The 288358-nt window shown below is 43.9% G+C and overlaps 2 protein-coding genes across 6 annotated transcripts in view; both read right to left on the bottom strand.

The window, feature by feature from the left end:
* Positions 1-77798: 77798 nt before the first annotated feature.
* On the bottom strand, positions 77799-237377 carry STAC3 (SH3 and cysteine rich domain 3). Of its 4 annotated transcripts, none has more exons than XM_075337070.1 (12): positions 237244-237377; positions 219124-219178; positions 149627-149903; positions 138442-138539; positions 132289-132370; positions 108482-108579; positions 106369-106432; positions 105910-105959; positions 97845-97936; positions 86788-86839; positions 84797-84934; positions 77799-81388 (listed from the first exon to the last, which is right to left on the bottom strand). In XM_075337070.1, exons 3-12 carry the CDS (start codon positions 149883-149885, stop codon positions 81290-81292), a joined length of 1032 nt encoding a protein of 343 aa, XP_075193185.1. In that variant the 5' UTR covers positions 149886-149903; positions 219124-219178; positions 237244-237377; the 3' UTR covers positions 77799-81289. The 4 variants fall into 4 exon arrangements, with proteins under 4 accessions (XP_075193185.1, XP_075193184.1, XP_075193183.1 ...); XM_075337069.1 differs by having other exon boundaries at positions 219124-219181; XM_075337068.1 differs by lacking the exon at positions 219124-219178 and having other exon boundaries at positions 237244-237331.
* Positions 237378-279304: 41927 nt separating this feature from the next.
* The window catches only part of R3HDM2 (R3H domain containing 2), a 282716-nt gene continuing 273662 nt past the window's right edge, over positions 279305-288358 (bottom strand). Inside the window, exons 25-26 of one of the 2 annotated variants that reach the window (XM_075337072.1) lie at positions 281785-281863; positions 279305-280184 (exon numbers count right to left, since the gene is read on the bottom strand). In XM_075337072.1, coding sequence (XP_075193187.1) covers positions 279835-280184; positions 281785-281863 — 429 coding nt within the window. In that variant the 3' untranslated portion in view covers positions 279305-279834. The remainder of the gene's footprint in view (positions 280185-281784; positions 281864-288358) is intronic. The other variant, XM_075337071.1, reaches the window with a different exon arrangement.

Here is a 288358-nt window from a genome sequence, read left to right on the forward strand (position 1 = left end):
GCAGGGTCAAAACATTAATTGAGGAAGAGGAACAGAATGGGAGGGACAGGACTTAATCAAAAAACAAGCAGAGGTGAAATGCAGATTGGGCAACGAGGTACATAAACAGCAAGCAGGAAAAGTAGTCAGGTAACAAGCACACAAATCATAAAACTGAACTGGGGGTAACAGTAACTAGAGGTTCATAGCTATGTCTGGCAGTGGTCTGCAGACAGGATGGGCCTAAAAAAGGGTGTGGTGTCTTCCCATTAGTTGTAGCTGAATGATGGTACTTCATCTGTGAGATACCCACCACCTGCATTCAGCCAGTGGTTCTGCATCTGTCAAGGTAACGCAGCCCAGTGGATGACCATAACCTGCGTCCACCTGCGGCGCTGGTGTCGACTCCTCTCCCATCATCAGCACTATGCACGAAAGAAACATGTTGTCACCTGGCGACAGGAGTACAAATTGACAGAGTGGACTCCGGTGGTGACTTATCAGCCGTGTGCAGCAATGATGCAAACCTGGCTGCGGGCCTTCGTCAGGGCAATGTGACACACGTGCCTTGTATGGCTCACATGTTGAATCTGATTCTCCAGCAATTTTTAAAACACCATCCCAGCCTACATGGCCTTGTACAGCGGGCACGCTAGCTATGTGCTCACTTCCATCGTTCGCACCCAGCAGCTCAACAACTTTCATCGCTCCTGAAGTCTTAAGGTCTGGCGGTTAAACGCCTGAAATGCGATGTTCCGACACGCAGGAATTGGAATCTGCACATGTTGCAGCGTCTGTGGCAGCACCGCAGAGCCCTGCTGAAATACGTTATGACGTATACCCTGGGCTAACTTGATCCAGACGTGGTGGAGATCACGCTGCTGGAGTGGTGTCAGATCAAGGACCTATGCACCCTTCTACACAGTTTACAAATGTCGACGAAGATTTTTACCACTGGCGATGCCATTCTCAGCGTGGCAATTCTGGTCATCTACATGATGGAGCACACTGTAAGCATTATTCGGAGTCAGGTGTTGGGACAAGAGAAGGGGAAGAAGTACAGGAGGAGTCATATGCGGAAGGGATAACAAGATCTACAAGGTCCAGACGGTCAGCGGCACCTAGGCGGCAGGCATGGTACGGTGGGGGAGAGGGATTATCAAGGGCGCATAGTATCAGCAAAACTGTTGAGGAAGGTGCAGGAGCCCAGGAAGAAATGGAGGACGAACTGGCGATGGGCATGGAAGACTCAGCAGATGAGTGAGAGCTTGCTCACATTTTGGTTGTGCGAGGTTGGGGGGAGAGGCACGATTCTCACCTCTCCGCCACCAACACACCAAGGACTTGGTCCTCCTGGATGCAAAAGACACATGAGCGCCTTCTTGCTGCACAACCTACAACATGACCCTCGGATTGTACGAATTCGAAGTAATGCTGACTACTGGGTTGCCACACTGTTAGAACACAAAATTTTGCGAAATAATTCCTGCCATAGAAAGGGACGCACGTATGCAGGAGTATCAGCAGAAGGTGGGGCGCAATCTTAGATCTGCTTTTCCACTAAACACCAGTGGTGCACAGAGTGAATCTCAACGCTTTGTCATGGATAGGAGGAAATGGTCTTTTACTTGTCCACATCTGAGGGACCGAGGGCTGGCTGCTGTGCTGAGACGGCGTTGAGTACGGTGTCCCTGCAGAGTTGCACTTTTGGTCATATACAAAATGAGTTGAAAAAGGACAGATGCTGGTGGAAAGGGGAACAGGTGTGTTGGAAAGGGGAAAAAAGTTTGTGTCCGTGGGTTTGGTGGTTAAGCAACAGTAACATTTGCTGAAGAAACAACATCTGTTATGGTGGGACTGGAAGATTTGGAAAAGGTGTTATATACTATGTTACCGGTATATAAAAAAATTAAGAAGTAAAGAAAGAGAAAGGTATATATCCCAATCGCCATTCGGTGTCCATCGTGCTCCCAGATGGAAAAGGAGAGGTTGGCAACTGGAAGGTTAGGTGGAGGATACAGAGCAGGTTGACTCTGAAACAAATAGTAGCCTGAACCGAGTTAGACGCCACTCAGATCTGGAGACTGGGAGCCCTGTTAGCGTGACAGGGTCCACACGCCCACCCAGCCCCGAAACTCCATGTTAACAACACAGGGGCCATTGGGTACGCTGTCCGTGTGCGTAGGGGACACACCTGTGGACAGCAGGCGCATCAGCAACAGCAGGCCTGTTAATGTCACTGGGCTGCACTAGCAGGACTGGTAGGACAGGAGCTGGTCTTAACCGTTCTGCGTTACCAACTGTGGTGGCGGCCTGCATCGACGCCCTATCCCTGCCTACCTCTGGCCTAAAGCCGCAATGGGTTCAACACATGGAGGTGTGCTCTTTCGGAGCATAATAGAAGACTGGGCACCTTCTTGTTGGCTCCAGACCCTTTTATAACCTGGGTCCGCCCCAAACCAGGGTGTACCACAATGCACCTCCTGGAGACAAAAGCAGAGTGACACGTCATGAGTGGCATAACTAGCGTCCTATTTGGAACCTCCACTTCAATGATTACCTCATGGCTGCCACGACCCAAACACCTCACCAGTCATCGTCTGACCAACAATAATGAGGTGACAAGTCATAGGGGCGGGCCTCTGCAAGCCAGTTGGGAGTGGCCTGGCCACATCGTCAGGACACCTGATGCCCTGTGGTCTATATGGGCCCCCCACATCAGGGGCAGGTCCAAAGAGTTAATTACCGGACCTAGCCTCTGATGTAGTAAGTGCCTGAGCATGCTCAGTAGCATGAAATACAGTTTCAGAAAAAAAGACTATCCGCTTCAGAATGCTGTCTAGGCACAACACAGGACTTAGACCCGGCACGGAGTGCAAGTACCTGTGCAAAGAGGCTTTTAGCAGTAAGTGTGAAGCCCCACAGGTGTTGTGTCGGTGCATTACCTTCAGGGACTCCACGTAGGTTGCTTTTTTATATGTATTTTCGTGACGCCACTCTCGATATTGCGGTCAGTGGGGACCGCCACTGCAGTGTAAGGGGACACCTGGGGCTGATGTTGGGTGCAGTTAGTTGTAGTGGCCTCCCGAGAGTGAGGCAAGCCCCAGGGCCCTGTGTAAGTGTGTGGAACCACAGGTCGCAGAATGACTCAGGCACAGTCCAAACGAGCCCAAAATGAAGACTTAGCCTCAGGAATGACACAGTCAGGCTGAGCATACTCAGTAGGCGAAACACTGGAGTTAGGCTGCGGCTGGGGTAAATCGGCACACGTATGCGCACTGGCCACCTCTCCACACTTTGACGTGGTGGAGAAAGCAGCCAACTGGACAACTCGAGGCACAGCCCTAAATGGCAGCTGACGCCTGGGCGCAACTGGAACCGCAGCAGGTTGCTTGCGTTTACGGCGGCACCAATTCGTAACAACAAATAACAGCTAAAATAACAGGTGTACTTCTTCCCGTAGATAATCTGATATGATCATTTTTTTCCCGGACATGACCATCGTTAACAAAAGTAGATGAGGCACCAAAACAGCAGCTGCTTCAATGGATGTCAAGTGCGCAATAAAGTGGGCTCTCCTCCACCTCAAGTTCAATATCACAAATACTACATTCCACAGTGGTGTAAATCCAATCGCACTTGCTTCATAACTGCTCTCAAGTTTCCACCAGCCCTGCTGAATAAGATTGTTGAGTCTGCAGAGCCGTTCAGTCACACTATAGCCTGAGAATCAGAGGTCTGCTCCAAAGCTGCAGTGAGTACAGACAAAGAAGTTCTTATTATTAGTATTATTATTATTATTATTTTTATTAATATTTATTTATAGAGCACCATTGATTCCATGGTGCTGTACATGACAAGGGAGTTACATACAGAATACATATACAAGTAACAATAGACAGACTGGTACAGAGGGCAGAGGACCCAGCCCTTGCGGGATTACATTGTAAAGTATTTTGGGGAGGAGACAGTAGGTGGGGTGTAGGTTGGGAAGAAGCTCCGCACGGTGGTGGTGTCATTTAATGGTTATAGTCATTTATGAACAGATGAGTTTTCAGGTTCCGTTTGAAGCTTGCGGGTGTAGCAGATAATCTGATGTGTTGAGGCAGCGAGTTACAGGAGACAGGGAAATTATCTGCATAGATGGCCAGAAGGTTTGTGAGTCAGATCCAGGCACCGATGAAGAAGGTGATGAGCATAATGTACACCCTCATTTCCAAACCGTACATCATCCTGGTGGAGACAATGGGTAACATGATGAGGAGACTCAGATACCTGATTGTAACGTCAACTTTGCTATTCGGTCAGGGCAGGAAGAGGTTGTCACGGAGGACTCAGGACGAGGGGAATGAAAACACACAGGGTGATGATGAGGTTGGAGACACCACTTACTGTCAAACCAAAGTGAGCCAATCGATGACGTCAGCAGAGGAGGTGGAGGAGGATGCTACTGACGACGAGTTTACGTTGTGTCTTCCTGGACAGAGACAAAGTACTGGAAGCACATCAACAACTGAATCCTCGGCCACAACTCTGCCTATGAGCATAAGTCATGTTGGCTATGCAGCTCGCATGGGCTGTAAGCCTTACCTAGCCTGGGAATTTTTTGGACATAGCAAAGGATCACCCAAGTCATGTAATCTGTAACAATCTCTAAGTAGAAGGCAAAAAAATCTCAACTTTGAGTACTACCACCATGAAGTGTCACATGGATATGAATTGATAGCGTGAGGATGTATTGCTCAGCTTTAGCCACTGTCAATGCAACATGCTTATTTGCCGTTCATTGCATGCATTGTTGCAGACTACACACAAGGGGCTGCTGTTTTTTTGGAGCTGCTTTTGTCTGTTTGGTCACTATAGCAATAGCAAAACGATCTTCGGGTGTGGACTTGGAGTTGCTGTCTATGAACAGAATGAAAAGATAAAGGTGTGTATTACAGCAAGGAGCAACCGCGGAAACACTTCGTTCAATTGTGAGGGGAGTCATTTTGGAGTTTGGTGAGGAGTACCGTAATGCCAGTGAGCAGCATCCTGTGCCACAGACCAACATTCTTCTGGTGCTGTCTATACTGTTTACCATGATAGGAGTGTTAAATCTGTATTTATGGCAAATGGACATCACAGTACCCGGGTACGGTAGGCTGTGCCCAGACAGTAATGCGTGCACGCAACACTTTGTTTTATTATCAAAACACATATCTGTTCTGGGTAGGACGACTATATAGACAATCAGACTTGCTGCCTCTGCACTGTCAAATTGTCACGTACAGTTTAAATCATAGAGGGACAGCAACACATGTTTGCATTGACTGCTGCTTTTCAAGATTTCCATGACTGTGTTGCAGAGCTGTGTGGTTTGCATTAACACTGTTATCATCTGCCTTATCTGTGAGGCTTCAGCTAACAAGGGTATTCAGGGTGGGTGATGTGTTTTGTCTATGTTTAGGTAGATAACTGGGAAGCTCTTGTGATGCGCCACTAGTAAGTCGTGTTCACACACACAAACACACACACACACAAACACTGCTGGTACGCAGAGGGATTAGCAAGTAGTAGGCAACTGAATAAATTGTTCTATTATTTCAATTTTATGCATGGTTCTTATTGTTTGTTTTGGGAAAGTTAAACAATCATTTATGAACCCAACTGCACACAGTGCTTTTCATGTTGCGTGGTTTTGCTGCATACTGGGGAGCCCACCAAATACAAGACTTAAAATGAAGCATAAGTTGCAATGGGAATTTCACTGTGCTACAATGCGGCCTAGCGGAGCTGTGCAACCACCGCCTGCCCCATCAAGTGCATCTGCATGCTCTTCATCCTCTGTGACTGTGGGGACAGTAGTCACACATGCTTTTTCACACTGAACTTCCACCCCGTTACCCATAAGCGGGAGTGTGATTGGCAGGTCGTCACTTGTTTTGTAAGTGAAAACAGATGGTATTGTTGAGCTGTCAGACATCGAGAGAACCACCATTGGATGAAGGAAACATTATATCCACGCCTGCACCTTCGTCAATGATTGCCTGGACTACCTGCAGTTAATAATTGCGTTCCACAAATGGAAAGGAGTGTAGAATGCCCATGTGTTGCAAAGGAACACTAACTTAGTATTCCAAACAATTTTAGGATGGCAGAAAAAAAGTCAGCTCTTTGGGCAAATTAAATAGCGTGGCAAAAGTGGGCAGGTGGGTACAGTGGCTGTGTTCTGTGAGTACCAGGACAGTAAAGGAAGCCTAACTTTCTATCCCTCCTAATGATGAAATGCAGCAAGGAATTCAATGAGTTTGCTATAAAATTTGCATAGCAAAATGAGCAGGAGGGTATAATGCAGAGGTGCTGGAAAATGCTTGGCACCAGTGGGGCACAAATGGAGAACAACAGCCACTTTTTGGATGCCACTAAGTTGCAGTGTGGCGCCCTGGACAAGCCAGGGGCCACAGAGAACAACACCCATAAACCCCACACTCCCGGTCAGGCACACCGAAGTCAGACACAAACCCTGATGTTCACACCAGGGGGGTGGGCCAGGCGGTTGGTCCCGCCCACCGAGGAGTACACAGTCCTGGAGGCGGGAAAAGAGTTCAGATTAGAGTTGGAAGTGAAAGTGGTAGGAGGAAAGTGGTAAAGGAGCAGACAGAAGTTGGTCTGGGTGTGTGGCCCGGACGGATCGGCAAGGTTGGCAGACGGTGGTGACCGTCTGCAGGAGTGGCCTATCGGAGTCTACCATAAGGACCGTGGACGAGTGGTGGCCCGGCGGTACCGGACCGGTACACAAAGAGAAGTCAGCACCATCTGGCAGGGGCTTACGGACCCCGGCAAGGCTAGGAGTCGCCGTGAATTTGCCAAATCCGTCAGCGAAGGGAACCTCCTGGGTTTCCCAGCAGTCAAGTCCCGACAGAAGGCAACAGTCCAACCGTGAGAGGGAAACACAGCCACCGCCAAGGCTACCGTTCCCAGGGCCTGCGGGCAAAAGGGGCTCCTCCGGCCCATATCCAAGCTGGGGAGCGGGTTACCAGTGGGAACCCATTGGAACCATTTACTGTACATAGGTGCAGGGAAAGGCAGTCACCATCAACCTGCCGGGAGAAACAACACCGCAGCCATCTGTGGGACCCGTCCATCCAGCCGTGTGTTATACCGAGAACTGTGTCCTCATCATTGGCTTAGTGAGTACCACCGTGCCGTGCGGCACAGCACTGCCCCCGCGACCCTGCACCTCACCAGGCCCCATAACACGCCTGCCATCCATCCCTACCCCATCACCGGGCCCCGGGACAACCAACCCCCTACCCACGGAGGGGAGAACTAACAACAAAGCTGCTTCCTGTCACCGCTCCCGGGATCCCCGTCCAGAGCAGCGGTGGTGTCACCAAGATCACCACAACCGTGGGTGGCATCACGGACAATAACCAAATCCCCACAATCAAATCCCCCCCTTTCACTCACAGGCGAGGAGCGCCGCTCGAGTCCCCGGGATCCGGCCCACCGCTCAAGCCACCACCGAGCAGTAGAGATGAGCGAACCGGTCGCGGTTCGGCTCGAGGTTGGTTCGCCGAACGGACCTCCCGTTCGAGTTCGGTTCGTCGAACGTTCGACGAACCGAACTCGAACTGCATAGGAAACAATGGCAGGCAATCACAAACACAGAAAAACACCTAGAAAACACCCTCAAAGGTGTCCTAAAGGTGACAAACAACTCAAACACATTGGAAAGTGACAAGGACATATACTCATGCGAAAACAAAACAGCTGGACAAGGAAAAAGAGGAGGACACACAGATATAGGCATGGCACGCCCTTCTAAAATCATGTAAAACACCGCAAGGTGACTCCAAGCGGAGTCTCCCTTTTTTCCAAAAATTGGGCCACACACACACCCACCCCTTCAGTGGCAGCACTTGTGCCCCAGTTGTACACTTCACAGCTACATTTGCATCAAGCACATTCAAAAATACGCCATTCTTATCCGTCCCCAGGATGACACCGGGGTAGGTAGCAAAGTCTTTCCTGATCCCAGCTCTGTTCATCTTGGCTTCTTTTAAAAACACAGCAAGCAAGGGTTACTCCAAGCGGAGTCTCCCTTTTTTCCAAAAATTGGGCCACACAGACACCCACCCCATCAGTGGCAGCACTTGGGCCCTAGTTGCAAACAGGATGTTTTGATTTGCATCAAGCACATTCAAAAATACGCCATTCTTATCCGTCCCCAGGATGACACCGGGGTACGTAGATAAAGTCTTTGCTGATCCATGACTTGTTCATCTTGGCTTCTTTTAAAAACAATGTAAGCAAGGGTTACTCCAAGCGGAGTCTCCCTTTTTTTCCAAAAATTGGGCCACACAGACACCCACCCCATCAGTGGCAGCACTTGGGCCCTAGTTGCAAACAGGATGTTTTGATTTGCATCAAGCACATTCAAAAATACGCCATTCTTATCCGTCCCCAGGATGACACCGGGGTAGGTAGCAAAGTCTTTCCTGATCCCAGCTCTGTTCATCTTGGCTTCTTTTAAAAACACAGCAAGCAAGGGTTACTCCAAGCGGAGTCTCCCTTTTTTCCAAAAATTGGGCCCACACACACCCACCCCTTCAGTGGCAGCAGTTGTGCCCCAGTTGTACACTTCACAGCTAGATTTGCATCAAGCACATTCAAAAATACGCCATTCTTATCCGTCCCCAGGATGACACCGGGGTAGGTAGCAAAGTCTTTCCTGATCCCAGCTCTGTTCATCTTGGCTTCTTTTAAAAACACAGCAAGCAAGGGTTACTCCAAGCGGAGTCTCCCTTTTTTCCAAAAATTGGGCCACACAGACACCCACCCCATCAGTGGCAGCACTTGGGCCCTAGTTGCAAACAGGATGTTTTGATTTGCATCAAGCACATTCAAAAATACGCCATTCTTATCCGTCCCCAGGATGACACCGGGGTACATAGATAAAGTCTTTGCTGATCCATGACTTGTTCATCTTGGCTTCTTTTAAAAACAATGTAAGCAAGGGTTACTCCAAGCGGAGTCTCCCTTTTTTTCCAAAAATTGGGCCACACAGACACCCACCCCATCAGTGGCAGCACTTGGGCCCTAGTTGCAAACAGGATGTTTTGATTTGCATCAAGCACATTCAAAAATACGCCATTCTTATCCGTCCCCAGGATGACACCGGGGTAGGTAGCAAAGTCTTTCCTGATCCCAGCTCTGTTCATCTTGGCTTCTTTTAAAAACACAGCAAGCAAGGGTTACTCCAAGCGGAGTCTCCCTTTTTTCCAAAAATTGGGCCCACACACACCCACCCCTTCAGTGGCAGCAGTTGTGCCCCAGTTGTACACTTCACAGCTAGATTTGCATCAAGCACATTCAAAAATACGCCATTCTTATCCGTCCCCAGGATGACACCGGGGTAGGTAGCAAAGTCTTTCCTGATCCCAGCTCTGTTCATCTTGGCTTCTTTTAAAAACACAGCAAGCAAGGGTTACTCCAAGCGGAGTCTCCCTTTTTTCCAAAAATTGGGCCCACACACACCCACCCCTTCAGTGGCAGCAGTTGTGCCCCAGTTGTACACTTCACAGCTAGATTTGCATCAAGCACATTCAAAAATACGCCATTCTTATCCGTCCCCAGGATGACACCGGGGTAGGTAGCAAAGTCTTTCCTGATCCCAGCTCTGTTCATCTTGGCTTCTTTTAAAAACACAGCAAGCAAGGGTTACTCCAAGCGGAGTCTCCCTTTTTTCCAAAAATTGGGCCACACAGACACCCACCCCATCAGTGGCAGCACTTGGGCCCTAGTTGCAAACAGGATGTTTTGATTTGCATCAAGCACATTCCAAATCCACAAGCATTTACTCTCCCCAGGATGACACAGGGGTAGTAAATTCCTTCTGGATCCATGACTTGTTCATTTTGATGAACGTCAGTCTGTCCACATTGTCACTGGACAGATGCGTGCGCTTATCTGTCAGCACACACCCAGCAGCACTGAATACACGTTCAGAGACAACGCTGGCAGCTGGACACGACAAAATCTCCAAGGCGTAACTGGAGAGCTCTGGCCATTTTTCTATGTTTGAAGCCCAAAAGGAGCAAGGCTCCAGTTGCACAGTCATGGCATCGATGTTCATTTGGAGATACTCCTGTATCATCCTCTCCAGCCGTTGAGTATGTGTCAGACTTGTTGTCTCTGGTGGCCTTGCAAAAGAGGGTCTAAAAAAATTATGAAAAGATTCCATAAAATTGCTGTTACCGGCACCAGATACGGTCCTACTGGTACGGGTAGACTGGTGAAGATGACGAGACCGTCCCATGTTTGTCAAGTTACAACTGGGAGATTCCCTCCCTGCACCTGCACGGTTGTTTGGTGGAAAAGCCGAGCTAAGATCGAGTAACAGCTTCTGCTGATACTCCTGCATACGTGCGTCCCTTTCTATGGCTGGAATTATGTCACAAAATTTGGACTTGTACCGGGGATCTAATAGTGTGGCAATCCAGTAGTCATCATCACTTCTAATTTTGACAATACGACTGTCATGTTGGAGGTAGTGCAACAAGAAGGCACTCATGTGTCTTGCGCAGCCATGCGGACCAAGTCCACGCTGTGTTTGTGGCATAGAGGTGCTAACCGTTCTTTCTTCCTCTGACATCTCCCCCCAACCTCTTTCAACTGAAATTTGACCAAGGTCTCCCTCATCCGCTGAGTCTTCCATGTCCATGGACAGTTCGTCCTCCATTTCTTCATGTTCTCCTGCACCTTGCTCAACATTTCGCCTGCTACTATGCGCCCTTGTCGATCCCTGTTCCCCATGGTCCCATGCCTGCTGCGTTGGTGATGATGAACGTCTGGATCTTGGTGATGTTGTTGTCCCTTGCACATATGAATCCTCCTGTAGTTCCTCCCCTTCATGTTGTCCCACCCCCTGACTCCGAATAGTGTTTAGCGTGTGCTCCAGCATGTAAATGACTGGAATCGTCATGCTGATAATGGCATTGTCAGAGCTAAACATATTCGTCGCCATGTCGAAACTGTGCAGAAGGGTGCATAGGTCCTTGATCTGAGACCACTCCATCAGGGTGATCTGCCCCACCTCTGCATCTCGTTGGCCCAGGCTATACGTCATGACGTATTGCACCAGGGCTCTGCGGTGCTGCCACAGTCGCTGTAACATGTGTAGAGTTGAATTCCAGCGTGTCGCCACATCGCATTTCAGGCGATGAACCGGCAGGCCGAAAGACTTCTGGAGCGATGCAAGTCGCTCAGCTGCGGCGCTTGAACGCCGGAAGTGAGCAGACAGTTTTCGTGCCCTGTTCAGAAGGCCATCTAGGCCGGGATAGTGTGTTAAAAATTGCTGCACGACAAGGTTCAACACGTGAGCCATACAAGGTACGTGTGTCACCTTGCCCAGGCGAAGGGCCGCACCCAGGTTTGCAGCATTGTCGCACACGGCCTTACCAGGCTGCAGGTTGAGTGGAGACAACCATTTATTAAACTCGGACCGCAGAGCTGACCACAACTCCTCAGCTGTGTGACTCTTATTACCAAGACATGTCAAGCTAAAGACCGCCTGATGCCGTTGCGCTCGGCTGCCAGCATAGTAATGAGGCGTGCGTGATTCCTTCTGCGCAGTGAGAACGCTGGTGGCCTGACCAGGCAGGCTTGGGGCGGAGGTGGAGGACCCAGATGAGGTGGAGGATGCAGAAGCTGTGGCGGAACTTGGACAGACAGAGGATTGACACACAAGTCGTGGGGACGGCAAGACTTGTGCAGCAGACCCTTCACCATCTATCACCATAGTTACCCAGTGCCCAGTCAGCGACATGTAACGTCCCTGTCCATGCTTACTGGTCCAAGTATCGGTGGTGAAATGCACCCGTTCACACACAGAGTTTCTCAAGGAAGCGGTGATGTTGTGTGCGACATGCTGGTGTAGCGCGGGCACACCTTTCTTAGAGAAGTAGTGGCGACTAGGCATCTGGTACTGGGGCACAGCGACAGACATAAGGTCTCTAAAATCCTGTGTGTCCACTAGGCGGAAAGGCAGCATTTCGGTAGCCAACAGCTTACAGAGGGATAGAGTCAACCTCTTAGCTTTGTCATGGGTCGGAGGAAGTGGCCTTTTATTTGACCACATCTGAGGGACAGAGATCTGGCTGCTGTGTGTAGACGGTGTTGAGTAGGGTGTCCCTGGAAAAATGCAGGTTTGTGAGGAAAGTGCAGGCGGAGACATGATGTTGCCTTCATCCAACGTTGGTGCTATCGATGTCTGAGAGAGCTGTACACACTCACTTGTTTCCCCTTCCAAACCAACTGACGACCTTACAAGCAAACTGCCTGTTGCGGTTACAGTGGTGGAAGTTTTGCGTGGAAAAACAGGTGTGACAGCTGTCCCCACAGTCCTAGAAGATGAAGAGCGCGCGGATGCACTGGAAGGGGCGGGCGGTGGATGGTTCGCTCCGCTAGCCGGCATTGCAGCACGGTGAGCTTCCCACCGGGACTTATGATATTTATTCATGTGACGATTCATGGAAGAAGTTGTCAAACTGCTGAGGTTTTGACCTCTACTAACAGAATCATGACAAATGTTACATATCACATGAGTTGGGCGATCTTTTTCGATGTGAAAAAAGGCCCAGGCTAGGCAAGGCTTAAAGGCCATGCGACCTGTTGATCCACCCCGAATAATGCTCATAGGCAGAGTGGTGGCTGAGGATGCAGTTGTAGACGTGCTACCAGTGCTCCGACTCTGTCCAGGAAGGCGCAAGGTAACTTCGTCGTCGGTTGCATCCTCCTCCACCGCCTCTGTTGACCTCCTCGAGTGCCTGACTGGGGGTTGACAGTAGGTGGGATCTAGAACGTCATCATCAATTGTTGTGTTTGCACTCCCCTCCCCCTCAGACCGAGCCTCTTCTTGCCCTGACCGAATATTTAAGTTGTCATCCCAATCGGGTATCTGCGTCTCATCTTCATCAGTATGTTCCTCATTGTCTATAACCACAGGTGTTACAGTTTGTGACAAAGGGTCAACATTATGCTCAGAAACTTGGTCCTCACGGCCTGAATCTGAGTCACAAAGGTTCTGGGCATCACTGCAGACCATTTCCTGTTCTGTACTCACTGTAGCTTGGGAGCAGACCTCTGATTCCCAGGCTATAGTGTGACTGAACAGCTCTGCAGACTCAGCCATCTCAGTTCCACCATACTGTGCAGGGCTGATGGAGACTTCAGAGCTGGGAGAAATCAAGTGTGATTGGGATGACAACTCAGAGGAATGGTGTTTTTTGGATGCGGTACTTGAAGTGGCTGAGAGGGCACTTGTTGGACCACTTGAGATCCATTCAAGCATTTTCCTTTTTTGCCCATCATCTACCTTTGTTCCTCTTGTTCGTGTCCGTAAAAAAGGGAGCACATCGGATTGTCCACAATAAGTAGTAGACATCTTACTTTTGCTAGTAGATGGTCTATCTTCAGCAGATGATAATGGAGCTTTGCCACCTTCCCCACTGACAAAACATTTTTTGCCTTTTCCACCACGCCTCTTCCCCTTTCCACCAGCATCTGTCATTTTGCCACTCATGTTGATTGCGACAAGATTGTGGACTGAAAATGTGGTAGTAAAAATTGAGAGGTGGTGAAGATTGCAGTGGTGGTCTAGCTTTATTAACAGCAGAATAATAAAGAATAAATATCCCTGACAATGTAACTTAGTTATAATTCGTTGGAGTGTGCAACGCAGGCAGACGTGCTGCAAATGTCTTGGCACTAGTGGGACTATAGCAAAGTCCAATAGCCACGTATAGGATGCCACTAGGTACACTGAGTGTTTGCTAGTATAATGGCTTCGTTATAATTTGTTGTAGTGTGCAACGCAGGCAGATGCGCTCTGCAAATGTCTTGGCACTAGTGGGACTATAGCAAAGTCCAATAGCCACGTATAGGATGCCACTAGGTACACTGAGTGTGTGCTAGTATAATGGCTTCGTTATAATTAGTTGGAGTGTGCAACGCAGGCAGATGCGCTCTGCAAATGTCTTGGCACTAGTCGGACTATAGCAAAGTCCAATAGCCACGTATAGGATGCCACTAGGTACACTGAGTGTTTGCTAGTATAATGGCTTCGTTATAATTTGTTGTAGTGTGCAACGCAGGCAGATGCGCTCTGCAAATGTCTTGGCACTAGTGGGACTATAGCAAAGTCCAATAGCCACGTATAGGATGCCACTAGGTACACTGAGTGTGTGCTAGTATAATGGCTTCGTTATAATTAGTTGGAGTGTGCAACGCAGGCAGATGCGCTCTGCAAATGTCTTGGCACTAGTGGGACTATAGCAAAGTCCAATAGCCACGTATAGGATGCCACTAGGTACACTGAGTGTTTGCTAGTATAATGGCTTCGTTATAATTAGTTGGAGTGTGCAACGCAGGCAGATGCGCTCTGCAAATGTCTTGGCACTAGTGGGACTATAGCAAAGTCCAATAGCCACGTATAGGATGCCACTAGGTACACTGAGTGTTTGCTAGTATAATGGCTTCGTTATAATTAGTTGGAGTGTGCAACGCAGGCAGATGCGCTCTGCAAATGTCTTGGTACTAGTGGGACTATAGCAAAGTCCAATAGCCACGTATAGGATGCCACTAGGTACACTGAGTGTTTGCTAGTATAATGGCTTCGTTATAATTTGTTGTAGTGTGCAACGCAGGCAGATGCGCTCTGCAAATGTCTTGGCACTAGTGGGACTATAGCAAAGTCCAATAGCCACGTATAGGATGCCACTAGGTACACTGAGTGTGTGCTAGTATAATGGCTTCGTTATAATTAGTTGGAGTGTGCAACGCAGGCAGATGCGCTCTGCAAATGTCTTGGCACTAGTGGGACTATAGCAAAGTCCAATAGCCACGTATAGGATGCCACTAGGTACACTGAGTGTGTGCTAGTATAATGGCTTCGTTATAATTAGTTGGAGTGTGCAACGCAGGCAGATGCGCTCTGCAAATGTCTTGGCACTAGTGGGACTATAGCAAAGTCCAATAGCCACGTATAGGATGCCACTAGGTACACTGTGTGTTTGCTAGTATAATGGCTGAGTTTAAAAAACTTGGAGTGTGCAATGCAGGCAGATGTGCTCTGCTAATGTCTTTGCACTAGTGGGACTATAGCAAAGTCCAATAGCCACGTATAGGATGCCACTAGGTACACTGAGTGTTTGCTAGTATAATGGCTTCGTTATAATTTGTTGGAGTGTGCAACGCAGGCAGATGCGCTCTGCAAATGTCTTGGCCCTAGTGGGACTATAGCAAAGTCCAATAGCCACGTATAGGATGCCACTAGGTACAGAGTGTTTGCTAGTATAATGGCTGAGTTTAAAAAACTTGGAGTGTGCAATGCAGGCAGATGTGCTCTGCTAATGTCTTTGCACTAGTGGGACTATAGCAAAGTCCAATAGCCACGTATAGGATGCCACTAGGTACACTGAGTGTTTGCTAGTAAAATGGCTTAGTTTAAAAAACTTGGAGTGTGCAATGCAGGCAGATGTGCTCTGCAAATGTCTTTGCACTAGTGGGACTATAGCAAAGTCCAATAGCCACAGATAGGATGCCACTAGGTACACTGAGTGTTTGCTAGTATAATGGCTTAGTTAGAATGAGTTGGAGTGTGCAGAGGACAAGAGGGTACAGTGGCAGGATTGTGGTGCTCTGGGTAGAGGAATGGAAGCCTGCCTTTCTATTCCCTCCTAATGGTGAAATGCAGGGAGGAAATCCCTGACCTGGGCTACACAGACGCTGTTGCTGTTTGCAGGACCTGTCACCTATGGCTCTCTGACCCTGCCGGTACGAGCCCTTAAAAGGACTGCTAGAAAGTGCTCTCCCTAAGCTGTCTAACGCTGTGTATGCAGCGCATACAGCTGTATCGGCGATAGGACAAAGGACGGAACTGCGACAGTGATGTCTGACACCAAAGACGCAGAAGGCAGATAATGGCGATCGTGAAGAAAATGTCCGGTTTTATAATGCAGGGACATGTGACATGCAGATCCTATCACACATGCCGTTGCTTCTCTGCCTCAAAGTCCACTTAGGTGTGTGTGTGTCTGTGATTGGCTGACATGCTGGCCAGCCCCACAAGACGCGAGCGCTTAGGGAAGGAAGACAAGAAAAAAAAAAAAATGGCGATCGCCATTATAGAAACAGCAGTGATCTGAAGGCGCTGTTCACGCACACTATACACTGAAATGTGATAATAGTTTGATTCACAGAGTGACTTACACTATTACAGCAGAAACCAAGCTAAGATTTAGCTGTTTTTTGGCTGCTAGAACCGTTCTCGAACGTTTCTAGAACTATCGAGCTTTTGCAAAAAGCTCGAGTTCTAGTTCGATCTAGAACATGCCCCAAAATCACTCGAGCCTAGAACTGGAGAACCACGAACCACGAACCGCGCTCAACTCTACCGAGCAGCGGCAGCCGCAGCAGCGGCCGGACCCGAGCAGTGGGAGAGCGCAGCGTCCCCTTCTCCGCCCGCGACAACAGCATTTTTTGCTATTATTATAGCTCATTAAAAATAAGCAGGAGGGTGTAATGCAGAGGTGCTGGAAATTGCTTTGCACCAGTGGGGCACAAATGGAGTACAACAGCCACTTTTTGGATGCCACTAAGTTGCAGCAATTTTTTCTATTATTATAGCTTATTAAAAAAATGAGCAGGAGGGTGTAATGCAGAGGTGCTGGAAATTGCTTGGCACCAGTGAGGCACAAATGGAGTACAACAGCCACTTTTTGGATGCCACTAAGTTACAGCATTTTTTGCTATTATTATAGCTTATTAAAAATGAGCAGGAGGGTGTAATGCAGAGGTGCTGGAAATTGCTTGGCACCAGTGGGACACTTATGAAGTCCAACATCCACTTTTTGGATTCCACTAAGTTTCCTCAGTGTTTGCTAATATAATAGCTTAGTAAAAATGAGCGTGAGGGTGCAATGCAGAGGTGCTGGAAATTGCTTGGCACCAGTGGGACACTAATGAAGTCCAACAACCACTTTTTGGATGCCACTAAGTTTCCTGTGTTTGCTATTATTTGCTATTATAATGGCTTAGTAAAAATGAACTTGAGGGTGCAATGCAGAGGTGCTGGAAATAGCTTGGCACCAGTGGAACACTAATGAAGTCCAACAGCCACTTTTAGGATGCCACTAAGTTTCCTCAGTGTTTGCTATTATAATGGCTTAGTAAAAATGAGCTTGAGGGTACAATGCAGAGGTGCTAGAAATTGCTTGGCACCAGTGGGACACTAATGAAGTCCAACAGCCACTTTTTGGATGCCACTAAGTTTCCTCAGTGTTTGCTATTATGATGGCTTAGTAAAAACGAGCTTGAGGGTGCAATGCAGAGGTGCTGAAAACAGCTTGGCACCAGTGGGACACTAATGAAGTCCAACAGCCACTTTTTGGATGCCACTAAGTTTCCTCAGTGTTTGCTATTATAATGGTTTAGTAAAAATGAGCTTGAGGGTGCAATGCAGAGGTGCTGGAAATTGCTTGGCACCAGTGGGACACTAATGGAGTCCAAGTGCCACTTTTTGGATGCCCCTAACTGGCAGCACTCTTTTCAATTAAAATGGCTTTGCAATAATGTGCAGGAGGGGAGAATGCAGAGGTGGTGGTACTTGCTTGGCACAAGTGCCACAATAATGGAGGACAGCAGCCACTCTTTGGATGGCACTAACTGGCAGCACTCTGCAATTAAAATGGCTTTGCTAAAAAGGGCAGGAGGGTGCAGTGGCCGGGTTGTGGGTTAGTGTAGAGGAAAGGAAGCCTCACTTTCTATCCCTCCTAATGGTGAAATGCAGCAAAGAAGTCCCTGAGCTTAGCTACACAGACGCTGTTATCTGTAGCTGTTAAAAACTGTTTCCACGGACCTGACTGTCACCTATGGCTCTGAGCCGGATGAAATGGGCCCTGAAAAGGGCTGAATTAAACTTCTATCCCTAATCTGTAGAGCGCTGTGTGTATAGCGTACACAGCAAGATCGGCGACAGGAGCTGCGTCAGCGGTGACTGTCACCCAGACGCAGAAGGCAGATAATGGCGTCCAGATGGGAAAATAGACGTATTTATAATGCAAGGACATGTGACATGGACAGCCTATGACTCATGCCCTTGCTTGTCTGGCAAAAAGTCCACTTAGCTGTGTGTGTGTCTGGGATTGGCTGACATGCTGGCCCGCCCCACTACACGCGCGCTAAGGGAAGGAAGAAAAGAAAAAAATGGCAATCGCCATTATCCCAGCAGCAGTGATCTGAACGCGCAGTCCCCGCACACTATACGCTGAAATTGCATAATAGTGTGAGTCACAGAGTGACTTACACTATTACAGTGAAAAGCCAGCTAGTAATTAGCTTCGCTTTTTGCTGATAGCTCGAGTTACGTTCGAGAACGGTTCTAACGAACTTTTAGCAAAAAGGTCGAGTTCTAGTTCGATCTAGAACACCCCCCAAAATCACTCAAACCGTGAACTGGAGAACCACGAACCGCGCTCAAGTCTGCTTATCAGCAAGGATCAAGGAAGAACCACGTCTGCCATCTCCCAAGACCACTTGAAGAAGTGCCCAGAACCGGTAAGAGTCCCAGATGACCCACAGCCCCCATCTCAAGTTGTGGAGAAGAAAAAGAAGACCATCTGCACTATACTAGGTGATTTCCCAGAAGATTGGCCTATGTAGCAGTGCTAGTTCCTGTGTTAACATTCCCACAACCCGTGGAGGAACCAGAACAGGAAAGGCTTACTGACACTGCACTCTCCTCAACACCTAGAGTAGTACCCATACCCTTACCACGAACATGTAGAGTCCTTCCAGCCACAACTGTCACTGATGTTGCCACACCACAAGGGGAAGAAGAGGGTCTAGAATTTGAAGGTCGACCCGTGTTAACTTTGGTCAGCCCCCACTGAGATATAGGGAGTAATGGTAGCGGAACCTAGCTACTTTAAAAGAAAAAGTTTTAGAGTTTTAAAGTTAAAGAGTTAAGTTTTTATGCTGCTAATGTTGAAAATGTGATTGACTGCTAATGTTGAAATCATACCAATTACCCGAGTACTTTAACCTGATTAATGTTTGCATTCAGTGAATGGACCCTGTTTTATCTTGTTGCTTATTATATACTGTATATGGACCATGGCTGCGGGACTGGTAGCAGCCAGCAGGAACTTGTGCTATTATGTATAGTTGCACCTAGTGCGCCCACCAGAGTCATCTTTAAGCCTCTAGGACTTCAACACCGTCACAAGGAACTAGGGGATCCAGGTTGTTTGGGTGGTGGGTAGAAGGGAGAGGGACAATGGGAATGGACTGTGGCAGGAATGGGCTGTAGCGGAGTAGGCTGAGCCAACGACTACCGCTACAACCGGTAGCATTTCCATGGTTCTTATAATAAAAATGAACTCTAAGAGTTTGGTTATGTAATGTTTAAGTGATGTGCCTCCCCTGTGCGGGATGAGAAATTGTGACTTAAAAATGCTATCTTTTCCTTTTTCAGTTAAACAAAAATAAACCTCTGGGTGTCCTGTAGCTCCGTTTAACCAAGGGGGAATGTGATGCCCCTGGACTAGTCAGGGCATCATAGGGTACTGCACTTTTTATTCTTTGGTGCAGTACTCAACCCCCCATGGTTCTGGGTTCCCAACCTATGGTACTGCCTCCATCAGCATCCAAATCCCAACCACACCTCACAGCACACCCTGTCAGGCACACCAGTGGGCTGCCTAGCTGGAATAGGGCCGCCCACCTGGGGGTCAGGCAGACTGGTGGGAGGGAAGTAGATAGAGCAGTGTTAGCCCTCAAGAAGTGAGGAGCTTAGGGAGTAGTGGCTCCCTGTATGTTACAGGTTGGGTCGCAGGCGGTGGTCTGGGCCCGGAGGAGTCGGGGACCCGGTCGCAGGGTATTGAGGCTGGGTGCCTAGACCTGGTCTTGGAGGACGGTGAGCAGCTCGTGCCTAATAACTGGTCCGGGACCAAAAGCACGGCAGGGTACAGAACCCTAGGTCGGGGAGTAGCCTCAGGCAATTCGGAAATTAACCTGTGGAGGATAGTGACTTTATGGACTGTCCCCAAGAAGCTCAGAGATCAGGGACACTAGCGCAACGAGGGGGATAGGGCTTTCCAACCCACGCAGCCCACAGAAATCCCAAGCGTGAGCCCTTGAGAGCGCAGCTCCACTACCAACAAGTAGGGAGCAGGGCCCGGACAGCTTTAAGCCAATGGGCCACCAGAACACTTCTAATTTGGGCACGTAGGCAGGCTCTGGATCACCGGGCAGTACCAGAGGGGACGGATACCCGGACGGGCTCCCCAAGAGGGCAACGGCACCCAGAGACTTGGCTTACCTTGTTGTCAGAGTCTTCTTTGCGGTCGCATCATCATCAGCACTGCCTGAGTGAGTACGTGGTCCTCCCCATGCTCCCCACCAGCGCTGTGCTCCCTATACCTCCACCATCCAGAGTCCCGGGGCCTACCCAACCCATGGAGGGAACATTATCTGGCTGCCCCGCTCCATGTTCCCCGGGTACTCCCATCGGCAGCGGTGGTACTCTCCTTAAAGCGAAGCATGGGTGGCATCACAAACTCTAAATCCCCTGTAAATATACCCCCCTTTTTAATTTGAAGTGGCCGCAAGCCCCTGGGTTTGGAGACCCTTGAGCCACAGCAGCAGACCCCCGGATTCAAGCGGTTCAACCGCTGCAGGGGCGGCACAGTGTCATTTGTGGGGGGGTTTTGTTACCTCAGGGGCTCTGCAAATGTGACATGGTGACAACAAGCTATGGTATTCCCTTCAAATTATTGCTCCAAAAACAAAAATAGTACTTCTCCTGCAAACCCTACAGTGTGCTCAAAAAGCTGTTATACCACATATGTGATATTGCCACTTTTGGGAGAAATTGCGCAATACATTTTGTGGTCTATTTTTCCTATTAGCCCTTGTAAAAATGAAAATTTTGCGGCTAAAGCAATATTTTAGAAAAATTGTAATTTATCATTTTTTATTCAGTTCACTTTGCCTTAATTCCTGTATAGGACCTGAAATGTTAGCAAATTTCCTAACAGGAGTTTATAATAATTTGAAGGTTGTAGTTTTTAAAATAGCATCACCCAAACTCCTATGATTAAAAATCAGTTGCCTTCAGCAAAGATGGGATAGTTTGTGTAGCATCTGTCTGGATTACTGCATACATACAGATGATTGGGACGGTCACGGAAATTTTGGCAATTCTATTATTGGCTTTAGAGGTGTGAGTCAAGAATACATAAAGTTGCGGAAGAAAAATAAAGTATCATGATGACAACTTAAAAACCTGCAGTACAAGAGGAACAATTTTATGGATTTCAATTTCATTGTCACTGAACCGTGGCATCCTGATAACAGTTTATCCAATTAAGAAGAGATAGTTGCTCATTTACGAAAGCAAATTGCATTTACAGGCCAGACAAAGGGCAATGGTTTCAGTGTAATTTTACTCTTCACTGCAAAGTTTAAAATCCTACAAATCTATTTTATGGCACCTATTGCTTTACTAATATAGTAAACAATGCCTAAACCATCTCCAATTTCCAGCATCCAGAATAAAATGATTTCTTGTGTTCTCAAAATGGGAGAAACAAAGCAGAAATGTACAGACTTCTGGAAAACCAGGATCTGGGGGAGGGAGGATAGTTGTGGATAAAAGAGAATAGATAGAGTAGACAAAAAGAGTGAGATAGTAGGGATCAAGGGAGATTTAGGGATGAGGGGCAAGGACAAGCAAGGAAATTAGGGAGCCTTGGAGTAAGGCTATGTGCACACGGTGCGTTTTTCTCGGCGTTTTTGCGCGTTTTTCGGGTGCGTTTTTGGCCTCAAAACTGCATGACTTTGCTTCCCCAGCAAAGTCTATGAGTTTTCATTCTTGCTGTCCCCACACAGCGTTTTTTTTCAGCTGCGTTTTTGTGGTGACCACAAAAACGCAGCATGTCAATTATTCCCGCGTTTTTCACTGCGCTTTTCATCCATTGAGTTCAATGGGATGTTGAAAGACGCAATGAGAAACGCAAATAGCTGCGTTTTGGTGCGTTTCTAAGACCAAAAACGCAGCTATAAGCGCAGGAGGTGGGTAGTAAAGTGACGTGTACAGGAAGAGGATTCCTTCTGTCAGTATAGACAGAAGCATGAATCCTCCCGGTACCGTCACCGCCGCTTCCACCTCCGGTCCTGTGCATGTATGCTGCCGTGCGGCGCCATGTCTGGGCGGGAGGTGGAAGCGGCTGCGAAAACAAAAGTTAACAGTAGAATAAAAAAAAAAAAGTTATACTCACCTGTCTGCAGACTCACGGTGCCATGCCCGCTCCCATCTCCTCTCACGGTATCGCCACCCCCGCTCCGGCAGTGTGCAGACGGCCGGGAAAGCTCCGATGGATGCAGGACCTGGCGATGGATCACCTGATGCAGTCACCTGACGCATCAGGTGATCGTAAGTATCGCGGTGACGCGGGCGCCCGGCCGGTATCAGCGGATGCGTCAGGAGACTTCATCCATGATTACCGACAGCTGCTGCATCGATCGGACAGGATCAGACTCCCGCCCCATCGCTCCAGGAGCTGCCGGTAATCAGCACATAAGTGAGTATTATTATTTTTTTTTTTTTTTTTGCACCGATGCATCAGCTGATTGTATAAACGGCTTTTATACATTCAGCTGATGTGTGATGGGATTCAGGCCTTGATCCTGACACATCATCTGATCGCTTTGCCTTCCAGCAAACCGATCAGATGATATTGGATCCTGATTGGACGGCGCGGGACCCTGACCCAGGATTACTGCGGAGGGGGGTTTATTTCAATAAAGATGGAGTCACTAATTGTGTTGTGTTTTATTTCTAATAAAAATATTTTTCTGTGTTGTGTTTTTTTTTTATCTTTACTAGAAATTCATGGTGGCTATGCCTAATATTGGCGTGACACCATGAATTTCGGGCTTAGGGCCAGCTGATAATATACAGCTAGCCCTAACCCCATTATTACCCGGCGAGCCACCCGTCACCAGGGCAGCCGGAAGAGTTGGATACAGCGCCAGAAGATGGCGCTTCTATGAAAGCGCCATTTTCTGGGGTGGCTGCGGGACTGCAATTCACAGCGGGGGTGCCCAGAAAGCATGGGCACCCTGCACTGTGGATTCCAATCCCCAGCTGCCTAGTTGTACCCGGCTGGACTCAAAAATTGGGCGAAGCCCACGTCATTTTTTTTTTAAATTATTTCATGAAATTCATGAAATAATTTAAAAAAAAGGGCTTCCCTATATTTTTGGTTCCCAGCCGGGTACAAATAGGCAGCTGGGGGTTGGGGGCAGCCCGTACCTGCCTGCTGTACCCGGCTAGCATACAAAAATATGGCGAAGCCCACGTCATTTTTTTTTTTGGGGGGGGCAAAGAAATCCTGCATACAGTCCTGGAAGAAGGATGCTGAGCCTTGTAGTTCGACAGCTGCTGTCTGCTCTCCTGCATACACTATTGGATGGAGGATGCTGAGCCTTGTAGTTCGACAGCTGCTGTCTGCTCTCCTGCATACACTATTGGATCGAGGATGCTGAGACTTGTAGTTCTGCAGCTGTCTGCTCTTCTGCATACACTAGTGGAGAATGAAGAACACATTGAAGAAGGAAATGACATCAGACCTTTTTTTTTTTGTTCACTGATAAAAAACGCATAAGGACGCAGTGAGCAAAAACGCAGCAAAACGCAGCAAAAAACGCACCAAATCGCGGCAAAACGCGTGCGTTTTTTGCCGCGTTTTTTCGACGCAGGTGCGTTTTTGTGCGTTTTTAGCGGCCAAAAATGCACAAAAACGCAGCGTCAAAAAGACGCAGCGTGTGCACATAGCCTTAGGGTACCATCACACTTTAAGGGACGCACCAGCAATCCCACCAGCGATCTGACCTGGTCAGGATCGCTGGTGCGTCGCTACATGGTCGCTGGTGAGCTGTCAATCAGGCAGATCTCACCAGCCACCAGTGAGCAGCCCCCAGCCAGCAGCGACGCGTGGAAGCGACGCTGCACTTGGTAACTAAGGTAACTATCGGGTAACCAAGGGCTTGGTTACCCGATATTTACGTTGGTTACCAGCGCACACCGCTTAGTGCTGGCTCCCTGCACTCCTAGCCACAGTACACATCGGGTTAATAAGCAAACATTTGCTTATTTACCTGATGTGTAACTCCGGCTACGTGTGCAAGGAGCAGGGAGCCGGCACTGGCAGCATGAGAGCGGCGGACGCTGGTAACGAAGGTAAATATCGGGTAACCAAGGAAAGGGCTTCCCTTGGTTACCCAATATTTACGTTGGTTACAGCTTACTGCAGGCTGCCAGACGCCGGCTCCCTGCACGTTCAGATTGTTGCTCTCTCGCTGTCACACACAGCGATGTGTGCTTCACAGCGGGAGAGCAATGTCAAAAAAATGAACCAGAGCTGTGTGTAACGAGCAGCGATCTCACAGCAGGGGCCAGATCGCTGTTCAGTGTCACACAGAGCGAGATCGCTAATAAGGTCACTGGTGCGTCACAAAAAACGTGACTCAGCAGCAATCTCGCTAGCGATCTCGCTATGTGGGAAGCACCTCTAAGAAATGTGTTAATAGTATTAAATGTCTGCTGGCAAACGCAAGAAGTCTTGTAAATAAGAATGAGTTGGAGACCCTTATGTTAATAATTACACATTATGATGTGGTGAGCATTACAGAAAGATGGCTTAATGAGAGCCATGACAGGGTGACAAATGTAGAGGCTTATACTACATTCAGAAAGAAGAGGAAATACAAAAAAGGGGGAGGGGTGTGTATATTTATCAAATCTAACTTAAGACCTGTACTCAATGACCATGTAGGGGGGGAGCTGTGACAATGTAGAGTAAGGCTATGTGCCCACAGGGAAAGTGTCCTCTGGATATATCCGCAGGACATTCCACAGGAGCTCCCAGAAAACCGCAGCACAACTTTGTCTGTTTTAATGCTGCGGTTGTATTGCGGAATGTCCTACGGATATGCTGTGGGTATTCTGCATTGAGGATACAGTACCATGGCTTGGGCACTGCATCCTCAATGGAGAACAAGTGCTGGAGTGATCGGGGAGTTCATACTTACCTCCATCACGCAGCACTTCACTATCCGGCCGTGTCTGTCTGCACTTTGCAGAAGAAGGTGGGCGGGCCTGAACTAGCTCCGGCTGTCAAATGACTGGAGCTCGTGCAGGCCCCGCCCACCTCCTGCTGCCCACTCCTAGCTCCACCGTGCTCCTCTGCACCGGAGTAAGTGACTCCGGTGTCTTCTATCAAGGCAAGTAAGTATAGGATCGTCCTGAAAAATCCGCAGAAATAATTCCCATGCTACAGATTTTTCCGCAGGGAAATCCGCATTATTTCCGCTGCGGGAAAAAACGCAGCATGGGCACAGCACTTCCAAAATGCCATAGAAATGGCTGGGGACTCACTGTACTGCTGATTTTTGACAAATCTGCGGAATTTCCACAAAACAATTGCAAAATTCACTAACTTTTCGCAGTGTGGGCACAAAGCCTCAGTATAGGTAAATGTACAAGGGCAGGGGAATAATGGAAAGCTGCTAATTGGAGTTGGCTATATTATAATAATATTTATTCATTTATATAGCACTATTATTCCACAGCACTTTATGTACATTGACAACACTATCCCTATTGGGACTCACATTCTAAATTGCCTCTCAGTATGTTTTTTGAGTGTGGGAGGAAACCCACACGAACACGGGGAGAACATATAAACCTCTTGCAGATGTTGTCCTTGGTGGGATTTGAACCCAGGACCATGGCACTGCAAGACTGTAGTGCTAACCACTTAGGCACCACACTGCCCTGTATAAGGCTCCTAACATAGCTGAACAGGTAGAGGATGAAATGCTGCAACAAATTGAAAGGGCAGCTAATAATAATAATAATAATAATAATAATAATAATAATCGTGTCCTTATTATGGGGGATTTTTAACTATCCAGACATTCAATGGGACATAGAATCTTTGCATTGTGCTAAAAGCTTCAAGTTCTTATCTATTACCTCTCTCAGTTGGTAGATAAAGCAACCAGGGGAGATAATTTGCTGGATTTGGTCCTGTCAAATAGACCAGATCTACAGGTCCGGGAGCACTTGGGCGGCAGTGACCCTATTATGGTAAGTTTCAATGTAATGTTCAGTAGGAGATTTGAAAGAGGAAATGCTAAAACCTTTAATTTTATGAAAGCTGATTTCAACAAATTAAAGGAAGAGCATAATCATGAACATTGGGACAATGTCATGGTAACTGGGGATACCGAACATAAATGGGGTAAGTTTAACCCCTTCACGACCAATGACGTACTAGTACGTCATTGATCATGTCCCTGCGGTTACCATGGGCTACAGCGGCAAGCCTGCGGTAATCCCCGCACATATCTGCTGACCTGATCAGTAGACCTGCGCCTGTTAACCCCTTAAGTTGCACTGTCAAACACTGACAACGTGATTTAAATGGCCACAGTGGGGATTGCTCTGTTCCCTGCTGCCGTCGGCAGCCCCGTGATGTGAACACAGGGTGCAAATGTGTTGCCACGGTAGCGCGGGGGTCAGATGATGACCCCTGATGCTACCATGACGAACTTCCTGTGAGAGCCGTATTTTTGCTGGTCAGAGTGATGCTATATAGTAAAGCTAATGATTTCATTGAAAATTACAACTCGTCCCACAAAAAATAAGCCCTCAAATGGCAATATCGATGGAAAAATAAAAAAAATGATCACTCTTGGAAGAAAGAGAGGAAAAAATGAAAAATGTAAAAATCGCGCAAGGTTGAAGGGGTTAAGGATATACTACAAGAGTCTGGTAAAAAAAAACATACCCTGTGGCAATAAAATGTCCAGGAGTAAAACAAAATCAGTATGGCTAAATAAGACAGTACAAAGTATAAAACAACAAAAACAAAGCGCACTCAAAATGCTGAAGGCTTATAATACAGATATAGCATTTCAGCAGTATAAAATTCTCAATAGGAAATGTAAAAAAGAAATCAAGCTGGCAAAATTAGCTACTGAAGCAAAAATCACCAAAGACATTAAAATAAACCCCCAAATTTTTTTATGAATACATCAACGCCAAAAGGAAAAAAAAAGAATGGTTTCAGCCCCATAAAAGATGATAACAGATTAATTATAGAGGACTAAAAAAAGGTTGAGATATTAAACAGACACTTTCCATCAGTGTTCACTAAGGAACTGATTGTTCATGGGATTATTCAACAAGACAAAAAATCAAACACCCACCTAATATAACAAATTTAACATAAGTACACCTGCGTCTGAGTAAATTAAACATTGAGAATCCCCCAGGCAAGATGGAATTTATCCAGAGATATTAAGAGAATTGAGCTCATTAAGTGACAGATCGCTGTATCTTATCTTCTTTGACTTGTAACAGAGTTGGTACCTCAGGATTGAAGACTGGCGGATGTGGTACTGATATTTAAAAAAGGTGCGTGGATCCAGGCAGCTTGCCTAGCTTCAGAGCAGGTTAAGGCCATTATTACACACGACCATGCCTAGTTGGAGGTTCAGCCACAAATCTGTCTGCTCTGTTTGACCTTTCAGCAACTTTGTGGTGGTGTGCTGGTTGTCACCTAAAGATATCAGATTCAGCAGAGCCTGTTGCTGCTTAACCAAAGCAATGCATCCAGATTACGACTGATAGGGGTGACAATTCGAAGATGGAGGATGAGGAGGAGGAGTGCGTTCAGTAGGTGGTGTAGGAGGTTGGGAAAACAATGATTGAACTATTACCCTGAATTCTCGATATCAGTAGCGCTTGGGCTTTACCAGGGTCTGACTCGGTTCCAGCCTCCCCAAGGTACATTTAGTGTGTCATCAGGGAAATGTGACATCTTTGGCAATAAGCACTTGTCCACATGTCGGTTGTTAAGTGGACCTTCCCTGTAAATGCAAACCTCAGTGTCCACACCTAAAAAAAGGAACATCTCCAGGGTAAAGCAGTCTGGAAATGTGGCTGTTTAGTGTTTGGACCTGTGGTTGGGAGGCTGAGTATTTCTGCTTGTGTTCCAAGGCCTGGGATAAAGGCAACTCAACGTTGCTCTGCAACAAGAAATTGGATGCGGTTGCTGATGGTGGTTGCGAATATGCAAAGACAGGTTCAGGGCTGGAAGCATCATTGCCTGAATCCTGGACAGGGGATTACCTAGCACGTAGCACAGGGGAAGATTCAATGGTGTAAACCGCAGACACTGATTGTGGATCCAGGCATTTGACCCGCCTAGTCGGGTCCTTGGATGACTTGTGTCTGAGCATGATAGTGCTGGTCAGTCTAGCCCCTGCTGAGCTTGGTATGGCAATGTTGCAAATCACCATTTTTTTGTCTTCTGCACTTTCCATAAATAAGTGCCAGACTGGGGGTGGGGAACACCTAACCCTTGGCTGGAGATTTGGCTGCGTATTTGGGAACAGTTGCCAGCCTTCTCCCTCTGGTTACTCCAATGCCTCTCCCTGCCTGTTGCAAAGCTGTGTACCCCTCCTCTTCTTTGCTGCTGCGCTCGCTCTGAATGCCACCTTGCCACCTTGCCAGGTTGGGTCACTGACTTTATCATCCACCATCTTGTCTTTCACTTTTGCACTGTGGTCCTCCTCCTGACTTGTTGACTTAAAGTGACTTGTTGGCAACTATGTCTCACCATCATCCACCTCTTTAAACAGTAATTGCTGTTCCCCACTGCTGACTTCTTCTTACCGTGGCTGCTCAAATACTTGGGCATCACCACACACAATCTCCTCATGTTCCTTTTGAAATGTGCATGGTGAAAGGCCAGAAGAAGCCAATAATAGAAAGGTAAAGAGCTCCTCAGAATGTCCAAATGTGGGATCACTTGGTTCCTGAGTAGAGATGAGTGATGTTCGAGGTTCGCCAATTTTATGTTCGAGTGATTTTGGGGGTGTTCGAGAGGTTCGTCGAACTCGAGCTTTTTGCTAAAAGCTTGACAGTTCGAGTTAGGTTCGAGAACGGTTCAATCAACAAAAACGTGGCATTTCACAGTAAGACGTTGCTATCTGCATGCGTCCTGTGTCCCCAGCACAATCCCTCTCTCTTTCCTACTCACCGATCACGGGTGTCTCGCTGCACGGCTGTCAGAAATCTGTGGCATCTTTTCCTCTTTAGAAAATGGCTGCCGCTTCATTATTCAATCAGGTATTCCGTGCTTTCCCCGCCCACTGGCGCCCATGCTTGGTTGCAGTCAGACACGCCCCCACGCTGAGTGACAGCTGTCTCACTGCAACCAATCACAGCCGCCGGCGGGCGAGTCTGTATCGTGCAGTAAAATAAATAAATAATAATAAAAAAAAAATGCTGTTCCCCCCATATTTGATACCAGCCAGGATAAAGCAACACGGCTGGAGGCTGGTATTGTCAGGATGGAGAGCACCACATTATCGGGAGCCCACCACCCTAACAATATCACCCAGCAGCCGCCCAGAACTGCCGCATCCATTAGATGCGACAGTCCCGGGACGCCACCCAGCTCATCCCGAATTGCCCTGTTGCAGTGGCAATCGGAGTAATAAGACGTTAATCATGACAAGCGTCTCCCCGAGACACCTTCCATGATCAACCTGAAAGTGAAAGTAAAGAAAGACACAGCGAAAAATCCTTTATTTGGAATAAAAGACAAAAAAACACCCTCTTTTACCAGTTTATTAATCCCCAAATACACATCCAGGTCCGAAAGAATCCCCACGACACTGTCAGCTCTGCTACATGAAGATGCAGCAGCACCGTAGAACACGATCGCGCTGTGTCCTCTCCACGTAGCAATGAAGTGAATCGCGCTGTCACCAGAGACTTCACTCTGCAATGCAGACGTCAAGATTACCAAATCTGCTTATCTTTATCATTAGAGGCAGTAGCTCAGTGGATAGAGCGCTCGCCTAAGAAGCATAACTTCATGACTTCTAGTCCCGGTCAAGAATTTAATTTTTTTTTTTTTTATTTTTTAAATTTTAAATGATATTGTGCAGTAAAATAAATAAATAAATTAAAAAAAAAAATGCGGTTCCCCCCATATTTGATACCAGCCAGGATAAAGCCACACGGCTGGAGGCTGGTATTGTCAGGGTGGGGAGTGCCTCATTATGGGGAGCCCACCACCCTAACAATATCACCCAACAGCCGCCCGTAATTGCCGCATTCATTAGATGCGACAGTCCCGGGACTCCACCCAGCTCATCCCGAATTGCCCTAGTGCGGTGGCAATCGGGGTAATAATGAGTTAATATGATGAGCGTCTCCCCGAGACACCTTCCATGATTAAACTGAAAGTGAAAGTAAAGAAACACACAACGAAAAATCCTTTATTTGGAATAAAAGACAAAAAAACACCTTGTTTCACCATTTTATCAAAATCCCCAAATACCCCTCCAGGTCTGACGTAATCCACACGACACTGTCAGCTCTGCTACAGAACACGAGTGCTCTGTATCAGCTCCACGTAGCAATGAAGTGAATCGCGCGGTCAGCAAAGACTTCAGCAATGCAGACGTCAAGATTACCCAATCTGCCTATCTGTATCATTCGAGGCAGTAGCTCAATGGATAGAGCGCTCGCCTAAGAAGCATACCTTCACGAGTTCTAGTCCCAGTCAAGAATTTTATTTTTATTTTTTTTTTTTTTAATTTTAAATTATAATTATTATATAATTATAATGTAATTTAATTATGCACTGAGGGGAGGAGCCGGACATCAGCTGTGAGCCGCGGGACACACCTCTAAAATCAGAGCAATTCACGGAATAAGGCTGCATTGCTCTCTCCTCTCTCTCCCCTCTCTCTCGCCCTCTGTCTCTCTCTCTCTCTTTTTCTCTCTCTCTTTCTCTCTCTTTCTCTCTCTTTCTCTCTCTCTTTCTCTTTCACTTTTTCTCTCTCTTTCTTTCTCTCTCTCTCTGTCTCCATCTCTCTCTCCTCTCTCTCCTCTCTCTCCTCTCTCTCCTCTCTCTCTCCCCTCTCCTCCCCTCTCTCTTTTTCTCTCTCTCTTTTTATCAGTCTCTCTTTTTCTCTTTTTCCTTCTCTCTCTCCTCTCTCTCTTCTCTCTCTCTTCTCCCTCTATCCTCTCTCTCTCCTCCCTCTCTCTTTTTCTCTCTCTCTTTTTCTCAGTCTCTCTTTTTCCCTCTCTCTCTCTCTCTCTTGCTGTCTCCTCTCTCCTCTCTCTCTCTTCTCTCTCTCATATCTCTTCTCTCTCTCTTCTCTCCCCTTCTCTCCTCCTCTTTCTTCCCTCCTCTTTCTCTCTCTTTTCTCTCTTTCTCTCTCTTTCTCTCTCTCTCTTTCTTTCTCTCTCTCTCTTTTTCTCTTTCTCGCTCTCTCTTTTTCTCTCTTTCTCTCTCTCTCTTTTTCTCTCTCTCTCTTTCTCTCTTTCTATCTCTCTCTCTATCCCTCTCTCTCCTCTCTCTTTTTCTCTCTCTGTCTTTCTCTCTCTCACTTTTTCTCAGTCTCTCTTTTTCTCTTTTCCCCTCTCTCTCTCTCTCTCTCCTCTCCTCTCCTCTCTCTTCTCTCTCTTCTCTCTTTCTTTCTCTCTCTCTCTTTCTCTCTCTCCCTCTCTCTCTCCTCTTTCTCCTCTCTTTTTCTCTCTCTCTCTTTTTCTCAGTCTCTATTTTTCTCTTTTTTTCCCTCTCTCTCTCTTCTCTCTCCTCTCTCTTCTCTCTATCTCTCTCTCTCTCTCTCCCATGGCCATGGTCTCTGTGCGCACTCCCATCAGTGGGACGTCCATTTTAAATTATGTATGGAGATAAGAACAATATTACTACTGCATAGAATGTATTAAATTAACTCTGAAAAGGACTGTTGGTTGTATGTGGCAGCACTAAGGACTGTAATGCAATTAGCCCTGTGTAAATCTCTCAAATACATATCTCTACTGCAGAAACTAACCCTACACTAATGTAGACTAACAGGGGTATTATTAGAGAATAGAATGTATTTAAATTAGCATTGAAAATGACTGTTCATCGTACGTGGCAGAACCAAGGATTGTAACACAATGAACCTTGCCTAAATGCCTCTAATACACTATCACTACTCAAGTAACTAACCCTACAATAATTACAGACTAAAAGGGATATTATTAGAGAATAGAATGTATTTAAATTAGCCCTGAAAAGGACTGTTGGTTGTACCAGGCAGCACCTAGGTCTGTAACTCAATGAACCCTGCCTAAATGCAGACTAAAGGGTGCTTTACTCGTGAAAGCACCCGCCCCCCTCATTTGTGCGTCACGGGCAAATCACTGCCCGTGGCGCACAATATCGCTAGTATCCGTCACACATACTTACTTTCCTAGCGACGTTGCTGTGGGTGGCGAACAGCCTCTTTTCTTAGGGGGCGGTTCGTGCGGCATCACAGCGACGTCACACAGCAGGCGTTTAATAGAAACGGAGGGGCGGAGAGCAGCCGCATGAAAGTCACGCCCACCTCGTTGCTGGAGGACGCAGGTTTGGTGTTGTTCCTGGGGTGTCACACGTAGCGATGTGTGCTGCCTCAGGAATGACAAAGAACCTGTGTCCAGCACCAACAACGATATTTGGGAAATGGACGCCGTGTCAACAATCAACGATTTGGTGAGTAATTTGCATCGTTAGCGGTCGCTCGTACGTGTCACACGCAACGACGTAGCTAACGAGGCCGGATGTGCGTCAAGAATTCTGTGACCCCAACGACATCTCGTTAGCGATGTCGTTACGTGTAACGGGGCCTTTAGACCAGTCTTATTAGAAAATAGCATGTATTTAAATTAGTATATAAAGATAAGCTATTATGCTAATACAATCAAATGGAGAAATAGTACACAAAAGGAGAGCTTCTGAAAAAAAATAATATAAATTGCAATAGTAATTATTAACTACATTGGGGATTTTTTGTCCTCAACTTAACCTCTCCACGACACATGACGTACTGGGTATGTCATAGATTGTGTGAGGTTAGTCCCTGCCCCCTGCCAAGGGAAGTCTGCAGTGATCCGCGCACATCTCAGCTGATTTCAACAGCAGAGATGTGTGCCTGCCAGGTGCGAGTGGACCTATTAACCCCTTATATCTCAGTGCCAAAATCTGATGAGATGTATGATATGCCCTTGGAGAAAGCCACGGCGAAACGCATCAGGGTGTTATTAGTAAGGCTTTTCTAACATGTAGCATTGTGATACCTTTGTAATAGGCATTTGATAATTTATATAGGTTACCTTTTCCCATATCAGGTTTATACAACAGTTTTCCTGATAAATATTACTATTTGGTATTATTATTCATTTATCAACCTAATTCCATCTACTCCACATTGCTATTCTATTAGCTTGTGTCATCTCTATGTGAATGTAGTTCTTAGATCATAAATTATGACACATCTGATAGTTGGCATATTGTTACAATTTACTGATTGACAGTATGGTGTCATATATTACAGTTTGTCATTATTGATGTCAATTCATGACATTCTTTTGGTATAATATACACAAACTGATGTTTAATATTGTGGGGCATATTTGAGTGTCACTTGTTTATCTTTTTCACATTTTCTGCTGTACTATTTTTAAAGAAATGCTTTTATTATTAATAAAGATGAATTTTTTGCATTAAATTTGTTTGATTTTTTCCAGTGTAGTTTTGTAGGTATTGAATTTCCACTGTGTCACTACATGGCTATTAATTGATAGTCTAGCTTTTTTGTTGAGTGGTGGTCAATTTTGTAGGTTTCCCCTTAGATTAAAGTAAACCTTTACATGTTTGGTGTCTACAAACTCGTACCGACCTGAGACATCACACTGACACATCAGTTTTGTCATATGGTGAACATGGTGAATAAAATATCCCAAAAACTGTTGTGTTATCACACTTTTTGTTGCAGTTTTTCCGCACTTGAAATTTTTTGCTGTTTTCCAGTACACTGTATGGTAAAACTCATGATATCATTTAAAAGTACAGCTCATCCCGCAAAAAAACAAGCCTTTATACGGCAAGATTGACGGAAAAATAAAAAATGTACAGCTCTCGGAAGAATAGGAGCAAAAAAACCTAAAAAACAGAAACACGGAAAATGGCCCGGGGGTGAAGGGGTTAAGGTATTTTGATGAACTAATATAATAGAAAGAGGTAGTGCACTGCACTGCTTACCGTTCTGTGGAACAAATTGCAATGAAGTCCTGTGGCTTAATTCCATATGGAGCCCGTCATATGGGCACTTTGGAGTGCAGACCGACTGCTGTATACTCACATTGGACTTTACTGAATGGAACAGCTGACGGCAAGTGGAAGTCCTGACCTACCGCGGTGCTGTTGCCAAGAAATCAGAACAAATACTTATGTCGCAAAAGGAGAGGAGTTTGGCAGCACTCTGCGGTGTCAAAAAATCTGTTTTATTTTTCCTTTTTGCAGACAGGTGATGCAAACATAGGGGAGCGAGGCGGAGCGGAGCACAAGGACGACGGTACCGTTTCTCACCTCCTGAGGTGCGAAACAGTACCGTCGTCCTTGTTCTCCGCTCCCCCTCGCTCCCCCATGTTTGCATCACCTGTCTGCAAAAAGGAAAAATAAAACAGATTTTTTTGACACCGCAGAGTGCTGCCAAACTCCTCTCCTTTTGCGACATAAGTATTTTGATGAACATCGCGTCCAAGCGTTCCAAATAATATAGTAAAATTCCTGCATGTATATGAGTATCCAGAAAATCTGCTCTGGTTTGTAGGTAGGGATCTTGTGATTTATGTCAATATTTCATATCTGGAAATGAAACCGAATAGCAATAGGTTGGAATCCTTCACTATCATGCCTAGATCATTGTTCAGATAATAACCTTTTTTATCATACGATTTTTCATGAAAATTTTTAGACATATTGACATATTTTTATAAAAACTAAAAATATAATTCTGGAATGTTTTAATTTCATGAAATCACTAAATCGTTTTGGAATACAAATATATTCTCACCACTCTTTAAACAAATTTAAACAAACTGTTTTTTATATCAATCTATGTATAAATGTTTTTTTTCACCTGTATGTATAATATACATATACTGCATATATACAGTATATATGTATATTTAAGATGGGTGGAGTTTCGTAAGCTTTAAAAGGCATCTATGATTCACTGAAACGCGACTTGTGACTTCACACGTTTTCACAAATACACTCACATGGTACTGCGCTGCTTCCGGATGGAGTGCCTGGTCTTTTTTCAAATCGCCACCCAAGGATTCCGATTATGGTCCATCACTTTATCAGAACCAGTATCATTATCAACTGGGATTGGCGCCACAGTACCCACTGGAACTCACTCAGGAAAGGACCACTGAATTCTTCTGCACCTATAACTATCAGCAGCAAAACAGCACGGTAGACTGCATAGATCACAGGGTCTTCATTTTTTATCTGAACAACTATCTGGGCATATTAGTGCATGATTCCAACCTATTGCTATTCATTTACATTTCCAGATATGCAATATTAACCTAAAACCACAAAATCCCAACCTATAAATCAGAGCACATTTTCTGGATATATACATGCAGGAATTTTACATCTATTATTTGGACTTTTTGGGGTTGGAATGCCCATCAGAATACCTTGAGTTGAGGGCAAAAAAATCCCCAAGGTAATTAAAAATTTCTATTTCAATTTAAATTATTATTTTTTCAGAGCTCTCCTTTTGTGTAATATTTCTACATTGGCTGTATTAACATGATAGCATATCTTTATATACATATTTGTACTCATTTTCATGGAGCTCACACAGGATTTGTGTTAGCTGTCTGCTGTTTTTTAAGGGGATCAATGTGGTTTGACATTCCTCCAATTTGCCGGATATCTCGTGTGCGCCAGTGTATATTCTGCTTGTATTTAAATTAGTTTTGAAAAGGACTGTTGGTTGTATGTGGCAGCACCAAAGACTGTAATGCAATGAACCCTGCCAAAATGCCTCTAATATAATATCCCTACTCCAAAAACTAATACTACACTAAATGCACATTTAGAGTAGTATTATTAGAGAATAAAATGTATTTAAATTAGCTCTGAAAAGGACTATTGGTTGTACGTTGCAGCATCAAGGACTGTAATGCAATGAAACCTGCCTAAATGCCTCTACTACACTATCCCTACTCCAGAAACTAAGGGGTACTTCACAAACAGCGAGATCGCTACTGAGATCGCTGCTGAGTCACATTTTTTGTGACGCCGCAGTGACCTCATTAGCGATCTCGCTGTGTGTGACACTAAGCAACGATCTGGCCCCTGCTGTGAGATCGCTGCTCGTTACACACAGCCCTGGTTCATTTTTTTATTGTTGCTCTCCCGCTGAAAAGCACACATCGCTGTGTGTGACAGCGAGAGAGCAACAATACTTAATGTGCAGGGAGCAGGAGCCGGTGTCTGACAGCCTGCGGTAAGCTGTAACCAAGGTAAACATCGGGTAACCAAGGTGGTTACCCGATATTTACCTTCGTTACCAGCGTCTGCAGCTCTCACTCTGCTAGTGCCGGCTCCCTGCTCCCTGCACACATAGCCGGAGGACACATTGGGTAAATAAGAAAAGGTTTGCTTATTAACCCGATGTGTGCTGTGGCTACAAGTGCAGGGAGCCAGCGCTAAGCGGTGTGCGCTGGTAACTAAGGTAAACATCGGGTAACCATACCCGATGTTTACCTTAGTTACCAGTGTCCGCAGCTTCCAGACGCCGGCTCCCTGCAAGCACAGCATCGCTTCCATGTCGCTGCTGGCTGGGGGCTGGTCACTGGTCACTGGTGAGATCTGCCTGTTTGACAGCTCACCAGTGACCATGTAGCGACGCAGCAGTGATCCTGACCAGGTCAGATCGCGGGTGGGATCGCTGCTGCGTCGCTAAAGTGTGATGGTACCCTACCTCTACACTGATTGCAGACAAAGAGAAATCTTATTAGAGAATAGAATGTATTTAAATTAGCCCTGAAAAGGACTGTTAGTTGTTTGCGGCAGCACCAAGGACTGTAACCCAATGAACCCTACCTTAATGCCTCTAACACTATCCTGACAGTGTCAGCTTAAAGATGCACTTAGATCATGCACGAGCAGTATAGAATAGACTCTATTTCAATTAGCGCTCAGTGACTGTTGGTTTAATGTTACACCAACAGGTAGTAAAAGTCTATAATACATTGTCCCTTCTCCAGCAGAAACTCTCAATACAATATTTCCAGGTACAGTTTCACCAAACATGGCATCACCCGCTCTTATATAGAATACTAGCTGTAGTACCCTGGTGTTGCCCGGGATAGTAACTGTCTCTCTGTCTCTCTCCCAGTCTCTGTCTGTGTGTCGCAGTCTGTCTGTCTCGCTGTCTGTCTCTTTCCTTGTCTGTCTGTTTCTATCTCTCTGTCTGTATTTGCATCAGTCTCAATCTCTGTATCTATCTGTCTCTCTCTCTGTCTCTTTGCCCGGCTGTCTGTTTCTAGGTCTGTCTCTTTCCTGGTCTGTTTCTTTCCTGGTCTGTCTCTTTCCAGGTCTGTCTCTTCCCAGGGCTGTCTCTTTCACGGGCTGTCTCTTTGCTGGGCTGTCTCTTTGCCGGGCTCTCTCTTTGCCGGGCTGTCTCTTTGCATGGCTGTCTCTTACCAGGGCTGTCTCTTTGCCCGTCTGTCTTTTTCCAGGTCTGTCTCTTTGCCTGTCTGTCTCTTTGGGCATTTGTCTCTTTGCCCGGCTGTCTCTTTGCCTGGCTGCCTCTTTTCAGGGCTGTCTCTTTCCCGTCTGTCTCTTTGCCTATCTGTCTCTTTGCCCGGTCTGTCTCTTTCCCGGTCTGTCTCTTTCCAGGTCTGTCTCTTTCCACGTCTGTCTCTTTCCATGTCTGTCTTTTTCCACGTCTGTCTCTTTTCAGGTCTGTCTCTTTGGGCATTTGTCTCTTTGGGCATTTGTGTCTTTGACCGGCTGTCTCTTTGCTCGGCTGTCTCTTTGACCGGCTATCTCTTTCCAGGGCTGTCTCTTTCCAGGGCTGTCTCTTTGACCAGCTGTCTCTTTGACCGGCTGTCTCTTTGCCTGGTCTGTCTCTTTGCCCGGTCTGTCTCTTTCCCGGTCTGTCTCTTTCCTGGTCTGTCACTTTCCAGGTCTGTCTCTTTGCCAGTCTGTCTCTTTCCAGGGCTGTCTCTTTCCAGGTCTGTCTCTTTGCCCATCTGTCTCTTTGCCCGTCTGTCTCTTTGCCCGGTGTGTCTCTTTCCCGGTCTGTCTCTTTCCAGGTCTGTCTCTTTGGGCATTTGTGTCTTTGCTCGGTTGTCTCTTTGCCCGGCTGTCTCTTTGCCTGGCTGTCTCTTTCCAGGGCTGTCTCTTTCCAGGGCTGTCTCTTTGCCCGGCTGTCTCTTTGCCTGGTCTGTCTCTTTGCCTGGTCTGTCTCTTTGCCGGTCTGTCTCTTTCCCGGTCTGTCTCTTTCCAGGTCTGTCTCTTTGCCAGTCTGTCTCTTTCCAGGGCTGTCTCTATCCAGGACTGTCTCTGCAGCTTCGGCCCCGGTGATGAAGTCGCGGTGCAGAGCTGAGCAGCTCCTCCGCCTCCTGTCTCCGGCCTCACTGTACAAATGTATGCGCGCCTGAAAGAAGCGCATACATTTGAATACCGACGCGGTCTCCAAGTCATGCACACCTCATCGGTGCAGGCCTGGGGACTCCCACAGTGCACCGCTAGGACCTTTGGTGAGTCACATGACACACGTGATGTCACTAAAGGTCCTGCAACTGTGGAAACTTCAGTGATCGTACAGAACTTGTACGATCACTGAAGTTTATGATTGAAAGACTGGGGGCCCCTCAGAGCGTGGGGGCCCTGGATGAGCTGCCCAATCTGCCCACCAATAAATGCCGGCCCTGAGACACAGCCGGCCCCGCGGCCCTGTACAGTGGCCCCGCACAATATAAGGCACGAGGGCCCACTGAGATTCCCCGCTACCCCGGTGGGCCAGACCAAGCCTGAAACTAGGTGCCGCTCACATCAGTGGTATTTTGCCGCAGGGCCGGATCCGGTACAAACGCGATTAAGTTCAATTCCCCTCCAATGGAATTGCGGCAAGATGCAGCCGCATGTGAAGCACGCAACCGCATGTGACTGCATCCTGCCGCGACTTCATTAGAAGTGAATTGAGCTGAAACGCATTTGTACCGCAAAATACCACTGATGTGAGCGGCGCCTTATGTGTAATACTGAGAAAATTATACAGGGAAAAAGCATTAAACACATGAAGAAAAAGGGGTGCAAAAAAAACATGAAAAGTCAGGACACCAGCTAAAATCTTTCAGTAATTAGAAAGCAATCTTGGCACGTCAGAATTACCATCTTTCCAGTATTTGTTGCTACTTTGTATTGATTTCTTCACTAGTCTCCTTATTGTATGACATTTTACATTTGTTCTGGATTTTTGGTAGATGAGACCAAAACTAAAAGTGGAACCAATAATCTCATTAAGAAAATTAAAACTTATTAATACCCTAAACATGTTTCACGGTTTCAATTCTTCATAACAATCTGTGATCCAAAAATGTACCAAAATAAAATTAAAATTTTAACCATATTTTGTTCATTTTTCTGACAATGGTAAAATATCAGTTTTCTCTACAGCATTTATGATTGTGTTTGGGAATGTTTCACATTACACTGAAAATATGTTAAAAAAAAGTAAATCTTCCTGTCTGTCTGCCAAGTTTTATTGTAGCCAAAATGTAAATGAAGATGGAGATGATGCAGACAACTGTCTGTTCAAACTGAAGACAAGCATGTCAGCTAAAAACCTACGAAAAGAAATGAATGCATTGTACTGTCTTTATATAATGAAACTTTAATACTATAAGACAGAATACCAGTTAACAATCATTGGCGCTCATACACACATTTGTTTTTGTGTATGAGTGCTAGCTGTGTTTTTACCTATAATAGTGAAGTGATACGTCTGTGATATTTTCAAAGACCGATTGCTCCATGCAAAATAGTGAAGATATGTCCAATATTAATCTAAGTGGCAAATCAAAATTGGCAGTGAAAGTCTATAAATCCGTGTAAAAAGCTGCCATCCAAATGCTGTCCATTTTTCACAATCTGCTAGGCAGGAAAAGATAGAGAATTTATTATTCTGTTTCTCTTTTGAGGAAAAACTAGTAAAACTCTGATTAACCTGTGATGGTAAAAACTTACACTCCAATGATGCTCTAAGGGGTACTTTGCACGATGCGACATCGTTAGCCGAATGTAGCTATGCCGAGCGCGATAGTCCCCGCCCCGTCGCAGATGTGATATCTTGTGATAGCTGCCGTAGCGAACATTATCGCTACGGCAGCTTCACACGGACTTACCTGCCCTGCGACGTCGCTCTGGCTGACGACCCGTCTCCTTCCTAAGGGGGCGGGTCATGCAGCATCACAGCGACGTCACACGGTAGGCGGCCAATAGAAGCGGAGGGGCGGAGATGAGCGGGACGAAATATCCCGCCCACCTCCTTCCTTCCTTATTGCAGGCGGGACGCAGGTAAGGAGATGTTCCTCGCTCCTGCGGCTTCATACACAGCGATGTGTGCTGCCGCAGGAGCGAGGAACAACATCTTACCTGTCGCTGCAGCGAAATTATGGAAATGACCGACACTACACAGATCACCGATTTTCGACGCTTTTGCGATCGTTTATTGGTGCTTCTAGGCTTTATATGTTGCGATGTCGTTACCGGCGCCGGATGTGTGTCACTTTCGATTTGACCCTGACGAGATCGCAGTAGCAATGTCGCAACGTGCAAAGTACCCCTAACACTCTCACCAACAACACTGATGAAACCTGGACTGATTTTCTAATATGAGAAATGCACGGATGTCTGAAGGAGTACAAGTTTAAACATTAAAGAAGCACTCCCATCAAAACTTTTATCCTCTTAATATATTGTAATTATCATACTGTATAGTACTATGTATTTACAATTGCTCATTTTGCCCTTCTACCCAGTTAATTCTTCTCTTATCCATTCGGTCTATGACGAGATTAAAAACAGATTTATCAGATAGTTCATAAGTCAGCGTAGGGGTAATCTAGATTACTATTTAGAGGTTTAGTTGCCTTTGGAGATTAAAAACAGGCTCACTGAATGATTTAAACCTGTATTTAAAAACAATGTCTCTTTTCCGTGCATGAATCATCCCCCTCTTCAACTCCTGACCCAGCTGCTCCCTCCTCCCCTCTGCCAGGGACTTTGCAGTGATGACTCATGCAGGAAAAATAGACTTCCTATTTCTACATAAAGCTTAGAGGGTTTGGCAGGTTTGATTTTAATTACGTGATGCCATAGAGACCTAATGGCGAAAGCAGGCGTCACACGAGACGATCTATCGTGCGATATACCGTCGGAGTCATGGTTTTCGTGACGCACATCCGGCATCGTTTACGACATCGTCCCGTGTGACACCTACGAGCGACGCAGAACGTTCGCAAATCATGTATCGTTGACACATCGTTTATTTTTAAAAAGTCGTTTATTTTTCTTTGCGCCGGTTGTTCATCGTACCTGGGGCAGCATACATCTCTCCATGTGACACCCCGGGAATGATGAACTCAGCTTACCTGCGTCCCGCGGCTCCCGCCGGCTATGCGGAAGGAAGGAGGTGGGCGGAATGTTTACGTCCCGCTCATCTCCGCCCCTTCGCTTCTATTGGCCAGCCGCTGTGTGACGTCGCTGTGACGCCGAACGTCCCAGCCCCCTCAGGAAGTGGATGTTCGCCGCCCACAGCGACGTCGCTCAGCAGGTAAGTATGTGTGACGGCGGTTTAATGACTTTGCGCGTCACGGGCAACTAATTGCCCGTGACGCACAAATGACAGGGGCGGGTACGATCGCTCGTGCGATCGCACGATAGATTGTACTGTGTGACACCCGCATTAGAGAAGAATTAACTGGGTAGACGGACAAAATTAGATATGGTAAGTACACAGTGCTATATAATATGAAGATGCACTATATAAGGAAGAAATGAAATAATGGTAATGTTTATTTATAAAGGAAAACAAAAATGCAAAAGAAATTGTGCAGTACGTTTAGAAACTTTATGTAATGCAAATCTGTCATCAAATATATGCTATCCTCTTTGAGTAAAGACTATAGTGTGAAATGCTGAGCACAGGAATATATAGTCTTATATTTTTAGAATTAGTGTATATATATATATATATATATATATATATATATATATATGTATATATATGTATGTATATACAGTTAGGTCCAGAAATATTTGACAGTGACACAATTTTCACGAGTTGGGCTCTGCATGCCACCACATTGGATTTGAAATGAAACCTCTACAACAGAATTCAAGTGCAGATTGTAACGTTTAATTTGAAGGTTTGAACAAAAATATCTGATAGAAATTGTAGGAATTGTACACATTTCTTTACAAACACTCCACATTTTAGGAGGTCAAAAGTAATTGGACAAATAAACCAAACCCAAACAAAATATTTTTATTTTCAATATTTTGTTGCGAATCCTTTGGAGGCAATCACTGCCTTAAGTCTGGAACCCATGGACATCACCAAACGCTGGCTTTCCTCCTTCTTAATGCTTTGCCAGGCCTTTACAGCCGCAGCCTTCAGGTCTTGCTTGTTTGTGGGTCTTTCTGTCTTAAGTCTGGATTTGAGTAAGTGAAATGCATGCTCAATTGGGTTAAGATCTGGTGATTGACTTGGCCATTACAGAATGTTCCACTTTTTTGCACTCATGAACTCCTGGGTAGCTTTGGCTGTATGCTTGGGGTCATTATCCAGCTGTACTATGAAGCGCCGTCCGATCAACTTTGCGGCATTTGGCTGAATCTGGGCTGAAAGTATATCCCTGTACACTTCAGAATTCATCTGGCTACTCTTGTCTGCTGTTATGTTATCAATAAACACAAGTGACTCAGTGCCATTGAAAGCCATGCATGCCCATGTCATCACGTTGCCTCCACCATGTTTTACAGAGGATGTGGTGTGCCTTGGATCATGTGCCGTTCCCTTTCTTCTCCAAACTTTTTTCTTCCCATCATTCTGGTACAGGTTGATCTTTGTCTCATCTGTCCATAGAATACTTTTCCAGAACTGAGCTGGCTTCATGAGGTGTTTTTCAGCAAATTTAACTCTGGCCTGTCTATTTTTGGAATTGATGAATGGTTTGCATCTAGTTGTGAACCCTTTGTATTTACTTTCATGGAGTCTTCTCTTTACTGTTGACTTAGAGACAGATACACCTACTTCACTGAGAGTGTTCTGGACTTCAGTTGATGTTGTGAACGGGTTCTTCTTCACCAAAGAAAGTATGTGGTGATCATCCACCACTGTTGTCATCCGTGGACGCCCAGGCCTTTTTGAGTTCCCAAGCTCACCAGTCAATTCCTTTTTTCTCAGAATGTACCCGACTGTTGATTTTGCTACTCCAAGCATGTCTGCTATCTCTCTGATGGATTTTTTCTTTTTTTTCAGCCTCAGGATGTTCTGCTTCACCTCAATTGAGAGTTCCTTAGACCGCATGTTGTCTGGTCACAGCAACAGCTTCCAAATGCAAAACCACACACCTGTAATCAACCCCAGACCTTTTAACTACTTCATTGATTACAGGTTAACGAGGGAGACGCCTTCAGAGTTAATTGCAGCCCTTAGAGTCCCTTGTCCAATTACTTTTGGTCCCTTGAAAAAGAGGAGGCTATGCATTACAGAGCTATGATTCCTAAACCCTTTCTCCGATTTGGATGTGAAAACTCTCATATTGCAGCTGGGAGTGTGCACTTTCAGCCCATATTATATATATAATTGTATTTCTGAACATGTTTTTGTAAACAGCTAAAATAACAAAACTTGTGTCACTGTCCAAATATTTCTGGACCTAACTGTATATATATATATATATATATATATAATACATCCAGAATGGCGTTGTTCATCCATTAGATGCGGCAATCCCAGCATTTTTCCTGGCTCATTCCGATTGCCCTGGTGTGATGGCAAACGGGGTAATAAGGGGCTAATGACAACTCACAGCTGCCACTAAGCCCTAGATTAGTAATGGGAGGCGTCTATTAGACACCCCCATTACTAATCTATAAGTGAAAAGAAATAAACATAATAACTATAGGCTTCCATAGCCTGAGAATACCAGACCCCAGCTGTTGGCTTTATCATGGCTGGGTATCAAAATTGGAGGGGACTGTATGCCATTTTTTAAAATTATTTATTTAAATAATGGAAAGTCTCATGGTGTCCCTCTTTTTATGATACACAGCCAAGATAAGCACATGGATGGGGCTGCAGCCGACTTTAAATGTTCTGAGTATCTTAATATGGGGGAGCCGACACCAATTTTTTTAATTAATTTATTTATTTTAACACTCCAATAGGGACACACACAGTGTCTGTGACTGGTTGCAATCAGACACACTTCATATAGGGTGGGGGTGCTGTGTGACTGCAGCCAATCACAGATGCTGGGACTGAAGTAGGGTGTTACAGCCACGCAGGTAAGCCTTCGCTTTCCCTATTTTCTTTCTTTTTCCTTTTTTTTTTTAATTATCTGAATGGCCAGATCCGGATGGTTACCCGGAGTTCCTTGAGAATTCAGAGCCCAGGATTGGCGCACGGGTACTAGGCTACCCACGTGGATCTGGACTTTTGGGTTCGCCCAGCACTAGTGTTGTGCAAATACTTTTATTGTCTTAGAGAACCACTTTAAACATTGTATAAATTATGCAACATTATATTATGATCAGAAAAAATTGTTTGTTTTTTTTACAGGATTCACTGCAGTTGCACACTATTTGTTTTTCCTTAGAGATTATTGCATAATTACATTTACATGCAATCTAAAACAAGAATGATAATATTTAACAAAGACAGTGTGGTGCAATATTACAAGCAAGGACATATCTATAGTGGGTGCAGGGGTTGCAGTTTCCTTGGGATGCCCAAAAGGTCTGTCTGATTTCATGTCATGACAAAACATCTGATATATCGTATTTTCCTTCTTTATCCAATATATGTTTGGGCTAAAAGTAAAAATGCAAGTACTTTGAACTGTTCCTTACATCCAATTCCTACACTTTCTATGCACATCTTAAGACTTACACAGAAACATGGAATTTTTGGTTAATGAATGAATAAAGAATTGAAGTAATTGTAAATATCCCAGTTTAAGGATAGAAAGATTATCAAAGTCGTTCACCAATTAAAATACAGAGGGGAAAATCTACACCAAAATTAATTCATTTAAGTCTTGAGAGAAAAGCTTGGAAGATTTGCTTTTTGATGTTCCTCTGGACTAATTTAAGCAGAGACTTTGATAAACGACAATTTCATATCCTTATAGCCTTATGCTTGGACTGTTCTTATGTTAACTGAAAATATATCTGATTGAGTTTATGGTAGAAGCTAGAAAAAAAAAAGAATTAAGATTCCAGAAGTACATTAAACATTTCAAACAAGACGTCTTAAGAGGAAACGAAGAGCGACAATGATAACACATATCACATCATTTATGTTTTATAAATATAAAAGGATACCTGTAACTTTAAGTCCTTGAGTTTTTGTCTTCTATCAGGATGTTACAATTTCCATTAGTTGTTTCTAAGTTGCAATTGTTGCAGGAACAGCTGACATTTAATATGTCGTCACTTACAGCTATAACAGTGGTGGTCACCAAACTTTTCTAAGACTGTAATTACACTATACATACATTACAGAAATGTGGGTATCTGAAACAGTGTCTCTGTTTCTTGGTGCACCTTTAGTAGAAGCTGTGCCAAGAAACACATGTAATGTGGTGGTGGTGGTGGGGGGGGAAATGTGTATTGTCTTCAGACCCATACTTAAATCATCTCTTTCCAAAGAAATCCTCAAATAATAATTAAAACAAATAAACTCTGACCTCCATTCACATGCTTTTTTTTGGTCAGTGTGCTCTAGACAATAACGTAGCTACTCTGGGCCGCAGTCACCCCAGGCCCATAACCTAGAGGGGCCCACGACGAGCTACTGCCACCCAGATCCATGTTAAAACATTAGTTTTCTTGGGTTTCTTTTTTTAAACCCTATTCCCCTTTGCTGGGCCAAGTAGCAAATCCAGTGATTTTTTTTTTTTTAAATGGGGGGGGGGTTGATACATGAGTGCACTGCAGAGACAGGGAAGCTCTAATCTGATGCCAGCCCAGATGGAAGAAAATACACTGCTCAGAAAGTGAAAGGGAACACTTAACCAACCGAATATACCTCCAAGTTAATAAAACTTCTGTGAAATCAAACTGTCCACTTAGGAAGCAACACTTATTGACAATCAATTCCACATGCTGTTAACAGTGTAGATGGAATAGACATCAGATGGAAGTTATTGGCAATTATCAAGACACACTCAATAAAGGAGTGTTTCTGCAGGTGGAGACCACAGACCATATCTCTGTACCAATGCTTTCTGGCTGATGTTTTGGACACTTTTGAATGATGGTTGTGCTCTCACACTCGTGGTAGATGGACTCTACAATCCACACAAGTAACACAGGTAGTGCAGCTCATCCAGGATGGCACATCAATGCGAGCTGTGGCAAGAAGGTTTGCTGTGTCTGTCAGCATAGTATCCAGAGGATGGAGGCACTACCAGGAGACAGGCCAGTACATCAGGAGTCGGTGAGGGGGCCGTAGGAGGGCAGCAACCCAGCAGCAGGACCGCGACCTCCGCCTTTGTGCAAGGAGGAACAGGAGGAGCACTGCCAGAGCCCTGCAAAATGACCTCCAGCAGGCCACAAATGTGCATGTGTCTGCACAAATGGTTAGAAACCAGCTCCATAAGGATGGCATGATGGCCCGATGTCCACAGATGGGGGTTGTGCTCACTGCCCAACACCATGCAGGACGCTTGGCATTTGCCACAAAACACCAGGATTGGCAAATTTGCCACTGGCACCCTGTGCTCTTCACAGATGAAAGCAGGCTCACACTGAGCACATGTGACAGACGTGACAGAGTCTGGAGACACCGTGGAGAGCGATCTGCTGCCTGCAACATCCTTCAGCATGACCGGTTTGGCAGTGGGTCAGTAATGGTGTGGGGTGGCATTTCTTTGGAGGGCCGCACAGCCCTCCATGTGCTCGCCAGAGGTAGCCTGACTGCCATTAGGTACCGAGATGAGATCCTCAGACCCCTTGTGAGATCATATGCTGGTGCGGTTGGCCCTGGGTTCCTCCTATTGAAGGACAATGCCAGACCTCATGTGGCTTTAGTGTGTTAGCAGTTCCTGCACGTTGAAGGCATTGAAGCTATGGACTGGCCCGCCCGTTCCCCAGGCCTGAATCAGATTAAGCACATCTGGGACATCATGTCTCACTCCATCCACCAACGTCACGTTGCACCACAGATTGTCCAGGAGTTGGCAGATGCTTTTGTCCAGGTCTGGGAGGAGATCCCTCAGATCACCATCTGCAACCTCATCAGGAGCAGCCCAGGCGTTGTAGGGAGATCATACAGGCTTGTGGAGGCCACACACAATACTGAGCCTCATTTTGACTTGTTTCCACTTTCATTTTGTCATGTTTTGTCTTGTTTTGATTTTCATTTTGACTTGTTTCCACTTTCATTTTGTGTGTGTCTTCAAATCCAGGCCTCCATTGGTTAAAACATTTTATTTCCATTGATGATTTTTGTGTGATTTTATTGTCAGCACATTCAACTTTGTACAAAACAAAGTATTCAATGAGAATATTTCATTCATTCAGATCTAGGATGTGTTATTTGAGTGTTGCCTTAATTTTTTGAGCAGTGTACATGCTAATCGTGCAGAACCTGCAATGAGGGCACATGTGACAGGTAATGATTGAAGAGGAGGACATGGGATTTGCAAGCTGTGACAGAGGGGTGCAGGCTGTGACAGAGGGGCAGAAAGTGTGACAGAGGGGTACAAGCTGTCACAGAAGGGTGATGGGTGTGACAAAAGGGTGCAGTCTGTCACAAAAGGGTGCAGATTGTGACAAAGAGTTGCAGGCTGTAAGAGAGGGATACAGTTTTATGGATGCTGTGCTGCACTTGGTCTTCTCCTACCTGTCTGATTATCTGCAGCACTGCTGTATTTGAGTCTCAGTAGCATAAAATTACCACAGCTAATTACGACAAATTGGGTTTCTTCAAAAAAGTATAAATTTTAATCAGTTTGAAAATGCCATTACAACCATGTCTTCAGTTAAAAAAAAACACCGGAGTGGGGCTTTATTCCACTCCCAGCCACCATCTTCTACTCTCCTTTGCAATGAACCAGTCCTGTTCCATCATCTTGTGATCTCAGCTCTTGACTGACTAGAAGTCAGTTCTAAAGATCACAAGCTCTCAATGTAAGTCTATGAGAGCTTCATTCTGGCTCTCATAGACTTACAATGAAAAGTGTTTTCAGGTGCATCCAGTAAACACTTGAGTGATCTAGCAGATGACAACTAACAGAAAACAATCCAAGTGGCACTGAAAATAGCAGAAGATGGCAACTTGTAAATTTTCTACCACATGCAAGCAACATACATTACGGATTTGAAAAACATTGCCGGAGTGGTGCTTTAACAATCCAAAATCCTGTTGAAATGTCCTCTTAAATTGTGAATGTAAAAAAAAAAAATAATCATATGTCTGTTTGAGTTCCATCTTTGTTACATTTTTGTATCACTTTTGCTATAGTATTCTGATTGATAAGTAAAGCTTTGCTGATCTTCTTGTAGGGTTCACCTTTCTTGTGATTACAGATATCAATAGATGGCTTATGAGATTTCATCCTCCTGACAGCTACCCTTTAAATATATGTACCCATGTACATATATAGATATGCAAAGAGGTGTTCAGCTTGTCATATTTCCCCCCTGAAGACAACAGCTGTTTTAATGTGCAATGTTTTTATCTATGTTAAGATGTCCACTTTACACACAGCGACATCGCTAGCTGGTGAAAGAACCCGCCCCGTCGGTTGTGCGTCACAGGTAAATCGCTGCCCGTGACACACAACATCGCTAACACCCGTCACACATACTTACCTGCCTAGCGACGTCGCTGTGGCCGGCGAACCGCCTCCTTTCTAAGGGGGAGGTTTGTTCGGCGTCACAGAGGCATCACTAAGCGGCCGCCCAATAGAAGCAGAGGGGCGGAGATGAGCGGCCGTAACATCCCGCCCACCTCCTTCCTTCCTTATTGGTGGCAGCCACAGGTACGATGTGGTTCCTTGTTCCTGCAGTGTCACACATAGCAATGTGTGCTGCCGCAGGAACAACGAACAACATCATATCTGCAGCAGCAACAATTTGAGATTAGAAAGACGCGTCAATGATCAATGATATGGTGAGTATTTTTGACCGTTAACGGTCGTTCCTGCGTTTCACACGCAAAAACGTCGCTAACAAGGCCGGATGTGCGTCACGAATTCCATAACCCCCAACGACATCTCGTTAGCTATGTCGTTGTGTGTAAAGTGGCCTTTAGGTGCAAGTATTTTACATGTTTAATCCTCCCAGGTTGTAGGTCTGTTAGTCACGCATTACAGGGTTAACACAGGGCCGGCCCATATTGGGGAGGAATGTTACGAACCATGTGAAGTTGGTTCGTCGTTCAGGAGTTAGTTGAGAAGAGACATGGTGTAAGACCAAGGACAGGAGGAGAGGATGATGAGGAGAAGAGGATTGTGCAAGGAAGGAAAGAATGAAAACTTAACTTTTACCGAGGTGACTAAGCATCACAGGTGAGTTGGCGACTCCTGCAAAAAAGTTTAAAGGTGGGAATCCGAGTTGGCCAGCTGAAAGGGGGCCTTAGAGGAAAAAGGGAGCATCCGTTTGAGGACACTGGGAATAGGGTATTGGCTCTACAAGTGGCCCTAAGAAAGGAGCAAAGCAAGTTGTTGGGGTATAGTGGCCATAGCACCACACATGGAACTGTGTGACCCTATATCTAGGAAGATGTAGTCACTCCAACTGTCCCCCTATTCATTGGTTGTCTCCATTGCTGCGAACAAAATGCAATCTTTAACCCTTTGAAAGTAGACGGCGTATTGTAAAGAACATAATGGAGAATGTGTAACATGTTACCCCCTGTTCACCAGTTTGGCCGTGTATAAAGAAAACAAGGGATCCTTCAATGAAATCAGCAGCTGGAGGAGGATTCTGGTGGTCACAGGACGAAATGGATGTAGTGGAGGAACTTATGAAGGTAGATGCCTTGGCCAGAGAATGGATCCCCAAAGACCATTCTTTGATGAACAATGCACCAAAGGCTGGGTCAATTACTTTAACCACCTAGAGGGTTTTGGTTTCATAGAGAAACAGGGTACTGGTGACCAGGACTATGTGAATAGGGCCATGGTGAAGCGGGACTCTTGGTATTATCACCTATATAGCCTGTACGTTGGGGAGCAGGTCACCTTCTGCAAGATGTGGTGCAACAAAGGCTGGTCTGCAGTGAGAGTAACCTACCCTGTCACCCTCAAAGAGGTGGAAAGATGGGAGGAGGAAGCTGACTTTGAAAGGAGGAAAGGAAATCGTTCCTGGCAGGAAAGAGTGAGCGATCCCACTGAAGTCTGAGTTGGACCAGGCCGCAGGGAGGAGGGAAGGCCAACACAGTACTGAGGATGCGGGGAACCAAACTTCTGAAGAAGCTGCAATGGAATTTGTGAAACCTCAAACTACAGTTGCTCCTTCCATTGCTATGCCTGGACCCTCAATTAAGGTCTCAGGAAACAGCAATGCCTAGGTTTTTGGGAGGTCTAGTAGCCAGCAGGAAGATTCGGCCCACCTCAAGTTTCCAGAACAACCATGGAGGTGGATGAGACCACCTTCCCCCAAGACCTGGAAGGCTATGAGGAATAATAAGGCCTAAAGTTGTGTTTGCCATAAAGGTAAACCAGCTGTATCCTCATTGGCCAAAAGGCCATTTCATTTAAGAGGATTCAAGTTCCGGAGAACCCCTGGTGATAATAGGCGCACACACCTAACCTCAAATTTACTGTCGCATACCAGAGTGAAGAAAGGGAGCACCTCTCCTAGATAGAGGTACTCACTTTCTTCGCAAATTTGTCAGCAGGGTTTCACACCCAAAAGAATTTATAAGAAATAAGTTATATGTATAAACTTCTGTTGCATGACGTCACAATATGACTACAGGTGTCACGCCAGGTATGAGTGGTTTCCCGGTGAATGGTGCAACACCATGGGGACACCTGGGTGAGAGAACCTGGGTGATATGGTGGGGGAGGGAAAGACCCCCGTAGAGTGACGTCACACAAAGGGAACACAATACAACGGTAGGCCCTGGCACTAGGGACAGGATAGCGGGGATACTTTCTAACACTCACCTGAGACTAATATCCATCCGTAAACAGGTCCTTCACCCCATGTGCCGATCACGGGCCAAGGTCCTTGCTTGCCATGAACTCACCCTAACTAGTGAAGGCCAGTGAGAAGCCACTGAAAATAAAACAACATGAGGTAGGTAAGACAATCAGGTGGGGAAAGACACAACAAACAGGAACTTCGCAGCTGCACTATTAACAACACTACAGTTGAATATAATCGTTTGTTTGCACAAGTGCTAGGAGATTTCCTTTGCAAATAAGAATTACTTATTACTACTATCACCTCTCTGCAAATAAAGCTGTATTTATACAAAAAGATAATTGTTTAACCAGCGTTCTTAAGATATATTCTTTCAGTGTAAACAAGCTGTTAATCACCCGATGAATGAGGAAAATGCTCCTTCATCAGGTGAAATGATCTTTTGCGCAAGCACAAAAGATCATCGTTCTCTGTGGTGTATCATCCTCTAGAAACAAGACTCGAACAATGGCAACCTATCTGCAATGAACAATCTTATTGCAGATCGCTCAGTGCACATTATTTACTGCATTCTGGCAGTGAAAATTGGCTATCTACAGTATTAAATGACCACCGATCACCAATAGTTTACCAATTGGTGTTCGCTTACTGCCTCCAGTCGTCTATCTGAACCATACAAAGGTCTGTTTACATATACAATACATATTAGCAGCCAGTAACTTACCACTGACATCTCATTTGATTAGAGCAATTTTCTTTGTTTCCTCTCCAAATTGTCAGACCTTATTGTTGACGTCCTGAAGCCATGATGTGGTCACTGCAGAGTTTGTTGCACAATTCACTGAGCCCCTGAAAGTAAAAATGCCATATATATATATATATATATATATATATATATATATATATATATACATATATGTATATATATAGTACATTTATTTCCTGAAAAAGAGTCTCCCACCCAGCGCCTCTGAATATAACTATGCTCCTCACAATTAATATATTCTTAGCCATTGTGCAACCCACCATCCAAAATATGAACTGATATGCCAGCATTGTGCCCCCTGTTAAAGTGTACCTGACAGGTCCCTTGTGCCCCCAGAACCACCAGCAGTTGTGTCTACCTATCAAAATTCCATGCCAAACAGTCCTTTTGTTACAATGGACACAAACAGATCTTTAGAAAAAGTATTTCTAAAGTCTGCTCATGGAAATGAACCCTTTGACTTGTCGATGTGACAAGAGTGGACATATAATTGGTGCAACCTGTGCAGCTGAACAGGGGCCTAAGAGGTGAGGAGGTCCATATCTACCTCCAAAGGAGGTGAAATGTGCATTTTGCTGAGATCTTGGGTTGCAAAGGGCCCATATATTGTTCTTGCACTGGGGCCCTTTTTGTCTGTGTTCACCAGTGCAATGGAGCGTAGATGCCCCAGAGTAGTCGGTCCAGTTAGCATGTTATCACCCCACGGTCAGCATGATAACATAATTTACAAGAGTCAGCGCTCTACAAATCACGCACATGGATGAGTTTTTTTTTTACTTGCATCATTGACTCCGTCGTGTACACTCCCGATGATGTGCAGTGCGCCTCTCTAAAGCTGGGATGCGTACACCCAGCTTCAGAGGCTCAATGATGTAAGGCAACAAAGCCGCACACAGGCGAATGATTTGTAGAGTGCTGGCGATAATGCCTGCTCTTATAAATCATGATATCAAGCCCACAGGGGCGCGATAACATGTTAAGTATGTCTCAACGCCCCACCACTGTGCACCTCTCACTCCCCCAATCGATTATAAGATTATACCCCAAATTCATTATGCAATGTTCTCTCACCCCTCCACCCCCAATTTATTATAATACTCTTTGCTCCCCGCACATCCAATTCATTATACTACACGGTGTCCTCCTTCATGTAATATGCTGTGCCCTCATTCATTATAACACACTGTGCTCTCACAATGTCTGCCCACCCCCAATTCATTATAATACTCTATGCTCTCCCTAACCCTTCATCCACTTCATTATAATATACTGTGCTCTCTCCCACCCACCAGGTAACTTACTGGTAAATAACTTACCTCTCTTGGCGATCCCTTGTAGCTCTTCTTCCTTCCTCTTTTTGGTCAGTGTGTACGTCCTGAGCCGGAGCCCCAACAGAGTTATAGCCCAGATTGTCCTCATTATAATCCACCTATCTGTACATGTAGCACTTCTAAAAACAAGTCCAGTAATAACTTTACATGACAATCTGTTCCTCCATTACTGAGAAAATAGCATTTGAATTGATATGCAAATTTTCTGTAGATCTGAAGTCAGTCAGCCCAGCTGTATTGTGCGCACAGTGCCGCCTCCTCTGATATGGCTGATGGCTCTTTTACCTGAAGTCAGAACAGAGGCTGTCAGTCAAGCAGGAGGAGGCAGAGCTGGGTGGGAGATAGAGCTATATGACAGAGGCTTCAGAGCTACAGCCTCATTTGCATATAAATTCAAACATTAATTTCTCAATAATGGATGGGCAGACTGTCTAAGTAAAGATACTTCTGGAATTTTCTTTGCTGAGCTTCATGCATACAGTTGAAACCAGATGTTTACATACACTATCTAAAAAGATGTATGTGTATGTAAACTGTTAACTTTGCAGAAGGCAAGAAAGATGCCTTAAAACAGGGGTGGGGAATCTCCGGTCCGCGGGCTGTATATGGCCCGCAATGACCTTTTCTCCGGCCTCCGGGCAGATTCCAGAGGTCGCAGTAGTCGCGCGGCAGCCGGGACTTGCTTGCTGCTGGATCTTTAAACCTTGTGAGAGGTACGTCCTCACGCTAGCCAATGTTAGCGTGAGGACATACTTTGTGGGTAGAGTGAGTAAGCGCTCAATTCGCTCTCATTCCACATAAGAGGAGCTGCTGCCTCAGCATCTGACAGGTTTGTTTGTGCTCCCATGACCTTGTGCCCCTCCAGTGTCCAAAGGCCTGTGTGTTTCCCTGCATATCCGCACAGCAGCCTATGCCCCCTGCAGCATCCTGTGCTCCTCGCGCATTCCCACAGCAGCATGTGCCCCCTGCAGCGTCCTGTGCTCCTCGGGCTTCCCCACGGCAGCCAGGGATCCTCGGGCCTCCCCACGGCAGCCTGTGATCCTCGGGCCTCCCCACTGTCAGTGTCCTGCGTCCTTCACACTGCTGCCTGTGTCTCTGCAGCCTCCACACTGCTGCCTGTGCCCCTGCGGCTTTCACACTGCTGCCTGTGCCCCTGCAGCCTCCAGCCTGCTGCCTGTGACCCTGCAGCCTCCACACTGCTGCCTGTGCCCCTGCGGCCTTCACACTGCTGCCTGTGCCCCTGCAACCTCCATACTGCTGCCTGTGCCCCTGCAGCCTCCACACTGCTGCCTGTGCCCCTGCAGCCTCCACACTGCTGCCTGTGCCCCTGCGGCCTCCAACTGCTGCCTCTGCCCCTGCGACCTCCACATTGCTTCCTGTGCCCCTGCGGCCTCCAACTGCTGCCTCTGCCCCTGCGACCTCCACATTGCTTCCTGTGCCCCTGTGGCCTCCACACTGCTGCCTGTGCCCCTGTAGCCTTCACTCTGCTGCCTGTGCCCCTGTGGCCTCCACACTGCTGCCTGTGCCCTTGCGGATTCCACATTGCTGCCTGTGCCCCTGAGGCCTCCCCAGTGCTGCCTGTGCTCCTGCAGCCTCGCCAGGGCTGCCTGTGCCCTCCTGATATGTCTGAACCCCCAGCAATGTTCCTACATTTCTCCCAGCTATCCCAAGTGATATACAGTATAATCCTCCCAGCAATGTATATTACTATCAGCCCTCCCCAGTGATGTATAGTCCTCCCCGATGATGTATAGTCCTCCCAGCCATCCCCAGTATTGTCTAGTCCTCCCAGCCCTCCCCAGTATTGTCTAGTTCTCCCAGCCCTCCCCAGTGATGTCTAGTCCTCCCAGCCCTCCCCAGTGATGTCTAGTCATTCCAGCCCTCCCCAGTGATGTCTAGTCCTTAAAGTCCTCCCCAGTGATGTCTAGTCCTCCCAGTCCTCCCCAGTGATTTCTAGTCCTCCCAGCAGCGTATATGTCTCCCAGCTCTCCCCAGTGATGTGTATGCCCAATGTCTCCTGTGATGTATATGCCCGCAGCATCTCCTGTGATGTATATGCCCGCAGTGTCTCCTTTGTGATGTATATGCCCCAGCGTCTCCTGTGATATATGTGCCCTCAGCATCTCCTGTGATATACTTTATATGCCCTCAGCATCTCCTGTGATGTATATGCCCTCAGCATCTCCTGTGATATATATGCCCTCAGCATCTCCTGTGATGTATATACAGCAGTCCCAGCTGACACAAACGTGGAAAAGCAGTTGTAAGAAGCAACAAGATCAATATCGCCTAATATCATAGCCACACCAAAAACAAAAAGCTCCAGCCGCCACAATGAGTTAATTGTTTGTCCAAATATAGCAGGGTAATTTTTAGGTTGATAATGTTGTGCGGCCCCCAAAGGTTGGTAGAAAATTCCAAATGGCCCCCGGCAGTAAAAAGGTTCCCCACCCCTGCCTTAAAACATTCTCTCTCTCATTATTTTGCCATTTGGAAAATATAAATAATTTTGGTTCCTAATTGACCTATAATGGGAAAAGTTTATTCTGATTTCATGTGAGATAGTGAGAAAAACATGCAGATGTGTCTTTATACACCGTGTGCAGAATTATTAGGCAAGTTGTATTTTAGAGGATTTTTTTTATTATTGATCAACAACTATGTTCTCAATCATCCCAAAAGACTCATAAATATCAAAGCATAATATTTTTGGAAGTTGGAGTAGGTTGTTTTTTTTAAATTTGGCTATCTTAGGTGGATATCTGTTTGTGCAGGTAACTATTACTGTGCAGAATTATTAGGCAACTTAATAAAAACCAAATAAATTCCCATCTCACTTATTTATTTTCACCAGGTAAACCAATATAACTGCACAAAATTTATAAATAAACATTTCTGACATGCAAAAACAAACCCCCCAAAAATTAGTGACCAATATAGCCACCTTTCTTTATGATGACACTCAACAACCTACCATCCATAGATTCTGTCATTTGCTTGATCTGTTTACGATAAACATTGCATGCAGCAGCCACCACAGCCTCCCAGACACTGTTCCGAGAGGTGTACTGTTTTCCCTCCCTGTAGATCTCACATTTTATGAGGGACCACAGGTTCTCTATGGGGTTCAGATCAGTTGAACCTTTACTGGCCAGCCACGCTGTTGAGTAGTTGGATGCATGTGATGGAGCATTGTCCTGCATGAAAATCATGTTTTTCTGGAACGATACAGATTTCTTCCACTGCTTGAAGACGGTGTCTTCCAGAAACTGGCAATAGGTCTTGGAGTTGAACTTCACTCCATTCTTCACCTTAGCTCGGCTTGTAGGGTTTCCCCTACAGGCTTGGCAGGCTTGGAGTGGAAGGTGTTGTTTGTGGGATTACCTGATGTGGAGATCCTTCCCTGCCCCAGGTACAGGTATATCTGTGGCAACCGAACCCTGGGGTACCACATTAGTTTCAACTGTATATAAATAGTTATGGGGGATGAAATTTTGCTGACAGATTGCCTTTAATAAGGTATAGTACAAATGCTACTAAGAGAGGATGCTATGTTATAACAAAACAGCATTATATATTATAAGGGGGAAGCTATTTAATAAGGGGCGGTGCCATACATAATTAGGATGCTATGTAATAATGGGATGGTACTATATATAAAATTGGAAGAAGCAATGTAATAAGTTATACATAAGGGATGATTCTTTGTAATAAGGGATGGCTCTATACATAATGGAGGAAGCTCTGTAATAAGTGATAATGCTACATATAATAAAAGAGGACACTATATCATATGTGACAGTGCTACACATAAGAGAGTACATAATGTAGTAAGAGATGGTGCAATACATAGCAAAAGAGAATAGGGTGCTTAACACGCTGCAACATCGCTACTGATATATCGTCGGGGTCACGTCGTTAGTGACACACATCCGGCGCCGGTAGTGACATCGCAGCGTGTGACACCAAGGAGTGACGATCAACGATCACAAAATCGTTCAAAAACGGTGATCGTTGACACGTCGCTCCTTTCCTTAATATCGCTGCTGCCGCAGGTACGATGTTGTTTGTCGTTCCGGCGGCATCACACATCGCTATGTGTGACACCGCAGGAACGACGAACATCTCCTTACCTGCATCCACCGGCAATGCGGAAGGAAGGAGGTGGGCAGGATGTTACGTCCCGCTCATCTCCGTCCCTATGCTTCTATTGGCCGCTTAGTGAAGCTGCAGTGACGTCGCTATGATGCCAAATGCACTTCCCCCTTGAGGAAGGGATTGTTCGGCGGTCAGAGCGACGTCGCTGACAAGGTATGTTCGTGTGACGCTGCTGTAGCGATAATGTTCGCTACAGCAGCGAGCACCAAATGTCGCATGAACGACGGGGGCGGGTGTTATCGCGCACGACATTGCTAGCAGTCGCTAGCGATGTCGCAGCATGTAAAGCACCCTAATGTCATATACTAGAGATGGTGCTAAACATAATAAGAGAGGACACTATATACTAAGTTACGGTGATATGCATAATAAGCAGGTTGTTTCATCTTCATCTGGTAAGACCTTCATGTCATCTTCTTCCAGCCACCAATCATCTTGCCCACTCATCATTGCAACTCTAGAAATAACAAGATGACATACAGTAGATATACAATTGTCTCCCGAATAAAAAAAAGTCCCCCACAATGCATCCATGAATACAAGCATGCACCACCCCATTAGTATACAGCCTTTCTCCCAATCTCCCATTCATTTTGTGTCCCTGTATTGTGGTCACTTTCCCTCTCCCCTGGAAGTGCCTATAATTCATGGAGTCTGAATTTTAGGTTTTCATAGTTTACATTGGTTTCTATGTACTTATGTTTTTATTGTAACATTTTTCATCATTTGAACTTATATATATATTTGTACAAATTTTGTATTTTTCAACTTCTGCAACGTTTAAAACACAAACAGTGTGAATGTAGGAAAACAAGTCGGTACAGTCCAACACCTTATTAATGGACCAAAGTGCTAAGCAGTGTCTTGTGAAAGGGTTAAGTGTCTGACCAGGTTGTAGGATCTATGGCAGTTTGATTAAAAAGCTGACAAGAAAAGCAGCTGCTGCTGGTATTAATGTGCTCTGAGAGAGCAGATGGCCTGCCTATTTATCAATAACAGCCGCACTTTCATTTGGAGACAAAATGTGAGGTAAAGTTTTCCCGGTTGCACTCATGTAGGTTAGCGCATCACTGTGCGATCGTGCGTTGCTGCACCGCCATCTAGTGGCTGCATTGCCAATTGTCTGAAATATTTTTGGTTCCTATTATTTGGAATTGATTATATAAATGTATTTTTTTTTATTGTGTTAATAGATAAAATCGTTTTACTTTATTTATTCATCCAAATTATTTCTACTGCAGGTAACATTAATGTTATAGGATGTTGATGACTTATATCACAGAAATGTAACAATGACATTGCCAATTTATTTATGCACATATGGATATGTAGAGGGCCACAATTAAAGGTAATACTAAACCACTGTAATTTTTTTCTTTTTGTATATTTGCTCTGGGTTTTACAGACCTTAACATTGTAGCATGTTAGAGGGAAGGAGTTTTAAGTTGGTGATGTTCTTCACTGCTGGACAATCCTTTATTAATAGCCGCAGGGTGTTACATAAATGGGAAAAAATCTATACTTACCTACCCACGGCCACTCCTCTGCTCTAAACTCTGTGTCGTCTACTGCTGAAGTTTTTACATTTTTGTCTGAGCTTAGAACACTGTTCTTCATCTGGGAGAAAATTGTACCCATTCAATTAAATGTGGACCCTAAATTTACAGGTTAAAGAGGTTGTCCACTACTTTTACATTGATGGCCAATCCTTAAAGGGTACTTTACATGCTGCGATATCGCTAACGATTTATCGTCAGAGTCACGGTGTTTGTGATGCACATCCGGCGTCGTTAGCGACATCGCAGCATGTGACACATACGAGCGACCTTAAATCACACAACAGACAAAAATCGTTGGTTTTGGAGAGGTCGTCCAAACACCAAATATCGTTGTCTGCTTAGTTGCGATGTTGTTCATCGCTCCTGCGGCAGCACACATCGCTATGTGTGACACCGCAGGAACGACGAACATCTCCTTACCTGCGTCCACCGGCAATGTGGAAGGAAGGAGGTGGGCGGCATTTTCCAGCCGCTCATCTCCGTCCCTCCTCTGCTATTGGACGGCTGCTGTGTGACGTCACTATGACGCTGCACGAACCGCCCCCTTAGAAAGGAGGCGGTTTGCTGGCTAGAGTGACGTCGCAGGGAAGGTAAGTCCGTGTGACGGTGCCTAGCGATGTTGTGTGCCACGGGCAGTGATTTGCCTGTGACGCACAACCGATGGGGGCGGGTACGCTTGCTAGCGATATCGGTAATGATATCGCAGCGTGTAAAGTACTCTTTAGGAAAGTTCATCAATGTCTGATCGTCCAGGGTCCGACTCCCCACACCTTTTTGATCAGCAGTTCTCGGTACAACCGGCAACAGCAGGCAGCCGTAAATGCTCAGTTTCGGAGCTGCATTGTCTTTTGTTAGGGGCTGCAGCCGGGTACTACACATCCGCCTCTTATTGATTTGAATGGGAGCCGGATGTGCAATACCCGGCCACAGCCGCTATCAGATGATGGAGCAGCTCCGGAAATGAGTGTTTCCAGCCACAGGCTGCTGCCACCGGCACTGAGGACAGCTGATAGACAGGGATGCCAGATGTCGGACCCCAACCAATCATACATTGATGACCTATCCTAAGGATAGGCCGTCAATGTTAAAGTAGTGGACAACCCCTTCAATCCACTGACCCAACATTATATTGTTGTATTTTTTTAATGCATTTTAGCAAAAAATAAAAATAATATAAAATTTAAATATATAAAAATATTATATAAATAAAATAAAAATACACATAAAAACTTGAATCTGAGAGAAAAAAATCTGTGCAGATTTTAAATGTAAAATGTTGCAGATTTCAGTTTAAAAATCCGCACTAAATATGTAACATGGGAACCTAGCCTTACTTAATGTTTAAATTTCATGAACTTCAAGAAATTTGACTCAGTCTCCATCCGCTCTACTTTGCTCCCTTTTACACCATTGCACCTATGTAGGATGCCAAATTGCTCCAGAGTATCTCTTATATTGCACATATCCGCCTTCTAGATATCTTTGCCTTATATTACCACATTAGTGTCAGTGACCTTGAGCTTTGGTTGCTTTTCCATTTATTTATTTTAGGCCTTTTCTCGCTCTATGGTCTCATCACTTGTCCTAGTGACAACTTTGAGAAACTTTTGACTGCTAGAATAAAATGTCAGATAATCTCAATTCCTTGAGCGTTACAATGACAATATATATTGGATGAAAGTTGGCTGATGGTTAAATAATTGTTGATGTAACAACGTTCATCTGTTGAACAATTTTTCCATCAGTGTAGTTGTATACGCTCTACTCGTTTCCATTGTTCAAAACAACTGTAAATGTGAAATTATTACGATATAGGTGAGTAATAGTGATAGTGAGGTTTATTATAGAAGGATCCTACTTGGAATAATTGTTCTTGTATCAGTTAAAAACTGTAAACAGTGACAACTTTTTTCCGGGGGATGACAGAGAACCATTGATCGGCTAAAATGATCACTCAGTGTTAAATTCATTGGACAAGCGTTCGTTATGGTTAAAATCATATTTTGTTGTCAATTTTATTCACATATGTATGTGCCCTCTCAGCCTTTATAAACTCTATTTTATGCTTAACTCGGAACTTATGTGTTATTTTCATAAAAAATAATTTATAGCCAAGAACATCATATGATATTTGCATCTATTAGAAATTTGTGCTGGAATAGATGAGCGATGCCTGATGTTTGTTCTCAACAACAAGTTTCCAAAAATAAAGTTTGTAAACAGACAGAGAAGTTACCTCTATGCACATTTTGTACTCAAAGGATAAAAACACACTAGTGATTAGATAGAGCACATTAGAAGTTAAGATTGCAAAATGTTGCATCATTTGGAGTTGGCAACTGGCCTGGTCTTGCCTGTATTGTGTATTAGCACAGAAAACAGCTGTCTTTCTAATTAAATTGAGTAATGAGCCATCATGAACAAAATATGTACAAAAATTAGTGGGGGACAGTAATGTGAGAGGAGAGAGAGGGGTCAGCAGGGGAGAGCAATTTAGATTTGCACAGAGAGCTGCACATGCCAAGCATTCGAAAAAACCTTTCATGTCACAATCAGCACCACTGTAAGGGTTATGTTCACACTGTGCTGATATGTTACAAATTTTCCATCCAGACTGAAGGGAGAAAATCTGAGAGTATTACACTGTGTGCACACAGTGCATTTTTAATGCATATTTTTATGCAGATTGTGGGACAAATCTGCATGTTGTAGCGCCGGCATCTCAGCAGAGACAATGACTTACTCACTGCCCCGGCCGGGTCGCGACCTCCCCGGCCATCAACGTGTGCTGCTGCCTCTTTCCCCTCGCGGGCTGTGCACATGCCGCACCGGGTTCCCTGGAATGCTCCTAAGATGCACGCGCGCATACCTCCTCTGAAAGAGCCGGTGTGCTATTTCCAGGAAATGCCTCTTAGCCTATGGCTGAGAGGCACTGTGTGTTCAAGGCAGCCTCCCCATTAGGGGAGGTGCCTGTGCAATGCTTCTAGTCAGTCAGTTTCCAGTCTGCTACATAGCTAGTTGTCAGATCCTAAGCTCCTGTCCTGTTAACCCTGTGTCCACCTCCAGTACCTGCCTTACCATACCTGTGTACCCTTGCCATGCCCACCATTCTTGCACTTACCTGCTTGCCCAGCTTGCCTCAGTCACCCCACCTGTACCCATCTATTCCTGAGTCCGTCACTTGTCTTGGGGGTCAGATGCCACAGTCAAAGGCCACTCCCTGGAAGTTGTACCTGGCATCCACCTTGTGGTGGGTGTTTAGTCAAGCCCCTCCCACTAAGAGGTAAGCTCGGGTCCACCTGTGGCCCAGTGGGTCCACTAATCTCGCTCGCTGTCTCTACACCGCTTTACACATCTCTATTCTTATGTCAAATAGTCAAAGACTCAGCAAAGTCAATGAGAATTCTGGACCTTTGTGTGTATGTCGCTTCTTTTTTCCTTGCAGATTTGGTGCAGAAAATAATCTGCAGCATGTCAATTCTTGGTGCTTTTTTTCTTTATTTTTTTAGCCCTTCCACCCATTGACTTCATTAAGAAAAACGCATGGCACAAAAAAGCACCAAAAACACATCCATTTTTTGTGCATTTTTCTGAAAGAAGGTGCAGATTTGGCGTTGAAAATTTCTGCACAAAATCTTCAATGCGCGCACATAGCCTTAAGGCTGCTTTACACACTATGATATCGCTAGCGAGCGTACCCGCCCCCGTCGTTTGTGAGTCACGGGCAAATTGCTGCCCGTGGCGCACAATATCGCTAACACCCATCACACATACTTACTATTTTTGATCGTTAACACTTGCCACTAGCTGTTACACGCTACAACATTGCTAACGATGCCGGATGTGCGTCACGAACACCGTGAACCCGACGATATCTCGTTAGCAATATCGTTGTGTGTAAATGGGCCTTTACAGTAGCAGGAAAGTGGCTGACATTTTAATAATCTAATTCACTGCAGAAAAAAGATCTGTATGGAAATGAAAATTCCATACAGAGTTCATCAATTTATGTTGCCTATTTTACCCATAGAGTTCAATAAGGAAGTCAAAAACTCCTACAAATCCCTTTTGTTGCAGATTACGTGCAGATTCTCACAACTCTTGAAATAAAAAAACAACACTTTGTAAATCTTATATTTCTATACTCACAAACAGTGCTATGCAGAAGTTTGAGCACCACTGGTCAAAATTACTGTTATTGTTAACAGTTAATCAAGTTGAAAATGAAATGATCTCTAAAAGGCATAAAGTTAAAGATGACACATTTCCTTTATATTTTAGGTAAGAACAAAAAAAATTTTCATCTTTAACATTTTAAAAACTACAAAAATGAAAATGGGCCAATGCAAAAGTTTGAACACCTTTGGAGATTTGTGTGCTCAGATAACTTTGACTATCATTTCAGACCTTAATTAGCCTGTTAGGTTTGTGGCTTGTTCATTATCATAGTTAGGAAAGGGCGGGTGATGCAAATTTCACAGCTTTATAAAAACCCAGTTTCCTCTAACCTTGTGCAAATAAAACAACAGCCATGGGTTTTTCTAAGCAGCTGCCTAGCACTCTGAAAATCAAAATGGTGAAGGCCCACAAAGCAGAAGAAAGCTAGAAGAAAATAGCAAAGCATTTTCAAGTTGCCCTTTCCTCAGTTCGAAAAGTAATTCAGAAATGGCACTTACAGAAACAGTGGAGGTCAGGATAAGGTCTGGAAAACCAAACAAAATTTCTGTGAGAGCTGCTCGTAGGATTGCTAGAGTGGCAAATCAGAACTTTCACTTCATTGCAAAAGTCCTTCAGGAAGATTTAACCGACTCTGGATTTGTGGTACATTGTTCTACTGTTCAGAGACACCTACAGAAAAATGGCCTTCATGGAAGAGTCATCTGAAGAAAACCTCTCCTGCGTCCTAACCATAAAATTTAGCATCAGAAGTATGCAAAATAACATCTAAACAAGACTGATGTATTTTGGAAACAAGTCGTGTTAACTGATGAGGTTAAAATAGAATTCCTTGGCCACAATGATCAAACCAAATGTTTGGGGAAAAAAGGAGACAGAATGTCATGACAAGAACATCTCGCCAAACATTAAGCATGGGGGTGGATTAATCATGCTTTGGGTTGTGTTCTATCCAATGGCACTGGGAACATTTCATGGGTAGAGGGAAGAATGGATTCAATTAAAGTTTAACAAATTCTTCAAGCAAACATAACACCATCTGTAAAAAAGCGGAAGTTGAAAAGAGGATGACTTCTACAAATGGATAAGGATCCTAAACACAATTCAAAATCCACATTAGCCTATGGGGTACTTTGCACACTACGACATCGCAGCTGCGATGTCGGTGGGGTCAAATTGAAAATGACGTACTTCTGGCATCGCATGCGACAACGTAGTGTGTAAAGGTTCGATGATACGATTAACGTGCGCAAAAGCGTCGTAATCGTATCATCGGTGCAGCGTCGGCGTAATCCATAATTACGCTGACGCGACAGTCCGATGTTGTTCCTCGCTCCTGCGGCAGCACACATCGCTGTGTGTGAAGCCGTAGGAGCAAGGAACATCTCCTACCGGCGTCACTGTGGCTTCCGTAGGATATGCGGAAGGAAGGAGGTGGGCGGGATATTTACATCCCACTCATCTCCGCCCCTCCGCTCCGATTGGCCGCCTGCCGTGTGACGTCGCTATGACGCCGCACGACCCGCCCTCTTAACAAGGAGGCGGGTCGTCGGCCAGAGCGACGGTCGCAGGACAGGTGAGTCCATGTGAAGCTGCCGTAGCGATAATGTTCGCTACGGCAGCTATCACAAGGATATCGCTGCTGCGACAGGGGCGGGTACTATCGCGCTCGGCATCGCAGCATCGGCCTGCGATGTCGCAGCGTGCAAAGTACCCCTATGTCAAAAGGTACAAGCTGAAGGTTTTACAATGGCCCTCACAGTCCCCTGATCTGAACATCATTGAAAATCTGTGGCTAGACCGCAAAAGAGCACTGCATGCAAGAGGACCCAGGAATCTTACAGAACAAGAAAACTTTTCCAAGGAAGAAAGCATGAAAATCCCTCAAACAAGAATTGAAAGACTCTTGGCTGGCTACAAAAAACATTTACAAGCTTTGATACTTGCCAAAGGGGGTGCTGCAGGGTACTAACCATGCAGGTTACCCAATATTTTGCATTGGCCAACTTTATTTTTTGTTGTGAATTTAAAAATGTAAAATATATATATATATATATATATATATATATATATATATATACATTTTGTCTAAAATGCAGAGGATATGTGTTATCTTTAACTTTATGGCTTTTACAGATAATTTCATCTTCAACTTGCTTAATTGTTCAGAATATCAGTAAACTTGACCAGGGGTGCTCAAACTTTTGCATGCCACTGTAGCTTTCATGGCTGCCATGTCTGCCCCCCTCCAGTCTGAGTTTCTATGTAAGGCTTCGCTCCCACCTGAGTATGGCATCGGATGCGATATGTTAATGGACCTTGGCTCAGGTTCTGCTACGAGCGTCAATTGCCAAGTGTCAGTCACTATGATCTGATTCTGCCTGACAAAAAAATCGCAGATGATCCCATAGTATGAGATTGATGCGGGGGTAATCTGATGTTTTATCGGATTGCACTCATCCATGTTAAACGCAACATGTTCACACCGGGCGTAGTATTTTTGGTTTTATACAAATCCATCCTATTAAACCACTGCTTTTTGCACAACCAGCAAAGCCTATGAGATTCCAGAAATCTCATGCACACACAGACACACTCCTCGTTTTTTTATCTGACTGAAATGGCAAAACGCTGCATTTTTGAAAGACGCAGCATGTTAATTCTTTCAGTGTTTTTGCTGTTTTTTTATCATTGAAAGTAATAAGTGAAAAAACACAGCTGCGTTTTTTGGTGAATGAAACTAACTTTCTTTAAACATCTACTGTAGACAAATGATACCCCAATAATGCAGCAAAAAAAAAAACAAAACGCTTATTTACTGCCAAGAGACCAGGTTTTGTTGGGAAAAAAAACACCAAACACACAGCCCAAATGCCCTGTGTAAATGTAGCCTAAGGGATCTGTCAGACTGGCGCATAAAAAAATCGGTCCCATTCTTATGTAAAAAAGGAAGGTGAGTACAATCTGTTTAGTATTCCATATGTCATACGAGTGCGATGCAAGTGTGAGATTATTTTCTCGCCTAGCACCATATGACATTTTCCTTTTTGTCCTGTTCAGTCTACACTCATTTACAGGTCCATTTACACTGTTCTATGATACAGAATAGTAATGTGTCCTTAAAAAATGGACACCATATGGACGCCACACAGACACCCATGTGGCGTCTTGTTTTTTTCTCGCACTCATGACTTACATTAACGTGTCGTGTCCGATAGACGACTGCAGTCACAACAAGATAAGATTTTTTTCTATCTGATTTCAGCTAAGGAAAAACTCGCAGATCGTCTCTGCCTCATTGACTAATATTGGTCTAAGTGCAATGCAATTTTTTTTCTCGCATTGCACGCATCTGTTTTATATGCAAGCGGGACTGAGCCCTAACTTAATCTTCTGTGATGATGCCTTGGCTCATGTAGAGCAGTGTGGTGCCCTGTGCCTGAGTTGCCACAAATAATAGCTACATGTGTATTTCAATATGTATAACATGTATTGCCAGCAGTAATGAGATTTGGTTTTCATTGCTGTTCACTACATACATTTTCCTACACTCCCTTTCTAGGGCTGTTCACAGGAACTGATAACAAAGCTTGTGTGCGTTCCCTAGAAGGAGAAAGTGGAGGAGCGTAAGTGTGAGGTAAATTCAGAAATTGCAGTTGAAGTTGGTGTGAGGTGAAGTGAGGAGTGTAATATGGAGACAGTCCTGTCCTGAGGTAACTATTGAAACCTCTGGAGTGGCCAGCTACAAAATGGCAGGGTATCAGTCCCTAGGCCACCTAGACTTTCAAGGTAAGTGGCAATCTGAGAGACTGCTATTAGCCTTTTTATAAGGAGCAGTGAAAACTGCCCAGGAGCTCAGCGACATGATTGAGGCTGGAAACTTCTAGAAGAAACATTGTGTGCTCCCTCAGGATTCCAAGTCGCCTGCTCGCTGGAAATGATTAAAGAACTAGAGTTTTTTGTCTTGAAAATCCCAGGACCTTCACTATTCCCAGGTAGGGAAATAGCAGCATGAGGAATATACTACCACCACATAGCAGAGAAATCAAACTCTCATTTAGGCAGGAGAAAAACACCATTATTGTAAAGGCTGTAAATAGTGATGAGCGAGCATGCTTGTTACTACTCGGTACTCGCACGAGTATCACTGTACTCGGGCTACTCGGCGGGGACCGAGTAATCTCGCGATACTCGTGCTGTACTCGTGGTCTTCATCCCTGCATGTTGGCGCTCTTTTGAGAGCCAGCCCTCATGCAGGGATTGGCTGGCAGACCACTGCAATGCCACAGCCCTGTTAGTTGTGGAATTGCAGTGATTGGCCGGCCCGCACAGCGTGACCGAGCCTTTATACCGGCCGGCGCGCTGTGCTCTGCTCACAGCCATCCAGACAGTCAGTGCAGGGAGAGTGTCGCTGCTTCAGGGAAAGGTTTGCGGCCCTTTATAGCTATTTCCGTAGCAGGGCTGCAAACAGTGTGACCAAAAGTCCTTCTCAGGACTATTGTAGTTGTATACAGGCAGGCAGGGTATAGCCAGGTCGGAGTACAGTAGCAGAGTCCTTCTCAGGACTATTGTTGCTGTATACAGGCAGGGTATAGCCAGGTCGGAATACAGGCTGGTGACCAGAAGAGTCCTTGTCAGGACTATTGTAGCAGTATACAGGCAGGCAGGCAGGGTATATAGCCATTCCTAGTGGTGACCATATACCAGCCTTCATCATATCTGGGGCTGGTGTACACAGTCTAAAACAGTCCAGATAGTGTCAGACTTCTCAGTAATTGTCGCTCCTAAAAACCTGTTAGGTTCTTAGTGCGTCCGTGCTTGCATTTAAAAACCGCACGTGTGTGCCTGTCGGTGGCAGCGTACAGGTGCACTTGTGTGCGTTTTTACCAAACTATTATATAACGCACAAGTGTAGTGTATAATACACGCCAGTCAGCAGTGGCTGATAGTGTCAGAGTTCTCATTAATTTTTGCTCCTAAAACCTGTTAGGTTCTTAGTGCGTCCGTGCTTGCATTTAAAAACCGCACGTGTGTGCCTGTCGGTGGCAGCGTACAGGTGCACTTGTGTGCGTTTTTACCAAACTATTATATAACGCACAAGTGTAGTGTATAATACACGTCAGTCAGCAGTGGCTGATAGTGTCAGAGTTCTCATTAATTTTTGCTCCTAAAACCTGTTAGGTTCTTAGTGCGTCCGTGCTTGCATTTAAAAACCGCACGTGTGTGCCTGTCGGTGGCAGCGTACAGGTGCACGATTTGCACAAACTTGGATATAACGCCCAAGTCTAGTGAATACACGTCAGCACAGCATTGCAAAATGCGCAAGGGCGTTGGCAAGGAACAAGGAAGTGGACGTGATGGTGGTGCAGGCAGAGGCCGAGGTCGTGGGCAAGCTCTAATTTCGCCACAACAAAGGGCCACATCTAGTCGCTCGCACGTCCTGTCCCAAATTCTTGGGGACCGCAGCAGTACCCCGCTCTTGAACCAAGACCAGTCTCAACAGGTTGTTAGTTGAATAGCGGATAATGCTTCCAGTCAGATTGGCACCACCACAAACACTCTGTCTTCCACACGGTCAAGTGTCAGTAGCCGTGATACTGCACCGCACATTTCAGAACCTGATCCTCCTTCCTACCACAAGGCTGAGTACACGTCCTCGGACATTAATGATCCCACACTTGGACACTCGGAAGAGCTGTTCACGTTTCCATTCGCACATTCTGGCCTCTCGCCAGCTAATGTTGAAGTGGGTCATGAGGAGATCGTATGTACAGATGGCCAAATATTTGAGCAGCCACGTTCTCACGAAGTTGGCAACGTGTCTCAACAAGGGGTGGACGATGATGAGACACAATTGTCAGGAAGTCAGGAGGAGGAGCAGGGTGCGGAAGAGGAAGACGACGTGGTGGATGATCCAGTAACTGACCCAACCTGGCAGGAGGATATGCAGAGCGAGGACAGCAGTGCACAGGGGGAGGGAGGCGTAGCATCCCAACAGGCAGTAAGAAGCAGGGTGGTGGCTCCAGGCAGAAGTCAGGCAACCGTTCCCCGGAACAACAACACGACACAAGGTGCCTGTACAAATGTTAGGTCTTCCCGAGTCTGGCAGTTTTTTAAGTTGGCTCCAGATGATTCTAAAAAGGCCATTTGTAACACCTGCCGTGCCAGCATCAGCAGGGGTACCAAAACTAGCAGCCTGACCACCACCAGCATGATCAGGCACATGTCAGCCAAGCACCCGACTTTGTGGGAAGTACAACAGAGTCGAGGAGCAGTGCTTGCTGATGTCACTGCTACGTCTTCGCTGGTTGTGCATGCGAGCCAATCCCCTGTCCATGCTGCCTGCGAACAAGCCTCCTCCGGTCCTGCACCTGCAGTTGCCTACGCAGAAATAACACCATCATCAAGCACGTCCTTGTCCCAGCGCAGCGTTCAGTTATCCATTCAGGAAACCTTTGAACGCAGGCGCAAATACACTGCCAACACCCCACATGCCACAGTTCTAAATGCTAACATTTCGCGACTGCTTGCGCTGGAAATGTTGCCTTTTAGGCTGGTGGAGACAGAAGCATTCCGCGACCTGATGGCGGCAGCTGTCCCACGTTACTCGATCCCCAGCCACCACTATTTCTCCCGGTGTGCCGTCCCCGCGTTGCATAACCACGTGTCACAAAACATCACACGTGCCCTGAACAACGCTGTTTCACCCAAAGTCCACCTAACCACAGACACGTGGACAAGTGCTTGTGGGCAAGGCTGCTACATCTCGTTGACGGCACACTGGGTTAATATTGTGGAAGCTGGGACCCAGTCTGAGCGAGGGACGGAACACGTCCTTCCCACACCAAGGTTTGCAGGCCCTACCTCAGTCAGTGTTTCACCCACACTCTACAGCTCTGGAATGTCATGCTCTTCAGCCTCCTCCTCCTCCTGCGCATCCTCATCCACTGTACCCTCCACACCAGTCCCAAGCTGGAAGCACTGCAGCACTGCCTCGGTGAAGCGGCAACAGGCTGTGCTGAAGCTAATCTGCATAGGTGACAAACCCCACAATGCAGAAGAGGTGTGGACAGCTCTGAAACAGCAGGCAGATCACTGGCTCACACCTCTGAACCTAAAGCCAGGAAAGGTCGTGTGTGACAATGGCCGGAACCTGGTGGCGGCTTTGAGGCGAGGCCAGCTGACACATGTTCCATGCGTGGCCCATGTGCTCAACCTCGTGGTTCAGCGGTTTCTAAAGTCATACCCAGAGCTGTCTGATCTGCTGGTAAAAGTTCGCCGCCTGTCTGCACATTTTCGAAAGTCACCTACTGCTTCAGCTGGCCTTGCCGGCTTTCAGCGCCGTTTGCATCTTCCGGCTCACAGACTGGTGTGTGATGTCCCCACGCGTTGGAATTCAACTCTGCACATGTTGGTCAGGATATGTGAGCAGAAGAGGGCAGTTGTTGAGTACCTGCATCACCTAAGCCGTCGGGAAATAGGTCAAACTCCACACATAACACCTGAGGAGTGGAGATAGATGTCCGACCTATGTACCATCCTCCAAAACTTTGAGGACTCCACCAAGATGGTGAGTGGTGATGACGCCATTATTAGCGTCACCATACCGCTACTCTGCCTTCTAAAACGGTCTCTGCTCAAAACCAAACATGATGCATAGCAGGCGGAGCGCGATGAGTTGCAGCAAGAAACAGTAGTGGGTGTGGGTGATAACACACAGCCCAGCCTCGTCTCATCACAACGTGCAGTGGAAGACTATGACGAGGAGGAGGATGAAGACATGGAGCAAATCTCCGGCCAAATTGAGGATATGACATGCACACCAGTCATATCCTCGGTTCAGCGTGGCTGGCCAGAGGACAGGGTAGATGAGGAGGAGGAGGAGGAGGAGGAGGACAGCATGTTCAGTCATCGTGTTGGTCAGGCTACTGAAGTCCTGGCTGTTAAGAGTCTGGCGCACATGGCTGACTTTATGGTAAGCTGCCTGTCTCGTGACCCTCGCGTTAAGAACATCTTGGACGACAATCATTACTGGTTGGTAACACTGTTAGACCCACGCTACAAGGAGAACTTTATGTCTCGTATTCCCGAGGCGGAGAGGTCAACCAAAATGCAGCAGTTCCGGAAGGCCATAGTCACGGAAGTGGGCAAAGCATTCCCCTCACAAAACGCTAGCGGCATAGGTCAGGAATCAGTGGACAACCAAGGCGTACAGCCGAGAGAGGCACAAGTCCAATCCGCCAGAGGTAGGGGAACAGTCTTTAAGATGTGGGACAGTTTTCTCAGCCCCTCACGTACCACAGCCCCTGAGGTGCGGGGTAGTGCCACAAGAAATCCTAAGTTTGCCCAGATGCTCAAGGAGTACCTTGCAGATCGAACAACTGTACTCCGACATTCCTCTGTGCCTTACAATTATTGGGTATCCAAGGTGGATACGTGGCATGAATTGGCTCTCTACGCCTTGGAAGTCCTGGCCTGCCCTGCCGCTAGCGTTTTGTCAGAGCGTGTTTTTAGTGCCGCAGGTGGAATCATTACAGATAAACGCACCCGCCTGTCAACTGAAAATGCTGATAGGCTGACTCTGATCAAGATGAACAAGGGTTGGATTGGGCCAGACTTCACCACACCACCAGCAAATGAGAGCGGAATTTAAAGTTTGTAACAGGAATTTGCCATGTACCTCCAGTCACCCATGGGTACACACTTCTGGACTTTGGATAATCGCTGGACTGCTACTCCTTCTCCTCAAGCGCCACCATGATGACCGTTACAAGAGTTAGGCCTTTGTTTCAGGTATACCCCCAGTGGTAAATTTTTTTGCCCATTCTTTGCAGAATGGACATTACAATGACAGGAGACCCGCTCCTTTGCAATGGGAACAATGTTTTGAGGCCCTCATGCACGTCTCTATCCAGGGACAACGTGGAGCCTCCCAAATTTTGGCTGCCCTGCCAAAGGGCTATACTATAATACACCCACTTCCTGACAATGGACACTTAATGTTTTGAGGCCCTCATGCACGTCTCTATCCAGGGACAATGTGGAGCCTCCCAATTTTTGGCTGCCCTGCCTAAGGGCTATACTACAATAGACCCACTTCCTTCCAATGGGCACTTCAGGTTTACAGGCCCTCATGCACGTCTCTATCCAGGGACAACGTGGAGCCTCCCAATTTTTGGCTGCCCTGCCTAAGGGCTATACTACAATAGACCCACTTCCTTCCAATGGGCACTTCAGGTTTACAGGCCCTCATGTACATCTCTATCCAGGGACAACGTGGAGCCTCCCAATTTTTGGCTGCCCTGCCTAAGGGCTATACTACAATAGACCCACTTCCTTCCAATGGGCACTTCAGGTTTACAGGCCCTCATGCACGTCTCTATCCAGGGACAACGTGGAGCCTCCCAATTTTTGGCTGCCCTGCCTAAGGGCTATACTACAATAGACCCACTTCCTTCCAATGGGCACTTCAGGTTTACAGGCCCTCATGCACGTCTCTATCCAGGGACAACGTGGAGCCTCCCAATTTTTGGCTGCCCTGCCTAAGGGCTATACTACAATAGACCCACTTCCTTCCAATGGGCACTTCAGGTTTACAGGCCCTCATGCACGTCTCTATCCAGGGACAACGTGGAGCCTCCCAATTTTTGGCTGCCCTGCCTAAGGGCTATACTACAATAGACCCACTTCCTTCCAATGGGCACTTCAGGTTTACAGGCCCTCATGCACGTCTCTATCCAGGGACAACGTGGAGCCTCCCAATTTTTGGCTGCCCTGCCTAAGGGCTATACTACAATAGACCCACTTCCTTCCAATAGGCACTTCAGGTTTACAGGCCCTCATGCACGTCTGTATGCAGGGTCATTGGTGAACCTCACAATTTTGGACTGCCCTGGCAAAGGAAAATACTACAAAGACTCAGTTCCTCAAAATGGGCACATTAGACTCAGAGGCCTTTATGTACGTCTCTTCTCAGGGACATCGGAGTGCCACACAATGTTTTACGTAAAATCTTTCATGTATTGATCTCAAAAAGTAACATACATTAGCTCTATCTCACTATTGGGTATGTGCCCTTAACATTTCCGCCAGGAAAATTCATTTTGGTGTCATTTTGGAAGGTTTTCTGGTGAGTCCGTAAAAATGGCGTAAAACGCGGACAAAATTGTTCACAGCTGTGACTTTTGAGTGATAAATGCTTCAAGGGGTCTTCCCCATGCTGTTGCCATGTCATTTGAGCACTCTTCTGAGACTTTTTTGCCATTTTTAGGGTTTCTACATGCTGCCGGTGGTCATTTCACAAAAATACTCGGGTCTCCCATAGGATAACATTGGGCTCGGTGCTCGGGCCGAGTATACGAGTATCTTGGGATGCTCGGCCCGAGCCTCGAGCACCCGAGCTTTTTAGTACACGCTCATCACTAGCTGTAAAGAATGTTCCAGACTATTCTGAAAAGTTTTAGTAAAAGGTAAAAGCTCCCTGTCCTTTCTCTGGCTGAATTATTCCCTGCTGCGCCATCCCTACCTTAAGATCCTCAGGAACCATCCCTAGTTGGGGGGTGTGTGGGAACAACCCTCTGGCACTGTACATCACCACCTAACTCCAGGGGATCTTCAGCAGTGCCTGGACATACTAAAGCCGAACATCCCAACAGGCTTTGGCCATTCTTTGTTTCTTTACTGTATTATTTTTCTCTCCCTTTTTTAATATTATTCTTAACCCCATCACAAAAGCCTGTCGCTCGCGCCTCGTACAGCCACATCGCCACTCGGACTCACCCCCGTGACATCAAAGCTCTACCGGGGTGGCACAGCAGCATGGTGGCTCAGTGGTTAGCACTGCAGTTTTACAGTGCCAGGGTCCTGGATTCAAATCCCACCAAGAACAACATCTGCAAGGAGTTTGTATGTTCTCCCCATATTTGTGAGTTTCCTTCCACACTCCAAAGACATACATATAGGGAATTTAGATTTGAAACACTTCCATGGGATGGATTAAAATCTGTGCTGCACAATTGAAGAAAAATCCAAGGGTAGATGAATGAAAAGTGGTTTATTTGTTAACATATTGCTGAGTCAATCAGACTAATCAGGACAACCACTTTTCATTCATCTATCTCTGGATTTCTCTTCAGTTGGGCAGTGCAGATATTAACCCATCACATGGAAATGTTTCATATTTGATGTGTGGGTATTGTAGCGACCTGCTTCTCACGTGCTTCAGTGGTTGTGTCTTACACAACCTCACAAGGTGAGCACATCCCTGATACTTTCCTACTATGTTATCCTGATAAGACCCTATTGGGCTTTACACATTTATTTTAGAGAATTTAGATTATAAGGGCCAAGAGGGCCAGTGAGAGATCACATTTAAAAAGCGCTGTGAAATTAATAGAGCTATATAAGTGAGTAAAATAAAATAAATCTGACTGCTACAGTCAACCAAAGACTTAAATAGTCAAATTGGTTGTTCAACATTACCACAAAAGTGCCAGGTATGATAAATACAGTATTTGGATTTTTAATAGGGATGAGCAAACCCGTGGAATTCTGGGTTCGCCGGATTCAGCCAGACTTTAAAGTTTGGTTCAGGACCCACACTTGACCCCTTGCCCCGAACCACATATAAGACAATGGAGACCCGAACTTTGGTGCTGTAACATGGTCGTAGTAAAGGGCTGGAGGGCAGCAAAAGGAAGCAAAGAGGGGGCAATTGCTTTGTAAACATGTGGATATGGAATAAATAAAAAAAAAACGGCGTGGGCTCTTACCTATTTTTGACAACCAGCTCAGGTAAAGCACAAAACTACAGGATGCAATGCTCAGCTGCCAGCTTTACCTTGGCTGTTTATGAAAAAAAGAGGGGATCCTACTATATTTTTTTTAATTATTTACTTAAATAATTAAAAAAAAATCAGTGTGGGATCCCCCTTATTTTTCATAACCAGCCAAGGTAAAGCAGACAGCTGGGGGCTGGTATTATCAGGCTAGGAAGGCCAATGGTTATTGCGTCCTTTTCAGCCTAAAAATTGTAGCTCACAGCTACCCCAGAAGTGTCTATTTCTTCCCAACTGCCCTGATGCATTGGCAATCTGAGTAATACTTGTGGGGTTGATGTCAGCTGTGAATTAACAGCTGAAAACAAGGCCACGTAACGTACGAGAGTAAGCAAAAAACCATCTGGGAAAGTGTCTTGTGAGCAGATGAAACCAAGATAGCGGTTTTTGTAAAAGCACATTAATCTTCTGTTGACCAAAAATGGAATGAGGCTTACAAAAAAATAAACACATTACCTATAATCAAATATGGTGGAGGTTCAAAGATGTTTGGGGGGTTCTTTTGCTGCCTCTTGCACTGGATGCCTTGACTGTGTGCAAGGCATCATGAAATCTGAAGATTACCAAAGGAATTTGAGGCACAATGTAGTGACCAGTATCAGAAAGCTGGGTTTGCGTCCTAGGTCATGTGTCTTCCAGCACAACAATTACCGCAAATATACTTCAAGAAACACACATAAAATGTATGAAAATAAAGTGCTGGAGAGTTCTGAAGTGGCCAACAATAAGTTCAGATCTAAATCTCATTGAATACCTGTGGAGAGATCTTAAAATTGTTGTTGGCAGAAGGTGCCCTTCAAATATGAGAGACCTGGAGCAGTTTGCAACAGAAGAGTGGTCCAACATTCCAGTTGAGAGGTGTAAGAAGCTTGTTGATGGTTAGGAAGTGACTGATTGCAGTTATTTCTTCCAAAGGGAGTGTAACCAAATATTAATTTGAGGGTGCCAACAAATTTGTCTGGAACATTTTTAAAGTTTTCTGTGAAACTATGTCCAATTTGCCTATTTTTCTGATTTTCTTTCTGTGTTTTGTTCCAACACATACAAAAGACATAGACGTGTGTACTGTATGACAAAACATGTGTAAGGGCCCCTTCACATTGTGTTTTTACCTACGTTCAGTGGTCCCATTAGAGCTTCTGTCTAAATCCTCCGCAAAACGGGTTTTGAATGCATGCGCCGACGGGGCCATTCACTATAATGGAGCAGATGGAGTCAGCGTGTGCTCTGTCTTGCACCATTTTCAGGCGTATACGCTTTCTGCAGGAGGACACCCAGACGCAGTCTACTACACTGACTCCATCTACTCCATTATAGTCAATGGCCCAGTCGGCACATGCACCCGAAACCTGTTTGTGAGGCGTTCAGACGGAAGCTCTAACGGGACCACTGAATGTAGTTAAAAACGCAATGTAAAATCAGCCTAATTGCCATATTTGTCTTGGAGAAATACTTCATTTTCTGGAACAATTTCAAGGGTGCCAACAATTTCAGCCATGATTCTTAGCAATAGATATCATTTGAACCCCTTCATGACCATGGACCTTAGCATGGGAATTGTTTTGCTGATCAGTATTTTTTAGCTTATTTTCACCAAAACTTGGAAAAATTCAGATTCATAATTCACCAATTTCACCAATCTGAAGTACATGACGCACAGTAGTATAGAACTCAGATTCCGAATATGTGTTATGAAATTTCATAAGGTGATCTTACTTCTTACATATTTCTCATGTGATTTAATAGGTGCAGTACCTTGTGTGATCAAAGAATTGGGACTACTTTAATATAATTTGTTCAAGTGGCTGATCATGGGCATAGAAATATGAAGAATTACTATTATGGAAAATATGTATAGACTCTCATATGCCACCACTATTTTTTCACAGTCCTTGAAGGTATTTGTACAAGGCAAACCAAACCAGCTTCATACCCCATATTTCTAATGTATTTGTGTAACTGTGAAAAACGTCACACATATTTTCCAATGGAATAAATTTATTTCATGTCCGAGGCAAAATACATTACAAGTTTAGTTGACACTTAGGGGCTTTGCTGCCGCCAGAAGATGACGCAGATCATTTGTTTTCAAATGACTCCACACATAGTGTAGCATTAAAATCTTAGCGGTCAATATCAACTGGAAGTATGTGAAGATTAGCACTTCTTCTTTCTTCTACAGTAAAGGAAGTATCCGGTTTACTCATTGGTGAGGCTTTAATCACAGTCTGGTAACAAGGAGGCTGCGGAGCTGGAAAACAGCTCAGTCTATAGTCATTGGTTCCTGGAATTTAGAACTTTTGATACAAGTGGTTTTCTTGAGGGCCTGTTGTTAGCTGTTACTGGCATTGACTTGGAGCAGCTGGTAAAGTCACAAGGGCATGTGCTTATTTTTGACTTTGCTTAATAACCGATCGGTTTTTGGCACTCAAAGAATGTTCCATAAATACCTGCATGCTATAATTATCAAAATGTGCATTCAACAAGGGTGACTTTATTTTCAGCCTGAGTACAGGGTCTTCATGGGAAAATAGGAATTAATTTATTTATTAGGGAGAAAATGCAAATAACCCAGTGAAATTCATGCAAATGAAATCATAGTAACGATGGGCAAAAACTGATGTCTTTTATTACACAATTAAAATGACAATAACAGTCACATTTCCACCCAACAGTCTACTAATAATTTATTTGGCATATCCCATAGGCAGTGAGTGTGGAGGACATTGGTATTGGTTGAGGTTATTTGTTAAAGGGATTGTCCACTACTTTGACATTGATGAACTATTGTTAGGATAGGTCATCAATGTCTGATCGGCAGGGGTCCGACAGGCCGCATCTCTGCCGAACAGCTGATTCCAGTCCCGGCGGCAGCAGCAAGCAGCCAGAAATGCTCAGTTCCGGAGCTCCTCAGTCTTTTCAATATGGCCACATACTCCACATCCACCTCACATTCTAATCAATAAGAGGCAGATTTACAGTACCCAGAAGACTGAGTAGCTCCAGAACTGAGCATTTCTGGCCACGTGCTGCCCCTGCCAGGACCGAAAACAGCTGATCGGCGGTGGTGCGGTGTGTCGAACCCCGGCCAATCAGACATTGATTACCTATCCTAAAGATAGCCATCAATGTCAAAGTAGTGGACAACCCCTTTAAAATATTATAATGGTAAATTGGCTTTTCTTATTCATGCTGTGTCTACATAGATATGGCCTCTTTAGGAGTGTTGGTCCTAGGGAAGGATACATATAATGTGCATCATCAGAGTATAGTGGTAAGAGTTATAAGTATATTTTATATAACATTAATGCAGTTATATTTCATATATTCTATGTTTGCATATCATTTGCTTAGAGTGCTGCGTTTTCCTCTTGTTTGCATTTCGTGTAGTTTTAGCAGTTAGCACCTGTTCACATTTGCTATAATTGGTGATGCAGTTTTTTGTTGTTTTTTTTTGCAGTATACACATATATTGGAGGTATAGACAGCCTCTTTTTATCAGTGTATTCTCTTCCCATCAGCCACAGGGTGGTTTTAATTAGCGCTAGAATCTATCTGCCCATATATTATAGACTCTTAGGCCAAGAGAGGCAAGACACTAGTATAGGGTCCCATCAAAGAAAGGTCACTTTGCTGCGGTTAATGGGCATACAAGAATTGGCAAATTTTTGAGCAAAGAACCTTCATTTTTGTACATACGGTATACTTATATCGCATTAATGCAGTTTAATTTCATATAGTTTATGTTTACTTATCTCTGCTGTATCCCTTTGATTGTATTTTGTGTAGTTTTAGCAGTTAGCACCTGTTCACACTTGCGATATTTGGAGATAAAGTTTTTTGGGTTTTTTTTGCATTACAAGAGTACCTGACCACTATGCGTGCTACCACTAAAAACATTCATGACTCTTAACTCGCAATTTAATATATGATCCACCTACTTTGTCCACAGATTACCAACCCTTTCTACAATATCTCCCCCTCATTCTCAGAAATCTGGACCTGTGCCCATACATTGGCCCCATTATCTCCTTTCTTGTGAGTTTTCATACTGTCTGCAGTCCTCATCATGCCTGTACAGAACCCACGTATAATATAGCTGTCCACTCGGGGTACTTGAAAATATTGTAGGTAACCACCATTAGTGTGCTATCTAGAAGTTTATTGAGACTAGTAAAAAAAAAAGAAATGAAAAAAAATGTAACATTTGAATAGAAGCCATGGTAAGTTGTTCCGCTATATGTTCACCTAAATAAACAAAATGAAATTGATTATTTTACATTTCTTTAAAACTTTTTAATCTGTATGATTTCTTCTTGCTCAATGTACTACTGCCCGACTATATGGACGTAGAACAATCCTGTAAAGCCTGGAGCGGCTGGAAATTCTATAGGAGACAGAACGTCCAGCAACTAGTTCAGTATCTGAAATTAAATTACTAGTATTAGATTTGACTATTTTTTTTTTACATTCCAAAATAATAAAGATTTTGATTACGGTATTTCAACAATGAGGTTTTTTTGCTATCATATTCGGATTCTCTCTGTAAAACAAAGTCCTCATGGTTATTACGGTAAGTAGATGTGATTGTAAGGTAAATTCACAGGCAATTTTGGGTATATGTAGCAGAGCTGCTGTGCATTTTATTGTACTTGAGACATTCAAGAACAGCTGTAGTATTGTATGATACAAGGTGTCTCCTTCCCCTTTAGTAAACCTGTGATTTTAGTCATGTATTGATGTTCATTAACCTACATTGAAGAGCAATATACCTATACAATATAATAATAATAATAAATAGCAGGAAACATACAACTCTCTACTAAATATATTATGGTAGGTTAGCAAATTCAAGTGTACAATGTGTTATAAATGCATTTGAGGTTATGTGCTTATGAGACTAGTTCTCTATTTTAATTTATTTGGTGTTTTCTTGTTTTTTATTTAGTTTTTTTATATTTAGCTTCTTTTTTTAATTACTGCAGATTCAATTTTTGAAAAATAAATATTTTATAAATAATTAAGGGCTAAACTATCATGCAATCTTCTTATTTCTTTCTAGTTGGGCACCTACCCTTTATTTTATTGGCACTTATACTGGTTTGTTGGTAGTTGACTCGGGTTCAGTTTATTATGGTATTTGTTTAGCAGGTACAGAGTGACCAAACACCAAAGGAATTGAACCTAATGGCCTCTAATCAAACACTATAGCTATGATGCAGTTGATTCAGGTTAGAAAATGTTAATTTATTGACCAATGGGCAGTTAGCCACTAATGACCATAGGCATTTGGGCTCTAATGTTATAATTAAAGAGTCATTTTGTTCTAGAACTTTGGCTTGTTTCAATATAATATAGAGGCTAAAAAAAGCTTGGCAATTAATATTTTATTTATGTCTTTTTAGTTTTATGATTAGTTGAAGCAATCAACAAAAAAAGCAAAAAAAAAATAAATAAATAAAAGGAAAAGATATTTAAATAAATAAATAAATAAGTGAGAAATCCTAACATTTGGGATGCAAACTATTAATTGACGTTTGTTAATGTTCATTTCTGTCTGTTGCTTATGAAGTACATGGAGAAAATATCCATAATTCAGAGTCCATTACACAGTGCCATGGCAAGAAATTTGAGGAGCAGCAAGATATCAGACACCTCAAGTTCTAGCATGTATATTTCTAAAGAAGTCATGGACAGTAAAGCCAAAATGTAATTGGTTGATAGAGTCAATACCACTTGAACAATTGTAAAGCCCACTCAATATTTGCCATGTTGACCAATGGACCAGTAGGAAGTTTACCAATTTTCATATGTTGTTTTTTGCAGCTTTTCACTCATAACACATGTAGACTCCTCAGTACCCCAAAACCCGGTTAACTATGTCAGTTTGGATTAGTTGAGACCTAGTTTACACCTTCTCCAGTCCTGGTAGAGCTAAACGAACAACTTGGCAAAAACCTTTAACCAGATAGTACTGGCAATGAGCCCTGTTTCCCACTACAGAAATATCTCCTCAAATGCTCAGAGGTGGATGTGATTACTACGTCAATCATTACGTCATCTTCCTCTGCTTTCAGTTTGTCAGCTCTTCGTTCTTCTTTCCTCATATCTCTTGCAGAAAGTCTACAGGAAATAATCCAACTTTTCGTCCAGTCAAGACTTTGATGTAACCATTTACTTCTTCTCCTTTCTGTACAACAATCTAGATAAAAGACACAACAGATCAATTACTAAACAAAGTTAAACTATAAAATACATCTTAATATTTATGTACAGTGGAACCTCAGTTCACGAGTAACCCGGTTTGCTAGTATTTCACTATACGAGCAAAGCTTGCTGTAATTTTGTAACTCAGTTTACGAGCAAGCTTTGCCGTACGAGCAAATACTCACCGCAAACACTTCTGGTTCTGTACTTTCACCGCGCTCTAACAGTCAGCACTAACACGCATACACACACACATATTATGCTCACCTTACCTTCCATTCCATCGCCGGCCTCCCGGTTCTTGTAGTTCGCCGGTACAGGATGTGTATCCGGTAACCATCGCGACAATGGAGGAATTTCCGCTGCCAGCCACTACTCAAAGGCAGCGCGCTGACCAATCAGAGGCAAGCGGTGCTCATGCCTTTGAAGTCAGCACGCTGGCAGAGGAAGGTCGCGATGGTTACCCGATACACATCCTGTACCGGCGAACTAAAAGAACCAGGAGGCCGGTGAGGAAACGGAAGGTAAGGCGACCATAATATGTGTGTATGTGCATGTTTGTGCGTGTGTGGAATCGCACAATAGGAGCCCAGGATGGGACATTGAACAAGTTGTGGAACGAATTATCTGCATTCCAATGATTTCTTATGGGAAATCTTGCTTTGTTAGACGAGTAACTTGGTTTACAACCACACTCCCAGAATGGATTGTTCTCGTAAACCAAGGTTCCACTGTATTATATTTATAACAGCTGTTATATTTATTTGCAGAAACAATGCTACCTTGGTTCATGAGCTTCAATTTCCATTCAAGTTAATTGGGCCGAAGTGCAATAACTGACATAGCCCAAAGACACAAGTGAAACTGCTCTTGTGAAAACGTTTCCCTAATCTAATCCTTTCTAAATCCATTAATAATAAACCATTAATACCCACAATGGTTGTACAGGCACCATACATTAGGATATAATTAGTGATATGTGGACCCGTACTGTAAAAGTCCAGATCCGCACGGTTTGAAAAGTATCCGGGTGGCGGAGCCGGGCCTGGAGTTCTCAGGGAATTCAGGCTAATGATCTGGGTCCGGCACTCAAGGAATACAAAAAAATGAAGGAAAAATAATGAAAAAATAATAAAGCAAGCAGCACTATACTTACCGAGCCTGCATCGCGGCTGAGACTGCTCCCGCAGCAGCCCATTCACTTCCAGGGTCGCGCATTAGGCTCATCCATATACATTGCTTTCCCTACCTATTGGCATCTGTGATTGCTTGCAGTCAGACACGCCCCCAAGCTGAGTGACAACGTATCTGACACTTCCACTCACAGACCCGGTCTGCAGGTATATCGTACAGTAAAAATAAATAGATACATAAAAATATAAAAATGGCGTAGGGTTCCCCCATATTATGATACCAGCACAGATAAATCATATGGCTACAGACTGCAGAACCCCAGCCGTGCTATTATCTTGTCTGTGTATCAAAATAAGAGGAACCGCATGCGGCTTTTTTTTTTTTTTTAAATATTTAAATAAATAATTAAACAAGCAGCGTGCAGTCCTCCCAATTTTGATACCCAGCCATGATAAAGCCAAAACAGCTGGGGGCTGGTATCCACAGGCTGGTGAGACCCATGGCTATTGGCAGCCCCCAGCCTAAAAATAGCAGCTTGCAGCCACCCAGGATTGCCACATCCATTAAATGCTACAATCCCAGCACTTTTCCCTCTTCTTCCCAATTGCCCTGGTGTGGTGGAAAATTGTGGTAATAAGGGGTTAATCACAGCCCACAGCTGCCACTAAGCCCTAGATTAGTAGTGGCAGCTGTCTATGAGACCCCCCCCCCCATTACTAATCTGTAAATGAAAGTAAATAAACACAAACACTTAAAAAATCCTTTGTCTGAAATAAAAGTCAAAAACACCCTCTTTCACTACTTTATTAACCCCAAAAACACCCCTGCAGGTCCAATGCAATCCGCATGAGGTTTCACGATGATTCCACCTCTGCTGCATTACTGAAGGCACAGCGCGCAATCATGCAACATGTTGTGAGGTTCAGGCAGAGACTGATGCTGTAGTGATGCATTTTTTTTGCCAGGTGGTGTGAAATGGTTGCAGGAGTAAGGTGTAAAAATGTCAGCACAAAATCTTCTTCTGTTAGCAAAAAAATGCACAAAAATGATAGTGCAACTTCATGTGGATTACGTCAGACCTGCAGGGGTGTTTTGGGGGTTAATAAAGGGGTGAAAGATGGTGTTTTTGTATTTTATTCCAAATAAAGGATTTTTTTCCTTGTTTGTGTTTATTTCTTTTCACTTACAGATTTGTAATGGGGGTCTCATAGACAACATCCCATCATTAATCTAGGGCTTAGAGGCAGTTGTGAGCTGTGATTAACCCCTTAAATTATCTTGATTGCCACCGCACCTTGGCAATTGGCAAGAGCTGAGTAAAGTGCTGTGATTGTTGCCTCCAATGGATGTGACAATTCTGGGGAGCTGCAGGCTGCTATTTTTAGGCTGGAGGCTCCCAATAAACTTGGGTCTCCCCATCCTGAGAGTACCAGCCCCCAGTTGTCGGGTTTTATCATGGCTGGATATCAAAATTGGGGGGTGCATGTCGTTTTTTTTTTAAAATTATTTACATTTTATTTTTTTTTTTTTAAAAAGCCACATGTGGTTTCTCTTATTGTGATACACAGCTAACATAAGTGCATGGCTGGGGGCTGCAGCCTATAGCTGTGGACTTTATCTGTGCTGTGTATTATAATATGGGGGGATCCTATGCCAATTTTTTTATTTAAATATTTATTTTTAATTTACGATAGACGCGCATAGCTCCTATGATTGGAAGCAGTGAGACGCTTCCACTCAGGGTGGCGGCTCATTTGACTGCAACTAATCACAGACACCAATGGGCGGGGAAAGCAGTGCATAAGCATGAGCCTAATGAGTGGCCCAAGAGGTGAATGTGAGGGAGCAGTTACAGCCACACCGGAGCCTCAGTAAGTATAGCTCCGTCTGCTCCTATCCCTTCCACCACCATTTTTAATTTCCGGATTCTGGTCCCCATAGACTTATATGGCAACTGGCATCTGGAGATATCCGGGATCAATTCCAAGCCGGAAGTGGATTTTTTTTTTTAATCCAGTTAGATTTGGCGGTCCCTGTTATCTGCCCATCACTAGATGTAATATAAGTTTATGTTTGATATGTACAGTATCAAGAGATTGTGGCATTTAGGAGCATTCATTTTATTCCATATACAAATTTGTTCCAAAACACTGGATATGGCTGTAGAAAAAAGAAAACCCATACCACCAGAATAAACATAAATTGACCATAAACAAATTAAAAAAAAATAACATAAATAAGCATAGAAAAGACTGCATTATATTTTTACCTGATCTTTCTTCAGTGTGATCTGTCCAATTTCTCTATTTCCCACAAAGGATCGGGTTACTTTGTATACTCTCTCACCAGCTCGCACACGAATGATGAAATTAGCTGGCATGTAGCCAGCCTTCTCCCCTATTTTACCCTAAAGTAAGAAAAATAAATAAAACTAAAATTATTTTAGGCTAAAATGAAAACTATTTAGGGTCTTAAGCGGGCTTTACACACTGCGATATCGGTCCCGATATCGCTAGTGTGGGTACCCGCCCCCATCTGTTGTGCGACACGGGCAAATCGCTGCCCGTGCTGCACAACATCGCCCAGACCTGTCACACATACTTACCTGCCCGGCGACGTCGCTGTGACCGGCGAACCGCCTGCTTTCTAAGGGAGCGGTCTGTGCGGCGTCACAGCGACGTCAAGGAGCGGCCGCCCAATAGCAGCGGAGGGGCGGAGCTGAGCGGGACGTAACATCCCGCCCACCTCCTTGCTTCCGCATAGCGGCCGGGAGGCAGGTAAGGAGAGCCTCCTCGTTCCTGCGGTGTCACACAGAGCGATGTGTGCTGCCGCAGGAACGAGGAACAACATCGTTACTGCTGCAGTAAAGATTTTTGAGAATGGACCCCCATGTCACCGATGAGCGATTTTGCACGTTTTTGCAACGATGCAAAATCGCTCATCGGTGTCACACGCAACGGCATCGCTAATGTGGCCGGATGTGCGTCACCAATTCCGTGACCCCAACGAGTTTGCATTAGCAATGTCGTAGCGTGTAAAGCCCCCTTTACGCTTAGAAAAACAATGGAATCATGTTTTTGATGTCTCATTCATCTGCTCCAGCATTCGGATATTTGTTCCCCCGGGTTGGCTCCCTTTGATCTTCTAATGCATCAGGTTACCGAAGTAACGTGGCCTACACTTTAGCGTTACACTAAGGCCTTTTAGGCTGGCTCTGGTGGTGATACACATCCTTAGGCTGAGGTCACACGGGGATTAGTGCGAGTCCTCACATGACACTCAGCTCACGCTCGAAGAACAGCTGGAGCCAAGTGTCATGCGACTGTGGTCCGATACTACGATCAGATTACAGCTGTGGAGGGGAGGGCCAGCACTGAGGAGGAGAGGGAGGAATTTATCTCCCTTTCTCCTTGTTGCCGGCTGATGCGAGAATCGCACTGCACTTGCGTTACACCGCTATAATGCGAGTGCAAGGCGATGTTTCACTCGCCCCCATAGACTTGAATGGGTGTGAGTTAAACAGGATCGCATTCCACCCGCAGCATGCTGCAACTGTTTTCTCGGTCCGATTAGGGCTGAGGAAAAAAAAAAAATTGCTTATGGGAGCGGCTCCATAGAGTAATATTGGTACGAGTGGAATGCGATTTTTTTTTTATCGCATTCCACTCACTCCGTATTACTCGCCGTGTGTGCTGACCCTTAGTAATCAATTAGTCTAGCATGTTCATATAGCATGCTCGTCCCTGGAATTCAACTGGGCTCCATTATTCATTTTTACTATTCATTCTTGAATTTACTCAGTGTTTTGCCTAACAAATCCAGCTCTGCGTAACCAATATGCTCTGCTATTTTAAGAGTGTCTCCTTACAAACCCAGTTGAACTGTTTCTCTAGATTCTGCTTTCCACCAATGTGCTTTCCGACATGCCCAGTGCTACGGTACTTCTGACCTATGCTACAAATAATTGGGACAAAGCATTGCTGTAGCTCTGCATCCCCTTTACTATTTTTTCCCCTTGCACAACAATAGTGCAGGAAACTGAAGTCAGACCCATTCAAGAGCTGGTTGGTTTAGATCCATGCAGAGTATGTAAAACTTAGAAATTGACACATTGCTAAACCACCAGTGTTGCCCTTCATTTTGAGGATTGGTGGCATCCCAGAGGTTGGGTACTACCTCTATGCAATCAATTTATGAGCTGGGAAAAGCCATTTATGTGTATGCATAACAGGTCTTGTTTTAGTAAATGGGTGCACCTACCCTCCACCACTCTTCATTGGAGTCATCAATGACAGTAATTCTATCTCCGGCTCTGTAACAGAAAAAGAACTATGATAATATTTCACTTTATAAGTTAATACATTGACACTATTACATACACTATGTACGTTTGCATATTAAAGGGAATCTGTCAGCAGGTTTTTGCTACCTAATCTGATAGCAGCATAATGTAGGCAGAGACTATGAGTTCAATGATGTATCACTTAGATTACTGTGTGTAGCCATTCTGACACAGTGAAAGATTTGAGATTTTGCATGTAGCAGTGCTGGGAGAGTTGTACCTGCCCACACCAAACTTTCAGTATACATTTCCATAGCCAGAAGCTGCTAATACCAGAAGACGAGAAGTCAGACTACAACTCAGGCACTGCTGAGACCCACTAATGATAAAGACAAAAGGCTTAAACTAACATTGCAGGTAAACAAAAGCAGCCTTTGAGATAAGAAACAGAGGGCCCAATTCTCTGTTTTAACTCTTGCAGCATGCTATCTTCAGATTACATTGCAGAAACCTGCTGACATAGTCCCTTTAGGGGTATGTGCACACGTTGAGTATATGGATATAGAAATTTATGCACCTCTTTGCAGGAAAAATGCAGCAACAAAAACGCTGTGTTTAAGCCATATTTTTGCATTTGTTTTTCACCTTTCTAGCGCTTTTGGACAACAATGAATTCTAAAGAGATAGATAATAGATAGCGATAGATATTAGACAGACATATATGCACAACCCTACAACATTTAAATAAATTTCACCTTGTGCAGCTTGTTGGACAGCTTTCTATGATTAAATAATTAAAAAAAAATGATGTGGGGTCGGTCCTCCCTTTTTTTTGATAACTAGCAAAGCTAAAGCAGACAGCTGCATGCTGGTATTATCAGGCTGGAAAGGTCCATGGTTATTGGGCTCTTCCCAGCCTATATATACCAGCCCACAGCTGCCCCAGAAGTGGCGCATCACATTAGATGCGCCAATTCTGGCGCTATGCCTCGGCTCTTCCCTGGTGGGATGGCAATAGAGGTAATGGTAGCTTGGCTTAATGTCAGCTGTGTAGTGTCAGCTGTCATCAAGCCCTGGCATTAGTAATGGAGAGGTGCCTATCAGAGTCCCCATTACTAACCTAGTAAGTAAAAAGAAAAAAAAAAAAACACAAAAATACTTTATTTGAAAAAACACTCCACCACACTTTCCCCCCTGGTTCACCATTTTATGAAAAAAAAATCTATGCAGGTCCCATATAGTCTAGGAAGTCCAATGTAGTCCACAAATGGAAACATGAAAGAAATAAAACAAAGTAACAAAAACAAGACACTGTCCCTCGTTCACTAATTTATTAGAAAGCAAAGTTCCCAGCTTCCAAGTAGCTCAGTGGTTCCTATTACGTTCCTCGATTACCTAGATCAAAGGCTATGGAACCTCAGAATAAGGCCTAAAGGCCGCTGTATACCAGCCCCCGTTGTTTGTGCATCATGGGCAAATCGCTGCCTGTTGCGAACAATATCGCTAGGACGCGTCAAACGGACTTACCTGCCTAGCGACGTCGCTGTGGGCGGTGAACAACCTCTTTTTTAAGGTGGCGGTTGGTGCGGCGTCACAGCGACGTCACACAGCGGGCCACCAATAAAAGCGGAGGGGCGGAGAGGAGCCGCAATCATGTCACTCCCACCTCGTTGCCGGAGGATGCAGGAACGCTGTTGCTAGTCGTTCCCGGGGTGTCACACGTAGCAATGTGTGCTGCCTCAGGAACGACGAACAACCTGCGTCCAGCACGAGCAATGATATTTTGAAAATGAACGACGTGTCAACGATCAACGATTTGGTGAGTATTTCTGATCGTTAGCGGTTGCTCGTAGGTGTCACACGCAACAACGTCGATAACGAGGCCGGGTGTTCGTCACGAATTCCGTGACCCCAACGATATCTCGTTAGCGATGTCATTGTGTGTAAAGTAGCCTTTAGAACAAGGCTCCATAGGCTTTGATCTGCAGACAGTTGCAGCTCAGGCTGTACACCGCGAGACCTGAAACACTGATGAGCAGTGATATCAGGAACATCACTGCTTATCAGAGTGATGTGTGGTTCGTAATATCACTGCTCATCATTATTCCAGGTCTATCAGAGTGAGCTGGGACTGGTTGCTGCTCAAAGACTATGGAACTGAAGGAGGAAATCATAAACATGGTTGGAATCGCTGGACTACATTGGACCTAGAAATTTTGCTTTCTAATACACTGGTGAATGAGGGACAGTGTCTTATGTTTGTTTCTCTCTTTTTATGTCTTTCAGGTTTCCATTTGTGGACTATGTTGGAATCCCTGACCTACGCAAACCTACATGGATTTTTATATATATATATATATATATATATATATATATATATATATATATATATATATATATATATATATATATATATATATATATATATATATATATATATATTGTGAGACAGGGGATATAGCTCAGCTGGGATCTTTGCTTTGGTCCAAGCGAGTGGCTATGGATTCACAGATGACAGCGGCAGACTGGCATTTTCCACACAGATGCGGCCACTGCCGTATTTATTGTGTACACTTATCTATCAGTGTTACACATGCAAAAACAGGAAAATAAATGTCTAAGGCCGTCTGGCCACTAACTAACAACAGAATGCTAACTACAAGATAAACCTATGTAACAAACAAAACAGTATTCTCTTACTGTGTTAGTTCCTCACCACAGCAAGCGGAGGTATTGAGTCCCAGCAGCCATGAGCCTGTCCCTCTCCTCAGCAGTCTCTCTGTTCTGAATGCCTCCTGATTATTTCAGCTGATCCAGTGAGGAATCAAAACCCTGGATTGAATGTGGAGAAGGGAGCAACCAGTGCCACTGCCATTCCTACTGATTGCTCCAGGAAAAACCGAGCCCAAAATTACACTGAAATAAACAGGCTTCAGTGACTAACTTATTGCTGAGCCAGATATAACTTTCCCAGCTTTTCCCAGCCCATTTGCATGGGCTGACTGCTCCACAATCAATACATGGAGACATATGAAATGAACCGAGGGGAAACATACCTGTTCTCTAGTACTCCTCCCCTCGCCATCTCACATACCCCCCCCCCCCCTCTGTTCGAGCCCGTGGGGTCGGACACAATGACTCACCAAGCAGTGCGTTCTAGACAACGCATCTGCGTTCTCATGCGCAGTGCCTGCTCTGTGCTCCACTGAAAATTTAAAATTTTGTAACGCCAAGAACCAGCGTGTCACCCGCGCATTGCCCTCTTTTGCCTGGTACATCCATGTCAGGGGTGAATGGTCCGTCACTAGCCTAAATCTGCGTCCTAGTAAATAATATTGCAGGGTTTCCAGGGCCCACTTCACAGCTAAGGCTTCTCGCTCAACCACACTATAATTTTGTTCTGCCTCCGTACGTTTTCTGCTTAGATAGCCCACTGGGTGTTCCTTGCCGTTCACTTCTTGTGAAAACACCGCGCCGAGGCCAACACCAGAGGCATCTGTTTGAACAATAAACTCCCGGTTAAAGTTTGGGGTAACCAACACTGGTTGGCCACATAAAGCCTTTTTCAACCGTTGAAAGGCATCCTCTGCTTCTGCGTTCCACTTTATTGAGACAGAGGTCGACCCCTTGGTAAGATCCGTGAGTGGGGCTGCGATGGTAGCAACATTTTTGATGAACCGCCTGTAATAACCAACAATCCCCGAAAAGGCTCTGACCTCTCTTTTGGTGACGGGTTGTGGCCAATTCTGAATGGCGTCCACTTTGTTTGCCTGAGGTTTTATAACTCCCCTACCAATGATGTATCCCAGATAGTAAGACTCTTCCAACCCCAATGTACACATCTTGGGATTGGCAGTCAACCCGGCAGCCCTTAGAGAGTCCAAGACAGCTTGCACCTTTGGCAAATGAGTTTCCCAGTTATCACTAAAGATAATGATATCGTCCAAATATGCGGAAGCATACTGGACATGGGGCTTTAAGACAATATCCATTAGTCGTTGGAAGGTGGCTGGGGCTCCATGCAAACCAAATGGCATATCCCGGTACTGGAACAGTCCCTGTGGCGTAACAAAGGCAGTTTTCTCTTTGGCAGAGTAAGTGAGGGGAATCTGCCAATAACCTTTTGTTAAGTCAATAGTGGATATGTATCTAGCTGAACCTAGTCTCTCTATAAGTTCATCAACTCTTGGCATGGGGTAGGCATCGAATTTCGATACCTCATTTAACTTGCGAAAATCATTACAAAACCGAATAGTCCCATCGGGCTTGGGCACCAGCAAGATAGCACTAGCCCACTCACTCCGGGACTCCTCAATAACTCCGAGCGCCAGCATTTCCTTTACTTCCTGGGCAATGGCTTGTCTCCGAGCCTCAGGAATTCGATACGGTTTTAACCGTACTCGTGTCTGAGGGTCGGTGACAATGTCATGTTTAATTAGGTGAGTACGGCCAGGTAATTCTGAAAAATATCTGCATTTCTCTGTACGAACTCCTTGGTTTTTTGTATTTGGGTCTTGGACAGCGTGTCTGCAATACCCACCTCTGGTGGTACTATCTAGGGGTCACTTACCTCAGATGTTGGTGCCACTCGAGGCCCACTATCAAGGGTAGTTTCCACTACCAGACTCTCTCTGTCCCGCCAGGACTTAAGCAAGTTTACGTGGTAGATTTGTTGGGGTTTTCTCTTGTCGGGTTGGTGTACCTTATAATTCAATTCACCTATTCTTTCCAGCACCTCGTATGGCCCCTGCCAGTTTGCAAGAAACTTATTTTCTACAGTAGGTACCAAGACTAACACCCGATCCCCGAGTTGAAAAACTCATGTTTTAGCCGCCCGGTTGTACACTCTGCTTTGGAGGTGTTGTGCGCGCTCCAAACATTCTTTGACTATTGGCATAACTGCCGCAATTCTGTCCTGCATGAGTGTTATATGTTCAACTACACTGCGGTAAGTAGTCACCTCTTGCTCCCAAGTCTCCTTGGCAATATCCAACAGGCCTCTGGGACACCGCCCATAGACCAATTCAAAAGGTGAAAAGCCCGTGGAGGATTAGGGTACCACTCATATGGCAAACAAGAGATATGGCAGGAGAGTATCCCAATCCCTCCCATCCTTATCCACCACCCTTTTCAACATCCCCTTTAGGGTTTTATTAAAGCGCTCGACCAGACCGTCTGTCTGAGGGTGATACACTGAGGTAGGAGATTTTTAGTAATATAAATAGTTCTTTGAGTATACGAGACATAAAGGGGGTCCCCTGATCTGTAAGTATCTCTTTCGGAATGCCTGTGCGAGAAAACATGTTAAAAAGCTCCTTTGAAATTGCTTTTGCATTGGCATTCCATAAGGGTACAGCCTCCGGATAACGGGTGGCGTAATCCAGTACCACCAAAATGTATTGATGACCCCTGGCAGATTTAACTAATGGACCGACTATATCCATTGCTATCCTCTCAAAGGGCACCTCTATTATTGGCAAGGGTACCAGGGGGCTTCTAAAATGTGTCATAGGCGCAGTCAACTGGCATGGAGGACAGGACTGACAGTACTGAGTTACATCTCCCACCAGACCCGGCCAAAAGAAACGTTGCAGAATACGGTCTTTTGTCTTTTCTCCAGCCAGGTGGCCCCCAAGGGATGTTTATGTACCAGGTCTAAAACCACCTGACGAAAGGATTTGGGTACCACTAGCTGTTCCACCACCACTCCTTGCATCTTGTCAATGTGGTACAGCATGCCCTGTTGCACTGCCACATGTGGAAACTCCTTTTGAGCCCCTGGATACACTGGGTTTCCCTCAGAGACCTTCACATTTTCCCATGCCCTTGTTAAAGTAGGATCTTGGTGTTGAGCGGTCCTGAAATTATCACGGGCCACCTCAAGACCTATAACATCCTCTAGCGTGTCCGCCTCGCCTGCAAACACAGCCAGAGGAGAGTCTACAGATTATGGAGCTACCCCTGGGGTGGGTCCCCCATCATCTTGCTCCAGTGGCTCAGGGGCTAACCCCAGGGTATCGTTCATCAGTTTTTCTTCAACCGGGGTGTTCACGCCATTTTTAACGTTCCACAAGTCCCAGAATAAGGGAAAGTCTCTCCCCAGGATTACACTATGCAACATAGTCTTTACGATCACCGCCTGATGTCTTTTGGCCCCCAAGGGCATGGCAAGAGTTACCCAGGCTGTGGGGTAGTTTTAGTATCGCCATGTATGCAACTAATGCCCACAGTTGAACCTGTTATTACTCCAGGGTCCACCAAGCTAGCATGTACCAAGGTTACTTGACTGCCAGAGTCTAAGATGGCATTCACACTATAGCCGTTGACCTCAATGCAACACACATGTTGTTCATTTCCCGTGAGGATCTCCGCAGCACATACTGACTGTACATATAATGACAGACACCTTGTAGTGTTACAGTCCATAGGCTCTGTAGTTAATGGGCAGTTAGCAGCTACGTGGCCAAGCCCACGACATCGCCAACACTGTATAGGTCCTTGCCTCCCAGTTGGGGACCTCAGTCTGGGCCTGTTGACTTGCTGAGAAATCACACCGCTAACATAGTCCTTTGTGGATCTGCTACCTCTAATTGCAACATTCTCTTCTTTTGGAAAAGGAGTAGTTTTAGCAGGACTTTCAGGCGATTTCCTAGAACCCCAGCAAGGTGAAAGCATCCCCTGGAGTAGGCTTTCAGAAGCGCTATAACGCTCGACCATATTCACCAACTGGTCAGCGCTAGTTGGGTCACCCTCTCCGACCCACCTCTGGATCTTAGCCGGTAAGGATCGCAGGTACTTGTCTAGGACAACACGTTCCACCATCTGTGCGGGCGTCAAAGTTTCTGGTTGCAGCCATTTTTTCACCAGATGGATGAGGTCATGCATTTGTGAACGAGCTGATGTGCCACAAAAGTCCATAGATGTACCCTCTGTGCCCGTACATATGTGTTTACTCCCAGGTTTGCCAGGATTTTGCCTTTTAGTTTACTATAGTCCATAGCATCAGCTCCACTTAGAGCATTATATGCCTTTTGCGGATCTCCGATCAGGAATGGAGCGACCACTTCATCCCATTTGTCCACCGGTAAACGCTCACGTTCTGCAATATGTTCAAACACTGCCAGATATGCTTCCACATCATCATCAGCAGTCATTTTAAGTAAAGTCTTTCATACGGCTTTCTGCGCACTGGCAGGGCTTTGTGCACGGTCCTCCGCGTCTCGCGGCTGCCGAACCAAGGCCTCCTTTATTGCATTTAACTGCTCTTGTTGCATTTGGTGCTGCTGCTCCAGCGCCTTCTGGAGGTAAGTATTGGTCTGTTGTTGCCGGGCACTGGTCTGTTGTACCTGGGCATTGGTCTGTTGTTGCTGGACATTGGCTTGTTGTAGCTGGGCATTGGTCTGTTGTTGGTTAATGTTGGCCTGCACCAACTGTTTCAACAGCTCCTCCATATTGCTGGTCTCTTGGCTCTTCAGCAGCACAGGAGCTTTCAGCCAGGACATTAACAAGAGACAATGCCCATAGAACGGTTTATCTGCAGTCACAGTCCAATAGCCACTAATGCCCGCATTCGAGACACCATTTGTGAGACAGGGAATATAGCTCAGCTGGGATCTTTGCTTTGGTCCAAGCGAGTGGCTATGGATTTACAGATGACAGCGGCAGACTGGCAGGTTCCAAACAGATACGGCCACTGCGGTGTTTATTGTGTGCACTTATCTCTCAGTGTTACACATGCAAAAACAGGAAAATAAATGTCTAAGGCCATCTGGCCACTAACAACAGAATGCTAACTACAAAATAAACCTATGTAACAAACAAAACAGTATTCTCTTACTGTGTCAGTTCCTCACCACAGCAAGCGGAGGTATTGAGTCCCAGCAGCCATGAGCCTGGCCCTCTCCTCAGCAGTCTCTCTGTTCTGAATGCCTCCTGATTATTTCAGCTGATCCAGTGAGGAATCAAAACCCTGGATTGAATGTGGAGAAGGGAGCAACCAGTCCCACTGCCATTCCTACTGATTGCTCCAGGAAAAACCAAGCCCAAAATTACACTGAAATAAACAGGCTTCAGTGACTAACTTATTGCTGAGCCAGATATAACTTTCCCAGCTTTTCCCAGCCCATTAGCATGGGCCGACCGCTCCACAATCAATACATGGAGACATATGAAATTAACCGAGGGGAAACATACCTGTTCTCTAGTACTTCTCCCTTCGGCATCTCACTATATATATATATATATATATATATATATATATATATATATAAAATGGTGAACCAGAAAAAGTGTGGGGCAGTGTTTTTGAAAATAAAGTATTTTTGTGTGTTTTTTTTCTTTTCACTTACTGAGTTAGTAATGAGGGTGTCTGATAGACACCTCTCCATTACTAATACCAGGGCTTGATGCCACGTGACACTGAACAACTGATATTAACCCCAAAAGCCATTACCCTGATATCCAATGCATCAGGGCAATCAGGAAGACCTGAGGTGAGTCACCAGAATTTGCACATCTAATGTGATGTGCCACTGCTGTGGAGGCTGCAGGCTGGTATTTTTAGGCTGGAACGGGACCAATAACCAAGGATGTTCCCACCTTGATCACAGCAGCCCTCAGTGGTCTGCTTTACCTTTGCTGGTTATCAAAAATATGAGGGACCCCACTTCATTTTTTTTTCATTTATTTATTTAATCATTAAAAGCTGTCTAATAAACTCCACAGGATATAATTTTAACATATGTCTGTTGCTCTGTCTATTTCTATCTATCTCTATGAATCGACAGAAATGAAGAGACTCTCTTCTCCAATCATAATTGTAAAATACCTTTATTGGTACATCAATACAAAAGGATATACATATTAAAACCATTTCAAAAGAGAAAATAGGGGACTGTGTAGGATGCAGAACACAATCCCAGGGCACAAAATAAAAACATTGTTGTCTGAATCTAACAATCACAATGCTTGCATAAATAAGTAAAATAATGGATGGCAATGTAATGCATAGGGTAACTGGATAAACATACTATATATATACATATATATATATATATATATATATATATATATGTATATATATATATATATATATATATATATATATATATATATATATATATATATATACGCATATACATACATATACATACACACATATATATGTATAAAATGGCAAACGAAACACGGTGTGTATGATTAATAGCTCCAAGGTGTGAAAGTATGGGAGTCTCACAAATGAAGAACTAGGCCAAGGCAAACAAATGAGCAAACCAAGGTGCAAAACCAAATAACAGCCACATCTAACCGTTAAAATATATTTGATACACCTGTAACCAATGCAGAAATATAGTGACCATATGAATGTGCCCCAGGGATGCCCAGGGGGAATTTGACACTCCCATTAACACTGAGGCCAAATAGGTTTTAATTATCTCTATAAAACTCATGCAAAAATGCTATAAAAACACTACAAATACGCAGCAAATCCACAATCATTTTATACCTGCGTTTTTATCGTGCTATTGACTGACTTTATTGAAATGAATAGGTGAAAAAAAGCTGTAAAAACGCTGAAATAATTGACATGCTGCAGATTAATTATGCACCAAATCTGCAAGTCACAATTAAGCACCGTGTGCACTACACTTCAGGATTCTCCTTGATTTTGCCGGCAACAGGATTCACTTCAAATTTTTGTGACAAATCTGCATTCAAAAATACATAAAAAAAACGCAAAAAAAACGCATCATGTGCACACAGACTTAGTTGCATATATGTTCTTCAGTTTATTTCTCAGTTACAAATCCTTGATGAGAAGAAGCACAGAAGTTAATATGTCGCGGACGGGTGCCGCCTCTGGTGCGGCAACTGGGGCTGCTCGAGTGGCGCTCGGATCCGGGATCGTGTCCTGGGCTCGAGTGGTGACCGGACCCGGGGCGAGTGCAACCGCCGGTCCTCGCACACAGTGAAAAAGGGAGGTATTTACAGGGGAGATTGTCTGTGACGCCACCCGTGGGTTGCAGTGATGGGATGGTGGCACCGCCGCTGCCTCTCGGGGCCGACGTCCGGGACCGATGGTGTGGGGGCAGCAAGGTGGTATCCCCTCCACGGGTAGGGGGAAAGTGTAGTCCCGGGGCCCAGGTGTGAGTAAGGAGCAGGGCTGGGGCGCTGTCGGCAGGTTGGACCGGATGACACCGGTGTACTGACAGTTAGGAAGAATTCACACCAATTCTGTATTGTAAACCAAGGCCGGATGCCGGTTGCTTCTGGAGGGGTGTGCTGGTCCCGCACACAGGTTGGAAATGTAGGGGCCCTTCCTCCTGCACTTGTGTCTTGTGGTGTATGGATTAACCCTGCTTAGAACGGGAGAAATCCGCTCCCCTGCATCTTTGGACGCAGAGGGAGCTGTTGCCCGCAGACGCTGACCCGTGGGACTTTAATGGGTTCTTGGCGGACACCCTGTCCCCCGCGTTGGGCTGCCGGTCTGCTCTATCTGGGCTTCTCTCTTCGGGAACAAGGCCTGGTACCTTGTCCCGCTTGTCAATTAACAAAGGGCTTGAAGCTTGCCTCGTCCTAGGGTCCAGGTACCCCGCCTGTGCACGGCCTCCGTACCGGATTCCCATCGTCGGTACCGGTGGGCTACAACCCTGCCCCGGTCCACTTCAGGTCTCCCGTGACCGGATCTCCGTCGCCTGTGGCCCTATAATGCTGTCTGCCACCTAGTCGGTCCTCCCGTGGTCCAAGGGCTCCAACCCTGACCACACTGCACTGAACGCAAACTCAAACTCAACTCCACTCACTGGTTCCCACCCCGTGTCACCTCACGACCCCTAGGTGGGGGTTCCCATCCGCCTGGTCACGCCCACTGGTGTGTCCTGGCTGTCATGGGGGGGCGACTAGGATTTGTGGCTCGTGTTCCTATGTGTGGGAAGTGTGTTGTTAATTCCCAAAGAGGAGGCAATTCCTGTAACCTTGGTGGGGGGTACAGTCATCTGGGACTACCTGGTTTTGCAAGGGCGTCACAAATACTTACTGGAAATCTAGGTCGTCCTTCTCCAAGGCTTTGAAACGGTAAAGAGCAACAAAATAGTGAGATTGCATGAAGCCAGGTTGTGTCTTCTTATTCTGAAATGGGAAAAAATATAACATATTGTGCAAATCAATATCAATCACTGGGGAACAAATGAAAAAAAAAATTGGGGTGCCTATGGTATTAGGCTTGATTTTAGGTATATCCACTCCTCTGAATCAGAATATGTCATTCATTTTTGTAGCTTAAGATAATGTATAATGAATTTATGATTTTTTCCTCAACCGGGGTATTAATTCTAGAAACAAAGATGATCTGAAACGTATGTGACAAATACTTGAATACTTATTAAATGTGATGTGCATTTAAATAAGTACTAACCATTAAGGTATTAGTCAAAGACATAACTGACCATCTGTGATTCATAGACAGTTCTAATCTGAGCCTAAAATGTGTGCTTTACACAAAGGAAACAAATATGGATCAACCCCAAAAAGGTCACTCAACTAAGATGACAGAAGAGCAAAACACAATTGCTCTGGTCCTACAGAAAAAAATCATACACCAGTGGGTAACCTGTGTAGTTCTAAAGATGGTGAGAGAGTGGATACACTAAGGGGCACTTTGCACACTGCGACATCGCAGGCCGATGCTGCGATGCCGAGTGCGATAGTCCCTGCCCCTGTCGCAGCAGCGATATGTGGTGATAGCTGGCGTAGCGAAAATTATCGCTACGCCAGCTTCACACACACACTCACCTGCCGTGCGACGTCCCTGTGGCCGGCGACCCGCCTCCTTGTTAAGGGGGCGGGTCGTGCGGCGTCACTGCGACGTCACACGGCAGGCGGCCAATCGGAGCGGAGGGGCGGAGATGAGCAGGATGTAAACATCCTGCCCACCTCCTTCCTTCCGCATAACCTACGGAAGCCACGGTGACGCCGGTAGGAGATGTTCCTCGCTCCTGCGGCTTCACACACAGCGATGTGTGCTGCCGCAGGAGCGAGGAACAACATCGGACCGTCGCGTCAGCGTAATTATGAATTACGCCGACACTGCACCGATGATACGATTACGACGCTTTTGCGCTCGTTAATCGTATCATCTAGGCTTTACACACTGCGATGTCGCATGCGATGCCGGAAGTGCGTCACTTTCAATTTGACCCCACCGACATCGCACCTGCGATGTCGCAGTGTGCAAAGTGCCCCTAAGGGTGGCTTTGCACGTTGCGACATCGCACGTGCGATGTCGGTGGGGTCAAATCGAAAGTGACGCACATCCGGCGTCACTTTCGACATCGTACTGTGTAAATGCTAGATGATACGATGAACAAGCGCAAAAACGTCGTTATCATATCATCGTTGCATTCACCGACATTTCCATAATGCCGGTGCCGCGACAGGTACGATGTTGTTCCTCGTTCCTGCGGCAGCACACATCGCTGTGTGTGAAGCCGCAGGAGCGAGGAACATCTCCTTACCTGCCGCCGGCGGCTATGCGGAAGGAAGGAGGTGGGTGGGATGTTTACATCCTGCTTATCTCCGCCCCTCCGCCGCTATTGGCCGCCTGCCGTGTGACGTCGCTATGACGCCGCACGACCCGCCCCCTTAGGAAGGAGGCGGGTCGCCGGCCAGAGCGACGGTCTCAGGGCAGGTGAGTGCATGTGAAGCTGGCGTAGCGATAATTTTCGCTACGCCAGCTATCACACGATATCGTACCTGCGACGGGGGCGGGGACTATCGCGTGCGACATTGCAGCATCAGCTTGTGATGTCGCAACGTGCAAAGCCCGCCTAAGTGTTCCTGTTTTAGCTCTCAGATAGTAGATTAAAAAATGAGCACTGAGTGAGAAACAGTGGCTTCTAAGAGAACACATGGTAGTAGAAGAAAAGAATGTAATTGTAGAACCATTGGTTGACAGAAATACAAATAAAGGCAGTTATTTTTGACGGGTCTCACATCAGAAGAATCATGAAAGATCCACATTTCAAAGATTCTTTGACCGATGCTGAGGGATGAGCAGGGTAAAGCGCCAGAATTGACGCATCTATTTGATGCTCCAATTCTGGGGCAGCTGGAGGGGAGCTATATTTAGGATGTGGAGGGCAACCAGTCACAGACGCCAGTACACCACTTATATAGGGTTCAGCATCTGGTGTCAAGTTTGAGTCAGGTCCCAAGCCAGACTTTTTTTTTTTTTTTTAAGTCCTGCTGGACCCACCGAACCTGAACATCTGTGGGTTCGCCCATCTCTACTTACAGTACTTCTATACTTCTACTGCTGCTGCAATCTAAAAACAAAAGTCCTTTTCAGGGCTAATTAATGTCCCTTATTGTAGTAAAACTGCTATTACCGGCATTCAGTTTAGGGATAGCTGGTGGAGGACGGATGATTTAGGATTAGAGGCATATAGGCAGGGTTTATTGCCTTACTCCACTTTTACGGTCTGACAATAAAACATACAGAAACAAAGATAAAAGGGATTTTACAGTAAAAAATGTTTTTTACTGTAAAAATTCTTATAGCTTTTTTATAGAATTCTAAGTTTTTTACAGAAAAAATTATTTCCTGTAAAATGATTTGTATATTAGGCAAAATTAAAAAAACTGCCTCCTCCACCTTCGCCGGGTCATCTCTCAGCGTATTTCCCTATAGACTATGACTACAGTAGATAACATAGTAGAGGGAGAAATAAAACTACACCCACAGATAGTCACTTTTAAATATAATATTAACATTTTACTACTTTATCCGGGCCTGTGGGATGTGTGACATTGTCAGATACATCCTGTTTAATTTATGAAAGAGGGACTCAGAAATGTAAAATGCTTATGCAGACAATGCTAGAACTGCCAAAAATTAGAAAAAAGAGGGATTCCAATACATCCTGTATTAATCACAAAGGAGGGCCTCATACGCATTCTGTTATAATTGTTAAAACTCATAAAGTCTATGTAGTAAGGGCAAGGGCTACCAAATATTAGAAGAAGGAACTACAATACACCCTGTAAGACACGTAGAGGAGGGCCTCAGAAAACCCCGTTATCCCATTTTTAAGGAATGGGACTAGTAAAGCCTATGCACTAAGTGCAAAAGCTGAAAAATATTTACCCCTAGCGGCATATATCAATATATGTAAGAAACTTGTACTGGTAGGCCTCATACACATCTTGAAAAAATTATAGCGGAAAGCATCATGCGTACCATGGAAAAGTTACGAGTGAGTGTCGCATGATAACCCTTAAAAATTAAGAGTGAGTGCGGCCTGATGCGCCTGTAGCTAGGGCCTCATGATGACTCTTGATATTGTAAAGCTGCAATTGTCCCTGCAATGCCCCATGTCTCCATCCTGTTAAGGTTGCTGACATACTGCCACGTGTTCCTCCAGCTCCTGCTATGGACCCCACTGCTGATCCCCGCTTCCAGCACCTGTGCATGTCATGCAAGACTCCTGTTCACATGCTTAGGGCGCACCTGCACACTCCCTGCTGCTTGAAAGGGCAGTGCGCATACTTCAGAAGTGGCCACAGCCTATGCCTGGGATGCACTAGCTGTTTAATGCACCCTCCCCTGGAGGGAGATGCCTGAACAACTCCTGTATCTAGTTTGTCTTGCTCCAGGTAGTGTGTTGTCAGGTCTCTGTGACCTTGTATTTGTCTGAACTTTAACCTGTCCTACCTGGACCCTAACCCATCCTTCCTGGACCTGAACCTGTTCCATTTGCACCTGAACCTGTTCCGTCTGTACCAGCCATCCTAAACCTGCATACCTGACCCCTGGAGTCAGTTGCTGCAGTCTGGGGACTGCCCTGAAATGGTACCTGGTGTTTACTTGCATCCAAGTCCAACCTCTCCATCAGAGGCTCTGGTGATTACCTGGTAGACACTAAAGGGGGCTTTACATGCTGCAACATTACTAACGATATATCGACGGGGTCACGGTGTTTGTGGCGCACATCCGGCGTCGTTAGCGACATCACAGCGTGTGACAGCTAGGAGCGATGATCAACGATCGCAAAAATGGCAAAAATCGTTGATCGTTGACACATCGCTCCTTTTCATAATATCGTTGGTGGTGCATGCCGCTGGTTGTTCGTCATTCCTGCGACACCACACATCGCTGTGTGTGTGACACCGCAGGAACGACGAACATCATCCTACCTGCGTCCACCGGAAAAGAAGGAAGGAAGGAGGTGGGCGGCATGTTCCGGTCGCTCATCTCCTCCCCTCCTCTTCTATTAGGCGGCCGTTTTGTGACGCCGCTTGAAGGAGGGATTGTTCAGCAGCAACGGCGCTGAACAGGTATGTGCGTGTGACGCTGCCGTAGCGATATTGTTCGCTACGGCAGCAATCACCACATGTCGCACGAACGACGGGGGCGGGTGCTATCGCTCGCAACATCGCTAGCAATCGCTAGCGATGTCACAGCGTGTAAAGCCTCCTTAAGTCACGTCCCTCCAGGGTAATTCCAGTCTGTGGCACAATGGGTCCACACCTACGCACGTTACAGATATGGTGTAGGAGGTTGAGGAAACCCTAATGGAACCAGGGCCAAACAATCCTTGGCGTCGGTAGAACGTGTGCCTTCCCAAGGTCCAAATTGGTCCCGGCCTCCTTAAGGTTCACACAGTGTGCCATCAGGGAAGCATAGCATCCTTGGCCACAAGCACAGATCCATATGACAGTTATTAAGTGGACCTTCTAAGTGACTGCATTGGGGGCACAAGTGATGTTATGGGACACGTGCTGGTGTAAGGTGAAGATGGCACACTCGGAAAAATACTGATGGCTGAGAACAGAGTACCAATGGACAGCTGCCTCCATGAGGTTGCAGAAAGTCTCAATGTCCTCCACTTCTCTGAGAGAAAGAATTGGACCTGGCTGCTGATGGTGCTTGGGAATGTGCAATGACAGGTGCAGGGTGGGAGGCATTGGCTCCTGCGTCCTGGACAAAACATTGGCAAGCACGTAGCACATGGGAAGAGGCAGTGCTGTCACCCACAGACACTGATTGGGGACCCGACCCAGGCATTCGGCCCACCTAGTTGGGTGCTTTGATGACATGTGCCTAAGCATGCTGGTGATAATCAGGCCCCTGCTGATTTTGGTTGCAAATGACCATTTTTTTATCATCTGCACCTCCTTAAAAAAAACAACAGAATGGGAACACCTAAACATTGGCCTGGAATCTTGCCGTGTGTGCGCCATGGAGAAAAGTATACCGCTTTCTTCCTCTGGCCACCGTGCTGCCTCTTCCTACTTGTTGTGGTGGTGTGGATCACTTCACCTCTGCACTGCTGTACTCGCTCTGCATGGCACGTTCCTAAGTTGGGTCAGTGACTTCATCATCCACCATCTCATTTTTCACTTCTGCACTCTGGGTCTCCTGACTTATTGCCTTAACAACATCACTTGTTGGCAGCTGTCTCATCATTATCTACCTCTTGAGACATTAATTGCTTTTCCCAACCTTCCCACCTTGGTCTTCTTTTGACAATGGCTGCTCACATATTTGGGCATTACTACATCTCATCATGTCCTTCTTGAAACGTGCATGGCGAGAGGCCACAACCAATTAATAGGAATATGAGGACCTCGTTGGAGTGTCCGAGTGTGGGATCACTTGTCTCCTGGACCTCACCATGGTGGAAGGAAGTAGGATTAGGGTAAGGATTATGTGGTCCAGACTATTGGCTAGTTAGGGTGGACTGTGTGGAAGTTAAGGTGGTGCTAGTAAGCATAATGGAATCATTATCTGCCATCCAACTAACCACCTGTTTGCACTGTTCTGGCTTCAAGAGTGGTGCCCTGCACCCCCTGCAAAGTGGAGCAGGAAGCTAGGTCTTGTGGATAAGCATGTCTGTTGAGTACTCACAATGTGCATCGTCAGCAGCACGTCCCCTCCCCCGTCCCTTACCACGCGTCTTGCACATTTTAAATTAGGTATATAATATATGCCTGCAAACTTTCCAGTATTAATAGGGAAACAAAAATCTATTGCCCCTTAAAAGATTTTTGTCTTTAGGTTGCAGCAGCAGCATACTTATAGAAGAGCAATAAAGATATGTGTACACATTGAGTATTTGGTCTCAGACATTTCTGCACCATTTCATATGCATCTCGAATATAGAGTTTTTTTACTGACTTCATTGAAGTCAATGGGTGAAAATAGGCTGCAAAACCGCTGAAAAAATTTACATGCTGTAGTCACAAATAAGCAACGTCTGCATGACACTTCAGGATTCTCATTAACTTTGCTGGCATCAAGATTTCCTTCAGGTTTTGTGACATATCTGCACTCAAAAACACATATAAAAATGCAACGTGTGCACACATACCATATTTTTCGGATTATAAGTCGCAATTTCCTCCCAAAAATTTGGGAGGAAAATGAGGGGTGTGTCTTAAAATCCGAACATAGCTTACGGGGGGGGGGGGGTGGCTGTCTGTGCAGCTCTGTGTGCGGGCGGCCAGGTGCTTGTCGCTGCGTGCGGGTGGGCGGGTGCCTGTCGGTGCCAGCGCCCGGCTGCCTCTCTATCCCGGCTGCCTCTATGTGCGGGTGGGCGGCCTGCTGGCTGCCACTCTGTGCAGGCGGGTGGCTGTGCGGCGAGTGTCCCAGTCTGTCCGCTGTCCCAGTTTCAATGATGGTGCATCTCTTGGATAAGAGCTCCATCTGCGCATGCGCCGCTCCGGCAGTCAGCTTATGTGTAGATAGAGCTTTTGGATGAGAGCTCCATCTGCACATGCACCGCTTTGGGTGCTATCATTTGAACCAGGACTGCGGACAGACTGGGACACTCACCGCACCGGCCTGATCCACTATTGACCCACCGCTATCACTGACCCGCCACTGTCACTGACCCGCCGCAGCCGCTGTAACTGACCCGCCGCTGTCACTGACCCGCCGCTATCACTGACCCACCGCTGACACCACAGACTCACCACCGCCTTCACGGACCCGCCGCCGCTGCTAGCACAGCCTATGCCTCCTGTGACTCCGCTCCACCACTGCTGCCGCCCCCTCCGGTAAGACAACACTGTAGTATAAGACAGACCTCATTTTTATTTATTTTTTTTACCCTTTTTTATATCTCTAAATTTGGGGTGCGTCTTATAATCCAGTACATCTTATAAAATGAAAAATACGGAATACTCTGACAACATTGTTCCCAGCAGTGACCTGGAAGTAAGAAATGCATCCAGGCATATTATCCATGCTGTTCCCATTCCATTTGAATATAGTTTCTTTCCATTTCAGTGATTTTCCTGCTTCCCCCAGCCCTCCTGGGGGGGCTCTTCTGGAAAAAAGCTTGCATTTCCCAGTGACTTCCATTATACTTGTTACTCGAATCGAGCCCATCCAAGCAGTTTCGAATACCAAGCACTCAAGCATTTTAGTGCTCGCTCATCACTACTCGTCACGTTTATGTAGCTTGCTTCCTTGTATTATCTCATGCTCTTTTCTATTTTTGTGTTTTATGATAATTCAATCCTTTGTGGCATGTAAGAGAATGGAAGTCAGGAGAGCATACTGTTGGCAGCTCTGCCAGAACAGTACATACTCCTGGTGAACTCATCAGGATTGTGGATTAGATGAGTATATCATATCTCTTTATTTTAGTTAAAACTTTTAATGTGACTGAGGGCATCATAAGGTATTGGGGACCTTAATATAGTGTGGAGGTCCTTAAAGTGTATGGACTTATGGTGTGGACCATTATACAGTGTGAGGAACATTATATAGTGTGGGGGTACTGTGGGGGTCATTATACAGTATGGGGATTCATTGTACAGTGTGGGGGGCTATTGTTGGGCCATTATACAGTGTAGGAGCTACTGTCGGGGCCATTTTTACAAAGTGGGTGCTATTATATAAATTTTCCCAAAAAATGCTCGAGTTTCCCATTGACTTTCGTTATACTCGGTACTCCGAGCGTCCAACCGCTCGTTACGAGTACAGAGAACCTGAGCATGGTAGTGCTCGCTCATCACTAGTGCTGTCTGTATCAGGCATTACCCTTATTATTGGCCTTAGGGGAAGGGGATACATTTGGAAAAACAGCAATTACCTTTGCATCCTGTGCGTTTTTATCTCCTTTTTTGTCACCATCAGGAGAATCTAGGATTAAACAAGACAACAGTGGTGGGAATCACATTTTTGTAGCACATTTTGTTCTGAGACCTCAAAGCTCTTTTCAGAAACAATTAAAACAGGGGTCTTCTAATTATGATTACTCATTTATAATTGGAGCTCATTATCTCCCTGGAGAGGATACAAAGCTGAATTGACCTTCCATGGAATCATAAGTCTGACCTTCACGTCAGGGAAGATATTACTGAGAGCAACTATTACTGGCTAAATTGTTCTTTTGACACATAACTCTCTGTGGGCTGTAAGGTGAACTGTAGATATTAACACTCATGAAAAAATATTTTCAACACAATTGAAGACTAATGGAATATGGTAAATCCACAATCTCTGAATCGCCTAACGCACAACATCAAAGATCACGAGAGAAGACACTAACCGCCTTCCTGCTTTCCTTCCTCTTGTTTTGGCGGCTCCGGTTCCTCATCAATCATAGCAGCAGGCTGGGGGGTGGAAATAATACAGTCATGTATACACAGGAAGATAAAACAAGGGCAATTTTAATCAGAATATTTTACTTGTATTCCTACACTTCATAGCATTTAGCAGCACAATTATCATATCAGTGCTGGGCTCATTTTCCAGTCAAGCGCTGTACTCATTTGCACAGGAATGAAAGTCGGCAAAAAGACCTTGGAAAAGTTTGAACTTCATTTCCCTGGAGAGTTAGTGAAAAAAATGCAGATAAAACAAAAATTCTCTACAGAGTGATGACACAGTGAAAGCTGATCAAAATAGGGCACAGGAAAGAGAGAATGGCAAAAAGTTCTATACTGAGACTGCTGTAAAATCAAAATATATCTCAGCAGTGTCAGAAGCCACGATGTACGTGCGTCACGTGTTACATGCCACGGAGTGCGCCAACAAGTCACTGTACTTTGTCTGGGATTTATAGGTGGCAACCGTCTTCCCCAGCATGCAAAATACTGATCCACTAATGAGCTGCATTTACCCATCATATATCCTAAATTTAACCAATCTTGTATTTAAAAGAGATTTTATAATTAATGTTATATTTGATTTAATTAGTGACATATACAAGTGCATCTCAATAAATTAGAATATCATCAAAAAGTTAATTTATTTCAGTAATTCAATACAAAAAGGGAAACGCATATATTATATAGAGTCATTACACACAGAGTGATCTATTTCAAGTGTTTATTTCTGGTAATGTTGATGATTATGGCTTACAGCCAATGAAAACCCAAAAGTCATTATCTCAGAAAATTAGAATAACTACCACAAATCACCTGCCAAGGCTTCCGAAGAGTTTAGAATGGTCTCTTAGTCTAGTTCGGTAGGCTACACAATCTTGGGGAAAACTGCTGACTTGACAGATGTCCAGAAGGCAATCACTGACACACTCCACAAGGTGGGTAAGCCACAAAAGGTCAATGCTAAAGAAGCTTGCTATTCACAGAGTGCTGTATCCAACCATATTAATGGAAAGTTAAGTGGAAGGAAAAAGTGTGGTAGAAAAGGTGCATAAACAACCAGGATAACCGCAGCCTTAATAGAAAAGGCCATTCAAAAATTTGGGGGAGATTCACAAGGAGTGGACTTCTGCTGGAGTCAGTGCTTCAAGAGCCACCACACACAGACGTATCCAGGACATGGGCTACAGCTGTCGCATTCCTTGTGTCAAGCCACTCTTGAGCAATAGACAACGCCAGAAGCGTCTTACCTAGGCCAAAGAGAAAAGAACTGGACTGGACTGGTCCAAGGTGTTGTTTTAAGATTAAAGTATATTTTGCATTTCAGTTGGAAATCAAGGTCCCAGAGTCTGGAGGAAGAGTGGAGAGGCACACAATCCAAGATACTTGAGGTCTAGAGTTAAGTTTCCACAATCTGTGATGGCTTGGGTGCCATGTCATCTGCTGGTGTAGGTCCACTGTGTTTTATCAAGACTAAGTCAGTGCAGTCGTCTACCAGGAAAGTTTAGAGCACTTCATGCTTCCCTCTGCTATTTGGAGATGGAAATTTCATTTTCCAGCAGGACTTAGCAGGACTGTCTGTGCACATATGTGATCTGATGTGTTTGTGTGTGTGTGTGTGTGTGTGTGTGTGTGTGTGTGCATTCCGCAGCAGGACTTTGATGCATTCCTCTGCTCCCGGTCAGCATCTGGTGAGTATGATCGCGGGGTCTTCTCTCTTCTTTCTTCTATCTTTTGGGGGTTTCTGCATTCTATAATAATGTGTCCTGCAGTATTCTTTAACTTTTTTACTGCAGGACGGCCATTTCAGTATTGAACCGCAATTAGGTCTTATTTTCGGGGGATGTCTTATATTTGCACGTCCCTGAAAACTCCTGCTAGGTGTTATTTTTGGGGGAGGTCTTATTTTCGGGGAAGCACGGTACTGCAGATGCACGTAGCTCAAATAACAATACAGGAATACAATACAAATTTGTACTTTATGCTTACTAGTATTTCACTGAAATAAATGCATTGATCTTTGATCTTTACACTTTACATGCAAAGATTTCTTACATTTTTCTTGTCATCTTGCCCTTTTTTTCTTTCTTTATTTGCCATTATGACTCCAGTTCTCAAAGTATCAAACACAGGATCTGTGCGATTGGCAGCAGCTGTTATAGAGAAGGTGACACATGTATACAATAAATTATCAGTGATATGAAAACTCAGACACCTCATGCCTACATTCTTCTACATTGTACATGTTAGAGCTCCTTCAAAACAGTGTATATTTGGTCCATATGCTTGTGGACTTTGTAAGATCATAAAATATATCCATATGAATAAAATCTAAGGCTACGTGCACACGTTGAGTATTTAGTTAGTTTTTTACCCCAGGGTTAGTAATCTAAAATCAGGAGTGGGCACAAAATACAGAAGTGGTGCCCGTGTTTCTATTATAATTTTCCTTTGATTGTTTCACTCCTGGTTTTAGCTACAAATACGGAGGTAAAAAAATCACCAAATACTCAACGTGTGGACATGGCCTAAGGCCTCATTCGGACAGTGCTTGAGTCCTGGATTTGATTTTCATCCATTTTTGGCCCATATGTTGACTTTTACCATCAGTAAAACATCACATCTTTATGTATGCAACAAAAAAAATCTTAGCTTTTTGTTTCCAATAAACAAAAACAGATAACCCTCTAATGAGAAAGAGATGGCTGTCCGTTTTTTGTTTTTTTTAATGGAACCATTGATTTGAATGAATAGGTTAAATTCATAGCTCAGATCTGAAACAGACATATTTCCTTTTTTTGTGTGTACACTTGGTATAGGCTAACAAATCAAATAGTATTGGGATAGTCACAGAAAATTTAACAAGTGAAAAACACAAATCCCTTTAAAATTAATCTTTAATGATAATTATTAGAATCGCCCAGGTGAAAAAAACGCAAACACAAGTATAAAAGGAGAAACAATGCTGGGTGAAGGACAGCTAAATACAATCAATATCAGTGGGCAGAGGTCCAGAAGATGGTCACAATCGCTACAATGGGAAAAAGATAATAATGGCCCTAGTAAATCTCTAGATTTGACCCCTGCCTACCAACGGAGGGTATGACACCCTAACTTAACTGGGCGCCCCTGGTCCACGTCGGCGAATCCTCACTCACCCTTCAATCACCCTACCATGCGCAAAATAAATATGCGCCAATGATTAACAAATTGTAGGACTATTAGTACATATTTGTCATCATAATAATCAGTATAAGGCAATCAGAGTCATATCATCCTGATCAGGGATAGATATTCCCTGGCACAATAGCACACAATCAATGCTTAGAAGTAATAATGAAATGTAAGTAACTAAATACATTGATCATAGAACAACTATTGCATATTTGTTATAATGGTAATCAAAAAAGACAAAAAGAATCATGCCATCCTGACCCTGGATTTATTAATTTTGCACATGGTTCGGTGATTGAAGGGTGAGTGAGGGTTAGCCGACGTAGAACGGGGGTGCCCAGTGAAGTTAGGGTTTCATACTGTGGCGCCCTGGGCAAGCCAGGACGTCACAAGCACTATACCAACACACCCCACACTCCTGGTCAGGCACACGAAAGTCAGACAAAAACCCTTGTTGCCTCCCTCCAGGGGCTGATGCTCACACCAGGGGGTGGGCCAGGCGGTTGGTCCCGCCCACCGAGGAGTGCACAGTCCTGGAGGCGGGAAAAGGAAGGAGTTGAGTTTTAGAGTTTGAAGTGGAAGGAGTGAAGTGGTAGAGGAGCAGACAGACAGTGGTCCGGGTGTGTGGCCCGGACGGAACAGCAAGGTTGGCAGACGGTGGTGACCGTCTGCAGGAGAGGCCGATTGGAGAGAGCCGTAAGGACCGTGGACGGGCGGTGGCCCGGCGGTACCGGACCGGTACGCAAAGAGAAGCCAGCACCATCCGGCAGGGGCTTACGGACCCCGACAAGGCTAGGAGTCGCCGTGCAATTTGTCAAATCCGTTAGCGAAGGGAACCTCCTGGGTTTCCCAGCAGCCAAGTCCCGACAGAAGGCAACAGTCCAACCGTTAGCGGGAAACACAGTCACCGCCAAGGCTAAAGTTCCCAGGGCCAGAGCCTACAGGCAAAAGGGGCTCCTTCAGCAACCTTCAAGCTGGAGGAGCGGGTTACCGGTGGGAACCCATTGGAACCGTCCACACTACACAGGTGCAGGGAAAGTCAGTCACCATCAACCTGCCGGGAGGAGAAACACCGCAGCCGTCTGTGGGACCCGTCCATCCAGCCGTTTGTTTTACCGGAGACTCTGTGTTTATCATTGGCTGAGTGAGTACCACCGTGCCGTGCGGCACAGCGCTGCCCCCGCGACCCTGCACCTCACCAGGAACTGTAACCCGCCTGCCATCCATCCCTACCCTATCACCGGGCCTAGGGACAACCAACCCCCTACCCACGGAGGGGAGAACTAACATCCAGGCTGCTCCCTGCCATCGCTCCCGGGATCCCCGTCCAGAGCAGCGGTGGTGTCACCAACCTCACCACAACCGTGGGTGGCGTCACAGACAATATCAAATCCCCACAATCAAACCCTCCTTTTCACTCACGGGCGAGGAGCACCGCTCGAGTCCCTGGGATCCGGCCCACCACTCGAGCCACCACCGAGCAGCAGCAGCAGCAGCCGGACCCGAGCAGTGGGAGAGCGCAGCGTCCCCTCCTCAGCCCGCGACAATACTCTCCATTGGTAGGCAAGGGTCAAATCTAGAGATTTACTAGGGCCATTATTATCTATTACCCATTGTAGCGATTGTCACCATCTTCTGGACCTCTGCCAACTGATATTGATTGTATTTAGCCACCCCTCACCCAGCATTGTTTCCACTTTTGTACTTGTATTTGTGCTTTTTTTCACCTGGGCGATTCTAATAATTATCATTAAAGATTAATTTTATAAGGATTTGTGTTTTTTACTTGTTAAATGTACACTCAGTATACTAAAATACTCGGACACGTGAACAGCCCCATAGACTATAATAAGTATGTAAAACCTAGAATAAAGACAAAAGAGAAAATACCCATCAGTAAGTAAATTAATAAATAGCAATAGAACATAGGGAACTTAACTGACATTATTTTTAACAAAAAAGTATAAAAGCCATCCCATCATGATGTGATGTACATAATAAAGAGTATGGATCCAAGGCGGACATACCATAGGTGCAACCTGTAGGACCGCACAGGTGCTCAAGATGTAATGACACCACTTTTATCTAGAAAGGAGCACACAGTTTGTGTAACAGACACATTATTGGACAGCAAATATTATTGCACATGGGTCCTCTTCTGCCTGTGTATGCCCCTGCTGTATTTAGTGGGCTCAGGAGCTGAGCATGCACCATTCTTGTCAGATACTTAGGGTACCTTCACACTTAGCGATGCAGCAGCGATCCGACCAGCGATCTGACCTGGTCAGGATCGCTGCTGCATCGCTACATGGTCGCTGGTGAGCTGTCAAACAGGCAGATCTCACCAGCGACCAGTGAACAGGCCCCAGCCAGCAGCGACGTGCAAGCGACGCTGCGCTTGCACGGAGCCGCCGTCTGGAAGCTGCAGAGACTGGTAACTAAGGTAAACATCGGGTATGGTTACCCGATGTTTACATTAGTTACCAGCGCACACCGCTTAGCTGTGTGTGCAGGGAGCAGGGAGCCGCGCACACTGAGCGCTGGCTCCTTGCTCTCCTAGCTACAGTACACATCGGGTTAATTAACCAGATGTGTAATGCAGCTACATGTGCAGAGAGCAGGGAGTCGCGCACACTGCTTAGCGCTGGCTCCTTGCTCTCCTAGCTACAGTACACATCGGGTTAATTAACCCGATGTGTACAGCAGCTACATGTGCAGAGAGCCGGAGCCGGCAGCACAGGCAGCGTGAGAACTGCGGAGGCTGGTAACTAAGGTAAATATCGGGTAACCACCTTGGTTACCCGATGATTATCTTGGTTACAAGCTTACCTCAGCTGTCAGACTCCGGCTCCTGCTCCCTGCTCGCTTCATTTGTCGCTCTCTCGCTGTCACACACAGCGATCTGTGTGTCACAGTGGGAGAGCGCCTTTGAAGAAAACGAACCAGGGCTGTGTGTAACGAGCAGCGATCTCGCAGCAGGGGCCAGATCGCTGCTCAGTGTCACACACAGCGAGATTGCTAATGAGGTCACTGCTGCGTCACAAAAAGCGTGACTCAGCAGCGATCTCGGCAGCGAGCTCGCTGTGTGTGAAGCACCCCTAACTGTGTTATACCTATCAGATGTCGTCTGTGCCAACTGCTGTTAACTCCATAAAGCTATCAATACCTGACAATGGTATTTAAAGCGTGCTATTAAGGGGGTGCACAATTATGGACATTTATCAGCCCCAACAGCTTTATCAGATGTAGTGTGCAACCCCCAACAAAAAAATGAAAACCCCCTCACTTTCCCCCAGAAGTGATCTGCTTATGGCTGGCTGCATGTGGGCAGGGACTCAAATTGCCAATCAGTGACTTTCATTGGCATTCGAGTCAAATCCAAACCCATGGAGGATTGGTTCGGCTGCACCCATCAAACTGAACTTCTATGTTTTCACTCATCTCTAGTTTCATCATGATACGCAATTTACCAAAACTGTAATAAGTTGCAAAAACTTGGTAATCATTTAAAATCTTTGTGACTTTTTTCACAATATCTCCCCACTTCCAACTTCCAACTTTTTTTTCCTGTTTTACAGTACACTATATGGTAAAATGAATGATGTCACTAAAACATACAATTCGTCTCACAAAAAACAAGCCCTCATATGTCTATGCAGGCAGAAACATAAAAAAGGAAGAAAGGGAGCAAAAATCGGAAACGAAAAAATGGTAATTGGCCCCGTCATGAGGGTTTAATTGAACCATTGACATGCAGTGTGGAGTTTGATCTGCTACACGAATCAGAAAAGGACACATCGGTGGGGATTTTGTTTTTGTTTTTCAAAAACTTGGTCCAGAAAACAGATGTGAACATGCCCCTAGATTATAATGGTTCAAACAGAACAGAGACATGGAATGCAGACGTCTGAAGACACTGCGGTGTTATATCTGTGTGACGCCCTGGCCTATCAGGTCGTCACAGGGTATTGTGCAATCTGCCCTTCAGCATGGTATTCAAGTCCTCCTTGGTTACGGATCCTTGTCCTTCGGTGTTGCTAAGAGCAGAGCAAGTCAAAACCCTAGGAACACTTTGCACCACACCCACCAGACACACCATTGGGGGGCCTGAAGGGAATAGGGCCACGCACTTGGGGGGTTGCTAGGGGAAGTGAGAAGTGTCAGAGGAGAAGTGAAGTGTGAGGATGAGAGAGATGACATCAGGAGCAGGGCTCCTTGTAGAATACTAGGTGGCAGACGTTGGTCTGGACCTGGTAGCAGCTGGAACCCTGGTCGCAGGAGATCGTGTCAAGGGGCACAGATCTGCCAAGGAGGGCAGCCGGTGGCCTTGAGCCATCTCCGGGCAGGGGCCAGGGCACGACGTTGTACGTGGACCCTAGGCCGGGAAGTAGCTTCACGCAGCCTGGTAATTTACCCGACGAGGGTGAAGTCTTCAAGATTCATCCTCCACCCACTCCAAAATCGGGGTACTAGCAAAACTATGGGATAGGACTTTCCCAGCACATAGTCCAGAAAATCCCAAGCGTGAACCCTGAGAGCAAGCTCACTTCGTTAGCCATACGGTTGAGCGGGACCCGACTGTTACACCTCGTGGCTCTCCTGTGGCAAGGAATGAGACAGTCTCCTTGCCTGCCACGAGCGCTCCTGCTCTGCAGCGCCGAAGGTCTGCCAGACTGCGCAGAGTGCAGGAGAAACCTCCTCAGAGAGGCAGCACAAGGGTGACACCTAGTGGTACTCCTGTTGCAAGAAATGAGGCGGTCTCCCATTCCTTGCCTGCCACAGCTCCTCCTGCTCAGCAGCCTCGAAGGTCTGTGAGGTTGCGCAATGTGCAGAGATTTACTGCTCAGGGAAGCAGTGAGACTCCCGTTATCTCTACACATTGTGAGACCGAGGATCCCGCCTCTATTTCCCAGAGGCAGGAGGGTGAGCATGTGCTATGCTTGGTGGATCCTGATTCGCCCACTGACGTCACACGGCTTGATGACAAGGCTGGTGACGTGGTGAATCCTGACTGGCCAGGCTGGGATGTCGTGGATCCTGATTGGGTCAAGTCCGTCATCTCCGCCTCGCGCCCGCCCTTGGCTGGAGCTACACCTCCTTAAAAGCTCCTCCTGCCATCATGGCGGCGCGCGACCGTCCTTCTATGTTTGGATGTCTGGCAGCGTGCTGCCACGCCACTGCTCAGGCATTATCTTCTTCTGTGGGCTTGGCCCTTGCTGCTTAGGCAGCACCTGGTTTGCAGGCCGTGTCCCTGCCTTGCTGCTCCGGCAGTAGCTCCTTCTACAGGCCGTGTTCCTGTCCCAGGTGAGCTCCTCGAGTCTCCACTGGACTCACCTGGTTATTGAAAGCACACGTGCGTGGGCACCTCTGTGCTACCCTCGTGCCATATTCTCGTGACTTCCACTGGCACACGTGCGTGGGCACCTCTGTGCTTCCCCGTGCAACAGGTACACCGAGCCGTGTGATCCCTGCCATACAACCCACACGGGTTAGGGCAGACCGGTGTACATAGATCGTCTGTGACATTCCAGACGATCGCTAGCAGCAACCCGCTCACTCTTCACCCACCATAGCAGCGGTCCCTTACACCGCACAGTGGACCTTGACCGGCGGAAGCTGTCCATTCCCCATCTTGGCACGCTTCCCCGGGTCCCCCTCGTAACACCCGACTAGTTCCACACTACAGGGTCCAAATAGTGAAGAGAGTACCATGGAAAAGGTCACAGTCTAACAAGCAACACCAAGGAGCACGGATCCACGTGTGCTCCCTCCCTGCTGCAGCGGTGCTCAGGACTCTGGTTTACAAGTTGTCGGCGTCAGTATTCTTGGACTGAGTACGCAGAAAACCCTTTCCTCCCCAACGGCACCCCTTCACTACCATCACCGGGCTCCCGTGGCAAAAACTCCTACCCACGGAGGGGTTAAACAGCTTGCTGCCATACCACCGCCACCGGACGCTCCCAACAGCAGCGGTGGTACTCCACCTTACCACGCACTGTGGGTGGCGTCACAAACTTCCAATCCCCCTGTACATATTTCCCCCCTTTTCAATTTGAGTGTCCGCGTGACCCCCCACCCGGGGCCGGAGACCCCTCGAGCCACCACGGTTCCGGATCCGAGCGGCTCGGCCACTGACACGGGGGTGGTACACTCCTCCAAAACTGGGCAGTTGTTACGATCACAGGGGATGAGCGAAGGTGAGTAATTATTTATTTTGCTTTTCCTGTCTAAGCCCTTTTAAAGTACAATCTTTAGCCACTGGACAATCCCTTTAATCTTTGAGAAACATATTTAGGGTTTTTAATATACAAAAATAGTATTCACTGGCTGCTATAAAAGAAAAAAAAAACATAATTCCTCACAAGCATGAAGCTGTTCCCGTCAGCCGTCACCACAATATCGGTATTCACTTACAAGCCACCGGACCCAAACAGCAAACAGAATGTACTAATTAATAAAACGAGTACATGAAAGGACAGAAATAAATCACTTCTACTAACATTCTTCTGAACAATTAGAAACCTTTTACATAAGACTCTTTTACAGTCCTTCCAACTATGAATAACCATTTCTATGTGCTAAAGCAAACCAATTTGATTAATTTAAGGGCTTGAATGCATTGTAAGGTCGGACGTGTGCTGTCCACGGATAAATTAGACACCACACTCACCAAGATAAACTGCCAGAGGGACACAGGTACAGTCAGCTGTGTTATTAATTTGTCATCATACAAACCCACTAATCTAGAACTCCGTGTACTTCCCAGAGGTCTCACATTTTGTCATAACTTTGTAGCGACATGGAACAATACTTCAGGAGACGGAGACTGAAAGAGCTCTTTGATGGTTCTTTGAGGCTTTCAAACAGCCAAACACAAGTCAGACTAGAGAATAAGAGAAACTCTGGCCGCAACACCATTTTGGATCAATATATTGACTGATTTAGCTATTCGGTACAGTCCACAATATTGACAAAAAAGCAGAAGAAACATCTAATATTAGTGTGCAGGAGAGAAGGGCAATTCACAGTCTGACAAAAAACAAGATCACAATTAAGCCAGCAGATAAAGGTGGCGCCATAGTTCTCCTGAATACAACGGACTACATTAAAGAATCACACAGACAGCTGACGGATATACAGTACTACAAGAGACTGGATGATGATAAAACCCCAAAATATATGAAGGAATTGAAAAGAGTCACCAGATGTCTGTGTACAGATTCCACAAACCTTCTGGACTTAATACCTGTGAATCCTAGGATAGGAATTTTCTATATGCTTCCCAAGATTCATAAACCAGGTAACCCAGGGAGGCCTATCATCTCATTGGTGGGAACACTCACTGAAAAAATCTCTGGGTGGGTAGAAAATGTCCTTAAGCCACTGGTAAGGAAGACAACCAACCAGCTATATACAGGACACCACTGACCTTTTAAAAAAGCTATCTACAATAGGTCCCCTACCTGAGAGTATGATCTTAGCCCCCATGGATGTGGAATCCTAATACTCTAGCATTCCACATGAAGATGGACTAACCACCTGTCAAGTGTTTCTTGAAGCCAATGGGATCCCTTCTGAGTCTGTATTAAGATTCACCAGATTTATCCTCACGCACAACGTTTTCTCTTTTGGCGGAAAACTATGGGCAGTAAAATGGCACCGCAGTATGCCGACCTTTTCATGGCTATACTGGAAAATGACTTTTTACCATCCTACTCCATCAAACCTTTGGCCTATTTCCATTACATCGATGACATCTTAATAATCTGGACAGAGTCTAAACATGAACTTCCAAAATTCCATGACAAATTCAATGCATTTCATCCTACCATAAACTTGACATTGGAGCACTGAAAAACAGAAATCAACTTCCTGGATACCACCATAAAAATTCAAAATGGTTCAATCCAGACATTGGTGTATCGTAAACCTATTGACCGTTCCATATACCTGAGCTGGGACAGCTTCCACCCCAAACACATTAAAAAGTCTGTTGTTTACAGCCAGGCCCTCAGATATAATTGTATCTGTTCCAGCCCAGAAGAAAGGGATGAACACTTAAACCATCTTAAAAAGATATTTTAAACCAAGGCTACCACCAAACCTCCATTGATGATCAGTTCATTAGAGCCACATGAACTTCTAGAAGTGAACTGCTTCAATACAAACAAAAAGAGGAAAATAGTCGTGTACCTCTGGTGGTGACCTACAACCCACAGCTTGAGGTATTGAGAAAAAAGGCTAAGAAACTTCACCATGTTCTACACAAGAATGACCGGTTAAAAACAATAAAAACAATATTCAAAGATCCTCCCTTGCTATTGTACTGCCCCTGCAGCAGTCGGACTGCTCGGATCCGGGGTTGCCGTGGCTCGAGGGTCTCCGGACCCGGGGGCTCGAGGTCACCCGAAAATGAAAAGGGGGCTATTTACAGGGGAGTAATGTTTGTGATGCCACTCGTGGTTCGCGGTAAGGGGAGTAATGTTCATGACGCCACCCATGGTTTGTGGTAAGGGAAGTACTGCCGATGGGAATACACATGAGAGATGGAGCGGGGCAGCCAGATGACGTTCCCTCCACTGGTAGTGGAGGCTCCTGGACTCTGGATGGTGGAGTGTAGGGGAGTGTAGTGCAGGTTGGACGCAGGAGAAGGCAGCGTACTCAGTCAGGCCGTGTTGGTGTTGATGCGACCATAAAGCAGACTCTGACACGGTAGTAAACCAAGTTTCTGGGTGCTGCTGCCACTTCAGGGGAGATCGTCCGGGAGTCCACTCCCGTTGGTATTGCTTATGGTCTGTAACCTGCCTCCATGCACTAGAATTTAGATATTCTGAGTGACCGGTTGGCCTGAAGTGGTCGGGGTCCCGCTCCTTATAATTGACTAGAGGAGCTGTGCTCTCGATGGCTGACACTTGGGATCTCAGTGGGCCGCATAAGCTGGAAAGCCCTATCCCCGTCGTTGTGTTGATGCCTTCGATCGCTGAGCTCTTGGGGAAAGTTCATAAAGAGACTAATCTCCACAGGTTAATTAACAGGTTGCGTGAAGCTACTCCCTGATTTAGGGTCCAGTACCCCGCCGTGCTCAGTACCGGTTTGGTTACTAGGTTTTCCGGTGCCGACCATTCTCCCAAACTAAGTCTGGCACCCCTTTCTAATATCCGGCGACCAGGTCTCCGACTCCTCCGGTCGCAGACCACAGTCTGCGACCTAGCCAACGTCTCCCAGGGAGCTCCAACTCCCTCCAGCTCCTCACTCTCTGAGGGCTACCACTGCACTGACTCAGCCCCTCCCACCAGTCTGTCTGACCCCTAGGCAGGTGACCCTGTTCCAGCTAGACCACCCACTGGTGTGCCTGACAGGGTGCAGTGTTAGGTGTGGTTAGGATTTGAATGGTGATGGAGCAATACCAAAGGTTAGGATCCCAGAACTATGGGGGGTTGAGCTCTGAACCAAAAGAGATAGGAGTGCAGTACCCTATGACACCCTGTTCAGTTCAGGGGCGTTACCCTATGCTAAGGCAACCTCCTAATTTAAGAAACATCATGATCAAAAGTTCTATGCCCTCAGATACACCAAGAAGAACGTATCCTTGCAATGTAAAGAGTTGTAAAACCTGCACTCATGTAGAGACCAAAGATCAGATACAAATCCCTAACACGAAGCAAGACTATAAGATTCCTGGGACATTCACATGTTCCTCTTCCAATGTGGTATACTTAATCCAGTGCACTATATGTCCTATAGGAAGGGGGGGGTTATGTTGAAGAAACAGGTCAGATACTGAGAGCAAGAATGAGAACTCACCGCGACACAATTACAGCCAAAAAAACCCATTTAATTGTGGTCAAACATTTCTGTGCTTCAGGACACAACATAAGCTACATGAAAGTTGTCATATTAAAAGGTAACTTCAGATCTCAAAAACATTAACTGGTCTGGGAATACAAATTCATTACAATGTTTGACTCTGTCCACATAGAACTAAATCTGTCTGGTGGATTTATGACTCACTATAAAATCTGAGGAGTCATTCCAGAGACTGAGGGCACCAGGCTTCTGATCCTAAATGGATATTGGGACAATAAAACTTTCACACCACTAATCAAAGCTTTTTTAGGATTCACTCTCTAAGCTCAGTGTTTGTTTATTTAACTGTCCTTTTATTATGCCATCCCTCTGTTCTGTTTGTGTATACATTTGAGTTTCTTCAAATACTTTGTTATACCATGCCTGATGAAGAGACTTAAGATGTCTCGAAAGCTTGCTCTGTAACATTGTTTATTTATTTTTGTATGCCATTACAAGGTATCAGAACTACAAAATAATTATTTTGTTTCTCTCTCTGAGTGCAATCAATCATGTGAGAACTTTTCTGACATCAAATTGTGTTACAGGAATGTAAATTGCTTTGAGTTCACGAGTAGAGTTGAGCGCGGTTCGCGGTTCGAGGTTCTCCAGTTCTAGGCTCGAGTGATTTTGGGGGCTGTTCGAGATCGAACTAGAACTCAAGCTTTTTGCAAAAGCTCGATAGTTCTAGATACGTTCTAGATACGTCCCGCTCGGCTTACCTGCGGTGATGAAGTCCCGCCATCCCGACCTCAGCGCTGTCACTGTCCTCCATGGCCGCCGCTTGTCACATCACCTTCCCTCGCTTCCGACCCAAGACTGACTAGCGGTGACGTCACGGGCCTCTCGCGATACTTGGTGTGAAGGCGCCGGTCATTGAACTCAGTGACAGGGGCTGTCAGTGTGCTGGAGATCAGCGCAGGTAATGTACCTCGCTGACAGCAGCACTTGTCATCCCCTGCAGTGACCTGGGCTGACCCATTGATGTTAGCTCAGGTCACTGCACTGCTCTCCCAGCCAATGGGGAACATCCTGCTCTTCATTGACTGGGACAGTGTGGATCGTCATGGAAACCCCTTGGATTACACCAGACCTGGATTTGTTTTTCTTTCTAATAAATTGGTTAAAGAGGGAATGTTTTGGGGAGTGTTTTTTCAAATAAAAATGTGTTTGTCGTCTATTTTTTTTTATTACTGACTGGGTTGGTGATGTCGGGTATGTGATAGACGCCTGACCTCACCAACCCCAGGGCTTGATGCCAGGTGACATTACACATCTGGTATTAACCCCATATATTACCCCGTTTGCCACCGCACCAGGGCGCGGGATGAGCTGGGGCGAAGCACCAGGATTGGCACATCTAATGGATGCGCCACTTCTGGGGCGGCTGCGGCCTGCTATTTTTAGGCTGGGGAGAGTCCAATAACCATGGACCTCCTTAGTCTGAGAATATCAGACCCCAGCTGTCTGCTGTACCTTGGCTGGTGATCCAATTTTGGGGGGACCCCTACGTGTTTTTTTTTTTAATTATTTATTTAATTTAAAATAACAGCGTGGGGTGCCCTCAGTTTTGGATTACCAGCCAAGGTGAGGTTGCCAGCTGTGGTCTGCAGGCTGCAGCCATCTGCTTTACCCTAGCTGGCGAACAAAAATAGGGGGAACTTTACGTCATTTTTTTTTTCATTTTTTTTTGGCTAAATACAAAGCTAAGCACCCCTTAGTGCCACATGAAAGGCACCAAAGGGTGCAAAATTACAAAATGCAGGAGAGTGGGACATTATGTGTCTTTCTGCCATTATAATGACAGAAAAGACTGATATGAAGTGCACAAGCACAAGAAAATCACCAGAGCGCTCTACGCTGTGAAAAGCAGTAGAAAATGGCACTGGAGTAAACATGTGACCGCCTCATGTAGGATGAAACTATGGATCCTGGGTAAATTTATGCATTTACCCTCATTCAGTTTTTTTGCAGTACACAAAAAAAACGGAAGGCACACGGATGACAAACAGATGGTCCGTCTACGGAACGGAAACGGATGCCACACGGATGCACCCGTGAAAAACAATGGACTGTTTTTTGCAGACCACAAAAATGGATCGGTCGTGTTAATGTAGCCTTATTCTGATCTGCCGTTTATAAACAGCAGGCAGAAATAAGTGAATAACGCCCCCCAGCGTCAGAAAATCTCCGGGGTTTCAGGGCTAGCTGAGACCCTGGAGATCATGATTCAGGACGGTTTTTCCGGTCCCCGCTCACGTGATCACAGGTATACACCGTACACCGATGATCACGTTACAGTAAATGACAGCGCCGGTAAAAAATTATTTATCTCCCATCTGGCATGAACAAACACTTCTCCACTTCTTCTCCACTTCTTCTCCACTTCTTCTCCACTTCTTCTCCACTTTTTCTCCACTTTTTCTACATTTTTTCTCCACTTTTTCTCCACTTTTTCTCCACTTTTTCTCCATTTTTTCTCCACTTTTTCTCCACTTTTTCTCCACTTTTTCTCCACTTTTTCTCCATTTTTTCTCCACTTTTTCTCCACTTTTTCTCCATTTTTTCTCCACTTTTTCTCCACTTTTTCTCCGTTCTTTTTCTATGGTCGGTCTACCCATTAGCTCTGCCATGCATAGTGTAGCTCTACACCTACTGCAAATGTTACTTTATGATTGACATCTCTTTCGTACCAGAGCTGTCTAAGCCTACTCTGACCCCATATTTGTCATTACTATATTGTCCTTGTACTGTATTATGACATTTGTATCATGTGTTTCATTTCTTGCAGTGTTGCAATTTTTTTGCTGCATCCCAATTGTTACCTCTACATTGTTCGAGTTTATGTTATTGTTCTCTCACTCTTATGTGATACTGATTATTGTCATTTTTCATGATTACATGCAGATAAATCCAATCTGACGAAGGCTCAGGCCGAAACGTCATTTGTAACTTGTTTTGGACAAAAACATATATGGTTATGAAAAAATTTTTTTCTTAATACGGACCAATAAAGAGTGATTTTGCATTACTATCCGTTGTGACTTACTGACTTAGTCTGGGAGATTTAGAGTGCCGAGGTTACTCACTAATTTTATCTATTATTACCTCTGAGCACCTATATACCAGTGAGCAGAGCTTCCTCTACAGTAGTTCTCCTGATTAGGCATGCCCTTACCTCATGAGCAGGGCATTGCACCTTTGGTAGCAACCATTACGACATGGACTCTGCTGCTGTGGACCCGGGGAGAGTGAGTGCAGATTCATTGCACCCACACTCCTCACATGAAGGGTCCGCACTCCTAGAAAATGGGGGATACGTTCCCTGAGTGTCTCCCCCCCATATTCTAGACGGTCCAGAGTCATCGTGGGACCCCTTTATTTTTTTTCTTACAATAAATTGGTGAAAGAGGAAATGTTTTGGGGACTGTTTTTTCAAATAAATTTCTTTTGTCGATTTTTTGTTTTTGTTAGTACTGACAGTTTATAATGTTGGGTATCTAATAGACGCCATGACATCACAAACTGCTGGGCTTGATCTCAGGTGACTTTACAGCTAGTATCAACCCGATTTATTACCCCGTTTGCCACTGCACCAGGGCACGGGATGAGCTGGGGTGAAGCGCCAGGATTGGCGCATCTAGTGGATGCGCCACGTCTGGGGTGCCTGCGGCCTGCTATTTTTAGGCTGTGAAGGCCCAATAACTATGGACCTTCCCACCCTGAGAATACCAGACCAGAGCTGTCCGCTTTACCTTGGCTGGTGATCCAATTTGGAGGGGACCCTACTTTTTTTGTGTAATTATTAATATTTATAAAATAATTATAAAAAAAGAGCCTGGGGGGACCTCCACATTGGATCCCCAACCACGGTAAAGCTGCCAGCTGTGGTTTTCAGGCTACAGACGTCTGCTTTACCCTAGCTGGCTATAAAAATGGGGGGACCCAACGTCATTTTTTTTTTAACTATTTTTTAAATAGAAAAAATTAATGGGCTTCCCTGTATTTTGATTGCCAACCAAGGTAACGACAGGCAGATGGGGGTGGCAACCCATAGCTGTCTGCTTTATCTGCGCTGAGAATCAAAAATACCGCGGAGCGCTATGTCATTTTTTTTAAAGATTAATTTTTACAGCACTGTGATGTCCAGCAATCAAAATAAAGGGAAGCCCATTTTGTTTTTAGTTATTTAAATAAATAATTAAAAAAAATATATATGGGCTCCCGCCGCATTTTTTGTATTGCTAGCTAAGGGTAATCCAAGCAGCTACTGGCTGCTAACCCCCACTGCTTGGTGTTACCTTCACTGGCAATGGAAAATCCAGGGAAGCATTTTTTAATTTTTTGGCCAAAAAACTACAAAAAAAGGACGTGAGCTTCGCCATATTTTTGTATGCTAGCCAGGTATAGCAGGCAGGTGCTGGAAGAGTTGGATACAGCGCCAGAAGATGGCGCTTCTATGAAAGTGCCATTTTCTGAGGCGGCTGCAGACTGCAATTCGCAGCAGTGGGGCCCAGAAAGCTCAGGCCAACCTGTGCTGCGTATTCCAATCCCCAGCTGCCTAGATGTACCTGGCTGGACACAAAAATGGAGCGAAGCCTACGTCATTTGTTTTCTAATTATTTCATGAAATTCATGAAATAATAAAAAGAGGGCTTCCCTTTATTTTTGGTTCCCAGCCGGGTACAAATAGGCAACTGGGGGTTGGGGGCAGCCGTACCAGCCTGCTGTACCTGGCTAGCATACAAAAATATGGCGAAGCCCACATAATTTTTTCAGCAAAAAACTTCTGCATACAGTCCTGGATGGAGTATGCTGAGTATGCTGAGCCTTGTAGTTCTGCAGCTGCTGTGTGTCTGTATGGAGAAGAGCAGACAGCAGCTGCAGAACTACAAGGCTCAGCATACTCCATCCAGGACTGTATGCAGAAGTTTTTTGCCCACCAAAAAAATGACGTGGGCTTCGCCATATTTTTGTATGCTAGCCAGGTACAGCATGCAGCCACGGGCTGCCTCCAACCCCCAGTTGCCTATTTGTACCCGGCTGGGAACCAAAAATATAGGGAAGCCCTTTTTTTTTTAATTATTTCACTTATTTCATGAAATAATTAAAAAACAAATGACGTCGGCTTCGCCCCATTTTTGTGTCCAGCCGGGTACAACTAGGCAGCTGGGGATTGGAATCCGCAGCACAGGTTAGCCCGAGGTTTCTGGGCGCCTCTGCTTGCGAATTTCAGTCCGCAGCCGTCCCAGAAAATGGCGCTCTCATAGAAGCGCCATCATCTGGCGCTGTATCCAACTCTTCCAACAGCCCTGGAGCCGGGTGGCTTGTTGGGTAATCATGAGTTAATACTGGCTTTGTTTTACTAGCCAGTATTAAGCCAGAGATTCTTAATGTCAGGCACGTTTGACCCGGCCATTAAGAATCTCCAATAAAGGGTTAAAAAAAAGACACCACACAGAGAAAAAATACTTTAATAGAAATAAATACACAGACACATTAGAGACTCCATCTTTATTACCCCCTGTCAGCCCAATAAATCCCCAATAAACCAGCGCTGATAAGAGGTTTTTAATAGAGGCTTAAATTATAAGCAGCAATTTCAGCGTTCCAAGTGCCTTTAAATGAATTTGAAGAAACTGCACTTCAGGATTGTAGTGAGGATTGTAGTGAGGATGAGGTGCCCCAGCCCATTACTTGATGGGCTGGGGAACCTCATCCTCACTACAATCCTCACTACAATCGGGAAGCAGCGTGCAGCCTTCACTCCGTGAGTAATCAGTGCTGCTAGCGGTAACAGCGGTAACGCTGACAGACGCGTTACCATAGCAACGGTGCTCCCGGAGCCGCGGTTAGCGGTGATGTCACCGCTAACTGCGTTGCTATGGCAACGGTGATCTCCGTTAATGACCGGCTGTGTCAGCCGGTCCCTAACGGAACGGGGAGTCGACCGTGCGCTAGAGCATATCGCCGGTACACGGCGATACACAAATGTGCATCGTGTACCGGAGAGATGCACTCGCAGGTCCTACATGACGTGTCATAGTCATGTGACCAGTCTGTAGCCAATGAGATAATAGCCACGTGACTGGTCACATGGCTATTTTGACGTCACGATAGGTCCTGCTTCTCTGCTGGCAGTGCCGGTCACCGGGAGGATTCAGCGATCATCGGATGGGATAGCGGCAGGAGACAGAGTGCAGGAGGGATCGCGGGGACCGGTAAGTGTTATGGCAATGTTTATTAACTGTTTGTGTACATTTATCATGCATTTTTGTGTGTTTGTGATTGCCTCCCATTATAGCCTATAGGTTCGAGTTCGGTTCGTCGAACGTTCGACAAACCGAACTCGAACGGGACCCCCGTTCGGCGAACTGACCTCGAGCCGAACCGCGACCGGTTCGCTCATCTCTATTCACGAGTGCGAACATGCAGATGTGAAAAGTGTGTCAAAATTATTTTCCATTGGAAATAAGATTGCAAGTTTCCATATAGAATGTGGCTTTATGTTGCTTCATCCAAGAAAAATGGTCCAATTATGTTAACCAGAGTTTGATCAAAGTGGGATGTTTTTCTCGGATGTGGAAAAGAATAAAAAAAGTCCCCATTTTCTCCTGTCAGTCCATGAAAATCAAACCATACTCAGATGTCATCCGAGTGCAGTCCAATTTTTTCACAGACCCATAGATTTGAATGGCCTAGAGCAAGGGTCTCAAACTCAGCTGAGTGTATGGGCTGCACACAGAAAAAAAATTGAGAAGGGCCACATTCTTTGCAGTACAAAGTGACATTTTTAATGATTTCATAATATTTTTCTATGCACCTTTGGATCCCTTTTGTGAACATTTTTTGCTTCTTTATTATAACAAACCTGTACTTTTTTGTTTAAGTTTACATATTAAAAAGCATTTTTAATAAAAATAAAAATCATGTTTTTATTTTGATTTTTTTTTACATTTTATCACCTTCTTGTAATATTGTTTTACAATTAGCAGCATCATATAGTAATCTTAGCCAACATCTTGTAGTAATGTCCCCATGCTGCAGTAATATCCCCCATCCGTGTGCCCTGTGGCTAGATGCTCATCCTTCTAGTATTGTGCCCAGTAGGATTGTGCCCTGTAATATTGTGCCCAGTAGTATTGTGCACATCCTTGTGCCCAGTAGTATTGTGCTCATCCTTGTGCCCAGTAGTATTGTGCTCATCTTTGTGCCCAGTAGTATTGTGCTCATCCTTGTGCCTAGTAGTATTGGGCTCATATTTGTGCCATGTAGTATTGGGCTCATCTTTGTGCCCAGTAGTATTGTGGTCATTCTTGTGCCCTGTAATATTATTGTGCTCACCCTTTAGTAATACTCAAAAAAAAAAAATTCTCCTCACCTTCCTCCACTCTCTCTTATTAGGCTGCGTGCCCTCGATCAGTGCTTACAGTGTCTTCGATGTAGCATGTTTCAGCTGCGTCCAAGATGCTGAGATGTACAGTGCAAGCAAAGTAGATGGGATTTCTAGAAATCCCATGCTCACTGTGTGTGTGCGGCACGCAGAAAACACTGACCTGCGGTGCGGCTTTGAGAGGCCACAGCATGTGAATTACTTTGCTGTGGAGTCGCAAGCATCCTCTGCAGGGAGAACACAGCAAGGAGACCGCAGCGCCCTGAATCCTGATCGCGGGCACGGGCAGCTGCGGTCTCCTGCGAAGGAGACTTGCGACCCCGCAGGTCAGGACCTGCTGCATCCAGGACGCAGTGGGTCCTGATTGTTGGCACGTACCTTACCTGCTTGTTGTGGCCCTATCCTGGGGGTCAGCGCCGGCAGGGCTTTACTACAGTTGAATCATTTGCAGTGCCGCGCAACGGAGCTTTCTGCAGTATAGCAATGGCTGCTGTCTGCCAATCAGATGCAAGGAGGTGACGTCATACAGCGAAGTCACCTCCTTGCATCTGATTGGCGGGCGGCAGCCATTGGTATAGTGCAGAAAGCTTTTCTAGGCGGCACTGCAAATTACTCTGCCAGCGCCAATCCCCGGGATAGGGCCACGATCATTACGGGGTCTGCGGGCCACAACAAACAGCCTCAGGGTCCGGAGACCGTGTGTTTGAGACCTCTGGCCTAGAGTGATCCAATTTATTTAGAAAGGCAAATCATGCATGATGCAATTTTTTTCTCTGACAACTCAGTCCCAGGAAAAAATTGGACATATATGCAATGCTTCATTCAATAACATTGGTCCGAGTGCAATCCGATGTTTGGTTGGACCACACTTGAACTAAAAATACGATTGTCTGCACAAGCCTTGACTGTCAGTCTCAGCTACACTTTTTATAGAATAGAAGCGCTCAATCAAAAGTTACATTCCTGACAATAACTATGTTATTTCTTTAAAGCCTTCTAAGACGTTACAATAGAATCGCAATCACAATTTGACTTTCTTGGTTTTCATGAGCAAAAGGTGTCATCATGTAGCTTAAGGCGGGCTTTGCACGTTGCGACATCGCAAGCCGATGCTACGATGTCGCACGCGATAGTCCCCGCCCCCGTCGCAGGTACGATATCTTGTGATAGCTGGCGTAGCGAAAATTATCGTTACGCCAGCTTCATATGCACTCACCTGCCCTGCGACTGTCGCTCTGGCCGGCGACCCGCCTCCTTCCTAAGGGGGTGGGTCATGCGGCGTCATACGGCAGGCAGCCAATAGCGGCGGAGGGGCGGAGATGAGCAGGATGTAAACATCCCGTCCACCTCCTTCCTTCCGCATAGCCGCCGGCGGCAGATAAGGAGATGTTCCTCGCTCCTACGGCTTCACACACAGCGATGTGTGCTGCCGCAGGAACGAGGAACAACATCATACCTGTCGCGGCACCGGCATTATGGAAATGTCGATGAATGCAACGATGATACGATAACGACGTTTTTGCGCTCATTCATCGTATCATCTAGCATTTACACAGTACGATGTCGAAAGTGACGCCAGATGTGCGTCACTTTCGATTTGACCCCCACCGACATCGCACGTGTGATGTTGCAACGTGCAAAGCCGCCCTAAGTCTAATCAGTTTCCATTGCGATTATTTGTTCATATTTACAAATATGTGGGGAAAAAACTAATTTATGGACACACCATGCCTCCATGATATACAAGGAAAAAGAAAGAAAGAAGGAAACGATCAAGCGTCCAATGTGTGCAAAAAAAATCAATTTTTATTGGTCAGTACAGAGGTGGACATACAGAAGATTAAAAGGATTAAAACAGCAACCAAGAGAACCAGCGGTAACAATCACAGTTATGAATGTTTGACTAATGCGAGCACCATATGGTATAATATAAGTATCTAACAATTGTCAGCCAGTATCTTAAAGAGGTCAAAAAAATTAATATGATAGTAGTATAGATCAAGAAATGGGGATTAATATTTTAATCATCCAGCATAACTACATATGTTATACTACTGGATCGTTATATTTATACATCCAGAGTTATTAAATACCCCATGTAACAAAATTATTATATTTGCTGAGTGATGGTGAATCATACAGCAATAATTCAACACCCACAATTGTATTCCAAAAGACACCTCATTCTAAGTATCCAATGTGACTAGTATGGCTGATGGAGGTGCTGGCAAGGTCAAACAAAGAAGCACGTGGAACGTTTAGCATAAACCCCTATATAAGAGATGCAAGTAGATCACACTATAATAAGCGGTAGCAGGTACCAATCCATGTTTACCAATAAGGTACCAATCATTGGAGCAATTCACCCTCTCCAGGTTAATGGACTAAACATGCACAATATTTAAGTAAAACTTACCACGTGTATAGATGAATGAATAAGAGAGTGATCCGCCGGAAACTCCTCCTACCCTACGTGGTTCTTTGTTTGTGCATGTTCATATAGATGAATGAATAAGAGTGAACCGGCAGAAACTTCTCCTACCCTACTGGGTAGGAGGAGTTTCCAGCGGATCACTCTCTTATTCATTCATCTATACACGTGGTAAGTTTTACTTAAATATTGTGCATGTTTAGTCCATTAACCTGGAGAGGGTGAATTGCTCCAATGATTGGTACCTTATTGGTAAACATGGATTGGTACCTGCTACCGCTTATTATAGTGTGATCTACTTGCATCTCTAATATAGGGGTTTATGCTAAACCTTCCACATGGTTCTTTGTTTGACCTTGCCAGCACCTCCATCAGCCATACTAGTCACATTAGATACTTAGAATGAGGTGTCTTTTGGAATACAATTGTGGGTGTTGAATTATTGCTGTATGATTCACCATCACTCAGCAAATATAATAATTTTGTTACATGGGGTATTTAATAACTCTGGATGTATAAATATAACGATCCAGTAGTATAACATATGTAGTTATGCTGGATGATTAAAATATTAATCCCCATTTCTTGATCTATACTACTATCATATTAATTTTTTTGACCCCTTTAAGATACTGACTGACAATTGTTAGATACTTATATTATACCATATGGTGCTCGCATTAGTCAAACATTCATAACTGTGATTGTTACCGCTGGTTTTCTTGGTTGCTGTTTTAATCCTTTTAATCTTCTGTATGTCCACCTCTGTACTGACCAATAAAAATTGATTTTTTTGCACACATTGGACGCATGATCGTTTCCTTCTTTCTTTTTCCTTGACTATTACTAAGCAATTTGTCCAGACATCTATATGTAGTCAGTGGTTGCTTTTTGATATAAGATTTCTATCATTAATAAATATGCAATTGGGCCATGATGCAACCCATTTACCTGTACGCCCTCTTTGTTTGTAACCTCCATGATATAGAGTAGTTGTTCCTAAACATTATTCTATCCCATGATAACATGCATGCGGTATCCAGCTCCTCAATAGCGAAACTGTCAAAAAAATCATAGTTATGTTGCACTGGTGCCACCTTGTGTTCATGACTGAGAAAGCATCTAAAGATTTTGAAAACCACGAGAGGTTTTTTTGTCCATTTAGGGTTCACTCACAACTGAATTTAAAAGTAACGTCATCAGAATCATTGGGTCACGTAGAGCACATAATCAGCTGGGAGTGGCTGCTGCTCAAAGCCTATGGAGGCTCAGGACGAGGCTCTATAGCCTTTGATCGTCAGAATCGAGGAACGTTATGTGAAGCACTGGACTACATTGGACCTGCGTGCACACTTTATTCTCTAATAAATTTGTTACCAAGACACAGTCTCTTGTTTTCATTTCTATCTTTTTAGTCTTTCAGGTTTCCATTTGCGGACTACATTAGTTTCCCTGGACTACGTTGGATTCCCCGACTTCCATGTCTTGTTTTTTTGTTTGTTTTTTTCTTTAAAGTTGGTGAACCATGGAAAGAGTCAGGCAGTGGTTTTTTTGTTTTTCTTTAAATAAAGTACTTTTGTTTGTGTGTGTTTTTTGTTTTGTTTTTTTTGCTTTTAACTTACTGGGTTAGTAATGGGGGTGTCTGATAGACAACTCTCTATTACATACCCCTGGGCTTGATGCCAGCTGTCAATACACAGCTGACAACAACTCCAATTACCATTACCCGATTGCCACTGCACTAGGGCAATTGGGAAGAGCCAAGATGAAGTGCCAGAATTGGAGCATCTCATGTGATTTGCCACTTCTGAGGCAGCTGTATGCTGGTATCTTTATAAAAGATTGCTTTATTAATTATGACAACGAGCTTTAACTTACATAGCGTATTATAGTATGCAAAAGATGATGTTTAAAATGCATTACATACGGATGTCAGTTGAGCAAAAAATCGAACTCTCACATAGCACTTACATTACACTCATCCCACTTTTCTAGATGAGTATCAGAGCGATTATTTATACACTAGTGGGAGCAAGGCTTTAGGGTAAGTGCACACAATGTTTTTTTCAGGCAAGTGAACCCATTAATATTTATATAGGAAAACGCCAGTTTTATTTTTGTCAAGAGTTGTTATAGTGTATTTGAAGGTTTTATGTGCACTTTTTTGTTATGTTTTTGGCCACTGGTGGATTTTTTTTTAGTTTTTTTTTATTTTTAGCATTTTTCCAAGATGTTTGGATGGCATTTTTCTGATGTTTTTTAACTCCATTCAACCAGGTAGATACTGGTAGCAGATTTTCATGTGGGAAAGATATCAAAATGTCCCAAAAGATGACCTAATGCCTTTTAAACCTTCTCATTGACTTGTATTGTAAAGCATTCCCATCTATTTACTGGGTAGCATGGTAGAGTGGTTACCGCCACGGGAGGTGGATTCTGCAGGGCCTCACATAACAAGGATATTCTGCAAAGTTAAGAAATTGCGACACCTTGTGTGTATTGTAACCAACAAAATTCACCTCCTGATCTGTGCTGTAATCAATCAGCATGTTATGCTTCCTGAAGTGACAGAAACAAGCTGCTGAATTTGCAGCTGTGAATAGATAAATTTAGCACTGAGTGTCCCGGTTTCTGTTATTGACTGCAGCACTCATATTATGTCAACACCGCTGCAGCCAACAACTGCAGCTCTCCCCATGTTAACGGCATGAGCTGCTGAGTGCCGCTGAACTTACTGATTGGCTACAGTGCTGTCGATGTGACTTCAGCACTGCCGCCATTAACTGCGGCTCTCCCCATGTTAACAGCATCAGCTGCGGAGTACCGCGGAGCTTACTGATTGGCTATAGTGCAATCGATGTGACGTCAGCACTGCAAACAATAACAGACACCAGGAACAGCAGTGGTGACTCAGTGCTGAATCCGTGAAGGGCGAATAAGGGTCAGTTTATTTTTTCAACGCAAACTGCTTATTCATACAATAATCTCTCAATAAAACAGTGAAGATTAAAAACTCACAGAAAGGTAGCAGTTCCTTTACAGTCGCATATTGCTGATTACTATACAGAGGGGAACTGTATGCACGACGGAACCCAGGAGGCTGAAAAAGAGAAATAACTGTAATTTATGATTATTCAGATTTCTGCTCTATTTTGATAAATGTCGACAGGGTGCAAGAGATTCTCTGTAGAATTGCCAACATTTTGACAATGAAAGATTTTTGTAAGTAAAACTTCGGAATGGTAAAACGTCAATATACCAAGAGATTCACAGCAGTATTTGTAGCAAAATGTTTGTCCTTCAAAGTATAGAGTCAGGGGGGCTGAAAACAAATGCACGTTACAATTTTCGGATTTATATTTTCATATATCATTTCCTTTACGCTTCACAAATACTTGCTATGATGTGTTGGTACATCACATAAAATCATTTACATTTGTGGGTGTAATATGAAAAAATGTGGAATAGTTCATGGAGTATGAAAACTTTCTCAAGGTACTGTAAGTCTGACTTTGGTTATCACTACCTAACATTGTACACATGTCCTTTTAATTATAGGACATGTGTGATACCTGCCAAGAGGCTTACTGCAACTCAAAAAGTGTATTTTCCAGTATGGCGGCAGCATCTCTCACGCCTAGATAGAAATAACTGATGCTGCATAACCCCGCTAAAACATTTCATCATTATGTTTAACTGACACAGGAACAGGCCAGGTTTTCTGCTGGTGAATGACAGCCTGCCCTTCTCCAAATTAATTTCCAGTTTATATCATCCCATTGATATAGCTCCAAATTATATAGTTTAGTTTCCTGGAGATATTGCAATGAGCTGTAAATGTTACATGCCAGTTTCCTTACACATGTTTTTAGCTAACCACGAGTTTCCTGTAAGTTGAACTGTAAACGTTCCTTCCTCATAAGTGGTTTGTTCAAAATCTACTAACACGTATATTCTTCATCATGGTGAAATAGGGTCAACCAGAGGACCTTTCTGATACTGAATTTTGAATGGATCAAATAATTGCTGTGATCATTATCTTTTGATTAGGATCCCTATCTAATTACACTCATTCTTTCAGTCATATCACATTGGTATCACCTCCCCCCTTCCCGACTCCATTGGACTACTGACAAAGCAAAATAGATTTAGCTAGATGACAATAACCATCTCTTGTCCTTGTGTGTGTGATTGTTTACCTGGAATTATATCATAATCTATTTCATACTAACTGGGTTTGGTTATATACCCTCAACTAGATACAACCTTCCACTGGTAAGCTATTTGTATATATCATTTATTTTCTGAGTGGGCTAGAATCATGTATACACTCCTCAACATTGAAGTTCAAATACCAAGAAGGAAAGTTGTGGAATTATGGAAATCATAAAGGTTTTAGACATATTAATAAGATGTAAAATATGAAAAAATAGAAACAATATTTTCAAAACATTTCAACTTATTCAGTATTGAGTAACGCGCAATGGGTTGGGCCCTACTCCTATAAGAAAGCTCCTGCTCTAATCAGGTATATAATAATTTTGTATTATTCCAAGCAGCATTTTATCAGACTTAAAGGGAATCTGTCAGCAGGTTTTTTGCTACCTCGTCTGACAGCAGCTTAATGTAATCAGGGAGATTCTGATTGAAATGGTGTATCACATAGATTACTGAGTGCAGCCATTCTCACACAATCAAAATATTTAGATACAGGTTAACACCAGAGCTGATTGAGCCCACACCAGGCTCTCAATAGAGAATGTGCACTGACTGTGAGGTGTCCATCACAGCAGGGAGAGTGTTGACCTTCTGAGCAGTGAGTCATGCAGCCATAGTAATGATAATCACCAAGTGATAAACCCTTTAGTTTAAGTAAATGATAGCTCACACATAGATAAGAGAAGCACAGTAGCTTTTTGTGTTTTTTTAACCCCTACATCATCCTGTCCTCAGCTTATATAGCAAAAAACCTGCTGACAGATTCCCTTTAACAGCTTTATTACAACACCATGCTTATACGTACACAGATTTAATGTGTATTTGTAAAGATACGTACACATATATGAGATTACCTGGGAGTGTTAGTTCATTACTGCTGCTGTTTTGGTTTTAATATTTATTTTATTATTTTCTGACTTTCCTTTTCTCCCTATTTATATTTACTTGACATGTTACGTTTTGATGTATTGTGGATGTTGTACATCCACTGCTATCCTATTGCCTACTATTACTAAAGTGCATATTTATTATATATACTGTATCTATTTAGGACCACTTGATGTTTTATTTTGCTTTCACTTTTTGGTATTCAATATTGAGGAGTATAAGTCACACAAAAGCTGAACGGGTAACTTCTCATTTTAGACCTGGTTCAGAGAGCCATACTAAAACTCAGGCCAGTCATATCCACAAATTGCGAACATTACTGACTCATGGAGATGCTTGTTATTGACAGAAAATAAGACTGTTCAAACAGAGCAAGAACATTCGGTGTGCCCTTGGTGTGGCCAATCAGTTCATTGCCCCTTTCCAGCATCTACAGTTAGGTCCAGAAATATTTGGACAGTGACACAAGTTTTGTTATTTTAGCTGTTTACAAAAACATGTTCAGAAATACAATTATATATATAATATGGGCTGAAAGTGCACACTCCCAGCTGCAATATGAGCATTTTCACATCCAAATCGGAGAAAGGGTTTAGGAATCATAGCTCTGTAATGCATAGCCTTCTCTTTTTCAAGGGACCAAAAGTAATTGGACAAGGGACTCTAAGGGCTGCAATTAACTCTGAAGGCATCTCCCTCGTTAACCTGTAATCAATTAAGTAGTTAAAAGGTCTGGGGTTGATTACAGGTGTGTGGTTTTGCATTTGGAAGCTGTTGCTGTGACCAGACAACATACAGTCTAAGGAACTCTCAATTGAGGTGAAGCAGAACATCCTGAGGCTGAAAAAAAAGAAAAAATCCATCAGAGAGATAGCAGACATGCTTGGAGTAGCAAAATCAACAGTCGGGTACATTCTGAGAAAAAAGGAATTGACTGGTGAGCTTGGGAACTCAAAAAGGCCTGGGCGTCCACGGATGACAACAGTGGTGGATGATCGCCGCATACTTTCTTTGGTGAAGAAAAACCCATTCACAACATCAACTGAAGTCCAGAACACTCTCAGTGAAGTAGGTGTAACTGTCTCTAAGTCAACAGTAAAGAGAAGACTCCATGAAAGTAAATACAAAGGGTTCACATCTAGATGCAAACCATTCATCAATTCCAAAAATAGACAGGCCAGAGTTAAATTTGCTGAAAAACACCTCATGAAGCCAGCTCAGTTCTGGAAAAGTATTCTATGGACAGATGAGACAAAGATCAACCTGTACCAGAATGATGGGAAGAAAAAAGTTTGGAGAAGAAAGGGAACGGCACATGATCCAAGGCACACCACATCCTCTGTAAAACATGGTGGAGGCAACGTGATGGCATGGGCATGCATGGCTTTCAATGGCACTGGGTCACTTGTGTTTATTGATGACATAACAGCAGACAAGAGTAGCCGGATGAATTCTGAAGTGTACCGGGATATACTTTCAGCCCAGATTCAGCCAAATGCCGCAAAGTTGATCGGACGGCGCTTCATAGTACAGATGGACAATGACCCCAAGCATACAGCCAAAGCAACCCAGGAGTTCATGAGTGCAAAAAAGTGGAACATTCTGCAATGGCCAAGTCAATCACCAGATCTTAACCCAATTGAGCATGCATTTGACTTGCTCAAATCCAGACTTAAGACGGAAAGACCCACAAACAAGCAAGACCTGAAGGCTGCGGCTGTAAAGGCCTGACAAAGCATTAAGAAGGAGGAAACCCAGCGTTTGGTGATGTCCATGGGTTCCAGACTTAAGGCAGTGATTGCCTCCAAAGGATTCGCAACAAAATATTGAAAATAAAAATATTTTGTTTGGGTTTGGTTTATTTGTCCAATTACTTTTGACCTCCTAAAATGTGGAGTGTTTGTAAAGAAATGTGTACAATTCCTACAATTTCTATCAGATATTTTTGTTCAAACCTTCAAATTAAACGTTACAATCTGCACTTGAATTCTGTTGTAGAGGTTTCATTTCAAATCCAATGTGGTGGCATGCAGAGCCCAACTCGCGAAAATTGTGTCACTGTCCAAATATTTCTGAACCTAACTGTATCTGCATCCTCCTGTGCATCTTGTAAAGCCAGAGCTATCTGTCACAAGGTGACTGTTAGGATAGCGAGGGAAAGATGCTCTTATGCTGTACCTCACCCTAGGCTATCCCTAACCTCAGGGTTACTACTGATGGTCGTGATGCCCAAACTCATTCCTGGCTATGCACCTGACCAGTGCTACCCTTATACCTCCTCCCACCAGGGAAGGACGTGGCAGGAGTGTGATGGACAACAAATAAAGACAGACAAGGGAAAACCAAAACTCTGGCACACTGCACACCCACTGAAATAGACAATGAGAGACTCAGGAGTAAAGCAAGAGCAGGAAGGTAACAACACAAAGACATCAAAGGTTAACTCCACAAGCACACTTAAGCAGGGTTCACACTAAGCGACAACGACGTCGCTGTTACGTCACCATTTTCTGTGACGTAACAGCGACCTTGTAAGTCGCTGTTATGATCGTTGCTTAGCTGTCAAACACAGCAGCCGAAACAGCGATCATAACGACACGCGTCGCTGTGCTGCAACATGTGCAGAGAGCAGGGAGCCGCGCACACTGAGCGCTGGCTCCCTGCTCTCCTAGCTACAGTACACATTGGGTTAATGACCCAATGTGTACTGCAGCTACATGTGCAGAGAGCAGGGAGCCGCGAACACTGCTTAGCGCTGGCTCCCTGCACTCCTAGCTACAGTACACATCGGGTTAATTACCCGATGTGTACTGCAGCCACATGTGCAGAGAGCTGGGAGCCGGCGCTGGCAGCGTGAGAGCGGCGGAGGCTGGTAACGAAGGTAAATATCGGGTAACCACCTTGGTTACCCGATGTTTACCTTGGTTACAGCTTACCGCAGGCTGTCAGACGCCGGCTCCTGCTCCCTGCACATTCAGGATTGTTGCTCTCTCGCTGTCACACACAGCGATGTGTGCTTATCAGCGGGAGAGCAACAATAAAAAAACGAACCAGGGCTGTGTGTAACGAGCAGCGATCTCACAGCAGGGGCCAGATCGCTGCTCAGTGTCACACACAGCGAGATCGCTAATGAGGTCATTGCTGCGTCACAAAAACCGTGACTCAGCAGCGATCTCAGCAGCGATCTCGCTGTGTGTGAAGCACCCCTTAGCAACAAGTATAACAACACAGTATGTGATCAAAGGAGACTAACAAACAGACTAGCAGGGATTTATTCTTGTTATCCTGCCTATGAATTATCACACTGTAGGTCGATGCCCAAGTCTGCCTGCGTTAATCACAGACCCACAGAAGTTATCAGGCAGAGTGCCAGTAGCTGTAGTCTGAACAGAACCCGCTGCCGCAATGACAGTTGGTGAAGTGTGTAAAATCTCTGTGTGACACTATCATTCAATAAGTGAGGGGCAGAGGTAGATGCAAAACAAGTATATGAGAATGTACAGTGAACTATTTAGCCACACTAAGGGTGTGCCGAGTGCATGTGCTTGTTTAACCAGTCCTTCTGTGCTGACATAAGTCCTTGAAATACATAGCTGTCTAAATAGAGCAGGATAAAATACTAATTTTAAAATCAAGCATGGAAATTTTCAAACGTGATTATACATCCATTTTACATAGATTTTCATAGAAAATACTCCAACCACATCAGGTCTAAGAGATCTATTTAAAAATGTATGCAGTTTGTATTGGAAACCGGGATGACAGATCCTCTTTAAGCTATGTTTACATCAATTGAAAAGCCAAATAGTAACAACTAGACATGGCAGAGACTAAAAATATCTGTTCTGTCAATAGAGACTACATGCCTTGATCTTCCTTGTCATTAGAAAATATTCCACTGACTAGGTTCTATTTTTTGATTCTACAACAAAGTATTACCGTAATTGTTGATTTGCAATGCACTAAAAATAAGACTAACATGTTCAGAAGGGTTTGTTACATTAGTAGCAAGTGACGTAAATAATACAATAACAAGACCGTTAAAAAGAAACTTCTAGAACTTACTATTTTGCCAAAACATTTCTGGAACTCGACATAGGACTGACAATGGTGATGAATGTTCGTCTTGCAGTTTTTGCACCTTAGTCCAAATTTGTTGTTCACTGAAAGTGAAATAAAAACAAACAATACAAGATATGTTATCATTAAATATTTTTTTCTACTTGATTTTTACAAATTGGAATTTATCTTTCAGCCCATAATGTGGTTAATTGCATCTATTAGGCTTTTCTTTTAAAATGATAGCTTCACTTCCAGAATAGAATGCTTCAAGGTTATACTTTAGTTGCTCATCTGAGAATTTAGTGAGTAAACATATGCTTAGACAAAATTAGAGTCAATAAGTAAGGCCCCCTTCACACACATGCACAAAAACACGTGAGGTGGAAAGTTCTGCTTTATCCACCAGTGTAACCATCCGTGTGTGTGTGTGTGTGTGTGTGTGTCATCCGTGTGTACCATCTGTGTGACAGCTATGTGACATATACCAAAAAATAGCACATGACACTCAAATTAATGGATTTTATGTTAAAGATGTTCAAAGATCTAAAGATAAATAGAAAGACAGAAAGAGAGATAGATGATAGATAGCTAATAACTAGATAGATAGATTGTACAGCCAGTAATCAAATAAATAACTAATTAAATTAAAAATAAACAACATTGAATCCCTATCTTTGATAACCAGCAGAGGTAAAGCAAACAGCTGTGGACTGGTATTATCAGGCTGAGAAGGGTCATGGTTATTGGGCCCTTCCCAGCCTAAAAATACCAGCCCTTAGCTTCCCCAGAAGTGGAGCCTCATAAGAAGCTCCAATTCTGGTGCTTCACCTTGGCTTTTCCCGATTGCCCTGGTGCAGTGGCAATCAAGGCAATGATTTTTAGGCTTCATGTCAGCTGTGTGGTTTCCAAAAACATAACTGGCATCAAGCCTTATGCGGGTGTCACATGTGACGGATCGCATAAACGATAGCACCAACCCCCATCGTTTGTGCGTCACGGGCAATTAGTTGCCCGTGGCGCACAAAGTCGTTAACCCCCCATCACACGTACTTACCTCCAGGGTGACGTCGCTGTGGGCGGCAAACATCCTCTTCCTGAAGGGGGAGGGATGTTCGGTGTCACAGTGACGTCACACGGCAGCCGGCCAATAGAAGCAGAGGGGCGGAGATGAGCGGGACGTAAATATCCCGCCTAGCTCCTTCATTCCACATTGCCAGCGGGACGCAGGTAAGCTGTGCTCGTCTCTCCCGGGTTGTCACACGGAGCGATGTGTGCTGCCACGGGAGTGACGAACAACTGGAGCACAGAAGGAGGAACGAGATTATGAAAATGAACGACGTGTCAACGATGAACGAGAATTTGAGTATTTCTGCTCGTTCATAGGTGTCACACGGTACGATATCTCTGACGATGCCGGATGTGCATCACTAACGACGTGACCCCGACGACATATCGCCAGATATATTGTCCCGTGTGACGCCCGCATTAGTGTTAGTAATGGACAGATGTCTGTTAGACACCCCCATTACTAATTCAGTAATAAAAAAAAATACACACACAAAAATTATATATTAAAATAAACACTCCCCAAAACGTTCTCTTGTTCCCCACTTTATTACAAAAAATAATCCACACAGGTCTGCCATAGTCAAGGGAATCCACAGTAATCCACTGAATCTGTTGTAGTCTCCAAATGGGAACCTGAAAAAAAGACACACACATACAAACACAGAGAAATAAAACATGACACTTACCCTAGTTACTCACTTTATTAAAAAAAAAAAAAAATCCCATGCAGGTCCGACATAGTCCACCGATTCCAATGAACAAAGTCTATGGAGCATTGTTCTGACACACCATAGACTTTGCTTACTGGCACTGTTGTTATTTTAACAAGGGAAAACATGGTGATTGAAAATGGATTGTCTGAGTAGTGGATAATCCCTTTAATGTTGCCAGTTTTTTTGTCTGCCTATTTAAATTTTACTCTCTGGCCCAAGATGATTATACAGGATGCTTACAGGCACTTCTGGGTCACGCTACCCTGCACGACACTTGGCGCCTTTGAAGAGTGGTGACATCAGTAACATTACCACTCTTCAAATGTTCCCAGTGATGCTGTGCTGTTCGTGACTAGAAGACTCTGAAGTGCGGTAACGGTACTGATGTCCTCGATCTTCAGATGCGCCGGGTCTCGAGCGGTGATCCGAAAGTGCTTGTAAAAACCCTGTATAAAAATCACCTTGGGAGAGATTTAAATAGGCAGGCAAAAAAACAGGCAGCATTGAAGAGGTTGTCCACTACTTGAACAATCCCTTCTCAATCACTTTGTTTGCCCATGTTATAGTAACAATGTTTATACTACCCACTAATGCCAACACCGTCATTCTAGCACTCACTCTCCCCAGGACTCATGTGACGTCATGTCACAAAAGCCTTGCAACCAATCAGCGCTGGCTTCACTTTCCCCACCTTCAGATATATCAAACGTTAACAGGAAGTGAGTGGTCAGTCAGAGCTGTAGCTGGCCGCTCAATTCCTATTGATGTTGGACACGAAGGCAGAAAGAGTGAAGCAATGGCTGATTGGGCTCAGCGCTTGCGTAATGTAACATGAACCCTGTGAGTGCAAGTGCCAGCATCTGAGGCAAGTATAAGCATTGTTATTTTAACGGGGGGGGGGGGGGGTGAGGGAATGGTGATTCAAGTAGTGGACAACCCCTTTAATGCTGTCTGTTTGTTTACCTGTCTATTTAAATTTTACTCTCTCTCCCATTACTGATGCAGCCTATGTGATCTCTTCTCTGGTCTCCCTGCAGACTTGATGGTGAGTATTTCCATAGCTAAGTTTCATTCCTCCTAAAACCCCTAAATACAATGCCAGTGTGTCTGCCTACCCATACAGATTTTGCTCCCTCTCTCTTCCCTTCACTGATACAACCTATGGGATCTTTTCGTGTCTAGCATGGAGAACTGGGAGAGCAGAGAAAATAGATGAAGTTACCCTCAGCTGATAGTAGCTAGGATAAGAATGTTGTCTCATCTACATTATGTCAAAATCAGCAACACAACCAGCTATTTAAAGAAGTTGTACAGATTCTACAACATGAAAATAGTAGAAGCTAAAAAAATATTTAAAAATTGCTTAGTTTTGCATAGAATTTGAATACAACGGATGCTGCACGCTATAAGGTCATATGAGACGTAAAGATGAATTAAAAGGAATCTATCACCAGGTTCATGCTGCCCTATCTGAGGACAGTATAAAGTAGTGACAGAGGCCCTAACAGCAGAGCTATGTCACTTACATTTTTCTAGGAGTAGTTCTCAGAAAATCACACTTACAGTACAAGCTAACAGATGCAGTCCTTGTATTTATAAGCAGCTGGCCTCACCACCCTCCTGCGGATGATTGACAGCTTCCTCTCTATACTACTGAAAGTGAGATAGCTGCCAGTCAGCAGCAGAGAGGCACGGGAGCCAGGAGCTCTTGAATATCAATGACTATTAAGTGTACACACATAATTGAAAGGATTTACCAACTCACTGCACTCATCTCGTACTACAACTGAAAAATTGAGATTTTATGAAAACTACTGAGAAAAGTAACTGTGGTTACATTTCTGTTGCTACTTGAAATGACCATAAGAAAGGTAGCATAAGCTTGATCAAAGATCTCTTTTAATAGCAGATAGGTTGGAAAAAGTGGAGGGGGATCTTCCTTGTAATGAAACATTGGTAAAATATTGTAATCTTTTTAGAAATTCTTAGTGGTGGCTTTATTGATGCTTTTAACGGGCTTGCCTGGGCTTTTTACCTATTCTTTGTGTGTATCTGGGCTTCAGAATGTTTACAGTTTGTCATATACTCACTGTAAGCATTCTGTACTTTTGCCTAGATAACACACTGTGGCATGTGACCAGCCTCACTGCTTATTTTGTATGATCTGGGCACATGCAGACAAGGCCTTTTCCTATTCTCTTTAGAGACTAGTCATAACATCACAACAGATGCCACGCCCAGTCTCTGCCAGATCCTTCTCCTGCCTCCTCCTTCAGCCTCCCAGTGAATGCTCACAATACAAGGCAGCATTTGCTTGACCCAGATGATTGTACTAACCAATTATATATAAGGAGGCAGTGGGGGACAAAATACATTATATAAGAAGGCTGCGGGGGACGTCATACCATATATACGGGGGCTGTAGGGTCATCATACCATGTATAAGATGCTATGGGGGATAATATATCATATTTATGATATCATACCATATATAAGGGGTTGTGGAGGACATCATGCCCAGTGGCATATCGTCAATGGCGGCAGACCATGCGGCCTCTATGAGGCCCCTGAATATGGGGGCAGTGCCAGCACTGACACGGGGCCCCCACCTGGTATCACACTTTCAATTGTATCGGCATTGCGGATGACGACACAGTTGAAAACCAAAATGAAAGAGAGGGCACTATGCTCCCTCCTCCTTCATTCTCCTGCTGTGTCTGCACTCTGATGTCTCATCTTGACACAGTGGACGTGCAATAGTAACATCATTGCGCCCACTGTGTCAAGATGTGCAGAGCTGCAGACTTCTTGCCAAGGAGACCACAGCAGCACAGCAAAAAGGAGAGGGGAGCTTTTTTTTTTGTTTTTTTAAATCATTGAATACAGTGGTACCTCGCTTAACGAGTAACCCACTTAACGAGAATTTCGCTTAACAAGCAAAGCTTTCTGTAAGTTTGTAACCCGGTTTACGAGAAAGCTTTACTGGACGAGCAAAATCCTCACCGCACACACTTCTGGTTCCATACATCCACCTCGCTCTGACCTGCACTTCCAGTCCACACAAACACACACATGTACCCAAAAATACACACAAACACACATGCACGCACACACATACAGTATTATGCTCACCTTACCTTCCATTCCACCACCGGCCTTATGGTTCTTGTAAGTTCCCTGGTACATCGCGACGTCCTCGCGGCGAACTACAAGTACCATGAGGCCGGCGGTGGAACGGAAGGTAAGGTGAGCATATAATATGTGTACCTTCCGTTTCATCGCCGGCCTCCTAGGTCCTGTAGTTCGCCGCTCCGCTCCACTCCAGGCTGTGCATTGGCATCCATAGCAACGAAGCAGGAACTTCCTGTCACTGCTACTCAAAGGCAGCGTGCTGGCCAATCAGAGGCAAGCGACTCTGCCGCGGAAGTTCCTCCCTCATCGTTATGGTAACCCACATACACAGCCCGGCCCCGTACCAGAGAACAGCCAGTCCCAGGAGACCGGCGATGGAACGGAAGGTAAGGTGAGTATATAATATGTGCGTGTGCGTGCGTGCTTGTGTGTTTCTGTATGTTTGTACGTGTTTGTGTGCGTTTGTGCATGTGTGGAATGATAGAATAGGGGACCAGAATGGGACATTTAACAAGTTGTGGAACGAATTGTCTGCATTGCAATGATTTCCTATGGGAAATCTTGCTCTGCTAAACGAGTAACTTGGTTAACAAGCACACTCCCAGAACGGATTGTTCTTGTTAAGCAAGGTTCCACTGTATACTGTTGGCAAATGGCCATAATACTATAAAAAGATGACTATGGGGTGTGTATTATACTATTTGAAGGACTATGGGGATGCATTATAATATATGGAAAACTATGGGGTTGAGTTTATAATATAAGGAGTAGGGGAAGCTTAAAACTGAAATTTTGGCTCAACTGGATGTAACTATGATTGTCAGGACACAACAAGTCCACCAGTGGGCGTATCGCGGTGACTAACCCCCTCACTCCCAGATGTTTGATTTGCTGCATCTGGTGCAAAAATGGTTGCAGTCAGAATCCTTCACCCCAGTACAGATGGTGGAGTGGATCATAATGGACAGGTTTGTTTACTCCCTCCCAAAGCCAGTACAGATTTGGGTTGCCCAGGGGGATACCCAAAATGCCAATTGCCTGGTCGGACTGGTGGAGATGGTAGCAGGTAGTTCCTTGCCACGGGACTTACCATTTCCATACTGGGAGATCTCACCAGGGGCTGACAGCCAAAAGAAGGGTACTAGAGCCACAGGAGGGGGAAATCTAAGGTCCCAATGGGCGAGTGGGTTTTGACAAGGACTTCAGCCAATAATATCTGTTAAAGGTGTTAGGGCCCAGGTCGCATAGCCACCTGTTGTTTCCTGACCACAGAGCCAATGGACTGCAGCATTGATTTGAGTTCCTCAGATTATGCCTACCCAGCCTGCAGTATGAACGGTCAACCAAGTGAGGGATCGTAGGCATGTCTCGTGGAATTAAATGGCGTAAGAGTGATGGAACTGTGAGACTAGATAGCTTTGGTTCCAAGGCCTTGGTCAACCAGAAAGTATAATATTTTGGGGATTAGTTATCTCTATGTGGGGGATAACTGATTAATTTAAAAAATAAGTCTTACATGGCTGCTTGTCATTCTAGTAGTGTGTTCCATGTGATTAAAAAAAAAAGGATTGTCTCTTTACTATTTGCTAATATAAATAAAACTCGCAGTCAGCTATTTTCACATGACTAGCAATGGCCAACAGCTGAGTCATGCAGTAGGGCAGAGTAGAGGGGCAAGGTTAAAATGTATCATATTTGCATATTCTGCAACCTGTCAAATACTTTTATATTACCAGAGTAACCTACTGTTCCTTTCTCCATCTTCTTTTACTTGCTCTGGTCATATCAAGAAGAGTATCTCCTATTTATCGCCAGGTTCAGATGGTCGTATCAAAAATTAGTCAGTCACATCTGTAAAATGCACTCACCCTTATTATGGATGGGCTAAAACGGTCTAGTATTCCATGCACTATTTTGGTCTTTAACATGGACCAAAATAGCGCATGCTGTGAGTAAGGAAAAATGCTCATGTGTACTAGCACATCGGCTACAAATTGGTATGTGGGCTGTCCATGTTTACTGTAAAAACAAACTCATCTGAACAAGCCTTAAAGGGAATCTGTTAGCAAGACTTCACTCCCCAAACTGATTATATGCACATTTAGCTCTTTCAAAGACAAGTCCCACAATAGCTTTACATGGTCAATCCATTCTTACATTTCTGAGAAATCTCCATTTAAATTGATATGCAAATGAGGGTGTCGATCTGATGTTTCTGTCACTCCAGCTCTATTTCCTGCCAGTGCTGCCTCCTCTTACTTGACTGAGAGCTACTATTCAGTGTGATTTCATGCAATGGAGCAGTCAGTAAAGCAGGAAAAAGAGTGGGGCAGGGAATAGAGCTTGATCCTCATTTCCATATCAATTCATACACTGATTTCTCAGTAACGGAGGAATGGACTGGCCATGTAAAGGTATTACTTGACTTGACTTTGAAAGAGCTGCATGCACAGAGAAATAGTTTGGGAGGCATAATCTTGCTGACCGATTCCTTTTAACTCTAGTGAGCCCTCGCGGGCAGGGTCATCTCACCTCCTGTACCTTGTATGTTTTATGAATTGTACTTGTACCTATTATGTATTCACATGTAAAGCACCATGGGATAAATGGTGCTATAATAATAATAATAATAACAATAACAATAACAACTCCAGATTTCTGACAGAAAAAAAGACTATTTTGACAGAGCAAAAGGGTTGCTTAAGGTCTCTCATAACAATCCAACAATATGCAACGTGCACTTTAAAGGGGTTGTCCCCTTTGACTCTAGGTTATTGTAGGGTAACCTTGCACCCTAAGATGTGGGAATCTCCAGATATCAGCAATAATCTGTGAGTGTGCCTAAGGGAAGATTCACACGGCCATATAACTCAGACAAGGATTGCAACCCAATGCTCGGACTGGCCGGCAGCTCTCCTGACCTGAGCACAACCACATGTATTTCTATGTAGAGTCACACTTAAGTCGGGACAGCCACCAGCAAGGCCAAGCATTGAGTTGTGAGCCTCATCCCAGTTATACAGCTGTGTGAATCTTCCCTAATACTAAGGGGTACTTTGCAGGTTGCGACATCGCTACTACGATATCGTCGGGTGGAAATCAAAAGTGAAGCACATCCGGCGCCGGTAACGACGTCGCAACGTGTAAAGCCTAGATGCGCCGATAAGCGATCGCAAAAGCGTCATAAATCGGTGATCTATGTAGCGTCGGACATTTCCATGTCGCACCAATAGGAGATACGATGTTGTTTGTCGTTCCTGCGGCACCACACATCGCTGTGTGTGAAGCCGCAGGAGCGAGGAACATCTCCTTACCTGCCTCCACCACCAATGCGGAAGGAAGGAGGTAGGCGGGATGTTTACATCCCACTCATCTCCGTCCCTCCGCTTCTATTGGCCGCCTGCCGTGTGACGTCGCTGTGACGCCGAACGACCCGCCCCCTCAGGAAGGAGGCGGGTCGCCGGCCAGAACGACGTCGCAGGGCAGGTAAGTGCATGTGAATCTGCCGTAGCGATAATGTTCGCTACGGCAGCTATCACAAGATATTGCATGTGCGACAGGGGCGGGTACTATCATGCTCGGCATCGCTATCATCGGCTAGCGATGTCGCAGCGTGCAAAGTACCCCTAAGTGTTTGGCTTCCCTGTAGTGCCACCATATGAGAAATGAAGCATGATACAGTTTTTACTCAAAACAACTAATTGTGAGTGTGCAGTGGGTGAGCAGACCCCTGCAAAAGGGAGCATAGTTAACCCGGAAATGTTATTAATAAAAATGTTTTATTTATATGTGCATGTGTATTGTGTTAGGGTACCCCTAGTGGCCGGGTGGGACGGCTGTCACCACAGTGGGGAGGAGGAGCCGGCAGAGACAAGGGGAGGAGAGAGCAAGGGTGTGAGGAAAAGATTAGATCAAGGGAGCAGTCGTCTCGGGGACAGGAGCGGAGCAGCAGAGCCGGGGCAGAGTGTGGGAGCTGGAAATCAGGGAAGCCGGTGAGAAAAGGAGCGGGCGGAACCTCATAGTGTGAAGCAGTCCGGTGTGGGTCCGGGCTGTGGGTAGCCAGAAGTGGGAGCCGGGCGAAGTGGAGTAGTCAGGCACATCCCCACTGGAGGGGACGCAAGGACAGGCTTCCCCCAGCTAAGAAAGCGTATCATCACCTTTATTGCTTTGTTTGGGACTTTGTGAAGAATAAAAGAATGTTTGTTCATTGCATCGAACCCTGCCTGAAGAGTGTTTGTGCGCCGGATAACATCTGCATCACCACCACACTCTGCCCCACCAAGTCATCTCCTGTCCCCATAGTGACGGTGGAACCAGGGGTAAGCCTGATAGCAAGGGCCACGACTACAAGGCCGGAGGCACCCCTGGCACCCCGTTACATGTGGCGTAGTCGGCAGGATCCGAGTCCCCTGCCAGGGACCCAGGAGGCTGGAGATCGGGTCGTGCCTGAAGCACAGGATCCGGACCAGGATACAAGATTTCCAGTCCTGTGGTGGGAAGAGAACCCAGTACCCGTAGCGTTGGACCGGGTACAAGATGGCGGCAAGGAGGCCGTTATCTGTGAGGAAGAAAAGGCGCGGAAAATTGGCGCCGAAAGAAGAGCCTGGGGCTGGCCGGTGCCGAAGAGAAAGCATGGAGTACTCCGCCCAAAGAGGGGAGGCGCCAGCTCCAGGGCATGGAAGAAGAAGAAAAAGAAGTACCTCAGCGGAGGAGTCAAGATGATGCGTGGGGCTGGGGGTGGAGTCTGTTTAAGAGCGGGAAACGAGGACCCGCCTCCACTCTACCCAGTCTCAGCATTGACACCGCCGCCGTTACCAGCAAGATTGTCAGGGGCAGCGACGCCTTCACCACCGAGAGGAGCTGCAGCAGCTGCGCCCGTGGAGCCACCCTACGCCCCTGCGTCCTTCCAGAGGATCCGTCGGCAGCCGGGACAATCCCTGGGGGCATACATCCAGGCCCAAGCGGAGGAATGGAAGAGGGCCTGGCCCCCAGAGTAAGTCACCACTGCTGATCTGTTGTTTAAGTCCGGCGCCGTTTAGCCGGCAGAAGTTCTTTTAAAGTTTTACGGGCCGTTGCCCCATTCTGTGTGTTTGTACGGGCAGTCGCCCCATCTAAGACCGGGAGCGCTGTTGAGCCTCCGGGCGCTAGTTGAAAGAAAGACCGGGAGCGCTGCTGCGTCTCCGAGCGCTACCCAAGGACCGGGAGCGCTGCAGAAACCGCCGGGCGCGGGACTGGTGCCCTCTGTGTGGGTGCTGCGCCTATTGTGGACGGTATTGCAGACTTTACGTGCTTCTGTGTGTTTTAAGTTAGAGCCGTGCCGGGAGGCTCGGGTTTTAAGAGGGGAGGTATGCAGTGGGTGAGCAGACCCCTGCAAAAGGGAGCATAGTTAACCCGGAAATGTTATTAATAAAAATGTTTTATTTGTATGTGCATGTGTATTGTGTTAGGGTACCCCTAGTGGCCGGGTGGGACGGCTGTCACCACAGTGGGGAGGAGGAGCCGGCAGAGACAAGGGGAGGAGAGAGCAAGGGTGTGAGGAAAAGATTAGATCAAGGGAGCAGTCGTCTCGGGGACAGGAGCGGAGCAGCAGAGCCGGGGCAGAGTGTGGGAGCTGGAAATCAGGGAAGCCGGTGAGAAAAGGAGCGGGCGGAACCTCATAGTGTGAAGCAGTCCGGTGTGGGTCCGGGCTGTGGGTAGCCAGAAGTGGGAGCCGGGCGAAGTGGAGTAGTCAGGCACATCCCCACTGGAGGGGACGCAAGGACAGGCTTCCCCCAGCTAAGAAAGCGTATCATCACCTTTATTGCTTTGTTTGGGACTTTGTGAAGAATAAAAGAATGTTTGTTCATTGCATCGAACCCTGCCTGAAGAGTGTTTGTGCGCCGGATAACATCTGCATCACCACCACACTCTGCCCCACCAAGTCATCTCCTGTCCCCATAGTGACGGTGGAACCAGGGGTAAGCCTGATAGCAAGGGCCACGACTACAAGGCCGGAGGCACCCCTGGCACCCCGTTACAAGTGCACAGGTATACTGGGTCATCCAGCATTGAAGACATTTTTTTTCTTTTACTCTCTATTCTCTGAATAGGAAGGTCTTGAGCAAGGGGCACCATTTATTAACCTACTTTTTTTTTTTTTTAATTGAGTACATGAAAATCGTTTTTCAAGATCAAACAACCCCTTTGTAGAGTTTGTTATTTTACTGCCTCTACCAGATGTAATTAGCAATGAATATAACATTTGTGTAACTGAGATAGTGGTAAGGAAAACTTACAAACAATCATTCTAGCGCACACATCACAGAACTTAGGCTTCTTCAGGTAATGATCCTTGAATTTATGAGGTTTGTCATTGACAGGTCGAGGAGGCTCTGGAGGGGGTTCATCATTCTTGTCATCCTCATCGTCCTCTTCTTCTGACTCATAGATATAATAAATAATATGGCCGCCTGAGTTTTGGATTTCACCATTTGGCTGATTGTCTGGACTTGGGGTCTCGATGGGTTCACTTTCTTCTTTTTTCTTTTTGAACATTTCCTTTAATTGTTGTACCTGAAAGAAAGATATAAGTAACATTTAAACATACATATTTAACACATTGAAAAGATCATTAAGGAGTATCAGACTTTCATTTATCAATAATTTGGTCCAGCATGAAAAATTATGAAACTGCAAATTACTTTGTTAGAGCATTTGTCTTCATAGCTGAAAAAATTGCTTGTAAATGACTTCCAAACCCTGCTTTTTCACAGTCTAGTAGCTTGCCTTCATGCTGTACAGATATTTTTATGTACTCATTTAGAGTACAAATGCTGGCAGTGAAAGAGTAGGCATTTGTGTCCTCCCCGAGTGTTTTGCTTAACAGAACAATCTCATGCAGCAGGTTTGATAGACATTCATTTCTTCTAATATAGTATAATGTAATGGAAACATTGGATTTACTTCCCTATGCACCCTGCATCCATAAGCACCTAGTGATTCATATGTACAGTATTTTCAGATCTAACTATGTACACTCAACATTGAAATTGCAACACCAAGAAGGAAAAATCAAAGAATAATGGAAACTCCAGCATTAATAGATTTGGTAATGATATGCAAATGATAAAAAAATTAAACAACTTTTTCAAAACATCTCGATATACAGGTAGTCCTCGACTTACGACGTTGATCCGTTCTTACGCTTCGTCGTAAACCGAATTTCGATGTAAGTTGAACCACACATTCATACAGTACTGTACCATAACAACAGTACGGTACTGCAAACACTTAACTTGGGAGGCAGCTGCAGAAGGTGCTGGAGATACTGGGGACGGTATCAGATGAGTCTGGCTTACATTTGGGAGCCATAATGAAGGGTGTTATGGCGTGTAGAAGACTCGTTTTCCTCTGTACAGCACTGGAGTAGAGCGTCGTATAAAGCGTCGTAACCACGAAACGATGTAACTCGAGACCGTTGTAACCCGAGGACTACTGTATTCAGTATCAAGTATGCTTTGGCTGCGATCAATGAGATAATTAGTGGTTGTATGAGGAATGTTCTGCCATGTTGAATGCACTTTGGCAAATCATCAAACTCCGCTTCTCGCAGCTTCCTTTGCAGCTTGGCATTGCATCGATTTGATCGTGGAACCAGTGGTGCAGCTACTTCTCCAAAGGTTTCCCAGGAGCCATTTTCAGTAAGAGAATGCCAGGCTGCATGTTGCTTGTGGTACTGTATTTAGTATTGTAGATCATTGTTACTAAGGGAACTTGATTTTGCTGAAGCTTTCTTTGTATTAGAACCATTTGCTATACTGAGTGTCAGCTTTTTTGTGTCTTTCAATGTTTTTAATGTCTATTGTTATTCAATAAAATTGTTAGAATTTAGATATATATGGTGTGCACATCTCTATATGCAGAGCTCTTTTCTTCAAAATGCTTGTGGTACTGTGACATGTCTCATGAAGACGTTTTACCACAAAACATACGTTGGGGCTGGGGAGACAGACATATATTCAAACTTTGTAGATAAAGAAGTTCCACTGGGTGAAGAAAATACTCCATGTTTTAATCCATAAAGGTCATGATAATACAGCAATGTTTCGACTACAAAGTCTTTTTCAAGCATGCTCCAGTGGGACGCTGTCTTCTTTATCTACATGGTATGTTTTATTTCAAGTGGATCCCTTGAACTGAACGTGTGCCCCTAATGTGCTGAGACTGTGTGTTAAATTGCACATGTATCTGACCATTGATGCTACAAGCCATCTTTTTTCTATATATTCAAACTTTATCCTAGCGCCTAATCTCATGTAAGTGCATGTGTTAAATAATCTGCAAACTTTTTGTTACTTACAATCCTTCTAGTCACGCTTATGGACCTATGTGGTTATTATATCGTACACTAGCATTCTGAAGTCACTATGTGAAGTGATATTAATCACACTGCTTCAATTTAATGTGAGTCTACTGATTTAAATACGCCTTTACCCTTTTTAAACATATTATGGGAAAATATATCCATTAAAGAAGCATAAAAATACTGTTAAGGCTGCTTTAATTCTACATTTTTTTAACATGCGTCTTCCAGTGCAAATGCGTTTTCATTTCAATGCATTTGTAATGGACTCGCGTCAACATGCGTTCACCTGCGTTTGCGTGCGTTATAGTGAGGATCCAGTGACTTGCAGTTTTTTAACATTTTTCAAAAACGCTACTTGTAGTGTTTTGAGCTGCGTCCACATACTGCAAATTGCTGGATCCTGACTATACTGCATGCAAACCCATGTGAACGCTGGCATGCTGATAGACAGGATCCTGCTTGCTCTACTGAGCATGCACAGAAACCAGCCTCGGGTGATCAGTCCCTCTCTCCCCCTCCCTCTCCTCTCTCTCCCCCGCCTGAGAGCTGCGGACACTCGTAACAAAGATAAATATCGGGTAACCAAGCAAAGCGCTTCTCTTAGTTACGTTGTTTACGTTGGTTACGTGTGCAGGGAGCAGGCAGCCCTGCTCCTAGCAGCTGCGGATGCTCGTAACCAAGGTAAATATCAGGTATCCAAGCAAGTTACCCAATGTTTACCTTGGTTACGAGCCTCTGCAGCTGTCAGAAGCCGGCTCCCAGTCTATCACGTTCAGTTCCACTGACTCCTGATCACATGACTCCAATGCCCGCCCATAAACTTAAAGTGACAGGATCCTGCAAAATAACACTTGCGTTTGCATGCGTTTTTTTGCTGTAAAAGCAGGATCCACTTTTACAGCCAAAAAACGTTCATGACGCATGTTAAAAAACGTAGTGTGAAAGCAGCCTAAGCCATTTATATTGTGTTCCTCAAATATTGCTTTACGTTCATGGTAGGACCCATTATTTTTGTCTGTCTCCCTTATTCAGACAAGCAGCATTTGTATTTTAACTATTTCTATGCATTTATATTTTAATATGTAAATCAATAAATTAAATTTTGAGCCTAAATACTTCTTTTCTATTGTGGTATCTTGTGGTACTGTGAGCAGCTTATGTGATCTAAATCTGCTACCTGCAACGTCTCTGGACTTGTCTCCATCATTGATCAGTTGTTGCAAAGGATGTTACCATCAGTGAATCTTGATGATTTACTCAAGTGAATTCATTGTGACAAAACATTTATCAGACAACCATTAACCTTTTCCTGACATTGGATGTATCAGTACGTCCTATATTGTGGTGTGTTCCAGAAAATGGCTGTACCAATATGTCGATCATGTGTGCACAAAAGCTATGCTTTCACAATCGCTGCAGGGAGCTCCACTTCAGTGTTAGCTGAGCCCTGGCTATCACAGCTAGGGCCATTGCCTGCAACGACCCTTGGCTTTTAACCCCCTAAAAAAATTCCACCAGTGGTCAGGCTAATAAAAACTAATTTACCATAGAGAAACGAAATAAAATCGTAAAAGAAAGTATACAAATATTTTTTCAAAATCCCCAAATAAATAAAAAATTAAATAAATATTATACTAATGAACATATACATTTATGTAAAAATAAAAATCAACAAAAAAAACTACACATACTTGGTAACACCGCACCTGCAATGACCCGATCTATAAATCTGTCATACTAGTTAACCGCTTTAGTGAACATTGTAAAAAAAAAAAAGCATGGGAAAAATTAGGCTTTTTCATCAAACCGCCTAAAAAAAGTGAAATAAAATGTAATAAAAAAGGCAAATATAAATAAATATTTTATCCCTGAAAAAGTAATCTTATCCCACAAAAAAAACAAGCTGGAATACAACTTTGTCAATGGAAAAATAAAAACCTTATAGCTGTAAGAACATATTGATGCAAAATCATTATTTTTTGCTATAAAATTGTTTTGTGTGAAGTAGGCAGTGGCACAGCAGAAAAAAAGAGAGATAAGTGTGGTATCGCAATAAACCTACTGACCTGAGGGAAAAGCCGTCTTATCACTTTTACCAAATAGTGAATGACAAAAAAAAACCTATTTCTGAATTGTTGGTTTTTGTTTATTCTGCCTCCCAAAAATCAAAATAAAAAGCCATAAAAAAATGTTATCTGCCATAACATAGTACCAATAAAAGCATCAACTCATCCTGCAAAAACAAGCCCTCTGGAAAAAAATAAAAAAAACTATAGTTCTCAAAATATGGTAATGAATAACTTTTTTAAAGCATTGTTTTAGTGTGAGAAAGTGGGCAAATATAAAAACCCAATAGAAACCTGATTTCGGTGTAAATGCACCACTCCGATGAATAAATCTATTTTTAGAACTTATACCGCCCAATGAATGGCATAAAAAATAAAATATATTATTGACCTGCTGTCGATTTATTTATTCTGCCTTCCAAAGATTGCAGTAAGGTTCTGCTCACATTTATCCTGTGCTCTACGCTTAGCGCTTACATAGGAGTTTACATGTAAACCTCTGAAATACGGGATTTCGATGGAATTCCCGACAGAACATTCACTATACTGAGGCAGACTACAACACTGTGGACTCTCTCTGGCCTATAATATAGCTGTATCCATCTTTTTAAACATTCATTAACGCACGGACATCCACAGTTTTATGCACATCTGAAAAGTCGGACACTGCTAAACAGAGGCTTAACTGAGTTCATAGTAAGTCTGCTGCCTCAATATAGAGAATGGAGGCCTTGGGGTGTCATCTGAATCACGTTATTCTGAGGTTTAGAAGTAAACACCAAAAGTGCTCAGTGTAGAGCACAGAGTAAATGTGATTCAAAATGTCTGTTATTGAATATATAGGGGTCTTCCACAGTACTGGTAACACAAAAGGCTCTGGAAAAGTGCCATGGCTTCCCCAAAAAGAAATCCAGCAAAATCTGGACTTGCAACTCCAAATTCCCCCCTCTCTTCTGAGCCCCACAATGTTTCTAAACCACATTTAGTGTCCACATGCTTCACATTTCTGCAGTGAGGAGAGCCCGCTTAATTTTCCGATGTGTGTATCTCCAGAAGCATGGGCTGGCACAATGTGCGGGCACTAAAATATGCGGCACTGCAATGGCAGATTTTCAATTTTCACTCAGTAACATCCTTTGCTTCTTGTTTCTGGAAAACAACCATAGAGTCAAAATAGTCACTACACTTGTGGATAAATTTACAGATGGGTGTCATTTAAAAAATGGGGACACTGTAGGAGGGATTCTTCTCTTCTGGCACTTAGGGGCTCTGGATATGGAGTCCGCAAATTATTACAGGAAAATCTGTGCTCGAAGGGTCAAACAGCTCTCCTTCCCTTCTTACACGTTTTGCCTTTTGCTGTACAGTACACATATTAAACACTTAGCAGAAGTTGTGTGACACATTTTGGTTATATTTTTACCCATTTTCCTGTGTCAAAATGCAAAATCTAGGGCTAAAACAATTTTTTGGTGGTAAAAATGTAATTATTTTTCTTGACCGCCAAATGGTATAACATTCTGTGATAGTCCTGTGGTGTCAATATGATCACTGCATCCCTGGGTGAATTCATTGAGAGGCATATTTTATAAAATTAGGTCACTTATGGGGGTTATGTTGTTCTGCTACCTCAGGGGCTTTGCCAATGTGACATGGTACCCACAAAATATTCCAGCACAATCTGCAGTGCAAAATGGCACTCCTTCCTGTCTGAGCATTCCACTGTGCCTTAAAAGAAGTTCCCAATTACATATAGGGTATTGGCACACTCAGGAGAAATTGCACAACAACTGTGTGCTCCATTCTTTTCCTATTAGCCATTATCTATATATATAATTGCCTTATTCTGTCTGTCTGTCTTGCTCCAAAATTGTGTCCTTACGGTGACAAGCGTCTGATTGGCCGCTGCCTCGGCCTGGCCCCGCCCCCCCACAGATTGGTAGCTCGCCTCGGCCTGGCCCCGCACCCCCGCACGGATTGGCCGCTCGCCCCGGCCCTCCGCACGCATCGCTAGACATAACCTTGCGCTGCTGGGATCGTGACGGAGCCGGTGAATGCTGGTAACCATTATACACATCGGTTAACTAAGGTCCCTTAGTTACCCGATGTGTATCATAGTTACCAGTGTACACCGGCTCCCAAGCGGCCTTGCCCCGCCCCCCCCCACGGATTGGTCGCTCGCCTCGGCCTGGCCCCGCCCTCCGCATGGATTGGCCGCTCGCCCCGGCCCTCCGCACGCATCGCCAGACATAACCTTGCGATGCTGGGATCGTGACGGAGCCGGTGAACGCTGGTAACCATTATACACATCGGGTAACTAAGGTCCCTTAGTTACCCGATGTGTATCATAGTTACCAGCGTACACCGGCTCCCGGTACACATGTGCAGGGAGCCGGCATTATACTTCTCTCCCCCCAGGACTACTCCTCCTATTATAGTCCTCCGATTATACTCCTCTCTGAGTATAATAGGAGAACTATTATAGCATGGGGGATGTAGCACGATGGGGGGTGCGCAGCATGGGGGATGTAGCACGATGGGGGGTACGCAGCATGGGAAATGTAGCACGATGGGGGGTACGCAGCATGGGGGATGGAGCACGATGGGGGGTGCGCAGCATGGGGGATGGAGCACGATGGGAAGTGCGCAGCATGGGGGATGGAGCACGATGGGGAGTGCGCAGCATGGGGGATGGAGCACGATGGGGGGTGCGCAGCATGGGGGATGGAGCACGATGGGGGGTGCGCAGCAGGGGGGATGGAGCACGATGGGGGGTGCGCAGCATGGGGGATGTAGCACGATGGGGGGTACGCAGCATGGGGGATGGAGCACGATGGGGGGTGTGCAGCATGGGGGATGGAGCACGATGGGGAGTGCGCAGCATGGGGGATGGAGCACGATGGGGAGTGCGCAGCATGGGGGATGGAGCACAATGGGGGGTGCGCAGCATGGGGGATGGAGCACGATGGGGGGTGCGCAGCATGGGGGATGGAGCATGATGGGGGTGCGCAGCAGGGGGGATAAATCACGATGGGGGATGCGCAGCATGGGGGATGGAGCACGATGGGGGTGCGCAGCATGGGGGATGTAGCACGATGGGGGGTGTGCAGCATGGGGGATGTAGCACGATGGGGAGTGCGCAGCATGGGGGATGTAGCACGATGGGGAGTGCGCAGCATGGGGGATGGAGCACGATGGGGAGTGCGCAGCATGGGGGATGGAGCACGATGGGAGTGTGCAGCAGCATGGGGGATGGAGCACGATGGGGAGTGCGCAGCATGGGGGATGGAGCACGATGGGAGGTGCGCAGCATGGGGGATGGAGCACGATGGGGGTGCGCAGCATTGGGGATGGAGCATGATGGGGAGTGCGCAGCATGGGGGATGGAGCACGATGGGGAGTGCGCAGCATGGGGGATGGAGCACGATGGGGAGTGCGCAGCATGGGGGATGGAGCACGATGGGGGTGCGCAGCATGGGGGATGTAGCACGATGGGGGGTGCGCAGCATGGGGGATGGAGCACGATGGGGGGTGCGCAGCATGGGGGATGGAGCACGATGGGGGGTGCGCAGCATGGGGGATGGAGCACGATGGGGGGTGCGCAGCATGGGGGATGGAGCACGATGGGGAGTGCGCAGCATGGAGTATGGAGCACGATGGGGGGTGCGCAGCATGGGGGATGGAGCACGATGGGGAGTGCGCAGCATGGGGGATGGAGCACGATGGGGGGTGCGCAGCATGGGGGATGGAGCACGATGGGGGGTGCACACCTCCCCCCACTGCACAACACCACACACACACTGGGAACCACAAACACCGCCCTACACAGACACCCAACACACAAACAGCGCGGCACACACAAATATATGCACATGCCGCACAGCACACACATTGCACAAAACATACCTCCCACCAAAACACACACACACACCCCACACCCACACAAACCGCGCAACACACACACACAGCGCTCCACAAACAACGCAACACACACAACGCAACACACAAACAACACCGCTCTCACCCCCCGCCACACCCAGACAACACCCAGAACATGTACAGCGCCCTACACAAACACTTGGTAACTACACACAACAACATCTATATATATATATATATATAACAAAAATCATACATTAACTACACAATACGTAAATTCTAGAATACCCGATGCGTAGAATCGGGCCACCTTCTAGTAACAAATAAACACTTAGGACTAAAAACAGTTTTGTAAAAATGTTATTCTTTATAACCACCAAATAGTGTAAAATGCTGTGAGGCGCATGTGGTGTCAACATGTTCACTGCACCGATAGATGAATTCATTAAGAGGTGTAGTTTGTAAAATGGGCTCACTTATGGGGGTCTGCTTTTATTGCACCCCAGGTACTCTAGTAAAGTGACATTGCATGCTCAAATGATTCCAGAAAAATGTGCACTGCAATATGGCACTCCTTCCCTACTGAGTTTCCCTATTGTATTGGGCAAAAAAAACAGGAAATTTTCATTTACTCTTACCAATGTTATACAATTCTGTGAAATGCCTGAAGGTAAAAAATGTTCACTACATACCTAGATAAATTCCTTGAGATGTACAGTTTCCAAAATGGGGTCACTTTTGGGGGCTTTCTGCTGTTTTGCCACGTCAGGGTCTTTTCAAAAGTGACATGACATCTGCAACTATTCCAGCCAAAATGGTGCTCCAAAATTTAAACAGTGCTCTTTCCCTTCTGAACACTGCCGTGCGCCCAAAAAGTAGTTTTCCACCATAAATGGAAAATCAATGTATGCAAGATAAATTGCACAACAAATTTTACTGTCCATTTTCTCCTGTTACCCTTATGAAAATTTAAAAAGCAACATGTTTATGGTAAAAACTTTGTAAAGCACCTGTGGGTTCAACATACTCCCCACACCTCTAAATAAATTCTTTGAGGGGCATAGTTTCTATAAATGGAGTCATTTGCAAGGGGGAGGGGGTTCCACTGTTTAGGCACATCAGGGCTTAGAAACCACAACATGGCATCAACTATCTATTACATCCAATGTTGTGCTCTAAAAGTTGAATGCTGCTCCTTTTCTTTTGAATCTTGCTGTGCACCCAAACAGTAGTTTTCCTCCACATATGGGGTATTGGTGTATGCAGGAGAACTTGCGCAACAAATTGTATAGTCCATTTTTCCTCGTTGCCCATGTGAAAAAATAAACATTTTGGGCAATAGGAACAATGTTATAAAATTTTATGAGGCACCTGTGGTTCAAGGTTCTCACCCCTCCTCTAAATAAATTTCATGAGGGGTGTAGTTCCAAAATGGGGCAACTTGAGGGGGTTTCCACTGTTTAGGGACATCAGGGTCTCAGCAAACACGACATGGCGGCATCTATCTATTTCAGCCAATTTTGCGCTTCAAATGTCGAATGGTACTCCTTCACTTTCGAGCCCTGCCGAATGCCAAAGCAGTAGTTTTTCACCATACATGTGGTATTTGAAACCAGGAGAAATGTCACAACAAATTGTATGGTCCATTTTCTTCGGTTACTGTTATTAACAAAAAAGCAATATTTGAGTCTAAAACTATATTTTTGTGGTAAAAAGCAAAATTGTCATTTTTCCTTCCACATTGCTTTAATTTGTATGAAGCACCTAACGGGTTAATACAATTCTTGGATGTGGTTTTGAGCACTTTCAGAGCTGGAGTTTTTAAAATGGTGTCACTTTGATTATTTTCTATCCCAAAGCCCCTCAAAGTCACTTCAAATGTAATGTAGTCTCTACAAAAAAAATTGGTTTTGTAAATTTTGTTTAAAAAAATGAGAAATTGCTGATTATTCTTTAACCCTTTTGATTTCCTAGCAAAAAAAAAAGTTTCAAAAATGGTGTTATGGTGCTAGTGATGTAAAGTAGACATGTGTGAAATGTTATTTATTAATTATATTGTGTGACATAACTCTGGTTTAATAGCATAAAAATTCAAAGTTTTAACATTGTTACATTTTCTAATTTTTCACCAAAATTCAAATATTTTCACAAATAAACATAAAACATTTCAACCTAAATTTACCACAACACAATGTCTCACGAACAAACAGTCTCAGTCTCAGAATCACTGGGATCTTAAAGTGTTGTAGAGTTATTACCACATAAATTAAACATAGACATATCAGGTCGTCACAGAGTATTATGCAATCAGCCCTTCTGCATGATATCCATCTCCTCCTTGGTTACGGGTCCCTGACCTTTGGTGTTGCTAAGAACAAGCTAATCAAAACCCTAGGAACACTCTGCCCCACACCCACCAGACACACCAGTGGACAGCCTGAAGAGAATAGGATCGCCCACTTGGGGGGTTGGTTAAGGGGAGGTCAAGAGTGTAAAGAGACAGTGTAGTGTTGGAGGTGAAAGTGAGAGGAGGTCAGGAGCTGGGCTCCTTGAGACTACTAGGTGCCAGTCTGGGTCTGGGTAGGAGCTGGATCCCGGTCGCAGGGGATCGTAACAAGGGGCACGGACTGTCGAGGAGGACAGCCGGCGGCCTTGTGCCATCACCGGGCAGGGGCCAGGGCACGACGCAGTACGTGGACCCTAGGCCAGGAAGTAGCTTCAGGCGTCCTGGTAATTTACCCGATGAGGACGGACCCTTCAAGATCCGTTCTCCACCCGCTCCAAAATCGGGGTACTAGCGCAACGAACGAGGGGGATAGGACTTTCCCACTACATAGTCCAGAAAATCCCAAGGGTGAACCCTGAGAGCAAGCTCACCCAGTTAGCCATACTGGTGAGTGGGACCCATTTAGTTCTATGCTAAAAGGGACCAACTACAGAAAAGAGGTGCCAAGGTCAATGTCACAGGCTAACAAGCAACACTAACGGGCACGGGATCCAGGCGTGCTCCCTCCCTGCTGCAGTGCATTAAGAACTTTGGTTTACCACGGTTGTCAGCGTCAGCGTTATTGGACTGAGTGAGTGTGCAATTAACCGTTACTGGCCCGACGGCACCTCCCCGCCACCATCACCGAGTCCCGCGGCATTCCCCCTACCCGTGGAGGGGTTAAACACCTGGCTGCCCACACCATCACCACCGGGTACTCCCAATTGAAGGGGTGGAACTCCATCTTACCACGCACCACGGGTAGTGTCACAAACCTTCCACACTTTCCCCTGTAAATACCCCCCTTTATTCCGGGTGGCCGCGCAACCACGACCCCTCGGGTCCGGAGACCCCTCGAGCCACCGCGGATCCGGATCAGAGTGGCAGCGGCAGGCTGCCGATGCGGGGGCGACACAAATACATTTGTAATGCTTTGATATGGACAGTGAATGCGGTAGGAAAAGCAAGACACAAGTTAGGGAGGCAGAAGCAGCTGAGCCAAACACACAAGCTAGAGTAGCCATAGCCACTCTCCATTACACAGCTAATTGGAGGGCACTGAGCATAATAGAATTAGTTTGGATAAGGCTGCTTTCACACAGTTTTTTTGCATCAGGCACAATCCGGCTCAAAAACCTATGCAACGGATGCAGCGAAAAAAACTGATCCGTTGCATAAGTTTTTCCATGCGGCCCGTCCGTTTTTTCACGGATGCGGCTTGATACTGAGCATGCGCAGTTCAAAAAACCGCATCCAGCGGCCGGATGCGGTTTTTGCTTGCATCCGGCGTCCATGGGCTTGCATTGTAAATCGCGCCGAATCCGGCGCAATGCGTTTTTTTCGCCGCACAAAAAAACTTGCCAGGCAACGTTCCTTCTGGTTGCCGCATGGGTTAAATATGCTGCATCCGGCAAAAAACGGACGCAACACAAGGCCATGCGGCACAATATGGAGCTAATGCAAGTCTATGCGGAAAAAACGCAACCAGCGGCAAAAAAAACGGTTGCGTTTTTTTCTGCAAAGCACTGTATTGTGCCGCTCAGCAAAAACCGGATGTGTGAAAGCAGCCTAAGATGGCTTCCTTCACCCACCCATCCCCCACACCCTCACGTGACAATGACCACCCACCCCACTGCCACTTGCTAATAATCACATCACTCTGTACTTTCTTGTACAGCATTTCAAAGTGGGCACTGACTGAATGTAGCAGGAGTCATGCTACACTATCCTTGTGAGTGCGGCATCAAAGTTGTCAAGTTCCCCTCTATTGACCCACATATATAAATGCCTTACCATGTAATGTGGTTATCTAACTATATGAAGTCAGTATTTTGATTACATAGGAGCTACAAAAGCACATATATCTACACGGATATTTATCATTGTAAGAAAGGGAGTCATTATAAGAGCAGGGGTTGGGGCAATATAAAAATAGAGTGCTTTTGGAAACAAATCTAATGCTTCCATTGCAATATACAAGGGACAATAAAAGGCCTGTTTACTGACACATATTACAGCCATTATTTATCTTACTGGAGTATAAGGACTCCTTATTAAGGAGTCTAAGATGGTTACTGGACATATCATGGAGGGGAGATTTGTATCACAGAGGTGATTATCGTCTGTGATGTAAGCCTGGAAGCTAGCTTGAATATGTATAGCACTGAGAGGGGTAATGGGACTGACAAGGGCCAGGTTAAAAAAGCAGTCAGAGAGATGGGTGGGACTGGCTGCTCACATATCCCCACCCTTCATTAGCTGTCTGTGTGTGGAGGTAAAAAATCCTCCTGTTTGAAATCTTCATGCTTGGACTTAACTCATTAGTGCCTTTGCTAGGACTGTATATCATGTTTGCCTCCACAAAAGGCCATTTATTTTGCTTGTGTGTAACTTGCTTTATGGAGCTTTAATAAAGCAGCCTGGAAGTTTTTCTTTAAAGTTGACGCTCATTTGTAAGTCAATGCCGCCATGTGAGCTGTGATCTCTACAGGAGATAGTGCCATGAGTTAGACCAACTGCACAAACATGGGACATGAGTGCCAGCTGAGCTCAGCCTGCTGCAGGAGAATGTTTCTGACAAGCACAACACAGGAGACAGATGCCTAACCTTTCAGTGCCAGCATCAGTACTCCAAATCAGTACCTACTGATATCAGTGCAGCTGAAGGCAGGGAAACTAGGGGAAAGCAGGGATTTGGAAGCCACTTACTTTATATAGTATTTATTTTTTATTGCAGGAGTGAAAAAAAATTCCCTAATAAAGTGATTTGCAGAATTTCTTTACTTTCCATACTAGAAATTATAAAATAATTGAAACTTTTGTTACCATTTAGTTGTGTATGGCTACTAAATCCAAAGCTATTGTACTCAATACTTGTTTACAATTGATATAAAGGTCAATTGTTCTTATTAAAGGGGTTGTCCAGTCTAAAGGCCCCGTCACACTAAGCAACATCGCTAGCAACATCGCTGCTAACGAACAACTTTTGTGACGTTGCTAGCGATGTTGCTGTGTGTGACATCCAGCAACAACCTGGCCCCTGCTGTGAGGTCGTTGGTTGTTGCTGAATGTCCTGGGCCATTTTTTAGTTGTTGTTGTCCCGCTGTGAAGCGCAGATCGCTGTGTGTGACAGCGAGACAGCAACAACTAAATGTGCAGGCAGCAGGAGCCGGCTTCTGCGGAGGCTGGTAACCACAGTAAACATCGGGTAACCAAGAAGCCCTGTCCTTGGTTACCCGATATTTACCTTTGTTACCAGCCTCCGCCGCTCTCACTGTCAGTGCCGGCTCCTGCTCTGTGCACATGTAGCTGCAGGACACATCGGGTTAATTAACCCGATGTGTGGTGTAGCTAGGAGAGCAGGGAGCCAGCGCTCAGTGTGCGCTGCTCCCTGCTCTCTGCACGTGTAGCTCCGTGCGCTGGTAACCAAGGTAAATATCGGGTTGGTTACCCGATATTTACCTTAGTTACCAAGCGCAGCATCTTCCACGCGGTGCTGGGGGCTGGTCACTGGTTGCTGGTGAGCTCACCAGCAACTCATGTAGCGACGCTCCAGCGATCCCTGCCAGGTCAGGTTGCTGGTGGGATCGCTGGAGCGTCGCAGTGTGACATCTCACCAGCAACCTCCTAGCAACTTACCAGCGATCCCTATCGTTGTTGGGATCGCTGGTAAGTTGCTTAGTGTGACTGGACCTTAAAACAACAAGGCTACGGTCACTCTATAGAGTGAGCAATGACATTTAGCACCATTCGATGACTGGAAGCTAGTGACTGCAAGGAAAATATAACTTAAATTTCTCCCTACAGCTGCTCTTCCAATTAGACTAGTGTAAATGTTTACAAAGTAGTTCCCTACAGTTTAATATTGGGTTTGTTTTCCTAACAGGGACCCACCTGGATGTAGAGGGAAAACTACACATCATATAATACAGGCTTGGCGTTTACACTTTTGAGACATTTATGGCACATTGTGGCAATATATACATATATATAGAGATAGAAATTCCCTTGTAATTCTGCACTAGTGGAGCACTGAATGCCATATATGACTAATAGACTAATACATTTCACATTGGCATTAATGGAAACTGAATGGTACTAAAAAAAAAACTATGGTTTGGGGGTATGGATGTGCTATTTTTTGTGAAAATGCCACTGTATGACTAATAAAGGATCTGTATATAGTAGGTGTATTGAAAAAAAAATACTATTTATATGGATGCTCAATGGCATTTATAGGGGTGCTATAAATAATATGTAAATAATAATTGCATCATTGAATATGTCCCCTTGTCCAGCAAAAAACAAGTTGACCTATAGCTCAATCACCGAAAAAATTTAAAAAAAGCTATAACTCTTGTAATTTTTTTTTGTTTCTAGAAAATTGTTTTTTTATGGTGTAAAAGTGACAAAACATTAAAAAAAATATAAATTTGGTATTGCTGTAATCGTCCTGACTCGAAGAATAAAGCTGTGCTACTTTCACGACATGGTGAACGGCATAAAAAAAAACAAAAAAAACAATTACTGAATTGCTGTTTCTTCTTGATTTTGCCTTACAAAAGTGGAATAGAAAGCTATTCAAAAAACATCTTGTGGTCCAAAATGGTTCCAATAAAAACTCCAACTTATCCTACAAAAAACAAGCCCTCACATGCTCTATCAGCAGAAAAATAAAAAAAACTATAGCCTTCAAATTACGATGATACAACAAACCTTTATTTTGTAAAAAAAACATTTTTAAATGTGATAGTAGCCCTACCTAAAAAAAATATAAATCTGGTATTGCTGTAATCGTACTGACCTGAGGAATAAAGCTGCCTCATCACTAATACCACAAAGTGAATGACATAAAGAATAAATTAATAAAGCCAGTTCTTCAACTTCTTTTGAATTATTCATTCTGCCCTCAAAGATGATGCAGAGGATTTACATTGGGGATTAAATGAAAATCTCTGAAAAATGTGATTCAAACAAAATTCCCAATGGAAAATTCACTGCAGTAAGGTAGAGGAAGTCACTCTTGTTCGGCCTGTGATCTGGGGTTGTCCATCTTTTAAGCGTAACTTTAGGCATGCAAAAAAGAACAGTTTTGTGCATTTTTGAAAAGAAGTACACTACTGAAGAGAGATCAAACAGAGTTCTGCATAACTCTGCTGCCTCATTCTAGTGAATGGATCCATCTAGGGTTTCACTTGAGTCAAGTACTTCGGAAATGTAGATGGAAACCCTATTGGAAGTGCTCCTCGTAGAGCACAGGATAAATGTGAACTGATCCAAAATGTTCTGTACCCCAAATTGCCACCAAATAGCATTTAACTCAATCCACAAAAAAACAAGTCCCAATTCATATCCATCATCTGTCACTGGATATATTATGGACTTCCACATTACTGGTAGAACAAAGCATCTGGAAAAGCATTATGGCTGCCCCCAAAAAACAAATCCAGCAAAACTTGAGTTTTGTTTCCTAAATCCAAATGCCCCCTCCCTTCTGAGCACCACAATGTGTTAACCCACAGTTAATGTCCACATGTTTGACATAGTTGAAGTGAGGAGAGCCCGCTTAATTTAAAGGGTGTGTTTACCTAGAAGCACAAGCTGGGCACAATGTACTAGGCACATCAAGGGCTTTTAATTCTGCACCATTCACTGTGTTTGACCTCATGGGTGTTCTCCAGAGACTAAATCATCACAACATTCATAGATAAACTCCCAGAGGGGTGTGATTTAAAAAATTTGGTCACTTGAGGGGGTTTCTGCTCTTCTGGCACTTAGGTGCTCTGTAAATATGTGGCACCCACGGGGCAGGGGTTCAATACTTGTCACCGGGCCTGGTGATGTTGGGTCTGGGGATGTCACGGGGTGGCCCTTGTGCCTGTCTTTGTGGCCCCAAGGTGTACAATAAAGGGGAGGGGGTGGTGATGATGGAGGTTTGATTTCGTGACGCCACCTGCGGTATGCGGCTAGGGAATTAGCCGCTGCTGCGGTCGCTGTGCTCCGGGGCGGATGGTAGTAGCAGCTGAGATGTTTCTGCTCCCCACAGGTGGAGCGGGCCCCAGGGAGAATGATGAGGTGAGTAATAATTGTGGGCATCGAGGCATGGGGCGGGTGCGCCGGGAATGACAGGCAGACACAGTCTCTGCGGGTTCCAGGTGTTTTACTCACAGTTATTTGAGCAACCTGGCTGCTGCTCTTGAAGCACTGGCCACAGCTGTGATGGATCCCAGACGATCCTGAGCAATTCGAGATCACCGCCGGTGTTCCTACTGAGAGTCCTTTCTGGTCGGGGTCCCTCCAATCCTGGTGTATGTGGAATTTGGAATAGGTCGCAGGTGGTTCCTGCACTCACCGCAGACCCTGGAATCCAGTGTAGCTGTAGAAAACCCGGGCTGAGCTGGATGCTCCAAACCATAGGTCCGATGGCGCTCCCAGAAGTGTGAGATGAAAGAAAGTGGACAGAGGTCCCCAAGTGCGTCTCACCCCAAGCTGTGCCTGGGGATAACTGACTATGTGTGAAGATGCTCTTTCCCTGTTCCCCAAGTGGTGCCCGCCCCCCAGGTGGTTGCCTCACTGACCGGAAAGTCCCATGCTTCATGGTGGCCACCCCCCTATCTACCCCAGGCCATCCCCCCAGTGGGAAGGCACCGGTTTGTGGTGTGTGAATCTGGGAATTACCAGCGATTAACCTCTCCTTACCTGGGATGAGTACTACATCTTAATGGAGATTAGTAAATAACGGCATAAACATCTGCATATTCAAATAGAGATATTATTATGTATTTATATATATATATACACCATATAGTATGCAGATAAGAACTCCCCCCCCCCCGATGAAGGTACACTCCGAAATGCGCATCAGGCGCATTACCTCCGCAGCGATATCTATCTAGGTAATGTCTATTTTCTACTGACCAACAGTGTTGTTGTATTTGTGCTATTTCTGTGGTAGTGTTTTCTTTATTCATGGTACATTGGTACCTTATATATTGCACTCTGGATGGCCTACCCCTTCAGGCTTGGTATATGGCGTGTGCCTTGGTTGGTACTTTGATCGCACTAATTCGGCTGAGCACTCATTAATTTCATTCTACTTTTTCAGTGGAGGTTTAATCCTTCTTATGACGGTTTCAGCCTCCACTGTTAAGTATTTGTGTATTCACTAAGTATGCTCGTGTGCGGCTGTGCTGATTTCTATCACCGACATGAACACATGTCATAGTACATTGTACGATACTTATTAAAGATTCCCTTGCTAAGAGGGGAGTGGTCTATCCATAATGTGCAATTTATGAGTAGATTTATAGTGGTACCATATGTGCCACCAAATAGCTGTCTCTGGATGTCATTTATTTTACATATTTGACCTTAATTTGGGACATCTTTGCACTGTTTGATTGCTTCAGTGGCTTCCCTACTTTAAGTATTCTGGTAGCCCTATATTGTGTCTTGGATATCCCATCCCTCTGTGCATTCACTACTTTGTTGAGGCATATATTGGCTTTATTGGTATCTTTTCAGTGAGGATCTGATATGTCTTTGACGGTTTCAGCCTCTACTGTTATGTATATGTATATTTATGAAAGATATGCTTCCTTGAAGGCGTGATAGGCCCCATTATTTATATGGGCATAGTCAACATCATATCAAATGGTATTGATGAAATATTCTTGATGATCAGAGGGGAATGGTCTTTCCATGATATGCAATGTATGGGTATTTTTACATTGATAGTAAATGTGCTACTGTACAATTGCTAGGACATCCTTAACATATACAGTGACCCATTCCTAGGGCCATTTTTTGCACTGTTCGTCTGGACTTTGTCTGTTACCTTGTAACTTGTCATAGCCAAACGTTTTGAGAATGCTACAAATATTAATTTTTTACAAAGTCTACTGCTTACGTTTTTCTAATGGCAATTTGCATATACTCCAGAATGTCATAAAGAGTGGTCAGCTTAACAGCAATTACTTGCAAAGTCAATATAATAACCCCCAAAACACATTTCAACAGCATTGCATTCCTGCCTTAAAAGGAGCAGCTCACATTGTTTTAGTGATTGTTCCATTAACACAGGTGTGGGTGTTGATGAGGACAGGGCTGGCGATCAATCAGTCATGATTAAGTAAGAATTACACCACTGGACACTTTAAAAGGAGGCTGGTGCTTGGTATCATTGTTTCTCTTCAGTTAACCATGGTTATCTCTAAAGAAACATGTGCAGCCATCATTGCTCTGCACAAAAATGGCCTAACAGGGAAGAGTATCGCAGCTACAAAGATTGCACCTCTGTCAACAATCTATCGCATCATCAAGAACTACAAGGAGAGAGCTTTCATTGTTGCCAAAAAGACTCCAGGGCGCCCAAGAAGGACCAGCAAACACCAGGACCGTATCTTAAAACTGTTTCAGCTGCGGGATCGGACTAGCAGCAGTGCCGAGCTAGCTCAGCAATGGCAGCAGGCTGGTGTGAGTGCTTCTGCATGCACTGTGAGGCGGAGACTCTTTGAGCAAGGCCTGGTTTCAAGGAGGGCAGCAAAGAAGCCACTTCTCTCCAGAAAAAACATCAGGGACCGACTAATACTCTGCAAAAGGTACAGGGAGTGGACTGCTGAGGACTGGGGTAAAGTTATTTTCTCAGATGAATCCTCTTTTTGATTGTTTGGGACATCTGGAAAACAGCTTATTAGGAGAAGAAGAGGTGAGCGCTACCACCAGTCTTGTCTCATGCCAACTGTTAAGCATCCTGAAACGATTCATGTGTGGGGTTGCTTCTCAGCCAAGGGAATCGGCTTACTCACAGTCTTGCCTAAAAACACAGCCATGAATAAAGAATGGTACCAGAATGTCCTCCAAGAGCAGTTTGGCGCCCAACAATGCCTTTTCCAGCATGATTGAGCACCTTGCCATAAAGGAAAGGTGATTACTAAATGGCTCATGGAACAAAACATAGAGATTTTGGGTCCATGGCCTGAAAACTCCACAGATCTTAATCCCATTGAGAACTTGTGGGCAATCATCAAGAGACGGGTGGACAAACAAATTCTGGCAAAATGCAAGTATTGCTTATGCAACAATGGACAGCTATCAGTCAGGATTTGGTCCAGAAGTTGATTGCGAGCATGCCAGGCAGAATTGCAGAGGTCCTGAAGAAGAAGGGTCAACACTGCAAATATTGACTTGCTGCATTAAATCATTCTGTCAATATAACCTTTTGGTACTCATAATATGATTGCAATTATATTTCTGTATGTGATGTAAACATCAGACAAACACAATTAAAAACTAGAGGGCAACAGATCATGTGAAAAAATAATTTTGGTGTCATTCTCAAAACTTTTGGCCATGACTGTATATCCAATATGTTTTTTACCCTTTGACTGCGGTGATGTAATCCGTTTTGCCATACCCTTCCTACCTCTCTGCACTAATTAATAAAAGTAATTATTGAACCATATGATCGCCTTCCTTTCTCTTGTGTGACATCTTAATGGAGATGCAGTACCCTGTGGCAAATGAAGCCTCAGGGGTGCCACAAATGGAGTCCGCAAACTTTTCTAGAAAACTTTGTGCTCCAAAAATCAAATGGTGGTCCTTCCCTGCTGAGCCCTGCCATGTTGTCAAACAGTATTGCACATGTGAAACATTGCCATGTTCAGGAGAAATTGCTTCACGCATTATGAGGCCTTCTATTTCCGTGGAAATATGGGGTTAAAATAACATTTTAGTGGTAAAAATGTAATTGTTTTTTTCACTGTTCAATAGTATAAAATTGTGTAAAACACCTGTGGTGTCAATCTGCTCACTGCACTCCTAACTGAATTCATTGAGGCATGCAGTTCATTAAATGAGGTCACTTGTGGAGGATTTCTCCTGTTCCGAGACTTCAGGGGCACTGCCAATGTGACATGGTACTCACAAACCATTCCAGCAAAATATACACACCAATATGGCGCTCGTTCCCTTCTGAGCTTTGAACTGTGTCTCAAAAGTAGTTTTTGACCACATATTGGTGAACTCAGGATAAATTGCACAACAAATTGTACCATCCATTTTCTCCTGTTGCCCTTGTGAAAATGAAATATTTGGGGTTAAAGCAACATTTTTGTGGTAAAAATGTATTTTTCATTTTCACGGCTCAACATTATAAAATTCTGTGAAGCACCTGTAAGTTCAAAGTGCTCAATAAACATAAGGGACTCTCTAAACACAACATGGCATCCACTAATGATTCCAGACAATTTTGCGATTAAAAAGTCAAATGGAGCGCCTTCCCTTCTGAACAGTAGTTTTCCACCACATGTGGAGCATACCTGCACTCAGGAGAAATTGCACAATAAATTGTAGTGTGTAAGGATTTGGGGTTAAAGCAACATTTTAGTGGTAAAATATATTTTTTAATTTTCACGGCTTAACGTTATAAAATTCTGTGAAGCATTTGGGGGCTCGAGGTGCACAGCAAACATCTAGATAAATTCTTTTAGTGATTTAATTTCCAAAATGGGGTCTTAAGTGGCGGGGTTTTGACTGTTTAGGCACAACAGGGGCTCTCCAAATGAGAAATGGCGTTAGCTATCTATTCCAAATCATTTTACGTTCTAAAATTCAAATGGCGCTTCTTGCCTTCCTAGCCCTGCTGTGCACTAAAACACTAAATTTCCAACATGTATGAGTTATCAGCATACTTAGGAGAAATTGCACAACAAACTGCATGTTCTATTTTCTCCTGTTACCCTTGTGAAAATTAAAGATTTGGGGTTAATGCAACATTTTGTGTGTTAAAAATCATTTTATTTTTTATTTTCATGGTTCAACATTATGAAATTCTGTGAAGCACCTAGGGGTTCAAAGTGATCACCAAACATCTAGATAAATTCCTTGAGGGGTCTAGTTTAAAAAATGTGGACACTTTTAGGGGGATTACACTGTTTACTGTGGAGGGTAATCCAAGCAGCTATTGGCTGCTAACCCCAAGTGCTTGGTGTTACCAATCACATTGTATGATTTTGAAATAATTAGTTTGCATTTTATTGCATGAAATAAGTTTTTGATCACTTTTCAACCAGCAAGAATCTGGCTCTCACAAACCTGTTATTTTTTTTTTTTTAGAAGCCCTCCTACTCTGCACTCGTTACTTGTATTAACTGCACCTTTTTGAACTCCTTACCTGTATAAAAGACACCTGTTCCACACACTCAATCAATCACACTCCAACCTCTCCACCATGGGCAAGACAAAGGTGCTATCGAAGGAAACCAGGGACAAAATTATAGATCTGCACAAGGCTGGATTGGGGTACAGGACAATAGCCAAGCAGCTTGTTGAGAAGGCCACAACTGTTGGCACATTTTTAAAATAATGGAAGAAACACGAGATGACTGTCAAGCTTACTCGGTCTGAGGCTCCATGCACAATATCGCTTCGTGGGTTAAGGATGGTTCTGAGAAAGGTCAGGAATCAGCCTACAACTTGACAGGAAGACCTGGTTAATGACCTGAAGAGAGCTGGGACCACAGTCTCAAAGATTATTGTTAGTTACACACTACACCATCATGGATTAAAATCCTGCAGAGCAGGCAAGGTACTCCTGCTCATGCCAGCACATGTCTAGGGTCATTTGAAGTTCTCCACTAACAATCTGGATGATCCATAGGAGGCATGGGAGAAGATCATGTGGTAAGATGAAGACCAAAATAGAACTTTTTGGTATCAACTACACTCTCCTTGTTTGGAGGAAGAAGAATGATGAGCACAATCTCAAGATCACCCTCCCAACCATGAAGCATGGGTATGGAAACATCTTACTTTGGGGCTGATTGCCTGCAAAGAGGACAGGACAACTGCACTGTAATGAAGGCAGGATGGATGGGATCAAGTATTGCGATGTGAAGGCCTAGGCTATGAATCGTTTGTACGGGTATAATAATATTATAATATAATAAGATTAATCTGTATTTTGAATATTTTATGTATTGCTTTCTACGTATACCTGACTGAAATGTTGCAAGGATTGTATATGTAAACAAACTATGCTTAGGGCTAAGTAATGGGTTTCTAGTCTCATAAATAAGTAAACTGACATTCTTCAATAGAACAGGTTCTTTGGAAACCGGTTAGACTCATGAATAAGCAATATTCTTGAGTAGACTGTCATCTGTTCCCAGACATACCTGAATGACTTAAAGGAATGCTGTTTTACAGGACTGTCCAAAAAGCTGTATAAAATGTTATATTCTTGAATACACGGGCAGAAGTCCTCCACTTCTCCCAAACAGAGACACATTTCTCTGTGTGGTCATTTTCCTGATTCATATACATCTGCGCAGTTCTGATTTGAAATCCAACTCTGTGACCCTGAGAGAGACCCGAAGGTCTCCCCCAACAGTTTTGCGAACAAATCGTGATGCCCCCATAAGGAGCACCCCGATACCTGGACACCCCGATACTTTGGATGTCATGGACCAGGACCTCCCTCCGCTCCAACAGGCCTGATCAACCTACAACCCCGTTAAGTGTTACATACTGTGTATTCACTGCCGACAAGGTTGTTCTTGGAGAGGAGGGGCCTTGTGTCCTCATCGGAGTTAAAGGTAACTGGTAGTGACTCGGTGGTGGTGCCCGCTGGGGACCCAGTAGCTTGAATCCTACCCTGTGGTGTGGATTTCAATTGTCACAAGGGATCCGGAGGATGGATAGTAGGGGGTAAGATGGCAGCAGTTGGATATAGCTGGTTAGACTGACCTGATCCGTAGTTTCAGGATGCGGGGGGGGGGGGGGGGGTACCCGTGATCGAAGATAGGGATTGGGACAATAAATTGGTACAGCTGACCAAGTCCGGAGGGTGGGACATTCTTGTATGTGACATTTTTGTACGTCGTCCTCCTTTCACGGGACACCTTTGTTTTTACTTAGCTGAGGGAGCTAGAGTAAGGGTGGAGCGCCCCAGTGCCGGCCAGACTGTAGCGTGCACCATATAGTCTTGAATTAGTGTAATCCAACTGCCACCAAGACAGCAACAATGTTTAGGTGGAGAAAAAGAAAGTTGAGAAGTCGGAAGGTTCGCAGAATGTTATAGAATTAGTGACAGACAGAGAGGAAAAAAAAGTTGTGCGCCATGCCTTAGAGATTTTTAAGGTGTTAGGTATGCCTCAGAGTGGATGGCTACAGCTGTCACAATGGAATGCGGTGCTGAAGGGAAAGAAAGGAAAGTTGAAAGATAAAGGATTGTGGGAAGATGCACAGGTGTTTGGTAAAGTGTAGCGCAGATGTTGCAGTCAGAAGAATATGTTGAAATAGAAGAAGAAGGTGCAGGAGACAGGGGTGTATATTAACCCAGCTAATTCAAATTTACATCATGCGGGGGAAGTGGCCCGGCAAATGGTTTTACAAGGTAGTCAGACGATTCAGGAAGAATCAGAGGAATATATTGGACAACCTGGTGAGAATAGAGAGTTTACAAGTACAAAATTTGTTACTTTGAAACCCTGAAGTGTGGACCCCTTATTGTACAAATAAGTGAAAATTTTTAACAATTGGTGTTTTAAAAGTCCGGCAGCATTATATCTTACAATAGAATAGGGGCAGGTAAATACATATTTTTGTACCGTGTTAGCTAATCTAAACATCTTAGAAGACTTACCCCATTAATGTTGGAAGGCATTATATCCATTTGTAAAGCAATAAAATAAGAGAAAAAAAAAACAAAAAGAAAAAGGCTTGTTTGGTTTCCGTTTCAGAAATACAGGTTTTTCAAGTTTTACAGGGGAGATAGTCCTATCTTAAAAAAGAAATATATATATGAGACATTTCCCTACTTTCAGCAATTAATTGTAAATTATATTGGAAAAAGTAATCGACAATAGTGTTTTATTTTACGGATTCTATCTAAACAGAATAAATTGAATTGTAGACATGTTTAGATTTATTGGTAGATATTGGAGCATAGAGGTCAGGCTGTGTACAATTAGTTAATTATAATCTTTATTAATAATCTAATATACTAATAATTATAATTTGGTTTACGGTGTGTGGATGATTTATGGCATTCTGTGTTTGATATATAATGTATTGAATCATCTGTTTTCGTTTTATAGAAAGATTGTAATGCAGATTTCTGTGGTTCAAGCAAAGGTTGAAAAGTCATTGAAATAGTTTTCCATTATAAGACTACACATAACATATTTATGGTGTTCCCAGTTAGGTACAATCTATACAATGTGACTTTTATTCCTAAATGTAGAACTCTGGTGCCACACACACACACACACACACACACACACACACACACTTTTTGAATCTAATTCTGCTTTGGATAATGGATTCAAAAAGGGGGGAAAGATGATGTGGAAAGTCACACCTATTTTTAAGTTTTAAATTTGTTCATCAATTGAGTTTTTCTATTAAGTTGTCTTCATATTTTTATCTGTAAGGAGGATACAGCAGATTTACATATATCTCATGATTGCTCTGCTGTAACAAGAATTGTCAGGTTTAGAACATGTCTCAGATGAGCCCATTGTTAATGCAGATTTTAAGGGTTTTTTTCGTAGATGGATCCAGATACCAAGATGTTGGTTGATTCTACACTAGATATGCTGAGGTTACACAACATGAGGTAATAAAAATCGAACCACTCGCTCCTCTCCCATCAAAATAGGAGAATGAGATGAGAATTTTCAATTGCTGTGGTTCGTAGAGCGGAAAGGGGTAAGATAGTCAATTTGGATATAGGTAGCAGATCTTTTCTAGTGTAACGTGATAAACCTATAAAGACCGAAGAGTTTGTAGGAGTCCAGACGGAGGCTCTCCTGTTATCAAAAGAGTCGGTGACTGATGGAGCCAGAGGAGATGCTCGCACAGGTGCAGACAACAAAGAAGCAGTGAGCGGGCCTAGAGTTGAGTCCTTTACCAATGCAGACCAGTACCATACCTCGGTGGCACCTGTCACCTCCGTGATATTTGTCACTCCTGTTCTTAAATCCTTACAGGAACAAGCGATTCAGCAAGGAATGGAGTGTGAGACGCAGGGAGCCAGCTGAGTGAGGAAGGTCTGTGGATAAAGGGTGGTAAGCTTTCTCTGCCATGAGTGCTCTACTGAATAATGGCCCAGGTAACCAATGAACACGTGACAAAGACCGTTATAAGTGTGGTGTTGGACAAGATATGGATGGCCCTACTGCTCAGTACTCAGGTGGCCAAACACATCCAGTCTTGTAAGACCTGTGCTTAATACAAGGTACAGAAACTAAAAAGACCTTGTAGAAACACTCTCCTCATCCGCTCTACTGCTCCGGTAATTGCAGATTAGTCATATACATCTACCATGAGTAGGTTTATGTGAGTTTGTCCGTGTTGTGTAACTTTCTTTCCAGGTTTGGTCAGAGGCATTCCAATGAAAAAAAGCAACGTTATTGCTGAAAAGCACATGATGGAGGTGGTATGTAAAAAATGGGTTTACAGAAGTAAAAAAAGTGTATATTTTATAGAAAGGTGGGAACTGGCAAGTTGTGAACCAAATGTATGTTTTGTTTTCTTTTCGTAATAAACAGGTCTATTTGTAAGATATTTTTTAGTTTATCACAGGCACAATTACACAGGTACAATTTTATATGATTGACTAAATAGTGTGATAAACAGGTGTATTCTCCAATTCCAGATTTTAAATCAGAGCTGGTAGCATATGGTCTTCAGTCAGGGGACTGATTGATCCTAAAAGGACAAGCGAGAAAGAGCCATGAGTCAAGACTAGATGAGCTGATCCAGCTTCTCCCAACCATATAAATTTCGATGAAGCTCGAAGGCAGGACAACATGGATTCACACCTCGCATTACAGAAGGGTCGACCCACCAGAGCTGCACTGAGCGTCTTGCTTGTATTTATCCTTTTTAAAAGACCTGTACAGTCTCAGGCCACCATTACCAAAACAGATAGAAGAGAGGACTTAGAGAACCTTGAGACATGGGAAAGTCCAACTACAAAGGGTGAGGACTCGTCTAGGAGTCCTTAGTCTCAAACCGGTGAAGAAAACCCTTTCCCCTCTCCTCCCATGCCTCAACGTTCAGTAAGGCAGGTTTTCCCAACAGATCTCTCTTCCTCTCTTCCTAAGGGAACACAGTACCCTTAGTATTCGGAAATGGCAGAAATAAGTCTTTAGTGGGGACTGGCACCGTAAGAATTGAGTAACCTGAAATACTTAATTCAGCCATTTCACAGACCCAAATATGTAGTTTAGTTAATATAGCCTAACATACATATTTATAAATGCTTTTGTTTTCTACTAACACATATAGAAATCTATTTGGTGATTTTCCTTAATACAAAACTGCAGCTGTAAACCCTCTAATCCCGGGAAATGTTTTGGGAGAGCCCATCCCACCAGGCTGATGTCTCCCCGGCCTAGTCTGCTGAGCACTGGCAGTAACACGCGAGTTAATGTCTCGCCTCAGAAACCAATGGACCTGAAACAACTGAAGCAGAGAGTGGCTGCCATTCCAACCATTATCTCAGAAGGCATCTCTGAGTCAGCACCTCAAACTGTTCACATGAAACCTCATCACGCTTTGGCTTTTTATCAGGAGCAAATCACCAAGGTTCACAAGTCGGCACTGGATGGACTAGCACCGATCAAGTATCTTCCTTCTCAGTTAACATCTAAAAAAAACACACAGACAATCTGTAGCAGATTTTTTTTTTTTTTTTTTTGGTTATGTGCTGACCTCAAGATAAAATCTAGATTCAACCTTCTTTGGTCAGGACAATGTGCCCTAATGAAAGTGTTAAGGCCAATCCTAATAGCCCCTGTAAATCATGGAGTTACCCTTGAACAGATAAAATAGGTATCCAAGGGTGGAGCCAGTGCCTCGTAGAGCAGTGTCAAATATTGACCTATTGGAAGACCCCCCATGTATATATTGATGTAATTGGAGTCCAAAGGGGGGTCCTAGATTAGTGTAATGCCAGAAATGAAGTAGCAGCAGGATTTAAGTCCTTACTTCCCATTATCACTGTAAATAAGAATGTTGCATGGATCAATTATCTCTATTATAATCAACAGGGATTTGTTAATTACTCCAGAAACGCCTTAACTGGGTTAGCTACTCAGTTGGGTCAGACTACTCTGCTGGCCGACCAGAACTGGATGGCTCTGGATATGTTATTAGCAGAAAAAGGAGGTGTTTGTGCAATGTTAGGAGAGGCCTGTTGTACTTATGTCCCAGATGAAACAGGCCCAAATGGTAAGGTCACCCAGGCCCTGAAACAATTAAATTCCCTATCTAAAGAATTTAAAGAAAATTCAGGGGTAACCAATCCTTGGGGTGACTGGTTTAGTTGGATGACTTCTCTGAAAGGGATACTAATTCAGATAGGGATTATAACCCTTCTAGTGTTGGTTTTTGCTATAATTATTGTTTACTGTATTTGGCCTTGCTGTAAGAAGATTTGTAATAAGGGAACACACCAGGCTATAGCCATGCCACCTTCCCTTCAGTGTTATATACAACAGTAGCCCCCTCCAAATCTGACACAATCGCTACCAAGCTCAACGACCCAAAGTCAAACTTAAGAGGTTGTTATAGAAGGGGGCCACGGGGCTTGGATCCCCTCTGTGGGCACTGAGGTGAAGATGTTAGGAAAGACCGTGATTAGCACGCACCTATATACCATAGCTGTGGGACACTGTAGTCTCTGGGTAGCCCTCACGGAGTAAGAAGACAGATAATCTTATTAAGGGGGGACTGTGAAGGCCTAGGCTATGAATGATTTGTCCTGTATAATAATATTATAATATAATAAGATTAATCTGTATTTTGAATGTTTTATGTATTGCTTTCTACGTATACCTGACTGAAATGTTGCAAAGATTGTATATGTAAACAAACGATGCTTAGGGCTAAGTAATGAGTTTGTAGTCTCATAAATAAGTAAACTGACATTCTTCAATAGAACAGGTTCTTTGGAAACCGGTAAGACTCATGAATAAGCAATATTCTTGAGTAGACTGTCGTCTGTTCCCAGACACACCTGAATGACTTAAAGGAATGCTGTTTTACAGGACTGTCCAAAAAGCTGTATAAAATGTTATATTCTTAAATACACGGGCAGAAGGCCTCCACTTCTCCCAATAGAGTCACGTTTCTCTGTGTGGTCATTTTCCTGATTCATATACATCTGCACAGTTCTGATTTGAAATCCAACTCCGTGACCCTGAGAGAGACCCGGAGGTCTCCCCCAACAGCGAGATTTGGGCCTCCTTCCCTCAGTAAGAGAATTGAACACGGGTTGTGGCTCGGTCTTCCAGCATGACAGTGACCCAAAACACACAGCCAGGTCAACTAAGGAGTGGCTAAGGAGAAGCATTTCAAGGTTCTGGAGTGACCTAGCCAGTCTCCAGACCCAATAGAAAATCTTTGGAGGGAGCTCAGAATCAATGTTACTCATTGACAGCTCCAAAACCTGAAAGATCTGGAGAAAATCTGTAGCAAATATTAAGTTCTGTTTTTCTATTGTATCAAATTCTTATTTCATGCAATAAAATGTAAATTAATTATTAAAAAAATGAATGTGATTTTCTGGATTTTTTTTATTCCATCACAGTAGTGTATCTACGATAAAAATTACAGACCTCTTCATTCTTTGTAGGTGGGAAAACTTGCAAAATCAGCAGTGTATCAAATACTTATTTTCCCCACTGTAAATACAATATTATTTAGTTTCTCTCTCTGAAAGCATTCAATCACTTTTTGATATAATCAAGGAAATCCAACACCTCCTGACATAAAACTATAGCTACACATAAATTGCATAAAGATGATCTACAACAATATTTCACAATCTACCATTCAAACATCAAATAGAAAAATATTTTAGACCTAATGAGGCTGGTGTACGTCATTTGAAAATCCATGTCAGAATGGTTGTGTAATCCATGAATTAATATTTTTTTTTGACCAGTTTACGAGTCCATCTATACCTGGACTAAAAAAAATAATTTTAATATGGGAAAGGTGACTAAAAAAAGTTCAGGTGTTATGAATTTGTAGCTTGACCTTAAAGAAGCCACTATAGTTTCAAAATAACTTTAACAAGTGCTCCCGATGGATATATACATCATATAGCTTTAAGAGGTTAATTAGTGGATCATTATAAATATACATCACAGTGATCACATGGATTTACAAATATACAAAACTAGGCTCCTGCTGCAAATGCTCACGTTGCAGATTTGGTGCAGACATTTTCTGCACCCACTGGCAGAAAAACGCAGGAAAAACTGCATGTGTTTTCCTAATGAAGTGGCAACGCACGAACAATTAACATTCTGAAGACTATTTTCTGCCCCAAATCTGCAAGGAAAAAAATAAGCAACATGCACACAGCATTTCAGAATCTCATTGACTTTACTGACATAAAGATAGACATGCAGATTTGGGCAACAATCTGCACCAAATCTGTATAAAAAATGAACGGTGCACACACAGTCTAATTCTGACAGTTTACCCTTTATATGCTGCTGTCATCATAATTATCCCCCCCACCCTCACTGCAGTGCAACTGTGCAGCACTGATGAATTGCTATACATTCCAAGAATTGCAAGTTCAATTCCCCTGGGGGACCAATAAATATTGCAAAAAAAAAAATTATATATTTACATAGGTTTTTTAATGCTTTAAACAAAAAAATGTGACGTACAAAGAAAAAAATGCTGTCTCAATAAAAGATGATTTAATCTGGCAAAAATAAATAATGAAAATTCTTGGAAGAATTGCTGATTTTTGTTCATCCAGCCTTACAAAAAATAAGTTAATAATAAAAAGTCCTATGTACCTAAAAATTGCAACACTGAAAGCTACAACTTGTCCTGCAAAAAAAGTAGGTTATGGCTATGTTCACACGTTGCATTTTTGCTGCTGCTGTAGGTTGTGCTGTATTTTTTGTTGCAATTTTTTGCTGCCTTTTTGGTGTGTTTGTGTATATATATATATATATATATATATATATATATATATATATATATATATATATGTATATATATATATATGCGTCAGTTGTCTAAAGTACAAAAATAAAGCAGTCAGGTGCATTAGATTTCCAGAATCTCACAACTTTTGATAGTACCAGCAAGAGCTGTGAGATGTCAGAGATCTCATGCACACGACTGTTTTGTTTTTTTTTTACTGTAGACAAATGACACATATATATACACATTATATATTATATATATATATATATATATATATATATATATATATATATATATATATACACACACACACACACACATTTTATATATATATATATATATATATATATACACATATATATATACACACATATATACACATATATATATACACACACATACATTTTTTATATATAGATATATATATATATATATATATATATATAACAACCTTTCATTTACATAAAAAAATAAATACAATGCAAAAATGCAATGGTCTCAGAATATGACAATTGAAAAAAAATGAGCATAAGTAGAAAGACAAAAAAAATATATAAATTTGGTTTTGTCATTATTGTATCGACCTACAGAATAAGTTAAAATCTTAACAGAAACACTACAATCATTAACAATATACTGAATCGTGAACTGTGTTTAAAAAGAAAAACACCCAGAATTTCTGTTTTTATTTTGTTACTTTACAGTACCTTCCCAAAAAGTGTAACAATTAGTGACTAAAATGACATATGGAACCCAATATGGCACCCCTACATCTTACTGTGCAAAGGAAGAGTTCCAAAAAGGCAAATAATAAACATGGTGAATATTTATGCAGGAAAAAGTAGGAAGAGTTGCAAAAAGATTGGGTCAGACTAAAAAAAATCAGTTTTTATAGTTATTGCAATTTAATTCATGGTCGATAGAAATTAATATAAGTATTTAGGTGCAGGACAGTTTTAGGAGTATGTTCACATGAAGCAGTAGAGGTTTCCAGCTCGTTACCCATTTCAGACATCATGGTTTCTAGCATAACCCACCCCCCAAAAAAACTTTAAATGTTAAAAAATTAAAAAATCATTACCTTTCGCATGACTACAACTTTGATAGTCTTCCTTGGTTTTACTTTGCGTAGTAATGGTGTGCACTGAACCCACCTATATACTCCACCAAAAACTGTGAGAAATGAAGAGGGCCGAGATACTGAGCAAGGTACGGAGTGGATTGTTCCAGTAACCGGGGAGGGCGGGAGAGGATATCCCGAGCATATTACACAATTGTTGACATTGTTCTAATTTAACCATCGGCATGACTATATATAAATCTCTGGAGTTTATGGCACTTAGGAGATCGCTTAATGCTTTTAGGCAGTAGAGAATTTGGCGTTGATCTCTACTGCAAATAACAAAAAGATGAGTGAAGAGCAATGTCTTTAAATGGTTTATCCATCTCCTTTTCTTTGCAGCTTATGCATGAAATCAATCTGCAAATCTAGAAAGTGAAAGTTAACTTCATAAATCCACTGTTTTGCTTATTTTGCAATCTGTATAAAAGTCCTAACTATGCATTTATTTCGTATCATCTTTACACCAGACACTACAGTAATCTGATGCTATGACAGCTAAATGTCTCACTGCATTAAAGACGCTCAGCTGAGCTAAAGGATGTGTCCGCTCAAACGTTTGTTGTCTGTTTCCAATGGCAACTAGTAAAACTGTCATTGCAGCTGTAGCGTACATCACAGGCTGTAACTGAGGAGACACACCGTGTAAAGAGGATCTGTCACCAGGTCTTCGCCACTCCAGCCGAGAGCATCGTGATGTAGGGGCAGAGACCCTTATTCCAGTTATTTGTCACTGGGCTGCTTGCTGCAGGTTTCATAAAAACCCTGTGTTATCTGCTGCAGATCTACCAGTTCTCTGAATGTTGAGCTCTGAGCCCAGCCCACATGTCTGATTAAGCATAGCTCAAATCTCTGTTCAAACCAAGCACAGGTTTTTGTTGCACCCTTGGCTTGGTTAAACAGTTAAATGCACCTTCCTACCAATTTGTTCTGCATGTATTCCTTTTCCCCTCCTCTTCTTTGATTAAAGTCAGAGGAGATTGAAGGGATAATATAAAGTAAGTTAGTGGGATGGTGCACTCAACTTTTTGGCTATGCCAAGGGTGCACTGAGTGCCTGTGATTAGAGAAGGGCGAACCTGCAGATGTTCGTGTTCGGCGGGTCCAAACAGACTTAAAAAAATAGTCTGGTTCGGAACGTAACTTGAAGCCAAACATCTGCCCAGACACCAATCCCTAAATACGTCTATGGGGACCCAAACATTGTGTTGCAAAACAGTGGTGGAAAGGGCTAGAGGGCTGCAAAGAAGGAGAATTATTTTTACTTCATCTCCCACGCGGCTGTCACACTGCTTCCGGGTCTGCTCTTTAACTCTCATACATATTCACTGCCTCCCCCACCCACCAGTCATAGCGTCTGTGATTGGTTGCAGTCAGACCGTGCTACCACCTTACGTGACAGCATCTGATTGGTTGGGATCCCATCCATTGCCTGCATCCTTAGAGTGGTGTAAAAATAAATAACTTAAAAAATGGTGTAGGGTCTCCCCAAATTGTGATACCAAGCACAGATAAAGGAGATGGTTACAGGCTGCAGACCCCAGCTGTGTGCTTATCTTGGCTGTGTATCAAAATAAGATAGACTCTATGCAGCTTTCTTTTAAATTATTTAAATAAATAATTTAAAAAACGGCGTGTGGTCCCTCTAATTTTGATACCCAGCCATGATAAAGCCGACAGCTAGGAACTGGTATTCTCAGGCTGGGGAGGCCCATGGTGTTTGGGCCCTCCCAACTAAAAACATCAGCCCAAAGGCACCCAGAATTGTCGCATCCATTAGATGTGACAATTCCAGCTCTTTACTCGACTCATCCCAATTGCCTTGGTGCGGTGGCAATCGGAGTAATATAAGGGGTTAATGACACCTCACAGCTGTCACTAAGCCCTAGATTAGTAATGGGTAAAGGTCTGTAAGACACCCCCCCCATTACTAATCCTGTAAGTGAAAAGAAATAAAACACAAACACCAAAAAAATCCTTTATTTGAAATAAAATATGTAAAAAAAAGAACCCCATTAGTTTCTGAAATGTATTAACCCCCAAACAACGAGCTCTGACGTAGTCCACAGGAGGTCTCACAACGATCCTGGCTCTGCAACATACTGAAGTCACAGTGTGCGGGCACATTAGAGAACATCACTGCCCGCTGCAGCTTCAATTAGACACTGACTGAGCCACAGCTGTGAGCAGTGACTGAGTTGGAGGTTCCCATGGTACCTCAAGTGAATTCATTCAAAACCACATTTTGTTTGCTAAGAAATGTAGATTTGGTGGTGAAATTTATACACCAAATTCTTGCACCAATATTGTATCACCTGGCAAAAAAACCACATCAAAACTGCATTGTGTTTTGATGCGTTTTTTGACAGAAAATGCAGATTTGGTGCAAGAATTTATTGAGTAAATTTCAGCACCGAATCTGCATCTCTTGGCAAAAAATTGCAACAAAACCACATCTTGTTTTCATGTAATTTTTTTGCCAGGAGATGCAGTATTGGTGCAGGAATCTGGTGTATAAATTCCAGCACCAAATCTGCATCTGTTGTCACAAAAAAATGTTTTCTGCCAAAAGATGTAGGTTTCATTAAACTCAATGAGTTCCCCTGAGGTGAGGTCACTGAGTTCAATGAGGTGAGTTTACCTGTAGTCACAGGTGGTGTACTGTGGGAACCTAATACCACTCTGTAAATTGAAAAAACAGATTGGTATTAGGAGATTCGCGCTCGCCAGTAAGAAGGTCCTGACTCTGGTAAAAGAAAAATATCTTTATTCTTCCAGTCACCAAACTACGCGTTTCAGGAATATGCGCTTACCCATACCACTTACCACTTTTTTCTTTTCTTTTCTTTTTTTTCTCTTGAATTCCTATATTTTATATGCAATTTAAATTAATCTAGTATTTGAATATTTTTACAACTCTGATATTATATAAATCAGGAGGTGGCAGTGTGGTCTAATACCGATGTTATCTGGTGCTGTATAACATAAGGTGGTGTGTTCGATCCCATTGAAGGAAAAAAAAAATGAAAGAATTTTTATTGATATCCTTATTTAATTAATCAAATGATATGTATATTGATGTTATATGATGTCTAATGTGTGAATTTTTTATTCTATGGAGTATATTATGCTATGTGCTTTTCAAATGTACCGCCCACTTTATGGGTGGGACTTTTGATTTTATAGAAGTGTGTGGTGGTTCTTTTTTTTTATGGTCATTTAAACACCTGATGAAGGGGTAAGTGCATATTCCCAAAACGCATAGTGTGGTGACTGGAAAAATGAAGATATTATTGTTTTACCGGAGTCTGGACCTTCTTACTGGCGAGCGCGGATCTCATAATACCACTCTTATTTCTTTGGACTGGATCCTTGTCAGCGGCCGCAGCTGATAGCCTTATGCTTGTCTGTTGGTTGTGTTTCACACAACCACAGGAGTGAGTATCTGATGATTCTTTACCCACTGTGTGATTTATGATAAGATCCTATGTGCGCTTTTTCTTTTTAATAGACTCAGGTAAATTGAGTGTCATCACCGCTCACAACCGCATTCAGTCAGTGTCTGAGTGCAGCTGCAGCTGGCAGTCAGGTTTTCTAATGTGCCTGCACACTGCAACTTCAGTATGTAGCAGAGCCAGGATCATTGTGGGACCTCGTGTGGATTAAGTCAGACCTGGGTGTTTGGGGAGGCTAAGAAATTAGATAAAAGAGAGTGGTTTTTTTGCATTTTATTTCAAATAAAGGATTTTTTTTTAGTGTGTGTTTAATTTTTTTACTTACAGGATTAGTAATGGAGTGGTCTCATAGACCCCTACCCAGTACTAATATAGGGCTTACTGGAAGCTGTGAGCCATCATTTTCCCCTTATTACCAGATTCCTACAGCACCAGGGCAACCAAGACGAGCCTGGTAAAGCACCGGAATTGTCACATCTAATGGAGGCGACAATTCTGGATGGCTGCAGGCTGCTATTTTTAGGCTGGGGGGCAAATAACCATGGGCCTCCCAAGCCTGAGAATACCAGCCCCCAACTGTTGGCTTTATCATGGCTGGATGTCAAAATTTTGTGGAGGACCGTACTCAATTTTTTAAAATAATTTTTTTAAATAATTTTTAACCTGTTCAAGACCGCCGACAGTAAATATAGGTCGGCTTCTGCAGGGCTTTGTGCAGAGCTGATGTTTAATTACGGTTGGCGGTCAGGAGGGGATTGCGGTCCACTGAGACCTGCAATTGCTGGGGTTACAATACAGATTAGTAGTTCTGCCCGGAGACATCATCAGGACCCGATTGGATCAGGTCCAGGTCATTGTAACACGATCAATAGCGATCATGGCACATAGAAGTTAGGAAGAAGCAGTGAGCTCCTTCTCTTACTTCAATGAATCCCCTGTGACACAATCACGGGGGAGCCAAGGTTTGTCTTGGCAGCTGGAGGTCACGTGATGACCTCCGATTTTGCCATGTAAGGTGGCATGTCAGAGCCAGCCTGCAGTAGGATCTGACAGGCAATCTGTCAGTCTGACACTGAAAACTTCTTGGATGTGGCTTTGAGCAGTTTGAGGGGTGCAGTTTTTAGAATGGTGTCACTTTTGGGTATTTTCTGTCACCTAGGCCTCTCAAAGTCACTTCAATTGTGATGTGGTCCCTAAAAAAATAGTTTTCTAAATTTTGTTGGAAAAATGAGAAATTGCTGATAACCTTTTAACACATAACTTCGTAACAAAAAAGCTGATGTAAACTAGACATGCAGGAAATGTTATTTAGTAACTATTTAGTGTGATATAACTTTCAGGTTTATGGGTATAAAAATTCAAAGTTTGAAAATTGCAAAATTTTTAAAATTTGTCAAATTTCTGATATTTACACAAATAAATGCAAAATATATTATGTTAATTTTACCACTATCAAGGAGTACAATATATCAATATGTTCTGTTGAAGCGTTTCACTGTTACAACCTGTCAAAGTGACACTGGTGAAAAATTAAAAAATTGGCCGGGTCACCAAAGGCACAAACAGGCTCTGGCGCGAAAAGGTTAAAAAGCCGCATTGGATCTCTGTTATTTTGATACACAGCCAAGATAAGAACACAGCTGGGGGCTGCAGCCTGTAGCCATCTGCTTGATATGAACTCGGTATCACAATATGGGGGGGGCCCTATGCCATTTTTTTCAATTTATTTCTTTTTACACTACTATAGGGATGCACACGGCATTTGTAATTCCAACCAGTCACACATGCTGTCACACAGGGTGAGGGCACAGTCTGAGTGCAACCAATCACAGACACTGGGACTGATGTATGAAAGTTAATGTGCAAACCCAGAAGAAGTGTGACGGCCACGAGGAACATCGGTAAGTACCTTATAATAGTCCTGCATTATTTTTTCTCTTCTTTTTTTTCAAATTGCTATCATTATCCGTGTGGTTAAACCTGAACAGTAACACGGATTCTCCTGAGTAGTCCGTGTTTGGGGTCCTTATACGGACAATAGGTATCCGGTACGGACCCTGAACTTTACAGTTCCAATTCGCCGATCACTACCTGTGATCAGTCTGAACAGTCATTATGTACTGACAGACGTCTTTTATACCTACTATAGATCTTTTAGCATAGATTGCACTTTGTTGGGCAGTAATGCTCCATTGTTTAAAATATAGCAGCACGTGTCAAAAATCTTTAGAAAACCCAAAATTGTGTTCTTTAATGACTCAACTCTTTGTAGGCATTTCTACTTTGTTGGGATAGCTATTGCCATACAGTGCCATTTTTGCCAATTCAATATACAGTAACAGGCTGAGATTAATTAATTCCCCATTTAAATTATCTGTTATTTGACTATGAAAGTCTAACAACTAAAGATGATTGAATCGTTGGAAACTCAAATTCACCTTGTTTGACATTTTCCCCAAATTTAGATTTACAGCAAGTTGTTTAGTCACAAATTAAAATATAGCAAAGCCACTAATTGCTCTGAAAAGACATGTAACACTCTGAGATCCCATAGGACTGTATCTAACCTCTTTCAAGTCTTTAAAGGGAACCTGTCACGTTCCCTAGGCCCTCCAACCCAGCAGCATTCATATCTGTATGTCAAAATTCCCTGCCTAACTAGCCCTGTATAATGTTGGTCACTAAAATCTATGTTTCAAAAAAAGGACTTCTAAACTGCACTGTTCCTATGTTAATTAACCCCTTGACGACCACGGGCAGTAAAGTAATGTCCTAGCAATCATAGTGTTAATCCCCACCTGCTGCTGCGGGCTGAAGGCGGGGGTCCGCGCACATCTCAGTTGATTTATACAGATGACATGTGTGCCTGCTAGGCACGAGTGGAATCACTATCCACCCGTGCCTTTTATCCCCATAAACGTGACTGTGTCATATCAATGGCAAGAGCAGAAGATCCGTACTTACCGCTTGATACCGGAAGTCACGTGACATGATCACATGGATCCGGTGGTTGTCATGGTAGTACAGGGTCATATGATGACTCTTGTGCTCACATGACTCAGGTCCTGTAAGAAACAACCGAGTGCTGCTTGTTACAAGAGATGGTCATTTCTCCCAATCTTAGTGATGCTGCTCTGATTGCTAGAAATGAATATGATCGTTATAGTCCCCTAGGGGACCTAGTAAAATAAAAATAAAAAAAGTTTAAAAAAAAGTTTAAAAAAATTAAGAAAAAATAAAAAGAAACAAAAGTTCAACTCACCCCCTTTCGCCCCATTGAAAATCAAAGGGTTAAAAAAATAAAACATATACACACATTCGGTATCGCTGCACTCAGAAATGCCCGATCTATCAAAATATAAGATCAATTAATCTGATTGGTAAATGGTGTAGCGGCTAAAAAATTCCAAATGCCAAAATTACGTTATTTGGTTGCCATAAATTGTGTCTCGGGCGGCGGGACGCTGCACTCGCTAACGCTCGGGTCCGGCGCTGCTGCTGCTGCTCGGTGGCTCGAGCAGTGGGCCGGATCCGGGGACCCGAGCGGCGCTCCTCGCCCATGAGTGAAAAGGGGTTGGTTTGTTTGGGGATTTAGTCCGTGATGCCACCCACGGGTTGTGGTGAAGATGGGCACCACCGCCACTGGTGACGGGGATCCCAGGAGCGATGGTAGGGAGCAGCTGGGATGTTGTTCTCCCTCTCCGTGGGTAGGGGTTGGTGGTCCTGAGACCCGGTGGTGTGACGGGGAGGCAGGGTTGGTGAGGTGCAGAATTGCAGGGACAGCGCGGCGCGGTGCCGGATGGCACTGGTGTACTCACTCAGCAACAGATGCACAAAGTCTCCGGTAAACCAAACGGCTGGATGGATGGGTTCCGCAGCCAGCTGCAGTGTCTCTCCCCGGACAGGTGATGGTGGCTGTCTTTCCCTGCACCTATGTGTACTGTCTTGACTGCGATTCCCAACGGTAGTCCGCTCCCCGGTGTATGGATGCCGGAGGAGCCCGTTTTGCCTGCAGGCGCTGGCCCTTGGCTCTCTAGCCTGTGGCGGTGGCTGTATACCCTCACGGTGCAGACGGTTGCCTTCTGACGGGACTTGGGTAGTTAGGAAACCCCTGGGGTTCCTGTCACACTCGGATTTGACTGTTAACGGCGGCTCCAAGCCTAGTCGGGGTCCGATGGCCCTGCCTGTGTGTGCTAGCTTCACTTCGCTCCCCGATTTGGTACCGGCGGGCCACCGCCCGACCCCGGTCCTACGGTTCCGCGTTGATCCACCACTCCTGCAGACGGCCACCACCGTCTGCCAACCTTGCTGTCAGTGCCTGGGCTCCAACCCAGACACTTGCAGAACTTTTACTCCTCTCACTTTCACCTCCTAAACTGATCTGACTTCCTTTTCCCGCCTCCAGGCCTGTGAACTCCTCGGTGGGTGGGGCCAACCGCCTGGCTCCACCCCACCTGGTGTGGACATCAGACCCTGGAGGGAGGCAACAAGGATTTTGTGTCTGACTAATGTAACTGTCCGGGGGGTGGGTGTGTGTGTGTGTTCTGTCTGTGGCTAGCTGGCTAGCCCAGGGCGCCACAATTGTGCGCTAAATGCAATAACAGGCGATCAAACTGTAGCATCTATGCAAAAATGGTACCGTTAAAAAAGTCAGCTCGAGATGCAAAAAATAAGCCATCACTGAGCCCCAGATCCCGAAAAATGAAAACTCTATGGATTGCGGAAAATGGCGCAAAACGTACGCCACTTTTTTCGGACAAACTTTTCATTTTTTTTTAACCCCTTTACATGTTTAGTGTCTAAGAACTCACACTGACCTCAGGCATCAGACTGACATCAGTTTTACCATATAGGGAACACAATGAATAAAATATCTCAAAAACAATAGTGCAACCGCACTTTTTTTTTTGGTAATTTGTCCGCATTTGGCTTTTTTTGCCGTTTTCCAGTACACTATATGGTAAAACTCATGGTTTCATTCAAAAGTACAACTCATTTCACAAAAAACGAGCCCTCACATGACCATATTGACAAAAAAATAAAAAAGTTACGTCTCTAGGAAGAAGAATGGCAAAAAAAAATGTAAAGCGCTAAATCGGCCAGTCATGAAGGGGTTGATGTCTTCTCCAGACTAGTTGGCCCTCTTTCCATTGTATCACATACCATAGTTTGACTAGAAAAAAAACACATGAGCAAAGAATAAAAATTTGTGTGATATGCACATTTTAAGAGGTAAAAAATTACAAATAAATGCCCGGATTTTAGGAAATATTTTTTTACTTTTGAAAAAATATTATTCCCACCCTCATAAAAAGGATTGCACAAGGAAAAAAAGCAAAACTCAGTACAGTTGCTTGTGAAATGCAAGCACACAGTCTCTAACTGGCACTGATTTTAGATTTTTTTTATTTCTCTATCAAAAACTATTGTGCTGCCTTGCTGCTGCATTCTAGTGCAGAACAAATGAAGAATAAAAAAAATATATATATATTTGTAATTCAAATGCAGCAAAACAGATGCCATCTACAATAAATATATCTTTAATCAATCAAACCAAGTCTGGCACTGTTGAATGATGATACCTCTTCTAGTTCTCTGTCCTTATCAATTGAATCACTGTTACACTCATCGTCAGTGTTTCAGTTTTAAACATTACTATTTTCTCTTCCTAGCTCTATTGCTGAGCTGTGTGCTCTGATATCCTCTCACTATCACCCTAAAATAGATGCTGTATTCTCTGCCTAGGCATTTATTCAAGCTACAATAGTAAATCTTGATTGGCTGCACTATACTATGCAATGTGGCCTTTCATAGCCATTTACCACTACAGTGAGTATCATGGAACATACTTATCAAAATTGTCTAATTGTCTTTAAAATCTGTGTCTTTTTTTGTCCATAGTATTGAGAACAAATCTGCACTATGATTGGTGACAACAGGCAAAAAATAATAATTCTTGTTCTCAAAACTTCTGATAAATCTGTCCTATTATTAAACCTAATCCATTTTTACATGTTTCCCAAATTTGAAAGGGAGAAAGAAAAGATACATAGAATGGTGTATGTATTTGCAAATATTTAGTTCGGTAACCCACATCACAAACCTTGCCCAGTCATTTTTGTGCGTTCACACAAAGATAAGGCCTTTAGTAAATTCCCTTAGGCTGCTTTCACATTTGTGTTGTTTTGCATCAGTTGCAATCCGTTGTGTGACTGATGCTGCAAAAAAAGATCCGTTTTTTTTTTTACTGTTCTACCTGCAGCCGGCTATTTTGAACGATCAGCTTATCACCTGGTGGCCGGGCGATCAGCTGATCGTTCACAATAGCCGGCCACCGGGCGATCAGCTGATCATTCAGAATAGCCGGCAGCCGGGCGATCAGCAGATCGTTCACAATAGCCGGCCGCTGGGCGATCAGCTGATCGTTCGGCCGCCGAGACAGAGACATTGATATCAATGATTAAACACAAGAGCTGAGCATGCGCAGTGAAAACAAAAGGATTCCGGTGCTCAAAAAACGTTATATGCTGCGTTCCTGCCGCCCCAGTTCTGTTTTGCAGCATTTAAACATTTAGACCACCATGACTTTCCATCATCGATGGATCAATGAATTCTGAATTTTATTATCCAATCCTAAAGGAAAATGTCAGGATATCTGACCATGAGATAAATCTCAAGAGAATATGTGTCATGCAGCAAGAAAACAACCCAAAGCACACAATTTTTTCTACAAAGAATCACATAGGTCTGCAAGGGTAACATTTTTGAAAAGTTAAGGTTGTTTTACACACAGCAACATCGCTAGCGATGTCGCTGCCGATCGCACCCGCCCCCGTCGTTTGTGCGTCACGGGCAAATCGCGGCCCATGGCGCACAATATTGTTAGTCCCCGTCACATATACTTACCTGTCACACATACTTACCTGCCTAGAGACGTCGCTGTGGCCGGCAAACTGCCTCTTTTCTCAGGGGGCGGTTCGTGTGGCGTCACAGCGACGTCACACGGCAGGCGGCCAATAGAAGCGGAGGGGCAGTGAGCAGCCGAAGGAAAGACACGCCCACCTCGTTGCCGGAGGACGCAGGTACAGTGGTGTTTGGCGTTCCTGGGGTGTCACACATAGCGATGTGTGCTGCCTCAGGTACGACGAACAACCTGCGTCCACAACGAGCAACGATATTATGAAAATGAACAACATGTCAACGATTAACGATTAGGTGAGTATTTTTGATCGTTAACACTCGCTCGTATGTGTTACTCGCAATGACGTCGCTAACGAGGCCGGATGTGTGTCATGAATTCCGTGACCCCAACGACATCTCGTTAGCGTGTAAATGGGCCTTAAGAGGTGGTTTTGATATACTTTGCGATTGCTGAACTCAGTAAAAATATCAAAAAAATTCCATCAAATACAATTTTTTCACAAACAGTGAGTGACTCCATTTTTGTTGAACCATACTTTCACCCCTCTGCGTGACTTTTGTGGATGATTTAGTGTTATTAAATTGATTACAAATTAATGGATGCTGTATTGCAATTGGCTGCTGTGGGCAGAAACAATGAAGGAACATTATAGACTTTGTTAGAAAAGTGTTTTCTGCATACTTTCGGGTAAAACCAGGTGATCAGGACAAGTCGTGACTCCACGTGTACTGTGGTCGACTTGTGTAGAACTACTACAGTGGTCTAAAGGGAAGAAAGAAAAGTTTTGTTATGGCATGCTTTTGATCTCTAGTGAGCTGAAATATCTTTATGATGACTGCTACGTTTGTGCATGCAACGTGGAGGGATTCAACCTTAAAAATAAGAAGAAAATTATACAGTATATCCTTTGGTTAACTAGTTACCCTGCGCCTCACAGTGTGTAGATTTTTCTTTAATATCTGCGCACATGCCGATGTGTCTTATAGTCTTCACCACAGTGTATTCAATAAAATGCTTCCACGGCCACTCATTCTTCTTCCGGGGCTGCTCATTATTGTTCCTCCATATGCACTGCTTTCCCCACTGAGAATCAGTGAGGTGCACGATCAGCAGTGAAGTTACTTAGCCTATTTGTGGTCAGAGGTGGAGGACCATGGGAACCTCCAGCTGTGACCACAATTCACCTGAGTGACGTCACTGCTGATCACCCAGCTCACTCACTCTCTGCCTGAACCTCACAATGGGTGGTCATGCTCTATGGTGTGAATTCAAATGTAGCAGAGCTGGAAGCGTCGTGGAACCTCGTGTGGATTACGTTGAACCTGCAGGGGTGTTTTGGGGTTAATAAAGTGGTGAAAAAGGATGCTCTTTTGTCTTTTATTTCAAATAAAGTATTTTTTGGGTGTCTGTGTTCATTTCTTTTCACTTAACAGATTGGTAATGGGGGGGTCTCATATACACCTCCCATTACAAATCTAGGGCTTAGTGGTAGCTTTAAGCAGACATTCCCTCTTATTACCCTGATTGCCACCGCATCAGGGAAATCAGGAAGAGCTGGGTAAAGCCCCGGGACTGTTGCATCTAATGGATGCGGCAATTCCGGTCAGCTGATGGCTGCCCAATAAGCAGTGGTCTCCCCAGCCTGAGATTACCAGACCCCAGATGTCAGGCTTTATCATGGCTGTGTATCAAAATTGGGGAGTACTGCATGCGGTTTCTATTATTTTAATACACAGCCAAGATAAGCACACGGCTGGGGGCTGCAGCCTATAGTCATATGCTTTGTGCTGGGTATGATAGTATGGGGGGGACCTTATGCCAAATGTTTTATTTATTTATTTTTACACAACAATAGTGACCCACAGACAGCACCTGTGATTTGTTGCAGTCAGATGCTGTCACACAGGCTGAGCGCACATCTGACTGCAACTGATCACAGACGCCAAGACAGTCGGTGCACAGGGAGAACAGTGCATATTTATGAGCAATAATGAGTGGCCCCGGAAGAAGAATGAGTGGCCGAAGGAGCAGCTACAGCTGTGCTGGAGCCTTGGTAAGTATGAAGCACTTGCTCCAATTCTCCTATTCCTTCTACCACCATTTTTAATTGCCGGATTATAGTCTCCATAGACTTTGTATGCATCCAGCCAGAAAACTGGGATCAATCCCATGCTGGAACCGGGATTTTTTTTTTAACCCGGTTAGACCCACTGGTCCCGGTTATCTGTGAGTCCGCCCACCGCTACTAGGTAACAAAGACCCAAAATTTAAGGCCATCATGGAGTGCATGCTGAAACATTTCAAAGCCTTGGGTTTCCTGATGAATTTGAAGTTACATTCGGAAGAAGGAGTCTAGACAGGTATTCAGTGCAAGTGGTTAACTCACTTTAGATGTTTACTGGTTGCCTGAGGCCGGCTGGTTTTGCCTCCAGGTCCCCGTCATTCCAGTGCCAGTCTTGTTCTCTGGTACCTTCTTCCCCTGCACCTGTCTCTGGTTAGTGGGTCCCCGTGGTATGGAACACTGGGGGTCTCCAGTCTGTGATTTGTCCACTTCTGTCCGCCTGACAGTAGCATGAACCCTGTGGGGTTGGAGTCTCTGGTGCTGTCCCCGGTTCTCCCTTTGCTACTGAGTCTTCAGATTCTTTAGGGTCAGCAAGGACCTTGATGGTCCCCTTTGCTGTGCAGGTGTTAACAGGTTGGCTTGAATCTCTCTCCTGTCCTAGGGTCCTGTACCCCATCGGTGCGTAGTTCCGGGAATACTTCATCGGCAACTTCCTCTCCTGGGTACAAGGTCACCGTTATCCAGAGTCAGGACGTTGCTCAGTCACACCTTTTCACCTCCACTGTCAACTCTAGACTTCTTACTCTCCACTCTCCACAGTCTGCCCCTCCCACCTGGGCAACTAGTGGACTGGAGTGGCTCCACTTCTAGGCGGCCATCCATGGTCGCACCCTAGCTAGGTACCATTGTATGGGGGATTGTTGGGGAAAACTGGGATTACCTGTGTTTTTGGTGTCACCGGCACTGGAGTTCTGGGTCCCTAAGGGGGTAGGCCCTGCATCGTGGGGGGATGCCGAACCTTGTAGCACCCTGATGGCTTCAGGGACGCTTCAGTACCAAATACTAATAAAATGTAGGTACATTTTTGACATTGCAGAAATAATAAAAATGCCTTAAAACATTCTCTCTCTCATTATTTTGGCATTTGGCAAATATAAATAATTTTGGTTCCAAATTGACCTAAAATGGGAAAGGTTTATTCTTATTTCATGTCAGATAGTGAGGAAAAACATGCAGATGTGTCTTTTTTAGAGAGTATGTAAACTTCTGGTTTCAACTGTATGTTTGGACTTTATAATGTTTCGTCTCTGCTATAACTACTGTTGTTTTGCTTCTGGTTTGAAACATTGGTCTGTGTGGATGTTTATCACTTTATTATATGTCTATATGATCAAAAAGTATGCTGAAGTTTGACCTTAACTAACCATTTAGTCAGCAAAAAATGAATATATATTGTTACTGTTTGTCTCTTTGTATGTTGTTCACTAGTTATTTTGTACAGAAAACATCACTACTTGCTGGGTCACTCAAGGACTTGGAAGCACAAAAACAGATTGCAAGGATTTTAGCACTAGCAAACGCATGCATAGAAAACTTGCTCTATTCATTGCTCATAGTATACTACTAAGGGCAAATTCACATGTACATGAACCATGGATAGTGTTCTATTGGGGATTGTGGCACAATAGCTATTTAAATTTATTTTTATTGGCTGGGGGAAAAATGTGGCTAATTTTAGTTAATAGGGGCACAGTTCTGGCTTAGTAATATTTTTAATGGTGTTTAGTACAATGACTAATTATACAGTGGGTACGGAAAGTAATCAGACCCCTTTAAATTTTTCACTCTTTCACTGCAGCCATTTGGTAAATTCAAAAAAGTTCATTTTTTTTAATCTACACTGCACTCCATACTCCATCTTGACAGAAAAAAAACAGAAATGTAGAAGTTTTTGCAATTTTTTTTAAACAAGAAAAACTGAAATATCACATGGTCATAAGTATTCAGACCCTTTGCTCGGACACTCATATTTAAGTCACATGCTGTCTATTTTCTTGTGATCCTCCTTGAGATGCTTCTACTCTTTCATTGGAGTCCAGCTGTGTTTAATTAAACTGATAGGACTTGATTTAGAATGGCACAAACCTGTCTAAGACCTCACAGTGCATGTCAGACCAAATGAGAATCATGAGGTCAAAAGGAACTGCCCAAGGAGCTCAGAGACAAAATTGTGGCAAGGCACAGATCTGGCCAAGGGTACAAAAGAATTTCTGCAGTACTCAAGGTTCCCAAGAGCACAGTGGCCTTCATAATCCTTAAATGGAAGAAGTTTGGGAACACCAGAACTCTTCCTAGACCTGGTCTTCCAGCCAAACTGAGCAATCATGGGAGAAGAACCTTGGTGAGAGAGGTAAAGAAGAACCTCAAGATCACTGTGGCTGAGCTCCAGAGATGCATTAGGGAGATTTGAGAAAGTTCCACAAAGTCAACTATCACTGCAGCCTTCCACCAGTCGGGCCTTTATGGGAGAGTGGCCCGACAAAAGCCTCCCCCCAGTGCAAGACATATGAAAGCCTGCATAGAGTTTGCAAAAAACACATGAAGGACTCCCAGACAATGAGAAATAAGGTTCTCTGGTATGATGAGACCAAGATAGAATTTTTTGGTGATAATTCTAAGCGATATGTGTGGAGAAAACCAGGCACTGCTCATCACCTGCCCAATAGAATCCCAACAGTGAAATATGGTGGTGGCAGCATCATGCTATGGGGTTTTTTTTCAGCTGCAGGGACAGGACGAGTAGTTGAAATTGAAACAAAGATGAATGCGGCCAAGTACAGAGATATCCTGAAAGAAAACCTCTTAAAGAGGGCTCTTGACCTCAGACTTGCCCCGTTATACTCACCTGCCAATGTCTTCATCTGTTTCCATCGTAGCTCTAGTCAGTCTCCAGTGATTTGTGACTTGTCGACATCTCCAAAGTTTCATGGAGCACTCTAGAGATCACAACTCTATACAACATTATGAGCACCTCATTCTGGCTCTCATATAGATGCATGGGGAGCTTGTGATGTAACGTCTGACTTCTGGCCAGTCAGAAGTTAGTGTCATAAAGATGGCACCGAGGCACTGGAACGGCATTGATAAAAGTTGAAGCCGCTGGAAGGGAAGTATATGACAGGGGCAGGGGATAGGATAGGTAATAACATGTTTTTACCTGACAACTCCTAAGGTAAATAAGGAAATAAACTGAATTTAAAGATTTAGGAGAAACCTTTAAAGAGATAGCTCTACAGCCATGTACGATTTGCAAATCAAAATCACCCAATCAATGCATCCATGAACAAAAACTGTTAAGATACAGTCCTCTTGCCAATTGTAGTATTGTCCATTTTTCACATTAACTCCGCATGAGAAGCTAGAAAAAACATACAGTATACATTATTTTTCTTTTGAGTAAAACAGATACACAAAATAAAAATTAGATAAAAAAACCACAGTCCCGATTATTCGTAGGCAGCAGACATTGCCTGGCAACCTCCATTCCATCGCCTTGGCCATCACAGTTCTTGTCATCTGGGTGCAGCTGGCATCGCTCGGCAACATCCATTCCATGTGTGATGTCCAAATGTTCCCCATCGATCAAAGTAACTGTGCGGTTAGTTCTGCTCGAGTCCACATTCCGCAAAAGAGAGAGATTTATTTTCCTGAACAGGGTCTCGAAAAGCTCCTTAGAACATAAAGGCAACCTGTCAAGTTAGATAACGCTATTTACCTGCAGTTATAGGGTTAATATTCAGATACGTAACCACCAAAAAGAAGTGGAACCGCACTACCAGACAACAACCTTCCGCAAATCCATAGTATTTGGGGAAAACCGCTTGCACTGCCACTTGTGGTCATGCTCACCTTCGGTGCTGAATATACATACAAATAGACCATAAAAAATAAGAAAGAGGGGGCACTTACCAGCAGTATTACATTTCTCTATTTATGCTTCATAAAAACATATTGGCAGTGAGTAGGTATGCGGGAGGATGTACAGACTGTCGGGACCTTCTCTGCATTGCCTCGCATAACTACGCACTGCCAATATGTTTTTATGAAGCACATAAAAGGAAGGAATTTTATACTGCTGGTAAGTGCCCCCTCTTTCTTTTTTTTCTTGGACTTCAGATACAGTAAATAACATTAGAAAAGTTCCCAGCTGCTGCACTGAAAGTGCTGCTCCTGGGAGAAAATGAACTTTATTCTTCCAGCAGCTGCTGATATTCAGTGATAGAGGAGTGGCTGGATCAGCAAAAGTCATCACTCACAATACACCCCGGCCCTGCCAAGAAAATAATCATGGCGCATTATGGGAATATAAGTAAATAATGGACCAAGCAACAAGATGGATAGTTGCAATCACAATAGGAAGAACATGATGCCATTAGAAAGCCTAAAGGCATAAAGTGAATAATGAGCCTTCTGGAGAATACTATTAACCACTAGAGAAAATCAATATAATGACAGACAATAATAAGCAGATACCATTAGTGTAATTGTGAGTACTGTAGAATTATTTCATAGAAGTTCAATGTCCATAGGCTAAAGATCAAACATAAGAAACCCTAAAATTAAATAGGTGAATATGCCACACAAAGAGCCGGCTACCCCAAAAACATTGTGAAGAATAATAAAATGCGTCACATTTATTTCCAGGAACCCACAGATGAGTAACGCTTCACTAGTGGGAAAAAAATATGCAGCGAGTGGGGAAAAAAAATCTGGGGACTGAACTGGCCGTTGGTGGGAGATGGCTCTCTACAGTCAGAATGCAAGATATAAATTCTGCTTATATGATGAGCACCAACCATTAATCAATACACAACATTAAAAAATAACACTGTATCTGAGGTCTGGCTTCATACAAAAAAGAGGTGTACGTTTGCGCTAGCTGTTAATAAAGTGATAGTTCTATGGCTTTCAGTACAGAGTAGTCCTATCTACTAAGACTAATAATAAAACAAAAAAATAAAGTGATAGTTTTATGACTTTCAGTGTCGGAGTTATCTTATCATTTGTAACATCAATTACAATCCTAAATTACAATCCTAAGAAGCTGGAACTCAAATGAGCAGTGGTTTTATGAGCCCTGATAATAATCCTCTTCATAGATCTGTACAAGGGGTTGCTGATAAGTCTTTGGCTCTGTGATTTTTTTTTGTTTCTATGGTAACGAATGTTACATCACAATAAGCCTTGTGTGCAAATATAGGTTTTCAAAATTTTGTGTTTCTTGCTTATGGCAACAGTGTTCTACGCACACGGGAAAACAAAATGGCAGAGTCTAATGTAATATTCACAGCAACTGAGAGCAGAGGAGTGGTACAATTCTTGTTTCTGCAAGGAAAGTCCGGGAAGGATATTCATGGGGATATGTCGCAGACATTGAGGGATCAATGCCCTTCATATTTCATAGTTAAGAACTGGGTGCCATATTTAAAATGGGACACTTCAGCACCAATGATGAGGAAGGTCCTAGACGACAGAGAGTGGTTGTTGTTCCAGAGATCATTGATGCTGTGCACAACCTCATACTGGAGAATCGACAATTTTCAGCTAAAGCAATAGCAGATATCATGGGGATTTCCCATGAACATGTTTGTGTCGTTATCCATGAACATTTTGACATGATGAAGCTATCTGCAAAGTTGGTCCCTAAATGTTTGACATCAGATCAGAGAAGCATGCAAGTGAAATCTTCCCAGTCCATTTGTCAGCATTTTCAGACTGATAAAAACTTCCTGGGTCGACTGGTCACTATGGATAAGACCTGGATTTATTTGTATGACCCTGAAAACAAGGAGCAGTCAAAAGAGTGGAGGCACAGTGGTTCTCCTCGTCCAAAGAAGTGCAGGTTGCAAAAATCAGCCACTAAGGTTATGGCGTCTGTGTTCTGGGATAAGGAGGGCGTGCTGTTAGTGGACTACCTTCAAAAGGGTTCCACCATCAATGCAAGGTATTACATTGAACTTTTGGACCAATTGAAGGCAGCGCTGAAGGCCAAAAGGGGTGGCAAGCTGTCCAAATGAATCTTGTTCCTGCAAGACAATGCCTCCGCTCACACTGCACAAGCGACCATGGCAAAACTGGCAGAGCTAGGCTTCCAGCTGATTGACCACCCACCTTATTCACCAAATCTAGATCCCTCCGACTATCATCTGTTTCCAAACCTGAAGAAACACCTCAATGGTACCAAATTTCACACCATTTCTGATGCCATGTCTGCTGCGGATGCCTGGTTTGAGGCACAACTGAAATCCTTCTTTTTGCTAGGCTTACAGAACTTGGAATACCGATGTAAGAAGTGTGTTGACATCAGTGGAGAATATGTGGAATAAATGTAAAGTTTCATCTTCCTATATCATTTCTTTTTGGGTAAAGCCGAAGACTTATCAGTAGCCCCTCGTAGTTAACATTGATTTTACAAAAATTGTTCCCAATGTTATCATTTTTTACTAGAACTACTGATATTTTTGGCTCCCAAATTAGAAAACTCACTGCGAATGCTAAACATACCACCCTGATAGAAGAGAAAAAGAAGTGAGCAGCTTACCAGGTGATTGGGGTGTGATGCACGGAGACTCTAGACTGGCTTCCAGGTGGAACCTCAATCAGGAAAATGGGAAAGGGCAAAAATTCCAGCATCCACAAATTCATAGTGTGATTAAAACATCATTGTATTAGGTCTCATTAAACAAGATGAAAAATTGTAAAAATATGCAAAATAGTAAAGAACAGTTGCGGATTCTGGAATTTTTGCCCTTTCCCACTTTCTTGATTAAAATACCCCTCTGGTGTTTTTGCAGTCATGACACCAACATTACAACCCAGTCGATACACTGAGTACTGAATCACACTTAGGATCTATACATAAAGGTACAGATTTATCACCTTGTGTTTATTTTCAATTACAAAGTAAAAATGTTCTACAGTACTGCATTTATAAATCGAGAAGTAGTAACTGTTCATAATAGGGAGAGCACAAGCTCACAAGAGAAGAGTGCATGTGTGTTCCAACAGGCAATGGTGCCTAAGGACATGGAGCGATGGTCATATGTGTGTACAGGCCTCTATTTTTAAATCTAATTTAATAAAAACATCTATTCTCTGAAAAGGCATTTAGGTGTATGACAGGCCATGGAAAAAAAAAGTTGGGCTTTCTTTGCCAACAAAAAAACCCCAGTTTTTTCCCCAGCTCATACAGTTTATATAACTACGGGTAGTTCAAGATCCCCAGTCCTGACAATTTACATTTTTTTTTCTCGTACATGTTGTACTTTTGTTTTCACAATATTTAAGTTATTATTGTGCCTTTTGTATCCTTGATACATGGAGCTTCATTTTTATGCCACGCTGTCATAATCTCTTTTTTGTTTTTTTAATGCTGATAACAAAGAGAAAATACAGGCAGTAAGAGTCTGTTTTTCCCATGTGTTTATGACCACAAAGAATTACTAAAACACATTTGAACATTTGTTCCATATGTTTATTTATATATCGAACACTTTTTTTGTACGAGGGTAGGGCTAATTATAGCAATTTGGGGTGACAGCTTTTTTTTCTTGACTTTCATATGTGATATATTTTACATATTGTGCTATAAAAAAAACATTTAGTGTGGCGGGGTTGCGGGCATTTAAATATTTACTTTTTTATTTTTCATCCTATTTCCCTTGCAACTATGGATGGTATATTAGCCCAAGTTACAAGGGATATGCAACCTCTTGGCTGTATAGAAGAGCTGCCCAAGTCACCAAAGACCCAGCAGCAACTGCTCCCTCTCTACACACAATCACATGACTGCTGTGTAGTGAAGGAAGATCCTCCCGATGGTCAGATCGGGTGCCTCGCCCGATCGTTTAGTAAATATCGAGATCGAGATAATCTTGCGTCCGATCACCGATCTCATGCTTTACAGTTATGGGATGGGGTGGAGGGTAATTAAAATAAAGAATATAGTTAATAATAAACATTGTCATTATACTTACCGCTCCCGCGACGCGTACTGCAGACTCTGTCTCCCGGAGCTTCTGCTTCCGAGTCCAATCATTGATGTGCCATCGGGTTAAAGGATTTTCCGTGACGTCATAGCCATGTGACCAGTCTGGTGTAAATGTTGTACAGACATTGGCTTACAGACTGGTCACATGACTATGATGTCATCAAAGGTCCTTACTGTCAGCCTGCTTCTCGCTCTGTACAAAGTCCAGAATTCATGGTGTCATGCCAAATTAGATATGGCCACCATTAATTTCTAATAAACAGTAAAACAAACAAAAAAAAAAAAAAAAACAAAGCTGTTTGGCTGATATTAGGAATGAAGGGCCAGGACTAGGGTCACTACAGCAGGACGTTGCTCCTAGCAACCAGGAAAACAACTGCTGTAGGAAGGAGGGAAATAGGAGTGCAGCAAAGCCCAGACAGATGTTAGTGGTAGGGGACTCTATAATTAGGCGGACAGACAGGGTCATCTGTCGCCGAGACCGTGAATGCCGAACAGTGTGTTGTCTGCCGGGTGCTCGGGTTCGGCATATTGCGGATCGGATAGACAGATTGCTGGGTGGGGCTGGGGAAAACCCAGCGGTCATGGTGCACATTGGTACTAATGACAAAGTTAGAGGCAGGTGGAAGGTCCTTAAAAATGATTACAGGGAACTAGGAGAGAAGCTGAAGTCCAGGACCTCCAAGGTGGTGTTTTCAGAAATACTACCGGTGCCACGAGCGTCACTAGAAAGACAGCGGGAGCTTAGGGAGATAAATATGTGGCTTAGAAATTGGTGCAGGAAGGAAGGGTTCGGGTTCATGGAGAACTGGGCTGACTTCTCAGTCGGCTACAGGCTCTACGGTAGGGACGGGCTGCACCTCAATGGGGAAGGTGCAGCTGTGCTGGGGGAGAAAATGGTCAGACGGATGGAGGAGCTTTTAAACTAGGATCTGGGGGGAGGGAGGGTAGTGGAGCAAAAAATGTGATAGATAGAGCAGATAGAGACAGTGAGATGGTAGGGGTCAATGAAGAATTAGGGGGGATGGGACATGCAAGGAACTTAGGGAGGCTAGGAGTAATAAAGGCGTTAATAGGATTTACCAGCATTACGGAAACCTGGCTGGATGAAAGCCATGACTGGGTGACAAACATACAGGGTTATAGTACATTTAGGAGGGACAGGAAAGACAAAAAAGGTGGTGGGGTGTGTATATTTATCAAATCTAACCTAAAACCTGTGTTGAATGATGACATTGGGGGGAACTGCAACTATGTAGAGTCAGTATGGGTAAATGTACATGGGGAGGGGAATAATGGAAAAATGCTAATTGGAGTTTGCTATAAGCCTGAACAAATAGAGGGTGAAATGCTGGAACAAATTGAAAAGGCAGCTAATAATAATAATCGGGTTCTTATTATGGGGGATTTCAACTATCCAGACATACAGTGGGACATAGAAACTTCTGGTTGTGCTAAAAGCTGTAAATTCTTATCTACTATTCAAGACAATTACCTCTCTCAGATGGTAGATGAACCGACGAGGGGAGATAATTTGCTAGATTTGGTTCTGTCAAATAGACCGGATACAATTTCAGATCTACAGGTCCGGGAGCACTTGGGCACCAGTGATCATAATATGGTAAGCTTCAACGTAATATTCAATAAAACATTTCAAAGGGGAAATGCTAAAACCTGGAATTTTAGGAAAGCTGATTTCAACAAATTAAGGGAAGAGCTTAAATGTGTAGATTGGGACAAAGTCATGGTAACTGGGGATACTGAACATAAATGGGGAACGTTTAAGGATATACTACTAGAGTCCTGTAAAAAACTTATACCCTCTGGTAATAAAACGTCCCGGAATAAAAAGAAACCACTATGGATAAATAAGACTGTACAAAGTATAATAAAACAAAAACAAAGGGCGTTTAAAATCTTGAAGGCTGAGAATACAGAAATAGCATTTCAGGAGTATAAAGATATCAATAGGCAATGCAAAAAAGAAATCAAACAAGCAAAACTAGCTACTGAAACAAAAATCGCCAGTGACATTAAAATAAATCCCAAAATCTTTTATAAATACATTAATGCCAAAAGGAAAACAAAGGATAGTATCGGCCCCTTAAAATATAATAACAAGTTAGTTATAGAGGACAAACAAAAGACTGACATATTTAATAGGCATTTCTCTTCTGTGTGCACCAAGGAACTGACTGTACCAGGCATCATTCAACAAGTAAAAAATCAAAGTTTACCACCCGATATAATTAATTTAACACAAGAAGAAGTACGCCTACGTCTGAGTAAATTAAATATTGACAAATCCCCAGGGGCAGATGGCATTCATCCACGAATATTGAGGGAATTGAGCTCCGTAATTGACAGACCGCTGTATGTTTTCTTTTTAGACTCGCTTGTAACAGGGTTGGTGCCTCAGGATTGGAGGATTGCTGATGTGGTACGGATATTTAAGAAAGGTAAGAGGGTAGATCCAGGCAACTACCGTCCAGTAAGCCTGACATCAGTAGTATGCAAAGTTTTTGAGGGCATTTTAAGGGATGACATGCAAAAATATATTGCAGAAAATAATATAATAACTGACAGACAGCATGGATTCATGAAAGATAAATCGTGTCTAACCAACCTGTTGGGGTTCTATGAGGGGGTAAGTGCAAACCTGGATATTGGTAATGCAGCTGATGTGATTTATTTGGACTTTGCAAAGGCATTTGATACTGTACCACATAATAGCCTTATACTAAAGCTCCAGAAGCAAGGACTAGGGGAAACTATATGCAACTGGGTAAGGAATTGGCTAAAAGATAGGAAACAAAGAGTAGTCATAAATGGAACATTCTCTAAATGGGCCATAGTCAGCAGTGGGGTGCCGCAGGGATCTGTGCTAGGACCGATTCTTTTTAATCTCTTTATTAATGACCTTGTGGATGGGATTGATAGTAAATAGTGATGAGCGAGTATGCTTGTTACTACTCGGTACTCGCACGAGTATCACTGTACTCGGGCTACTCGGCGGGTACCGAGTAATTTCGCGATACTCGTGCTGTACTCGTGGTCTTCATCTTTGCATGTTGGCGCTCTTTTGAGAGCCAGCCCCCATGCAGGGATTGGCTGGCAGACCACTGCAATGCCACAGCCCTGTTAGTTGTGGAATTGCAGCGATTGGCCGGCCTGCACAGCGTGACCGAGCCTTTATACCGGCGGGCGCGCTGTGCTCTGCACACAGCCATCTCATATTCCCTGCTTTCCACGCCCACAGGCGCCTATGATTGGTTGCAGTGAGACACGCCCCCACGCTGAGTGACAGGTGTCTCACTGCACCCAATCACAGCAGCCGGTGGGCGTGTCTATACTGTGCAGTAAAATAAATAAATAAATAATTTAAAAAAACGGCGTGCGGTCCCCCCAATTTTAATACCAGCCAGATAAAGCCATACAGCTGAAGGCTGGTATTCTCAGGATGGGGAGCCCCACGGTATGGGGAGCCCCCCACCCTAACAATATCAGTCAGCAGCCGCCCAGAATTGCCGCATACATTAGATGCGACAGTTCTGGGACTGTACCCGGCTCTTCCCGATTTACCCTAGTGCGTTGGCAAATCGGGGTAATAAGGAGTTAATGGCAGCCCATAGCTGCCACTAAATCCTAGATTAATCATGTCAGGCGTCTCCCCGAGATTCCTTCCATGATTAATCTGTAAATTACAGTTAAAAAACACACACACCCGAAAAAATCCTTTATTAGAAATAAAAAACAATAACAAAGTCCCTCATCACCAATTTATTAACCCCGACAAACCCTCCATGTCCGGCGTACTCCACAGTCCTCCAGCGTCGCATCCAGCTGTGCTGCATGAAGGTGACAGGAGCTGCAGAATACACCGCCGCTCCGGTCAGCTTCACACAGCAACTGAGGGGAGTATAGCGATCAGCTGAGCTGTCACTGAGGTTACCTGGATGCAGCGGTGGCCGCGGGTAACCTCAGTGACAGCTCAGCTGATCGCGCTACTCACCATTACAATATTACAAAAAGATCTGGATAAGATGTCAGAATGGGCAGATACTTGGCAAATGAGATTTAATGTTGATAAATGTAAAGTAATGCACCTAGAACGGAGTAATCCTATAACTGCGTATACATTTAAATGGAAGTAAACTCGGGACTACAGAACAGGAGACGGACTTGGGTATTCTCATTACAAATAAGCTGAGCAGCAGCACTCAATGTCAAGCAGCAGCTGCAAAAGCAAACAAGATGCTAGGGTGTATAAAAAGAGAGATTAGATCCCGTGATCCTAACGTATTGTTACCCCTCTATAAATCACTTGTAAGGCCACATCTGGAATATGGGATCCAGTTTTGGGCTCCACATTTTAAAAAGGACATTCAGAAGTTAGAGTGAGTTCAAAGGCAGGCAACTAGACTACTACAAGGAATGGAAGGCCTCCCATATGACGACAGATTGAAAAAGTTAGATATGTTTAGTTTAGAAAAAAGACGTCTCAGAGGAGATCTCATTTATATGTATAAATACATGTGTGGTCAATATAAAGGACTGGCACATGACTTATTTCTCACGAAGACAATACTAAGGACCAGGGGGCACTCACTGCGAGTGGAAGAAAAGCGATTCCGACAGCTAAATAGGAAAGGGTTCTTTACAGTTAGAGCAGTCAGACTGTGGAATGCCGACCACAAGAGGTAGTAATGGCAGATACTATAACAGCTTTCAAAAAAGTGCTGGATGATTTCCTCAGTACACACAACATTGTTGGTTATAAATGACTTTGTGACCAAATGTAGAACTGGTGGAGGAAGGTTGAACTAGATGGACCTAGGTCTTTTTTCAACCTTAGTAACTATGTAACTATGTAACTATGTAAAAGACATTTTTTTTTTTTTTATTAGAAATAAAACAAAAAAAACAAAACATTTATAGACTCCATCATTATTAAAAAAAAAAATCCTTAAGGATTTACATTACACGCTGCGACATCGCTAACATCGGCTAGCGATGTCGCGTGCGATAGCACCCGCCCCCGTCAGTGGCACGATATGTGGTGATCACTGCCGTAGCGAACATTATCGCTACGGCACCATCACACACACATACCTGTTCTGCGACGTCGCTGTGACCGGCGAACCGCCTCCTTTCTAAGCGGGCGGTTCGTTCAGCATCACAGCGACGTCACAGCAGCATCACTGAACCGCCGCCCTATAGAAAAGGAGGGGCGGAGATGAGCGGCCGGAACATGCCGCCCACCTCCTTCCTTCCTCCTTTTCCGGTGGACGCAGATAAGGAGATATTTGTCATTCCAGCGGCGTCACACATAGCGATGTGTGCTGCCGCAGGAACGACAAACAACATCGTTACTGCAGTAGCATTGGGAAGAGGGGGACATGTCACCGATGAGCGATTTTGAACGTTTTTGCGACGATTCAAAATCGCTCATAGGTGTCACACCCAACGACATCGCTAAAGCGGCCGGATGTGCGTCACAAATTCCGTGACCCCAACGAGATCGCTTTAGCAATCTCGTAGCATGTAAAGCCACCTTTAGTCCGACGTAATCCACAGGGAGAGCCATGTCAACTCTGATTCATCACTGTACAGACACAGTCTATACAAAGGAAGAAGCAGAGAGAGGGTTTTCAGCTCTGCTACATCGCTCTGTACAGAGTGAGACGCAGCCTGACAGTGAGGGGATGATTACACTTGCATGTCGCAATGTATCACCCCGCAATGCCTGATTCTCTCCGGACAGGAGTGCCTCAGCTGCATGGAAATGCATGCAACTGACCGCTCCTGTCAGGAGATTGTGCAACGTGATGTGATGCGACACTCCACAGTGACAATCATGTAATAGGACCTTTGCTGACGTCATAGTCATATGACCAGCCTGTAACCAACGAGGTAATACAATATTCACACCTGACTGATCACATGGCCATGACATCACGGAAGGTCCTTTAACCTGGGGGCACAGCAATGATCAGACTCGGAAGCAGAAGCGCCGAGAGACAGTCTGCAGGACATATCGCGGGACCTGTAAGTATAATGACAATGTTTTTTAATAATGTGCTTTTTTTTTTTTCTTTTATTTTACAGCTCGTGGACCTGATCTGGACCTCATCTGTAACACGAGCTTCCCAGGAAAGCTTGTGATCGGGATCATGTACACGACCACTATGTGATCGGTACGATCCCAGATCTCTACAGTTTGGGATCATCCATCACTACTGCTGTGTATGAAGGAGAGAGTACCATTAGCACTTCCTATTACTGCATACAGAAGACTTGTTTAGCTCTGTGTATACAGCCATCGAGAAGGCAGAGGCAGTAATAAACAGTCTGTGCCTTCTCTATGGGGAAACTGGCTGTTTCTGACAGACAAATCCCCACATTCTGCTGCAAGTTCTCCTGAAACAACAGTTCTAGTTCTTCACAGAACTTTATGAGCACCATCTGTCATCTCCTATCTTAGTAATAGAAAGATCTGTATTTAGTTAAAACATACTGTATTTAACCCCAGAGTTGAGAATTTTCTCAATGATCAGTCCAGGAGGAGAGAAAGCTGATTTCAAACTTTCTTGCTTTCATGTGAACTATTGATTTATTTATGTATGTATTTTTTTTAAAGTTACTTTAATACCATGGGAAACGATATTTGGTGTCTTGCAAATTGGCTTATTTTTAAATTTATCTTGATCCAGTTAAAGGGGTATTTCCCATTTCCAATATCCTATCCCAATACGAACACTTTGGCTTTGACAAATTTACAATCATAAAAGATGTTCATTTATTTGCTAGAAAGCTTATCTTTAAACGTTTTTTCCACCGCTCTGCTTCAGGAGAACACCCATATACAAAAGCGTAACAAGAAGCACTATCCATCTTAACGTCCCTGGCTGAAGAAGGTGAGTGTTGGGAAAATAATGAAGAGATGAATGCATTAGGTGAATCTGCCCCCACATTGACATCGGAATTAGGAGCCTCACCGCTGCCAACTCATCTAAACACTAAATCTAAACGGTTTCCCCCTTTAAGTACATGTCCAGCCATAGACATCTTTGTAAAGATGGTCACAAATGATATAGAAAAAATTCAAAAAAGATCTCATAGGCCATTTAATTTAACATTTGTAGAAAGACGGGCACTACAAGAAATGAAAACATGGTCTGACGTATCTTTTAAACCAGCAGATAAAGGGGGGAACCTGGTAATTTGGCCTAACTCCTTATATGAGGCACAAGCATATAAAATCTTGCATAACAATAATTGTTACAGGAAACTAAGATACAATCCATTGAGTGATTTCCTAAAAGAGCTAACCAACATCTTGGAGAAAGCGGTAGAACAAGGGATCATTACTAAAAAATTGAAAGAGGGAATTTTGAGACTTAACCCCAGAATGCCAACCTTTTACTTGGTGCCCAAACTCCATAAAAATCCAAAAGACCCTCCCGGGAGACCCATAGTATCGGGAAACGGGGGTCTGAATGAACCCATATGTGACTTTATTGAGTTCTACCTAAAAACACTAGTGGAGGCCCTTCCGTCACACATTAAAGACACCACTGCAGCCCTACAAAGTCTTGATAACCTGAACATAGGAAAAACATCCCTTATGGTCACAGCTGATATGGAGGCTCTATATTCGTCCATCAGACATCAGGACGGATTAGAGGCTAGCTCCTTTTTCCTACACACCAGTAATTTGGATCTGGAATTGGTACAGCTAATTCTAGACCTACTAAACTTTATTTTAACACACAATTGCTTTCTGTTCCATGAGGAGACCTATGTCCAGATACAGGGAACAGCTATGGGGGCCTCCTGTGCCCCCTCATATGCAAATCTTTTTTGGGACTTTGGGAACGGAATATCTTCCAGGTGGACCCGGTGGAGTCGGTGTGTCTGGTCCAGAATTGGATCAGATACATCGATGACATCTGGTTCATCTGGGAGGGGGATGAGAAGGGCCTCCATAGCTTTATGGATGATCTAAATCATAACAACAAAAATATAAAACTCACATATAAATATGGCAGGGAGGTTGAATTTCTCGACATAAAAATTAGGGCCACAACAGAAGGGGAATTGATTACAGATGTATTCCGGAAAGAGACAGCAACAAATACGTTGCTACATGCAACGTCCTGCCATCCACAGTCTACAATAAAAGGGATTCCTGTCTCACAGTTTTTGAGGACTAAACGTATTTGTACAACAGAGGAAGATTTTAACAAACAGGCTAAAGGTCCAGTCACACTAAGCAACTTACCAGCGATCCCAACAACGATAGGGATCGCTGGTAAGTTGCTAGGAGGTTGCTGGTGAGATGTCACACTGCGACGCTCCAGCGATCCCACCAGCAACCTGACCTGGCAGGGATCGCTGGAGCGTCGCTACACGAGTTGCTGGTGAGCTCACCAGCAACCAGTGACCATCCCCCAGCGCCGCGTGGAAGATGCTGTGCTTGGTAACTAAGGTAAATATCGGGTAACCAACCCGATATTTACCTTGGTTACCAGCGCACGGAGCTACATGTGCAGAGAGCAGGGAGCAGCGCACACTGAGCGCTGGCTCCCTGCTCTCCTAGTTACAGCACACATCGGGTTAATTACCCGATGTGTGCTGCAGCTACATGTGCACAGAGCAGGGAGCAGTGCACACTGCTTAGCGCTGGCTCCTTGCTCTCCTAGTTACAGCACACATCGGGTTAATTACCCGATGTGTGCTGCAGCTACATGTGCACAGAGCAGAGAGCAGGCACTGACAGGGAGAGCGGCGGAGGCTGGTAACAAAGGTAAATATCGGGTAACCATGGACAGGGCTTCTTGGTTACCCGATGTTTACTGTGGTTACCGGCCTCCGCAGAAGCCAGCTCCTGCTACCTGCACATTTAGTTGTTGCTGTCTCGCTGTCACACACAGCGATCTGTGCTTCACAGCGGGACAGCAACAACTAAAAAATGGCCCAGGACATTCAGCAACAACCAACGACCTCACAGCAGGGGCCAGGTTGTTGCTGGATGTCACACACAGCAACATCGCTAGCAACGTCACAAAAGTTGTTCGTTAGCAGCGATGTTGCTAGCGATGTTGCTTAGTGTGACGGGGCCTTAAGAGTTTAAAAAATCGCTTTGTACACAGAGGATATAGCAGGAGATGGATAAAGAAGGGTTACAGTAGGGCAAATGAAACAACAAGAGATGCCCTTTTATATCCAAGTCCAAAAGTAGTGCAGGAACAACCAGTAAGGTTGATCACAACCTTCCATAATCAATGGGGACAGTTCTTGTCTATTTTAAAAAGACATTGGAACGTATTACAATCAGACCCCATCCTGAAAAAATGCATCCCGGACAACCCAAAAGTAACGGCAAGAAGGAGTAAAAATCTAAAAGATTTATTAGTTCACAGTTACCATCAAAAAGTCAGAACCAATCCATTACATCTAACACCAGGCTTCTTCCCTTGTGGTTTTTGCAAAGGAAGCATGAATATGGATAAATCCTTCTCATTTAAGGGAAATAAGGATTCAAAAATTTATGACATAAGAATACATCTCACTTGTACCTCAAAGAACGTTATTTATCAAGCAGAATGTCCCTGTAGACTTAAATATATAGGCCTCACCACACGGGATCTTAAAATAAGGGTGAGGGAACATATCAGGGACATAGAAAAAGCGAAGACAGCTAAGGAAGGTGAACATCTTAAATCAATCCCCAGGCATTTTCAAAAAGTTCATCAATGTAATCCAACGGGATTAAGAGTCAAAGCCATTGATCAAATTAATTTAGGACCGAGAGGGGGTGACGGAAGCAAAGCCTTGGCACGCTTGGAAAGCCAATGGATCTTTAGACTAGGCACAGTCACACCTCAGGGACTAAACGAACACTTTGGCTTTAACTCTTTTTTGGAGTAATCTGGTATTAAAGGTCTCCACTAGGGATTCCTTTATTTTAAGCTTTAACATGATAGTTTTTTAGTACGGGTTTGGGACCAAGGACGGCACAACCACATTGAACTCTGCACAGGTTAGTAAAAGCTGCGCTGCACTATAATACTGCTCAGGATAATTAACCTCGCCATGAATCATTGAATTCACAGCACTAATTGATACTTCTGGGGAGACATTAGGAGCAGTATTCAAGTACAATTGTACATCCAGAAGGAGGTGAAAAAAGTACTAAATTAAGTTACAGAGGCAGATATATGCCAATAACAAGTCAGTGCAGCCATATAACCTATAATAGTGATATTGGAGCAAGTCCAGTGTGAAAAAATTTTTGTGACCTTGTTTTGCACATATGTATGTCAATGGAAAATGATTTTAATATTTTGAAACTAATAAAATAATGATATTGAGGAAATGCACCATCCCAAGTCTCTAATTGTGGTATATATATGTATCAGGTGTGACTCCTACGTTATGTAGGCGCAAAGATAAGGATAAATGATGCAATTAATTCGTTGTCTGTTTCATTACAGAGGGGTGTCCTTATTGCCTAGCATGGACTTTAAAGCCAAGGAACTATCTTGGCGAAGTAAAGCTACAAATGTGTTTAAACATGGGTCATCAGTCATTTTAAATGATACCCGGATTACAAACAAAGAGAGTTTTATAGCCTATAAAAATTTGACGCACAGGAGGATGAAGGTATGGTGGACTAAAATCTCATTGGAAAATTATTTGGAATCTAAAATCATTCCCAGAGGATTGAGAATCCAAACCTATCCTACCTTCCCATTGGATGATGTAGGACTCACAAAAAAATGGATTGAAGCAGCGGTAGAATGCTCAAATAAATTTATGCAGATTATAGTGGAAAAGAACGTTAGTATATTAGAAAAAATTGACCAGGACATTAATGAGTTACAGAAAAAAATGGAACAACAAGTTGAGGAGGACAATCTGAAAAAATTCTTTATGGATTTAGATAAAGATATTGAAAAGTGGGAGGGAGACATCAGCCTAATTAAAGGGAAGAAATTCCACAGAGACATTGCAGATTTTGAGACCAATAAGATATTTAAATGACAGATTAAGAAACAGAATGATACTCACCAGGGAATGCAATGGCAGCAAGCACCATACACCTCCATGACCTCAGTGAGTGAAGGAGAGACATCTTCAGTGGATAGCGAACCATGGGAAGGGCGGTATCTCCGAAGTAGAAACGATGGAAAGACGGTTAATCAACCAAAAATTTATCATCACCAAGGCTTTCAGAGAGATGATCGCTTAATGGTAATTAACCTTTCCTCTCACATTTTGACAGATACGCAATTGAAAGTATTGGAGAGGGGGTTATCCTTTGCACCATCCAATACTATGGACAAATTTACAATCATAAAAGATGTTCAGTTATTTGCTAGAAAGCTTATCTTTAAACGTTTTTTCCACCGCTCTGCTTCAGGAGAACACCCATATACAAAAGCGGAACAAGAAGCACTATCCATCTTAACGTCCCTGGCTGAAGAAGGTGAGTCTTGGGAAAATAATGAAGAGATGAATGCATTAGGTGAATCTGCCCCCACATTGACATCGGAATTAGGAGCCTCACCGCTGCCAACTCATCTAAACACTAAATCTAAACGGTTTCCCCCTTTAAGTACATGTCCAGCCATATACATCTTTGTAAAGATGGTCACAAATGATATAGAAAAAATTCAAAAAAGATCTCATAGGCCATTTAATTTAACATTTGTAGAAAGACGGGCACTACAAGAAATGAAAACATGGTCTGACGTATCTTTTAAACCAGCAGATAAAGGGGGGAACCTGGTAATTTGGCCTAACTCCTTATATGAGGCACAAGCATATAAAATCTTGCATAACAATAATTGTTACAGGAAACTAAGATACAATCCATTGAGTGATTTCCTAAAAGAGCTAACCAACATCTTGGAGAAAGCGGTAGAACAAGGGATCATTACTAAAAAATTGAAAGAGGGAATTTTGAGACTTAACCCCAGAATGCCAACCTTTTACTTGGTGCCCAAACTCCATAAAAATCCAAAAGACCCTCCCGGGAGACCCATAGTATCGGGAAACAGGGGTCTGAATGAACCCATATGTGACTTTATTGAGTTCTACCTAAAAACACTAGTGGAGGCCCTTCTGTCACACATTAAAGACACCACTGCAGCCCTACAAAGCCTTGATAACCTGAACATAGGAAAAGCATCCCTTATGGTCACAGCTGATGTGGAGGCTCTATATTCGTCCATCAGACATCAGGACGGATTAGAGGCTAGCTCCTTTTTCCTACACACCAGTAATTTGGATCTGGAATTGGTACAGCTAATTCTAGACCTTCTAAACTTTATTTTAACACACAATTGCTTTCTGTTCCATGAGGAGACCTATGTCCAGATACAGGGAACAGCTATGGGGGCCTCCTGTGCCCCCTCATATGCAAATCTTTTTTTGGGACTTTGGGAACGGAATATCTTCCAGGTGGACCCGGTGGAGTCGGTGTGTCTGGTCCAGAATTGGATCAGATACATCGATGACATCTGGTTCATATGGGAGGGGGATGAGAAGGGCCTCCATAGCTTTATGGATGATCTAAATCATAACAACAAAAATATAAAACTCACATATAAATATGGCAGGGAGGTTGAATTTCTCGACATAAAAATTAGGGCCACAACAGAAGGGGAATTGATTACAGATGTATTCCGGAAAGAGACAGCAACAAATACGTTGCTACATGCAACGTCCTGCCATCCACAGTCTACAATAAAAGGGATTCCTGTCTCACAGTTTTTGAGGACTAAACGTATTTGTACAACAGAGGAAGATTTTAACAAACAGGCTAAAGGTCCAGTCACACTAAGCAACTTACCAGCGATCCCAACAACGATAGGGATCGCTGGTAAGTTGCTAGGAGGTTGCTGGTGAGATGTCACACTGCGACGCTCCAGCGATCCCACCAGCAACCTGACCTGGCAGGGATCGCTGGAGCGTCGCTACACGAGTTGCTGGTGAGCTCACCAGCAACCAGTGACCATCCCCCAGCGCCGCGTGGAAGATGCTGCGCTTGGTAACTAAGGTAAATATCGGGTAACCAACCCGATATTTACCTTGGTTACCAGCGCACGGAGCTACATGTGCAGAGAGCAGGGAGCAGCGCACACTGAGCGCTGGCTCCCTGCTCTCCTTGTTACAGCACACATCGGGTTAATTACCCGATGTGTGCTGCAGCTACATGTGCACAGAGCAGGGAGCAGCGCACACTGCTTAGCGCTGGCTCCTTGCTCTCCTAGTTACAGCACACATCGGGTTAATTACCTGATGTGTGCTGCAGCTAAATGTGCACAGAGCAGGGAGCAGCGCACAATGCTTAGCGCTGGCTCCTTGCTCTCCTAGCTACAGCACACATCGGGTTAATTAACCCGATGTGTCCTGCAGCTACATGTGCACAGAGCAGGAGCTGGCACTGACAGTGAGAGCGGCGGAGGCTGGTAACAAAGGTAAATATCGGGTAACCAAGGACAGGGCTTCTTGGTTACCCGATGTTTACTGTGGTTATCGGCCTCCGCAGAAGCCGGCTCCTGCTGCCTGCACATTTAGTTGTTGCTGTCTTGCTGTCACACACAGCGATCTGTGCTTCACAGCGGGACAGCAACAACTAAAAAATGGCCCAGGACATTCAGCAACAACCAACGACCTCACAGCAGGGGCCAGGTTGTTGCTGGATGTCACACACAGCAACATCGCTAGCAACGTCACAAAAGTTGTTTGTTAGCAGCGATGTTGCTAGCGATGTTGCTTAGTGTGACGGGGCCTTAAGAGTTTAAAAAATCGCTTTGTACACAGAGGAAATAGCAGGAGATGGATAAAGAAGGGTTACAGTAGGGCAAATGAAACAACAAGAGATGCCCTTTTATATCCAAGTCCAAAAGTAGTGCAGGAACAACCAGTAAGGTTGATCACAACCTTTCATAATCAATGGGGACAGTTCTTGTCTATTTTAAAAAGACATTGGAACGTATTACAATCAGACCCCATCCTGAAAAAATGCATCCCGGACAACCCAAAAGTAACGGCAAGAAGGAGTAAAAATCTAAAAGATTTATTAGTTCACAGTTACCATCAAAAAGTCAGAACCAATCCATTACATCTAACACCAGGCTTCTTCCCTTGTGGTTTTTGCAAAGGATGCATGAATATGGATAAATCCTTCTCATTTAAGGGAAATAAGGATTCAAAAATTTATGACATAAGAATACATCTCACTTGTACCTCAAAGAACGTTATTTATCAAGCAGAATGTCCCTGTAGACTTAAATATATAGGCCTCACCACACGGGATCTTAAAATAAGGGTGAGGGAACATATCAGGGACATAGAAAAAGCGAAGACAGCTAAGGAAGGTGAACATTTTAAATCAATCCCCAGGCATTTTCAAAAAGTTCATCAATGTAATCCAACAGGATTAAGAGTCAAAGCCATTGATCAAATTAATTTAGGACTGAGAGGGGGTGACGGAAGCAAAGCCTTGGGACGCTTGGAAAGCCAATGGATCTTTAGACTAGGCACAGTCACACCTCAGGGACTAAACGAACACTTTGGCTTTAACTCTTTTTTTGGAGTAATCTGGTATTAAAGGTCTCCACTAGGGATTCCTTTATTTTAAGCTTTAACATGATAGTTTTTTAGTACGGGTTTGGGACCAAGGACGGCACAACCACATTGAACTCTGCACAGGTTAGTAAAAGCTGCGCTGCACTATAATACTGCTCAGGATAATTAACCTCGCCATGAATCATTGAATTCACAGCACTAATTGATACTTCTGGGGAGACATTAGGAGCAGTATTCAAGTACAATTGTACATCCAGAAGGAGGTGAAAAAAGTACTAAATTAAGTTACAGAGGCAGATATATGCCAATAACAAGTCAGTGCAGCCATATAACCTATAATAGTGGTATTGGAGCAAGTCCAGTGTGAAAAAATTTTTGTGACCTTGTTTTGCACATATGTATGTCAATGGAAAATGATTTTAATATTTTGAAACTAATAAAATAATGATATTGAGGAAATGCACCATCCCAAGTCTCTAATTGTGGTATATATAAGTAGGTGTAATAATAATAATAATAATAATAATAATAATATTAGAAAATACCTCCAATTAGAATGTAGTATAGTTCTTCTATGCCTCTTACCTCAATTGTAGGGCATTGCAGCTTAGGTATCTATGGTTACGACCATGAGCAACTAAGTTGAATGCCCTGCACATCAGGTAAGAGACATGGCTATATCAATAGAATTATACTACATTTCTAATTGGAGGTATGTGGCATAGGATCTTAGAGATGGGAATACCTCTTTAATGGTACTTTGTAGTAGCTTACTTCAGATTATTTTTCATGGTGTTGGGAACTAGCAGTGTAAATTTTATATCCAAGGAAACTATCATTGGAACTCTCTTTACTGTGAACAGGTATGTGACTTTTAATACTAACTCCTTTTGTAAAGGTTTACGTTTTTAATAGTAAATAGATATTAATCAGGGCCGTAACTACAACCGGGGCAGCCGGGGCACTGTCCTGGGGCCCCAACCACCCAATGGACCCCAAACTGATGGTAAAAAATTGTATTTTAATACTTTCATTTTTCATAAAATACCCAGCTCCTATATGATTCGAGTTTAAAGTTAATAAAAATAACGAAAAGATTCATGAAAGTGCAAGCGTAGCCAGGCGGTGACTCAGCCAATAGTTCAGGCAGCGGCCACGACGCGACGTGCACCGACACTGAGGTCTTGTTTTGAGAGGAGACAGACAGTCTCGGCAGACACAAATATCTCTGTGACAAACTGTGAGAAGCCCTGCCCCTCTCCAGTCTGCAGGTCTATACTGCTGTGAGAGGGAGGGAGGGAAGGAGGTCCTCAGGAGGGGGAAGTCTCCATAATCACACATTCCTTCCGGCTCCGGGTCATGTAGTATCTATCTTCTCAGTCATCTGTCTCTTGTTTTCAATAATCAGAGCTGTGTACAACCCCCACTCTCCTCACAACCGGGAGGGAGCAATAGTGACTGCTGCTGTACCTGTGGTCAGGGGTTGTATTTGATGCCTGGCACCTGCTTGGGGAGGCAGAAATGTCAGCTCCAGTCTCTCTCCTCCTGGAGAGAGCGGCTGGACACAGTGAACATATCCTGGGCAGTCGCACTGTCTCTTTGCCAGTAGGTGGCCGTGGTGCCCTGCACCTGGTGTATAAGACGACCCCTGACTTCTGAGAAGATTTTCAGGGGTTAAAAAGTAGTTTATTTATACGCCGTTGCCGGAAAATACGGTACTGTGATTGTGTGTGTTAATAAAACGGTTTATTATGAAATGAATTCGGCACCAGCCAAGTGGAAATAAAAAAAAGACAGACTGCGAAAAGAAGAAACTTGGAGGCTGAAAAAAGTTCAAAGAACTTAGCAGCATGGCTGGATGTTGAAAACCACTCGACAGGGAATGTTGATAAAGGTATGTATGATTTGATTGGTTACATTTGCATGATGTATTTTTTTTCTCTGAAAGTTAGGAAACAAATGTTTAAGTAGCTGTTTAAAACTGAACAAATTGGTAATGTTTAAGTAATGTTATGTTTAAGTGAACAAAGTTTAAATATATATGGTTTAAAAATACTTAATATTTAATAAACATACAGTTGAAAATTGTGCAATATTTGGAATTATTATGTTCCAAACATATTCACTGAATATTTAACTTCTAAATCTTGCATCATAAACAAAATCTATTGCAGAACGTGGTGAGGCCTGTGTGTTGTATACAACAATGCGTAGCAGGCTTCACCACGTTCCGCACAACCTCTAGTAATTGAAATATTGAGGGGCCCCACTATGACGTTTTGCCCTGGGGCCCCAAAGTTTATAGTTACGACACTGATCTTAATTGAATAAATTGTCACTGTGTTTCATATTTATTGGCAGTTTTTGTAATCCAATGCATAGAAAATCCACAACACATCATGTAATGCAAATACTTCATTGGATAAGCATGAAGACCAACTAATTCATCCTCTTTGTAACACCACAGGGTTAATACTTCTCAGATGTCTCATTGGTATTTGGTTATTAAAAGTAGATATGAAGCAGAGCAAACAAGTCCTTTTCTGATTATCAGACTGTGCATAAAACTCTAATAAAACATTGTGGTTTAATGCCGTTACACAGTGAAAAGGCGTCCAAAGGGGAATGCAATTTTTTTTTATAGGATGTAGTAAACGTATCACTACAAATAGTGGAAAGCTGCAAAGCCACAGAATTTAAAATAAACCTAAGAAACATCAAGAAGATGCACCATTATAGTCTATAGCAGGGGGGCACAACATTGTTTGGTCCAAAGGCCACATTGTCATACTGAACCATTGCAAAGGGCCACACTTACATTAATACAGCAGCGGAACCAGGTTTTGAGTATTTGAGAAGGATTTGGAAAGTTTCTGCTAAAAAAAAAAAAAAAAATCAGTGTGAAAACAGCCAACTTACAATGTGTGCAAAATTATTAGGCAAATGAGTATTTTGATCACGTGATACTTTTTATACAGGTTGTCCTACTCCAAGCTGTATGGGCTTAAGAGCCAACTACCAATTAAGTAAATCAGGTTATGTGAATCTCTGTAATGAGGAGGAGTGTGGTGTAATGACATCAACATCCTATATAAGGTGTGCTTAATTATTAGGTAACTACCTTTCCTTTGGCAAAATGGGTCAGAAGAGAGATTTGACGGGCTCTGAAAAGTCCAAAATTGTGAGATGTCTTGCAGAGGGATGAAGCAATCTTGAAATTGCCAAACTTTTGAAGCATGATCCCCGAACAATCAAGCGTTTCATGGCAAATAGCCAACAGGGTCGCAAGAAGCAAAAAAGGCGTAAAATAACTGCTCATGAATTGAGGAAAATCAAGCGTGAAGCTCCCAAGATGCCATTTGCCACCAGTTTGGCGATATTTCAGAGCTGCAACGTTACTGGAGCATCAAAAAGCACAAGGTGTGCCATACTCAGGGACATGGCCAAGGTAAGGAAGGCTGAAAAACGACCGCCTTTAAACAAGAAACATAAGATAAAAGGTCAAGACTGGGCCAAGAAATATCTTAAGACTGATTTTTCAAAGGTTTTATAGACTCATGAAATGAGAGTGACTCTTGATGGGCCAGATGGATGGGCCAAAGGCTGGATCAGTAAAGGACAGAGAGCTCCACTCTGACTCAGATGCCAGCAAGGTGGAGGTAGGGTACTGGTATGGGCTGGTATCATCAAAGATGAACTTGTGGGACCTTTTCGGATTGAGGATGGAGTGAAGCTCAACTCCCAGACCTACTGCAAGTTTCTGGAAGACAACTTCTTCAAGCAGTGGTACAGGAATTAGTCAGTATCGTTCAAGAAAAACATGATTTTCATGCAGGACAATGCTGCATCACATGCATCCAACTACTCCACAGCGTGGCTGGCCAGTAAAGGTCTAAAAGATGAAAAAATAATGACATGGCTGCTTTGTTTACCTGATCTGAACCCCATAGAGAACCTCTGGTCCCTCATAAAATGTGAGATCTACAGGGAGGGAAAACAGTACACCTCTCAGAACAGTGTCTGGGAGGCTGTGGTGGCTGTTGCATGCAATGTTGATAGTAAACAGATCAAGCAACTGACAGAAAAACTAAGATAGCCAAATCTAAAAAAACCAACTCCAACTTCCAAAAATATTAAGCTTGATATTTATGAGTCTTTTAGGTTGATTGAGAACATAGTTGTTGATCAATAAAAAAATCCTCTAAAATAGAACTTGCCTAATAATTTTGCACACTGTGTACTGTCCCATGAATAAAAATATGTCCCGTGCTGTGCCCCTGAATAAATAATTCACCCTCATGGCTTCCTGCACAAAATATCCACCCACAATGAACCTCTCCATGTTTGCTCACTCCCTACACTGCTCCATAATGTCCCCCACACCTTGCATCACTTGATAATGTTCCCTCACATCCCACACTGCTCCATAATTCTCCCACAACCTGTACTGCTCCATAATTTTACACCAGACACCATGCAGTACTCCATAATGCCCCCCACAATGTTCAACAATGTTCCCCCACAACCTGTACAACTTCATAATGATTCCCCAAAGTCCCGATGCTCAAGTATTTAACAGCATTCGTGCATGAAAGGCGTAAATACAGCTGAAGATAGGAAAATGAGAAGCGGAACTTCTGGATAAAATCCTTCGGACAGTATGTGGTGCAGGCCTGATCTATAGTCTTGTTTTATGCTGAAAACAGCCTAAGGTTATGTAAAAACAGGGAGTTTTTGTTTTTGCTGCGTTTATTTCTGCAGTAAAACTATTGTAAGAGGTGGGCAGACCCCTTACAAGGAAGCACAGGTTTTCTCTGAAGTGGTTAATGCTGTCCCCATAGAAACTGTAGAGGAGGGAGGAGGAGCCGGCAGCTTAGGGGGAAAGGAAGTGTGTGCTGAAGGCAGTTGTGTCCGGGACGGGAGAGAAGAAACAGCCAGGGGCAGAGTGTGGAGCTGAGTGGGCAGAAAGAAAGAAAGAAAGAAGGGAGCTGAAGTTCAGGGAAGCCGGAGAGAACAGGAGCGGGCGGAACCTCGTAGGGTGAAGCAGTCCGGTGTGGGTCCGGGCTGTGGGTAGCCAGAAGTGGGAGCCGGGCGAAGAGGAGTAGTCAGGCAAGTCACCCACTTGAGAGGACGCTAGGGCAGGCTTTCCCTCAGCTAAAGGAAGCGCCACAGCACTGTGTTTTGTTACTGCCACGTGTGGAGACTTGCGAAGAATAAAACATGTTTGTTATTTGCATTGAACCATGCCTGAAGAGTATTTGTGCGCCGGACGACACCTGCACCACCACACTCTGCCCCACAAAGGCACCTCCTGTCCCCCCAGTGACGGCAATGCCAGGGGTAAGCCTGTCAGCAAGGGCCACGACTACAAGGCCGGAGGCACCCCTGGCACCCCGTTACATGATAGCAAAACCATCTCTTGGCAGGAAATAACCTGCTGTTTTAGTGCAGTTTTTCTGGCATCTTTAGGTTTTTGCACTTCCTCATTGCTTTGCATGGGTGAAAAAACGCAGCAAAAACGCTGAGAGAATTGACATGCTGCTTCTTGCAAAACCCAGATTCCCATTTCAGTTAGGAAAAAAAAACAAGTGTTTGTGTGTGCATGTGATTTCTAGAATCTCATAAGCTTTGCTAGTACTGTAAAAGCAGTGTTTTATTAGCATGGATTTGCGTAAAACCAATACAAAAAAAAAAAAAAAGTGGTAAAAACGCCCTGTGTGAATATAGTCTAATATGCACACAAAAAAAATCTATAATACCGGTAAACCTTCTCTCTATAAACTGACAAAGGCAGGGTCCAAATTATGCTAACTCAATCTTTTTGTCAGGGCCCCTAATTATCACTACTTTGTTTTGAAACATCCAATAAATCCACAAGGACGCAAGTTACACTAAAAATATCCCTCTCAATTTAAAGAATTGATTAGTTGCCAAAAGCATTTACTTGCCAGTAATGCTCATAGAAGAGTATCCATGATATTATATATACAGTGGGGGAAAAAAAAGTATTTAGTCAGCCACCAATTGTGCAAGTTCTCCCACTTATAAAGATGAGAGGCCTGTAATTGACATCATTGGTAGATCACAACTATGAGAGACAAAATGAGAAAACAAATCCAAAAAAAAATCACCTTGTCTGAATTTGCAAGATTTTTTTTGAAAATTATGGTGGAAAATAAGTATTTGGTCAATAACAAAAGCTGATCTCAATATTTTGTTATAAATCTTTTGTTGGCAATGACAGACGTCATTAGTTTTCTGTAAGTCATTGTAAGGTTGGCACACCTTGTTGGTGGTATGTTGGCCTTTCCTCCATGCAGATCTCCTCTAGAGCAGTGATGTTTTGGGCCAGTCGCTGGGCAACACGGGCTTTCATCTCCCTCCAAAGGTTTTCAATGGGGTTGAGATCTGGAGAGTGGCTAGGCCACTCCAGGACTTTCATATGCATCTTACAAAGCCACTCCATCGTTGCCCTGGTGGTGTGCTTGGGATCATTATCATGCTGAAAGACCCAGCCACGTTTCATCTTCAATGTCCTTGGTGATGGAAGGAGGTTTGCACTCAAAATCTCACGATACATGGCCCCATTCATTCTTTCATGTACATGGATCAGTCATCCTGGTCCCTTTGCAAAGAAACAACCCCAAAGCATGATGTTGCCACCTCAATGCTTCTCAATAGGTATAGTGTTCTTAGGATGAAACTCCGCATTGTCTCCTCCAAACACGAGTTGGTTTCTACCAAACAGTTCTGCTTTGGTTTCATCAGACCATACGACCTTCTCCCAATCCAATGCTCTTCTGGATAATCCAAATGCTCTCTAGCAAACTTCAGACGACCCAGACATGTAGTGGCTTAAATAGGAAAACACGTCTGGCACTGCCGTATCTGAGTCCTTGGCGGCGTAGTATGTTACTGACGATAACCTTTATTATGGTGGTCCCAGCTCTATGTAGGTCATTCACCAAGTCCCCTTGTGTGGTTCTGGGATCTTTGCTCACTGTTCTTGTGATCATTTTGACCCCACTGGGTGAGATCTTGCGTGGAGCCCCAGATTGAGGGAGATTATCAGTGGTCTTGTATATCTTCCATTTTCCTATTATTGCTCCCACACTTGATTTCATCACACCAAGCTGCTTGCCTATTGCAGATTCAGTCTTCACAACCTGGTGCAGGGCTACAATTTTGTTTCTGGTGTCCTTCGACAGCTCTTTGGTCTTCACCATAGTGGAGTTTGGAGTGTGACTGTTTGAGGTTGTTGCCAGGTGTCTTTTATACTGATAAGTTCAAACAGGTGCCCTTACTACAGGTAATGAGTGGAGGACAGAGGATCCTCTTAAAGAAGTTAGAGGTCTGCGAGAGCTAGAAATCGTGCATGTTTTTAGATGACTACTTATTTTCCACCATAATTTGCAAAAAAAATCTTGCCAAATAAGACTACGTGATTTTCTGGATTTGTTTTCTCATTTTGTCTCTCATAGCTGTGGTCTACCTATAAAGTCAATTAAATGCCTCACTCATGTTTTTAAGTGGGAGAACTTGCACAATTGGTGGCTGACTAAATACTTTTTTTCCCCACTGTATTGGGAAAAAGTGTGCTGAAGATAGAAGACTAGAATAGGTTATATCTACCAAGATAGTCAAAAGACTAGAAGTAATTTTTCCATGTATATCATAGGATATCATGGCTACATGATGATGATTATGATGATGATAAACAGCTAAAGGTTTTTTTTTCCCATTGATGTGATCTAAATATCAAAATTTATTTATAATAAAAGCCCCTGTTCCGAGTTATGCATGTAATGTCCTAATTACGCTGCCTTGTCTACAGTATAATACATACACTAGAGGTGAAAAATCAGACACAGATATCATTAGCTCCATACACTGCTCCCACTCTGGATTATAGGGACAGACTATTTTAGATGACTGTGTAACAGGAGACTCAGAGATATTAAAAACCATGTTTGATGACTGATAACAGCTGTAGCGTGCCAGTACTATTTAAACAGTGCTATTAACCCACTGCTGCTCTACAATAAAGCTACATCCACAGTAAATGGAAATAAAAGAAGAATTCTTTAAAATGCCCCAAAATCCACTATTTATTAACCCATCACACTTTATCCAAAGGCCAAAATATGACAAAGTTTTACAATGTCAATGAAAAGGCACACAATAAACAGAATGCTTGTCCAAACAGCACTGGTTTAATGTAGAATTACTGATCTCATCTACCAAAGTGGACTACCTTGTGAGAACTAGCTCAATCTTCTTAATTCACAGCCCAAACATTACTTTAGCTGGCCACCGCAGGGTCTCGCAGGCTGCATGCCACCATAGTCACACAACTCTGCAGATGCCTTCTCGGAGTTTGCTTCCTTTTTCTTTCAAGGGAGTAAGTAATCATAAAAAGAACTATAGATGAAATCAAGTTTTTTGTGAAAATGTTAAAGTGGTTTTCCACTACTAGGATAACACCTTCTCATTCCATGTTTCTCCCAATTAAAATAAAAAGCTTATACTCCCATGCCGGCATCGTTACCGGGGCTCACGTGAGAATGTGATACACGAGCCCAACGTACAATCACCACTGGCTTTTCTCTCTCTACCCTCGGACGTATGAGTTCTCAACAAGAAGTGAGAGCTATGGCTGGCTGCTTAGTTCCCATTAGTTACTCCATAGGCGGACAGAGAGAAAAGACAGTGATGACTGGGTGCGGGGCTTGCTTAATGTCTCAACCTCACGTGAGCCCCGGGAACACAAGCGCCCACACTACGCCGGCATGGGTGGGGAGCATAGGATTTTTTTTTTAATTTTAACTGGGTGAAACATGTGGAAAGAGAAGGGGTTGTCCTAGAAGAGAACAACCACTTTAAATGAAATGTGAACTGTTCAAACATGTGATTTTTTTTGTATTTTCCATATTATCTATTATTTTTTTATTTGTTTTATAAATAGAAAAATCTATATAATTTTTTTTATTCATTTTAAATCTCTGAATTGTAAAGCACTGCGGAATATGTTGGCACTATACAAGATTATTATTTTTTTTAAATAAATTTTGCAATTTTCACACTTGCCACTAAGCCAAATATTAGGCTCATGCTTCCTGTTCTTTTCAGCAGCCACCTAGATAAAAGAAGCAATAGACTGGCTCTTCATTGACTTTTATAGAATTATTTTCTAAATGTACTTTGATCTGGGCAGATGTCATAGTACAGGGAGAGTAATGAGGTAAGCACTGATTATTATCTATTGTGAAAGATGTATCATGTCTTGTCTGCTGTAGATAGAAGTGTTGCTTCTCATTGTAATTAGGACTAAAGATGAGCAGACCCGTGGGAGTTTGGGTACAGCAGGACTTAAGATAAATTTCGGTTTGGGCCTGGAGTTGACCTGAACTCCAATGGAAGTCACTGATTGGGCAGTTCATCTCACTTTCAAGGGTGGGTAGGTAGTTTTTTTTTTTTTTTTTGTTTGGTGCACACTACATCCAATCATCATCCAATCATGCTGTTGCTACCCTCAGTGTGACCCATTCAAACACTGCAAGCGGCTCACACTGGGCTGAGCACAGAGCATACCCAAGCACAGCAATGCTCACGCGAGTGGTTTGCATATGTAAAGCACTTGAACTCCATTTTTTTTGTAAAGTCTGTGCTTGGTACGAACATTGAACCTTGGGTTCACGCATCTCTAATTAGGACCATAAAAATGTTGACTGCTGAAAAGTTATGTGTACCAAACAGGAAATATGAACATATAAATAAGACGCCTATATACATTAGAATAAGACATGTTCAGCTGACGGTCTAATGTATATGGCAACTCTGGCAAACTAATAGTAAGGAGAAATGTCGATAGGACATGTTCGATTTCGAACTGCCGAATGCATTGTGATTCCTGTGATAAGTCACCGACCAATGTGTCAGTTGGCGGCTTTCTGACATGAGCGCTGGCGGAGTAAGTGGCCCTGTGTATGGGAGTAGCAGATGAGATGGCTGTTGGTACAATGATGTTTCTAATGAGATAACGGTTCTTAATGTTCAGTGTAAAAATATGTAAGACTTTTTTGTTAATATAGTACAAAAAAAGAAGAAAAACCTAAAACATTCAAATTGAAAGGACAGATTTAACAAAAACCTGATTCAAATTGGCTATTTCTGTTGACATTCCTTTAAAGTGGATTATCTGTTTCACATACCTACTTTTTACCAAAAAAAAAAAAAATATGTCTCTGGCCTGGAATTGATCTCAAATATCTGGCTGGACACCAGTCCCCTTATAAGTCTATGGGAACCAAAATCCAGCGCTTAAAAATGGTGGTAGAAAGGCTTGGCGTATTGGGGCAGGCGCGCTATCCTTAACAAGCCTCTGACGCGCTGAAACTGCTTCTTGGCTGCTCATTCTTCTTCTGCAGCTGCTCATTAATGCTCATCCATATTCACTGCTTTCACCACCCACCGACAGTCTTGGTGTCTGTGATTGGTTGCAGTCAGATGCGCTCCCAGCCTGTGTGACAGCATCTGACTGCTTGCAATCACCGACCCGGTCTGTCGCTCTATTATGGCGTGGTGTAAAAATAAATATAATATTGGCATAGAGTCCCCCTATATTATGATACCCAGCACAGATAAAGCATATGGCTACGGGCTGCAGCACGCAGCCGTGTGCTTATCTTGGCTGTGTATCAAAATAAGAGGAACCGCATATGGCTTTTTTAAAAATTGTTTAAATAAATTTTAAAAACCCGCGTGCGGTTCCCCCAATATTGATACCCAGTCATGATAAAGCTCAACAGCTGGGGGCTGGTATTCTCAGGCTAGTGAGACCCATGCTTATTGGGCCCACCCAGCCTAAAAAGAGCAGCCTGCAGCCACCCAGGATTGTCACATCCATTAGATGTGACATTCCCGGTACTTTACCTGGCTCTTCCCGATTGCCCCGATGCGGTCACAATCAGGGTAATAAGGGGTTAATGACTGCTCACAACTGCCACTAAACCCTAGATTACTAATGGAAGGCATCTATTACATCCCACATTTACTAATCTGTAAGTGAAAAGAAATAAAGACTGAAAAAATCCTTTATCTAATATATAGAGCTGAGTGTGTGTGTGTGTGTGTCCGGGATTGACATCTGCACCATCGCAGCTACAGCCACAAAATTTTGCACACACACGTCTGGACCCCGAGAGCGTCATAGGCTATGTTTTGAGGGGAAATTTTAACCCCGCGCTTTACAGTTATTCGCCAAAAAACCTACCTCCATTAAAGCGAACGGAGCTGGGAGCCACAGTGCAGCCAGAACTTCAGAAGAATGCGCAGCCATGCTCACCCTTATATGGAATGTTGGCGTGTCACAATGCAGCCAGGGAAAGAGACAGACACAGACAGGGTAAGAAACAGACATAGACAGGGTAAGAGACAGACACAAAGAGACAGACAAAGAGACAGACTGACAGGGAAAGAGACAGGGAAACAGACAGATGGAAAGAAAGGGAAAGAGACAGAGAGACAGACACAGGGAAAGAGACAGAGGGAAAGAGACAGGGAGAGAAAGGGAAAAAGACAGGGAAAGTGACAGAGCTAGATAGACAGGGAAAGATTGAGACAGATGGAGAAATAGACAGAGACAGTCAGAGACAGACAGGGAAAGAGACAAAGAGATAGAGAGAGACAGAGAGATATATACAGAGGGGGAGACAGAGAATGGGAGAGAAACAGAGAGACAGGTACTATCCCGGGCGTTAATACATTCTATTTTGTTAACAACAGTTATTAACCCGGGTGAAGACAGGTAGTACAGCTAGTTTGAAATAAAATGCAAAAAAACACCCTCTTTTACCAATTTATTAACCACAAAAGCAGCCAGGTCCAACGCAATCCACATGAGGTCTCACGACGACTCCAGCTCTGCTACATCTGAAAGCACAGTGTACGGCCATAAAGCAATGTCAGTGAGTTTAATGAAGTCACCTGAGGTCAGATTACCTGCAATCACAGGTGTAGAACCATATAAACTTTCAGCTGTGACCACAACTAACCTGAGTGAGGTCACCGCTGAGGCTCAGTCTCTGCCTGAAGTTCCAGCGGTATCATAATATGGTAGGACCCTATGACAAATTTATTTTTATGCCATGATAGTGACACGCACACAGTCTGTGATCACAAGTGTTCAGACGCTGTCACATAGGGTGGGGGCGCATCTGACTGCAACCAAACACAGATGTCCAGACTGCTGGTGGGCGGGGGAAGCAGGGAATATGGATGAGCAAAAATGAGAATCTCCAGAACAAAAGTGAGTGGCCTGGAAGCAGTTACAGCTGTGCTGGAGCCTCCGTAAGTATAGTGCACTTCCTTTATTTCCAGAGATGGTGGATCTCAGTCATTAGCTGGTGTTCCCTGAGAACTCCAGGCCCAGGACCAGCACCTGGATACTTTTGAAACCGCACAGATTCTGACTTCTACAGTCCAGGTTCGCACATCATTTCTCCTTGCCAATGCTCTGGAGGACTTGTTATGTATTTACATTGCAGACTTTTGTGCTGTATGGGTACTTGGACACTTGCTACCAGAGTCCTCCACACTTTACAGCTAAACACTGGGACACCAAACATAGAGACCCTTCAAACAAAAAAAAAATTATGCAACATGATTTGGTCCATTAAGGAAAAAAGTATAAGTGTAATTCATCATAGGCAAATATTACTTTGCTATATACATGGCCCAATCCAATAATAAGAGGAAATTTGGCCATGGACAGGATGGAAAGATAAATATATCATTACTAGCTGTACTACCCGGCTTCGCCCGGGTTAATAACTGTTATTAACAAAATGGAATGTATTAACGCCCGGGATAGTACCTGTCTCTCCGTTTCTCTCCCATTCTCTGTCTGTCTCCCCCTCTGTATATATCTCCCTGTCTCTCTCCCCATCTCTTTCTCCGTCTGTCTCTTTCCCTGTCTGTCTCTCTATCGCTGTCACTTTCCCTGTCTCTTTCCCTGTGTCGGTCTCCTTCCCTCTGTCTCTTTCTCTGTGTGTCTCTTTACCTGTATTTCCCTTTCTTTTCCTGTCTGTTTCCCTGTGTCTGTCTCTTTGTCTGTCTCTTTCCCTGTCAGTCTGTCTCTTTGTCTGTCTGTCTCTTAGTGTCTGTCTCTAACCCTGTCTATGTCTGTTTCTTACCCTGTCTGTGTCTGCCTCTTTCCCTGTCTGTGTCTTTCCCTGGCTGCATTGTGACACGCCAACATTCCATATAAGGACATGGCTGCGCATTCTTCTGAAGTTCTGGCTGCACTGTGGCTCCCAGCTCCATTCGCTTTAATGGAGGCAGGTTTTTTGGCGAATAACTATAAAGCGCGGGGTTAAAATTTCCCCTCAAAACATAGTCTATGACGCTCTCGGGGTCCAGACGTGTGAGTGTGCAAAATTTTGTGGCTGTAGCTGCGAGTGTGCAGATGCCAATCCCGGACGGACACACACACACAGCTTTATATATTAGACAAAAAGAAAGGCTTCACTATTCATATTTAGAAGAAAATAACAGAGACCCAAGTGGAGCAACTGCCAATTTTGGGCACCCATAAAACAGGCCCATGCTTTTCTTAAAACCTACTGCAGTTTATAGTTTTGATTGAAGAAGTACTCAGATAAAGAGAACTATAGTTTTGTAAAATAAATCAGTACATCTATACGATGAATGCACTGGGATGTGTTTATAATGAGACAAGGTTCAGCTTTGCTGTACTGTGTTAGGCTACTATCAGACATCAGTTTTTTTCCATCAGGCACAATCCAGAAGAAAAACTGACACGAGAGATCCGTCGAAAAAACGGATCCGTCGCATCACATTTTTCCATCCATTTCTTCCGTTTTCGACGCATCCGTTGTAATACTGAGCATGCGCAGTTTAAAAAAAAATCCGTCGTTGGATGCAGTCATATGACGGATGACGGCATGGTCCGTTTTTTGCCGTTGTCAAAAAAGTTCCATGCCGTGTCCTTTCCGGGAGCCGGACGAAGAAATTTTGCCGGATCTGGCAGACACCGCATGCACCGCCAGGCCATCCAGCACAATCCGGCGCTAATACAAGTCAATGGGGAATAAAACGGATCCGGTACCGGATCAGTTTTATCCGCATTTTGCCGGATTGTGCCTGACGGCCAAAAAACGGATATGTGAAAGCAGCTTTAGTTATAATCAGGCACAGCTCTGCAGCAGCGCTGACAGCACTATGAAAAGACAGCTGCTGCAAATGTTTGTAATGAGACAAAGTTCACTTCTACTCTACTGTGTGAGCTCTGAACTCCTTATAAAACTATATGTGATGATTATGAAATCAAAATGTCACTCATTACATGGTCCACATGGGTAATGCCTCCTTTCATTTAAAATAAGCTCTGCAGGCAGAGTCTCAGGGAGATCTATATCCGGTCCATAGAGCTTAACAGCTCATTTTCATATTTAAATAAAATAAAAAAAAAAATACTTCTTTAGACTAAGGGTATGTTCACACATCAGGTTTTTGCTGTGCGGCACAATCCGGTGATTTGCGGGAAAAACGCATCCTTTTTTTGCCGCCGGGTGCGGTTTTTCCTCAGACTTTTATTAGCGCCGGATTGCGCCGCATGTACTTGCGTTTGATCTGGTCTTTGCTGGTTGCGGCAAAAATAGTCACTCCCGTGGCCGCACAGGACGCAGAGAGGAACGTTTTTTGCCAGCGGCAAAAAACTGCATAGCGCCAAGTGCGGCGCTGTGAGGCAGGGTGCATAATGAAAGTCTATGCGCGCCGGATACAGTGGCATGTGTCAAACGCCGGAAGCATGTACCGGATCCGGTTTTTACTTCTGAGCATGCCCAGAAGTGATCTAAATTCATTGCTTGTCAGAAAATCACTCACTCTCTCTCAAACTCTCTCACCCACTCGCCAACGCGGCGCTGCACAGCTGTCACAAAGCTATGGCGGCTTCTTCTGATTTGAAAATGCCGGCCGCCCATTATTCAATCTCATATTCACTGCTGTCCCCACCCACCGGCGCCTATGATTGGTTGCAGTCAGACACGCCCCCACGCTGAGTGACAGCTTGCTCACTGCAACCAATCACAGGCGCCAGTGGGCGGGTCTATATCTTGCAGTAAAATAAAAAAAAAAACATTGTGCGGTCCCCCCCCCCCCCCCCCCCCCAATTTGGATACCAGCCAAGATAAAGCCACACGGCTGAAGGCTGGTATTCTCAGGATGGGGAGCTCCACGTTATGGGGAGCCCCCAAGCCTAAAAATATCAGCCAGCAGCCACCCGGAATTGCCGCATTCATTAGATGCGACTGTCCCGGGACTCTACCCGGCTCATCCCGAATTGCCCTTGTGCGGTGGCAATCGGGGTAATAAGGGGTTAATTATGCCAGGAGTGTATGAGACACCCCCAATGATTAACCTGTAAGTGAAAGTAAATAAACACATATACCCAAAAAAATACTTTATTTGGAATAAAAGACAAAAAAACACCCTTTTTAACCATTTTATTAAAATCCCCAAATACCCCTCCAGGTCCGACGTAATCCACAGAGGTCCCATGACAATTTCAGCTCTGCTACATGAAGCTGACAGGAGAGGCAGTAGAACACCGCTGCTCTCTATCAGCTCCACGCAGCAACTTAAGTGAATCCCGCTGTCAGCGGTGACGTCACTGAGGTAGTGCCAGGGCATGTGTGGTGATAATGCGTGCGGTAGTGCCGGGGTGTGTGCGGTGATGATGCGTGCGGTAGTGCCTGCATGTGCGGTGATGATGCGTGCGGTAGTGCCTGTGTGTGCGGTGATGATGCGTGCGGTAGTGCCTGCGTGTGCAGTGATGATGTCTGCGGTCGTGCCGGTGTGTGTGCGGTGATGATGCGTGCGGTAGTGCCTGCGTGTGCAGTGATGATGTCTGCGGTTGTGTCGGGGTGTGTGCGGTGATGATGCGTGCGGTAGTGCCTGCATGTGCGGTGATGGTGGGGGCGGTAGTGCCGGTGTTTGTACGGTGATGATGGGGTCTCTCTCTCTCTCAGCATATAAAAAAAAAAAAAAAAATCAGATCCGTCGAATCTGTTTTCACACAGAGACGGATCCGTTGCATCAGCCACAAACCGGATTGTGCCTGATTGGAAAAAACGGATGTGTGGACTTCGCCTAAGAGATCGGGTCACAAATATCAAGGTATCAATTTATTTAACTTTCTATGACCTACATGGCCATGTAGATGGGCTTAGGAGGGTGGATATTCTGTATAATCTAGACTCATATACACTAATAATATCGGTGTAAATTTGAAACACTTGTGCTGTGTCTTGATTAGAGATGAGCAAATACCATAATATCCATATTCGCTATACTCATATCGAATACTTTATAATATTTGTGTATTCATTACGAATAGCAAGTACAATGCAAGTCAATGGGAAATGTTAGTAATTTTCTGCTGGACCCAACAAAGAGGTCAAAAGGCTGAAATGGATGGGAAAGTGATTAAACTGAATGCGGAGAGCCTGGAGAATATGCCTGCATGCATTTCTGACTCACATATGGGTTCTAGGATCTCCAGAAGCCCCATGGAAGAACTTACGTGTGGCTTCAGTCTACTGGTGCCCCAGCAGTCTATGTTGCACTGTCCTGACCAGCCCCACAGTGACTCAGCTGCGAGGATGACAAGTGCCGACATCAGGAGGTTAGCTCAGATCATTACCTGCTGTGATGATCTCCGCTGAACTTGTGACGTCAGCGGTTGTCACTGACTGATGCCGCGTTCTCACATCAAGTCTCACAGGTGGCCCGAGACTGTGACTAGCGGTGACATCACGGGCTCACAGGATACTTCGCGTGAGAACACAGTGGCCATGGAACTCAGTGACGAGCACTGACGTCATGAGTTCAGCACAGTTCATCACAGCGGGTAATGAACTCCGCTAACCTCATGATGTTTGCACTCTGCATGCCCTGCAGTGACCTGGCCTGACCTAATGATGTTAGCTCAGATCAGTGAACTGCTCTCCCAGCCACTGGGGAACATTCTGTTCTTCATTGATTAGAACAGTGAGTATGGATTGTCATGTGACCCCCTTATTGGATTACGCCAGATCCGGATTTGTTTTTTCTTTTCAAGAAATTGGTGAAGGAGGGAATGTGTTGGGGTGTGTATTTTTAAATACATTTTGTCTACCTTTTTTTTTAATACTGACTGGGTTTGTGATGTTGGGTATCTGATAGACGCCGTGACATCACTAATGCTAGAGCTTGATGCCAGGTGACATTACACCTCTAGTATCAACCCCATATATTACCCCGTTTGCCACCGCACTAGGGCAATGGAATAAGCTGGGACAAAGCATCAGGATTGGCGCATCTAATGGATGTGCCACTTCTGGGGCGGCTGCAGCCAGCTATTTTTAGGCTGGGGAGGGTCCAATAACCATGGACCTCCCTAGTCTGAGAATACCAGACCACAGCGGTCCGCTTTACCTTGGCTGGTGATTCAATTTGGGGAGACCCCACATTTTTTTGTTTTAACTTATACATTTAATTAAAAATAACAGCATGGGGTGCCCTCTGTCTTGGATTACCAGCCAAGGTAGAGCTGCCAGCCACGGGCTGCTGTCTGCTGCTGTCTGCTTCAAACCAGTTCTGTTTTGGCTTATAAACATGGATGTAAAATACTGACCAAATACTGAACGTGGCCTAAGGGCAAGCTGGCCCTTGGGCTTCTGCTGATGAGTGATGGAAAATGGCTGAATGTGAGAAATAAACAGGGAAGATCTCAGTTCCTAATAGAAACATCCACCTCTAGTTCTTGTACATAACGCTTCATGTATTAGTGTGGAGATGCCGGTCTTAGATGGTCTGAGATAACGGGAGTATTTATTTTAAACCAAGACAGGAATTCACAAAAGTTCCTTTTTAGGCTTGAAGGTGTGTTCAGATAAATTCCTTACAATTTGTATTCTCAACTTTCTGGATAAATATTTTAGAACGCAACATTTTACCAAAAATTTAAGTTTTAAAAATGTAAAAGTTATAATTTGGTATATTTATAGGTTTTAACTTGATGCCTCAATTCCTGTCTTTTTTTAAAAAAAAAAAATAAAAAAAATGTAAATACAAAAGGATTCAAATATACTACATGGCTAATGGTTAATGTTATAAGTAGACTGAAGAAAAAAAATCTAAATACTGGTTCACCATTTCTGGAATTATTCTCTAATCAGAATATAGGTTTCTGCATACAATAACAAAGACCGAAAAATGTAAACATACAGGTGGAGTAGGTGATAGTGAATCACTGGGGACTTTTGGACATTTTTTTCATTGGTTTTCACATTTTTAAAACTGTAGAAAATCATTATAATTACATTATTCACAACATTCGCCATACAATACTATGCAAATTTTAAGCAGGTGTAAGTAGCCGGCTAAGGCCAGAGTCAAACTTGTGAGAGACTTGTGCAAGTCTTGCATCACATCATCCGACATGGCCTGCAGCTCTCCTGACAGGAGCATCTCAGCTGCATAGAAATACATGCAGTTGACCCGCTCCTGTGAGGAGAGTGTGTGGCCATGCCGGGTGATGCGATGTGAGACCCGCGCGAGTCTCTCGCAAGTGTAACTCCAGCCTAATGGAGTGAGCTTGCTCCATACTCAGCAGGTAACTGGTGTGTATTACAGCCAGGACCTGCCTCTAACAATCGCATGACAAGTGGAGCTCCACCCGCAATTATTAACCTGTTAAATCAGCATTAAACACACGGCGGCACGTAGGCGTGCAATTTTAAGTTCTCATCAGCTCATCCATGATGTGATTGTGAGTCACTGAAGGCTTGCTATAACAGAAGAGGTCTGATGAAGATCTCAGTGTTTGTCATAGCAACGCTCCTTTGAAACACCACCTTGCCTGTGGCTGGACTTCAAAGGAGACGGATTTTCACTATATGTAGCACTGGCATGGCATGAGCGATCCAAAGATTGCAGCTTCAAGTCCTTTAGTGAACTATTAAGAAAAGTGAGAAGTATAAAAAAATAGTTAAAAAAATTTTGAAAATAATAAAAAGGAAAAAGTTAAAATCACCTGCTTTTGCCCAATTAAAACTAAGAGTAAAAAAAAAAAATAATAATACACATGTGGTATTGCCACATTCAGAAAAGTCTGACTTATCAAATGTAAACATAATTAACCTGATCGGTACACTGCAAACATAAAAAATTCAAAAACTCCATAATTAGTATTTCGGGGTTGCTGCACTGTCACAAAAATGCTATAACAGGCGATCAAAACATCATATCTTTCCCATCCCAAAATGGGAATACTAAAAACATATCTCGCTCTGCAAAAAATAAGTCATCACACCGCTCCATTAACTGAAAACGTTACGGGTTTTTGGAAATGTCAACACAACCTACAATTTTTTTTTTTTTAAAAATACTTCTGATTTTGTTTTCAACACTAAAATAATAATAATAATAAAAAAAAAAAAAGTACAGGCTTGGTATCACCGTAATTGTACCTATGAGGAGAATCATATTGTGAGGTAATTTTTAACAAAAAATGTACACTGTAAAAATTCCTCAAAAACCATGTCAGATTAGGGGGGGTTCACAATTTCTCCCCATTTTTAATATTTTCCCCATTTTACACTACACTATGTGGTAAAATGTAAATGTCATTCAAAAGTACAACTAGTTCCACAAAAAACAGGCCGTTATAAGTCTACGTGGACTAAAAAATAAAAAACTTAGGGCTGTGGGATGAAGGGGAGGAAAAAACACAAATGAAAATTGCCACGTTGTGAAGAGGTTAATGGGCTGTGCCCTGATTTATCACTAATCTATAGCTTTGTATTTCATTAAAACAGGAAACTTTTCCATCTGAATGGTGACAAATAGGAAAGATGAACATTTCCCAAGACCAATCAGCTCCTAAATCTGTCGCACTCTCGTAATGGTGAGGCTGTTAGTTACTCAATGCATACGCAATGCATATAGAATATTGCTTAACGACAGGCAACAATATATCCTGTCCAGAATCCGAAAAAGAGTTTATCCAAAACTTGTGTACAGTAATGTTCTCTTCAAATGGTGTTCTGAATTTTCCTTCCAATGCAACATTCTTTCATTATCAGTTTTTGCAGCCATATTCCACAAGGCATGTTTTGAGAGGCAATTAATGACAGAAAGCTCCTCCAGCTAGACAGGTGCCAAAAGTATCCCAATGCTCATGTTTAGAAATTAGGGTCTGGAGTTTTCCAACAAACGTGATGTGAACACGGCCTAAGCAGCAGATTCCAAAGGAGTTGAGTCACTGAACAACATAGATACGTGACAGCATTTACAGAAGACATTCAAGCAAGATATGAGAATACCTTCAAACTGTTCTCCTGCAATGTTGATCAAGAGGAGGGGTTGAAGGTTAATGTCCCATAAGGGAGAGGGCAAGTTTCCTTAGTGGAAAAATTCCTTACAAGCTCAAATTATGGCATTTATGAAACGTCTCACGTAAAAATAAGATTTCTCCCTGTAGCCCCTATAAACCTGAACATTTTTGAATGCATATTTCCATTCAGTTGAGGCAAGATGAGCGATGGATAACAGACAGATAATTTCTAGACATATTTAAGGAAACGTTAAATATTAAACAGCTGAAAATCCAACCTGTCCATCCCATGCTTTCCTGATAGGACACCATTTCCATAAACAAATTGTAAGAGGATTCCAACCAAACATTATCCTTTGAGATCTAAAAGTATTTTGATGCTTACTGGGCCAACCCAGGAAACTAAAATCTTATACATGTATGAGCATTAACAAAAAGATAAGATTGCCCACTGTTAAACAATATTATTCTTGTAGCGCACATCAACGAAAAATGTAAATCCTTATGTCCAACACACACTTTGGTAATATTACTCACCTGAGGTCCTCAAGTATAAATCCACTAAATAATTTTATCTTCAAAAGGTATTGCAGCCAAAGACTTGGGACAGATATCACAACCTCACTGATAGCAAAACGATAAACTGCTCCTTCAATGAGGAGGAGTGACAAGTGTAGAGGTGACAAGACAGCTGAGATGTTAAGGCTGACACAGAGAAATTTGAGACTTCGTAAGCTACCAGTAATATGGCTGCTGTAGAACCAAGCAAGAATTACCCTTATGGAAGAGACGGGCTAAAAAAGTATTATATGTCACTCGTAAAGATCATTTCACTGCATTAAGGTTACGGAGAACTATGACATCTTAAATAGCATCTGAAAAAATGGAGCAAAAAAAGTTTTTATTCTGATAGTTTTAGGATACATTCCATACATTCCTTTGGAAGCCCTGAGGATTCCAAGAATTACTGTAGACCATTCCGTCTTCTGAGGTGACATTCTGCATGGCATATGGAAATGCAACATTCCTTAGGTGTCTTCTTTCTTCATAGTACTTTGCATTTTTTTTTTTTTTTTACACTGTGTAAACTGACCTGCAGTGCATTTTGGAAATCCACAATGTGTCTTACAGTAAATATTCTTTTATGCACAAATTTTCCCAATCTAATTGAACATTAAGGGTACAAAATATATACAGTGCCTTGCGAAAGTATTCTGCTCCCTTGACTTTTTCAACCTTTTCCCACATTTCAGGCTTCAAACAAAGATAAAAATGTTAATTTTATGGTGAAGAATCAACAAGTGGGACACAATTGTGAAGGTGAACGAAATTTATTGCTTATTTTAAACTTTTAAAAAAACCAAAAAACTGAAAAGTGGGACATTGAATATTATTCGGCCCCTTTACTTTCAGTGCAGCAAACTCACTACAGAAGTTCATTGAAGATTTCTGAATGATCCAATGTTGTCCTAAATGACTGATGAGGCCAAGAGGCCCATAATCACTCTGGATGAACTGCAGAGATCTATAGCTGAGGTGCGAGAATCTGTCCATAGGACAAGAATCAGTTGTACACTGCACAAGTCTATCCTTTATGGAAAAGTGGCAAGGACAAAGCAATTTCTTAAAGATATCCATAAAAAGCATAATTTAAAGTTTGCCACAAGCCACCTGGGAGACACACCAAACATGTGGAAGAAGGTGCTCTGGTCAGATGAAACCAAATTGAACTATTTGGGCACAATGCCAAACGATATGTTTGGCGCAAAAGCTACACAGCTCATCACCCTGAACACACCATCCCCAATTACAAACATGGTGGTGGCAGCATCATGGTTTGCACCTGCTTTTCTTCAGCATGGACAGAGAAGGTGGTTAAAATTGATGGGAAGATGGATGGAGCCAAATACAGGACCATTTTTGAAGAAAACCTGTTAGAGTCTACAAAAGACCTGATACTTTGACGAAGATTTGTCTAATAACAAGGCAATGATCCCAAACATAAAGCAAAATCTACAATGGAATGTGTGACAGGGTCCTTCTCCCATATCACACAAACAGAGCGAGAGATGGCTGTACAATCCAAAGATCATTTATTCCAAGCAAATCAAATTGTCCCTAACATAATCCACGAAACAGGGGGGAAAATTAGCCCAGTAACACAAATATAGTCCAGAAATATGAATATAATCCAATAAGCGATAAATTTACAGGTTTCCCTGAGAAGCCACAGCTTCCCTCAGAGGTTCAATCTTCTTACTTTACTCTTGAAGTTCTCAAACAGACTCACAAATCTCCCAGGTAAGCAGAGTCCACAGTAGGTGGACTCTAGGCCCACCTCCCCCCACACCACCCAGGGATGGAAGCGCCTCAAGAGGCTATAACCTTGCACTATAGGGGGTGATTATTTACAAACAATACAATGTACACAGAAGCAATACAAATAATGGACAGTGAACCAAGCTTAAAATAAGAATCTGTACAGCAAGATACACCTTCCCCCATATCCCACCATCACAGAATGGTTCACAAAATAAACGTATCCAGGTGTTAGAATGGCCCAGTCAAAGTCCAGACCTGAATCCAACCTAGAATCTGTGGAAAGAGCTGAAAACTGCTGTTTACAAATGCTCTCCATCCAACCTCACTCAGCTCGACCTATTTGCAAAGGAAGAACGGGCAAGAATGTCAGTCTCTCGATGTGCAAAACTGATAGATACATACCCCAAGCGACTTGCAGCTGTAATCACAGCAAAAGGTGGCGCTAGAAAGTATTAACTTAAAGGGGAAGAATAATATTGCACTCCCCACTTTTCGGTTATTTATTTTTTTTAAAAAGTTAACAATAAGCAATACATTTCATTCAACTTCACAATTGTGTCCCACTTGTTGTGGATTCTTCAACATAATTTTTATCTTTAGTTTTGAAGCCTGAAATGTTGGAAAAGGTTGAAAAATTCAAGGGAGCCGAATACTTTTGTAAAGCACTGTATACATTTTAAATGAACTTCCAGGATGGAAACTCACAAAAGACGGATGTAATCTGAACATGATTTGATCAATAAAGTTATATCAAAGCCAAATAATAGGAAGTATAACAGAAACAAATGAATGCAAATAATCAAGTGTATCTAATTGGTGTGGAAAATCGGCAGACCCAAAAATGTTGCGAAAAGTCATCATGGAAACTAAACCTAACCGTGCGAAAATACTCAAGAATACAACCTGCAATGAGAGTTTTGTTGTCTACAACAAGTGGTTGGGTTGCAGCATAAGCTGTAAAAACATTAAAAAAAAAATCCACAAAATATAGATTCCCTGAAAATAAGACAACCCAAAAATAAGCCCTAGCATGATTTTACAGGATTTTTTGACAATGCTTGAAATATAAGACCTACTCCAAAAATAAGCTCTAGTTACAGTCAGGGTGGGCGTTCAAAGGAGTCAAACTGTGCAATTTCTCAGGGCCTCCACTCTCTTAGGGACCCCAGAAGCTGTATTCTGAGATGAAGATTGTTTAAGGACCTTTGATGACTTCCCAGTCATTTGACATAATGTAATCAAAGGTCTCTTAATTGCAGGAGTCTGAAAGAACTGAACAGGAGACAGGCTGGTATGCAGGATTGGCATTAGGGACAAGGGAGAGCACACTGGGCAATATCACAGGGTCCCCATTCTCGTAGGGGCCCCAGTGTTTATATCCTAGTAAGACTGCTTAAGAACCTTTGTGACATCACGTCATGTGACAAAAGGTCCCTTAATGGCAGGAGTATAAAGCTGAAAAAGAGACAGGTTGGTTTGTCTGTGTGTGTAGCTACATTTGAAACCAGAAGTTTACATGCACTATCTAAAAAGACAAATCTGCATGCTTTTCTCACTATCTGACATGAAATTAGAATAAACCTTTCCCGTTTTAGGTCAATTAAGAACCAAAATTATTTAGATTTGCCAAATGCCAGAATAATGAGTTTACATACACAAATGTTTACATACACTAAGAGTACTATGCATTTAAACAATATGGAACAGCCCATATGATGATGTCATGTCTTTGGAAGCTTTTGATAGGTTTATTGGCAACATTGAGTTAGAGACACACCTGTGGATGTATTGTAATGCACACCTGAAACATTATAAACATACAGCCTAAGTAATTTTGGTACTTCTAATTGACCTAAAACAGGGAAGGTTTATTCTGATTTCATGTCAGATAGTGAGAAAAACATGCAGATGTGTCTTTTTAGATAGTGTATGTAAACTTATGGTTTCAACTGTAGACAGACAGACAGACACACACACAGGGTTTGGAGAGTTATGTTGATGTTCCAGAATGCAATCTTACCATATTTGAATAAATGTTGACATTTTTGTTCAAGAATAAATGTGGATTATTGTTCATGGGAAAAAAAAAAATGTAAAAAGACATCCCATGAAAATAAGCCCTAGCCCATCTTTTGGAGCAAAAAATAATAAGACCTTGTCTTATTTTAAGGGAAACATGGTATCAAGACATAGAATTGATACATTGCCAAAATAAAATGCATCAAATAATGTTCTACCCACTGCACCGTGGCTGTATAAAATGTATATAACAGATGCAGGGGAAAAAAATGCTTTGTATCCAGCCCACAAAGAAAAAAAAAAAGAAGACAAACCAGAACTTTGTCATTCAAATATTTTTTTTTCACAGTACTAACTGTATACATTATTAAATACTGACCATAGACTTGATGGTGTACTAACTTCTAAAATCAGTTTTAAATTGGCTGTATAATGGCGACACGGTGGCTCAGTGGTTAGCACTGCAGTCTTGCAGCGCTGGGGTCCTGGGTTCAAATCCCACTAAGGACACCATCTGCAAGGAGTTTGTATGTTCTCCCTGTGTTTGCGTGGGTTTCCTCCCACACACCAAAGACATAAAAATAGGGACTCTAGATTGTGAGCCCCAATGGGGACAGTGTTGCCAATGTATGTAAAGCACTGTAGAATTAATAGCGCTATATAAATGAATAAAATAATAATAATAATAATCCCAAGGTCTAAAGGGAAGTTTTCATAAGAAAATTATCTATTGTTTAACTCAGATTTTTCTGTTAAAAGTAATTTTTAAACACTATTTTATTCATAACACAAGCTTTATTTAAAAATAGATATCTTCCAATTCTAAGGGTACCTGTCACAGCAGGAGAGCGGCTTTGAAGAAAACGAACCAGGGCTGTGTGTAACGAGCAGCGATCTCGCAGCAGGGGCCAGATCGCTGCTCAGTGTCACACACAGCGAGATCGCTAATGAGGTCACTGCTGCGTCACAAAAAGCGTGACTCAGCAGCGATCTCGGCAGTGAGCTCGCTGTGTGTGAAGCACCCCTAACACCAATCCCTAGGGGTTTTAAGACTAAACTTCCTGTTATTTCAGGAAACAATACATGTAAATTACCCCAATCAGACCTTGACCATATGTTGTCTATAGAAGTCACAAATGAGCTTGTACAAAGGCCATTCTGAAGGGAGAGGGAGCAAGGTCAGCTGTGATATCGCAGACCGGTGAATCCTTTCTTATCAGCTCTGTATCATTTACTGTAATCCTGCTTGAGATGACAATAAACCTTACTGAAAGCTGTTCCTGGGAGGATAGGAAGAACAAGTCTAAAGGCCCCGTCACACTAAGCAACATCGCTGCTAACGAACAACTTTTGTGACGTTGCTAGCGATGTTGCTGTGTGTGACATACAGCAACAACCTGGCCCCTGCTGTGAGGTCGTTGGTTGTTGCTGAATGTCCTGGGCCATTTTTTAGTTGTTGCTGTCCCGCTGTGAAGCACAGATCGCTGTGTGCGACAGCGAGACAGCAACAACTAAATGTGCAGGCAGCAGGAGCCGGCTTCTGCGGAGGCTGGTAACCACAGTAAACATCGGGTAACCAAGAAGCCCTGTCCTTGGTTACCCGATACTTACCTTTGTTACCAGCCTCCGCCGCTCTCACTGTCAGTGCCGGCTCCTGCTCTGTGCACATGTAGCTGCAGGACACATCGGGTTAATTAACTCGATGTGTGCTGTAGCTAGGAGAGCAGGGAGCCAGCGCTAAGCATTGTGCACTGCTCCCTGCTCTGTGCACATTTAGCTGCAGCAAACATCGGGTAATTAACCCGATGTGTGCTGTAACTAGGAGAGCAAGGAGCCAGCGCTAAGCAGTGTGCGCTGCTCCCTGCTCTGTGTACATGTAGCTCCGTGCGCTGGTAACCAAGGTAAATATCGGGTTGGTTACCCGATATTTACCTTAGTTACCAAGCGCAGCATCTTCCACGCGGCGCTGGGGGCTGGTCACTGGTTGCTGGTGAGCTCACCAGCAACTCGTGTAGCGACGCTCCAGCGATCCCTGCCAGGTCAGGTTGCTGGTGGGATCGCTGGAGCGTCGCAGTGTGACATCTCACCAGCGACCTCCTAGCAACTTACCAGCGATCCCTATCGTTGTTGGGATCGCTGGTAAGTTGCTTAGTGTGACTGGACCTTAAAAAAAGCCCCAGTGGCCAGTGTGAAATTGCGAGATTACTAATTTTGTCTTTTCAAGGGAACTTGTCACTTGATTCATGCTCCCAAATTATGGGCAGCATAAATCAGACCCTGGCAATAGTGATGGGGTAACCCCCCCGATGCTCCTCTTTTTGTAAAGTCAGAATTCGGGGCCGGAGATAACGCGAACTTGTGTCCGAACCCTGAGCTTGGACTTTACAGTTATGGGTTGGGGCGGGGGGGGGCTGTAAAATAAAGTATATAGTTAATAAACATTGTCATTATACTTACCGGTCCCACGACGCATCCTGCAGACCCGCTGTCTCCCGGACGCTTTCACTTCCGGGTCCGATCATTAAATTCCGATGGTATTCACTGCACCGCTCATCACTTGGTAGTCTTTGGCTTTTTTCGCCCGTGTTCACAGTGATGTCAGGGTTCACCCGAGTTCATGGCTTTACCATGGACTTGATTGAACTTTGACTGTCGGTGTCAGCCTGCTTTTCGCTCTGTAGATGCTTGTATGTACAGAGTGATAAAGCAGAGCTGACATTGCTCTCCTTGTGGACTATGTTGGACTAAGTTGTTTTTTTTTATAATATAGATGGAGTCTTTAAATGTATTTTTTTTGTATTATTTCTAATAAAAAAAAAATATGTTATGTATTTTTTTTTTACTGTTTACTAGAAATTCATTGTGACAATGTTTAATTTGGCATGACACCATGAATTTTGGGCTTAGTACCAGCTGAGAATACAAAGCTGGTATTAACCCCTTTATTACCCAACATGCCACCACCATCAGGGCCGCTGGATGAACCAGGTAAAGCGCCTGGAATAAAATAATAAAAAAAAATTAATGGGCTTCCCTGTATTTTGATTGTCAGCAAAGGAATTTATGTCATACCTGGAAAGCGACCATACATTCTGGCATCTTCCTTTGTTCAAGCCAAGAGTGTATGATCTGCCTCCGGGTTAGTGGGTGTGACCAGCTGAGCAAGACTACATGGCTGTCACCTTCTCTATAAGCTTTATGGCTGTGTGCATTTCCTGCCACATACGAATGTATGGGCTGGTTTCAGGTTACTCCAACAGGCAATCACAGATGCTCATTCTCTGTGCCAGTGTCTTAAAAAAATGACATAGCTCTCTGCAGTATTATTGATTCTCAGCACAGATAAATCGGACGGCTAAAGACTGCCCACCCCTGTCTGCCTGGCTTTACCTTGGCTTGCAATTAAAATTCAGAAAAGCCCAATTTTTTTTTTAAATTTAAATGAAAAATAAAAAAAAAAAATTCCCGCCATATTTTGATGGCCAGCCAGGTAAAAACAGGCAGCGGGGGGCTGGAATCCTCAGTATTGGGTGGCCCAAGCTTTCTGGCCTTCCTCCGCTGTGAATTGCAGCCCCCAACCACATCAGAAAATGGCGCATTCATACAAGCGCTATTTATTGGCGCTTTCCCCGACTTGTCCAGCTGCACTGATCAAGGTGGTACGCTGAGTAATAATGGGGTTAGGGCCAGCTTTGTATTATCAGCTGGTACTAAGCCCGAAATTCATGGTGTCATGCCAAATTAGACATAGTCACCATGAATTTCTAGTAAACAGTAAAAAAAAAAGCACACAAAATTTTTTTTATTAGAAACAACAAAAACAATTTAGAGACTCCATCTTTATTATAAAAAAAAATCTGTAGTTTGACAAAGTCCACAGGGAGAGCAATGTCAGCTCTGCTTCATCACTCTGTACAAACAAGTGTCTATACAGAGCAAGAAGCAGGCTGGCAGTGATAGCCATGGACTCGGTTGAACGTTAACTAAGGCATGGACTCGGGTGAACCCTGACATCACCGCGAACACAGCCGAAAAAAGCAGAAGACTGCCGAGTGATGAGAAGTGCAGTGAATATCGCTGGAAGTTAATGATCGGACCTGGACACAGAAGCGGCCAAGAGATCGTGGGTCTGCAGGACGCATTGCGGGACTGTTAAGTATAATCATAATGTTTTTGAATGTGCTTTTTTTTTTTTTTTACAACCCCTGGACCCGAACTGTAATACGTGTTTCCCAGGTAAACCAGTGTTCGGGCCCTTGTGCACGGACACTATGTGATCGGTACAAGTCCAGAACTTTACAGTTCAGGTTCCTCATACCTACCTGGCAGCAAAACTGCAGACAAGTAAGTTTTCTCTGAAAGACAACAGTGTTTGAGAGAAGAAAGTTTGAAGAGCTTCTAGAGAGACCGGACTATGCAACAATGGAAAAGGAAAATCTAGCCAGAGACAAGACTAGTCTGGCGCCAGCCCTGGCTGTCTTCTCTACGCACTACTCTAGTACATTGCCATGTTTACATAGGGAGAGACCATCAATGAACTAGAGCAATGTGGGGAGAAGTTATTTGGGGCAGCGCAAGACAAATTTTCTCAAACAACGTAAAGTTTCAGAAAGGAACATAACTGACTGCAACAGAGAAGCCAGGCTCCAATTTATGCTGCTCATCGTCGGGCAGCATAAATCGTGTGGTAGGTTGCCTTTCATAATGATCATGATAGGAAAAAAATTAGATACAAAACACACGTAACAAAAATCTGATTGAAACAAAAAGTCATTTGCTGAGGTTTCCTTTAAGTATGAGTATTTTAGGAAATGAGCTAAAAAGTGAAAGAAGTTCATGTAAGCAAATGTATTCTGCATTTTATTTTTAATTAAACACCCATTTTTTAAGGGACGCTATAAGAAAATTAAAAAAATTTTTAAGTCAAGTTTGTGTTAAATGTATTTTTTAAAAATGTTTCAATTTTTTTGTCTTCATATTACAATCTATTCAAATGAAAATTCCAAGATTAGTACCTTTATTCTAAAAGCCACTAGAATTTTTATTTTTTTTGTAGCTGCTTAGAAAAGGCAGAATTACAATAAGGACACGTGCACACGTTGAGTATTTGGTGAGCTTTTACATCAGTATTGGTAGCCAAAACCAGGAGTGGAACATTGAGAGGAAAAGTATAATAGAAACACGGGCACCACTGCATTATTTTACCTAATTCTGTATTTTTTACATAGCTACATAGATTGAAGAAAGACCTAGGTCTATCTAGCTCAACCTTTCTCCACCACTCCTGATTATGATTACAAATACCGAGGTAAAAAACTCAAATTGTCTACATGTGCAGATGGTCTAAAAAGGTAAGACTTCTATACACAGCAGATAACACAGGCTCACCCTCCCGTCACAAAATATAGGATCAGAGGCTGTTCATTGTGGCTAATGTACATGTGTTGTTTCTTGATAACAGCTTGAGCCGAGAGCTCCATCTGCGCACGCGCCAACTCTAGGTGCCATTATTTGAAGCCCTCACCATTGACATCTTTAGAATGGCCTGTGCTTCACCGCCGACATCTTCAGAATGGTTTGTGCCTCCCCGCCTGCAGCACAGAGCCTCACTGCCCGCCGCACAGAGCTGTGCCCACAACACAGCATTGCCCCTGCCTCCCGTGAACCATCTTGACCATCTCCCCGGTAAGCTACATTCGGCTTTTAAGACGCAGCCCTTGTTTTCCTTCCAAATTTTTGGGAGGAAACGTGAGTCTTATAATTCGAAAAATACTGTAACTGCTAAAGTGGTGACTTGACTTCACCACCCAGCCTGTTTCCACCGCCATGATCAGGCAGTTTTTTCAATTCTGACCAGTGTCAATTTATGACTATGAGCTAATAACTCTAGAATGCTTCAATGAATCCCAGTGATTCTGAGATTGTCCTTTTGTGACATATTGATGTTCATGTTAGTGGCAAATTTAGGATATTTATTTTGTTTGTGAAAATATCAGAATATTTGAAAATTTCGCAATTTTCAAAATTATAATTTGTATGCCTTAAACCAGAGTTACGTCACACAAAATAGTTAATGAATAACAGTTGACATGTCTTCCTTAGATCAGCACAATATTTGAAACATCATTTAATTTGTCAGGAATTTAGAAGGGTTCAAAGTTTAATCAGCAATTTCTCATTTTTCTAACAAAATATACAAAATAATGTGGGGTTTTTTTTTTAGGGACCACATCACATTTGAAGTGACTTTGGAAGGCCTAGGTGACCAAAAATACCTTAACCCATTCACCCCCGGGCGGTTTTCCCTTTTTCATTTTTTTCTCCTCTTCTTCCGATAGCTGTAACTTTTATTATTTTTCTGTCAATCTTGCCATATGAGGGCCTATGTTTTGTGGGACGAGTTGAACTTTTGAATGAAACTTCGTTTTACCATAGAATGTACTGGAAATGTGGAAAAAAATTCCAAGTGTAGTGAAATTAAAAAAAAAAAAAAAAAAAAAAGAAGGGCAATCGCATGATTGTTTTTGGGGTATTTATTCGCTATATGGTAAAACTGATGTGACAGTATGATACCTCAGGACGGTATGAGTTCGTAGATACCAAACATGTATACTTTTAATTTTATCTAAGGGGTTAAAAAAAATTCCGACATTTGTCCAAAAACATTTTTATGCTTTTGGAGCCATTTTCCGTGACCCGTAGTGTTCTCATTTTTTGGGATCTGGGACTCAATGATGACTTGTTTGTTACTTCTCGAACTGGCATTTTTAATTATTTCTTTTTTGTGCGGATGCTATGTTTTGATCGCCTGTTACTGAATTTTTTTAAAAAATTTTGCAGGGACCAATAAACAATTTTGGTGTTTGGATTTTTTTCTCGCCACACTGTGTACCGGTCAAATTAATTGCTTTTATATTTTGATAGATCGGGCATTTCTGGACACGGCCATACCAAATGTGTATTATTTTTTTTACTTTTATTTTCAGTGGGGTGAATGGTAGGTGATTTAAACTTAGGTTTTTTATTATGTCACATTTAAAAAAATATATATTTTTTTACATTTACACTTAAGTTTAGGATCACTTAGAGATTTCCTTATTTTTGAAAGAAAAGCACATTTTTTTTTGAATGAAGCGAACATTAACAATGTATGTCTTTCTGTTTAATGTGGTAAATGACTATTCTAGCTGCAAACGTCTGTTTTTTAACACTAGAACTACTGAGGTAGTCATTTTGACTACTTTGCACCATGTATTTCTATATAGGTGTCACGAGTCCAGTAGTTCTAGTGTTAATGCAATATCTACATAAGTGTATAGAGGCCCATTTCCAACAACCACCACTCCAGTGTTCTAATGGTACATTGTGTTTGCCAACTGTCTTAGAATGGCTAATGAATGTTTAGAAATCCCTTGAAAACCCTTGTGCAATTATGTTAGCACAGCTGAAAACAGTTTTGCTGATTAGAGAAGCTATTAAACTGACCTTCCTTTGAGCTAGTTGAGAATCTGGAGCATTACATTTGTTCGTTCCATTAAACTCTCAAAATGGCCAGAAAAATATAACTTTCATATGAAACTTGACAGTCTATTCTTGTTCTTAGAAATGAAGGATATTCTATGTGAAAAAGTGCCAAGAAACTGAAGATTTCCTACAACGGTGTGTACTACTCAATTCAGAGCAGAGCACAAACAAGCTCTAACCAGAGTAGAAAGAGAAGTGGGAGGCCTCGCAGCACAACTGAGCAGCAAGACAAGTACATTAGAGTCTGTAGTTTGAGAAATCGACGCCTCACAGGTCCTCAACGGACAGCTTCATTAAATAGTACCTGCAAAACGCAGGTGTCAACATCTACAGTGAAGAGGCGACTCCAGGATGCTGGCCATCAGGGCAGAGTGGCAAAGAAAAAAACATATGTGAGATTGGCTAATAAAAGGAAAAGATTAATATGGGCAAAAGAACACAGACATTGGACAGAGAAAGATTTAAAAAAAGTGTTATGGACAGACAAATCGAAGTTTGAGGTGTTTAGATCACACAGAAGAACATTTATGAGATGTAGAACAACTGAAAAGATGCTGGAGGAGTGCCTGACGCTATCTGTTAAGCATGATGGAGGTAATGTGATGGTCTGGGAAGGCTATCACTCCATTTTTCAACGCCATGCCATACCCTTTGGACAGCGCTTGATTAGAGCTAATTTTATCCTACAAACAGGACAATGACCCAAAGCACACCTCCAAATTATGCATGAACTATTTAAGGAAGAAGCAGGCAGCTGGTATTCCAGCTGTAATGGAGTGGCCAGCCCAGTCACCAGAATTCAACCCTATTGAGCTGTTGTGGGAGCAGCTTGACCGTATGGTACGCAAAAAGTGCCCATCAAGCCAATCCAACTTGTGGGAGGGGCATCTGGAAACATGGGGTGAAATATCTCCAGATTACCTCAGCAAATTAACAGCTAGAATGCCAAAGGTCTGTAAAACTGTAATTGCTGCAAAGGAGCATTCTGTGACGAAAGCAAAGTTTGAAGGAGAAAATTATTATTTCAAGTAAAAATCATTATTTCTAACCTAGTCAATGTCTGGACTATATTTTCTGTTCATTATGCAACTCATTTGATGAATAAAAGTATGATTTTTCATGGAAAAGACAAAATTGTCTGGTTGACCCCAAACTTTTGAACTGTAGTGTATTCATTTTTACTAGTCGCCCTAGGGGACTTTATGGATCAGCAGTCTGATTGCTTGTGCAATTGTATTGATCAGAGCTCCACAGCTCTGATCAGCAAAGAAGGGAATTTTGTTTACTTACCGTAAATTCCTTTTCTTCTAGCTCCTATTGGGAGACCCAGACAATTGGGTGTATAGCTACTGCCTCCGGAGGCCACACAAAGTATTACACTTTAAAATGTGTAACCCCTCCCCTCTGCCTATACACCCTCCCGTGCATCACGGGCCCATCAGTTTTGGTGCCAAAGCAGGAAGGAGGAAACTTATAAATTGGTCTAAGGTAAATTCAATCCGAAGGATGTTCGGAGAACTGAAACCATGAACCAAAAGAACAATTCAACATGAACAACATGTGTACACAAAAGAACAACAGCCCGAAGGGAACAGGGGCGGGTGCTGGGTCTCCCAATAGGAGCTAGAAGAAAAGGAATTTACGGTAAGTAAACAAAATTCCCTTCTTCTTTGTCGCTCCATTGGGAGACCCAGACAATTGGGATGTCCAAAAGCAGTCGCTGGGTGGGTAAAAGAATACCTCGATAAAAAGAGCCGAAAACGGCCCCCTCTTACAGGTGGGCAACCGCCGCCTGAAGGACTCGCCTACCTAGGCTGGCATCTGCCGAAGCATATGCATGCACCTGATAGTGTTTCGTGAAAGTGTGCAGACTCGACCAGGTAGCCGCCTGACACACCTGCTGAGCCGTAGCCTGGTGCCGCAATACCCAGGATGCACCTACGGCTCTGGTAGAATGGGCTTTCAGCCCTAAAGGAATCGGAAGCCCAGAAGAACGGTAGGCTTCAAGAATCAGTTCCTTGACCCACCGAGTCAAGGTTGACTTGGAAGCCTGCGACCCCTTACGCTGGCCAGCGACAAGGACAAAGAGCGCATCAGAACGGCGCAGGGGCGCCGTGCGCGAGATGTAGAGCCGGAGTGCTCTCACGAGATCTAACAAGTGCAAATCCTTTTCACATTGGTGAACTGGATGAGGGCAAAAGGAAGGTAAGGAGATATCCTGATTGAGATGAAAAGGGGATACCACCTTAGGTAGAAGTTCCGGGACCGGACGCAGAAGCACCTTATCCTGGTGAAACACCAGGAAGGGGGCTTCGCATGACAGCGCTGCTAGCTCAGACACTCTCTGAAGTGATGTGACTGCCACTAGGAAGGCCACCTTCTGCGAAAGGCAAGATAGAGATAACCCTGAGAACGCTAGGAGCCAGGACTCAATGGCCACACAGTCAGGTTGAGAGCCGCAGAATTCAGATGGAAAAATGGGCCTTGAGACAGCAAGTCTGGTCGGTCTGGGAGTGCCCACGGTTGACCCACCGTGAGGTGCCACAGATCCGGGTACCACGACCTCCTCGGCCAGTCTGGAGCGACGAGGATGGCGCGGCGGCAGTCGGACCTGATCTTGCGTAACACTCTGGGCAGCAGTGCCAGAGGAGGAAATACATAAGGCAGTCGAAACTGCGACCAGTCCTGAACTAGTGCGTTCGCCGCCAGCGCTCTGTGATCTTGAGACCGTGCCATGAATGCCGGGACTTTGTTGTTGTGCCGAGACGCCATGAGGTCGACGTCCGGCGTTCCACAGCGGCAACAGATCTCTCGAAACACGTCCGGGTGAAGAGACCATTCCCCTGCGTCCATGCCCCGGCGACTGAGAAAGTCTGCTTCCCAGTTTTCTACGCCCGGGATGTGAACTGCGGAGATGGTGGAGGCTGTGGCTTCCGCCCACAGCAGAATCCGCCGAACTTCTTGGAAGGCTTGACGGCTGCGCGTGCCGCCCTGGTGGTTGATGTACGCGACCGCCGTGGCATTGTCCGACTGTATTCGGATCTGCCTGCCCTCCAGCCACCGCTGGAACGCCTTTAGGGCTAGATACACTGCCCTTATCTCCAGAACATTGATCTGAAGGGAGGACTCTGTCGGAGTCCAGGTTCCCTGAGCCCTGTGGTGGAGGAAGACCGCTCCCCACCCTGACAGACTCGCGTCCGTCGTGACCACAGCCCAGGATGGGGGCAGGAAGGATTTTCCCTTCGACAAAGAAGTGGGACGAAGCCACCACTGAAGAGAGGTTTTGGCTGCCAGAGAAAGAGACGTTCCTGTCTAGGGACGTCGACCTCCTGTCCCATTTGCGGAGAATGTCCCATTGAAGTGGACGCAGATGAAACTGCGCAAAGGGAACTGCCTCCATTGCTGCCACCATCTTCCCTAGGAAGTGCATGAGGCGCCTCAAGGGGTGTGACTGGGCCCGAAGGAGAGAGTGCACCCCTGTCTGCAGCGAACGCTGTTTGTCCAGCGGTAGCTTGACTGTCGCTGAGAGAGTATGAAACTCCATCCCGAGGTAAGTCAGTGATTGGGACGGTGTCAATTTTGACTTTGGGAAATTGATGATCCACCCGAACCTCTGGAGAGTCTCCAGAGCAATGGTCAGGCTGTGTTGACATGCCACCCGGGAGGGTGCCTTGACTAGGAGATCGTCTAAGTAAGGGATCACCGAGTGACCCTGAGAGTGTAGGACCGCCACCACTGATGCCATGACCTTGGTGAAGACCCGTGGGGCTGTCGCCAGGCCGAAAGGCAGTGCCACGAACTGAAGGTGTTCATCCCCGATGGCGAAACGCAGGAAGCGTTGATGCTCTGGTGCGATCGGCACATGGAGATAAGCATCCCTGATGTCGATTGATGCTAGGAAGTCTCCTTGGGACATCGAGGCGATGACAGAGCGGAGAGATTCCATCCGGAACCGTCTGGTTCTCACGTGTCTGTTGAGCAGTTTGAGGTCCAGAACGGGACGGAATGATCCGTCCTTTTTTGGCACCACGAACAAGTTGGAGTAAAAACCGCGACCACGTTCTTGAAGGGGAACGGGGATCACAACTCCCTCTGCCTTCAGAGTGTTCACCGCCTGAAAAAGTGCATCGGCTCGCTCGGGGGGCGGAGATGTTCTGAAGAAACGAGTCGGAGGGCGAGAACTGAGCTCTATCCTGTAACCGTGAGACAGAATGTCTCTCACCCATCGGTCTTGGACATGTGGCCACCAGGCGTCGCAAAAGCGGGAGAGCCTGCCACCGACCGAGGATGCGGTTTGGGGAGGCCGAAAGTCATGAGGAGGCCGCCTTGGAGGCGGTTCCTCCGGCGGTCTTTTTAGGACGTGACTTAGACCGCCATGCAGAAGAGTTCCTCTGGCCCTTCTGTGACCTGTTGGACGTGGAGGAATGGGACCTGGCTGAGGGCCGAAAGGACCGAAACCTCGGTTGTATCTTTCGTTGCTGAGGTCTGTTTGGTTTGGACTGGGGTAAGGACGAGTCCTTTCCCTTGGATTGTTTAATAATTTCGTCCAATTGCTCGCCAAACAAACGGTCGCCAGAAAATGGCAAACCGGTTAAGAACTTCTTGGAAGCAGAGTCTGCCTTCCATTCGCGTAGCCACATGGCCCTGCGGACTGCCACCGAATTGGCGGATGCTACCGCTGTACGGCTCGCAGAGTCCAGGACGGCATTCATGGCGTAGGACGAAAAGGCCGACGCCTGAGAAGTCAAAGACACAACCTGCGGAGCAGAGGTACGTGTGACCGCATTAATCTCAGACAGACAAGCTGAGATAGCTTGGAGTGCCCACACGGCTGCGAATGCCGGAGCAAAAGACGCGCCTATGGCTTCATAGATGGATTTCATCATGAGCTCTATTTGCCTGTCAGTGGCATCCTTGAGCGATGAACCATCTGCCACTGATACTACTGATCTAGCCGCCAGTCTGGAGACTGGGGGATCCACCTTGGGACACTGAGCCCAACCCTTAACTACGTCAGGGGGGAAGGGGTAACGTGTGTCATTAAGGCGCTTGGTAAAGCGCTTGTCCGGAAATGCTCTGTGCTTCTGGACAGCATCTCTGAAGTTAGAGTGATCGAAAAACGCACTCCGTGTACGTTTGGGAAACCTAAACTGGTGTTTCTCCTGCTGCGAAGCCGACTCCTTTATAGGTGGAGTTGGGGGAGAAAGATCTAGCACCTGGTTGATGGACGCTATAAGGTCATTTACTATGGCGTCCCCTTCAGGTGTATCAAGATTGAGAGCAACGTCAGGATCAGAGCCCTGAGCTGCGACCTCCGCTTCATCCTCCAGAGAGTCCTCATGCTGAGACCCCGAACAGCGTGATGAAGTCGGGGAAGGTTCCCAGCGAGCCCGCTTAGCCGGTCTGGGACTGCGGTCCGTGTCGGAGTCCTCACCATGGGACCTAGGTGTCACCCCAGGAGCACTTTGCTGCGCCGACCGAGAGGGGCCTGGGGGCGATGAACTCACAGTGCCCTGGGCCTGTGTTACCGGTCTGGACTGCAAGGCTTCTAGTATCTTAGCAGACCATCTGTCCATAGACTGAGCCATGGATTGTGAAAGCGACTCAGAGAGTTTCTCAGCCAAAACTGCAAACTCTGTCCCTGCCACCTGGACAGTGGAAGCCGGCGGTTCTACCTGAGCCGAGGGTCCCACCAGTGCTCGAGGCTCCGGCTGAGTGAGTGCCACAGGGGCCGAGCATTGCACACAATGAGGGTAGGTGGAACCTGCAGGTAACATAGCCGCACAAGAGGTACAGGTTGCAAAATAAGCCTGTGTCTTGGCACCCTTGCTCTTTGCGGACGACATGCTGTTGTCTCCTCTTAGAGTGATCAGTGAGGGTATATAGCCAAAAGCAAATAATGCGGCCGAACAGAGAAAATGTATAATAAATATATATATATATTATATATATATATTATATATATATATATATATATATATATATATATTATATACACATATATACACATATATATACATATATATATATATATATATATATATACACACATATATATACACATATATATATATATATATATATATACACACATATATATACACATATATATATATACATATATATATATATACACACACACACTTCGGCACCCCAGGGGGGCCAGCACCTGGTAACCGGTGTGGCTTACCGACCGCCCAAAGCGGTTGTGTGTCCACCAGATTTCCTGCCTGGGCCTCCCAGAGCTGCAGAGCTCGTTCTGAAATCCTCCACCGGCAGAAGTGATCATAACAATGGCTGCCAGCGTTCTCAGGGGAGGAGGGAGCCGTGGGCGTGCCTAATAAAGTGCGGGAATCTGGTGCCCCACAGTGCTCAGTGAGGGGGGAGGAGGACACCAAAGTATGCTCCAGCCCTCACTGCCGACGTCCAGTCGGCCGTCCCGCCCTTACCCCTGACTGGCAGGCCCGGGGGCGGGAGTTATGGTACTAGGCCGCAGAAGCCGGGGACTAAATTTGATAACGCAGCCGACAAACAGGCGCGGTCGGCGCGGTAGTCCCGGCCTCACAAACACACAGCAGCCGCTGCAGCGTCTGTAACACAGGCGCTCCATGCAGCGTCCCCAAGGGGACACAGAGTACCTTAAAGATGCAGGGCCCTGTCCCTGATGATATCCAGTCTCCTGTCCGTCAGATTTCCCCAGGGGCTGCGGAGGGAGCCCGGTTCCAGTGAATGGTGACCGGTTAGGATCCCACTTCTCCCAGAGCCTCTAAGGGATGGGGAAGGAAAACGGCATGTGGCTCCAGCCTTTGTACCCGCAATGGGTACCTCAACCTTAACAGCACCGCCGACTTAGTGGGGTGAGAAGGGAGCATGCCGGGGGCCCTGGGGCCCTCTTTTCTTCCATCCGATATAATCAGCAGCTGCTGCTGACTAAAATGTGGAGCTTGCGTGAATGTGTGCCTCCTTCAACACAAAGCATAAAACTGATGGGCCCGTGATGCACGGGAGGGTGTATAGGCAGAGGGGAGGGGTTACACTTTTTAAAGTGTAATACTTTGTGTGGCCTCCGGAGGCAGTAGCTATACACCCAATTGTCTGGGTCTCCCAATGGAGCGACAAAGAAAATGCACTGTTCCTTTAAAGAACTGTCGCTCTGTCAGCTCATAGAGGAAATACATCATAATAGCCACAGGGGTCATCACATGACTCGTCACTATCAAGGCAATCAGCTCCTCATGATTACGTCATGGGGCCGCTGATGGTTGTGGGGAACGGTGTGATCCCCACTGCGGACATTTAAATTGTGCTGTCACATTTTTACAATGCAATTTAAGTGACAAATATGGGCTGGTGGATAGTGCCACATGTCAGCTGTTCAAAATCAGCAGACATGTGTAGGGATCATCGCCGGCTTACTGCAGCAGCCGGCGGTGAATACTGTGACATGACTGATGAGGTACCACTAAGTCATCATTCGTGAAGGGTTTAACGTGACAATTCTAAAATCTGCACCAAAAAAAAAAAAATCGCTTTCAAGAAGTTTATTAACCTTTAGGTGCTTCCCAGGAACAAAAGCAATGTGAAAGGAAAAATAAAAATTTTACTTTTTTCACAGCAGAAAATGCACCATAGAATTTGTTGTGCAATTTCTTCTGAGTACGCCAATACCCCATGATGGAAAACTACTGTTTGGACACATGACAGGGCTCGGAAGAGGAGAGCCATTTGAATTTTAGAGTTAAAAATTGGCTGAAGTTTATAGCGGACACCATGTTGAGTTTGCAGAGCCCGTGACATGCATAGTGGAGACCCCCACGAGTGATCCCATTTTGGAAACTAGACTCCTCAAGGAATTTATATAGATGTTTGTTGAGCACCTTGAACCCGCAGGTGCGTCACAGAATTTTATAACGTTGAGCCGTGAAAATGAAAGTACATTTTTACCACAAAAATGTTGCTTAAGACCCAAATCTTTCATTTTTAGAAGGGTAACAGGAGAAAATGCACAGTACAACTTGCTGTGCAATTTCTCCTGGGTATGTTGATACCCCATACTTGGTGGAAAACTACTGTTTGGGAGCACGGCAGGACTCATAAGGGAAGGAATACTATTTGACTTTTTGAACACAAAATTGACTCATAGTTATGCCTCCATGTTGCATTTGAAGACCCCCTGATGTGCCTAAACAGTGGAAACCCCCCACAAGTTGCTATGGGCATGGATATGGACTTATGAGTATTAAGAATTATATGAAGATATCCAAAAACAGGACTCAAAATAGCGTTTGAACTGTACTCAGATGCGTGACTTTCTAGTCATAAGTGATTCTTGCTGACTTGGCGTAATATAAAATGATGAAAGACATACGTATATATCTCAGAATAAGCTCTTTTTGCCGTCTACCAAATAGAAGTGTTACGTATCCTTGGCTCCTAGCCAACTGATTTCTTTAAATGTATCTGAACTTCCTTAATTAAAGCAGCCATATATTTCTACCTAGATCTGTGAACATCACTGGTCTGTGTGCATTAAATAGCATGCATGCCTGACAAATGACTCATGATTTGGAATGCAGATGGATTTAAGACGTGGATGCATAACTTGGATTCCATCACCCCAAATTATGCCCCCCTTAAAGTGACCCCATTTTGGACTAGACGCCACAAGGAAATTATCTAGATGTGTGGTGAGCACCTTGAAGCCACAGGTGCGTTACAGAAAACTAACACGTTGAGTTAAAACTAAAAAATACATTTTTACCACAAAAAAATGTTGCTTTAACCCCAAATGTTTAATGTTCACAAGGGTAACAGGAGAAAATGACTGTACAAGTTCTTATGCAATTTCTCCTGAGTTCGTCCATACCCCACATGTGGTCAAAAAGTGAATAAGGGAAGGAGTATCATACTACAGATTTAATTGGAATGGTTTGCAGGCACCTTTGCAAAGCTCCTGAGGTGCCATAACAGCAGAAATCCCACACAACTGACCCCATTTTAAAAACTCCACCCCTCAAAGAATTCATCTAAGTGTACAGTTAGCACATTGACACCACAGGTGTGTCACAAACGTTTATACTATTGGGCAGTGAAGAAAAAAAAATTACATTCACCATTAAAATGATATATATATATATATATATATATATATTATTCCCATAATGTGTTATATAGTTTGTCCTCAACGTGACAATACCACACGTGACCATATAGTATGGCCTGGCTACACTGCAGGGATTGGGAGGGAGCACCTTTTGATTTTTGAAGAACAGATTTTCCTAGAATAGTTTGTGGACTCCATTTGCAGAGTCCCTAACTGCCAGAAAAGCAGAAACCTCCTCAATTGACCACATTTTGGAGATTACACCTCTCTGGGAATTAATCTACGGGTGTAGTGACAAAATAGTCTGGAAAACACCCATGAAGTCAAACGCAATTGTAGAATAAAAATTTGCAAATAAGCCTATGTTGTGCCCAGTACACATTGTAGTGCCTGTACTTGTGCCCAGCTCATGCTTCAGGAGACCCACACCCCGTAAATTAAGAGGTCTTCCTCACTAAAATTACAAACGTGATTACGTTAACTGTGGTTTAGGCTCATTGTGGTGCTCAGAAAGGGGGGGGGGGAAACCTTGGATTTGGGAGTGCACAATTTCTTGAATTTCTTTTGGAGGCATAGCACTTGTCCATTGCATTTGTTCTACCAGTAACGTGGGAGCCCCATATACAACCTAAGTGGGGACTCGTGTTTTTATGGGTTGAGTTAAATGCAATTTGGCGGCAATTTGGGGGTACAGAACATTTTGGACCAGTTTACATTACGTGCTCTATGCTGTACACTTCAGGGTTTCCTTCTACGTCTTCAAAACAAGGGATTCAGGTGAAAACCCTGACAGATCTATTCACTATAATGTGTCAGCAGAGTTACTCTGGACTCCTTTTGGCCTCTGTTCAGTGGTATCAGTCTTTTCAAAGGTGTACAAAACTGTTGTTGACCGCACTTTTGTGCACACCTAAAAAGAAATGTAAAAGATGGACACCACCAGGCCACAGGCCAGAACAGGCCAGATGGGAGTTCAAAATGACTCCCTCTGCCTACTTAGAGTGAATTTTCCATTGAAAATTTTATCTAAATTACATTGATCACAGATTTGCACGTAATCCCAAATATATAAATGCTCAGCATAGAGTGCAGGATAAATATGTGCTGCACTGTACTGCGATATTTCGGAGGCAGAACAAATCAACAAGTTGATAAATTGGCTTTATTATTTTTTTTTTTATGCAATTCACATTGTGATAGAAACTGATAAGGCAGCTTTATTCCTCAGGTCAATACGATTACAGCGATTTATAGAAGTTTTATTAGGTTTGGCTACTAGAACACTAAAAAACGCTTTTTTTTTATAAAATAAAGATGATTTGCATCAAAGTCATCTCAGGGCTTGCTTTTGGTGGGACGCGTTGGAGCTTTTACAGGTGCAATTGTGGCCCAGATAATACTTTTGATTGCTTTCCATTTCCCTTTTTGTGAAGCAGAATCAAGAAGAAACAGCAATTCACCAAATTTTTTTTTCCTACATTTTTGTTTTATGCCGTTCACCATACCATAAAAGTGATGAGTTTTATTCTTTGAATCGGTATAATTACAGTAATACCACATTTATATAAATTATTTTGTTTATTTTACACCATTAAAACAATTTTTATAGGGAAAAAAAAAGTTTTTGCATTGCTGTATTCTGAGAGCGATACTTTTTTTTTTTTTTTTTTTAATTCTTTCACTGATGGAGCTGTAAGGTCGCTTTTTTTGCTGGGCAAGATGACGTTTTTAGCTATACCATTTTAATTTACATATGCCTTTTTAATCGTGTTTTGTTCCTCTTATTGTCAGCTGTATGATGAAAAACGCAGATTTCGCTACTTTGTTTTTTCACTCAAGGGGTTAACTAGTGTGACCATTTTATAGATCGGGTTGTTCAAGACGGGACAGAACCAAATATGTTTACATAAAAAATCCAAAATCAAAACCATTTATTGGTCTAATTTTTTTTTCCTTTTCGGATTTTGTTTTCTTGACTGCTGGCTGCCCAATCTAATACCGGAGATACCAGGTACTGAGGTAAGAAGAGGCTGCTCACTTTGCTGTCTAACTTGTCTTTCTGAATAACTATATACGTAAATCTAGGTCACAGTAAACTTCTTTAATGTCTCACAAGCATCTGCCCTAACATTTAATACTGAACAAAAATAAACTTGTTTATTCTCCCACTTGTCATGAGCTAAACTCAAAGATCTAAGGGTATATGCGCACACCGAAGGTTAGCAAAAGCAGAAAAATGCACCATAAAAGGCATGGGCTTTTGGTGAGTTTCCACCATGCGTTTTTTTTTTTTTTTTATTAAATCAATGCCTGTAAGGGCTAATAATGCAGGAGAAACAGCACCAACAACTGACATGCTGCAGATCTTTTCAGCTCCCAAAACGGCAAGGAAAAAGAAGCAAAGTGCGCACAACACTTCGGAATGGTCACTGATTTTGCTGGCATAAGGATAGACAAGCAGATTTGGGCAACAAACTGCACCAAAAAAAACTCAGCATGCACGCACAGCCTAAAGGCCCCGTCACACACAACGAGATTGCTAACGAGATCGTTGCTGCGTCACTGTTTGTGACGCAGCAACGATGTCGCCAGCGATCTCGTTATGTGTGACACCTACCAGCGATCAGGCCCCTGCTGTGAGATCACTAGTCGTTGCCGAATGGTCCGGACCATTTTCTTCAAAAGCGATGTCCTGCTGTCGCTGTGTTTGACGCTTAACAACGACCTCCTATACAGGTCGCTCATCGTTACTGCGTCGTTGGTAAGGTCTGTCTGTGTGCCATCTCACCAGCGACCTCTCAGCGACTTACCAGCGATCTTTATCAGGTCGCATCGTTCTCGAGATCGCTGGTAAGTCGTTAAATGTGACGGGGGCTTAAGACTTTATGTACATAAAAGCCCTTGTTATCTTTTCCTCAGATATAGCTCAGAAATTTGCCTAAGGCCGGAGTCACACTTGCGAGTGCCTCGCTTGTAACTTGCACAAGTCTCTCATTGAATCACCCGGCACGGGCGCACATTCTCCTGACCTGAGCATTTCAGCTGCATAGATACATGCAACCGACCCACTCCTGTCAGGAGTGTGTGTGGCCGGTGGCAGGTAATTCAATGAGAGACTTGCGCGAGTTACACCCAAGGCACTCGCAAGTGACTCCGCCCTAAATCTGTGTCAGCGAGCACTTCTTTGCCAAAATAATGCATCCACCTCACAGGTGTGGCATATCAAGATTCTGATTAGACAGCATGATTATTGCACAGGTGTGCCTTAGGCTGGCAGCAATAAAATATTAGGGGGGAGGGGAATGTCAGAAAACCAATCAGTATTTGGTGTGATCACCATTTGCCAGTCCGCAATCTGCCTTGCACAGTGAAAACCGGTATTCATCTACGAAGAGAAAACCTCTCTAATGTGCCAGATGCCATAGAATGTGAGCATTTGCCCACTCAAGTCAGTTACGATGACGAACTACAGTGAAGAGGAGACCCCGGGGGCGTGGCCTGGACCTCATGTAGAGAGGACGCAGCGCGGGTGAGCTCCTGCCTGGATCCTCAGTTATCCTGAACACCAGCATTGCAAGCACCACCGACCCTGGAGGGCTGCAATATTGCTCACAACATCCGGGAAAGCGAGAACCGCCGAGATATGCCGGCCCGCAGCAGCAGCAGTAAGAAGGACAGAGACACGCAGGAGCGTGTCTCTGCAGAATCCAACATGGCGCCGCCGGCGTCCACACTGTCCCGCGGTGGAGCAGTGGGAGTAGCGGGCCGGCTGGAGCGGTTTGCCAGAGTGGCCCCTGGCACAGAGCTTACCTCCAATGAGGCACCCGATAGCGGCGCTGAACGGGCCCTGGAGCAGGGAGATATACCCGACGGGGTGACCGTGGAGTACCCTGGGCCCTGCGAGCTCAGTAGCGCAAGACCTGCAGACACTGAGGTGTAGCTTTGGCTGTATGCTTGGGGTCATTGTCCATCTGTACTATGAAGCGCCGTCCGATCAACTTTGCGGCATTTGACTGAATCTGGGCTGAAAGTATATCCCGGTACACTTCAGAATTCATCCGGCTACTCTTGTCTGCTGTTATGTCATCAATAAACAGAAGTGACCCAGTGCCATTGAAAGCCATGCATGCCCATGCCATCACGTTGCCTCCACCATGTTTTACAGAGGATGTGGTGTGCCTTGGATCATGTGCCATTCCCTTTCTTCTCCAAACTTTTTTCTTCCCATCATTCTGGTACAGGTTGATCTTTGTCTCATCTGTCCATAGAATACTTTTCCAGAACTGAGCTGGCTTCATGAGGTGTTTTTCAGCAAATTTAACTCTGGCCTGTCTATTTTTGGAATTGATGAATCACCAAAGAAAGTATGCGGCGATCATCCACCACTGTTGTCATCCGTGGACGCCCAGGCCTTTTTGAGTTCCCAAGCTCACCAGTCAATTCCTTTTTTCTCAGAATGTACCCGACTGTTGATTTTGCTACTCCAAGCATGTCTGCTATCTCTCTGATGGATTTTTTCCTTTGTTTCAGCCTCAGGATGTTCTGCTTCACCTCAATTGAGAGCTCCTCAGACCGCATGTTGTCTGGTCACAGCAACAGCTTCCAAATGCAAAACCACACACCTGTAATCAACCCCAGACCTTTTAACTACTTCATTGATTACAGGTTAACGAGGGAGACGCCTTCAGAGTTAATTGCAGCCCTTAGAGTCCCTTGTCCAATTACTTTTGGTCCCTTGAAAAAGAGGAGGCTATGCATTACAGAGCTATGATTCCTAAACCCTTTCTCCGATTTGGATGTGAAAACTCTCATATTGCAGCTGGGAGTGTGCACTTTCAGCCTATATTATATATATAATTGTATTTCTGAACATGTTTTTGTAAACAGCTAAAATAACAAAACTTGTGTCACTGTCCAAATATTTCTGGACCTAACTGTATGGAGCAGACAGGACCTATCCTCACTGAGCCCACACTGAGGGACATTCTGACAGCAATTAACTCTTGTAATACCACATTGGCCACTGAGCAGCCAGATGGGAACTGTCACCTCGGATATAGCCTGTATTAAACGTGAGCTGCAGGGGGTGACTGTCAGAGTGGAGGAGCTGGAGGAGCGAGTGAGTGCAACAGAGGATAAATTACCACCAATGTCACGAGAGCTGGGAAAGGCCACCCAAAATATCTCCACACTGCTAAACAAGGTGGATGATTTGGAGAACCGCTCCCGCAGAAGTAATTTGCGACTGGTGGGGGTCCCAGAGAGGATGGAGGGCAATGACGCACTGAATTTTTTTGAAAAATGGCTCAAAGATACCATAGGAAAAGATATACTGTCCCCTTTCTTCACCCTTGAGAGGGCGCACAGGGATCCTACGCGTGCCCCCCAGCCGGGAGCACCCCAACGTCCTATTCTGTTAAACTGCTGCACTATAAAGATAGGGACATTATCCTGCGCAGAGCCAGAGATATCAAAGAACTTGCAATTGATGGGAGGAAAATTTCAATATTTCCTGATTTTCCATGGAAGTGCAACGTAAAAGAGCGCAATTTATTGAGATCAAAAAACGTCTGCGCAACATACAAGTGCCATACTCCATGATGTACCCTGCTAAGCTGCGGATTGCTGCGAACGGAGAGACTCACTTTTTTGATACGGCCGGGGAGGCACTATCTTGGTTGCATACCAACGAGAGGTCCCTGAGGAGGAAGAATACTTGAGGTTCCCTTTTCTGCCGCCAGGTGTTGTTTTTGTTTGGGACGCTATTCTGGTGTACTCATTACAGTTAAATCCATCTAGGATCCAGGACGGGAGATGGCCGGTTCATTGTGGACACTCGCTGCACTACTCCGTACATGGACTTGGGGCGTGTTTTTAGCCCTGATTCTCTCTATTTGGGAGAAATGTGCAAGTTACACTTGTTTTTGAGGGCAGGGGCACTGCGCACTGGTGTGCAGAGCCTTATCTCTCTCCTTGTTTTTTTTTGTTTACTGTTGTATGATGCAATCTGTTTGTGGAGTGTGGTGTGCCTCAGTTGTGTCGCTCAACCTAATGTTTTTAAGAATCGGTGGAGAATGCCTCTCCTCCAGGTATGAAGTATCCGTCCGGATCATATCTTAGTCTACGCTTATGGCGACATCCTTAAATATTGTAGCGTGGAATGTTAGAGGGCTCGGAGATGCGAACAAAAGATGTGCTATATTTACTCACCTACAGAAATTTTTCCCGCCTATTTTATGTCTATCCTAGACCCATATGGTTAGGGATAATGTTCATTGGTTGAGGAAAGGATGGATCACGCATGAATATCATTCTACATACTCGACCCATGCACGGGGTGTGAGTGTGTTGGTGCACAAATCCATCCCTTTCTCATGTACCAGATCAGTGGTTGACCCTGGGGGCAGATTTGTCTGTTTACTTTGCACGCTGTATGGTATACAATTTATTCTGGTTGCGATATATATCCCTCCACCGTATTCAGTTGAACCGGTAAAAAGGATATTGTCTATTTTAGATTCCCTTCCACCTGCGTCGACGCTTCTGGTAGGGGATTTTAATAACTATTTACATCCCTATCTAGATAAATTACTCTCGGGAAACATATCGGAGAACGCCGTCCCAACTTCATTTGCTAGAATGCTCACAGAGCTGGGTTTGGTAGATCTATGACGTGCCCAACACCCCACAACCAAACAATTCTCCTGTTACTCTAGCTCCCACCACACTATGTCACGGATAGACCTGGCTATTGGGAACACGCTTATGGCCTCATATACACAAAAGGTGGCCTACCTACCTAGGAGCGTATCTGATCACTCACCACTACATGTTACGCTTGCATGGGGAAACCCCCTCACCGTGCCCAGGCTCATCTGGAAACTTAATCCCTTCTGGATCCAGCTTATAGGGGGATCTTTATATGATAACATTTTAGAATACTTTCACCTTAATGAGTGCTCTGCACCATCACACATAGTTTGGAACTCTATGAAAGCTGTGGTAAGGGGCATATATATTAGAGAAATATGTATACGCAAAAATCAAACTAAATGTTATACCCAGAGCCCGATTCAGGAGGTATCTGATGCGGAGGCAGCGGTGGTACTCAATCCGACAGTAGATACTAAAAACACTCTAGAGAAGACACAAACGTCACTCAAAGAAAATCTCATGTCGGTGGTAGCAAATAAACGCTATTTCCTTAAACAAAAATATTTTATAGAGGGAGAGGGAGTAGGGCACTTGTTGGCCACGGTCATTTGGGCACAGGAGGGATCTTCTTATATAAATAGGTTAAAGACGGAATCAGGTGACTTTGTAACGGAAAGCGAGGATATAATGAGAAATAAAGAGGTATTATATGCGACTGTACACATCAGACTGTGATCTTGCAGAGACTGAGATTGAGCATTATCTGGATGATCTTTCTCTCCCCACACTGACTGACGAAAACAGGGAGTTACTGGACCGGGACATCTTATTGGAAGAATTGGAGGAAGCGCTTGGCCAGACACAAAATGAAAAAGCTCCGGGAACGGATGGCCTGCCTGGCGAGTTTTATAAAACTTATGCACCCTTACTGCTACCTAAACTACTTAAGGTATTTGAAGAATCTGAAAGGCAGAGGGTCCTCCCGCCCTCTATGAAGGAAGCTTTAATAGTTTTAATATTAAAACCCGGAAAAGATCCAGAGATACCAGATACGTATCGCCCGATCTCTCTCCTACAAACAGATATTAAATTACTGGCCAAGGTGCTCGCCAATAGGATGTCCCGAGTTATCTCATCTATAGTGCAGAGTGATCAGACAGGATTCATTCCATGCAGAGCCACATCAATGAACCTCAGGAAATTATATTTGGGAATTCAACATAGTTCTGAGAAGCCAGGGGAAAGGGCAATTTTGTTGACACCGCTAAGGCGGTCGATAGCCTTGAATGGAGTTATATGTGGGCTGTACTTTGGAAAATGGGCTTTGGACATAGATTCATAAATTGGGTGAAGCTGCTATATGACTCACCGGTGGCGAAGGTTAGGGTTAATGGCAGGGTCTCCGAGTCTTTTCCTCTTGGAAGAGGTACTAGACAGGGGTGCCCGCTTTCGCCCTAGCTATTCGCGACTGCAGTGGAGCCGTTGGCAGTGGCAATACAGAAGTCCAGTGAGGTAGAGGGATTTCGGTGTGGAGCCGTGGAACAAAAGATATCATTATACGCAGACGATCTACTCTTATATTTAGACAGGGTACGTTCCTCGATTTTGCCGGCAATGGATATCATTCAGGAATTTGGGCAGAGGTCTGGCTTTCGAATCAACTGGTCCAAGTCGGCTTTAATGCCGTTGGACCCCCTCCCGGGGGACTTCTCGGACTTGCAGATCCCAGTTCCTGTGGTCCGGGAGTTTAAATATCTGGGAGTAATTGTCAGCCCAATTCCGAAGGATTTCCAGGCCCTAAATCTGGAACCCCTGTTAAAGCGATTCAGAGCAATGGAGCAGCTTGCCGCTATCAAATATCAGCAGATCCAATTTAATTAAAATGGTAATGATGCCACAATTACTATATCTTATACATAATTCTTCAGTGTGGATATGTAGGGAATTTTTTGTAAAAATACAATATTCCGGGAACTTATCTGGAAGAAAAAGCAGGCTAGGATTCGATTGGAAGTGCTACAGCGGGGAAAGGAGGATGGAGGATTGGCGGTACCAAACCCATATATATATACACTATATAGCTTCCCAGATGCAACATCTTAGGGGTTGGGGCAAAGAAGGAATGTATGATACCAGTGGTGATATAGTAAGAGAGGGATCGGTATGGAAGTACCCAGGTTGCCGGTTGGATGTGGGACAAAGACAGATAAACGGGGCACGATACCCCACACTGGCTATGATATTTAGGGTCTGGGACAGGGGTAAGTCTCTTTTGGAGATAAGCGGACCTACAGAGTTCTGGCCACTGTGGCGGAATCCCTACTTGCCAGAAATTAAAAAAATTAGTGGGGTTCAGAGGATGGGAGGATAAAAAGGGATCCATTTAGTGTCACAAGTATTACAAAATAATACTCTTAAAAGCTTTGAACAATTGAAAACGGAGTTTCACCTCCCGCATGTCTTCTTTTATCAATACTTACAGCTGAGGCACGCACCGGAAAGACAGAGGACAAACCCGGTAGCAGTGACACATAATCAAACATTACATATGTTGCTTACATCTGAGTCCTCTAAGGGTCTTATCTCGGAATTATATAAAAAATTACTACCTGCTCATCTGGAAACACACCCATTGATTGTAAAAACCAAAATGGGAACAGGACGTTGGTCCCCTGACCGAAGATCAGTGGTCTGATATCTTAGAACAGGTTCCTAAACTGGCGGTATCTGACTGCCAAAGGCTTTCTCAAATATATCTCATCCACAGGGTATATAAAACTCCCAGCCTACTATTTAAGATGGGACTTAGACCAAACGCACAGTGTTAGGTGTGGACAGGATGATACCCATTTGATGCATGTTCTGTGGGAATGTGGACATATTGGTGATTTCTGGAAACCAACCCTGGGACTCATAGACCAAATATATCATATCATATCACAATACAACCGTCGCCCCGCTTGTGCCTGTTGGGTCTGTGGGAGGGAGGAGTAGACCTGGACTCCCCAACAGCCCTGGGAATAGCCCGTATCCTGTACCAAGCAAGAAAGCTACTAGCATATCACTGGTTAGATCCTCTACCACCAACATCACTGGAGCTTAAAAACACATTAAATAACGTCATAAGATTGGAAAGGGGAGTTTATTTAAAAAGAAAAACATTGAGAAAGTTTTACAACATTTGGCGGCCATGGATGGAGTTGCCGGGCCTTCCCTCCAATGCATTGGTTCGGGATGCAATGCTGGACCGGTTACTGTTGTGCCTGCAGTGATGTAATGTGTGAAGAAGGAATTAAAACTAGTCTTTTCTGTGGCAAAGTGGACTTTGACGAGGTGAGAGGACTGGAAGGGTTTGATTGATGACTGCACGGAGAGGGAGGGGCGGGAGAGTATAGCAATATGATGTGGAGCGACACGGCTGATGGAGATTTTTCTGTTAGTCTGAAGCATTATTGCATAATTTAAGTTCTGTTTATTTGTGGAGCCACATGGTTTGTAGGCTCAATTTACATAATATAACTATGATTTGAGAACCTTATTACTGTTTCTACATATATGCAGAGAAAGAACCTGATTTATATACAATATGTGCTTATTTGATGTTTACTGTTATCAGTCATATGAAAAGTGAAATATTCTCTGTATTGATTCCTAATTATTTAATAAAAAAAGATCTGATTTAAAAAGAAGAGGAGACCCCGATGAAAATGACAAGCAAGCAGAGGAGCTTCACTGAGACTGTTTCTGACAGTTTGTACAAAAATTCTTTGGTTATGCAAACCAAATGTTGCAGTAGCTGTCCGGGTGGCTAGTCTGAGGCAATCTTAGAAGTGAAGAGGCTGGATGTTGAAGTCCTGGGCTGGTGCTGCTACATATGGTCTGAGGTTGTGAGACCCGTTGGATGTTATGCCAAATTCTCTGAAACACCTTTGGAAACTGTTTATGGTAGAGAAATGAAAATTTAATTCACGGGAAACAGCTCTGGTGGACATTCCTGCAGTCAGCATGCCAATTACGTGCTCCCTCAAAATTGCGACATCTGTGACATTGTGCTCTGTGATAAAACTGCACAGTTTAGAGTGGTGTTTTATTGTGGCCAGCCTAAGGCACACCTGTGTAATAATCATGCTGTCTAATCAGCATCTTGCTATGCCACACCTGTGAGGTAGTTGGATTATCTCAGCAAAGGAGAAGTGCTCACTAACACAGATTTTGACAAATTTGTGAATATTTGAGAGAAAAATGCTTATGTGTACAGAGAAAACATAGAAAAAGTATTAGATCTTTGAGTACAGCTCATAAAAAAAAAAATGGGACCAAAACCAAGTGTTTATATTTGTGTTCAGTATCAAATGTTAGATTGTGAATGTGCAATGTGAGCCATTGCAGGAGAAACTGCTCTGCTCTGCTGTCCTGGAGCTACATATATTGGTATTCAGAAAGACAAGGTAGACAGCAGTGTGAGCAGCCCCTTCTTACCTCAGCACCCCTGGTATCTTCAGTATTTGATCAGATAAACAGGGTGGACAGTAATGTAATGACAAAAAATTTTTTTTTATGAAACCATGTGCAATCGAGAAACTTTTATGGGCAATTTAAGAATAAGTATTCTTTTTTGTTTTTTAAAAAAAGTTCCCCCTTTCATTCAAATGAAATAAGGCAAAAATTATTTTTCCCCCCCAAAAAGGACATGCAATTTTGCATTATTGAAACGATAATAGTAATAACTAAGCAACTTTTATTATTCGTTTAACAAATACGGTATAAAACAGTTAATTATAAGTACAGTATGTACAAAAGAAGGGTTTAAAAATGTTTTCCTATGAATTTTAGATTCAAAAATTCATTTTTTTTCGATTTCGCATGTAGTTCCTCCATCAGTTTTACAGCACGTTCAGCATTTTGGTTAGATCTGGGAAAATCAATTAATGACTCCTCGACCAACCAGTGTGCCTTCAAACACTTAATTGCCTTCTTGCACTTTGTCTTGGTGAGTGAGGTTAACAGTTTATTGAAGGACGCTTCGTTGTAGTGTTGCTACTGGAACCAGGCATTTGCCCATTCATAGCAGATTAAGTCGCATGCTATACCAAGGACGCGGCGCCACTCTGGTATCAGAAAAAATGTTATAACAGCATATACAGCTCGCGAGTTCCATCTTGCCATGTGCAGGTTTGGGAGTTTCTTCCAACTGATTCGAGGCCAACTGGATGTTGTTTTGTAATGACGATATGCCTGACATAGTTCATATAAGAACTTGAAATCATCTCGCCATCCAGGATTCTCGCCTGTGTTGACATCATCTGTTGCATCTTGGTGGTAATAAATCTGAAGTTAGGCATAGTTTTCTGTTAATTTGTCAATGAAGAAATAATTGAGTTCTGGTTTCTTCGTTGACTCTGGAATAAGGAAATTCATGACGTGCTTCAGTAGGAGGGCGAGTACATGGTGTTGACAGCCAATGTATTATGGCTTCTGAAAGTCTTTTCTCAAGACATCATCCTGTATCAGCGTTACAATCCCGTTCAAACGACCAGTATTTACTGCTGCCGTGTCGCAGATTATCATGCGAATATTTTCCCAAGTGTCGTATTCATCAATTAGCTGATGTAGTTCCTTGTGAATAGCCGTGGCAGAACCATTCTCACATTTCAGAATACCGAGTTTTTCTATGTTTTACCTCTGATTGATCTTTACTTGAAGAAACTATTATGGTCAAAATATCGTATTAAATTTCTCAAACAAATTATGATATTTGTCTCTTTCTTTTTATATCTTTCACTGAACTACCAGACCTACCCCTGTACGCACTCTTTCATATCAACATTTACTTTCTTATTTTCTTTTCCAATATTACTTAGAAATCTATAAACATTTACACTATTACGATAATTTTATCACTTATTCACTTCATATACACTTTTTAAATTAAAAAAACTTATTCACAGTAAAATTCACTTTCTAGTATCCAAGATGGCTGCCTGACTCCAAATGTACCACATGCTTTTCAATTCTTTCAGCTCTTATAGCACGTTTGTAAGGCTAGATCTAACTTTTAAAGAAAACGTTACATATAAATTTTTAATGAGTAACAATTAAAAATGTCATTTTTTCACTAGATTATTCTTATTCTAGATGTTCTTAATTATTCCTGAATATTCTAAATCATTCCAGAATGTTCAAAAAATTAAAACACGAAAAATCGTTTTTTTTAAATTTTGAAATGAAAAAGAGGGGGAACTTTTTTGAATATTTTACAAATTTGATGATACTAATGTCATTTGAATGCAATTATTCCTCGAATGTAAGGGGTTTCATTTTCGTTTGGCAAAATTTTTAAAATAGTCATCACACTAGTGGACAGCAGTGTGAATGGCCTCTTACCTCACCACCCCTGGTATCTCCAGTATTCGATCAGATAGGTTATGTCTGCACTTTGTGTTGTTCTAGTTGCAGTTCAAAACGCATGTTTTGGCACAAATTGCTTTTGCCAAAGTTGCTTTTGACCATCAAAATACGATAAATACGTGTGCGTATTTACCGCGTTTTAAGCGCTTTTTACCCGCTTTTCCATTGCTCAGACTTAGATGCGTTTTGATTTTGATTACAAAGACACTACTAAATAAAGCTTTAACATACAAACACTATGAAAAAAAAATACACAATTTTATACTAAATATGGATAAAATATCAATAAATGTATATTTTTCATAAATTTAATTGTCGGACTATGTGTGTGTAAAGGGACATATAATTCCATTATCCATTATCTTGATGTCAGAAAAGCATGCGTTTTGGTAGTCCAAAACACATCGTTTCTGCAGCAAAAAAGCATGTAACACGCTGGAATTTTCATGTTGCTTGCTTTTTGCTACTTCTCATTGACTTCAATGTTAGCAAAACGCAGCCCAAATGGCAGAAACAATTGACAAGCTGCTTCTTTGAACACATGTTTTTTGCCCAAAATTATGCAAATTAAACGCTGTGTTTGGAAACGCAAAGTGCGGACAAGAAATCCACATTTACCATAGACTTTGCTTGAAAATCAAAACGCATGCCTTTTGGCATGAAAACACTGCAGTTCAAAACGGACCTAAAAAGCAGCTGAAACGCAGGTGGAAATGGAAAGTGCAGACACAGCCATAGACATGGTAGACAGCAGTGTGAGCAGCCTCTTCTTACCTCAGCACCTCTGGTATCTTTAGTGAAATACATAGAAAGCAGAGCATCGCTTCCTATTGCACATGTTCACAGTCAGCTGAATTAACATTCTAGGGCAGTTTCCCTTCAGTGAAACAGGGCAGGAGCCAATTTAGTTCTATAGTGATCATCCTCCTAAAGAAAACAATTGTGATTTACTATATAAATATTATTTATGAATTTATTTAATATATATTTTTTCTATTCCCAGAGAACCCTTTAAGTCACATAAAATGGCATTGCTTAACAAATATCGGGGTGGGTGTACAGAAACCTTGGCATTTTGTTTAAATCATTGGCAGCAGTTTATAAAAACATAATTGGGTTGTAAAACCCCGTTAATGGGTGTGGTGAGCATACGCTCAAAGCAGCACAGGAGCAGGGCCAATGTAGCAGGAGGAACTGACACTTAATATCTGTAATAGGTTTACATTACAGTGGTGACAAAAGGATGGACAGATTTATATACAAATTTCTTTGTTGCTGTAGATATTTACTGGGAAAAAAAACCAAAAAGTACTCAAAATACATTTGTTACAAAAACAATCCACATAAACATCCAAATATATTTCAAATGCTCTTGTATCGGAGTGCACTCATTTAATAGGATATCATTAAAGGGCTCGTTCTGCCGATGATACAAGCGTGACTTAGTTACAAGGCATGGGGTTGACATGTTTGCAGGTTTTGCTCATAAGTTTGTAAGTGTGGCCTAACCTGTTGGAAATGTGGGCAAAGTTAATGCAATATTTATTACACCTCAAACCGTCAACCAGCTAATACTGGGTCAGACCAGTTAACCATTGGAGAAGGGTAAAAAGATGAGCGAGCACTAAAAATGCTCGAGTGCTCGCTCCTCGAGTCGAGCAGGTCAGACACTCTAGAAGGGCTGAACTCAAGTAATTAGTATAATGAAAGTCAATGATTGGGCAGTTGGGTCTCCGTCCACATGCAGCCAGACATCTACAGAGCATTTCCGGGGGGAGGGAGGGCATTTTTTTTTTAAATTTTAACACACTACATCCGAAAACGTTGCTTTACCCCCAGTGAGAGCCATTCAGTGACTGCACACATCATGCAGTGAAGCAAGCCTGTGCATTGTGGTCATTGTTTCATGGATGAAACATCCAAGCACCCGCGGTACTCGGGCCAAGTTCTGAGAGTACCCGAGCACCCAGATGCTTGATCAAGTAATGGGTAGTACAGAGCACGTTCACTAATCGTTAGTCATTAATGGTGAGCTCATATCTAGATAATGAATTCCTTCCACAGTTCCGCACAACTCTGGGCTTGTGGGTAGAGAACACAACTCTTAGGGGGTACTTTGCACGCGGCGACATCGCTAGCCAATGATAGCGATGCCGAGTACAATAGTACCCGCCCCCGTCGCACATGCAATATCTTGTGATAGCTGCCGTAGCGAACATTATCGCTACGGCAGCTTCACACGCACTTACCTGCCCTGCGACGTCGCCGGCAAACCCGCCTCCTTCCTAAGGGGATGGGTCGTGCGGTGTCACAGCGACATAACACGGCAGGCGGCCAATAGAAGCGGAGGGGCGGAGATGAGCGGGACGTAAACATCCCGCCCACCTTCTTCCTTCCGCATTGGCGGTGGAGGCAGGTAAGCAGATGTTCCTCGCTCCTGTGGCTTCACACACAGCCATGTGTGCTGCCGCAGGAACGAGGAACAACATCGCATCTCCTATTGGTGCAACATTATGAAAATGTCCGACACTACACAGCTCCCCGATTTATGACGCTTTTGCGATCGTTTATCGGCGCATCTAGGCTTTACACGTTGCGACATAGTTACCGACGCCGGATGTGCGTCACTTTCGAATTCACCCCGACGATATCGCAGTAGCGATGTCGCAACATGCAAAGTACCCATAACACTCCAGCAGCACACATCATTTATGTTCACCTGCCTAAAAGTCAGGACACCAGGTTTCAGCCTCTGTAAGTGGAAACATGGAAACATTCATCACTGCCACTTAAACAAAAGATCTTGAAATCTGTCAGGGATAACACCAATCCTAAAAAGTTCAATAACTTTTCAGTGTAAAACAATAAACCTTATTGACAAGACTAAAGGAGACTGGCAGTCTATGACTATTGCATGCGTAGAGAGAGGTCATGGTGATAAAATGCTTTATTAGTCCACAGTTGAAACGGTGACTCCTAAGCACCCAACTGTTAGATTGGAGTCTTTACAGTACAGTCTTAAAGGGTTTTTATACAACATGTATATTGATGACCTACCCTTAAAGTAGGTCATTAATATCAGATCAGTGGGGATACATCAGGAGCCAGAGGAGGGCGGATATGGATGGGAAACAATGGCCACACCCAAGTTGCACTGGCCACACAGTCATTTAGTGTTGACAGACTCCCTATAAATGAAATCAGTCAGCAGGATTTTCTCACTTAATCTGTGAAAATTATAATGTAGGGGGCAAGAGACTGATTCCAGCAAGTGACACTTACTCAACAGCTTGGTTCAATACAATATTACTGCCTAACTAGGTCTTGCATGCAAACCAGTGCAAATATGTGACCCTGACCCCACCAGTGATTGGCATCTTGCTGACAATGCAGTGTACACAGGAAGTTGACAATCAGGGCTGTGTGTGGGGTTACACCACTCAGCATTCTAACCACTGCTGAGAAAACTGCCCTTTTAAAATCTACGCCATGCAGCCCAATAAGCGATACATCACTAGAATCAGGGTCTTTGCTCTTAAATCATTCAGCTTTTAGATTCCATACCAAACACTGCCGATTGATTCCTTTTAAAGAAATGGTTTCTTGTCCTTTTGTAATTTGGTTATACGATATGTGGGCTATGTGCCATTTGTCCACATGAAAGGGGTGCTGTTTCTATCAAGAACGCAGACCTTTGGTAGTAATTTAACACCTTAAGGACCGGACAATTTTTAGTTTTTGCATTTTCATATTTTACTCCCTGTATTCCAAGAGCCCAAACTTTTTTTTTTATGTGTGTGTGTTGATATAGCAGTGTGAGGGCTTGTTTTTTTGTGGGATGAATTCTACTTTTAAATGCACCATTCATTTTATCATCAAATGTAACGGTATGAAGGGAAAATATTTCCAAGTGTGCCGAAATAGCAAAAAAGTCACATTCTGCCTGGCAGTATAATTCTAAGGTCAGTACGATTACGTAGATACCAAAACGCATAGTTTTTGTTTTAAGTGGCGAAAAAAAAATCAGAAATTTTGGGAAAAAAACATTTTTTGTATCCTGACTGAGATAATTAACATTTTATATTTCTTGGATATGGATGAGGGCTTGTTTTTTTTGTACCCCGAGCTGATGTTTTTATTGATATTTTTGGATATATATGATGTTTTGAAGGCATGTTATTATGCAGGCACCGGAGCGGAAGTAGCAGTGACTTTCTGGCACCGACGCAGAAGAAACATGAAGCCAATGCCCATAGAAGAGCAGAAATCTACAGTGGAATGTCGGCAACTGTGGTGCTCAGCCACGGGATTTCTGGACCACAACTAGACGTCATATGGGTAGAAGCAAGGTGGCAGTGCTATCTTCCAGGTAGCATCCACACCATAGCCTGGAAGACCTCATTTACATAGAGAGAAAAAGATGATCTTTCCACAAGAAAGCATCTATGACGACGCATACTGGTATGATTGTTTTCAGCATTCTCTTATCTGTGTGACCACATTAATAGGTTAAATATGTCAAATGGTGCAACAATTCCCTTTAACTGCGGCTGTGAGAGATTATAAATGGCATTCAACAGGTTAAAAGCCATGGGCGGAGCACCGTTCCACCTGCAGCTGTTAGAGGCAGATGAAGGCTGAACAGTTCAGCTTTCATCTGCAGGCTCAGCGTGTGAGCCTGCATCAAAGGCAGGGAGACTACCTTTAACGTGCATAGAAACTTTCACTGTGATTAACCTGAATAGAGTAAATACTGGTAGAGAAAACTGCAACCCTGGAAAAACACTACTGAAATAAGAAACCCAAAATTAAAAAATGTATGCTAGGACATAAATCATAACAATAAATAGGTTTAAAAGAATTATCCTTGTGGAATACAAAACACTAAAGACCTGAGTAAATTCCCAGCAAAACAGAAAATGACAAAATGCTGGATGAGACAATGAGGAAACCCCAAAGTAAAAAGTCATCAGATGCTTAATGGATATAGACGTATCAATAGATACAATTATGTTAAGTATGTACAGGTCACAATAAAGTACTATTCAAAGGTCTATACCCATACAATCGTTAGGATTGGCGTACCAGGTAGTGTAACTACCAAAGAAGTAACTAAAACAATTCCTCCCATAAGGTAAGAGGCTCACCCACCACACATCTTTCACAAGCATTTTAAGCAATTAATTGTTATGACTTCAGTCCTGGTACACAATCTTGTTTTTGGGTTTCTGAGTAGATAATATTAAATTAATTGTTTAAATATTTTGAAATATAACCATGTGATACAAAGTATTTGCTTTAGCACCGCTGATGTGTTCATAGAATTATATATATTGTATATTAAAGTTGGTGCAAATCTATTTGCAGCACTTTGGTACATCTGCTGTATCAGTAATCTATGGCCACTGGACAGGAGCCCTGAGAACCACCTCCAACCTACTGGAAGCTGCAGCTCTTCTTTTGATTCTCCAGCGTGGTGCAACATCACAATTGCATCACAACACATTAGCGACTTTCCACCTCAAGTAGAGCCGTGGATGTAATCCGGTAACAGGCGGCTCTCAGCACTCCGGGACATCCAGGGACCATAGATTACTGATGTCACCGATGGAATGAGTCCTGTGAATTGATTTGCACCAACTGTAAATTTATACTAAATGAGTAGCGCATGTAAACAATTCAGTACAGCACCATTGGGGAGCACCACGTTATACATATTTTTTTTTTACCATTTTAACAATGTTGAGGTATTGTTAGGGCATCATGTACTGAACACCATATAATTGGCCCTTAGAGTCCCAGATTCCAGGAAAATAATATAAAATGAATAAGACACATCCACATTGACCCTCTAAACAAAATGCAGGAAATCTACTTGCATCCTCCTCCATGCTGGCAAATTTAGGTTGATTTGTATACGGATTGGTAACTGCTTGAGTACACAGACTGTCCAGCTATATTTTTTTATTCTAAGGCATGCATACGTTTAAAGACAGTAAACACAACAATAAACACGTCCTCCACATCCATTGCAGGTTTCCCTGTGCTGCTCTGGGCTCAGTGTACTGGCCACAGCGGTAACATTATGACTACAGCAACATCAATGATGCAGCCAATCACTAAGCTCAGCAGCACTGAAGATGGCACAAGCCGCTGAGCTGAGTGATTGGCTGCAGCAGTGATGTGTGCTGTAGTCAGAATGTTACCGCTGTGGCCAGTACACTGAGACCAGAGCAGCATGGGGAAACCTGCAATGGATGTGGAGAGAGCGAGTATCGGAGCATTTATTGTTTTAAAGGAAACCGGTCACCAGGTTTGTCCATTATAAGCTGCGGCCACCACCAGTGAGCCCTTATATACAGCATTCTAGAATACTGTATATACAGCATTCTAGAATACTGTATATAAGAGTCCAGGCCTCTCTGTAGAACGTAAAAAAGACCTTTATTATACTCACCTAGGGGCGGGCCGGTCCAATAGGCGTCGCTGCTCTCGATCTGGTTCCTCCTCCTCCATCTTGTGCACTTGCCATCCTCCTGCATAGCTCCAGGTGGATAACGTGTCCTCCTGCATATCTCCAGGTGGATGACGTGTCCTCCTGCATAGCTCCAGGTGGATGACGTGTCCTCCTGCATAGCTCCAGGTGGATGACGTGTCCTCCTGCATAGCTCCAGGTGGATGAAGTGTCCTCCTGCATAGCTCCAGGTGGATGAAGTGTCCTCCTGCATAGCTCCAGGTGGATGACATGTCCTCCTGCATAGCTCCAGGTGGATAACGTGTCCTCCGGCATAGCTCCAGGTGGATAACGTGTCCTACTGCATAGCTCCAGGTGGATAACGTGTCCTCCTGCGCACTTTGCTCTATCCTTAGCAAGGCAGAACAAAGTACTGTAATGCACAAGAAAGGTCAAAGACCGCCCGCACATGCTCACTACAGTACTTTGCTCTGCCCTCAGCTGGGCAGATCAAAGTGCGCATGCGCAGGAGCACAATAGAGGCCTCTATGTGAATGACGTAGGTTGTGTCATCCATACGGGGCTGGGAAGGAGGATGGCAACTGCACAAGATGGAGGAGTCGCCGGACCAAGGGCAGCGATAACCATTGAACCAGACCGCCCCCTAGGTGAGTATTATAAAGCTGTTTTTTACATTATACAGAGCGGCCTAGTCTCTTATACAGCAGTCCAGAATACTGCATATAAAAGGGCTCACAGCTCAGGTTCCCTTTAAACATGTGCTATCCCTTAGGATAAAAATGTACTACTGGAGAACCCATTCAAACAAAAAAAAAATTTTGAATTGATCGCACATATAAAGTGAGAACACCCAAAAATTGAGCCCTATGACCTGTACATAGTTGCACCAGCAGGAAATAAATAAAAAAAAAGGGGGGTTTTGGGAAAATGCAAATAAAGCCAACATTGGATATTTTTTTTATTAAATAAATGCACTCAAATACAAGACCGCCTTAAAATATATTAAAACAATATATTAAATTTATTTGCCCTGCTTTGTCTTTATCAATAAAAACATTTGTATAAAGTATATATGTTATGAATTTTACATGATTAAACTCCATCTTAAGTGTTGTTGCATGCGGGTGGCATGTGTGACTTTTTATTGTCTCTGATTTGGGGTTCACTAATTTAGTGAATATGTTGGAATTTTGTGCCATGTGTTCAGGTGCCATTAGGAATTTTTTTTTTTCTTTTTCTTTTTTTACAAAAAAGATTTACATTTAAAATAGTTTCAGTGTTTGATAAAAACTCAACTATATGACGAAGGTTTCCGCTTTGTCACACAGTAATAACCTATACCGGTATAGGATATTAGGATATAGACTGACTTGTAGAATCATGTGTGAGCGGAGTCCGAATAGTGAGACGAATAGAAGAGTGTGCGGAGTGATTAATGGCATGCAGCACGGTAATGAGAAAAGGAAACCAAGTTACATAACACAATATAAAGCTTATTTTTTCTCTTTTTTTTTTTTTACCAAAAACTATAAAGAAAGGGACACACTTTTAATGTGACACATATTTTTTTTCCATATTTAAAAACAAAATTGGATTAAATAAAATTTACAGTGAGTACAGCCCATTTGTGCAAATAAATACCCATTGTTAATGTACTCTCACAAGCATAAAAAAAAAATAAAAAATAAAAAAAAAAATAAAAAAAAAAAGGAGAAGGAATATACAATGTTCAGGACAATCAACTCCAAAGAAACATAAAAAGGCAAATTTTCCACTCAGGGCCAAAGAAAAAAAAAGTTACCGTCTTTCTGTTACCATATGGCAGTTGCATACCCGCTACAGAGCATTTCTGCTCACGATCAAAAAATGGGTTATGTCTAAATGAAAGTACCGCAGAGGAGGGAAACAAAAGGGGATGAAAATATGACATTACGGTGTGATGCATTAATATATATATATATATATATATATATATATATATATATATATATATATATATATATATATATATATATATATATATACATACATACATACATACATACATACACACATACACACACATACATACATACATATATATATATACACACATATATATGTATGTATATGCACGCGTGTGTATATAATATATATATATATATATATATATATATATATATATATATATAAATAGTGAACACAAGGTATTGAGATGAGAATGTGCATCTTAATGAGAATGTGCAAAAAACACCGAAATTGAAAGGCATGGTGACATGGAGACAATGAAATGCTGAGACAAGTAAAGAAAACCCGTCAATAAGAAAGCGTGCAAGTAAGACAATCAGGGAAGTAAGAGAGGGAGAGCAGCAATGTAGCTACAGTGGACAGTGAGTCAGGTTGGCAGATAGTGGGGACAAACGAGAGATGCACAATCATAAAGGGAACAGAAAAGGCGCACAGAAAGTGGAGTTAGAAAGAGAGAGGCTGTTATAAGTCCAGTGTGCTTCTTTTGGGGCGGAAAAGGAAAAGAGGAAGAACTGTGATGGAAAGAGAGGGAGGGTGAGAGAAATATTATCCTCCAGGTCTTTGCTGCAGCCCTCTTTTCCCCTTCCTCACGTCTTCCCCCACCCATCTTCACACGCTATTGCGAGCTGGCACGTTCCAGTATGCGCAAGTCATAGTTCTTTTTGATACTGCGCAATTTGAAGCGGCTGAGCGGACTATTTTGTTGCACTGAGGCGTTTTGCGCTGCCATGGTGCTAGGGAAGACTGCCACGATGGTATAAAAGGCTGCCAGGTCGTTGTTGTGAACTTGGCGCCCATTTTCTGCAGGTCCGTTGTGGTCACCATTAGGTCCTGGGGCATGACCCTGAGTGTCCCTCAGCCACTGTATTTTGGCCCCAGACATTGCCAGCTGTGTAAAAAGCTTGCCTGCTTCTGCTCGTGTGATGCCCTCTGGGAGGTCTGTGATTTCTAGAACTCTGCCAAGGACTGGGGAAGAAAAAGGAGGGGGGGGGGGAAAGCACTTATGAGAAAAGCACAGAAATCTAATGAGATGTTATTTTTAATAGTAGATTAAACTAGACTGCAATATATTCTAAAATTCTCTCTTAACCTACTGTTTAGAGAAGTGTTATTTGTACTTATGCCTCATGCAAGAGTGGCCAAAATCATAAGCGAAAAATAACAGCAGAAAAAGAACACACCTCACAATTAATTAGATTTCTCAGCTTAAGAAGTAATGGTACAGCTCATCTCCTGGTCTAACCTCCTGCGTGATTACAAAGTGCAGCCGATTTTATTATTCATCATAGCACTGCAAGCTCTGCTGTACTGCCTCTTCCCTCATTCTGCCTGTCCAGATTCATCCATAATCAAGCTATTTTTTGTTGTGCTTACACAACAGACGTAAGTGTAACTGCTCTCCGGTCAGACAGTGTGAAGCTGGCATTAAAGAAAAGCTAACTGTACTATGAGGAGAGCTTATCGAAGAGTTTGTAATGTGACACAGCTAAACTCAGCTGTGCTACCCCTCCCTCCTCAGCAACCTTCTCTAAAAGGTGTTACCCATCTGTGCTCTTTACCCAGTACTTTCTAGTTATGCCGGAGGTTAGACCAGGAGATCAGCTTCTCTGTTATTACATCTCACACACGGACAAATTTAAGTTATTGTGGGGGGATTTTAATTTTTCTGCTCAGTTACTGCCTACTTATGATTGGCCAGCATAATACAGAGGAAAAAAAAAAAAAGTACACACCCCCAGTGAAAACTGATAACCACTTGGGCTTAAGAAAAAATAACTAATTGGGTGCTAAATCATTTGATTGCCAATATCTGCACAACAAAGGCAAAAAAACAAAAACAACTTTTTTTTTTTTACACTCTGCAGCTACAATTACATACTGTGTCTTTCAACATTTAAAATTTGATGTAAGGCATTCTTTAAATGAACAGTACTTAAGGTCTGGATGAAATTATTTATACAATCAACGTCAAAGGAAGAGCATCTGAGTGTTGTTCTGTTGGGACTAAAGGCTGGTACAATAATGGTTTGTATCTACACAAACTAAGACATTTATTACCAAGTGGAATATATGCATACGCATTTAACTTGAGGACAAGCCTATTTTTGCCATATTTTTCCAGAGAATGTAGTAAAATGCCTCCGCACTGTTGTCATAGGTGCCACTATGACCATGCAGACTTTTGGCAACCTATATGGGTTTGTCTTCTAAACGAAACTACTCTCAGAAGTGGCACCCTCTGAATTTACATCTGTAATATGTATATTTAAAGATTTTAGATGAAGAACTAAGGTTGCCCCATGATAAAATATACATTTGAGGAGGCCTATTTTGATAAAGAAGTGACAGCTTCCTCTTTGTTGGAGAGGTGTCAACGATTTAATGGAGAGTTTTGGCTTAGATTATCCAGAAGTGCAACATTTAACTCAAACGATGGCCATGAGCTCCACATAATCCTACTACTGACCGGAGTGAGAGTAATGCTCGTTCAGAAGAAATGGTAAGAAATAAAAAAAGAGACAACATATCAGCACAAGTTCTAGAAATCAAAATGACTTCTACTTGCCTATGTCTGCTGTACCCAAGTCTGTAGATGCTGACTTCAGCGCCTGCCTTTTACCTCGGTTTCCATGTTTCATCCCTGACTGTCCATTTAGAAGAATATGGTGGAAGAAAAACATAATTGTGAGAATATATACATATACTGGTATTTATAACAGCTAAGATCACACTGATTGTCAATATCCAAAATGCCTCTATGCTCTACTAAACCAAACCATGAAATATTTTTAGAAATGCAAGAATTAAAAAGGGATCCTAACAGCTTATGATTTGGGCAACATGCATCAGCCACTGGCTGTATTATCCCAGGCAGGTATGTTCGACTCTGAAGTGCCGTAGCCAGCTGACCAAGCCACACAAAAGACTAGCCGGACAGGCAGGTCCCTGGCGGCTTCTACCCGCCCGTTGACAGTGACTCACAGGTCTCTGCCTATACATGCATGCAGGCAGAGACAATTTCAATTCAGGGGAGCGAGTGGGCAGAAGCTGCCGGAAACCTGCCTGTCCGACTAGTCTGCTGTGCAGCTCATTCCCTTGATGGCTTTTAAAGGAAGCTTAACTCTGGAACGCTGCAGCCCGTGGGAGAACCAAGGATCACTTTAAATGAAAAACAATTACAACATTAATGAAGTTCCAAAATACGATCACCATCGCATCCTTAAAGTCTAGGGGACTGATCGACAAGTATTCCATTGAAATAGGGTACTTGGGACCTCAACCATCTTGATTAGTTGAAATGCAAGTGATGGGATTTCCAGTGATCACCAACATTATGGTATAACGCATTTATGTAAGTGGTTGCTATACTGAACATGTTCAGCTCGCTGCTTTATTCCAGTAGAATCTGAGGAACATTCAGTGTTATATCTCTCTGCCAGCCAATTCAGTGCCTACACCCTTACAAAAGAACGTTCCATTATAAAAGGAAGGATTTATGGTGCTAAATGGCAGGGAGAAGAAATCTCAGGGTATTTACACCATTTACACACTTGCATGTGGGCTAAGTATTTAGGTGTGAATCATCATTTAGGGCTCATTCAGACAACCGTTCCGTTTATCCTGGCCAGTTCCTGTTTTTTTGCGGACCTACTGACAAGACCATCTTTTTAATGTCTTTTGTGTAGGATCGGATGGCACACGGAAGCACTTCTGTTTGCATCAGTTCTTACTAAAAAAAAACCCCAAAAAAACAACACATTGGATGCCGTATTTCCATTCTGTTATTATGGAATAGGTCCTATTCTGTTCCGTAATTGAGGACTGTGACACAATATAAGTCAATGGGTCCACAAAATCCCCGGAAGCTGCACAGAAGCAATTCCGTGTGGCTTCCGTTGGGTGCTCCTGCAGTCTGTATCCCACTCCCGCGCAAGCCTCGCAGCTGCTCACAGAGCAGCGTCAGCATCTACGTGCATAGCAGTGCGAGCAGCCGCAGGGATGGCGAGTGCCGACATCAGGAGGTTAGCAAAGTTCATTACCTGTAGTGTTGGTCTCCGCTGAACTCCTGACGTCGGCGCTTATCACTGACTTCCATTGCCCGCAGCGATATCACCTCAAGTTTCGCGGGAGCTCATGATGACACCACTAGTCACAGCCTCAAACCGCCGGAGACTTGCAGTGATATTGCAGTGGTCATTGAACTCAGTGACTAGCACTGACGTCACGAATGCAGTGGACTTCAACACTGGAGGTAATGTACCTAGCTAACTTCATGACGTCAGCGCTCATTATGCCCTGCGGTGACCTGGCCTGAACTATTGATGTTAGCTCAGGTCAGTGCACTGCTCTCCCAGCCAATGGGGAACATTCTGTTCTTCACTGACTGGGACAGTGAGTATGGATCATCCTAGGACCCCCTTATTGGATTACGCCGGTCCCGGATTTGTTTTTTCTTTTCAATAAATTGGTGAAAAAGGCATTGTTTTGGAGAGTGTTTTTTCAAATAAAATTTTTTTCTTATTTTTTTTTTTTATTATTACTGACTAGATTAGATAAACCAGGTATCTGATAGACGTCGGGACATCACTAATGCCAGGGCTTGATGCCAGGTGACATTACACAGCTAGTATCAATGCCATATATTACCCCATTTTTCCACCACACCAGAGCAACGGGATGAGCTGGAGGCAAAGCGCCAGGATTGGAACATCTAATGGATGTGCCATTTCTGGGGTGGCTGTGGCCTGCTATTTTTTGGCTGTAGAGTGTCCTCTTATTTCATCTGTCATGGCTGTGCGCGTGCGCGCCTTGTGCCTTGGGTCCGTTCCCCTCCCGGCCGTCTCTGGGTGGTGTGCGAGCATGCGCGGGTGCTATGGAGACGCGTGCCCGCTCCCGCGCATGCGCTGATGCCATGACGGCTCAGGGAGGGTTTTCGGATCTCGGGAGCGCCATGCGCGCATGCACCGCTTAAATGCTTTGACATGATACAGCTGCTCATACGGGACCGGCGGCTACTTAAACTCGACGGGTTTGGCAATCAGTCACTCCCTGACGAAGTAACAGTACACAAGTGGTTTGTGAAACGTGCGTTGGAGTCGTTCTTGGGGTTTAACCCTCCCTCACCTGTCTAACTTGCTTGAAATTTCCCCTCTGCAGATCTTGTATTGCGGTATGTATGGCGTCTTTTCTGCACATATGCTTTCACTGCTTTAAAACATCATGTTTAATACTAATGTGCTGATGTCTTAGATGTGTATTTATAAACTTTGGCAGTGTTTGGCATTGTGCGGATAAGACCTTCTGCAACCATGATAGGTAGGCTAACATGTATTGTCACCCTCTATGAGACAGAGGTTGCGGTTGTTTGATAGTGACGAAAGCAGGTCCTCTAACTATGCTGCTCTAGATTTGTACACTTATGTTTGATGTAACTGTCTAAACAATATTGATACACTGTGCATTTGTCTGTATTGAGTCCTACTGATACAACCGGATTGTGACATTTAGGTGTTTTTTGAAATTCTCTTGTCACTTCTGCAGTTAACACCTATAAGGGTTCTTGCAGGTTATGTGCCTTTTTAACTTTTCCCCTCTTGGCCTCTCAATTTATCTTTACCTTCTATATATTTATATATGTATTTTTGTTGATCCTATATGCTTATAAACTAGGAAGATAATAATAAAAAATACATATTTTTTGAAGCAAATCTACTCGTTTTCCTCCTGTTCTTTATTGATATTCTGAGTAGCTCTAGTACACATTGCAGCGTCCCAATTGAGGGATTGGTGCTTTGTGTCTTAATTGATACTGTTGGACTACATGTATCTTTCATATAGGGATAGTATATTGGAGATGGGAATAACCCTTTAAGTGTTATAGCATCAGAATACCCCATCTTCGTACACCCAATTAGAAGATGTGCATGGTATTGCTTTGTACATTGCAATACGGCCTATGGCAATTGCAACTGAATGATGGCCCTACTACAGTGGTCTGAATTTTGAGAAGAAGCTGTCTTAATGGAGATATTCCTTTAATACAGCCATTTATGAGAATTTCTTATAAGTGAACTTGAATTTTAGGTGAATATCATTTACAGTGGGTACGGAAAGTATTCAAACCCCTTTACATTTTTCACTCTTTGTTTCATTGCAGTCATTTGGTAAATTCAAAAAAGTTTATTTTTTTCTCATTAATGTACACTCTGCACCCCATCTTGTCAGGAAAAAAACAGAAATGTAGAAATGTTGACAAATGTATTAAACAAGAAAAGAAGGGAATTTTGTTTACTTACCGTAAATTCCTTTTCTTCTAGCTCCAATTGGGAGACCCAGACAGTGGGTGTATAGCTACTGCCTCTGGAGGCCGCACAAAGAACTACACTTAAAAGTGTAAGGCCCCTCCCCTTCTGGCTATACACCCTCCCGTAGGAGTACGGATTCCTCAGTTTTAGTACCAAAGCAAGAAGGAGGAAAGCCAATAACAGTTTCAAAAACAAATTCAATCCGATAACTAGATCGGAGAACTTAAGAAACAACGTGAACAACATGTGCACCCGAAAAAAACGAAACCCTAAAAACAAATAGGGCGGGTGCTGGGTCTCCCAATTGGAGCTAGAAGAAAAGGAATTTACGGTAAGTAAACAAAATTCCCTTCTTTTTCGCTCCTAATTGGGAGACCCAGACAGTGGGACGTCCAAAAGCAGTCCCTGGGTGGGTAAAAAGATACCACATGAACGGGCTGTCATACAGCCTCTTCCTACAGGTGGGCCACCGCCGCCTGGAGGACCCGTCTACCTAGGCTGGCGTCTGCCGAAGCGTAGGTATGCACTTGATAGTGTTTGGTAAACGTGTGCAGACTCGACCAGGTAGCCGCCTGGCACACTTGCTGAGCCGTAGCCTGATGCCTCAACGCCCAGGACGCACCAACGGCTCTGGTAGAATGGGCCTTCAGTCCAGATGGAATCTGAAGCCCAGCAGAACGGTATGTGTGAAGAATTGGTTCCTTGATCCACCGCGCCAGGGTGGATTTGGAAGCTTGCGATCCCTTATGCTGACCAGCGACTAGGACAAAGAGCGCATCCGAACGGCGTAGAGGCGCCGTGCGAGAAATGTAAATCCTGAGTGCTCTCACCAGGTCCAACAGATGTAAACCCTTTTCAAATTGGTGAACTGGATGCGGACACAAAGATGGCAAAGTGATATCCTGATTGAGATGAAAGGAAGAAACCACCTTGGGAGAAAACTCTGGAATTGGACGCAGTACTACCTTGTCTTGGTGAAACACCAGGAAGGGAGATTTGCAAGATAACGCCGCCAGCTCGGACACTCTTCGAAGAGATGTGACCGCTACAAGAAAAACTACCTTTTGTGAAAGCCGAGAAAGGGGAACCTCTTTCAAGGGCTCGAAAGGCGGCTTTTGAAGAGCAAGGAGAACCTTGTTCAGATCCCAGGGTTCCAATGGCCGTCTGTAAGGAGGAACGATATGACAAACTCCTTGGAGAAACGTGCGTACTTTAGAAAGCTGTGCCAAGCGCTTCTGAAAGAATACGGATAACGCGGAGACTTGACCCTTAAGCGAGCTAAGGGACAAACCTTTTTCCAACCCAGACTGCAGGAAGGAAAGAAAAATTGGCAATGCAAATGGCCAGGGAGAAAACCCTTGAGCCAAACACCACGCTAAGAATATCTTCCACGTTCTGTGATAGATCTTAGCTGAGGATGGTTTTCTAGCCTGTCTCATTGTGGCAACAACTCCCTGAGATAAACCTGAGGCCGCTAGGATCCAGGACTCAATGGCCACACAGTCAGGTTCAGGGCCGCAGAATTCTGATGGAAAAACGGCCCTTGAGACAGCAGATCTGGACGGTCTGGTAGTGCCCACGGCTGGCCTACCGTGAGATGCCACAGATCCGGGTACCACGACCTTCTTGGCCAATTTGGAGCGACGAGTATGGCTCGTTGGCAGTCGGACTTGATTTTCCGGAGAACTCTGGGTAACAATGCTAGAGGTGGGAACACATAGGGGAGTCGGAATTGCGACCAATCCTGAACCAATGCGTCTGCCGCCAGCGCTCGGTGATCGTGAGACCGTGCCATGAAAACTGGGACCTTGTTGTTGTGCCGTGACGCCATCAGATCGACGTCCGGCGACCCCCAGCGGCAACAGATCTGTTGAAACACGTCCGGGTGAAGGGACCATTCTCCTGCGTCCATGCCCTGGCGACTGAGAAAGTCCGCTTCCCAGTTTTCCACGCCTGGGATGTGAACTGCAGATATGGTGGACGCTCTGCTTTCCACCCACGTCAAAATCCGCTGGACTTCTTGAAAAGCTTGGCGACTGCGTGTTCCCCCTTGGTGGTTGATGTACGCCACCGCTGTGGAGTTGTCCGACTGAATCCGAATCTGCTTGCCTTCCAGCCATTGTTGGAAGGCTCGCAGAGCAAGATAGATTGCTCTGATTTCCAGAACATTGATCTGCAAGGTGGACTCTTCCTGAGTCCACGTCCCCTGAGCCCTGTGGTGGAGAAACACCGCTCCCCACCCTGATAGGCTCGCATCTGTCGTGACCACTGCCCAGGACGGGGGAAGGAACGACTTTCCCTGTGACAATGAGTTGGGGAGAAGCCACCAACGTAGAGAGTCCTTGGCAGTCAGAGAGGGAGACCGTCCTGTCGAGGGACGTCGATCTCCCATCCCATTGGCGCAGAATGTCCCATTGGAGAGGGCGCAGATGAAACTGCGCGAACGGGACTGCCTCCATTGCTGCTACCATCTTTCCTAGGAAATGCATGAGGCGCCTCAGTGAGTGCGACTGGCTCTGAAGGAGAGATTGCACTCCAGTCCGTAGCGAGCACTGCTTGTCCAGTGGAAGCCTCACTATCGCTGATAGAGTATGAAACTCCATGCCAAGATAAGTCAGAGATTGGGTCGGGGTTAGATGAGACTTTGGAAAGTTGATAATCCACCCGAAAGTCTGGAGAGTGTCTAGCGCCACCTCCAGACTGTGTTGGCATGCTTCTTGAGAGGATGCCTTTATAAGCAGGTCGTCTAGATACGGGATGACCGAGTGACCCTGCGAGTGCAGAACAGCTACTACTGCTGCCATGACTTTGGTGAAGACCCGGGGGGCTGTTGCC

Source organism: Anomaloglossus baeobatrachus, chromosome 2, assembly GCF_048569485.1.
Source record: "Anomaloglossus baeobatrachus isolate aAnoBae1 chromosome 2, aAnoBae1.hap1, whole genome shotgun sequence".
Taxonomy (NCBI): Eukaryota; Metazoa; Chordata; class Amphibia; order Anura; family Aromobatidae; genus Anomaloglossus; species Anomaloglossus baeobatrachus.

Coding starts and splice junctions, on each gene's coding strand:
- STAC3 (XM_075337067.1), bottom strand. Junction 105,960..106,368: donor GGAAGGAAAGCAGGAAGGCG/GTTAGTGTCTTC, acceptor GTTTAATCCTAG/ATTCTCCTGATGGTGACAAA. Junction 84,935..86,787: donor CCAATGAAGAGTGGTGGAGG/GTAGGTGCACCC, acceptor TTCTTACTTTAG/GGTAAAATAGGGGAGAAGGC.